The sequence below is a fragment of the Macaca mulatta genome, chromosome X (genome assembly GCF_049350105.2).
Source record: "Macaca mulatta isolate MMU2019108-1 chromosome X, T2T-MMU8v2.0, whole genome shotgun sequence".
In the NCBI taxonomy this organism is placed as follows: Eukaryota; Metazoa; Chordata; class Mammalia; order Primates; family Cercopithecidae; genus Macaca; species Macaca mulatta.
This window is the reverse complement of record NC_133426.1, coordinates 156,087,055-156,375,412: the sequence shown is the minus strand read 5'-3', so window position 1 is coordinate 156,375,412 and position 288,358 is coordinate 156,087,055. Positions and strand designations below refer to the sequence as shown.

General features: G+C 41.8%; 5 protein-coding genes and 3 pseudogenes across 25 annotated transcripts; 2 read left to right on the top strand and 6 right to left on the bottom strand.

Moving 5' to 3' along the window:
• Nucleotides 1-73,516: 73,516 nt before the first annotated feature.
• Nucleotides 73,517-160,626, bottom strand: LOC701020 (uncharacterized). Of its 10 annotated transcripts, XM_077988058.1 has the most exons (14): nt 157,489-159,611; nt 155,190-155,272; nt 153,198-153,368; nt 151,884-152,721; nt 151,436-151,498; nt 150,831-150,919; nt 138,063-138,246; nt 121,672-121,737; nt 119,197-119,237; nt 118,247-118,462; nt 93,218-93,327; nt 92,355-92,543; nt 85,738-85,872; nt 85,368-85,627 (listed from the first exon to the last, which is right to left on the bottom strand). In XM_077988058.1, the coding sequence occupies exons 1-4, from the start codon at nt 157,540-157,542 to the stop codon at nt 152,643-152,645; spliced, it is 387 nt and encodes a 128-aa protein (XP_077844184.1). In that variant the 5' UTR covers nt 157,543-159,611; the 3' UTR covers nt 85,368-85,627; nt 85,738-85,872; nt 92,355-92,543; nt 93,218-93,327; nt 118,247-118,462; nt 119,197-119,237; nt 121,672-121,737; nt 138,063-138,246; nt 150,831-150,919; nt 151,436-151,498; nt 151,884-152,642. The 10 variants fall into 10 exon arrangements, 2 of the variants coding, with proteins under 2 accessions (XP_077844184.1, XP_077844183.1); XM_077988057.1 differs by lacking the exon at nt 121,672-121,737 and adding an exon at nt 160,445-160,626 and having other exon boundaries at nt 150,831-152,721; nt 157,489-157,546; XR_013412634.1 differs by lacking the exons at nt 121,672-121,737; nt 153,198-153,368; nt 155,190-155,272; nt 157,489-159,611 and adding an exon at nt 73,517-75,928 and having other exon boundaries at nt 80,003-85,627; nt 150,831-153,197.
• A 119-nt stretch (nt 160,627-160,745) lies between these two features.
• EOLA2 (endothelium and lymphocyte associated ASCH domain 2) lies at nt 160,746-174,787 on the top strand. Of its 8 annotated transcripts, none has more exons than XM_077987706.1 (6): nt 160,746-161,048; nt 161,755-161,801; nt 165,117-165,249; nt 165,351-165,632; nt 166,492-166,670; nt 174,272-174,787. In XM_077987706.1, exons 4-6 carry the CDS (start codon nt 165,380-165,382, stop codon nt 174,278-174,280), a joined length of 441 nt encoding a protein of 146 aa, XP_077843832.1. In that variant the 5' UTR covers nt 160,746-161,048; nt 161,755-161,801; nt 165,117-165,249; nt 165,351-165,379; the 3' UTR covers nt 174,281-174,787.
• Nucleotides 170,913-174,686, bottom strand: LOC114674759 (heat shock transcription factor, X-linked member 3-like). The gene is given in 3 exon segments (XM_028842012.2): nt 170,913-173,757; nt 174,226-174,458; nt 174,461-174,686. Coding segments are annotated over 3 exon segments (1,032 nt in total). The 3' UTR covers nt 170,913-173,184.
• Nucleotides 174,788-178,004: 3,217 nt separating the features above from the next.
• LOC144338459 (B-cell CLL/lymphoma 7 protein family member C pseudogene) lies at nt 178,005-184,808 on the bottom strand (annotated as a pseudogene). Its single transcript, XR_013412632.1, has 2 exons — nt 179,583-184,808; nt 178,005-179,294 (listed from the first exon to the last, which is right to left on the bottom strand). The product of XR_013412632.1 is annotated as a B-cell CLL/lymphoma 7 protein family member C pseudogene (transcript).
• A 139-nt stretch (nt 184,809-184,947) lies between these two features.
• LOC144338460 (ferritin heavy chain pseudogene) lies at nt 184,948-193,986 on the top strand (annotated as a pseudogene). Its single transcript, XR_013412633.1, has one exon. The product of XR_013412633.1 is annotated as a ferritin heavy chain pseudogene (transcript).
• A 36,228-nt stretch (nt 193,987-230,214) lies between these two features.
• On the bottom strand, nt 230,215-231,235 carry LOC114675133 (deoxyuridine 5'-triphosphate nucleotidohydrolase, mitochondrial-like; annotated as a pseudogene).
• A 7,918-nt stretch (nt 231,236-239,153) lies between these two features.
• On the bottom strand, nt 239,154-243,835 carry LOC706478 (melanoma-associated antigen 8). Of its 3 annotated transcripts, XM_077988764.1 has the most exons (4): nt 243,739-243,835; nt 241,685-241,963; nt 240,841-240,902; nt 239,154-240,765 (listed from the first exon to the last, which is right to left on the bottom strand). In XM_077988764.1, the coding sequence occupies exon 4, from the start codon at nt 240,700-240,702 to the stop codon at nt 239,743-239,745; it is 960 nt and encodes a 319-aa protein (XP_077844890.1). In that variant the 5' UTR covers nt 240,703-240,765; nt 240,841-240,902; nt 241,685-241,963; nt 243,739-243,835; the 3' UTR covers nt 239,154-239,742. The 3 variants fall into 3 exon arrangements, with proteins under 3 accessions (XP_077844890.1, XP_028697768.2, XP_077844891.1); XM_028841935.2 differs by lacking the exon at nt 241,685-241,963 and having other exon boundaries at nt 240,841-241,153; XM_077988765.1 differs by lacking the exon at nt 241,685-241,963.
• Nucleotides 243,836-280,597: 36,762 nt separating this feature from the next.
• On the bottom strand, nt 280,598-281,606 carry LOC706356 (melanoma-associated antigen 8). Its single transcript, XM_028842112.2, has one exon. It carries the CDS (start codon nt 281,531-281,533, stop codon nt 280,598-280,600), a length of 936 nt encoding a protein of 311 aa, XP_028697945.2. The 5' UTR covers nt 281,534-281,606.
• Nucleotides 281,607-288,358: the final 6,752 nt, after the last annotated feature.

The following is a 288,358-nucleotide window of genomic DNA, read 5'->3' as shown; positions in this document are numbered from 1 at the left end:
TAGGCCTGCCTTACAAGAGACCCTGAAGGAAGCACTAAACATGGAAAGGAACAACCGGTACCAGCCATTGCAAAAACATGCCAAAATGTAAAGACCATCAAGGCTAGGAAGAAACTGCATCAACTAACGAGCAAAATAACTAGTTAATATCATAATGGCAGGATCAAGTTCACACATAACAATATTAACCTTAAATGTAAATGGACGAAATGCTCCAATTAAAAGACACAGACTGGCAAACTGGATAAAGAGTCAAGATCCATCAGTCTGCTGTATTCAGGAGACCCATCTCACATGCAGAGACATACATAGGCTCAAAATAAAGGGATGGAGGAAGATCTACCAAGCAAATGGAGAACAAAAAAAAAGCAGGGGTTGCAATCCTAGTCTCTGATAAAACAGACTTTAAACCATCAAAGATCAAAAGAGACAAAGAAGGCCATTACATAATGGTAAAAGGATCAATTCAACAGGAAGAGCTAACTATCCTAAATATATATGCACCCAATACAGGAGCACCCAGATTCATAAAGCAAGTCCTTAGAGACTTACAAAGGGACTTAGACTCCTATACAATAATAATGGGAGACTTCAACACTCCACTGTCAACATTAGACAGATCAATGAGACAGAAAGTTAACAAGGATATCCAGGAATTGAACTCATCTCTGCAGCAAGCAGACCTAATAGACATCTATAGAACTCTCCACCCCAAATCAACAGAATATACATTCTTCTCAGCACCACATCACACTTATTCCAAAATTGACCACATAATTGGAAGTAAAGCACTCCTCAGCAAATGTACAAGAACAGAAATTATAACAAACTGTCTCTCAGACCACAGTGCAATCAAACTAGAACTCAGGACTAAGAAACTCAATCAAAACCGCTCAACTACATGGAAACTGAACAACCTGCTCCTGAATGACTACTGGGTACATAACAAAATGAAGGCAGAAATAAAGATGTTCTTTGAAACCAAAGAGAACAAAGATACAACATACCAGATTCTCTGGGACACATTTAAAGCAGTGTGTAGAGGGAAATTGATAGCACTAAATGCCCACAAGAGAAAGCAGGAAAGACCTAAAATTGACACTCTAACATCACAATTAAAAGAACTAGAGAAGCAAGAGCAAACGCATTCAAAAGCTAGCAGAAGGCAAGAAATAACTAAGATCAGAGCAGAACTGAAGGAGACAGAGACACAAAAAACCCTCCAAAAAATCAATGAATCCAGGAGTTGGTTTTTTGAAAAGATCAACAAAATTGACAGACCGCTAGCAAGACTAATAAAGAAGAAAAGAGAGAAGAATAAAATAGACACAATTAAAAATGATAAAAGGGATATCACCACCGACCCCACAGAAATACAAACTACCATCAGAGAATACTATAAACACCTCTACGCAAATAAACTAGAAAATCTAGAAGAAATGGATAATTTCCTGGACACTTACACTGTTCCAAGACTAAACCAGGAAGAAGTTGAATCCCTGAATAGACCAATAGCAGGCTCTGAAATTGAGGCAATAATTAATAGCCTACCAACCAAAAAAAGTCCAGGACCAGATGGATTCACAGCTGAATTCTACCAGAGGTACAAGGAGGAGCTGGTACCATTCCTTCTGAAACTATTCCAATCAATAGAAAAAGAGGGAATCCTCCCTAACTCATTTTATGAGGCCAACATCATCCTGATACCAAAGCCTGGCAGAGACACAACAAAAAAAAGAGAATTTTAGACCAATATCCCTGATGAACATCGATGTAAAAATCCTCAATAAAATACTGGCAAACCGGATTTGGCAGCACATCAAAAAGCTTATCCACCATGATCAAGTGGGCTTCATCCCTGGGATGCAAGGCTGGTTCAACATTCGCAAATCAATAAACATAATCCAGCATATAAACAGAACCAAAGACAAAAACCACATGATTATCTCAATAGATGCAGAAAAAGCTTTTGACAAAATTCAACAGCCCTTCATGCTAAAAACGCTCAATAAATTCGGTATTGATGGAACGTACCTCAAAATAATAAGAGCTATTTATGACAAACCCACAGCCAATATCATACTGAATGGGCAAAAACTGGAAAAATTCCCTTTGAAAACTGGCACAAGACAGGGATGCCCTCTCTCACCACTCCTATTCAACATAGTGTTGGAAGTTCTGGCTAGGGCAATCAGGCAAGAGAAAGAAATCAAGGGTATTCAGTTAGGAAAAGAAGAAGTCAAATTGTCCCTGTTTGCAGATGACATGATTGTATATTTAGAAAATCTCATTGTCTCAGCCCAAAATCTCCTTAAGCTGATAAGCAACTTCAGCAAAGTCTCAGGATACAAAATTAATGTGCAAAAATCACAAGCATTCTTATACACCAGTAACAGACAAACAGAGAGCCAAATCATGAATGAACTTCCATTCACAATTGCTTCAAAGAGAATAAAATACCTAGGAATCCAACTTACAAGGGATGTAAAGGACCTCTTCAAGGAGAACTACAAACCACTGCTCAGTGAAATAAAAGAGGACACAAACAAATGGAAGAACACACCATGCTCATGGATAGGAAGAATCAATATCGTGAAAATGGCCATACTGCCCAAGGTTATTTATAGATTCAATGCCATCCCCATCAAGCTACCAATGAGTTTCTTCACAGAATTGGAAAAAACTGCTTTAAAGTTCATATGGAACCAAAAAAGAGCCCGCATCTCCAAGACAATCCTAAGTCAAAAGAACAAAGCTGGAGGCATCACACTACCTGACTTCAAACTATACTACAAGGCTACAGTAACCAAAACAGCATGATACTGGTACCAAAACAGGGATATAGACCAATGGAACAGAACAGAGTCCTCAGAAATAATACCACACATCTACAGCCATCTGATCTTTGACAAACCTGAGAGAAACAAGAAATGGGGAAAGGATTCCCTATTTAATAAATGGTGCTGGGAAAATTGGCTAGCCATAAGTAGAAAGCTGAAACTGGATCCTTTCCTTACTCCTTATACGAAAATTAATTCAAGATGGATTAGAGACTTAAATGTTAGACCTAATACCATAAAAACCCTAGAGGAAAACCTAGGTAGTACCATTCAGGACATAGGCATGGGCAAAGACTTCATGTCTAAAACACCAAAAGCAACGGCAGCAAAAGCCAAAATTGACAAATGGGATCTCATTAAACTAAAGAGCTTCTGCACAGCAAAAGAAACTACCATCAGAGTGAACAGGCAACCTACAGAATGGGAGAAAATTTTTGCAATCTACTCATCTGACAAAGGGCTAATATCCAGAACCTACAAAGAACTCAAACAAATTTACAAGAAAAAAACAAACAGCCCCATCAAAAAGTGGGCAAAGGATATGAACAGACATTTCTCAAAAGAAGACATTCATACAGCCAACAGACACATGAAAAAAATGCTCATCATCACTGGCCATCAGAGAAATGGAAATCAAAACCACAATGAGATACCATCTCACACCAGTTAGAATGGCGATCATTAAAAAGTCAGGAAACAACAGGTGCTGGAGAGGATGTGGAGAAATAGGAACACTTTTACACTGTTGGTGGGATTGTAAACTAGTTCAACCATTATGGAAAACAGTATGGCGATTCCTCAAGGATGTAGAACTAGATGTACCATATGACCCAGCCATCCCATTACTGGGTATATACCCAAAGGATTATAAATCATGCTGCTAGAAAGACACATGCACACATATGTTTATTGCGGCACTATTCACAATAGCAAAGACTTGGAATCAACCCAAATGTCCATCAGTGACAGACTGGATTAAGAAAATGTGGCACATATACACCATGGAATACTATGCAGCCATAAAAAAGGATAAGTTTGTGTCCTTTGTAGGGACATGGATGCAGCTGGAAACCATCATTCTTAGCAAACTATCACAAGAACAGAAAACCAAACACCGCATGTTCTCACTCATAGGTGGGAACTGAACAATGAGATCACTTGGACTCGGGAAGGGGAACATCACACACCGGGGCCTATCATGGGGAGGGGGGAGGGGGGAGGGGGGAGGGATTGCATTGGGAGTTATACCTGATGTAAATGACGAGTTGATGGGTGCTGACGAGTTGATGGGTGCAGCACACCAACATGGCACAAGTATACATATGTAACAAACCTGCACATTATGCACATGTACCCTAGAACTTAAAGTATAATAATAATAAAAAATAAAAAATAAATGTTTATATTAGAAAAGAAGAATGGCCTAAAATTAATGACCTTGGATTCCACTCTAAGAAACTAGAAAATCATGGGAAAGTAAATCCAAAGTAAGTAGAAGTTAAGAAATAATAAAAAGGGCAAAGGTCAATGAAACAGAAAAAAAAAACTGAGAAAATTAACAAAGCCAGCAAAAATTGATGCTCCTCTTCCTCGACTAATCAAGAAAAAAGAGAATGCAAATTAGCACTAACAGGAATAAAAGATGATCATCAAAAACAAGAAAAGCCTGAGATCATTAAAGATCCTACAACATTAAAAACATAATAAAATATTATAAACAGCTTTATTGCAACAAATTTGACAACTTGGATAAAATAAACACATTTCTTAACAATAACTTACTGAATTGGACACAAGATGAAACAGAAAAATCTGCATTTCGTATCTAATTAAATAAATTGAATATATTATCAAAAACATTCCTTCCTAGGAAAAAAACTCCAGAGCTAAAGAATTCACTGGTGTTTGCCATCAGACATTTAAGGAAGAAATAACACCAATTTTACCCAAACAGTTTCAGAAAATAGACAAGGTGACTCTTCCAATTTGTTTGATGAGTCCAGCATAATCCTACTTCTTATGTTTTCTTCTAAAAGCTTCATGGTTCTAACTTTTATGTTTAGTTTTGTGAAACATCTTTAATTTTGTGTTTGACATAGGTATAGGCTGAGAATATTTTCATGACTTGGGTAAGAAAGCTTTCTTAGGAACGGAAGGGACACAATAACCATAAAAGAAAATAAAAACTTATAAATAAGACTTTGTCACGCCAGGTGTGGTAGCTCACGCTTATAATTCCAGCACTTTGGGAGGCTGAGGTGGAAGAATTGCTTGAGGCCGGGAGTCTGAGACCAGTCTGGGCAACGCAGTGAGATCCTGTCTCTACCAAAAATTTAAAAAATTAGCTGGGTGTGGTGGTGCACACCCATAGTCCTAGCTTCTTGGGAGGCTAAAATGGGAAGATCGCTTGAGCCCATGAGTTCGAGGTTATGGTGAGCTATGATCGTGCCACTGCATGCCAGCCTAGAAGGCAGAGTGAGACCCTGTCTCAAAAACAAAACAAAACAAAACCTCAGGGAGAGCATAATTTCCTAATTTCCTATTCCTTAAGTGTGGGCTGCTCGTAGTAACTTCCTTTCTATGAGTATAGTATGGAAGAGGGGAAAAAGAGTAAGGTTATTGTGGGGAAACCTGACAAACTACTTCAGCCAGGTGATCAAGGTCAATATCAACAGTGATAAGTCATGTTGATACGATGTAATGAAGATGGCACTCTATCTCCATGCTATTCCTTCCATAAACTCATAAATTCAGACTAATCACAAGAAAAACATTTGATAAATCCCAAGAGGAGCATCCTACAAAATAGCTGACCTGTACTCCTTAAAACTATCAATGTCATCAAAAAAAGAGAAAAGCTGGAGAAAATGTCACAGCAAAGAGAATCCTAAGGAGATATGGCAAATAAATGATATTAATATAGTATCCTGGATGGGATCTTGAAATAGAAAAAAAGATACTGGGTAAAGACTAAGGAAATATGAATAAAGTATGGATTTTAGTTAATAATAATGTGTTGATCTGGGTTTATTAATTGTCACAAATGTACCATACCAATGTAAATGTTAATTATAGGGGACACTGGGTGGGAGGTATATGGGAACTCTCTGTACTATCTTTTCATTTTTCTATAAATCTAAAACTGTTCTAAGCAATAAAGTCTATTTTTGAAAAGACATCATTAAGAAAATGTAGAGATGAGTCACTGACTGGGAGAAAGTATTTGCAAAATATATATCTGACAAAGGACTGGTATCTAGGATATTACAAAAAAATTTCTAAAACTCAACAATAAAAACAACTCAATAAAAAGAGACAAAATATTTAATGGACACTTTATGGAATAAGATATACAAATGGCCAATAAGCATGTGAAAAGATGCTCACCACTATCATTAGTCATTAGAAGAATACAAATCAAAACCTGAAGTAACTCAGGAATGGAAAACCAAACACTCTATGTTCTCACTGATATGTGGGAGCTAAGCTATGAGGATGAAAAGCATAAGAATGATACAATGGACTTTGTGGACTTGTGGGGAAGAGTGGGAGGGGGGTGAGGGATAAAAGACAACAAATATGGTGCAGTGTATACTGCTCGGGTGATGGGTACACCAGGTTCTCACAAATCTCCACTAAAGAACTTACTCATGGCTGGGCGCGGTGGTTCACGCCTGTAATCCCAAAACTTTGGAGGCTGAGGTCGGCGGATCACCTGAGGTCAGGAGTTCAAGACCAGCCTGGCCAACATGGTGAAACCCTATCTCCACTAAAAATACAAAAAGAAAAAAAAAATTAGCCAGGTGTGGTGGTGGGCACCTGTAATCCCAGCTACTTGGGAAGCTGAGGCAGGAGAATCACTTGAATCCAGGAGGCGGAAGTTGCAGTGAGCTGAGATTGTGCCATTGTACTCCAGCCTGGGCAACAAGAGTGAAACTCCATCTCAAAAAAAAAAAAAAAAAATACCACCTGTACCTCCAATAACTTATGGAAAAATAATTTTTTTAAAAAACCACAATGAGCGATATCATTACACCCACCTGAATGGCTAAAATTTAAAAAGAATAAGTACACCAAATATTGGCAAGGATATGAAGCAACTGGAACCTTACACATTACTGGTGGGTACATAATATGGTGCAACCACTTCCAAAACTGGTGTAGCTTGCATTTTCTTATAAACTTAAACATATACCTAACTCTATGACCAGGCAATTCCATTTTTAGGTATTTTCCAAGGAGAAATGAAAACAAATGTCCACAAAAAGTTTTATGAAAGCAAACTCATAGCATCTTTATTCACAAAAGCCAAAATCTGTTAACAGCCCAGGTGTCCATCAATAAGAGAATGGACAAACTAACTGTGGTAAATTCATACAATGGAAGACATCTCTGAAATAAAAAACAAACTACTGATATATGCAGCAACATGGGTGAATTTCAAAAACATTTTGCATGGAAAAAACCCTTACAAAATAGCATATACTGTATGACTTCATTTATATAAAATTATAGAACAGGTCAGACTAGTCTATAACAGAAAACAAATGGAACTTTGGTTGTCTATGGAAGTGGGAGCCGAGATAGACTGGGAAGGAACACGAGAGGATTTTCCAGGACAATGGTAAGATTCTAATTCTCAGTAAAGGCTTGGTTATGCAGGAGTTGTATTTTTCCAAACTTGTCACATTGAATACTTTCTGTATTTCTGCATTTGATTTCTACATTTCATTATATGCAAATTTCATCTCAGAATTTAAAAAGAACTGTAAACAAATATTAATGGTATTCATACTGGTATGAATCATTCATTAATGGTGTTCATCCCACAGTTTGGCAGAAGATTTTGTAACATGTAAAAGAAACTAGGAGACTAATATCCCAGGATATACAAAGGGTCTTACAGGTCAACACAAAAAAGGCAAACAACCCAATAGAAAAAGTAGCAAAATGGCTTAGCAAACACATTAGTGTAAGGTGACCAGTGAAAAGATGCTCTGGTGGAGCACCCTCCAGGCCAGAAAGAGCCTTCAAGGTGGTCTTCATGACAGTTTGGGGAGGCAGGCGGGTCAAAAAATGATTCTATTCCTCATTGTTTTCCAGATGAGGAGGGAAGAGGAGCTGCAGGGAGTTTGAGTGACTTATCCAAGGTCCCTGCAGCTGATTGGTAGTGAGGACAGGGGGTGGTGTTTGAATCTTCAGTAACAAGAGCAGCAAATGATATAACTGGGACTCAACCCCAGGACTCTGACACCCTCCTTAGCATTGTTGCCCTCAGAGCAGCTCCTCAGATTTATCTCCCAATGGCTGCTTAGCTGGAATGTCACCTATGTAGAGCCCTTGTAATGATCAAAGCTACAGTCACTCACTCTGCTTTTTTAGCAATGAAAATTATACTATCAACAAAATTGTTACCTGCTCCTTCTACCTCCAGGTAATGATACACTGTTACATCCACAGAATGAAAGGTTGTAGCTAGTGAACGATCAATAAGCCGAAAGTCCTCAGATGGTACTATTGACAGGTGATCCTAGAATGGCTTAATGCACACATATACATGTGAATTTATACACACAAAGCTCATGACCATTTTAAGGAAGCTGTATCACCCTACCAGTTCAGGGATGAGCTCCCCAAATTGGGGAATTCTGTTCTCTGACCAGAGTTGACAGAATACACTACAGGAAGAGCCCACTGTGCTTGTGACACTCGTTAAGCTCTGATAGTAACAATGGATGGCACAGCTGTCTTGGTTCCATCTCTGAGTGTGGGACATATTGCCATAATCAGACTAATCCAACACTTCATGTCTGGCCTCGCTCAGAACTATGCTGGGATAAGTACATCTAAAACATAGGAATCAATCCTCAAAAGCAGCCCTGAGAGACAGGTCTTATTTTCCCCACTCATTAAATGAGGAAATGGAGGCTTGGGGAGATGAAGGAAATTGCCCAAGGTCACAGAGCTGGCCAGTGTTGGGGCCAGGACTTGAAATTGCAAGCCCATCGTGGTCTCTCTCCTGAGTGTGAACCAATGCCTCTTCTCCTACACTGTGCAGCCTATATGAATACATTCTGGGAAAGGCCAAACATGATGAACTTGGCCTCACAGTCTGTGACCCAAAGGGCCCAAATGTTACTCAGTGACCCCATCTTTCAGGAAACTCTGGAAGCACAGTGTTCTCCTGTCCTTTCTAGGGCCAACAGAAGGATGCATGGAAAGGATGACGGTCTTGACTTCTTTCCCTATAGCCTAGCATGTCTAGCAGTCTAGACATGTCTAGCAGTTTGATAGTTATTTGTGGGGGACACTGTAGTTTGAGTGAAGAAAAGTTTCAAGTTACAAGCCCACATTGCATTTGTTAACAGGATTTCAGCTCAGGAGTGCTTGCCTCAGGCTGACTAGTCAGTCAGTCCAGTGAAAACTGTCCCGAAACCAGGAAGGCCACCCGCCTAGGACAATGTCCTGGGAGTTGGTGCCCAAATGTGCTGAGTATGAGGCCAAGGAACCAACACAGCAGCATATTAGAGGGCTCTTTTCTTTCTTACAAACCTCATCCCCACTCCACACAAGCTGTAGCCACAAGAAACCTCAAATCGAGAGGAGCTTTTGAGAATGGCTAATGTGGAGCACAGAAGAAAAGTCCAGTGGAGGACTCCCAGCTAAGTAAAGGCAAGAGAGTAAGGGTGCAAAACTTTAACCCCTTTACCTCCCTCCTCTAATTTCCTGATTGCTATCCCTGCCTGCTGCTCTCTCCAGCCAATGGAGCCTTCTGCTGAAGGACCAGGCAGCAATCAGGACTAGGGACTGGTTCAAGATTCAGACAAAGGCCAAGTCTAGGTTTGCCAGGTTCAGAGTAGGACCCTGACCACCTAGTACACCCATACCTCCCAAACACAGAGAGGCATACCTGACCCATAAAGCTACTGAACCCACAAATATTTACTCATCAACATCTCCGATGAACCGGCCACTCTGCTGGTTGCTAAGGACAAAGTGATGGGCAAGGCCAACACAGCCCCTGCTCTCTGAGGAAAGGCATTCTAGTTGGGGAAGAGAGAAAATAAAGAAATCAACAAGTACATTACAACTTTACAATAAATGTTATAAATAATAATTTGATAATAAGTGTCCTGAAGACAAAATATAGGGTAATGTGATGGTGGCTGTGGGGGGCAGGAGATTGGCACTCCTAGTCAGGAGGTTCAGGGAAGGCGACACAGCATGAATACACTCACACATCCTAAGCACACATGCAATGTACAAACACTCCAAAATAAATCAATCTTTTGCTCTTAAACACACACACATACACGCACACATATATAATCATGGGATGTCAGAGATGGAGAGGCCATTGGAGGTCACCAAGCCCAGTGGCTTTCATCGTCTAAAGGTCAATCTGTTTCTTTAGTAAAGTCACATCCTTGGCCTTACCCTTGCTCCCCCAAGGTACTACCCTAGAATGCCAGAAAAGTTTTGCTGTCACTGCTCCAGTCTTAGTACCTTAATGTACACATACACATTTCAAGGCCCAGGATAGAGAATGGCCCTGCCCAAGGTCAGGCCATGAGTTGGTGACAGTTGGGGACTGGGCCCCTAACCCCTCCCCACTATGCCTCGTAGAGGCTTCTCCCAATTGTCATCTGTGGCGCCTGACAAGTGATGTGTCTAGGCTTAGGATGGTTAATGATCTCCCTAAGGAATGAGGGGAGCCTGGTGGACCTCAGGTACCACTGAGGACAGAAAGGAAGAAGCCGGATGGGAATTGGCACACCTGTCGGAAACCAGCTACCTTTACTGTGGGTAGAGCACTGCAACTAATGAGCATTTCACTGTCTGCCAAGGAAAAAACGTAGGAAGCAAGTTGGTGTGTGTATGCATGTGTACATGTATGTGTGTGCTCACGCATGCTCATGTGTACAAAGAGGAAATCCATGTTACCCGGAGGCCTGGCACCAGCTTTAAGGTAGGCATAGACCAAGGGCTTTCAGAGGCAAGGGCTGGCAAAGACAAGCTTCTCTTGGCAAATTGCCCTCAGGACCCACACTTATTTTTGAAAATTAATGATGCTGGAGAATCTTTCACTTGAATGAGATATATACAATTTTAGAACTAGCCAAGTGGTATGAGGAAAAATGTGTGTGGGCTTGGAAGCTGGTCCAGTCTAGGTGAAAATCTGAGTTCTGCTGTTAAGCTCCTCTGTGATCTTAGACAGGCAACCACAAACCTTACTGGGCCTCTGTTGTCTGTGAAATGGAGATAATAATAGCTATCTTTTGTGGAGTGTCTGCTGTGGCCAGGCTCTGGTCAGGAAAAGAAATCCTCTCATTCCAGTGCAACAATAGCCTTGCAAGGTATGTCATTTCAGTGCTGCTTCTTACTCTAGCCTCTGCCTGAGAGTCTCCAGCAGAGATGGCATTCACGTAGCTCCCTGCTCACTTTCTCCTCATGGTGTTTGTCTGTACCCACTCCTGATGGATGGGTGGGCCAGCTCTGTACTCAGATCAGGGATGTTTAGGGATGTGCTCCTGGGCACACAATGAAGATGACTATTAGAGCCCAAGGTATATATGCAGTGTCTTGATGCTTGTTTTATATGCCAGTTGTTCCCACCTAGCTGGGAGCTTTCCATAGACAGGAGCAGGGCTGGCCTCCTTGCTGGAGCCATAGCACCCAGCCCAGTGCCTGGAAAACAGATGCCCTTGGTAAATGTCTGTTGAATTGATAATGATGTAAACTCTTGCTCTGTCACAGATAAATTCCTTGGTAGACTCAAGTAAGTTAAGACTGTCCCAGATCAGTGACTGAGGCTGAGACAAAGATCCTAGAATTGAAGATGTCACAACTAGGGAGAAGCCCTTGGAGATGGCCTAATTATAGGACAGATAGAGACCTGCAGCTGAATGAGAGGAAGCGACCACCTAAAGTGACCCAACACCCTAGGAGCAGGGACAGACCCAGACCTCACACCACTTGATCTTGGGTGATAGTGCATCCCTTCCAGTTTTCTGACCTTTCTCAATCCAGCAAAGGTAATCCAGGAACCCCAGAACCAACAAGGGCCCTGGCAAACAGAGTCAATGCCCTCCTCCAACAAGGCCCCTCATTCTGCCCTGGATTCTGGCCCTCCTCCCTGACCTTGCAAGCACCTCAGGAAATCCCATTCTGGTCACTATCTGCTTCCTCCCAGCATCCGGGCCCCTCTGCTCCAACAGCCTTGCTGCCAGCCCATCCCCCAGCCACTCTACACTTGGGCCACAACTGGTTCAGGCTCAGAGTCCCCAGTGTCCTGGCCAACATCCACGGTTACTTCCCAGATTCCTTCCCAGGGTTCTGTGGAGATAACCAGAGGGTCACTGCTGCCCTGTTATAGCCACTCCCTCATCTACAGGGCAGATATCTACAGTCTTCTAGCTTCTGAGGTAAAGACTGGGGCAAGCAAGGATTTACAGACTGGAGGTCCAGGCTGCAAGTGCCTGCCACCTCTCTTACTGCCTGTGTGTGAGACTTAGGGCAGACTGTCAAAGGTCTGCTTCTTGTGGGGCTGAGAGGGTTCAATGAGAAAATGCATCTGAAAGGCTCTCTGCAATCACTGGTGCCCAGAAGGGGTTCTGTAAATGCCAGCTTTCCTTCCCTGGGGAGGACTTCAGGGTACCATAAACTCCCAGAGATTATCTACAGTAGGTATGTGTGCATGAGCATTTTATCCAGGAAGAGGACCTCATGGCTTTCATGGGAGTCGGGCAATGACAGACCGCATATACAACCGTGGTCCCATAAGATTATAATATCGTATTTTTACTGTACCTTTTATATTTTTAGAGACACAAATACTTATTGCTGTGTTACAGTTGCCTACGGTATTCAGGACAATAGCCTGCTCTATAGGTTTGTAGCCTAGGAGCAATGGACTCTACCACATAGCCTAGGTGAGTGGTAGGCTATATCATCTAGGATTGTGTAAATCACTATAGGATGTTCACACAAGGACAAAATTGCCCAGTGACACATTTCTCGGAATGTATCCCTGGATTTAAGTGAAGCATGACTATATAACTATCTCTATTTTACAAATAAGAAAACAGGATTGGAGCAGTACAGTAACGTAGTTGGGTCCATGACTAATAAGCAGTGAGCAGAGCCAGGATTCCAACTTTGGCAGTTTGGCTTCGGAGTCTATGATTTTAACAATTGTAATAGACCACCTCTCAAAATGTTCTGTTACTCTGTCCTATGTCCTCTGTGCTTTTGTCTTACTGCCCTGACCTTATCAACTATGCCTTGACTATCTCCTGCCCTCACCACACACCCTTCCCCTACCCCTGCTGTCCTTTCCCCTAGTCTCCATAGTCAGGGTAGCAATGGGTCATCCTGCACTGCAGTGTGGGCTCATCCCAGATCAGTGTCTCTGGGATCCCGCTCAGGGGCCCCATAACTGTTGGGTCTTTAGGTCTCAGAGCCCCATGCCCTGGGCTGGCTCAGTGCAGGCCCCACAGGAGATAGGGGAGCTGACACTCAACCAGACTCCACTCACTTTCCACCTAGAGGAAATTCTCTAGATCAGAGGTTCTTAAACTTTAGTGGGTCATGGAACCTCTTCTAGTCTCCCATGAAAGCCATGAGTACCTAACTATAGGGTTGTGGCAAGTGAGTTAATGCACGTAAAGCCCTCAGAACGGGGTCTGGAACTGGGCAAGCAGTCTGCACATGCTTGCTGCTACTATTCTGGCTCAGGCCAGTGAGGCTAGAGGACAGAGCATGTGGATGAGTGCAGTAAGAGGTGAAGCTGGACCAGCAAGCTAGGGTCAGATGGGGGATTGCTTGACTAGGCTGGGCTGAAGAGTCTGGGATTACATCTGCACATGTAGGGGCACCATCAACCATTTCTGAAGAGAGAACCAAGACACACTAACAGGTACTGTGGAAAGATTATATAAATATGATGGCGGGGCTGGACACAGAAGAAGGTCACTCATTTATCTAGTCAGTCAGTCATTCATTCACTGAACTCTTACCCATGCCAGGCTCATGATAGACCTGAATGAAGAGTTTCCAGGAATGAGACTCTTCAAATTCCACATAAAGGGCTGAATCTGTGCCCCAAAGTGGCTTTCACTTCACCACTTTCTCCAAAAAAATGCAGTACCCCTCTGTCAGGGAAGCCAGGGCCTAGGTGGGCACATGGAGTGGAACCCCCAGCTGAATCTATCAGTGGTTAGGTAAGCTTGTTTGGCTAATGGCCTTGCAGGCAGAAGGAATCTGAGGTAGGAAGAATAATAGTCCCTCCCAAAGATGTCCACGTCCTAATCCTTGGAACCTGTGAATATGTGACCTTACAAGGAAAAACGGACTTGGCAGATGTGACTGAATTATATTTTAGAATAAGAAGATCATTCTGGATTATCCAGGTGGGTCCAATGTAACCCTGGATTCAGGGTTCTTGTAAGTAAAAGCGGGAGGCATAGGGAAGGGTCAGAGTAAGAGTAGGTGATGTCATGATGGAAGCAGAGTCAGAGAGAGTCAGCAGGGGAGGGGGTAATTGAAATCTGAAGATGCTATGATACTTGCCTTGAAGATGCAGGAAGGGGTCACAAACCAAGGAATGGGAGCAGCTTCTAGAAGCTGGAAAAAGTGAAGAAATGAACTCTCTTAGAGACTCCAGAAGGACCGCATCCCTGCCAACACTTTGACTTTAGCCTTGTGAGACCCATTTCAGACTTCTGACCTCCAGAACTGAAAGAAGATAAATGTGTGTTGCTTTAAGCCACTAAATTTGTGGTATTTTGTTACAGTATCCACAAAAAAAAAAAAAAAAAAAGGATAAAGAATCTGGGGTTAAAAAGGAAAGGTAAAGCTACATGTGAAATCTATTTTAGAAATAGAACCAAACCTGGTAAAAAAGAAAACCACAGGGAAATGAAAGCTTATTTAGCAAGTACTCTGGGGGAGTGTGGATGTTAACCTGAAGGGAGATTCACTTAAATCTTTGCCTTTCCCTGAACAATCTAATTTATTCCAGATGGGTTACAGAATGAGATATATGGGAAGAAACTGGTAAAAAACAGAGGGAGAACAGGATGGCAAAGGGTCTTGGAATCATGACATAAGACGAATGAATGATAAGCCCTGAGACAAGAAGATGAGGGGTCCATGGTAGCCGTATTTGGAAAGTGCATACAGAGGACAGATCCAGGACTATGTGGGTTAGACATTTTGGGGAGATAAATTTCAGCTCAGAAGAAGGAAAACTTTCCAAATGATTGGCATTGTCTGAAACTGGCACAGGTGCCTTAGGAAGAAGTCAGCAACATGTTCCTAGAGGTATTTAAACACAAAATTAATTCTTGAAAGGGGATTCCTGAACTGGACATAGGATTTTGGAACTGTCAGGCCCCTCCCAGATTTGAGGTTGTGCCAAATACCTTCTGCAGCTTTGTGAGGACAGGGCCAATCAGTGCTCTTCTCTGTCTGGACTTGAAATAAATAAATTAATTAATATCAGTTCAGAGACCAATTCCTCTCAGCTCCCTGATACAAGAAATATCAGAGAGAACATAAAATCCATGAAGTCTGAAGTGCATCCAAGAATATCATCCCCAAACAATTCCTCAGTGCTCCTGGGAATTACAAGGAAAGCTTAACAGATTTGCCTAAAGGGGCTATGGTCCCATGACAAGTGGACTGGTCTCTGCATGGTGCATTCTGGGTGTGCAGGCAATCACCAAGGGCAGAGGGGCCTTAACGTGGCAAGGAAGGAGGACAAGGTTGATGCCTTGGCGGGACAAGCCAGTTGCCTGCCCTGACCCAACCTCCCCTTCAATTCAACATGTTTGGATTATCAACCAGTATCACCTCCTGCCTCCTAAGTTAACTTCATAGCTCAGCAGGGTTCCTCCTTGTTTTCTTCCACCTCTAGGAAGCTTCCAAAAAGAAGCTGATTTTAACAAACAGGCACTTAACTTAGACTATTTTGAAGATGAGGAAACAGAGACAGGGAGGCTAGAGAACATACCAGCAGAGAGGCAATAGGGGCTGTCAGAGTCAGGAGGAGGATAGTGGGTACTGCACAGACTAATCTTCCCTGGCTTGCTAACTAGTCCACAAAATCATGACGTATCAGAGAGGAAGGGGCCTGGAAGTAGCCCTCCTGTCCCCTTTGCTTGTATAGGAAGAGGCACAGTCTCTCTCACTGAACTGACAATGTGGCTTCCCTCCTGCTAGGCTTTCCTCCCCCAAATTTCAACCTGCCCTGATTTATCTCTTCAAAGGAACCCCACCTTAAATACCAGACAAATTCCCAGCTTGGTTCTGGAAGGTACACTCATAACCTAACAATACTTGGAAGGCACAAAACTCCCATCCCCTCACCAAAGGCCTTCATGACTCTCTTCTCTCTTCTCCAGACTCTGTTCAGGTTTTCTGTGGCCTAGTAAATGCTTCCAAACCCCCTTCCCCAGGAAGGCCAGTGAGAGGGGAAGAACATGGTAAGCCAGAGACTTGGCTGGTTTCAGTCAATATGACATTAAAGATTTGCTAAGTATAATTTTTCCCTTCTGCAAACAAATACAATTTATAGTCCCAGGCATGACATCCTGCTGACTGATGATCCACATAGTTCACCGACAGCCTGCAGAGTGTCCCTTCTTAGGAAAATCTTTCCTCAAGCCCTGGTAAGATTTAAGATCAGCCAAGTAGCAGGCTGGAGGTGCAGCCTGTCTGCAGTTCTGCTCTTCTGAATGGCTTGAAGAGGTAGGAACAAGGAAGGAAGTGTTGGGGGCCTGGTTTTCATGGCCATTGTTACTTTACTGGATCCTCCCAACAGCCCTAGGATGTGGCCATGTGACCCCCAGCAAGTCATCTCATTTCCCCGAGCCTCAGTTTCCTCAAGGATTAGAGGAGGGCAATCATACTGCCTGCCACAGACAAAGCACTTCATAAGAAGCTGTTGATATTCCCACCATGATGAGCACCCCACCATTCACCACCACCTGCGCCACAAGATATACATACAGGGTGCCTCTCATGGGCCAGGGTCTGTGCCAGGTGTGCACAGAGATTAAATGCCTATATGGCAGGACACGATTTAGTCTCCAGCTTACAGAACAGGGACTGAGCTCAGAGACACTGAGTAAATTGCCCAAGATCTCTTGGACAGGAAATGTGGCAATGGAGACTGGAAGTCCTGCCACCTGGCTTCCGGGCCTTCCCTCTTAACTGCCTCCGCTGTACTGCTTCCTAACTACTGATTCTCCAGTGCCAGGCATGGTTGTTAAACTGCTTTACCAAAAACTGTGGGGATGCAGGAAGGCTGGACATGAATTCCAGGGCATTGCCTCCATTGATCCTGCCCTAGCGGGGCTTTCTGGACGGGGGCCTCTCCTCTGCTCACCCTACCTGACATAAACCCTTTCATGACGTATTCACCCCCCACTGTCACTGCCTTCTCCTGCCCCAAGGCCACACTGAAGTCCCACACCTAGCCTGCCACACTCAGGGTGGCATCACTTCTGGGATCTGTTCCAGGTGCACTCAGCAGAACTGGCCAAGCACATGTATCCATGAAGCTAGCTAGGTAGCCACATGGGGGACTCATGTCATTTAATGAACTTTGCTACTCCAATACAGTCAAAGGGTGCATTAACCATGTAATGTGGGCGCAGAAAGGAAAGAAAAAAAGCTGGGAAGTAACTTTGTGGACTCATATAAAATTTGACATGTATTTCAAATGAAATGTATTTCAAAATGTATTTCAAAACATTGGTAGTCTCACCGGTATGTCCAGCAGCAAGAGAACAGGGGAAAAACAGAATGACATTAGGTTACTGTCTTGCCTTTAATTCTTGGGGGTTAGCCATCACAGAGGAATGAAAATGCATAAATTTGTAATTTCTTCTCTGTTAAAATCTGAAATTCTAATGTAATCCTAGCATAATTTAGTATAAAAATGAGTCCATTCTAATTCACTCTTAGTATGTAATTGAGCACAGAAGATTTCTTACTGTTACATATCTATTCTCTTTCATTCATTCATTTATTCAATAAACATGTGCTGAGCTTTTACTCCATGCCAGTCTCTGGCTGGGCCCTGGAAGAAGAAGGGAGAATATAGAGGCACATCAGGCTTAGGCCCTGACCTTGAGTCTTGTGGTCTAGCAGAGGAGACAAGACAGGAGCCTATATAACGAAGTGGAATATGGTCACAGTTGCCCAGGAACAGCAAAGTGCTAGGCAGGAGGTTCCAAGAAAGGACAGAAGACTTGAAGCTGGAAAAAGAACTTAGCAGGTTTGCCATCCTCTGGCTTCTTATGATGACCAGGAAAGGGATGTAAGGCTGACTAGCAACATGGGTCAGAAAGAGTCCTGTGATCCAGTCCCAAGTTGGCAGGAAGCAAAGTGTGCAGCCTGGCGGCAGGTCCCTGCATCTCTCAGGGCCTGTTTTCTCAAGTGTGAACTAAGAGTTTTAGACCCCAAAATTTCTATGGGCATTTCCAGGATGAGGAGTCTGAGCCAAGTCCCAGATGTTTGGGCTTCAAATTCCTGGCCTTCTGGCCATCCTTTTGCCATCTCCAACCACACAGCAGCTCACATTAGCTCAGCCTTTGAGTCAGAATCATAGCGCCTAGGAAAGAGGGCTAAAATTAGTAGAGGACCAATGTACTTTCTGTTGCCCTGAAGTCTTGAGAGCATCAATCGAAGACCCTTGTTCTAAATATGTTTCAAGGCAAGAGCGATGCTAATGCCAACAATGTTAAAATGCTCAGCAAACAAACACATATACTTCTCTCCCATCTTCACTCTCTCCATCCCATTTTATCTTCATTTTATCAGGTACAAAACAAAATACATCAGAATGGATGAAATACAGCTCAAGTGAGCTGAGGTAAATTAATCGAAATGCAGGAGCCCTCTTGAGGGCCATTACGACTGGCCACTCTTGGGGTTTCCTGGATACCGCTGGGAACCAAGGCCCCTCTTGAGCAACTCAGCACGCAGATGTTTCTGCCACTTATGATGGCCTCCGAGCACTGAGCTGGAAGCCTCTGATTGAATAGGGCTGTGGGCCTGGAAGGAGCCAATTTCCCCCTCTATCCCTCTCTCTGCCAGTTCCAAAGAGTTGGTTGCATTGATATTCACTCCCATACTGACCCTGACCCCTCAGTTGCTTCTCAGGAGCAATAGTACATCAAGACTCCTTATGGGGGTTCATTCTCTGCATGAGTTTTCCAGGGATGCCATACAAATTGTCACAAACAGGCTGGCTTATGACAGTAGAAATTTATTCTCTGAAGGCTCTGGAATAGAATCTGTTCCATGACTTTCTCTTAGCTTCTGGTGACTGTCAGCAATCTTTGGTGTTCCTAGCCACAGTGCTTCAATTTCTACCTTCATTTTTACACTGCCTTCTCCTCTATGTGTCTTTTCCTCTTCTGTCTTCCATAACGACACATGCCATTGGATTTAGGGTCCACCCTACATCCAGGATGATATCATCTGGAAATACTTAATTACATTTGCAAAGACCCCTTTTCCAAATAAGGTCACATTCACAGTTTCTGGGTGAACATATCATTTGGGGAGGGATCCCACTCAATGCACTACATCTCCCTCAGAGCTGTTGCGTTTTCCAGATTCAACTGGCAGCACTCAGACAGAGAGAGATTCTGGTCTGGGCAATCAGTGCTCTCATCCATTTTATTGGACAAGAGCTCCATTCTGGAACACTTGGCTCCTAAGACCCCTTCCAACAGAGCACAGAATGAACTCTGGAGCTAGGTTCCTTGAATTTACATTCAGGCTCTGACACTTCTTAGCTGCTGTGTGACACTGGAAAAATCACTTCACCTTTCTGTGCTTCAGTCCCCTCATCTGCAAAACAGAACTAGAAGCAACCCTAGAGGCAGTTACTAGGCATTTACATAGATGCTCTTTTACAGGGGAACTGTCACATTACTGAGACTTTTTAAGCAAAAGAAACAGAATTTATACCACCAAGGAAATATCTCCCTTTAAAGTAGTCCCCTTGAGAGGCTTTATACACTTTCCTAAAGCTGCTGTTTCTCAAACCCAATGGGGCTGTGGAAGTGGCCCTTAGAGACAATTTATGTATACCACCACCCATTGGAGCCAAATCCACACTTCTCTGGTTTAACCATCCACCTTCTCTATATTCTCTCAGAAAGCTGTTGGGCTATTGAGAATAAAAGCCACCCTCAAATGATAAAAAGCTGTTCCAGGAATGGCTGGCCAACTCTGAAGGCACACTCTCAAACATACACTTAAAACTCAGGTTGGAATATTTAACAATGGTGAGCTCGCCACCATTTCCCAGCAATGCCATATCCCTTACCTTATTTCATTCTCAAGAAACCTGTGGCTAAATGCTTTACTGCCCCTTTACTAATGGGGTAACTGAGGACCAATGAGGGTAACCAGCTTCCTCAAGGTCACATACCTAGGCCAAAACAAAGGGGAAGGCTGAACTCACACTTTTTTGCTTCCTAATTTATCACTCTTTCCACCACTCCAGGATGAATACAGATGCATCCCATTACTTTAGAAGCAAATCTTACATGTTCAAAGTAATTTTCTGATTGTCTACTTTGTCCTTATTTTCTAAGAAATATCTTTGGAAAAGTTAGTATGAGCTTGGGGAAAATAAGGGGTCTTAGTCTGCTCTACAGTGTACGCTGAGGCCAGCATGTTGCTCTGCAATCAACAACCATGTGTGAAAATATTAAGAGATGTCAGTGCAGACTGGTCCCACTGGCCTTTAGGGGGTACCCTCATCTTCATGGTCCTGGGCTTCCTTATATTCATCTGTAAAACTCGTATAGTGATAACAGGAGAGACAGGGTTGGGCTCAGAGGGATTTTGTGAATCCCAGTCTTTCCTGTGGTTAGCAATTGGAAGTGCTCTTCAGTGGGGACACCTTTGAGCTGTCCTACAAACAACAGCACTGGCCTAGGAAGGGGTTAACACTCAGAGTTCTGCCAGCCAAATCAACTGGCAGAAGAGCCTAGAGAGTAGACAGCTGCAGAGGTGTGCACATGATTCCTAGGGCCGACCCAAGGTCGCAGCTCCTCATGATGGCTTTATGAAACTGGAACAAAGCGAAACAGGGAGGGAAGCAAAAGGGAGAGAGACAAGTACAGTTCCTTACTCTATGTAGAAAAATAGGACATTTTAGGATGGAAAGAGGCCAGAAAGCCACTGAGATCTGCTTCCTCCTTTCCCTGCCATGAATTCTGGTGCAGTATAATTTTCCTCCTAATGCTTGTCAAACCATTTTTAAAAGCAAAAACAACCATTCCCACTAGTGGTTTCCATTATTGCCACTGGTGGTTTTTTTCCTGTGCTGTAACTGTCCTCTATGGGAGGAGATGGCAGTGCATTTCCTTTGGTGCTGAGGTTCCCTAGTGATGCTGTTTCTCCACAGGTTCTGAACTCCAGGGCATTGCTGTCCTTTTCTGGACTGAATTTTCCTGGGCCCTGTGGTCCTTACTCCCAAGCGAGCCATGCTTGCCTTTCTCCATCCCATAGTGGAATAAAATCCTCAATCCCTTGATGTTTAGAAAAGAAATCTTATCTCCCAGGAGGACTTAGGGCCTTGGCATATCCTTCACTGAAGGAAAAATCCCCCTCACCTCAGAGAGGAAAGCTGCCTAGGCCTCCCTGTGAGTTTAATTTTCCCAAGGGGCTTTGCTGCCAACTTGAAGAAAATTCCTAGGCCCCAAGTGAAGCTGGATATTTCTGCTATTCCCCCCAAAGCTCTTACCCATCCTGTTAGTTTCTGGCCTGTGTCAGAGCTAGTCCTTAATGACAGACAGTTTTTAAAGTGTCAGTTACTTGTCTGAGTGTTTGGGCTTACTTCCTGGTCCCCGCTGTGGGCTTACACCCGGTCCCCAGCCCTGGTGAGGAGCCTCGAATTTCCTTCACTTTGCTCTGACATGCAGTGCCACCTGCCACCCCCAACCGAATAGGTTATGTATTTCAGAAGACAGTCCTTGTTGAAGGAGGCAGAGACAGATAGCACTACTGCAATGTGGCCAGAGGTGCGCCCAGTGGTGAGCTTTATCTTGCCTCCAGGAAGATGCCTCTGTAGGTTGGGCATCCTCCACTAGGCTCCAGTGTTGCCCTGTGCAGATTCTACCATTGCCCTTGCCACACTGCATTCTAATTGTCTGTTTGCTTATTGGCCAACCCCAGTAGGAGTAAGGCCTGTAAGGAGAGAACCATGGTATCAGTGTCACTAGTCTTCTCAGAATAGAGCAGACGGCCTGACTGGAGCAGCAGGTGCCCAGTAAATAAATATTGGTTGAGTGAATGAGGAATAAAGTAGCCAAGTAACCTTCAATATGGTGTCCAAGTGAAAATAAACAAAGGACTAAGAGAGGAATGGGTCAGTCAATCTGCCTCAGTCCCTGCCAGCGCCCACCTCTCACTGCCAGTAAAGCTTAGGGCCTCTACCCACAGTCTCAGTCTTGACCTTACCATATACCTGATAGGGCCCACCCAGTAGCCTCTATCTTGCTGCCCTAGAGCCAGCAGTTGGTGCAGCTGGGGGAGCCCTGTGACCCTGTGCCTATAGAGAAACAGTCTTTCACTGCTGCCACCATGTTGGCCAAGTCCATATAGATGGGCTGTGCCTTGGTTTCTGTGCTGAGCATTCCAGCTCCTTGCTGGACCTGGGTCCCTGCCCTAAGCCCCAGTGTGTTTGGATCAGGTCCTGATTCCCTGCCCTGCTTTAGTCTGGCCTCCATCAGACAGACAAACCCCTCTCTCCCCAGCTGCTGACAGCCTTTTGATGTCAATGACTTGGCATCTGACAATGTATCACCAAGCACCACAGTTCCAGTGTCCCGAGCACCTATTGCCATGCTGACCCACCAGATGAGTCCCTGAACAAGCCACACCCACATTGTCCTCACCATTTTTGGTAATGTCCAGGCATTCTCCGCAGCTTTTGAAGGGACCTGTCTCTGTAGCTCCACAGAGGGGCCAAAGACGCAGTGCGGCCCACAATTGAGCTCATCCATGTTACTGCCAAGGGAGTGAAAACTGATCCCCCAAAGCTACAGAGAACAAAGCATTAAGTATTAAATGGAAGCTCTGTGGAGACTGTTCCTAAGTCAGATTTAATGGAGCACCTGTCACCAAATCCTCCTCAACACCTCCAATCACTACTCAATCACATTGGTCAAAAGCAGCTCTTCCTGGAAGAAACACATTTTCCTCACACATTGATGAGATCCCACTGCACAGCCTTCACCAGAGTACTAAATGGGATAGTTGCAAACTCACCTCATGTCAACACATCCTCAGTAATAGCCACCATTTCCATTTCCAAGAGCATCTCTGAATTACTCTTCTCAGGATTCAGATTTCGGGATAGGCTCACGGGCAAGGTTGCATTGTGACGAAATGTTTTTGTATTTCAGGATATAAATTCCCCTAAATGGGGCCCAAGAAATGCCCATCTTCACTGCAGTGCCCTGTATGGTGATAGGACAGATAGCACTAGCCCAATAATGAACCTTTATCAAGTGTTCCCAATGTAACCCACCCTGTGCCTGACCCTTCCCATTTACTCCTCAGAAACACTTGACAGAAGGGTGAAGTGACTTACCCAAGATCACACAGCTAGTAAGGATTGGGAGACAGGATTCCCCACAGAACTCCCTGACCCCAAAGTCCTAGATTGCCACATAGCTTATCTCCCTATTCTTGGGCTGTCTCAGTTTGAGTCTAAAGCTTCAAAGAAACCAAGAAAATGGAGCCCTTGCTGATTCAAGATGTTGAAATATCAGGAGAAGGCTCTCCTCATAGCTACTGGCTTCCCCAAATGGCACCATCTGTGGGTCTGTTTCTAGGTAGATGAACATGAGGTAGCTTCTTACGATTCAAACTTAGATACTCTCCTAGCAAGGGCCCAGGTCCTACCTGGCCTTTATGGCGGGGGGTGTGCCCTGGCACTCAGGGAAGCAGGGCCAGTATGATCTAGTCAAATGCTGGAAAGCCTATCTTCTTCAGAGCTTCAAATGTGACCCCGCACCCATGGATCCTACCATAGCCACTGCTCTACATCAAGCCCTGTACTCTGAGGTGAAGCAGACCCTGAGCCTATCCTCAAGGAGCTCAGTCTCTTGAGAAACCAGAGTAGCTGTGGCCATGCTGAGACAAATGAGAGGGTGATGCACACCACAAGGGAGGGTGAAGTGATCACAGCAGGCTGGGGGCTAGAAGGGCTTCCTCTGAGCTGGGCCTTGAATTCTAGATCTGATTTTAGATAGGCAAACATGATAAAGGAAAAGATGTCTCAGGTATAGGGATGAGCATAAACAAAGGCATGAAGTCAAAGCAAAGGCTCAGAGAGTCACAGTGTAATAGTAAAGACCAAATCTGCCTGAGCACAGGGTGTGTGGGGAGGATGGGGCCAGATTGTGCATGACAGACTTGCACTGCAGTGTTCACAGCCACTAACAACTAGACAGCCACGATGGTTAAGCACTGGGCCAGATGCTCTGCATTTATTGTTATCTCTTCAGTCCTTGCAATAGCTCTGTGAGGCATTATTATCTTCCTTTGATGGATGAGTAAACAGAAGCTTAGAAAGAAAGGTGAAGTAATTGTCCAAGGTCATATATGAGTACGAGATAGAGCTGGCATTCAAAACCAGATTTGCTTGGATCTACAGCCAACCATCTTTTCCACTGCTCTGCACTGAAGAGATGAATTAGGGAAGGCCTTTAATGTCAAATGTAGGAGGTCCAGCTCCCCAGGAAGTGATGGAAAACAGGGCAGTTGGGTGACAGAATGAAATTTGAGAATGGAAAGGTGCCCAGCTTTAGGCAGTGGTAACTGTGCTACCTGCACTACCAAAACGGTTTCAATTTGGGCAGCATCTTGGATGCCAGGTTTTATCAGGACCAGGGGGATGTGAGGGATAGATGCCTTCTAGGGAGCCAAATGCCAGAGAAAGGGTAAGGGGAGTCTCAAAGTGAAGTTTCTGTAGAGTTAATGGTTTCTACCACGGTCTGGTAGCAGGCTGCATTCCCAGCAGCCTAACGAAGGAAAAACATAAGCCCTTAAGATATGATTCATAGTTACCACTGGGGGAAAATGGGTAAAGTATACACTGGATCTCTTTGTATTGTTTCTTACAACTGCATGTGAATCTACAGTGATCTCAAAATTAATACAAGTTTGATTAAAAAATTTAAAAATCAGTTTCCTGTATACTTAAATCTTGCCCATTGAAAATATGCCAGTTTTCATGTTAACACCTTGATCCTTTGGATTAGGTGACTCTTTTTTTTTGTTGGGAAACTAGCTGGGGTGGGGACAAGGGGAGGGATAGCATTAGAAGAAATACCTAATGTAGATGACAGGTTGATGGGTGCAACAAACCACCATGGCACATGTATACCTACGTAACAAACCTGCACTTTCTGCACATGTATTCTAGAACTTAAAGTATAATTTAAAAAATTACCTCTACTCCCACCAAAAAAAGAATGATTCTATATGCTCCAAACCACATCTATAAGATGGGTTGTTCTGAGTTCAAGTCACCTAAAAACAGAACTGTTGCCTGGTTTTGCTCAATAGGCATTCTCTAGCCTCCTCACTTAATAACAATAACAACAACAATAAAATATGTTCCTAACACAGTTGACAAAAGCTTTCACATTCATTTTCCCATGGGCACTTCATAACATCCCAGTGAGGTCAGGAGAGCAGGGCTTTTAACCACATTTTACCAAGGAGGAATCTGAGGCTCCAAGAAGATAAGAAATTCGCCCAAGGTCAAGTGCTAGAACTCAGATTTGACTGAAGTAATTCTGTTCCAAGCCTGGTCCTCTTTCCATTCTGTTAAAGGTACCAGCAAAATGATTTTCTGAAAAACTGAATTGTGGTATTTTCCAAGCTGCTCTTGGTCGAGATAAAGTATTTACACGTGGCCTTGTCCTAGAAACCACATCTCCAGCCACCTGGAACCCAGTACAACTACTCTAAGTCCAAGCAAATGCCTCACTCTGCTCCAAGATCACTGCGGGACTCGAGGCAGTTCTCCCATCTCTCCCTCTGTGGAAGAAAAGGCTTGCATGCAAATAAAGTGGGACATTTCTATTTGCATTTGGGGAGATGCAGCCAAATAAAATATGATGACCACATTAACTAAATATTGCAGGCATTTCCTTTCCAGTTTTCCTGCCTGTCACCCACTCAATCTGGTGTATAATGGCCATGCAAGAATGTGATAAATATTTTTTCCTTTCTAAACTGGGATTTCACATGTATAGAGAAGGATTAGGGTGAGACAGTTAACTGTTGAGATTTTGACTTTCCTTGGGCCAAGTATCTATGGACAGTTGAGGTTGTTCAGGATTGAGCTATAGTTGGGAGGGAATCTAGGTATGATGCAGATTTTTAAGGCATGCTTAGCCCAAAATCCAGGGCTGGGACACATATCATCTTTGTTGTGCTTCAGGTTACTCAGAGGCAGATGGGCCAAGAGGTGGAAAATCTTTGTAAATAAATGGATTTGAGCCTAGTTGCTGCCTGGCTGCTTTAAAGCATGATATTTTTCCCACCTGGAATTTGTCTCAAAGGACAATGAATGGGTGTCTCTGATCTGGGGTTATGAAATGGTTAGAGTTCAGCAGCAGGTACCAGGGCTGACATGAAACTCTTAGTCAGGCTGGCAGGAGAACAATTCCTACCTTGACCAGAAAGCCTTTCCACTCCCTGATTATAGAGCTTGAAGTACAGGCCTCGATACAAGGTGGATTCAAGCAAGAAGGGAGGTCAGAGGTGGGATAAGGCCAACTTCCTTAATCTGAAGCTAGAGGAACCAAGGCCCAGAGAGGGACGAGGACTTATGGAAAACCAAGAGCAAGGCAGGGCAAATCTGCGGCCAGGGCTCCGGCTGCCAGACTCTGCAGGCCATGTTACTTCTCCCTACTCCAGGCCATCTCCCACTACTTGGGCCACAGAGCTAGGGGTGGACAAGCTACTTTCCTTATCACTTGTGGCTTGACCTGAGGAAAGTCCCCTGCCATGACTTAGGAGGAAGATACAGATGGCACTGAAGACAATGTCCCCAGCAAAGAGGAGCCATGAGCAGATCTTAGACCTATTTACAATAGAAACAAGAGAAGGGCCATCTATTGCCAAGCCCTTGTCCATTGGACTGGCCCTTCCTTCCTAGATGCTCTGTTCAACCTTCATCAACTCAGCACTTCACTCCTGGGGCCTGGCTTAACCAGGTCTTTCTGTGGGTCTGATGGGCCCACGTGTAACTCCATGCAGCAATCTCCCAGAGAATAAGGAAAATGGATGGTGCTTGGAATGTGATTTTTGAGCAAGTGGCTGACCAACTGGGCCTATCATCTTGTTGTGTATGTGTGTGTGTGTGTGTGTGTGTGTGAGAGAGAGAGAGAGAGAGAGCACGCATGAGAGAGCATGGGGGGAGGAAGGGGAGAGAAGTGGGGGAGTAGCTGCTGATAACCCAAAAGGGAATTTTGAAAGGAGAACCTAGCTGTGACTCTGAGAGGCCAGGGGTTCTCAGAATTTGCATTGTAGAGTGACTTCAAACTAGGATGGGACTTTCACAAAGGAAGTGAAGTGGCACCTGAAGGTCAGCCTGTGTGCCACATAAGACACCAGGCCATAGGCTAACTTGGGGCATACTTTACAGAGCATTTCCCTCATGCTCCCTTGATTAACTTTCCCAGTGACCTTTGTATGTACATGTATGTGTGTGTGAGGGGGAGTATTATCCCCATTTATGGGGATGAAGTGGAGGCTCAGAGCACATAAATAACTTCCTATGGTCACACAGCCAGCATGTGACAGAGCTAGGCCTCAAACCCAGGTCTTCTCACTTCTTATCCCATTCTTTCTTCATTATAGACAGTATACCCTAGTGGACAGCAGGCAGGCTCTAGGATCAGAGATACATGGGTTCAAATCCAAGCTCTACTGCTTCCTGGAGTACTTATTTATCAGATATAGTGTTTGTGACCATGAAATGAGAGTATCTGATGACAGCATAACACAGGCCTAAAAGACCTTTCTTGCCTTTCAGAAAGCAAGTCAGAGGGAAGTGTGGCTGTTGGCACAACCTTCAGCCTCTTGGCATCGGCCATCTAGGTACTCCATGCTAGGCTATAAGGTGGAGACAGTTGGGGGAAAACAGTCCTTTCTCCCCACAAACCCATGCTTGCTGCTTGCCCTCACTTCCTGGCCCTCAGCAGTCTGAACTTTAGGCTCCCAGTCCCATCCCTCTGCTTCCACATCCCCCAGCCCTGGCCCAACACTCAGCTCTGCAGCCTGACCCTGCTTGTGACATTCCACATGGGTACATGAGAAGCAGATCGATGATATTTCCTGGGCCTTTTACCCATCTTTCCCAATCCCCTATTTTCTTCTCCCATCCCCTCCATAAAGGTAGGAAATCATTTTTCCCTTTAGCCGTGGTGTAAAAAGGACACACAGACCCTCAACCTGAATTCGTGGGCACAACTGGCAGAAGGACTTGCAGTGGGAGAGCACTGCTCTCTCTCATCCATCTATTCATCCATCAACTCATGCTTCATGCAGTTGACCCTCATTGGCTTGGGTGTGGTCCCACGTCAGCCTCCATACCAGGCTATGCCAGGACAGAGATCAAGACACTCCAGGCTAGGCTGGACCCATTGCCTTTCACCAAATATCCTAATTTTATTTTCATAATCATACCTGAAAAGAATTATCCCATTTTATGGAAGAGTGAATTGAGGCTCATGCAGGGATATGATTTGTCTGTTCATAATATTAAAAAAATAGTAAGTAGGCTAACTAAAATTTGAATTCATATCTCTCTGTACCCTCAGCTTATGTTCCTTCAATTTTTCAGGCTAGGCAGGGAAAGGGAGAAGTCAGAAGAGGCTCATGGAGATCTCTTCTCCTCCCAATGGGGACCTGGGCCAGCAGGGCTTAAGCCTATCTGTGCCTCTTACAAGTACTCTGTTCAATTAAAGGCAGGACTTGGTAATCCTAACTGGCAATGTGTGGTGTAGTCGAGAGAGCCTATGCCAGAATAGGGCAGCCTGTTCTGTGTCCCAACAATATTCTGTGCAGACCCTCCCCCATTATGGCCCTTATTATCCTAAATTTTCATTACCCATTGTTATGGGATGAATTGTGGTCTCCCTAATGTTTATATGTTGAAGTCCTGTATTTGGACAGAGGATCTGCAAAGAGGTAATTAAGTTAAAATAGGGCCACTAGGGTGGGCCTTAATCCATTATGACTGGTGTTCTTATAAAAGGGGGAAATGAAGACACAGAGACACACACAGAGGGAAGATGATGTGAAGAGACACAAGGAGAAGACGACCATCTACAAGCCAAGAAGAGAGGCCTGAAACACATCCTTCCCTCACAGCACTCTGAAGGAACCAACCTTGGTGAAACCTTGATCTCAGACTTCTAGCCTCTGGAACTGGGAGAAAATCCGTATGTGGTGTTCAGGCCGCCCAGACTGTGGTACTTTGTTATGGCAGCCTGAGCAAATGAATACACCAATATACAGAGATCTATGTTCCCCGTTGGGCCATAAATGCCTTGCGGAGTGTAGCCCAGCACCAGCTCAGTGGATGATCAGTCAAGAGCTGCTGTATGTGGCGGCCTTTCCCAGGGTGGATGCGGAGAGAATATTAGGCTGGGAGGCCATCTCCGCCCCATTCGTCTCTGGATAGGTCTGAGGAGGCTTGCTTGCTGGCCCCTCCCTCCCTAGGCTTTCTGCCAGTCAAAGAGGACATCCTTCCTTACAAAAGATGGTTGTGCTCCTGCCAGAGCATGTGAGCAGCTGCAGCTGCCTGCAGGGATAGTTGCGAACAAGGAGTCAGCAGAGATCCTAGGTAGCACATGTTCCTAGAGACTTTAGGTCACTCTGGAAAATGCTTAGTTCCAGTTCTCTTCACCAAACAGCATGGGGCAAAGGCCCTCAGAACAAGGGTCTGACATCACTCTGCCATTATGTGAAAGGAAACTAACTCTCCAGAGATTAGAGAAGGCTTCACAAAGCGGTGATGTTGGAACTGCAGCTTGAAGAATGAAAAGAAAAAGACAGTAGGGGAAGAGAGGAGAACTCCAGGTATAAACAAAGTAAAGCAATGTACAGGTAAATGGGAACAGAAGGAGGTCTGGTATAGCTGAAGCATCAGGAGCTGTGGAAGGTGGTGGCCCAGTCATCTGGAGAGGTAACCAGGAGATAGAATGCCAGAGCGTAATGAGTGCTGAACACTAGGCCTAGGGGTTGGGATTTCATTCCAAAGTCAGTACAGATCCAGGCTTTGTGGGTAGGAGGCATGACTTTGCAGTGGGAAGAACAGCCTTTAAATCACAGGCAGTGGAGGAGACAGCCTGGAGCAAGGGAAACAAGGGATGGAGCTTCTGCTGGCACCCATGTGAGATGAGTGGTCTTAACCTCGGAGGTCCAATGATGAATGACAGCTGAGGGAGAGTGGGAAGTTTTTAGCTGGGCAGCTGGGGATATGATGGGCCTCCTAGCCAAAATCCCAAACTGTCTGGCTCTGCCTGCTGTATACATTTGTCAGTCTCCTTCCCAGATTGTGTGCTCTCCAAAGTCAGAGGAACTTCTACTTCTCTCCACAAAGCCCACTGCCAAGCCTAGCCCAGAGTCAGGGCCCTGCATGTAGTGGAAGAGTCTCTCAGGAAAAAATATATTAATTTGCAAAAGAAGGAACGAATGTTAAGCTTCTGTTTTAACACTGCAGAAAGACTCTCTGCCTCACAAAAGACAAAAGGAATGAAAGGTGGGGAGACTTCGTTGTGAAAAGCAGCCAATATTTAAATCTAAAACTTTAGAAGCATTCATGGAAGTTGGTTCCCGATAGCAAAGAGGAATTTAAACTTAGGAAGTGCAGTAGTTCATTGGGACTTACATTGTCAAGAAGGGGAGGAGAGTTCATCTAAAGAGAACAGCTCCATCTAGCAGCATTAATCCCCAATGGCTTTGGATCAATTTTGGCTTACTAACACTACAAGAGAAAAAGGGCCTTTTCAGCGTCAAGGAAAATCCTGCTTTCAGAGAGTCACTCTTTGCCTACCTCCAACAGGCCTTAGGACGAGTGTGTATCATGAGCTTCTCTCCGAAGTTGTTCTGCAAAGCCCTCAGGGACATGCAACATGAGTTCCATCCCCTGGTAAGAAGCTAAGTCCCATGTCTGTGAATGCATGGTCCTGCCATCCTAGTATATATGCTCTGGCATATAAATGGCATCCCAATGTTACAGATAGGAGAGCTGACCAATAAAGGAAGACTTATAGTTCTTATGGAATGTGTGCTTAGCAGAGCAGGCGAAGCCTTCAAAGACCAGGGTCCACAGAGGAGGGTAGCTAGGCAGGTTAGTGGAAGAGCTGTGAGTATAATGTAGAGCTCTTGACTCCTGGGCCAGGGCTCTTTCCACTAGACCATGCTGTCTGTCTCACAGACTAGGCCCATACATTCAACCAGTTTGACCATTTTGATGGAATTCGATATTAGAATTAGTGACCATTAATTTGGCTAATTTCTTTTCTTAACCAAATGATCAATTGTTTACATTAGCCAATAAATGAGTCTAAATGAAGTGGTTGTTCAAATAGACACTTGACTACGGTTGAACATGAAAGGCTTTGTGATTTAGAATTGGGAGTTGTCTGTCATCACAGTTAAATGATCTATCAAAGCGCAGCAGGTTAAGAACAGGCCTAAGTGGTACATCCATATAATAGAATACTATTCAATGATAAAAAATAAGTGAGCCATCAAGCCATGAAAAAACATGGAGGAACCTTAAGTGCATATTACTAACTGAAAAAAGCCAGCCTAAAAAGACTACATATTGTATTGTTCTATAATGTATAAGACATTATGGAAATGACAAATTATGGAGATGAAAAAATATCAGTCGTTCAATGAGATACCATCTCATGCCAGTTAGAATGGTGATCATTATAAAGTCAGGAAACAACAGATGCTAGAGAGGCTGTGGAGAAATCGGAACGCTTTTACACTGTTGGTGGGAGTGTAAATTAGTTCAACCATTGTGGAAGACAATGTGGTGATTCCTCAAGGATCTAGAACCAGAAATACCACTTGACCCAGCAATCCCATTACTGGGAATAGACCCAAAGGATTATAAATCATTCTGCTATAAAGATACATGCACACGTATGTTTATTGCAGCACTATTTACAATAGCAAAGACTTGGAACCAACCCAAATGTCCATCAATGATAGCCTGGATAAAGAAAATGTGGCACATATACACCATGGAATAGTATGTAGCCATAAAAAAGGATGAGTTCATGTCCTTTGCAGGGACATGGATGAAGCTGGAAACCGTCATCCTCAGCAAACACACACAGGAACAGAAAACCAAACACTGCATGTTCTCATTCATAAGTGGGAATTGAACAATGAGAACACATGGACACAGGTAGGGGAACATCACACACCAGGGCCTGTTGCGGGGGTGGGGTCCTAGGGGAGGGAGAGCATTAGGACAAATACCTAATGCATGCAGGGCTTAAAACCTAGATGAGGGGTTGATGGGTGCAGCAAACCACCATGGCACATGTATACCTATGTAATAAACCTGCATGTTCTGCACATGTATCCAAAACTTAAAGTAAGATTCTTTAAAAAGGCATTCAAACAGAAAGAGAGGAAGTCAAACTATGTCTGTAAGAAAAAAAATCAGTGGTTGGCAGGAGTTTGAGGGGAGGAGGAAGTTTTGGAGGAGTGCAGCAGAGGGGATACTTAGGGCGGTAAAGCAATTCTGTATGATTTTGTAATGGTGGATACGTGACATGATGTATTTGTCAAAATTCAAAAGGTGAATCTTAAACTATAGACTTGAGTTAATGATAATGTACCAATATTGGCTCACCAATTGTAATAAATATACTACACCAGTCCAAGATGTTAATAACAGGGGAAACAGAGGGAGTGTATGAGAACCCTCTGTTCTTTCTGCTCTATTTTTATGTAAACCTAAAACTACTCTAAAAAATAAAACTTATTAATTTTTAAAAATCATCCTAGGTGTCCAGGTATGGAGGGAAGCAGTACAGAGCTGAAAAGTTTCTGTTCCATAACAGAGACAAATGGAATAGTAGACTATGAAATCTTGGCTAAAAGTCCGCACTGATACATCTAAATGAGCACAGAAAAATTTGGTCATGTATCTAAATACTTAGGAATATTCATATACAGGCATCATGTAGTCATGGTCTTCCATGATATACTGTATATATCTAAACAACAGCTCCAGAACAATATGAAAATGGGAAAAGCAAAATAAAAGAGAAACTTACAACATAGTTGTCATCCTATGGTTATCAAGACCCTTATAAATGTTCCCTTTCAATCTAGACAAACTGCATTAATTCCCGTGATTTTCCCACTAAAGTCAGAGGATGTGGTATATATACAAAGAAATGAAACTCTTTAGGCTTTTATTATTCTTCTGTAGCATGGGTTTTTGTGACAAGTCCCGGCATGCTTAGGAACTGGAGCAAACAAGTTGATATGGCAATAAAAACACAAAAGAACATAGTAGACAAACACCACTGGGTCGATCTTATACAAACAATTGAAAATTATGGAACATAACAGTCTAAGTTCTACATACAGGCATGAAGTTCAAGGTACTTCATCATCAGTATTATTATATATGACCTTTGTTAAGTTAGATCCATGGAGGTGAGACGACTTTCAGGAGGCTTAAGAGATCCCTCAAAAAAAACCATTCTTTTCATGAGAGAAAAGATGAAACAACTCCCTAGTAATCAGGGAAATAAAAACTAAAGCAAAAGGATATATTTCACACCCATCTACTTGGCAAAATATTAAAGTCTAACAGTATCAGGTGTGTTGCTCATAATGTGAACAAGCAGTGCTGCTGGAAGCATAAACTACCATAACTGTTTTGGAGACCAATCTGACAATGCCTATTAGAGTTGCTTAAAGTGGAAATTTAGATAGTTCCTTTCAGATGTTTCTTCTTTTCTAAATTAGCAATGAATTCAAAATTTTTCTTTATAAGCCGTTTTAGCTGCACTCCACAAATTTTGTCATATTGTGTTTTTATTTTCATTTAGTTTAAAACATTTTCTAACTTCTCTTGAAATTTGTTTTTTACCCATGGGTTTTCTAGGAATGTGTGGTCTAATATTTATATATTGACACCATCAAGAAAGTGGAAAGACAGCCCACATAATGGGACAAGATATTTGCAAATTATATATCTGATAAGGGACTTGTATTTAGAACATATAAAGAACTCTTACAACCCAACAATACAAATATAAATAACCCTATTATAAAGAGGCACAGGATCTAAACAAGTATTTCTCCAGATAAGATATCCAAATGGCCAATAAGCATATGAATATATGTTCAACATCACTAGTCATCAGAGAAATAGAAATCAAACCCACAATGAGGTATCACTTCACATCCACTAAAATGGCTAGAATAAAAAAGTCAGATAACAGCATGTGTTGGGGAATATGCAGAGAAATCAGAACCCCTATACAGTGTTAGTGGGAATGGAAGATGCTGCAACCACTTTGGAACACCACCTTTTGAGAGTTCCTAAAAAAAATAAACACAGTTATAAAATGGTCCAGTTAATTCCCAAGAAAAATGAGAATATATGCCCACTCAGAAACCTGCATACAAAGTTTTATACCAGCATTATCTATCATAGTCAAAAAGTGGAAACAACCCAAATTACCATCAATAGATGAGTGGATAAGCAAAATGTGGTGTATCTATATTATGGAATGTTATTCACACACAAAAAATGAAGTATTGATATATGTTGCAACATGAAATAGCCTTGAAAACATTACACTAAGTAAAAGAATCCAGTCACAGAAGACTACATACCATATGGTTTCATTCATATGGAAGTCCACAATAGGGAAATCTACAAGCAGAAAATGGTTGCTCTGAGTGGGCTGGAGAGATGAAAGTGTGATAACTAAAGGATACGGGGGTGATGGTTGCACATATCTGTGAATACACTGGGCTAAAAACCATCAAATTGTACATTTTAAATGAGTGAATTGTATGGCATGTGAATTATATTTTTTAAAAGCGGTTAAAAACATGTATTGAGAATTTTTCACATATCTATGTGTTACTGATGGCTTGTTTGGTTGCTTGGTGATTAGAGAACATCCTTTGTATTATTTAAAATCTGTTAAATTTATGGAGGCTTTTTTATAGTCCAGAATATGATCTTTTTTACAGAATGTTCTGTGTGCACCTGAAAATAATGTATATTCTGCTCTCATTGGGTATAATGTCCTATAAAAGTCAATTAGATCAATTTGGTTGATATTGTAATTTAATTTTTCTTTATCCTAACTGATTTACTTTCTATTTGTTCCATCAATAAATGAGACAGGAATGTCGAAGTCCCTAACTATAATTACAGACTTGACTATTTTTCCTTACAGTTCTATCAGTTTTTGCTTTACATCTTTGAAGCTCTGCTATTAGGTCCAGACACATTTAGGGCTGTTATGCCCTTTTGATGAACTAATTGTTTTATCATTATGAACTATTTCTCTTTATCCCTAGTAATATTCATTGTACCAAAATCTACTTTGCCTAATATTAATATAGCCAGTCCAGCTTTGTTTTCGTTAGTATTTGCTTGCTATATCTTTTCCCATCCATTTTAAGCTATGTGTATATTTATATCTAAAGTGGGTTTATTATAGACAACATATAGTTGGGTCATGCCTTTTTCACCAAACTGACAGTCTTTATCTTTTAATTGGATTCAGATCTTTAATTTAATTGTTCAGGTTTTTACATTTAATTAAATTATTCATTTTGTTGGACCTAAGTCTACAACCTTGCTATCTAATTTCTATTTACCCAATCTGGTGGTGTTCCTTGCTCTCTCTTTCCAGGACTTCTGTTTTAATTGTTTTTATTATTCCCTTTTATATCCAGTATTGGCTTCATAGGCTCTCTGTTTTATTTTTATTTCTTGCTCTACAATTTACATTAAAATGTTTACCTTAGCACAATCTACCTTCAAGCAATATTATACCACTTCATGTATAAGAATTTACAACATTGTACTTCCATTTCCCCTTCTGTCCTTTATGTTATTGTTGTCATACATTTTATTTCTACATTTATAAAATGTAGAAACATATTATATCACAATACAGTGTTATTATTTTTCATTTAAACAATTAATTTTCATTTAATGGGAATATGCAAATAATTTTTAAATATCTTTAAATATACTCACATGTTTACCAGTCCCAGGACTCAAACTTTTATTTGATCCAAATTTTCATTTATTATCCTTTTCATTTTGTCTGAAGAACTTCCTTTAGTATTGTAGTGCATTATCTGTTCATGATGATTCTCTCAGTTTTTGTCTGAAAGTGTTTATTTCCTCTTCATTTTTGAAAATGTTTTCATTGGGTTTAGATTTTTGATGACAGTTTTTTCCTTCAGTACATTTATGATGTTGCTGCATTGTCTTCTAGCTTGCATGGTTTCTGGCAAGAAGTCTGATGTAATTCTTATCTTTATTACTCATTGTGCCATGTCTCTTTTCCTCTGGTTGCTTTTAATGTTTTTCTTTATCAACAATTATTTTTCAATAATTTGATTATGATATGTCATGATGTAGTTTTCTTTGCATTCATTTTGTTGGAGTTTGGTGAGATTATTGGATAAACGAATATTCAGTTTTCATAAAATTTAAACATTTCCCAGACTTACTTTTCAAATATTTTTCTGCCCTCTCGCCCTCCTGCTACTCCGATTATGCACGCTAGATCCCTTTATGTTGTCCCACATCACTCATGTTATGTTCTTTTTTTTCAGTCTTTTCTGTCTGTTCATCATTTTGAGTAGTTTTTGTTGCTATGACTTCAAGTTGACTAATCTGCTGCAGTTTCTACACTGTTAATCCCATCCAGTACATTTTTCATTTCATATATTGTATTTGTCATCTCTACTAGTTTGATTTTGGCCTTTTTTATATCTTCCATTTTTCTCTTAGTCATATCCACGTTTTCTCCACCTTCATAATCATATAGAGCATATTTATAAAAGCTGTTTTGACTTTCTTGTCTGCTAATGCCATCATCTCTGTCATTTCAAAGTCTATTTTTATTGATTATCATCTATACTGGTTAAGAATCATATTCCACAGTTTGTTTTTTTTTTTTTTTTTTTTTGCACGGCCAATAATGTTTTATTGGATGCTGTACCAAGTGGATTTTACATGGTTGGGTGGCGGATTTTGTTGCATTCCTTTAAATTTGTTCTGGGATGCAGTCAAGTTATATGGAATCTGATTATTTCAAGGTTTACTTTTAAGCTTTGTTCAGGCAGGTCCATAGCAGCCTTTAGTCTAGAAATAGCTAAGCCCTACTACTGAGACAATATCCTTTGGAACATTGTAGTTCATACTCTAGGTATTACAGGTCTATTCCCAGACCTGTGTGAGCTCTGTTAATTTTTCAGTCTATTGTTTTCTCATGGTCTTTCACTGCCCAAGGGTAGATTTCTTTTTTTCTCATACATGTGCTGCAGGTCAGAATTCAGCCAAAGACTAGAGAGGACCCTCTGCACATCTCTGGAGCTTTCTCTGTACAAATCTTGCTTCTTGCCATTTCCAGCCTTCGTGGTCTCCCTGCACTCTAATCTTTGTCTGCCTTACTGATCAAGACCTCTAGGATTAGTTTCAGTCCTCCCTTTCTCTGCTGCAGCCTAGAAAATTACTCCAGGGAATAAGCTATGAAAATCATAGGACTCACCTTACTTGTATTCTCTCTGTCAGGAATCACTATCTTGTACTTTTGTACTGCCTGTTGTCCAATGTCTAAAAGCCATTATTTCACATATTCTCTCTGGTTTTCTAGTTGTTTAAGATGGAAGGTAATTAGTCCCTGATATTCTATCATGGACGGAAGAGAAAGTCTCCTATTATATTACTCTTTAAATATTCTTCCAAGCACAAAATGTTTAATACTTTAAAAATATACCTTTAAAAAGCATTTTTTTTTTGTTCCTCACAATATTTGGTTTTGGTGCCATACATCTGAGCGTCAAGAAAATAATGCTCTAGACCAGAGTTTCTCAACCTCGGCACTACTGACATTTTGGACAGGAAAATTCTTCGCTGTGGGAGGCTGTACTATCCACTGTAGGATGTTTGGCAGTTATGACAACCAAAAATATCTCCACTTATTGCTAAATTTACCCTGAGAGATGAGGCAAAATTGCCCTTGGCTGAAAACCAAACTTTCAATATTGTAGCAACCCAGAAACACACCCCCTTTTAAATAAAAGTTAGGCAGCCTTAAAAAAAAATAATAACAGGGGCATATTGAAAGGACACAGGAGCCAACCTGGAAAAGTTCCCAATGGTCAAAGTTGCAGCAATTTGAGCAATGAGCAATAAATATTGAGAGTATTAGACTATACTTTAAAGCATAAAATAAAATTTATGAATTCATTCTGATATAAAGAAATAAATGAATAAGTGAATGAGAGAGAAAAATTCCAATTAAATAGATGTAGGAGGGATGAAGGAAGCAATATCACCATTAGAACACCACAGTGATAAATGCCACAGGAGGAATCTATCAATGGATGTGATAATGAGTGAGCAAAAGTTTAAGCAGAATAGGATGTCTGCATATTCTCAAAGTATTTTTCCTAAAATATTTAGTAACTAACAAGGTGGGGAAGAGGAAATTATAACTTGGTGGTAGGGAATCCCAGTAGAAATCACTTTAGCCAGGTGATTAAGGTTAACATATCCAGTAATACATATGAATATCATGTATCCCCTGATACAACAGACTAAGAAAGGCACATCACCTCTGTGGTAGTCTTCCCAATAATGTATATCCCAATAACTTCAATCTAATCACGAGAAAAAAATCAGACCAAATCAAATTTGAGGCACATTCTACAAAATAACTGATTGGTGCTGTTTTGATCAAGTATCATAGATTGGAGGATACTTAAGGAGATATGATGACTAAATGCAAAGGGATATGCTGGATTGGATCTGAAATGGAAAAAAGACATCAGTGGAAAAACTAGTAAAATCCAAATAAAGTATATAGTTTAGTTAATAGTATTGCACCAAGGTTAATTTCTTAATTTTGAGGACTGTACCATGGTTATGCAGATGTTGACTTTGGGTAAGCTGGCTTATGGGTGTACCACAGTTAGTTCTCTGGGGTGTTTTTGCAACTTTTTCATAAATCTAAAATTATCTCAAAATAAAAAGGTTTTAAAATTTTGAGCATCTTGTAGTTTCAACTGTAGGTATACATCTGTGACTGTAACAAATCTCATTAGACTAAACACTGGAATCACAGAATCTCCAAGTTGGAAGCGCCCCCATAGATTATCTCATTCAATTCTTTCATTTGACCATTTGAGCAAACTTGGGCTAGGGAAGAAACAGGATCTGCCCAAATTGATGCAAATAATGGTAGAAAAGGGACTGGAATCCCTTTTCTGCTTCCCAGGTGGAAGCTCTTGCTACATCTTCCTGATGGTCTTTCACCTTCACCTCTAAAACACCTGCAAACACATTCTGAGATGTGTTGGGTACATGTTATGCCGGACATCTGTTCTCTACAGCAGGGGTGGGCAAACATTTTCTGTAAAGAGCCAGATAGTAAATATTTCAGTGTTTGCGAGACAAACGTTCTCTCTCTCCAATGTAGTGACTACTCAGCTCTGCTGTCGTAGCACGGAAGCAAGCACAAAAGCAAAGTAGTGACATCTACTCAATTCTGCTGTCACAGCACAAAAACATTCATAGATATATGTAAACAAATGGATGTTTATTGTTTGCCAATAAAACCCTACAAAAACAGGTAGTGGATTTGACCTGTGGGCCAAAGTTTGCTGATGCCTGCTCTAGATCTTTACTAGTGAAAAAAGGAGATCTGAGCTGGACTCGGTGGTAGCTGCCTGTAATCCCAGCTACTCAGAAGGCTGAGGCAGGAGGACCACTTTAGCCCAGGAGTTTGAGACCAGCCTGAGTAACACAGTGAGACACCATATCAAAAAAGAGAAAACGGCAATCTTTGGTAGCTCAGGGACAGTCACCTAAAATGCGTCTCATGTAGTACAGTTAATAGATGATATGCGCATGTTTCCAGCTGGACAATACTAGTGGAGAGGAGGTAATAATGGTGAGATCTTCTAAAATAAAGAAACAGTAGTGATAGCAATATGGTCTATTTGTCCTTTGTGTTAGGTTGGCCTAAGCAGAGGTTGATGAAATAGTGTAAAGAATGTCAAAGACAATAAGCCCATAAATGGAAAGATGAATAGTCATCTCTCTGACATTTCATTTTGCCCTTCTCGTAAGGAGGGGAGGAGGTTTTCTACAGAAACATCCAGAGCTGCAGAGCTTTCAGGTTTCAAAGACAATGAATTAAATCTAATTTCAAAATAGTTGGTCATTATGCTAATGCACATGCACGCACACACACAGGAGCAAAGTGTTGTGATGTAAAATACTTAGAAAAAATGACAGAATAATAATAATTCTGTTAGGAGAGTATGATTTATTATAACTTGAGTATCGACAGAAAGCAGGCATGAACAAGCAGTGTGAAAGGAGGAGAATGAATATTTTAAAAATATAATGTTTAATGATATTTCCAAATAAAATGTTTTTGAATTGGACTCTTTTCTTCTTTCAAAAAATTTATTCTATTTAATAATGGTTATTACCCATTTTTAAGGTGCCCTGTGATGAAAACAATCTTTTGAGACAAAGTAAAACTTCAGTAGGAAATGAAAACTTCCTCTCATTTTTCTCATATATCTGCAATGCTTACCCACAAAGTAAAGCAAACAATACAAATGCTAAATATAATGAGCATATGCTTAAATAATATCTACTCCTGACAGTTTCTTGATGTTGACATGATGTTTCCATGGGTCTGATTAGCTTGTTACTTCTCAGGTTAAATAGTTCATACACAAGTTTTCTTTCCTTCTCCATTTGACCACAACCTTACAGGGAGACATATCATTTGGAGACATATTTTTTGTTCCATCATGAATCCTGAGGTGTGTGGCTAAGCTAGTAAGAGCAATGCAGGTGCAGTCTGTCCAGGGTTCAGCTAGCAGCCCCAACCATACTATACCCATGAGTCCCAGAGGTCACTTCACTGTTCCTTGGAGGGCCACCAGAGTAAATGACAAGAGGGCAGGAAAGGAGTTAGCAAGGACTCAAAGTTATATTCACCAGGAATAACAGATTTCCTGGGATAGGTCTACTTCTAACAGTTGACCTAACTGACCAGGCCTTAAATACATTTGTCCTTGGCAGACCACAGATCTAGAATTTTAACTTCAGAGCTAGGAGACTTTCAGATCCAGCCTTAAGAAGAGAATGAACAGGGAGCAAATGGGAAGAAAATGGTGCAAGGCCTCCACAATCTTGGTCACCTTCCCCTATTTAGTATGTGTGCTCTTCCCTCCCTTCCCATTAGGGGCTCATTGGCAATGAAGTCCCCGAAAATGAAAGTATGGTCAATCAGGAAGTGGAACCTAGGATGAGAGTAGCAAGAGCAAAGGAGGGAGACAAGTGTCTGTGAGACCTGTGAGGAGAGAGGAGCTAAGCTGAAGGATGGCAGCACAGCATCCTTCAGAGAACACCCATTTTGGGGTCAGATACTCATGTTTAAATTGTAATTCTTCTATCTGTTGGCTGTGTGATACTGTCTGGGGTGGGCAGGGGGACATGCAATTGAGTTTCTCTGAACCTGCAATTTCTTGTCTAACAAATGGATATCTAACACATACCTTGCCATTCTGGATATGAGGATTCAATGAGAGAATGCATGGAAACAGCCCCTCAAAGTTCTGGCACAGAGTAAGCCCTTGTGTTTGTTAGGAGTCTACTCTGGGAGCTTAGGGGAAAAGGGATCCTGGGTAGCCAGCACAAGAGAGGAAACAGCCCCAAAATTTAGCTTTCAGGAAACTCAGTGGGCTTTCTAGTCACCTCAGCCAGCTGCCTCCATTCCACGACAAAACCAACAGCTTGAAAAACAGGCCCTGTAGGAGATGATCAAACAGCTTTCCCTAGTCAGTTCCTTCTGATTGAATACTGTCATGTGGTTCACTGGATACTTTGAGGAAAGTAGCCATAAGGCAAAAGAATTCTCCAGTGAGCTCCCCCAAAATTTACGGCATCAGCTTAGCATCACAGCATACTGCTTAATTAAGATGACTCTTTTCCTCACCACCCTTTCCACCTTAATTCAGTATCGTTTAGTTAGCTGTCAAAAGGCTGTGCTCTTTGCAACAGCTGCTGCTCCCCTGGCTGCCAGGGCTGGAACGTTGAGGTCGCCTGGCAATTTTGTAATTCTGATCCTAAGTTGAGGACAGCATCATAGCAACACTTGAGTGTCAGGGCAGAATATCCAGTGTAAACACTTCATCCTGAGTTGGCTTCTGTGGCTTGTTCAGCACATTTTGGATTTATTACCCTCTCTAACTTCTGTGACCTCGAGGAATGAAAAGCCATTTTAATAGTAGTGTAAGTAAAGCTAATTTAAGAAGGGAAATCTGCTATATATATCAAATAATGTCTTTCAAACTGAAACGAGTGACTTTGGGGTGACTCATTGCCTTGGATTATCCTTTTGAATTATTCATGCTTCTTTTATTTCCTCCTTTAACACAACTGAAAGCTGGCATCACCATCCTACCTCAATTCTTGGGAGGGGGTAGAGATGATAAGGATTCTATTTACTAATATTTGTAATGGATACTTTGAAAATAAAGAAGAAATTTTTTTTTTAAAAGCTGCATTGAGACAGTGCCTACTTTCACAGAGCTCAACACGTGTTGGCATCATCTATTTGATGGCATCTATCCTCAAGGTCAATTTGTAAGTATGAATTGAGTGTCTACCATATGTGAAAGAGAACATTCCATGCTGTAAGCACAGAAGCCTAAGTAATAATAGATGTGATGCTGTCATTTGAGTAAGAAGAGATCAGGAAATGGAGAGGGAACCTGAATTTCTGAGTACCTCCCGCTTTGTATAAAAATGAAGAAACTTAAAGTGGGTAGATATTAAGTAGTTTTTCCATGGCCATACAGGCAGCATGAGGTAGGGCCAGGACTCAATCCTAGTTTCTCTGACTCCAAAGACTGTGATCTTTTCACTATACCATGTTGGTATCTAAAAATATAGGTCTACAGATCTGGGGCAGGAAATTTACATAATGATCCCAGAATATCTTATCATGCCTAGCAAGGAAGCTTTCAAAACCCACAAGATTCATGTAAAAAGGACTCAGGGGCCAATTTAAAGAGGTTCCCTATGGCCAAAGAGGGGCCAATGTGAGCCTCAATATAAGAACAATGAATCAAAACACATAAAATATGTTTAAACCCATGAATTCATTATTATATTTTGAAAATAATCACTCATTGATTATATTAGTGGATGCCAGTGAGCTAGCTCATTATTTGGAATTAGGCATTTATCCTGCCTTCTTATATAAACTGTACCACTGGATAACCAAGTAGTAGATGTACAGAAATATTCCAGCTAACAAATAAAGAAGGAATAACAAAACACGAACATCACCATTTTTGTAACCCTTAATGAATGAATGAATCTAGGTTTGATTGTCAGTGGCTGCTAACATCACAAAAACAGAGACAACCAGATAGTATGTGCCTCTAAATGTAGAGCACAAACTATATATGATACAGTTGACCAAAAACAAAACTAAAAGCAGAGAAACTTAAGCCTCTGAAACCAACTATTAATTCAGAGAAAACACAGAAGACTGCAGAGAATGTTAAACTTAACAACGAAAATGCAATGAATAAAATCCAGTATAGGAAATGCTACATGGAAAATTACCCATTTTCTTCAAAAAATAAATGGCAAATGGCCAGGTGCGGTGGCTCACGCCTGTAATCCCAGCACTTTGGGAGGCCGAGGCAGGCAGATCATGAGGTCAGGAGATCGAGACCATCCTGGCTAACATGGTGAAACCCCGTCTCTAGTAAAATTACAAAAAAAAAACCAGCCGGGAGTGGTGGCGGGCGTCTGTAGTCCAAGCTACTCGGGAGGCTGAGGCAGGAGAATGGTGTGAACCCAGGAGGCGCAGCTTGCAGCGAGCCGAGATCGTACCACTGCACTCCAGCCTAGGCGATAGAGCTAGACTCCGTCTCAAAAAATAAAACATAAAAAATAAACGGCAAAAAGAAAAAAGGAGGGGAACCTGTAGATTAAAAGAAAGTTAAAGGCCATATCAATCAATTATAGTATCTAGCCCATATTTGGAGTCTTATTCAAACAAATGAATATCCATTTATGACAACTGTAAGATAATTGGAAACTTTAACATTGACTGGATATTTGTAGATTTTAACACAGTTTTGTTCATTTTTAGATGTAATTTTTGAATTGTGGATATATTTTTAAAAGAATCTTAATCCTTTAGAAATACACACTGAATTATTTACAGATTAAGTGTCATGATGTCTGTGAATGGCTTCATGATATTACAAAAAGAGGTAAAGCAGATGTGGGTATAGATGAAACAATAGTGGCTGGGTGTTGATCATTGTTGAGGCTGGGTGATGGGTATAGGGGGCTCATTATATAGTTCTATCTGCTTTTATATATATTTGAAATGTTTCATAATTAAAAAGATGTATCTATACAACACACACGTACATGATTTGACGATACATGCATGCATATATGTGCCAAAATTCCTCTTCTTGGAATTGATCCTGTGGATACATAGTGGAACCATACCACATGCATATGTGAGTATGTAAATTCAAATATATACACTCGGTATACAGAGAGAGCAGAAAGAGGAGAGTGGGGAGACAGAGACAGAAAGTTAGAGAGAGGAGAGAGTTGAGGGAGAGAGGAGAAAACCAGTGAAATGGTATAGCAGGATGTGCCCACCATTTTGCTCAATGATCCTGCTGTGCCTAAGAGAGAACATAAGGTAAAAGCTGTGGCTCTTCTACTCCATCGGTAAGTTTCAGTACCTGTGTGTCTCTCATGTATGTGAGTATCTCACAGTGATTGTGGTGTTTAAAGACACACATATTTCATTCAACATAGCTCATAACCACAAGCTAACCTCTTCATCTGGTGCTGAGCCAATGACTCAGTGATCTACTCCAACATTGGGGGCAAATAGGCTCTGCTGGAATAATGAAGATATGGCATGTCAGCCTTCCTGAGGAAGTTTTTGTTGTTGTTGTTGTTTGTTTGTTTTGTTTTTTTGAGTCAGAGTCTCGCTCTGTCACCCAGGCTGGAGTGCAGTGGCGTGATCTTGGCTCACTGCAAGCTCCGCCTCCTGGGTTCACGCCATTCTCCTGCCTCAGCCTCCTGAGTAGCTGGGACCACAGGCGCCCACCACCATGCCCGGCTAATTTTTTTTTTTTTTTTTTTTTTTTGTATTTTTAGTAGAGACGGGGTTTCACCATGTTGGCCAGGATGGTCTCAATCTCCTGACCTCATGATCCGCCCGCCTCGGCCTCCCAAAGTGCTGGGATTACAGGCGTGAGCCACTGCACCTGGCCTCCTGAGGAAGTTTTAAGGGTGGTTTTGACTCTATGGGATATTCATGTTATGTGCTAAATAATCTAGCAAAAAGGTGTTAAAGTCCACCGTACCCATACATGTGTGCAAGGACATGTGTCAAAAGATATGTTTAATGTTTAATATGTCACTGTAATATTTAAAAACTGGAAAAATACTAAATGTTCACTAACAGAGAACTGGTTAAACATAGTGTGTTTTCACAGTAGAATAATTTATGGAGTCATTACAAACAATAAGGTTGATAGCTTCCATGCAATAATAGGAAAAGATGTCTAAGATATACTGTTACATGAAAAGAAAGCATGTGGTAGAATAACATATGTAGTAAGTTTATATTTTTGTAAATTACAAAAAGAATAAATATATACCTGTAGAGACATATACATCATTATTCTTTTACAACACATTTCTAAAAGAATACACTAGAAACTAGTAGTAATGATAGACTCTGAAGAGAGGAAATAGGACTTTAGAGTGAGAAGATAACTTCCTTTTAATTGCACACTCTTTAATACAGCTTGAAATTTTAACATGTGCATGCATCACTATTGAAACTTTTGTTGAAACATTATACACATATAGAAAGGTGCACAGTCCATATCTGTACGGTTCAATGAGTTAGCATAAAGTGAATACACACAAGTAACCACTACCCAGACCCAAAACAGAACATTGCCAGTCTCCAAAAGCCCCATTATGCACCTATAATTTTCATTTCTCTCCCCTTGGAAATTAACTACCATCCTGATTTCTAATACCACAGTTTAGTTTAATATGTTTTTTTAATCTTTATAGAAATTGAATCAGACAGTATGTATTATTTAGGGTCTGACTTATTTCAATCAGTATGTTTGCAAGAGCCTTTCACGTTCTTGCATGTAGTTATACTTTGTTCATTTTCATTACTGCAGCGTAGTCTATTGTACAAATGTATTGCAATTTATTTATATATTTACTGTTGATGAACATTTTGGTTATTTTCATTACTTGACCAGTACTAAATTAATGCTCTAATGGACATTCTTGCGTATGTCTTCTGCTGAACACAGGCAGTGGAATTTCTGGGTCACAGGGTAGGTATTTACTTAGCTTTAGTAGATACTGCTAAACAGCTTTCCAAAGTGGTTGTGTCAGCTTACCCTTCAATTAGCTGTGCATACATATAATAATAAGAATGAAAACAAAATCCTACTTCAGTTCACATAAGCAGTGTTGATTTGACTGGTATTTCTGTGTTGTTTGTAAAAATTAAAGACATGAATCACTATGTTACCTAATATGTTTATTCAACATTCCTGTGACAAATCCATATTTGAGTTTTGTGTCAGGGAGAAGTTGACATTTAAAGAGGAATATATCCCTCTTCTGGTTCTCAAGTTATTTATGCCTCTGTAACTCTCACCCCTATCTGCAAAAAAATTCAGTCAAAGTCAGTGCTCAACATGCATAGTGTTCTGATCATGAGGTATCTGGTAATATCTACTCCTTCTTGAAACATGCAATTCTTCCCTATGTCTTACTTTACATGATGCTTAAACTGGTAAGTTTCTGCAAATCCTTTTGGAAATAAAGGGAGGAGGAGGTTAAATTGTAAATAAATAATCCAAAAATAGTTCTAGCCCCAGATGGTGAAGTTTAAAAAGGAACTGTAAGAAACTAAGGCTAATGCAGTCCAAACAACAAAAGTGCACAAAGAAAGCAGTATAAAATACAGTGTTCAGTAATGTGTGATTTGCCAACCACCATGCACATGGCTGGTGGCCAGGACAATGTCAGGTTTGCATGAGTTTCAAGCCCTCACAGAACATACTGCCACATTTTGTCTTGATGGGTGAAAGGTAGAAACTCCCAGGATTTGGAACCTTGTGACTCCTGCCCAGAGGATGAGCCCCTTTCCCCAGACAAGGGTCCAATTTATTCTTCTTGAACTGGAAAGAAATTATCCTTTGTAAGAGACACACAGTCTACTACTATGTCTCTCAGTCAAGTATTGCCACCCTGGAATATCTTCCTATCTGTGCCTCCAGGCAGACAGACGCCCACATCCTTCTTGCTCACTACCAGAAGGAGCCCTAAGCAATCAAAAGGCCCACTTGCCTCACCTTTGGATGCTGTTGTGGTGTTCATTTAATACTTGATGAATGTATCAATAGATTTCTTAGATCTCACAGTAGTGACCAGAGAGATTCAATAAGATTTTCCATTTGGCTAGAGGCTAAATCTTTGCTGAGTTTGAAACTGGTATCACACAGAGTAAGAGTTCAGGGGAGAACGCCTGGGATTCTGGAAGAGTATATGAGGCTCTAGAATTTAATTGGAGGTTTAGAGAACAGATAAGGTATAAAGGCAATAATTAACATGAAGTTTGGGAAATCACATATGCTGAGTAATGTATCTACAGACCAAAGCAGAGGGAATAGGTATTGGGAAAGGAGATTTGGATTAGTTCATGGAGGCCCTTCTATTCCAAATTAAGGAATTTGGATTTTATGCTATTATTGAAGATTTTCGAGTAGGGCGAGACGAGATCATAGTGCAAATAATATTTCAGGAGATGAATCTGGCCATGATATTCAGCACATACTGGGACTGGGGAGAAAGATAAGCAGGGATTTCACTGCTACTGCTATGATTCAGGCAAAGACAACACATATGAAATTGGTTGAGAGCAGCATGGATGGAAAAGCAGAAACAGAGAAGAGGACAAAGGAAGAACTGCTGGGTTCTGAAGTGATTAGGTGTACAAAAGGAGGCAGAAGGCAAAGCAGGCCTGGAGCCAGGAGAACCAGGAGACAGGCACCTCCATTACTGATGGTAGCATTCTTTGTAATAGCAAAAGATTAGAACCAACCCAAATATCTGTCCACAGGGACTCCCTGGTTGAACAAGCTATGATTTCTCTTCAGGCTGGCATAGGATGCAGTTATAAAAAAGGCACGAGGAAGAGCTCCATACAATGACATACGAAAATCTGTAGGATATGTTGTTAAGTGGAAAAAACAAAGAAGCGGGGCAGTGTTTATAGCACATGATACATTTTGTGTAAGAAATATGGGTGGAATACAACTACTAACTCTCATTTGTTTAATATTCAAACACATAATAGATCTATAAAACAAAACCTAATAAAAATGATTACTAAAGAGGAAAGAAGGAAAAAGAATGGTGAGCAGAATGGAAACAAGACTTCAAGAATATCGGCTCTCATAGGATTCCAACTTTGGAACATATAATCAATGTAAAGATAAATTTAAAAGAGAAAGGAAAACAATCCCTAAAACTGAGGGAAAAAAATGAAGCAAAGGAATTAAACTGCGTATCAAGTTGGAAACATAACTCCACAGGGAAGGAAATTAGTTCAAGCAACATTAAAATATAATACTTTGACTACCTCCATAACAGGACTTTAAGAACAACAAAATAGCAAAGCAATCTTAAACTGCATTTCATAGTCTTAGCAGTAACACTTGAATTGTTATTTTTAAATTGTTACAAATATCATGTAGGGTAACTCAAGTAATTATGTTGATGTCATTAGGAACCAAGACTTTTAGAGTAAGAGAGAAGAGATACAGTTAAAAACACAAAAGACAAGTAAAACCCCTATCCTCTTAAATTTAACTTTGAAATATCAGTATAAACTCATCACTTCTACTGTTTAAAAAATACGTTATCTCCTAGCTCTTTCACTAAAAAGTAAATACATGACAATCTAGTAGCTATGAGGAAACCCAGCCCTCAGACTGTGCTCTCTAAATACCATTTCCCATTAACGGGAGCTAGAGCTCTTTGGATAAATGGTTGACCCCTAGTTTGGGTTTGGAATTGTGTAAGATGAGCCTGAAGCATCCTATATAACCAAAAATCAAGGAAGCTATCATGACAAAAGAAAACAGAAGCCAACTTAAAAGATTTAACTTAACAGTTATTATATATAACTATAGTTATAATATATAACTAGATATTATATATTATATAATATATAACTAGTTATAATATACAACCATATATTATAACTATAGTTATAATATACAACTACTATATATAACTACTTTGCCATTATTACATTAATATATATCATAATTAGTACTACTAGTTATGATATATACATAAAATGATGCTGCCATTATCACAATTAATAATTCATTTTATATAATTCATATATATATATTCCTTATGAATTGTATAAGGAATATATAGGCATTACCATTATATGAGAAGATAGAAGAATTGAAAAATTGAAAGGTATTACTGCTAATAAAAAGAGAGAAGATGGGAAGAGAAGTCAGTTTGGGGAAAAAAGATGAGGATTTTGAGACATGAAGTTTGGGAAGTCAGCCAAAGAACCAGGTTTAGATATGCAGCAGGAGGCTGAAGACTCAGACTTGGAGCTCAGAAGAAATGTCAGAGCTGGAGAGAGATTTGGGAGTCATCTATACAGATGCCTCTAAAGAGCAAAGCCTTGGGATTAGATTAATTTTCACCAGAAAAAGAGAGGGCAGGGCCAGGACCAAGCCCTAGAGAATATTTATATCACACTGGGGTGCTAGTGGTGGTATGGGGGAAATGGAAGAGGTAGTGGTGAGGAAGCAGGAGGAAAAAAAAGACTTGGGTGGGTATGGTGGTTCGTGCCTGTATTCCCAGCACTTTCAGAGGCTGAAGTGGGTGGATTGCTTAAGCCCAGGAGTTCGAGATCAGCCTGGGCACTGTGGCTGAAACCCTATCTCTACAAAAAATACAAAAATTAGCCAGGCATGGTGGCACACGCTTGTAGTCCCAGCTAATTAGGAGGCTGAGGTGGGAGAATCACCTGAGCCCAGGAAGTTAAGGCTGTAGTGAGCTGTGATCGTGCCACTGCACTCCAACCTGGAGGAGAGGAGTGAGACCCCATCTTTAAAAAAAAAAAAAAAAAAAAGAGTCAGAAAACACAAAGAAACCCAAAATAGTTTTGTCTTACAGAGGCCAAAGAGGGAAATAATGCCAAGGAAAGAGTGGTCAACAGTGTTAAATTCTACAAGGTTAAAGAGGATAAGGCCTCAGGAAATGCAACTATCTCTTACCCCAAATTCCTACCATATATCCAAATTAATTTCAAGCTGATGGTGACCTCACTAATAGTGGGCCTGTAAGACACTGTCTTAATCATCAGCCTCCATCTGTTCCTTCATTCATTCCTTCCCCCAATCCCCTGCTCCCCAGTCATTCATTTAACCAACATTCACTGAGTGCCTACTCCAAGCCAAACCCCTGCTACATTCTGCAGATACTGAGACAAATGAAATATCGGCCCTCCAGAAGCTCACGGCTTAATGAGGAAGACAGACCTAGAAATATAATTACAGCATAGTGTTAACACTACAGCAACGACTTATTGAATGTATATTCTGGGGCAGACACTATGGGAGGCACTAGAGATACAAACAAACAAGTAGTTGTGCCTGCTGGGAGCTCAGAATATAGCTTGGAAGGCAGATAGAATTATAACATGTTATGATATGAAGTACAAATAAAAGGAACATACAAATTATATGAGAGCACAGAGTAGGAAATGAGGCTTATGAGGAAGTCCTGTGAGGTAAGGGATATTCGTATGCCCATTTTACATATGAGGAGATTGAGGCATGGGGAAATGAGGTGATTTGCCCAAGGCTATATAGCTGTGAGTGGTAGAGCCAGGGTTCAAGTATGGGTTTGGGAGACTCAGGAGTTCAGGCTTTACCCACTCTTCCATAATGCCTGAAGGCCTCTTCCAAGAATTCCCATGCTCTTTCCACTGTACCACCCTGGTTGCACTTTCAAGGGCACACAGTAGGTGCTCAATGAGTGTCTGTTGAATGAATAAATGGATAAATAAATGAACTATGCAACTACATAGGGTTGCTGAGAAGGTTCTGAGATAAGTACTTTGTTAATTAGAGGTCATTGTATAGAGTTACTGTGTAGGATGGCAGGTGAGGACAAAAAGACTCCACACCCAAGTGAGAATCTCTGCTGTGTGGGCCACTATTACCAAAGAAGTCACATTCAACGAGTAGGTTGGGATAGCTAGAGACTGGCATCAGGGAGCTCTGACAGTAGAAGGAAGGGCGTAAGTCACAGGGGCTGGAAGGGGAAGTGCCAAAAGCCAGGCAATATCTCAACCCTAGAGTGCTCATGCTGTGAATGCAAGGGTCCAGGGCCCAAGATCTAGTTACCCAAACTGGGCCACTAGGTCAGAGCCAGGTCAGCTTGGTCCTGAGTCCATCAAGCCACTAGCCTGAGGTTCGAGAAAGTCCTCTGAAAATGGGGGATGGTGGGGTGGGGTGGGAAAGGAGAATGAGAAGGATAATGGAGAGGAGGAGGGGAAAAGCGAAGGTCGACATTTACCAAATGCTGATGTGGGCCAGGTGCTGCACTAAGTGCTTTCCAGGCTGTCAGGTTACCCTCGCAACATCCTATGACAGATACTTAACTTCCCAATTTTCTTGGCTAAACTTGCCAGCCAAGGGCAAGCGGCTCTGCTCTCTTCTTCATGCACCTGTGCAAGCCCTGCCTGCAGATAGCAGTGGCCCCTGCTGATGGCTCTAGAGGAGCCTAGTGAGCACGGCAAAGAAGTGTGAATCAGCTCTAAATGATACTTTCCCATCACAGAGAAAAGGGGATGGGGTGGGAAGAAGCAAAGTTCCAGCCTCCTCCTGTGAATTCCTGAGGTTGCCAATCCCCAGTCTGTAACAATGAAGATGCTAACAAGGTCATGCACAGGGCTTCTGCCATACAGCTTAGAAAGTCTTTTACATACATGACTCGATTATTATGCCCCCTTAGTGAAAATAATTAAAAGACAAAAACAACAATAAGATGGTTTTCAGTCATGGAGATTTTCCCCAAAAGATTATTTTTCTCCGCTTCAATCCATATATATTTCCCAGATGTTCTCTGGTCTTCTGCAATTTCTACTAAGAATTTCAGCTATCCTAACAAGGACGTTCAAACATCATAGTTTCTACTAACATATGGAGACAATATCTCTTGGCTCCAAATTCATTTCCCTTTCCACCACATCTGGCGCCTATGCTGCCAAAGGGATAGGAGAAGGAAAATCAGGTTCCACAGGAGCTGGGGTGTTATTCCTAGATTTTGTCTCATCAGCCCCCAGTTCAATTCCCTTCTCCTACTCAGATCCCTACAGTTGGAGCTTCCACCTAGAGGCTAAGGCCCACTCCAGTTCCCTGACCAGCCCATTCACAGGCACGAAGTCAATGCGTGGCCTCAGCCCTGGGCTGGAGCATTAGAATTAGGGTGCTCTCCCCTGTCTGGGACCTCCTAGAACAGCTGTCTGAAAGATCTGTAATGCTCCCAGATTAGAACTCTTCCCAAGCCTACCTCTTACATTGACCCATGCTTAACAGCTGGTCTTCTGCTTTGACTCCCACTCTTAAGACCTAGAGTTGTCCTGCCTACCTTCTTACCCTCCTTGAAAACTAAACGCTAGCCTAAATGAGACAGCATCTTACTTAAATCTTCCTTCAACACCTGGCGCAGAGGATGGTCCTCAATACTAGACTAATGCTGGATAGATGGGTCACTCTACCTGCCTTGTTTTTGCCCATCCTTCTCTCTGGAACTGGCACCTTGACTCAGTGGCTAGGGTGTGGCCACTGGTTAGAGGTCTTGCAGATGATGATTGCCCAACTGGCAGAAGAGCCAAGTAATACCCACATACTCCCTAAGTTGTGTGATTTTGAGTAGGTTATTTAACTCCTCTGTGCCTTAGTTACCTCCTATGTAAAGTAAGGAGATAATATTGCTGCCTCACAGGATTGTTGTGAAGACCAAAAGAATTAGTATATGCTAAATACTTACCAGTGTCCATACAAGTGTCTTCTTGTGCTATTGTTATTATTATTATTATGTTGGTAATGCTGTATTCCTCAGTATTCATCATTTTCTAGAATATCACCGAGGCACCCAGCTCTGTGTGGAGACTATTCTTCTCACCTTCTTGTCTGCCTCTACCTGTAACAATGCCATTTTCCCAAGCCTGTGTCCTGCTCAGTGGCCATATCCTGTACCACGGGTCAGCTATCTCTCCTCCCTGACTGGCCTGCTTCTGTCATTGAGACCATGATTTGAGGTGCACAAGTCCAACGTTAGGACAAACAGCCACTTCTAAACCCAAAGATTGAGTAAGCAAACCATTCTCTTTTAGGCTAGGAAATAGGAGAAAGCACCAGTATAGTCTGAGAAGCAGCAGTTTTGGAGGAGTGAAGCAGAGATACAAAAAGCTGGGCTGTGTCTCTGGCAACTAGGTGCAGTTGTACAACCTCCCAAAGGCTAGAAAGCCCACTTCCCTTGATAGGAGAGCTACCCCGGGAAGTGTTGGCCAACAGAACAGGGAGACAGCTAAGCTGCTGCTTTGTGGGGGATGGGGACCTGCCAGTGCAGCTCCTGACACATCAAAAGCGAATCCTAGCATCTCAGAAACTCAGGGTTACATTCTGGAGAAAAATGGCCTACCAAGAGCACTTGTTTGTTGCTCAGAACCCTGATGTAGCCCAGCTCTGCATATCTGCTGGCTCAGAGAATGTTTGACTGAGGGATGTGTTCAGAGCTCATTTAGCCAATGAGCCTTTCTTCTACTGGTGAGAAAACTGAGGGCTTCTTCTGTCCTCTGCATGGCTTTTTAGAGGGGTTGCTCTATCCACATACTATACATGAGCCTCACTTCAAAACTCATCTCAAACAATGCCAAGCCTTGGAAACTGTACCAAAGCACTCTCACCTTCCTGTGACTCACAGGGCTTGCTTTGTTCCACACTCCCCCTACCAGTCATCTCAGTGCCTCCTGATTTTGGTTCCTCAGTTTGGGCAATCCACTTGGACTTCCTCTGGCTTGTAGACTTGAAAATAAGTCTATAAGCCAGAGAAAAGCTCGAAAAATACCTGAGGGCTGTCCCTCGGGTATTTTCACTACCCTGGCTGTGCTGCCTCAGGCAGTGTCTGTAAAGAGAATCTCTCCTTCAGCCCAAGCCAGATCAGTTCCCTCATCTGTCTGCCCCCCAACAGATTTTAGGTCATGGGATTCAGACACTATGGCCCAGAAAAATAATGATAGTAACACAAGCTCCTTGTCAGAGGTGAGATATTTTTTAACTGTTAAAATAAAGAACAGAATGCTGGTACAAATCTCAGCTCCAGCTCTGCAGAGCTACATGATTCTGAATAAATTATTAAACTTCTCTGAACCTCAAATTTCCTCCTCCATAAAATGAAGACTAAATGTAATATTGTATGTACATTCCTGGAAACAGAAAGTGATCACTAAACTGTAGTTAGTATTAGTAGTAGTAACAGATAATCTAATAACCTGTGCTTCTTCACTATCTATCAAGTTGGTGTCACAGAGCAATTGTTTAGTAAGTGTTGAGTGAAAAAGATGATTCCCTATTCAACAGGCGCAACCACCAGGTGGGGCAGGTAGAGAAAACTTTGGTCTCCCCAGCGATGGAGACCTGAGGCTGAATGGTTAAATGACTTGTCTCAAGTCACAATTATTGAGCAGCAGAGCTTGGATTGGGAACTTCTGTTTCTTGACTCACTGTTTGTTGTTTACTGTTTTAATTTGCCTGATCAAATTTAGGCCAGAAAGGAATTTAGAGATTATCTAGTATAATCTCATCATTTCAAGGTTCGAAAACAAGCCAAAGAAATCAAGGATGTTTCTCCTAGAGCTAAAGAGCTGGTCAGCTGGGGAGTACAGCACAGATCTCCTGACTCTAGCTTAGTGCTGTCAATAATGTAACAGCTTACTTTGCAAAAATCACCTTTCTGTTTGTAACTCAGCAAACACAGTCATTCTAGGTGCAGAGCTGCTATAGCTTTCTAGGAAAACACCCAAATGGTAACTGCAAAGGCCTTCTGCAATAACAGGCCCACCCTCAGTGTACCAGATCCATTCTTCATGGAAAGTGCACCTTTGGTGTGACTTGAAGGAATGTGTCAACATGAAGCCCGGTGACAACCAAGTGTGCCAACAACCACAAGCTTCGTGGTGTGGAGTGCCATCTTTGAAGCCGACCCTACAGTACCACTGGTACGTAAAGCATGAACTATGAGAAACAGCACCACTTGGCAGTTCCTTCTAAAGCAATAAAGACAGTTAAATGAGGCCCAAACAGCACAGGATATTATTGTTTACATGCAACCCTTATCCCATGGCTGTAGGAAATGGAGCCAAATTCCACAAGTGCTTTCGTTATAAGAGGACAGAGGAGGCCAGCAAGACAGAGGAGGCCAGCATTGTTGCTTGGTCTGCTGTTCTCTCTTGAATTCAGCTTCATTTGAGAATGAAAAATGTTGTCAGACTTCAAACTCCAATGCTGGGGAATGTATTAGGTTGTTCCACTTGCAGTTAATCTGAGGATGCAAAAGTTAAATAAGCATCGTGTTTACCTCAAATGAAATACATAAGGAAGGGGCAGAGGTGAATAACTCATTTGTCAATGTAACTAGAAAGGGATCTCCAATAACTTCTAATTTAAAAGGTTTCGAATTTTGAAGTTTCTGATGGAACAGGAGGGGATGTTTCCTATAGAAGAAAATCAACACCTTAGATTCTAATACCACTCTTTATTCTACCTTCGAAAAATCATCAAAACACAGTGATTATCCACACCTATGCTATTGCACAATGGTGGCTACAGAAGCATATGACTGATGGAAGAGGCCTGACTCTATGTCCATGGCATGCCCTGGTCAAGCACACAAATCAGGAGTACCTTGCCCTACTCCCCCAAGCACAAGTAAGTTAACAGCAGTGTTTGTGGGCTCAGTAAATGCCATATCTCTTGGTTTTCTCTGCTCCTATTAGAAGCAGCTAGCAAGTCTTGGGTAAGTAGTCCATCTTAACATGCTTGCTTGGGTCTTGGCAGTAGAGGATAAAAGCCTTTTTGAAAGCACCATCTTCATGGCCAGTCTCCCAAAATGGTAACATTTTACAGTTGGTTTTACTCTTACTGCACTCATTCAACATATTTACTACAGGCCACGTTCTGCACTTGGCATTAGAGACAGGGAGAAGAATAAGAAAGGAAGCAATCAATTTTGTCTTGTGGAGGAACGACTGGGCTTGATACGATTTGAGTTGTTCCTGGAGGACATGAATAGTGCTTCAACAGGCATGGGGGTGGGGATGGAGTACTAATGAGAGAGAAGATGTAAGAAGGAAAGAAGCTGGCTAATGGCTCATACACTTATTTGCTTAAACAGTTTGAATCACTGGATTGTAAATGGTTGAGGCTGTTTTGTTGATGTGAATGAGTATATTCATGGAAAACGTGCTTGTTATTAAAATGACGCAATGCCTTTTTGCAAAAGACCGCATGTAGTTAAAAGTGCTCCCATAACTATGCTGGCTTCTAATAAACAGGAATTTGGTGTGTATCTAATTGGGTTTTAATGGCTCTGGCAAAATTAAGAACTAGAGTAATTTGATATGGCTTTTTTCATTCAAACTTTCTATCATCCTAATCTCCTTAGAAACTAGAAATTATAACTTACTTTCATCAGACTATAAGCAAAGCCCAAAAGCAAAGGAAAAAATAATTAATCAGATATTTTTAGTTTTATTAGATAACAAATATTACAACCCTGGCCCAATGTCTGGTCAGTAATGCCACAGAAAAAAATCGTTCATTATTTGCAGCCTATTGATGAGACATTTTACAAAAATCAAAATTATCTTCTATGCCATTAGATCTTATGTCTACAAAGATGTATTTTACATCTGTACCCCTGGTGGTAATATGTCTATGTCATTAACTGGGGAAGAATCTAAAGCTGATAATCAATTAATTCTTCTTCATTGTTATCACTATTTGAAATTCTCAAGGGACTTCTAGGGTTCAGGAATCTCTCCTTTTTAAGTTCCAATGTCCTGAAATACATACCTACAGAATTTTAGGTATTTTCACTTTTTTAATAGATAGAATCAGTTATGCCAGTTCTTATCAAAATTGCAAAATTACAACTAGTCCTCTCTCCAGAACCAAACCCTGGCCATGTCACATAATCCAGAGATGGATATTTCTACCAAATAGCTAAAAAACGATGAGGAAACCACTGGTAAAAGAGAAGGGCCTGTGGATGGATCAGGAATCTGAGTAGGGTAAATTAGGGAAAAGGCAGCCTAGAAAAGAAGAGGGCCAAGCACAATGGACAGGAGTTAAGGTAGGAAAAAATTTTTTAATGTGCCCATTTTCTCTACTTACTACTCTGAGAACACCATTCTTTTCCCTGCTTTGCCACTGGGAGACATTTAAACAGTAGACTAGTACCCACTAGGTGTGAAATCAGGGCTGGCTGGGATGATGGGTACTAGATATCAACTGCATGTGGAATGGCCAGGCTTTAAGAGTTTTTTCCCCACTTCCATCTGCATCTCGACACCCTGAACACTAGAGAACTACAACTACAGAGGATTATTTTGAAAGAAAGCAATGCCAAGGCTGAGTTACCATTTGTTACGCTAGAGGCTCTCTCCCCAGCAACACAGCTCCCCACTATCAAACTTATTGGGTTGGGAGGGGCACTAGGCAAGGCTTAAGTTTTAGTTGCTCCCCATAGTTACACATTACAATCCAAGACAGTCAAAACCCTAGTGGAATAGGGAAAAACAGCTAATGAGTATTCACTGAAAAGCATAGTGGAACAATTGAGAATAGCAGCTGAAACTGGTGGAGGTCGTCCACTCTCCAGTACTGAGTGAGTAAAAAAGGTCTATGGCAAGAAGGACTAAAGAGGCTGTAGGAATCTAGCCACTATGAGTTCTCAAAAATGACTTGTCAAGATTCCTTTCTAGGACAGAATACCACATTAAAGATAAACTGCTAGGAATGAAATCAAAATTGAGCAGGATCATTGCTTCTGCTGCTGATATGACTGAATAAACTCCTACTGATTGCAATCCTCCTGAAAACAGCAATTTTAAACACTGAACAAAATATACATAGAAACAACGATATAAAGAGACTGGAAAGTGAACAGAAGCAGACATATTCTTAAAAGGAGTTGACATTTGAATAAAGGTATGGCATAACGTGAGCAACCTATTTTTACAGCTTTTAGACTAAGGGCAAGCCAAAGCTGCCAAGTGGCTAGCACACTAAGAGTAAACTGACAATCATTCTGACATGAAGAACCAAAGAATAGAGCTTGGGACAAACTAAGCCACTGGATAGTTGGGGGGAGAATCCTGTAAAGGAGAGAGAGGCCAAGATAGAAGGAGCACTAATTTCTGTATATACAAACTATCCAAGTCTCAGTTGACCCCTGAACCACACATACATGGCACGGACTCTAGCTAAGGATAAAAGCACTGAACTAACATTTTAGCTACCAACCAAGAGACAGAATTTAGTTTCAGTCTAACCAAGTTAACTATCTGCTAAAACAATAAAATCAGTATTTTTCAGACACAGAACCCAGAGTCTCCATAATATAATATTCAAAAGACACAGAATACAATCCAAGGTTACTCAATATATGAAGAACTAGGAAATTATGATCCATTCCAAGAGATAATACAATCAACAAAGAGAAAACCTAAGATGATTCAGATGTTAGAATTAGCAGACAATAATTTTAAGGCAACTAGTAGAATTATGTTCAAGGAAGTAAAAGAAAGTATTTTCACAATAAATGAAAAGATAGCAAATCACAGCAGAGAAATATAAACCATAAAAAGTGAAAATTACACAATTGGAAAATATAATTTCTAACTTAAAATCACTGAATAGGCTTAACAGCAGAATGGAAATAAAAGAGGGAAGTTTCAGTAAACGTAAGATGAAACTTAAATTATGCATTTCTATAGATATATAGAGAACAGAGAGAAAAACATATGAGAAAAAAATGAACAAAACCTCAAGAATGTGTGGGGCAATATCCAAAGGTGTAATGTACATGAAGTTAGAGTTCTAGAAGGAGAGGAGGAGGAGGAGAATGGGATAGGAAAAAATTGCATGTGTAATGGTTTAAATTTCCCTAAATTTAAATTAAAGATTCTAGAGGCTCAGCAAATCCCAAGAGGACAGAAAACAAAGTCTGTGAATATCATAGTCAAACTGCTGAAAACCAAATATAATGAGAAAATAAAAAAAACAGCCACATTTTACACAAAGAGGAGAAAAAATGACTCAATTACTGACACCAGAAATGATGGAGGCCAAAAGAGAGAGGACCAACATCTTCAAAGTGATAACAAAAAAAACCCAACCTGGACTTGGCAAAGAACAAGATGGTGGAAGAGAAATCTCTACTGATTTTTCCTCTGTGAGGACAGTAATTTAACAACTATCTACACATCAAAAAAACACCTTCTTAAGAACCAAAATCAGGTGAGCACTCACAGCATCTGGTTTTAACTTCCTATTCCTGAAGGAGGCACTGAAGAGATACAAAAAAGTCTTGATGCCACCCCTCCCTCATCTCCCAGCAGTGGCAGTGTGGTTCAGAGAGTGTTCCTGTGTATCACGGACAGCGAGATTGCAGCAATTGTTAGGCACTGAACTCAGTGCTGCCCTATAACAGAAAACAAAACCAGACCAAACTCAGCTGAATAGAGGGAACATTTAAGCCAGCCCTACCCAGAAGGGAATCAGCAGTCCCAGTGGTTAGAACTTGAGTTCCTGCTAGTCTTGCAACCACAGGTTAAAGTGCTCTGTGTCTCTAAATAAACTGGAAAGGCAGTCTAAGCCACAAGAGCAGGAACTCCTAGGAGAATCCTAGTGCTGAACTGGGCCCAGAGATAGCAGACTTTGAAAGGATTTGGGTGTTATGATCTAAACTGTATCTAAGCCCTTTTAAAGCAGATTCAGCTGAGATAAACCAGAAAACTATTAGAACTGTTAAACAAATTCAGTAAAGTTGCAGGATACTAAGTCAAAAGCAACATACAAAAATCAATAGCATTTCTATATGCCAACAATGAACAATTTGAAAAAGAAATCAAGAGAGTAATTCCATTTTTAATAGCCACAAATAAAATTAAATACCTAGAAATTAACTTAACCAAAGAAGTGAAAGAGCTCTATAATGAAAAGTATAAAACACTGATGAAAGAAATTGAGGATACCAAAAATGTAAAGGTATTCCATGTTCATTGATTTAAAGAATCAATATTGTTAAAATGTCTATACTACACAAAGCAACCTACACATTCAAGGCAATTCCTATAAAAACACCAATAAAATTCTTCACAGAAGTAGAAAAAAATCTTAAAATTTATATGGAACAACACAAGACCCAGAATAGCCGAAGCTATCCTAAGCAAAAAGAACAAAACTGAAGGAATCACATTACCTGACTTCAAATTATACCACAGAGCAATATTAACCAAAACAGCATGGTACTGTTATAAAAGCAGACACATAGACCAATGGAACAGAATAGAGAAACCAGAAACAAGTCCACACATCTACAGTAAACTCATTTTTTTATGAAGGTGCCAAGAACATATATTGGTGAAAACACAGTCTTTTCAATAAATGGTGCTGGGAAAACTGGTTATCAATATATGGGAGAATGACACTAGACCCCTACAAAAATCAAATAAAAATCAAATCACCATATACAAAAATCAAATCAAAATGGATTAGAGACTTAAATCTAGGACATCAAACTACAAAATACTATAAGAAAACATCTGGGAAACTCTCTAGGACATTGGTTTGGGCAAACATTTCTTGAGTAATACTCCGCAAGCACAGGCAACCAAAGCAAAAATAGACAAATGGGATTACATCAAGTTTTAAAAACTTCTGCACAGCAAAGAAAACCATCAAGAAAGTGAAGAGACAACCCCCAAAACGGGAGAAAATATCTGCAAAGTACCCATTTGACAAGGGATTAATAACCAAAATATATAAGAAGCCCAAATAACTCTATAGGCAAATATCTATTAACCTGATTAATAAATGGGCAAAAGACCTGAATAGACACTTTTCAAATGAAGACATACAAATGGCAAACAGGCATATGAAGAGGTGCTCATCACCACTGGTCAGCGGAGAAATGCAAATAAAAACTTCAATGAGATATCATCTCACCCCAGTTAAAATGGCTTATATCCAGAAGACAGGCAATAGCAAATGCTGGTGAGGGTGTAGAGAAAAGAGAACCCTCGTACACTGTTGATGGGAATATAAAATTAGCACAACCACTATGGCAAGCAGTTCAGAGGTTTCTCAGAAAACTAAAAATACAGCTACCATATGATTCAGCAGTCCTACTGCTGGGTATGTAACTAAAAGAAAGAAAACCAGTAGATCAAAGAGAAATGTGCACTCCCATGTTTGTGGCAGCACTGTTCACAACAGCGAAAATCTGGAAGCAACCTAAGTGTTCATCAACAGATGAATGAATAAAGAAAATGTGGTACTTACACAAAATGGAGTACTATGCAGCCATAAGAAAGAACAAGGTCTTGTCATTCACAACAACATGGATGAAACTTGAGATCATTATGCTAAATGAAATAAGCCAGGCACAGAAAGACAAACATTACGTGTTCTCACTTACTAGTGTGATCTAAAAATCAAAACAATGGAACTCATAGAGACAGAGAGAAAAAGGATGGTTAGCAGAGGCTGGGAAGGGTGGTAAAAGGGTGGGTAGGAAGTGGGGATGGTTAGTGGGAACAAGAAAATTGTTTGAAAGAATGAATAAGACCTAGTATTTGATAGCATGGGAGGGTGACTATAATCAATAATAAATTAACTGTACATTTAAAAATAAGAGTATAGTTGGATTGTTTGTAACACAAATGATAAATGCTTGAGGGGGTGGATACCCTATGTTACATGATGTGATTATTACATATTGCATGCTCATCTCAAAACATCTTATGTACCCTGTAAGTATATACACCTACTCTGTACCTACAAAAATTAAAATATCTTTTTACAGTCAACCCAGAATTCTATACTCAGTAAAAATGTTTTTTTAACAATGAAGGCACAACAAAGATACTTTGAGATACAACAAAATTCTAAAAAATTATTGTTATTAATCCGTCAGATGGATAGTTTGCAAATATTTTCTCCCATTGTATGGGTTGTCTCTTCACTTTGTTGACTGTTTGTTTCCTTTGCCCTGGTGTGGTTATTACGCATTGTATGCCTGTATCAAACTAGCCTATGTACCCCATAAATATACACAACTACTATATACCCACAAAAATTTAAAATTAAAAAGATAAAATAGTGAAATTGTTAAAGAATAAGGGAAGAAAAAATTCTTTGCCAGCAAACCTGAACCACAAGAAATGCTAAAGTTGTAGGAGAACAGCTCTACCGCATGAGCTCCAGTGATCATTTTAGTCTCCATATGGGCCACTTAGGCAAGCGTTTACCGTAATCTGACCTGGCTCTTAGGAGAACACCATGCAATTCCTCTCGGAGCAAGGGAATATAAACAGCCTGGTGAGGAACCATCCCAAGGCTGTTTTTCATCCATCTCCCTAATGTCAGTGAGCACAGAACTTTCCACCTTGTTCCACTCCCTTATGATACAGCTGTATAAACATGTTTGGCTATAGTTTAAAGTTGGTTTCTCAGTGTCAGAGCAACCTGTTATTCATGTCACCTGGTTCCTCTGGTTCAGTGTAATCCTGTTGGACTATGGATATGGGCAGCTAATGCCATGTTGATCTTGCTGTTACTGTCTAAGTAATAAACTGAATCTATCTGGGTTTGTTTTTCCTTACTGGCTGAATCTATGAAAATGTGACAAGCTGACCTAGCAGCTAGACAAGTGATCCTATTAGCTTCACTAAGCACGCCAATGCTGCCTAGATACTGCTTGACTTCTTGACAAAAGGAAGTTCTTCACCAGGCTGAGGGAAGATGAATCCAGATGGAAATGCATATATTAATTTTAAAAATAAAGCAGAAATTAGAAATATCTGGGTAAATATTTAAAAAGCCATTTCATTCCTCTTAATTTCTTCAAATACATATTCCTTAGACCAAAAATTATGACATTTACTTGTAGGCTTCATATGTAGATGTAATACATTTGACAACTACAGAAAAAAGGATAGGGAGTGGTTAAATTGACCTCTAATGTTGTAAGTTTTCTACATTTTATATAAAATCTTATTTTCTTTACTTAGACTGAAAAGTTAGAGATATGCATACTACTAATTCAGAGAGCACACACTAAAAACTACTGTAAAAATGAATATCTAAAAAGCCAAGAACTTTTATGTCATGCAAAGAATTTGGAGTAAAATGCTTTCAAATAATTATTTGCTTTAAACTTGAAATAGGTTAACATTAAATTATTTTACTTTATCTTGGTTGATGAAAGTGTTATTTGGATAAATGAAAAACATTTTTAAAGGCAACAAATAGAATGAACCTGGGAAGACTTAACGTTGTAAAGGTGTCAATGACCCCCAAATTAATGGGTAATTCAATGCTATTCCAATTAAAATTCTAGCATTGCTTTTGAAGCTTTTTCTTTTGAAATAATTATAGACTTACAGGAGGTTGCAAAAATAGTTTACAGAATCCACTGAATGCTTCCCTTGGCTTTCCCTAATGGTGCATCGCAGGTGATTATAGGAAAATACAATTAACTAAATTACAGAGTTTTTCAGTTTTCACCAGTATTTAAATGCACTCATGTGTGTGAGTGAGGTATAGTCCTGTGCAATATTATCACATGTATAGATTCACACAATAAACATCACAATCAAAACACTGCTTGTACCACCACAAAGGCATTCCCTCATGCTACAACTTTATCTCCTTTCTAATCACACCCACTCCTCACCCTTGTTCCTGTCCCCTGGCAACAACTATTCTCCATCACTGTATTTTACCATTTCAAGAGAGTTATATAATGGGAATCATATGGTATTGACCTTTTGAAATTGGCTTTTTTCACTAAACATCAAATCCTTAATATCCATGCAAGATTTGTCAAGTAGTAGTACATGGTATGGATGTACCACAGTTTGTTTATCCATTCCCCCATTTGAGGATATTTGGGTTGTTTCCAATTTAGGGTTATTATGAATAAAACTGCTATGAATGGGCCGGACATGGCGGCTCATGCCTGTAATCCCAGCACTTTGGGAGGCCGAGGTGGGCAGATCACCTGAGGTCAGGAGTTCGAGACCAGCCTGGCCGATATGGCAAAACCCCATCTCTACTAAAAATACAAAAAATTAGCTGGGCATGATGGCAGGTGCCTGTAATCCCAGCTACTCGGGAGGCTGAGGCAGGAGAATCACTTGAACCGGGAGGTGGAGGTTGCAGTGAGCTGAGATCGTGCCACTGCACTCCAGCCTGGGCAACAAGAGTGAAAATCCGCCTTAAAAAAAAAAAAAAAAAAAAAAAAAACTGCTATGAACATTTGTGTACATATTTTTATGTGCACATGAGTTTTCACTTATCTAGAATGAATGTCCAGGAGTGAAATTCCTAGGTTTTATGGTAATTGCATGCTCAGGTTTTAAAGAAATTTCCATACTTTCTTTCAGAGTGGTTGTACCATGTAAATTCCCACAAACAATACACAAGAGATTGAGTTTCTCCACATCTTCAACAGCATTTGGTGTTATCACTATTTTTCATTTTAGATATTCTAATAGGTATGTAGCAACATCTCATTATGGTAATTTGCATTCTCTGATGCCTAATGATATTGAACATCTTTTCATGTAATTATTTGCCATCTGTGAATCCTATTTGGTGAAATGTCTCTTCATGTCTTTTGCTCATCTCTTAATTGGATTTTTTTCCTGTTGAATTGTGAGATTCTTTGTATATCCTAGATATGAGTCATTTGTTGGATACGTGGTTCGCAAATACTTTCTCCCTGGCTGTAACTTGTCATTTATTCCCTTAACAGCGTCTTTCATAGAGCAAAAGTTCTAAATTTTTTAACTTTTAATTTTGTAAAACTTTTTTTAAGAGCTCTAATTTACAAACATTTCCTTTTATAGATCTTGCTTTGGGTATCAAGGCTAAGAATTCTTCACCAAACCTTAGATCTGAAATTTTTTCCTATGTTTTCCTCTAAAAAGTTTTATAGTTTATATTTTACATTTAAGTCCATGAAACATTTTGATCCAGTTTGCTTTAAAATACATTCTGAGTAAATGGATAATGGGCAGGAATACTCAATTCACTTCCTCACAAGAAGAAATATAACTGCTAAACAAATATACAAAATTCAGTCTCACTATTAATCAAAGAAAGCAAATTTGCAATAACAATAAAAGTTATATTTTAAGCAGTTATGTTAGTAAAAAATCAGGCCGTTTTTCCTGCAGAATTCTCCACCCTCTAGATTTGGTTGATTGCATTGACAGAGTTTTTGGTCTTTTAAAACAGGGGTTCCCAACCTCCAGGCTATGGACCAGTACCAGTCTGTGGCCTGTTAGGAACTGGCCACACAGCAGAAGTCGAGCAGCAGGCAAGCCAGCACTACCGCCTGAGCTCTGCCTCCTGTCATCAGTGGCAGCATTAGATTCTCATAGGAGTGCAAGCCCTACTGTGAACTGCACATGCAAGAGATCTAGGTTGCGGGCTCCTTATGAGAATCCAATGCCTGATGATCTGAGGTGGAACAGTTTCATCCTGAAACTACCTCCCCAGTCCCCCGTTTTGGTCCGTGGAAAAATTGTTTTCCACAAAACTGGTCCCTGGTGCCAAAAAGGTTAGGGACTGCTGTTTTAAAATGTAGGTTTACTATTCAGGTGTTGTGAGGCCAAAGATCAAGAGACATCTGTCATTGAAAAGACAGTTTGTGGCCAGGCGTGGTGGCTCACGCCTGTAATCCCAGCACTTTGGGAGGCCGAGGCAGGCAGATCACTTGAGGTCAGTAGTTCGAGACCAGCCTGGCCAACATGGTGAAACCCCATCTCTACTAAAAATACAAAACTAGCCAGGTGTGGTGGCACATGCCCGTAATCCCAGCTACTTGGGAGGCTGAGGCAGGAGAATCACTTGAACCCGGGAGGCGGAGGTTGCAGCAAGCTGAGATTGCTCCATTGCACTGTCAGCCTGGGCAACCGAGTGAGACGCTGTCTCAAAAAAAAAAAAAAAAAAAAAAAAGAAAAAAAAAGGAAAAAAAAAAGAGAGAAAAGACAGTTTGTTACCCACAATTCCAAAGGGAGGGGGAACACCATGCCACAACATGCAGGGCCACATGGAGAAGCACCAGGGTCAGTAAGAAGGCAAGACTCCAAGAACTTGCTCCTTCAGGATGCCACACCAAGGTTGGTAAAAGAGGTGCCAACTACAAGTGAGGGCAGCAGGGCCTTCCAGTTTCTAGACAAGATTGAAGAGGATGATTATATCCATGGACAATTAATGAATTATCTTTTTGTGACTGAGAAGCTACATAAAATACCAAAACTAATCAAAAATTAAAAAGATAACAGGGCCTTTAGTTATCCAATATAATGCAATAGGAACTGAAATTTAAGCAATCCAATTTTCTAGTTGGCCACAGAAGTTCAGATTCTGACCTTCCCTCCTCAGAGGTAAGACCATGCACAATAGTGAGGAATTGAACAAAACAAAAAGGACCCCCAAGAAGTGGAAATTCTATACAAAAGCTCTAAGAGGAACAGGGAGGTTTCTTTCCTATTCAACCCATTCTCCTCCCAGGAAGGTACAAAACAAATGAGGAAAAAAGAGAAGTTTTGGACCTGGTCATTGGTCTCTAACCTGTTGACCTCTTATTGACTGTTCATTTCCTGTTACAGGAAAACTCCTTTCCCTTTTATTTCACAATCTGGCACTTTTAAGTTCAGGATCCTTCACTTAGCATCTAAAGCCTAAAGCTCTTCACAGCATGGTCCTACCCTTTCTTCCCAGTCACATTTATTTCTGAGTCATAAAGCTTAGTGGCTAAAAAGTTAGGCTTTGGAGTCTGACAGACTTGGTTTGAATTCCTGTTCTGCCATCTCTTAGCAGGTGACCAAGTTACATAATTGTTCTGACCTTTATTCTCCTAATTTGTAAGGTAGGAATAATACCACCTATAACAAATGAGACTGATGTGGCAATTAAATAAGAGAATGCATGTAGAACACTTAACACTATACATGGCAGAGTAATGACTCAATACATAGGGACTATTACTAGCCCTAAATGGATCCTATGATCTCCCACCTTGTTACTTTTGCCCAAGTTGTTCCTGCCTCCTAACACGACTCTGCCTGTAGAAATTATATCTGTTGTTTATGTCTAGTCCCCAAGGCTCCCTTTTCAAGAAGTCTTTCCTTTTGTTCCACCAGGATATCCTATCCCTGCTTTGAACCTCCAGTTCATTTGTACTCTTCCCTTGGCACTCCTTCACACTGATAAGTGTACCTAGGCACTACCCAGGGCTGACCTTGCACTGGGCAGATGCTTCATGACTATATACTGAATTAAATCCATGTGGTGCCCAAATGTTACATGATTTTCTGGAATTTTAAGTAAGAATTCCAAATACCTGAGAAATAATTCAATTAATTCCATATGCCAAAATTGCTGCTAACACCCTCAATCAATGTTATTATAAAAACACATGACCAAAAACTGAATTGGGGTTGAGAAAACATGGAGGCGATAATGGTGAGGAAGAACTCTCTGCTGGCATTTGCTAACGTGATAATGTTGGCCTCCAGGATGTGCCTGTGTCATGTATTTGTTTTGGGGACCTGCCACTGCCATTTTCTGCTTTGCCCAGCCTGTTTTCTTTGGGATTAGCAACAAAATAACTATCAAAAGTCTGAAAATAGTTCACAGGCAAGCATCTTAAACATCTACAAATGCTTTTTAGATGGATGGAGAAGATGGCATTTGTTTACAACAGGGAAGAGACATAACTCTGATGCCCCTTACCAACCTTGATGTCTCTTGTTCTGCCTGCCTCCAAATATCAACAGTGTCAAGGGAAAGTAAATGTGGAACACTAACTACCCATCCACCTCTTCCCTGGAAAGCAAAGGGGTCCAATACAAGACAGGTGCATCACCCAAACAGCCTCAGTGGGCACTTGTTATAAAACCACAGATAAGCAAAAAGTACAGATATAGAAAGTACTGCCTCACTGAAGAGGGAGGAAGGGAGATTTTTCACCAACTCTGTGGAGATGCCCTGAAAAATTCCCCCCAAAAAACAATCCTAGAACCCCTTGTGGATTACTTTCCCTTCTTTTTCCTGGCCTGGGAATGTTTACTGGCATGCGAGCATATAATTTTCCATCATGAATGACTCAGAGGGAGCTTAAGTGTCATGGAGAACCAAATAAATGATTAATTCAAGTGGATTCAAACTAAGCTGCTTTTAATATTTTCATGGTGAAACGAATAATGCTCAATTATCTTCAAGTCACTCATAGTCAAACTTAACACAGGAGATGATCTGCTGAAGTGCAAAATATTGACACACACTGGGATGTCACTTAATCCTCTGTGCACAAAAACCAGAGAGAACCACCATTCTCTTGAATGGAAGCAACCCTAGCTTCATCTTCTGGCCTATAACTTCCTCCTTTCCTTCCTTTCTGGCACAGACATTTAATAAATACCTCCCATGTGCAGAACCCTGAGAAAGGTACTACTGGTAATACAGAAAAGAATAATACTGCATCCTCAGGTAGTTTATAAGCTTAGCAGGAAAGATACGATTGTAATAAAAGCAAAAATGAGCCACTTGAGATTCTTAAAGAATAGCCTAAAAACTCCAGACTGGCTCCCTCAAAAGAACTCTATCCTGGAGATGTCGTCACAGTAAGAGGAAGACTGACAGATCTGAGAAATTAAAGGAACATTTGCGAGAGGATTCCGGGGAAGTCATCTCACTCATATTAATTATAAATTCTCTTTCATTGAACTTATTTCAAAGACAGTCTTTCTGGTAAACTTTTTGAGGCCTTAGATGCCTTAGAATATTTCATTCTTACATTTAAATTATACGTAGCTGGGTATAAAATTCTAGATTCTAAGTTTTTTCCCTCATTACTGAAAATTAACGTTCCACTGTTTTCTTCTATCTGGGTTGCTTTTGAGTATTGAGGTGTCAATATGATTTTGTTTCTTTGTAGGTAATCTGCTTTTTCTTCCTGGGAAGGCTTCTTTTTTTAAATTTTACTACTGTGTGTCAAGATATATGCTTTGTCTCATAAATCCTGGTTGGCAAACTCTGGATCTTTTTAAACTGAGATCATCCATACTTTCCTAAGATTGGAGAATTCTTGGTCTTTGTTTCCTCAGATACTTACATCCCCTCCACATACTCTTCTCCCTCTCTCTTTCTAGTACTCTTATTAAACTGATTTGACATTTCTCCTTCTAAAGTATTTTTCCCCTACAGTATTTTTCCTGTACTTCCCAACTATTTATCCCTTTCTGATGACTTCTGGGAAAGTTGTTCAATCTAGTATTCCAGGTCAATAATTTATTCTTCATCTGTATCTGTTGTTATTAATCCCTCCATCAAGTTATTTCAACTCATATTTTCATAGCTGCTATTTCTGAATGATGTTGTTTGTATGTAACTGCCTATTCCTGCATCAAGTTACCAACATTGTCTCTTAGCTTTTCAATGATATTCTCGTTGTTTTCAATCATTGTTCTGATTAGTTCATTCATTCTGCTTTGTCTAGTACATTAAGATTGTTGTCTTTCTTTTGAGGTAGTTGCACTCCTCAAAAGATATGTTATTTAAGAAGACCAATGCTCAGTAACTTCTAAAGTTATTTATTAATACTTACTGCAGTTTTTTGACTGAGGAGACTATTTTGGTTGTAACTTCAAAACAGATTTCTCAGACTAATGTCAGTGATCCTATTCTAATTCTATTAGGTTTAGGTCGTACATTCATCCTTCCAAAGGTTCATTCACCCATCAAAGAGACAATCTTACAAATAAGATAAGGCATCACTGTGGTTGTTACTGCTGTGGTTGCATAGCCTGAAGTATCAGTTGTGTGTGTAGTTTCTTGAATTAGACAACAGCACTAAATATTGTGAGATATTGCTATTTAAAAATATAATGTTTAGCGTCAAAGTATGCCAGCTGTAACATCCCTTCACACGCAATAAGTTTATCATTTAGTTTTATAAGGATATACTACTCCAAATAAACATCAATATTTTATGTACAGAAATTTATTTCTTTAGAATAAACAAACCAAAAAATAAATTTACTTTTACATGTAAACCATGCACTCCCACACAGAACAGAGAAAAGATGACAGTCTGTATGCAGAGGGTCCAATTTGTAACTTACTGCGCAGTAAAACTCAGTCTTTAATCATTTTCTTGTTAATCTTATTCCTAACTATAAGCTGCCTCAGGGCATTTTCACAGCTTTCACCAGTCTGTCCCAGTTTAGTTTTAGGTGTTAAGTCTATTGACTCCAGGTGCTAAACACTAGATTAATAAGTCCTAACTAAGAGTTCCAATATCTCAGTAAGCACTTTTGCCCTGAGCCTAATCTTATCCAGTAATTAGCCTTTGCACAGTTCCCATGTCTCAGCCCGTTTCTCCAGCTCTCATTATTTTTCTCTCCTTCTTGGAGTATCTGAGCTGCCTTTTTTGCTAGAGGCATATGAAGGCATTGTGCCTACCCCTAGCTGTTCTTTTCTCTCAGATCAGCTCTCTTGAAGGACTCTCTGCAGGTCCAAAGACACAGCCCTTGCTTCTAGGGTGCAGACGAAAAGCTGGAGTGGAGGGAGAAAAAGGGCAGTTCACTAACCCATAATGACTAATCCTAGTAAAATAAAGGGTAGGGCCCTTTTAATAAACAGAGCACTCCAGGAAGAGGGTGGAGCCAACTGAATAAGCCCCAGGCTCTGATGAGACAAGTGTGCTCTTGGAAGCTGTCATAGCAACAGGAGTTTGCTATTCAAGATGTGGACTATCTCTACTTAAGGCAGTTCTCTACAACCAGGACATAACTCTCTAAGGCCATCCTTGCTTCTCGTTGTCTTTAAGTACCTGGCTCTAACTACCTGCAAAACCAATCTCCTGCCTCAAAGCAAGGGCTTTCCTTCCCTGTCTAGAGAGTTAAAATGGATTGTAGGAGACGCTAGACAAATTTAGCTCTCTCCTCCATAGAAGCCCGGTGTTTTGTGGTGTTACAGAAAAAGCCCTGATACACCAGTTCACATGACCCATAATTCTGACTGAATTCATGTGCCGACATCCAGAAGAGCTGCTTGAAAAATGATGATGTAATGATGCTTTATGAAAAGGAATGAACCTCTGAGGTGAAAAGTCTTACTGTAAAATGACACCTGGCTAGAGTAGATAGGATAGTGCCCATGTGCTATTAGCTTTGGAATTAGTTTCCCACTGGGATAGTGGTAGAAACACTTTAATTTTTTGTCTCATCCTATTTAGGTCAGCAGCCAGTTGAAAACAAATCCCTTCAGAGCACAGCGATTTTGATGGAGGAAGGGCGGACTAGGGAGTAGGAGAGTATAGTGGAAACCTATGAGGCAGGACCAAATGGATGAGGTAGCAGTGGTTCTCAGCTCTGGCTACACATTAGAATCTCCCAGGAGGCTTTCTTTAAAATTTTATTTTGAAATAATTTTAAAATTACAGAAAAGCTGCTAAAACAGCAAACAGTTGCTGCACACACTGCATTCTTCATGTCAACATCTTATATAACCATCATAGAGTTATCAAAACTAAGAAATGAACTTTGGTACAATATGATTAAACTAGATTTTATTTGCATTTTACCAGTTTCTCCACTACATTGCATCTTCTGTTCAGGGTCAAATTCAGGATTTCATATTGCATTGTCTCCTCTAATCTATGGCAGTTCATCCATTCTTTTATGTCTTTCATAATCTTGACACCTTGAAGAGCACTGATCAGTTATTTTATATAATGTACCTCAACAGTTTTCCCATTAATGTCCTTTTCCTGTTCCAGGATGCAATCCAGAATATTATGTTGCATTTAGTCATCATATCTTCTTATTTGCTTCCAATCTATGGAAATTTATTAATGTTTCCTTGTGTTTCATGATCTCAATAATTTTAAAGATAAATAGTCAAGTACTTTGTAGAATATCCCCCAATTTGGGTTTGTGTAATGTTTTCTCATAATTAGACTGGGATTATATATTTTGGGGAAGGAAAGCAGAAGTGAAGTGCATTTCTTATCACACAGCATAAGGGGTTCAAGATATGAACATAAACTTACCAGTGATGTTAGTCTTGATTCCTTGGTTAAGGAGATTTCTGCCAGGTTTCTCCACTGTAAGCTACTTTAAGAAGTATTTTATCGATGTAATTGTAGAATCAGATGAAGTTGTAAATGTAATAGAGAGGTCCTGTGAAATCCTCACTCAATTTTTCCCAATGGATACATCTTATGTAACTATAGTACTATACCAACACCAGGAAATTGACATTGGTGCAAAGTATTTGTGTAATTCTATGCCATTTAATCACATCTGTATTCTTGTAACCACCACTGCAATCCAGAAACGGAACTATTCCCACTACAAATATCTTCCTTATGCTACCTCTTTATAGTTACAACTCCCCTCACCAACACCCCTAACCTTTGTACAGCACCAATCAGTTCTCCATCTTTTTAATTTTATCATTTTTGAGAATATTATATAAATGGAATCAATCAGTATATGACTGGAAGGATAATGGCTGTGCTGCAGTCAAGTATAGGCTGAGGTACACATCCTGCACTGAATGACAGTGAGATTGGAGCACAGGCACACAATCCCATGCATTATATAATCACAGCTATGTAGCCATAACATGGGAGGGTTCATCACCTGGCTCTGAGCCATTATTGTCTGTGAGGTGCATAAATGCAGCACTGACAGTGTGGGGAAACTGCTGAATAAAGCCATGTCCCACCTACCTGGAACCTAACAGTGACCTTTTGAGATTGCCTTTTTTCACTCAGCATAATGCCAATGAGATCCATCCAAGTTGTATGTATCAGTAGTTCATTCTTTTTTTTTTTTTTTTTTTTAATCACTGAGTAGTATTCCATGGTATGGATGTACCATAATTTTTTTTAACTATTCACCTATTAACCAAACACCTGGGTTGTTTCTGTTTTTTGATCATTGAAAACAACTCTGCTATGAACATTCATGTACAGGTTTTTGTATGGATGTATGTTTTCATTTCTCTGAGATACACACCCAGTAATATGATTGCTGAATAGTATAGTAGGTGTATCATTAGTTTTGTAAGAAACCAATAAGCCATTTTCCAGAGTGGTCATACCATCACCCATAAGCAATGTAGAATGATCCATGCATGGAGCTATAGTGATATCACATTATGGTATTAACTTATATTTCTTTAATGGTTAGTGATGTTGATTGAACAACTTTTCATGTGCCTATTTGCCATCTGTATATCCTCTTCAGTGAAATGTCTGTTGCTGTTTGTTGCTTATTTTCTAATAGGATTTTTTTATTCTATTGAGTTTTGAGAGTTATTTATATATTCTTTGTTGGATATGATTTACAAATACTTTCTTCCAGTTTATAGCTTGTATTTTCATATTTAAAAGGATCTTCCATAAAAACTTCCACAGAAAGTTTTTAACTTTGATGAGTTCCAATTTATCAACTACTTTTTCCTTTTATGGATCATGCTTTTGGTGTCAAGTCTAAGAATCTGTTGCCTAGCCTTAGATCTGGAAGATTTTCTCCAGTTTTCTAAAATATGTTTAGTTTTATGTTTTACAAACTTACATGATCCATTTTGGGTAAATGTCTACATAAGGTGTAAGGCTTAAGTTGAACTTTCTTTGTTTTGCCTATGAATGTCCAGTTGTTCCAACACAGCACCATTTGTTGAAAAGTCTATCCTTCCTTCATTGAATCACCTTTGCATCTTTGTTAAAATTCAGTTGGGAATATTTATATGGGTCTATTTCTGGGTTCTCTATTCTGTTCCATTGATCTATATATCTAACCCATCTGGCAATACTGCATGGTCTTGGTTACCATAGCTATATAGTTAGCCTTAATGTTAGATACACTGATTCCTCCACCTTTATTACTTTTTCAAAATTGTTCTAGCTATTCTAGGACCTGTGTCTTTTCATATAAATTTTGGAATATTACTCTAAGTTCTGACAAGATCGTGGAAATCATCACTCCCATCCTGACAAGAAGCAGCAGGACAAACTTAAAATCAATGACTTTTCATGAATCCTTCAGACAAATGAGGTTGTAGGGAAATCTGAAGAGTCAGGAACATCCAGAGAGACATAGCTGCAATTTGCTTGCTTGGACCGGAGTCACTGGAGTCATAAACTAGTAGGACTACCAAAACTGGCAATTTGAACAAATTGCTGGAGGCTGAGTGTAGACTACTATGAGAATGACAAATTGAGGATTGCAGGCATAGGGAAAACCCCAACATTTTGTTGTCTTTACCTTCAAAAAAATCCAATAAGTTCTTACAGTAAAGATGAGTAAAATTATCTTGTGAATCTGTCGGTGAGAGTAAAAAATAATCGTTGTGAAATATGCCCAGAACCTTCCCCTTAACATTGGACAACTTTACACGGGAAAATATTTTTCTAGGGTCTTATCTGAGCTGGGGAAGGGCATTGCTCCTACCTACTCCAGTCCCCTCTAGCAAAACTGCAGAAAACCAAAGGAAAAAAACCTTGAAAGACAAGAGACAGACAGAAAACAACTTATAAAGTAATAAGGAAAAGAATCACATCAGGCTTCTCAAGGAAACATGCAAAAAAGAAGAGAGTAGAGTGAAATATTTAGTCTTGAAAGAAAAAAAAAAAAACCACCAACCCACAATTCTATATCCAGTGAAAGTATCCTTCAGAAGTGAAAGTGAAGTGAAACAGTTTTCTCAGAAAAACAAAACAAAAACCGACAGAAATGAAAACCAACTGGCCCTGCAAGAAATGTTAAAAGGAGTTCTTCAGGGGGAAAAAGTTACAGTGATCAGAAACTCAGTCCTACAGAAAAAAAGGATGAGTGTAGACTGTTGGAGAAGGAATATATGAAGGTAAAATAAAATCTTTTATTTATTTTTCTAATTCTTAGCTGATCTAAAAGAACACTTTTTTTTTTTTTTTTTTTGAGACGGAGTTTTGCTCTTGTTGCCCAGCCTGGAATGCGATGGCACGATCTTGGCTCACCGCAACCTCCATCTACCAGGTTCAAGCGATTCTCCTGCCTCAGCCTCCCGAGTAGCTGGGATTACAGGAAAGCGCCACCACACCCAGCTAATTTTGTATTTTCAGTAGAGACGGGGTTTCTCCATGTTGGTCAGGCTGGTCTCAAACTCCCAACCTCAGGTGGTCCGCCCGCCTCGGCATCCCAAAGTGCTGAGATTACAGGCGTGAGCCACCATGCCCGGTCCAAAGATAACTGTTTAAAGTAACAATAACAACAATGTATTGGTTGATTATAGCATATGGATAAGTGAAATAAATAGCAATGTCACAGAGGATTGGAGGGAAGATTTGATAATACTCTGTTATGAGGCACCTGCACTATATGTAAAGTATTATAGTGTTATTTGAAGGTAGACTCGTAGTTAGCAATGTATATTTTAAACTGTAGGGCAACCACTAAAAAATTTAAAAGAAGTATAATTGATATTGTAAGAAAAGAGATAAAATAGAATTATATAAAATATCAATTTAAAAAGAGAAGGCAGACAAGAGTTGGGATATGAAAATGAAAAATACAATAAATAGAAAATAGTTACAAATGTAATCCATATTAATCTAACTATATTAATAATAACTTTAAATTTGGGTGACCTTAAGGCATCAATTAAAACAGAGGGGATAAAAAAATCAAACAAGACACAGCTATATCTTTTCTCCAAGAAATCTACTTTCAATATAAAGACATATGTAAAAATACAGAGATGGAGAAAGATATACCAGTCTAACATAAAAGAAAACTGGAGTATCTATATTAATTTCAGACAAAGCAGAATTAAGAACAAGGAAGATTATCAGGAATAAAGAGGGGCATCATACAAATTTTAGAACAAGTTTACCTACAAACAAACTTTGTTGAAATTTTGATTAAAATTGCATTAAACCTGTAGATCAATTTGGGGCAGATTTGACAACTTCACTGGGTTGAGACTTCCAATCCACACACACAGTATTTCTCTCCATTAATTTAAGTCTTCCTGATTTATTTCATCAGCATTTTGTAATTTTTGGCATACATATCCTGTACATATTTTGTTACATTTTGTTGTTTATATCCAAATATTTCATTTTTTTGTAGCAATTGTAAATGGTAATGTGTTTTGAATTTTGGGTTTGATGTGTTCACAGTTAGTATTTGAAAATGTAGTTGATTTTTGTGGGCTGACATTGTGTTTTGCAACCTTATTGAACTCAATTATTAACTCTAGAAGTTTTATTGTAGATTCTTTGGGATTTTCTACATAGACAATCATGCCATCTGCAAATTGGGAGAGTTTTACTTTGTCTTTTCCAATTCAAGTGCTTATTATTTCTTTTTCTTGCTTTATTATACTGGCTAGAATTTCTAGTACTATACTACATTGAATAAGAATGATGAGAGCACCTGTTCTTGCCTTGTTTCTGATCTTAGTGTATTTTTCACTTTTTCTGATGCAAGCGTTTACTGCTATATGTTTCCCTCTCAATATTCCTTTAGCTGTGTCCCACAAGTTTTGATATGTTGTATTTTTATTTTCACTCTGATTAATTTATTTTTTGCTCCATGGATTATTGAGAAGCATGCTGCTTTGTTTCCAGGTGTTTGGATATTTTCCTGGTATCTTTCTGTTGATTTCAATTCTTCTAAACTTCTTGAAGTTGCTCTATGGTCTAGTATATAGTTTATCTTGGTATATGTTTCATGGATGCTTGAAAAAAATGTATATTCTGCTGCTGTGAGGTGGAGGTTTTTATAAACACTATATTCTGTTGGTTAATAGTCTTGTTGAGTTCTTTTACATCTTTGCTGACTTTCTAATTGTTCTATAAGTTGTTGAGAGAGGAGTTTGAAGACTCCCACTATAATTGTGAATTTATCTGTTTTCAATTCTATTGAATTTTGCTTCACATATTTTGCAGCTCTGTTTTTGGCACACACCCATTTAGGATTGCTGTCTTCTTGATTCACTGACCATTTAATCATTATTTAATGACCCTGTCTATCTTAGTAATTTTCTTTGTTCTTACGTCTATTTACCTAATGTTAACATAGCCATTCCCACTTTCCTTTGAATAATATTGGGGTGATATATCTTTTTACTTTCAACTTACTTATATATTAAATAGAAAATATAAATAGTAAATAGTAAAACTACTAAATTTCCCTTTCATGCTTTATTAGAACTGAGTTAGAAAGTCCAGCTCACACTCGATGAAGGGGAATTTATCTCTACTACCTGTAGGGTGGAGTATCAAATAATTTGTGAACACATATTAAAACCACCATAGTAATTAACACAAATTTGGGAGCTAATAGTTTGTAGCTATGTAAATATCTTGTCCTCTGAAATTATTACTGTGGTGTATTCTCTCTCTCATTACCTATTTCTCTAAGAAAGTCTAATTCTTTTTAACTGAGAATGGTATTTAGGAAACAAGATGTAGTTCTAGGTAAGCTTCATTCTACTTCAGTGTTCTGCTTCTAGGCCCTCTCAGTGGACAGAGCTCTGAAATACAGTCAACCTTCAGTATCCACAGAGGACTGGTTCCAGAACTCCCTGTGGATACCAAAATCCATGTTGGATACCATGAATGCCCAAGTGCCTTATATTAAATGGTGTAGTATTTGCATATAAATTACACACATCCCCTTGTATACTTTAAATCCTCTCTAGATCACTTATAATAGCGAATATAATGTAAATGCCATGTCAGTAGTTGTTAGACCATATTGTTTTTCCTTTGTATGTTTTTTTATTGTTATGTTGTTATTTTTTTTATTGCTTTTTCCCCCAAATACTTTAATCCACAGTTGCTTGAACCCACGAATGCAGAATCTACGGATATGGAGGGACAACTATATACATATACATATACACAGATACATATCCAAGAATACATCTGCTGAATATTTGTGTCCCTCCAAAATTTATATGTTGAAATCTTATTCCTAATGTGTTGGTATTAAGAGGTGGGTCCTTTTGGGAAGTGATTAAGTGATAAGGGCAGAAACCTAATGAATGCGATTAGTGGCCTTATAAAAGAGGTCTAAAGGAGCTTCTTAGCTCCTTACCCCTTCCACCATGTAAGGACACAGCAAGAAGGCACCATCTATGAAGCAAAGAACCCTCACCAGACACAGAATCTGCTGGCCCTTTGATCATGGACCTCCCAGACTCTAGAACTGTGAGCAATATATTTCTATTGTTTATAAATTACCCAGTCTAAGGTACTCTGTTATAGTCCCCTGAACAGACTGTGACAACACCGTATCAACATTCATTTCTGTATCTACTTATCTTTACAGATAGACAGACAGACATATTTACTGGTTTTTCATATGGATCTCTCTGACGCTAATCTAGTACCACAGGGTTTAATTCTAGCTTTTGCTCTTTGCTTATTTCTACTTTCTTTCTACAACAGATTCTCTGGACTGCCTTTAAAAATGCAGATGCCTAGAGCCCTATCCAATGCCAATTAATTTGGATACATCCATGTATTTTAAATATAACCCCAGACAAGACTGGATATGTAATTTGTGGGGCCCAGTGCAAAATGAAAATGTGGTGTGCCTTGTTCAAAAAAAACTTTAAAGTGCCTTTAAAGGTACTAAAATATAACGATGTTGTCCTTTCTTCTGTGGTTTCTCATTCAACCTGCCATAGTGTTTCCTCTTTGCTATTCAATGTCATTCTAAGTAAAGAAAAAGTAAAATTTTAAATCATTAATAGATATTTTACTGTTCATCTTTATATTGTATGACACAGTGATATCTTAAATTAAAATATCAGAGCATTTAACTCCTATGCAGAATCACCAAAACTGTACAATTTGTACTTCATACTTCATCTCTGGAAGGTGCCTTGAGCTGGCTGGAAGAGACTAATGCAAGTCAGATTCAGGAAGGTTGGAAGGAGAAAGAGAGGGTCTCTCCAGACATGAAGCAGGCCCAAAGGACACTCTCTTGGGCATGGGGATATTCATGGGCTGAGGGTAGACCCTTAAAGGCACCCAGGAGTCCCACCCAGTGACTTGTATCTTGTGTGTGTGATTGGGCCTGACAACTATTGGGTCCTCCCTTCCACCACTCACCAGACTGACATGCCGTGCCTTATCAGAAGGCAAGGAAATTGAGCTTTAGCATCTCTCTTCCCATGGGCCCACCATCCCATCCCACAGAAGACAGGCAACTCCCAAGGATATTACAACCTCTTTACTAGGGTACACTTAGGTACTTAAATCAGGGATGGACAAGAGGCTTGCTGCCACTGTGTTTCCCACTGAGTACCTGGTGCTGTGAGACAGGAGCAGAGATGATCGATGTCATGCCCTACTTAGAGGGGCTGCAGGGTGCATGCATCTGATCCTGACTCTCCCAACATCCAGGCTCCTGCTGGGGATGGATGAACAAGTATGAGAAAGGGGGGCCCAGGTAAGGCCAAGGGTACCAGAAATCAAGGGAGTGGTGGCCAAAAACTCATCCTGGAGATATGGGCAGTTGGTAGGAGGCAGACCCATATGTGAATCAAGATTTCAAGCCCCCAGTACATGCTTCATTGTCTCATTATACTTCACTTACAAAACACAGGTTCGAAGATAAAAATTACTAAGTTTCAAATGGAAACTACAGAGCATTAATTTCCCAGCATGGCCCTCCCTTCTGAGCAAGGGGTCCTGTGTAAATGCACTGGTCACATGTCTATTAAGCTGGTTCTGATCTCTGGAGATCCTAATGTGCAATCATGGTTGAGAATACTGAGCTACATACTATAAAAATAGGTGGTCAGGTTGGTTTTGCTCAAACTCTCAGGCTGCCAGAGCTTCCATAGAAAATAATGGATGGAGACACTGACCTAACAGTTGCTGAGAGGAGATCAAACTGGGTATCATTGCCTAAGGCAGTGGCATTATAGTGATCACAGTAAGTAAGCAGAAAGGTCAAGCCCTCAGTTTTGAAGAAAATCTCTAATTATCTCTTCCTCTCAGAGCCCATGGTCCTCTCTCAGTGCCTGCCGGTTGCAGGTTGGCCTGCCCTGCCCAATGTGAGGGATTTTAAGACACAAGTTATACACATCTAATCAAATTGCAGGTGCCAGATAAGCCACCGAGGCTACCTTTCCCAGACTCTTCTCCTCTCATTTATTTTACCTACCAGCAGGCCAAGAAAGTACCTCAGGCTGCTCCAGGCAGTCACCTGGGTCCTGGGTTCAGTGTTCATCAGTCAAATTCCAGAACTAGAATACAGAAACCCTCTCACCTTTGGCCCCCAGCATGATCAAGCTCCTCAAGGGCCTTCTTTCTTTGTTATTCAATCTCGACTCTTTTTAGAACCTTTTAGCCTGTGTCAACTGCTTGGCACATAGCAGGCACTCACTCAATGGTTGCAGCCTGATGGATTGGCTCACTTTTGGCTTGCTCATGGAACAGTTCTTACATTCTCTCCCCTAGCTTCCATTGCCTTCTTTGGCTCCTCATTCAGGCAAAATGCCTTCCACCTCTCAGCATTCTCTCTCTGACCTTTCCCTAGTATTCAAATGTACCTTTATGATACCAGTATAACTGCATTTACATTACAGGGCAAAGAGAAGTAAAATGAGTATATATTTGGAGATTTATCACAGGCCCTTTCTGACACCACAATCAAGTAGGGTTTATCACAAGATTGTAAGGTTGCTTCAATAATAGAATAATTCAATTGATATAACTGATCATACTAACAGTCTAAAAAAGCCACGTAATTGTAGCAATTGATATAGAAAAAGCACTTGACAAAAGCCAACATCCATTAATTATTAAAAATAAATCTCAGCAAACTAGAAATAGAAGTAAACTTTCTCAACTTTAAAGAACGTCTCCAAAAAACCTACAGATAACATCATACTTAATGGTGAAAATCTAAATGTTTTCTCCTGAAGGCTGGTAACAATGTAAGACATCCACTCTTACCACGTATTCCATATCATTATGGAAGTCTTAGCCAATGCAGTAAGGCAAAAATCAATCAATAAAAGGCACACATATCAGAAAAAAAGAAAGAAAACTGTTTGTAAACAGCATGACTATCTACACAGAAAATCTCAAGAAATCTAAATAAAAACTCCTAAAAATAAGTGAGTACTATCAAGGTGATGGAAAACAAGTCAACACACAAAAATCAAGCATATTTCTATATACTTGCAAAGCACCACTGAAAACCAAAATTTAAATGTGTGTGTGTGTGTGTGTGTATATATATAATTTATAATAGCTCAAAACAAATTTAAATACTTAGGTATAAGTGTAACAAAATATGTACAGATTCTTCATCCTGAGAACCATAAAACCCTGATGGAAGAAATCAAAGAAGATTTAAATAGAGTTATACCATGCTTATGGACTGAAAGAAACAGCATAATTTAATGCAATTTCAATCAATATCCCATAGAACTTTTTGTATTTACAGATAAGTGGAATGTCAAATTTATATAAAAAGCAAAGGAACTAAAAGAGCTAAAACAATTTTTTAAAAAAAGAATAAAACTGTAGAAATAACATTATCTGATTTTAAGACTTACTGTATATACACAGTAATCGAGACGGTGTGGTATTGTCAAAGGAAAGGACACATAGATTAATAAAACAGAAAACAGAGTATAAAAATGGCTCACATAAATATGGCCAACTCATTGTTGACAAAAATGCAAAAGCATTTCAATGGAGAAATATGTTTTTTCAACAAATGGTACTGAAATCATTGTAAAACAGTATGAAAAAAAATAACATCAACCTAATCTTACACCTTATACAAAAATTTACTCAACGTGGATTATAGATCTAAACATATAACATAAAACAATAAAATGTTTAGAAAAAAATAGGAGAAAATTTTCCTGACCTTGAGTTACTTGAAGAGTACTTAGATATGACATCAAAAGCATGATCCATAAAAACAGAAGTTGATAAATTGGACTTTATCCAAATTAAAAAATTTTGTTCAGTGAAATACACTGTTAAGAGAATGAAAAGACTAGCTATAGACTAGAAGAAAATATTTTCAAATCACATATCTTACAAAGGTCTTTTATCTAGAATATAATAAAAAACTCTCAAAACTCAATAGTAACAAAAAAGTTCAGTTAGAAAATGGGGAAAATACATCAAGAGACATTTCAACAAAGATGTGTAGATAGCAAATAAGTACATGATATTTTCAACACTGTCAACTATTAGAAAAATGCAAATTAAATCTGTGATGAGATAGCACTGCATAGTTGCATAGTTGCAAAAGAGACCTCATGGCCTTCAAAGCCTAAAATATTTACTTTCTAGGGCTTTACAGAAGCACTAAAATATGCACTTATCCACAGTGTTCTCAACACATGTGGTGGGCTACAAACAAACGCTGAGTCTACATTTCATGTATGGCTGTCAGGTCTGATCAGAACTCTTATCAGCATTGGACAGTATAGGAATTGCACAGCATTAGAGCCCAGGGTTTGCCCTCAGCTTAAACACAATCTTCCACCTGCCCCTGCCACTTGTTACTATGTAAACACCTCTTTACCCTTTAGGACTTAGCCCAAGCACCACCTCTTCCTGAAGTCTTCTCTGACCATTCATTCCCACTCCAAGCTGGGAAAGGAACCTTCTCTTTATTCCCATGATACCCTCTGCATGCCTTTGTCACTTTGAAATAGTTATTTGCTATGGTCTGAATGTTTGTGTCACTCCCAAATTCATGTTGATACCTAATCCCCAAAGCAATAATATTAAGAGATGGGACTTTTAGGAGGTGATTAGGTCATGAGGGTGGATCCTCATGAATGGGATTAGTGCTCTTATAAAAGAGTGCTCAGAGAGTTTATTAGCCTCTTGCCCTTTTCACCATGTGAATATGCAGCAAGAAGGGACCATCTATGAAGGAGAGAGCCTTCACTAGACAACTGAACCTGCTGGCACCTTAGTTTTGGACTTTCAAGCCTCAAGAACTGTTAGTGATAAATTTATGTTATTTATAAATTTTCCAGTCTAAGAAATGTTGTTATAGCAGCCCAAATGGATTAAGTGTGTCTTATAACTGTTTGCTTGTCCCTCTCTCCAAGAGTATAAGCTCTTTAAGGAAAGGAAAAGTATCAATCTTTCTATCATCACTACTCAGCAATGGTGATAGAAATATAGTGATGGGTATATTTCATAAGTGCTTATTGAATGAATGGACAGATGGTTGGATGAATGGATAGACGCATGCGCGCGCGAGAGAGAGAGAAACTGAGAGCGAGCGGGTAAGTCCATTTCCTAAAGTCACACAAGTTTTAGCCAAATTAGGACATCCCTTAACAGCAATCTCATCATCTCTCTACTGTGGGATTATTTGATATACTCTCTCACCCAAGTCACGTGTATGTATGTGTGTGTGTGTGTGTGTGTGTGTGTGTGTACATGTGTGAATCTACTTTTGTATGATGGTGTGACAAAAGAGGACTTATTTTATCAGCTGCAACCCACAAAAGGAGACACCAAAGCCAGAGCCCAATTATCCTCATTTGATTCAGACCCTCACTGTGATTGTGCATGGTAGCCCCATTGTTAAGGTTGCATACTAACCCTGGATTATTACCTCTTAGCACTCACAAGATCATTCAAATTCCACTTGCCCTCACTGAACATATACTCTATGCCAAACTGAGCGTTGGATACTTTCACATCAAATGCCTCACTGAATCCTATACCAACCCTTGGAGGTAGGTAGTGATCATTACTTCCATTTTAGAATGAGAAAATTGAGGCATGAGTGGTAAACAGAGAACAGATACTCAGCTCAATGGGAAACTAGATAGTAAGGCACTTAAATCTTAATCCCAGATTATGCCATTTTGATTTCCCATTATGAAGCCATGTTATGAGTCAGGGAGTTATTAAAGGTTTAATTAAAGATTTTTGGAAAGAAAAGTTTTCACTGCAATAAGTAGTACTCTAGGTAGGGGAAACCTGGTCATCTGAGTTGATCCTGAATTAGGGGCATTTGCCCAAATCATTGGCTTCCATGCCTGCAAGGTATAAAAGGAGAGATATCACCTGATTAAAGGAAAGACTCTCTGGTTGACCAAGGACCTATGTGTTCTAGTGTATGGATGGGGGAACTCATGGTGTCTGCGTCTGCAGGAGAAGAGATATTCTCAAGAGTTACTTTCAAATTAAGAGATTAAAAAGTGGAAGAAGTAAAACAGAGAAGTGAAGGAAAGAAAAAACACTATAAAATGCCATTTCTTCTGCCTTAGCAAGGTCAGTTCAACACAGTATGTCTCTCCTCTTGCTTCCTTTCTAATTTCACCCCTTAGATCACATATAAAGTATTTAGCTTTATGACTTTTATTAAGACATAATCATTAGTGTAAATCACAAGGTCAAAAAGCCATACACCTTTAGGGAAATCCAACTTGATGTGGTGATCAATAATTTGTGTATTCAGGATCATCAACCCCACTGCACCTTTTAAACATCTATCAAAACTAGTGTTGAAGAATGGAAATACTGCCTTCAATTTTAATAAATCTTATGGCATAAATAATCCAAGCTCAGATAGCATTCTAGTGACAAGATAGACCAAACCAAAATGGACTACACAAGTGTAAAGGCCTTGTGTTAAGAAGAGTTGAACCATATCTCACTCAATGTAAAGGTTTTCATTTGAAGTAGATTTAATGTGGTCCATTCCAAACAGGCCCTTTGCAATTCACTGGGAGCTTTAAGAAAGGTGGGAAACTTTAAAGGCACACTTTATTCAAAAATCCTTTGTTGGACAACTGCATACAAGAATGACAATCATTGGCAAGAATAAAGGTTTTATCTCATTTCCACAGTACATTTTATTTAATATGCCTCCAATCAGCAGTGCTCTACCTCTGGAATTCCAAGCTCAACTTGTATCTAAGCACTGTCAAATGAAAAGGAGATAATAAAATTACTAGTGTGTTGCAAGGTGATTAAATTTACATAATGACTCTGGATTTGATTAAATGCCAGATCCCCCTCTAAAAAAATTACCTGTAGAGGCATTAAATCTTCCAGCCACACACACTTCACTGCGTTTACGCTTTATCCACAGAAGCTCCCGTTTATCTTAGCAGAGATTACTGCCATCCCACCACAGGAACACAGCATGCAGGTAATGCCTGGAAGCTTATTTAGAAGAGTGGCAGGGGCTCATGCACTGATTTGCAGAATAAATATCAGAAAAAATGTGAGAGAGACAATCATTGTGTTCATCCAGAGAACAGACTGTACTAAAGACTCAGATGCAGACTTTTTCTACTCTACCAAAAATGGAATGGCTCCTTAAAATGCCATCCAAACACGTTGTCCTGAAACTCAAGGCTTCCCCACTACTAACAAATTATAAGGAGCTTACCATGAGCTGGCCTTTCCAGGAGCACACTGGTGAGAATTGAGGCTATGGTGTGTCAGATTTGGAAATCCACTCCTGTCAAGCTGGTAGGTAACTAATGCATGTTCTCTCATCCTAAATATCATCTCAAAATAGGACTGCATAGTGGAATATTTCCCTATTGCTTGTTTGCTGCATGGCCCTGGATGGCAGTCTTTGGAATAAAAACATTCACACAAACAAGTAAAAAACCTATGCATTATAACGATGACACACAGCCAAGCAAACGGCACCATGATACGGCTTCCAGAATACCCATCATGCCTACTGAAAAAAATTACACAACGAAAGAGCTCTGAAATATGATTTGCTTCTAGAACATACCACTGCAAATGGGTGGTACCAGCTAAGTGAGAAAAAGAAGTTTTACCACTTTCCAATAAAACATCAAGAATGGGGACTGTAGCATCAGCATGTTGTTGACTAGGTCCAGACTGCTTTAGTCAGATAAAAGCAATTACTTCTCTACTATGACTGATGTAAACTGGTCACTCCACATATCCCTAGCTTCAGTAACAGGCAGAGTCTTGGCCGGACAACTACCGAAACCTAAACCCCACTAAAGCTCTTGCTGTTGTTCAGTGTTCTGTTATCCAACCCTTTCAAAGCATCCCACTGTTTGCTATCAAATATGCACCAATCTCTTGCCAGTCTTCTGTAGAGATTCATTTTATTTTATTTATTTTCTATGCAACAAAAGCCACATTCGAAATCTTCTGTAAAGATTTAGAGGTAGCTATGGTCCACCCATGGCCTACCTACAGTACACCTGTACTGCATGCAGTGAAGGTAAGACTCAAGTCTCAGGTCAGCATTATCAGTAAATTGTAGAGTTAACCACAACTGTAGCAGGCGGGTTGCCTCAGCAACCTGTAACAATACTTTAGCATATGTCTAAGAGTACTTATGAAATAAGCTATAAAAAGTGCCATTATTGGGCTATTTTTCATGTGTGTAACAATTTGTATATAAAAAGACCAAATTTTCAGTGGCCAGCACCAAGTAAGGACTACATACTAGTGGATTAATGATTTCTAGGCATCTTTTATGGCACTTAAGAATACACGTGAGTACAATAAACAAACAGTTTAAGAGAGGATACAGGATGTCTTTTAGTATTTCAATTTTTTTATTATTTGTTAATTTTTGTAATAATCATTTGGAAGGCTAAAACTGAAATTTGTTTCCTGAAAAAATGTTTTTATCACATTGGTTATTATGGAAGAGTTGTTGTGAGTCATGAAACTGCCGTGTTCCATTTTTCTTTTAAAAAAAAAAAGTCCCCAGGGAACTCAGGGAATTAAACTCATAAATTTAATTTCAATATCTGGTAAGCTGTGAGGACAATTATTAAGGCAGTCATTTATGAGTATCTAGAGGAAACCCAAGTGATAAACAGTAGTCAATACAGATTCTTCAAACACAAATCATGCCAAACGAAGCTAATTCCTGTTCATGATAGAATGACAAGCTGAATGGTGAAAGAGGATGGAGCAAAGTTAACATATCTTGGAGAGAGAAGCGTCTGATATAATTTAACCTGACATTCTTATAGGAATGTCAGAGAAAGACCATAAATAGAGCTGGTAAAGAGAAACCTGATGGCATAGCTAGACTGGTTTGGTGTAAGCTCAATGGAACATATTACAGAGTAGGATAAATTTCAGATGCAATACCACCCAGATCATGCATAACCACTCTTAGGTTATATCAACACAGACTGTAATCATAGTCAATGATTATACAAAGTATATGTAGTTACATACACTATTGGGGAGAGAAATGAATAAAATACATTATTGATATATCAGAGATGTTTAAATCAACTTATGTGTCACGTTTTTTAAAGTCAAGTATTTCTCACAGAGAATCTTTACCAAATGAGTACAAATGTAACTAGAAGGAATTTGCCTGTAAAAGGGGCTACTGAGAAAGAACCAAGTGCTATGATGACAGGAAACAGACTCCTTTGTGATTTTGAGGGGTGGGTATTCAAGAGTCCCCTTAATCTACAGAGCAAGTCCACACTCTTAGTCTAGTATTCAAAGCTCTTCATAAACTGGGTCGGACTTACCTCTCCAGTTGTATGCCATACTGCTCTCCACCTTACCAGACTAATTGCCATGCATTTCCTGGGATTGCACACCTGCAGAATGTTTGGTTCTTCAACCTAAACTACCTTTCATCTCAATGTCTTCCTATAATAATCTCATCACCCCTTTAAGACAAAGCTCAAAATCACCTTCTTTCAAACAGCATACTTCCAGATACTCTAATTTGAAATAATTTTTTACTCCTCCAATATTCCCGTAATACCTTGTTTAAACTTCTGTATAGACCTTTATTATTGCCTTCTTTGTATGAGAATTAACAGTGCACATGTCAATTTCCCATTACAGTGTGAACTCCTGGAGAGTGAGAGCCATGCCTTATTCATTCTTTATCTTATTCACAGCAGGCATTCGACAAATACTCATTGAATTGGATTGGATTGGAACTGGAATAAACACACCATCTAGACATTCGTTATTGGGAATGCCCCCACAATTCCAGGGCAACTGCGATTGGTTTGGCCTTTCCCTTTCCAGATTTTCAGGCTTATTTTCTAGTGCTAGAAATAAACTAAAAATAATAAAACTAAAAACATAAAAACAAACCCCTTTGTAACCATTAAATTTCTATCAGACAGTGAATAAAGGACAGTTATCTAACATCTGAAATGCCCTTCCTTTTGGATACTGAGGAACTCAGAAATGTTCAGTTCTGTGATTGGGCCATGATCGCATCCTGATTCTGAATCCCTAAAACACAAAGGCAAGGCAGCTGGAGAGCCAGGATTGGAGTCCACCAGAAGAAGGTAGAGATAGAAACTGTCTCTTAGTTACCAAGGTTTCTTTTAGAAAATCTCATTCACACAAATCTGAATTCAAAGAGGTAACACCCAGGGTGAGCAACATTGATAAGGAAACTACAGAACTCTGACCAGGAAAATAAAACAAAAGACCATTCCCTCTTGTGTCTAGGTGTTTTGGGTCAAAGTAGGGGTTTCAAGTCTGTATCTCTAACTAATTTACAGTATAAAGGTATTACACAAAAATGCACAATAGGTGGAGATTCTGCCTGAGGTCTTCATAATGTCATTACACAGGAAAGACTGTGGGCTTCATACTGTGGGAATCTCTTTTTGGCTTATATTATAAGCAGGAAGTGCTTCTTCCCACCCAAGATCCCTCCCATGGTTTAGCTTGTAAGAAAAAGCAGTTCCAGCATGAGAAAACTCAGCTCCACCTTCTGGTATGGAGTCTGGCATGCAGTGTATGTTCAGGGCGTGGCTATTATTGTGGCTTGCCACTAGAGAATTGCAGGCTCACAGAAAAGCTAGAAATACTAATTTAAGGGAGGCAGTATATATACTGGTTAAATGCATATATTTTAGGGTCAGATAAACCTGGGTTCAAATTCCAGTTCCTCCATGTACCAGCTGTGTGACCTTAGACAATGTCCTAAGGCTTCCTGTGCCTCATCTGTCACTTTGGAGATAATTACTGCACCTCCCTCATGGGTTTGTCATGAGGATTAAAAGAAATTATGTATATAGTAAATGCCTAAATAAGAGTGAGCTAGAATGAAAGCTAGTGAGGTCAAAAGTCACTGACCTCAAGTTCCAAACAAACAAGAACTTTATAGTTGATAAGGCCAGACCAGAAAATATGGACTGAAGTTGTAGGAGAAAACTTATGAAAAGGAGAAAATAAACTATTAGAAAGTATTGGGACAAACTCTAAAGCTTGGTTTGAAACCCACTTTGAGTGTCGCCCAAGGCCAGAGTGGACACATGGTGTTCAGGAAGGAAAACCAATCAAGTTAATTTTCATCTCCATGGAACATTTGCAAGCCGCCAGAATTCTTCAAGTGTCAGAATGCATAACTGGGTAGTGCCCTCGATATAGAGAAAAAGTAAAGGAAACCTGAAGACAGCAAATGAACATGAATTTATACATTCAAAATCAAATTCAGTGCCCTCTACATAAAACTTATCAAAACCTCAGGGTTTTCCCAAAGTTACATTTGAACCATGTAGCCTTTAAGGGAGTCAGCAAGACTGAATGTGCTGAGATGGAAAGGATGGAAAGATACACATGTGACATGGTTTCAATGTGTGTCCTCTCCAAATCTCATGTTCAAATGTGATTCCTAATGTTGGAGGTAGGACCTGGTGAGAGGTGACTGGTCAGCCCCTTTAGCTGCTTAGCATCATCACCTTGGTGATAAGTGAGTTCTCACTTTGAGTGCACATGAGATCTGTTTTTTTTAAGAGTCTGGGACCTCCTCCATCTCTCTCTTGTTCTCTCTCTCACCATATGATGTGCCTGCTCCACCTTAGCTTTCCACCATGATTGTAAGCTTTCTGAGGGCTTCACCAGAAGCAGATGCCAGCACCAAACTTCCTGTACAACCTGTAGAGCCATGAGCCAATTAAACCTCTTTTCTTTACAAATTACCCAGCCTCAGGTATTTCTTTATAGCAAAGCAAATGGCCTTCCATGTTGTAATATGGAAATGGATGTACAAAACTGTGTTTGCCATGCTCCAGTCTATGTTTTCTAAGAAAGCATGTGTGTGTGTGTTATCTATGTACATATATATATGTATGAATGTATACATTACATACACACTTATATACATATAGAAAATTTTTACAAGGATATGTAAGAAATTGTTATTGATGTTATACAAAGGAGTGAAACGAGGGGCTTGATGTGGAAGAGGATCTTCTTTTCATTTTATATCCTTTTGTACTGTGCATTTTTACTGTAAGTATGTACTATTTTTATAATTTAAAAAGGGACAACAACTCAGAAATAACTCTAAAAACTCAGTACATTGTACAGTACTTTGCATGAAGTAGGTCGCAGTAAATACCTGACTGAATGGATGAAAGTCACTCAATCACCGCATCAGTTGGTATATGGGATGGGGGAAAAGCGTATACAAAGAAGAGAAAAGAAATAAAAGGGGAGAATAGCAAGAAGCAACCTGGAGCAGTTTTCATTCCCTCCATAGATTAAAAAAAAAAAAAAAAAAAAAAAAAAAAAAAAAAAAAAAGGAAGGAAAGTCACCAAAGGAAAAAGCTGACAAGTAGCTTCCCCACCCCAGTGGCGCCTGCTGTCAAAAATTGCAATGTGCTTTGCAAATACTGTCAGCAGATCTGTGAGAGCGTGTAAACAGAAGGCTCTTTAAAGAGTTAATCAAAGCTGTGCTGTGCTCCAAACAGGGAAGAAGCAGAGAGGAGGTTAATGTCCTCCTCCTGGCCATGAAAGATGCTTTGCCATGAGGATGCGTCTCAGTGAGGAGCCCAGGGACTACATGGAAAGTGCAGTAAAACACTCCACATCGGCAATAATAGATGCCATTTGTGGAACACTGCTTTCCCAAATATGAGTTTGTAACGAAATGCTTTTCCACAAAGAGCGGTAGAAATTATGGGTACAAAACCCTACTAGGTTATCCAGTGTCTCTTAGATTGGATTTAATTCCATATAAATCCTCATATGGATTTAACACTACACAAATCCTAATGCTTTCAATGATGTATAAGGGGGATTTACACTAATAAATCCTAAACAGAAAACACAGGCACAAAGCAACAATAGTAAATGCAAAGGAAAGCGAGTCACCTTCACTGATTCATCTTGATACACACCAAGGTAATTATGAACTGCCAGCATGTTTTAAAATTTAGGGTTCGTTTTTTTTTTAAGAAATTACAACTTCATTGAAAGTTTAATGGATGAAGCTATCAAAGTCAAGTTAAAACAAAAAAGCACAGATGCCATTTTCATTGATCAATTCAACTTAGTATGCTCATGGGACAGAACCAAATTCCTGAACAAATACAGGAGAGAAAAAAGGAAGCCTGGTCCCACAGCAAGCGCAGTGTACCTTTATTTTAACAAGGGCAAACCTGGCCTTTGGTCAAGGTGGTTAGACTGAGTGCAGTGGCCTTGTTCCCACTAGAGAAGTCCACCAGAGAGCAGATTTACTCATCAATGAAAACTATACAGATCATTTTCAATTTTGTAATTTAGCAGTTAGGGGCCCTTACAAATACGTTGTCTAAGTTATTTCGCTTTATTTTTTAAACCTTTCTATTTTCTCTCCATTCTATCCAGCTATGAAAAATAGGACACTTCCAAACTTTGGAACAATTACTCACCAAATGGCCCATAGAAAAAGCATGACGGGAATCCAGACTTCTCTTCTAGCAAACAACCTTCATCTCTTTCCTTCTCCTTTCTTCTCTACCTTACTTATTGTCAGGAGATGTGAGTGTGAGGCCTGGCTGTGCCACCAACTTGCTGTGTGGCCTATAAAGGTGGCTTCTCTTCTCTCAGGTTCACTCTCCCTATGTGCACAATGAAGAGGTGGACTAAATGAATGCTAACTTTCAATGGCATTGACTCCATTAATATAAAAAGTCCTTCTTGATCCCAGTATTAACCTGACAGAACTGGAGGCCTTTTCTAGTCAGATTCCCGTTCCGTGATGGAGGATACCCAGCTTTTGGTGCTCCCTTCAGGAGAGTAAAGTTTCTCTGACAGGAAGATGAGAGACTTCCACTCAGGCTCTGGATTAGCAACTCAGAAATCTGAGTCAATAGAAATTGTGCCAACCAACCTCTATGGCACAATATATGCTCACTTAGTAGACACAGTAATAATTAATTATTACTCAAATATTACTTAATATTTTATGACTATTTGGGTGAAAGAACTCATAATGACAGCTCACTCAAGGCTCTCCATAATCCTGCAACTGTCTCTGCTCAAAGTCGCATTGCTATCTTCATGATATCTGTTTCAGTCATGGTTATCCAGACAGAACAAATAGGAGATACACACACAAACTCACACACATGCACATGCTCATACATGTGCATACACACACATAAACACACATACACACTGTCCTTAGTTCATTTTGTGCTGTTCTAACAGAATACCATAGACTGGATACTTCATAAACAACAGAAATATGTTTTCCACAGTTCTGGAAGCTAGAAGTCCATGATCACGGTACCAGCTGATTTGGCATTGAGTCAAAGCTGTCTCCACTTCCAAGATGGCTTCTTGAATGCTACATCCTCCAGAGGGAGAAACACGATTCCTCACATGGCAGAAGAGCAAGAGCTGTGAGGGAGAGAGCAAAAGGGGGCTAAACTTGCCCTTTTATAACATACTCACTTCTATTCAACACAAGGACATGTAGCTAGCCAATACACGCAACCCTGCTATGGAGCTGAGGCTCTGGGTCATTTCATTAAACCAGAAGCGCCTTGGCAAGGAGTTGAATACTACTAGACTAAGTACTACTACCACTACCAATGCCACCTTAGATTCACATGCAACTTAGCTTCCAAAATGATCACAAAGGCATTTCTCACCTTTCACCTAATTTTCTCAGGATGGCTCAACAGCATCCCAACAGCATCCCTCTACCTACGGTACCTACGGTACCTACGTAGGTACCTACGTACCTACGGTACCTACGTAGGTACCTACGTACCTACGGTAGGCTACAAAGACACTACGGTACCTACGGTAGGCTACAAAGACACAAAAATTCTGCTTCATCATCCACCTCAGAATATTAACTTGAATTTAGCCTACAAGGTCATCAAAAGCAAAGTTTTACAAGGTTGTTCATTAACTGGTACATAGTGACTGAGAAACAAGACACAGTAGCTTTCATCTCGAGAGACGGGCCCACAAACCTGGCCCAGGCAGGGCAACCTGGTCCAAGGACTGCCCATATAGTCTTTGTAAGTTATAACTAAAACTTGGCTGGGATTAGAATAGACCAGCCTGGGGAAATCTAAAACACAGAGACTAGGCAGGCCCTTGATGGCTTTGAGGTTAGGGTCTCCAAAAAGAGATGAGAAGTAGAGACTAATAAACTGTGTTTTGTAGGCCCAGACATGAGTTACAGGGCAATGTCCCCACAGAGCAGATGAGGGTCTGGTAATAAGCAGCAGGCAGAGGTCTAGGCAAGGCAGGCCAGCAGTCTCACTGAGGATCAACAGTAAGCAACAAAAGGCTATGCTGGCTAGTAGGCTATGAGGCATTGTGGAGTCTTGGACACAAGCCTTAGACAAGTATCTCCATGGACAGGCAGATGAGTGATCCCAGATAATTCTGGCAGTGGACAAGCCCAGACCCCAGGAAGACTGAAAAGGGCAACAGAATTTCAGTCCTTAGTGGAAAAAAACACCAAGTACAAAGCCAAGGTAGGGACCAGGCTCCCTAAAAACAGAAAGTAGGTAGTAGACAGGTAATGAGCTCCTGGATATGGAAGAGAAGGCAAGGTGTGCCAGTCACAGGAAGGTGGCAAGAATCTATTTATTAGGACTAAGGTGAAGAGTCCAAGAACAACTTGCAGCTGTACCGCATCCATGACCTGCTTTTATGACTCTGGATCCTTCAGATCTCTCTTGACTACAAGGTAGGGCCTCAGAGCCTTGCTAGGTAGAGTGGAGTAAGGTGCAGGGCCTCATTCTGGGAGTCACATAGGCCCAGTTGCGGGGAAAGGAGGAGTGAAGGAGCATGAAGTCAACAGGCCCATTATAGGGTTTGTTGAGTGGAGAAAACACTTTCCTATCCAGGGAAAAGCCTATAGGGGGAAACCACAGTTCTCTTTATATGTCACCCACCACTCTGATCCAGGGATCCTGGGATGTGGGTCTCTTTCTTATTTCACAGGATGTCGGTAAGTACCCACCAGAGCCACAGCCGGGAGAATTAGAAACCTAACTATTCCAGAATCCTAGAATTGGAAGGCAGAAGAGCTCAACGCCTGGCATTTAAAAAATGGGGAACCTGAGATCTGCCCAAGATCACCTAATAATTTAATCATAGAGGCTGAGACTTAGGTTTCCTGACTCCTAGCCTGAGGTTCTTTCCACTAAACCCCAAAGATGAATATTCCGACACCCACACAAATCTGAAGATGGCTTTATGACAGCCCCAATTTCCATCTATGCCTTGGACAATCAAGCTGATTTATCTCATTTGCTTTCAAAAAACATATTTATAGATATAGATCAAGTAAGGGAGACTTCAGCAACCACCATATATAATAAATTAACTTTCTGTCTAAAGCCTGACTTACTTTGTCATTTGAGAAATAATGGAAATACCTACAATATGAACCCCTCCACAAAGCGTGATATATTTAGCAACTTTCAGTAGCATGTTAATTTCAAAATTCCAATATTTCCCCGTTGCTATAGCTATGGCATCTGGTTAAATCAGAGTTCAACAGCTGTGGGCAATGCTAATACTGATTCCAGCCAACTTTTTGCTTTGTTTCTAATGCAGGATGAGGAAAATGAGAGCAAAACAGTCACACTGTCTCCCACTCCCTCTGAGGAGCAAAACCCCTTAACTAGTCTGAGTTAGACAACATATTAATTCTCCATCTGGCACCAATACAACTGGAGCCCTAAGTCCCAAAGTATTGAATTGATGATGCAAGTAACTCCAGATCTATAACTGGGAGTTACATGTTCAGGACGTGCTAATATGTGAAAGCTGTGATCTGCTCATCCAGAGAATCTTGCTGCTTAGTATAGCTGCATGCTTTTGTCAATTCCTTTTACAAACATACCATTTGAGGATTCCTGGACAGGAAAAAAATAAGGGCTTTCAAATAGAGTCATCACTTTGGGCTACACAGCTCACAGCCTTCCATTTTTAAACTTCCATTTTGAGCTACTATTATTTGAGGGCTTCTGTTACTCAATTTTCAAGAGAAGTTATCTTAGGCAGGTTTCTTAGGTCTACACACTGGATCCATTAATGGGCTCTAATCTGTCTACACAGCCTTCTATTTCCTTGACTCCAAATAGTGACTTGGTCTCTAAATGTTATTCCAAACATTTATGGGCCATCATAAATACACATGACAGAGATTTCCAAAGTTGTGACAATAAAATCAATACAGTATAAATTATTGCAGATATGTGATGGCATGCTATCTTATAGGATTGGAAAGTAGGGCTGGGACCATTTTTAAAAAGGCATTTAGCAGGTTTTCTATAATCCTTTCTCTCAAATGTTAATTTTGTCTTCAAATTTTCAAAGTTTTGTTGGCACAGATTTTCTAGAAAATGGGGTCTAGAAAATAGCGTCTATACCTGAATTTAAATAGAAAGACCCAAGTCTGACAGAACCAGACTTGGGTCATTCTCAAATAAGGCCAATAGCTCATCTCAATCAGTATAGTTTCTACTTGGGAACCCTCAGCTTAAGAAGGACCTAGACTCATAGGAGATCTGCTACCGAAATGTTTTGGGAGACTACATAAATGGGAAATCTAGACATTGGGATTGTCCTTGTTTTTCAAATTAAAAACATCCACAAAGTGCCTGTAGGGTGAATACCTTTCGTCTGTCTCCAATATCCTGGAATTCTAGCAACAGCTCCCCATTTCCACTTTAATGTGCATTTCCAATGTACACGTGAAGAACCAGGTATATTGCACACATGTCTGGAGGAATTCAACGATTTTGAGTTTCTGTTCAGACTGATGTTGCCATAACATGATTATATGACATCAGGGTTTTATCACACAATAATATGCATTATTGGCTAATATTTTCTTCTTATTCTCAAATGTCTTATCAATATTCCCTTGTGGTATCCATGTTATTAGACACTCATTGTACAAATTCCTCATAGTAATGGGGACTTATCCTCACTGATGCGCACATTAATTCAAAACTCAAAAAGACACAAACTGCTAAGTTTTTGGTGAATAAGGCAGGGATGCTTTGGAGATCAATCCAAGAATCTTAAGAGCATTCTTATGTAACTCTGTAACTTTTGAAATATATTTTGGAGTGAAATATAATTGGTTAACAGTGACTGGAGAGAGATAAAAGGATATCCTTTACTATCTGGCTGTTGCTTGTGTCCCAAGTTAAGAAAACATATACAGAAAAGCACTGAAATGGCAATCAAAAGACATGGATTAATTAGTCTTTGCTCTGCCAATGTAGCTGTGAGACATTGTGTATGTCCCTTGGCCTCTTCAAATCTCAGTCTCCCTATCTATAAAATGATGGAGTTTCATTAGCTGATTGCTAAAGGACTTTCCTATTGCAGAGTCTATGGTTTCCTAACATTTTCATTCTGCAGATCATGGTGAGGGTGATCCCTAGTTTTTTGATGTCTGTGCTCATGGCCTATTATTAGCCTAACTGATTAAAGACATAAGCTTCTGAAACTGTATGACCAGACTTGCCTTTATTATCTCATTCTCAAATACTTCCATATTTGATTCCTTTCCAAGATTATTTTAATTTGTGGTCATCTCATTGAAATTATTTAGGCCAAAAACAAGACACAAGAGAAGGAACTGACACATTTTACTACATAGGTGAGGGTTTTGTGCCCAAAATGATGGATGGGTGGGAAACAATGTCATTTGATGACCACTGAAGGAATTTTAAATGCTTACTCTAGACAGGAGTACTTGAAAACTATTTTTACATATATAAAGAGCTTTCATACTGGCAAAGAATTTAGTGTGGCTGTGTGACCCCAAGAAGTTTAATTTAGGAACAAGCAGTAGAAAATACTAGTTGATAGATTTTGGTATGGCCTAAAGAAAAGCTTTCTAATAGGGCAGCCTGATGAAATAAGCTGCCTTGAGATATAAAGAGCATGCTGTCAGTGGAGGTACTCAAAGCGTAAGCTAGACAACCACTTGGTAGCGATGCAGCCAAAGGTACTTAGCCTACACTACTAGCTCATCTTTGAGGCCCCTTCAAACTCTAGAATTCTATGGGCCAATTTACTCCCTCACTCCCTTTTCTTACTTTCCCAGATAAAAACTGCTCCCTTATCTGTGTGATGCTCTCACATTCTAAATACTTTGACACATTGTATTCTGTGGTGATGTGTTAGGTGACTTGTGCATGCAGCCACGTCTAAAAACACAGAATGCGAATGTGCCCTAAATGAATTCCCAACCTACAGGGTTTAATCTTCAACATGGCATTGCTGAGTTTGTAAACTGTTTAGCTTCTTTAATAATATTTCTTTATGCTTTGGTCACAATTCAATTTTTAGATGCCTAGGATGGAAAGGTTTTGTTATTATGATTTTTTCTTAGAATCTTAAAACATTAGTTGCCACAGCATCCTGAGGAGAAAGATGCTGCTGTGAAGAAAAATGCAAATTGCTTGCTTGTGGAATATAGTGAGTCAGTAGCAGATGAACAGGCATAATTTAATTTTACAGGGCTAGAAAATATGGAATGGAAATAGAAACTAGAAATGCTTTACTCTTCCTAAATGATGATTTCTACTTCTTCCTGTCCCAGATTAAGGTCTTACCAAGTCAGAGTGGCAGTATGAGAGCAGGTGAGCAGTAGAAAATAGTGAAGCCAAGACAGGTTAGCAGACAGGGTTGGCTCCAAATAAATGAGCTATTGCAGGAGCTGAAGATGAGCAAAAGATCACACAAACTCGTGGGCAGAGCCAGATGGGAGGCTTTAAGACCATACAAATATCTACATAGTGCTTATGTTTGCACAGACTCACTACGGAAGGACCTGAAAGAAGGTAGTCGTAGCAGTTGCCTCTGGAGGAGGGAATTAAGGAACATAGGATTAGTTAGGACAGGTGAGGCTTACATTTCACTGAATATACTTCTGTTTTATTTGCATTTTTATCATGTAGGTCTTAACAAAAAAAAAGAACCTATCAAAAGAAGACAAGTTAGCAACTGTGAAGAGTGAAAATGTTGAAGGAACAGCACAAGATGCTCAACAGCCAGAAAATAAGCAAGACTGTCCTGACCTAAGCAAACAAGACAGGACAGAGAACAAAGTAAGGCCCTTGATCTTGACCCTGACCCTGAGAGCAGTGCTGTCCAAATCACAGGTACCTATATTAGTTTGCTTCTCACCTTGCTGTGAATTAGTCCTGAGCAAACCTGATGTAGACACCCACAGATATAAATGAAAATACCTGGCTGGGTAGAAGGTGAGCTAGGAAGGGCAGGGGGCTTTCTTGGTAGAGGAACTGCTTTGATAATCAGGTTTCTTAGCGCACATTAAGCATATGTTCTTGCAAGAGGTTTGATGAAATTTTCTAAAACCTATACACTGATAGGTATTTAAAGAGTGATGGTCACTTATGTCCCAGATGATAACTCTACCTTACCTTGGTGACAGACATAATATTCATATACATTGAATCAGATTCACTTATCACCTTGAAAATGCAAAACGCAAACTTGAACAGGCTTGTGTGCAGGCTTGAACGAGATTTTAAGTCATGAAGTTCAATCTCATCAGATGTTTAAGCCCCCTCTACGGCTTCCCTGCCAGGTAAGTGGTCAGTTCACTACTTGAACTCTTCCAGTGACAAGGAACTCACTACCAAATGAATTAGCCCACTGAAGTCTTGGATAGCATAGTCATTAGAAAGTTATCCCTTGTGTTGACCCAATAATCTGACTTGCAGGCATTTCAATCCATTAGTGCTGATTCTGTTCTCAGGAGATTACCGAATCAGACTGTTCTTTGCCCTACATGTCAACCCTTCAAATCTTTGCAAGTTGCTATAATAGTCCCCAGACTCCTCTCATAATATTAAAGTAAATTATCTCCAGTTATTTCCACTGTTCTTTATACAACCAGGTTACAAAGTCATCCACATCCTGGTAACTTTCTGAAGGGACTCTCGTTTGTCTAGGTGCCTTGTATGACAGGAACACAAGTAAGAAGTAAACAGAACAGGTGTGTGCAGGTATGGACCACTGCTTCTTGTAATCTAGGCAACAGCCTTCAATAAGGTGGTTTGAGGTCACATCAGTCCTTTGGAGCAACAACATCAACCTGTTAGGTACTGTTGGTCTTTCTATCAGTTGAAATCCTGAACGCTTTTTCCTACCTGGTGCTGTTAAAGCAGATCACTCGTGCGTGGTTCATTGGGGTTTGAAATCCATATTTCCCTTTCTTCCTCTTGGGTTTGATTTACTGTTACTTTCTGACAGCCAATGACTGTGTGAGCCAATGCCTTCACTTAACTGCCCAGCTCCCCCATCTGTGAATCTCCTCACAGGCCATCAGTGGTCTCTTCATGTCACTCTTGACAGTGCTGAACAGGTCAGAGGAAGGGATGGTGCACTGAGCAACAGCACCAGCAGCCTCTCTCTGCGGACATTAGTCTAGCCATCAGCATCTGTCACTGTAGGTTCAAAAAGGGCACATTTCTCTACCTTTTCCTTAATAGATGAGAAAGGCCTTTGAATTTTAGAAATCTTCTTTGCAAATACAATGTACTGATATTCTTCTAACTCATATTTACTTTTTACTTTTCTCCAAGGATATAATAATCCTTGCAAAGACTTGCTTATTTCATACTTGTCTGAAGAAAGTAAACAATCTTTTATTGTAAGGTGGAGCCATTTCTTCATACATAAATATTTACTGAGTATCTCCCTATGTACCAGGCACCAGTCTAGGAGTTGAAGATAAACAATGAAGAAAGGCAACATTCCCTGCCCTCCTGGCATGTACACTCTAGCATGGCTCGGGGTCCAGATGAATGTTCTTGATGTACTAAGAATATGCTAATGAGCTAAAGTGTTTCTCTTCAAAGTGCAGTCTAAACAAACACTTCGGTCCCTCCTGAAAGAAGACTTACTGCCTAGGAGGGTTCTGAATCTTGTTCATCTTCAAGGAACTCCACAGGGTTTTGTGGTTCAATTCAGTTCAGTGAGTATCTGGGAGGTGCCTGTGTGTAGCCAGCACAATACTTGATATTGTCAGTGACAACAGGGACCTAGTAAGATGATGGTCTCCATCTTTTCTAATAAGGTGAACCACCCAACTGGGGAGGCAAGCCTGCATTTAGGTTCCCAAACTTAGTTACAGAAATACAAGACGAAGAATAACAGACTTGAGAGTATCTTACTTCAAAAAGAGCTCACTGAGAGACTTTGAAGAATTCCCTCCCCTGCTCTGAGACCCATTTCCCTCCCAAACAAAATGAAGGGATTACACTGGCAGTGGTTCTCAGTGGGGATGGTACTACTCCCTTAGGAGGAATGAGGAAATATATGGGGTGGGGATTTTGTTGGTCATCAGAATGGCTGAGGGGTGCTACTGGAGTCTAGTTGGTGGGAACAAAGTGTATTACACGTCTTGCATTGCACAGGAGAAACAGTCCCCTGCAAGGAAGCATGGTCCCACCTAAAATTCCAATAGTGCCTGATATGGTTTGGCTCTGTGCTCCCACCCAAATCTCATGTTGAATTGTAATCCCCAGTGTTACAGGAAGGGCCTGGTGGGAGGTGACTGGATCATGGGGGGTAGTTTGTAACGGGTTAGCAACATCCTCCTAGCACTGTTTGTTTAAATGTGTGTTGCACCTCGTCCAACTCCTGCTGGCCATGTGAAGATGTGCTTGCTTCTCCTTCACCTTCTGCCATGATTGTAAGTTTTATGAGGCCTCCCTAGAAGCAGAAGCCTGTACAGCCCACAGAACTGTGAACCGATTAAACATTTCTTTATAAATCACACAATCTCAGGTATGTCTTTATAGCAGTGTGAGAACGAACTAATACAGTGCCCCTACTGAGTTGCATTAGTAGATCATCCCTCTAAGGACCCTTCTATCATTTTAACTTTGTGACTTTGTGACTTTAGCTGATCACAAGACCTGACAGAGCTGTCAAACTACCAATACAATCTTGGACTACTTTGTTAACCAGAGACCCATGTTTCTTTTGGGACTACCAGCATCATGATTACCTGTGATGTCTGTTAAAATACAGAGTTCCAGGCCCTACGTATTGAAACAGGATCTCTGTAGGTAAGGCCCAGGATTGTGGATTCCAGTGCCCATTAAAGTTTGAGGGTTTACATAAAGAGAAAGCTGGTCCTGCCCTTCTTGACACTGATGAGAACAGTGCTGGATTCCAACTTCACTACCCCTATGACCCTGTAAATAAAATGTGCCCAAAACCCTCCAAAATATCCTGAAGCTTACATCCTGTTGTCCGTCTCTCCTAAACTCTCCTCATCAGGGTTCTTTAACACTCCATTTTGCTGTTTTTCCTCCTGTTTCTCTCACTTCTCCTCAGTTTTCTTCATTGACTTCTCTTTTCATCCTATGCCCTAAAATAGCAGTTCTCAGGTTGTGTTCAGGCCCTGAGCTATTCAATCATAACCCTTGCTATTGAAGAGCTTAGTGTTATCCTGAATGATTTATGACTAGTATACTTTAATCATACATGAAATTCAGAGAGAAAAATATAATTATACAAAATTTACAGACAATAAATGCTTAAAATGCTATGGGAGGTCAAAATAAGAGATATTGTCATGTCACATGCCACCCAAATATACTACTGTATCCTCTTAGAAGAAAGAACCAGGAGTAAAGGTGGCAGATGAAGGTAGGATCCAGCGGAGTATGTGGGAAAGTGCCTTTATAACACTGTCCAGGACAGCAAAGTTATGACTTCTGCTAAAAGTCTTCTCTCTGAAATATTGCCAAACTCTTTTGCATTTTCCTTCTATCCTGGCACTGAGCCACAGTTGGAAGGAAAGGGTAGAACTGCAGCTATAGTGAAGTCATTGCGCCAGAAGTCATGGGACCCGTATTCTCCAAGTGAGTGAGCCAGGTAACCATGTCATTGGAGTCCAGAAGCTCTGATAATGGTGTGGTTAAGGCCAGCCCTGGAAGCAAGCCACTATCCCCATCTAGGAAAAGTACCCTAAAGTAAATAATATACTGGAGAGAAAGTAATCAACAATGTCTTCTTTGAATACAAAAGTCAATACATTGAGATGGGATATGGGAGGGAACTACCACTTTCTCAGCAATTACATGGTAGGTACTACACTTAAAATAACTCTATGATGTCATGATTTTTATCCCCATTTTTGCAGATGAGAAAATTAGGCTCAGAATGATAAAGCTGTCAAATAGAGAAGTCCTTTCAAAATCAATTATGTCTAGTTCCAAGGGCTATACTTTTTTGTCGCTGTTCTAAAAACTTGGGATTACTGGGCATGGTGGCTCATATCTGTAATCCCAGCACTTTGAGCGGCCGAGGAAGGAGGACTGCTTGAGCCCAGCAGTTTGAGAACAGCCTGAGCAACATACTGAGATCCTGTGTTAACAAAAAATAAGAAAGTTAGCCAGGCATGGTAGTACATGACTCCAGTCCCAATTACTTGGGTGGCTGAGGTGGGGGGATTGTTTGAACCCAGGAGATGAGGCTGCAGTGAGCTGTGATGGCACCACTGTACTCCAGCCTGGATAACAGAGACCTTGTCTAAAAAAACAAAACAAAACAAGACAAAACACTAACCAACAACCTTGGGATCTGGAAATCATATTAGGGAAAAGCCGATATTGGAAGGCAAGTGAACCAGGAAGGATCAAGGTAGCTGCCAGCTAGGTTCCCCAGAACATGGTAGAGGGCAATGTGTGTCTGCTCAGGACAGGCACAGGTCAGAAGAGCCCTAGTCAAGTACTGCCATAAATTATTCCAAAGGATAGGATATGACAGGCAGCAGGAAACAAAGGTTCATCTATCGACAGGGTCATGATAGCTAAAGTCAAAGGTTAACAAAGAAGAAGGTCAAACCTTGATATGTGAGGTACCACCACGGCCCCCCAGATATCAGACTGACCAAGGGATGAGAGGAGGCTGGCATAACCTGGCTGGCAGCAAAAAGGATCGACTGGATCCAGATGAAGGCCCCGTCCTCACTGTTTCTTTTATTTTTTATTTTAATTTTTAAGTTCCAGGGTACATGTGCAGGATGTACAGGTTTGTTACACAAGTAAAAGTGTGCTATGGTGGTTTGCTGCACTTATCAACCCATCACCTAGGTATTAAGCCCTGCATGCATCAGCTATTTTTCCTAATGCTCTTCGTCCCTCCACCCCAATCCACTGTTTCTTAATGGAAAGCATCATGGCCCAGCCTGGTAAAATCTTAGGAGGGCTCTAATAAAAAGATAAATGACATTCTACTGACATAACTTTATCCACATGTTCAATAAATATACCACCAAAATTCATTCATGCACATAAAAAACATTTACTGATATGGTATTATATGCCAGGCACCATGACAACAACAGAAAAGATGGCACAGTCCCTATCACTACCCATGTGACTCTGAGTCAGGCATTTTTAGGAACATTCAATACATTTGTATCCACTCATTTGATATCTGCCTTCACCACCAGACTGGGAGATTTACTTGTGCAGGGAGCAACTGTATCACTCTGAATCACCCCAGTATCTGTAGCTCTCTCAGCAAGTCAACCTGGTCAATAGCTGACACTCCCATTGCAAATATGTCTGCTGGATTAACAGTACATTTTTTGGGTGGTGCTGGGGAGTCCACAGGAAGGCATCTAAATTAAATTGGGATGAGGGTGGTCAAACATTTTTTTTCCAGAAAGAAGGGGCTCCTCATACTGAATTCAAAAGAATGAGTAGTGTTAGCAAGAGGAAGAAGAGGGGGAAAAGTTTCAGCAGATGGAACAACAATGCCAATTGCCAGTTCTGACTGAACTAGCCTAAATAAGTACTAATCACTTAGCAACCCTGAATTCATTCAAACAATTAGATTTTAACCAATCAGAATGAAAGCAGCAGCTGTGTGTAGAGACAAGACTATGCACCATGCCCTGTGCATGTGTGTTTGCCAGCAGAGTTGGTTGTTGTTCTAGTATGGTATGTAATGATGAGCAGGAGGTGGGGGGCATCACAGGAATCATCCAAGAGAGCACAAGGTAGCAACCTCAAACTCTCAGCAGCTTAGTCCTCAAACAGTATTCACTATACTACCCAATAGGCTTTCTAGTCACTTCTTCAAGGTAGCTTCTGCCCCTGGACTATTTGCTGACCAGTCTGCTTCTTGTTCCACTGTCATATAATCTCATCAAGCAGCTCTGGCTGTCTGTGACATGTTAAAGTTGTCCATCAAGTCTTTGCTATTTCTTTCATTGAGAGGCAGAATCTAATTACCTTCCCTTTGAATCTGGGTTGGTCCTCAGTGACTTGCTTGACCAAGAGAATGCAGTGGAAGTGATATTTTGGGACTCCAGAGGCTGAGTCATAAAAGGTTGTGCATTTTCCACTTGGATCGCTGGAACACTATCCCTGGGGCCCTAAGATGACACGTAAGAAGTCCAACCACCCTGAGGTTACCATGCTGGTGAGGTCATGTGTAGGTTCTCTGGTTGATGGGGTTAGCTGAGCCTAGCCTTCCTGCCATCCTTGCCAAAGCACCAGACAAACATGTGAGTGAAACTGGAGAGTGGGATGCAGAGAGGCGGTTACCATACCAGTGCATTTATCATCTGAATGCCACTGAGTAATCCATGTTGATCAAAAGAATCACCAAGATGAGCCCTGCCTGAATTTCTGAATTGTGAGCTATAGTAAAATGGTTTTTACAGTAAAATCATTTTTACATTAAGCAACTAAGTTTTGAGGGTGGTTTATCACACAGCAATAAGCAAGAAGAACACTGTCTTAGTCACCATTATATCAATGGTGCTGGTATTGTGCTTGGCATGTAGTCTGCTTGCAGCATAAATTCACTGACTGAAGGAATGAGTACTAGAGAGAAGGATATGAAAAAGGGATATCAGGGAAAGATAAAGATGACTTCCAAGTGGCAGTTGCTATGTGTTGATACAACTTCATATACAATGAGTAGAGTTTTTTAAATAACATGGTACCTACTCTGGGAAACTAACCAGAGTAGACATTTACATTGTCCTGGAAGGGGTAAAAAAGAAACAACTGAATCTTTGTGCTATGTTGCCTACCATAAAGTACAGCTGCCCAATGGCTGTCCCTTTGTCCCAGATCTCAGGATATTCCAGCTGTCATGATCTAGACCCAGTTCAGCTACAATTAATATGCTTTTCCTTCTCTTCACTGTAAGATCTCTGCACTTTCCTGGAAGTGATTAATTCCCAAAAAAAGGCCGGCAAGAAACTATGAACAAGAAAATAATTACAATGAATCTTTTCATCTTATTGATAACAATTTTATAAATTAGTTTCCACGGAATAAAGATTATTCTTGCTTTAAAAAAGAAAATAATTACCAAAATGAATGGGCTTTCAAGTTTGGATTCAGAACCAGACCCACTTTCTAAAGTATACATACAGACTGTGCCTCCTGATGGAAACACAGAGACTTTGATTCTAAATGTAACTATGTTTTACTTGCCTCACCTTTAATTGTATGAAGTTCAGACCTAAATTCAATCAGTAGCCTATTGTTTGTTGCTTCCTGGGAAGCAAGTAGCAGCTGAAAGGAGAGCTGGGGAAGAATTGGGTGGGGTTGGAAATCTGAATCTTGGCACGACTCTTACGAATTTTCTTTTCCACTTTACTCACCTCCTTCTGGCTCTGATGTTATCAGTAATTTCCCAAGACAGAGAAAACCCAGACTTCCTCAAAGAGTTCAACTACCTGCCTCAGCAAAATCCAAAATGGGGAGACCAGCTCCTCCATAGAAATTCTGCTCCTGTGTTTGTGTCCAAGGAAACTTACAGAAAGGAAACACACTGGCAGGGCTCTTTCATTTCTACCTTCCTTTAGCTGGCTAAGAAGCAAAGTCTGTGGTGATTCTGGGCAGCCCATCCAAAATCTGGAACGGACAGGACACTCTTGCAGCCAGTGAATAGGCAGCAAAGAGAAAATGAAGCCACTTTTGATGTATTCAAAGACATGAGCAAAACAGAACCAAGAAAATGGATGATGGGCTCTGCAAAGGACAGCGCATAAAAGCAAACTTACTTTTAATTTTCACATTGAGTCTAGGGTTGCAGTTGTTTGACAACAGCTTTCAAATGGCACAAATGTTACAAGACCAAACCTGGCTTTTTCTACCTTACACTGTTCACTTGAATTCCTCTGGTTCCTCCGAAACCACATCTCTGAGTTTCTGCTAAGCTTTTGAGAGTTTTGAGATGAAAAAGCCAATGACTTTCTTATTCAAGTACTAGAAGGCAATATTGTATAGCTTTACAGATGCAAAATGTAGATGCAGATCAAGAAGCAGTGTACTTGGGCTCTAGTTCTGCTTATGCTGTTAACTGACTATGTTATCCTAGACTATTCCTTTCCCTTCTCTAGGCTTAAGTCTTCTCATCTGCAAAATGAACAGCATGGACAGACAGTGTGTAAGGGCTCTAAATGGCAAATATAATGAAATACTCATTATCCAAGGCTCAGTTTTACAAATGTAGCTTCTCTGTGGGTCGCCTTGGTTTCAAACTTATGGATAACAACACTTTTGATGAATGCCTTCCCTGTTAAATTAAGGCTTTGCTGCCATTTCAACATCTTCTTAACTTTGTATTCAAAACTACTCTTGGAAATCCACACGGTTAACTACCTCCCATGTTGTAAAGGAAATCTTAGAGGGCAATGATTAAGAGAACTAAAAAATGAGGGGCATATATCCAGAATTAAGTACAAAAATCAGTCATCAAATAATAGTGACATTGTGTTAAGTGGCCACCATATGTGAAGACTTTACATGGATCATTTTAACCCTTATGACAGCAACAAAAGTAATAAAGGATTAAGTTGTTGGTGAGAGCCAGACACTGTATTTGACACTCTGAAATACATGATCTCTGACATAAAATGCTGCATAGCACTTGCTACCTGCCAGGCCTTGTTTTAAGTGCTTCCTGTATATTGATTTCCTTAGTACTCACACTGACCTCATGAGGAAAAAGGCATTATTAACCTCATTCTACAGATGAGGAAACAAAGGCACAGAAAGGTTAAGTAACTTGACCAAGGACGTACAAGTTAATAGATAACAGAGCTAGGAATCAAATCTAGAAAGTCTGATCCATACAACCCTACAAGAAAGATAATGTCCTGTACCTGTAGGGATGCTTTTCAGCTGTGGATTAGCTGACAAATCAATCACAAAACCCCAATGGCCTAACACAACAATGGTTTACTTCTCACTCATGCTACATGTTGATTACAAGTTTATGAGTGTCTATGTTCCATATAGTCACTTAAGGACCCTTTATTGATGGAGGTTCCACCATGGAGATTGTTCTCTGTTACCCTAGCAGGGGTAAGACAGCACATGGAGATTGCACACTTGCTTTTTTCTACTTCAGCTCCAAAGTGTCACAGGTAATTTTCCCTCACAGCTTATTGGCCAGACCTAACCATATGGTCCCTATGGTCCTAACTACAGGAAGCTTGGAAATTAGTCTTTCATGCTTCCAGAAGGAGAGAATCAGATGGTAGTAAATACTAGTTATGTCTATGCAAACTGCATGTATCAAAACATCCAACTAAATGTTCAGCTACATATATAATGGGAAATAGCATTCTTTCAGCAAGGGAGAAGAAAATGGCTAGGATAGGTAAGTAGCAGTGTCCATCATATACCTTAATCTTAAGATGAAGAATGTGAGACTTAGAGAGGTTTAGTAATGGATTAAAAGTCATACAGTAAAAAAGTAGTAACACTCGAATTTGAACCCTGGTCTGACTCCAAAGCCTATAATCCTTTTGCTCCAGCAAACCGCCTCCCAAAGACAGGAAAAAATTGTTTTGTGATTATCCACTACACAGAATTATCCACAATGGTCCACAAAGTCTATACAAGAGAACTAGAGCTAGAGCTGGCTATTGACCACTGCTGCATCATATAAAACCAGAGATGTCAGAACACGAAGCGGTTCTTACATGACAAATCAGACCACCTATTGCCACCTTAGTACTTTTCAGATATGGAAACTGAGGCCCATGATGTGGAGTATGTTGTTCAAGAATACATGGATGATAATGAGATAGTGCTACTGTAACATTTGTATCAAGCAGGGTCTTGGCAGGAAACAGAGCACATTCAAAAGGTGTAACTGAAGGTAGAGGCATGGTTAAGGGAACCTATAAGGTATGGTGCATTGGTCCTGGATCAGTAGCAGGAAGAAACCACTACCATCTCTAGACTTGAAGTGGGAAGGAGAGTAATGGTTACCAGAACCTGGTCAAAGCTGAGGCTGTCAGAGAGGGACAACTCAACAGAAGGTGTGGCATGAAATAGTGGAACACAGCCACTGCCAAATGCGACCTGACAGAGAAGAAGCTGGAGAAGTAAACACCAACATCTGGCTTTCCTCTCAACCCTCTGATCCTTTCTCCCTCCCCCACTGATACCTCTCATTGTCAAACCTAACTAGAAGCCAGAGGACAAGGGAGCCTGGTTGATGCAGCCCATAGCAGTCAGTCTCCAGGGGCCCAGAGCAGGGTAAGGAAAGGTAGAGAGTACAGCTGGAGTGGGAAATTCAAGAGTATCCATTATAGTGACTTTCCTTTCTTTTCACTGATTCATTCATTTATTTATTTACCATACATAGTGTCAGAAAGTGCTAAACACATTTTAATTTCCATCAACATTCAAGTTTTGTCTTTAAAATTTAGTGGTGAAAGCATGTCATCTATCCAAGTATAATGCTATTTTTATTTCAAAGACCAGGGGTAGATTTTAAGGCCATGCTCAGTTTAGCATGACATAAAGAAAACTACATTTTAAAAATGCTACCATAGCTTGACTTCTGGTTAAACATGGCAGACTGATGATACATGATTATCTCTCTCCCTTCCGAAGTCTCATTAACGGAATTAAAACAATACAAATAAAAACAGTGTGTGTGTGTGTGTGTGTGTGTGTGTGTGTGTGTGTGTGTGTGAGAGAGAGAGAGAGAGAGAGAGAGAGAAGAGAAAGACAGAGAGAAAGAGGTGTAAGTCCACACAGACTAATAAAACAGGGAAGGAGACATTAGTGGACAAGAATTGTTCATAAATGTTTCGAAGACAGGAAATGATTGGAAGAATGCATATTTATTTCAGAGAGTAGAGGAAAATCAAGTTAGAACATAAGTGCCTGCAGAAAGATACGCCAATGAAAAGTGAAACAATTAGTCCCCAGTGAATCCTGGGAAGGCTTAAGGGTTTAGAAATACCAAGTACCACAGAAATTGGGATAAAACACGGGAAAACAGGAATTAAAACTCTGTATATGGAGCAGCAGGCTCCCATATATACTTTTCAGCATGCAGCTACCCAGGTTAACTATTTTATCCTCCCCCTTTGCCCCCAGGAAACAAGAGAGTTCCACTCTTCAATATGAATAGACAGCCAAGGATCACAAAACATTTGAAGAACTCATCCAACACGAGAAAAGTCAAAACAAACAAACAGAGAAAACAGAGATGATATAATAACAGAAGAAAACTTAAAACTATAATTAAAATCCTCAGAGATAAGAGAAAAATTTATATCCATAAGCATAAACAGGATACTACAAAAAGGAAGCGACAGAAAACAAAGGAATTTAAGGACACTGAAAATATGATAATCAAACTGCAAAAAAGTAAAAGGATTAAAATAAGAAAATCTCCCAAAAAGAAGAACATAAAGACCAAGAGAGGAAAAGATAAGAAAAGTAGAGGAACAATATGGGAGGTCTAATACCCAAATAATTGAAATTTCAGAGAGAAAAAACGAAGGGGAGAAAATTATCGAAGTCATAACATAAGAAAAATAAGGACATAAATTTCCACATTTAAAGCTCCTAAGGAAGGATCAGTAAAATGAATGCATAAAGATCTATACCAAGTCACACTCAAAATATGTCTGAATTGTAAGGGCTATAAAAAAGAACCTAAAAGGCTTCAGAGCAAGGGAAAAAACAACGCTTATACAGAAGACTCTTATACCAGGACTAGATTGGCATCAGCCTTTTAAATAACACCACGAAAACGAGGAGACAATAGAACAATGCCTTCAAAATTCTGTGAAAAACCAATTCATAATTTTATATGCAACACAGCTATTTATTTCCATTGGCAAAAAAGTATAATTTTACCTGTGGAAGGATTATTTTTATTTTCCATGCTTATTGACATCAAGCTTGGCCATAAGACTTGATTTTCCAATGACATGTGAACACAAGTGATGTGTACCACTTCTGAGCAGCAGCTTTGAGAGTCAACACTGATTCAGTCAGTGCTATTTTTCCTCTGCCTTGAGAACTGCTTCTCCTAGAGAGGGGCTGCTCCCTCAACCTAGGTGCCAGAGTAAAAAAGACCTAGCTAGAACTACTGCTAACCCATGAAAGACATAGGATACCAGTAAGAAAGAAATCTTGTATAAGCCATTGGGATTTTGGAATCATTTGCAACTATGGTATAACCTACTAAAACGCTGACTAATACAATTCCTCATACACCTTTACTTAGGAAGCTATTAAAGCACGTGCTCCAGCAAAACAAGTAAGCAAATAATTTTTAAAAAGGAGACAGAAGACCCAAAAACTAGGGTCCTAATATAGGAAACTAGCAAAGGGAGGGTGATTCCTGTACAGCAGGCCTAGAGAGCCAAGACTGAAGTGGGAGGCTGGAAGACTCCAGGAAAAAATAAAATCGGTAGGTTATCTGATATATTTCAGTATTCAAAAAATAACACTGAGGACTACTTGATAAATCTGATGAATGTTGTACAGAAAATAAGCAATAAATAAAAAGAAAACTAAGCAAATAAGAAATTAGGCAATTATTGACTCTGGGGAAAATAAAATATTATTCAAAAAAGGAAATGAAAGCATAATGCATTGCTTGGCTTGGCACTGGACATAAATGCAAAGCTATAATAACAAACACTGAATACCAATTTTGAAAAAATTCATGATTTGCTTATGTCGGAGTAATGGGGGAAGAAAATGGAGGGGCTGTATGGTCGTCATTAGGGCTGTTCACAAATATTCCAGAGCATCTCTTCCCAGGCACATGATAGGGTTGTACTTCCAGGCCTCTTTTCAGATTAAGTATAGTCATGTGGCTTGCTTTGACCAATAAAATGTGAATAAAACTAATTTATATCATACCTGGGAAGAAGTTTTGAGAGGCAGCAGGAAATTACCTCTTTATTTGCCCATTTCGTAGATCACAGGATCAGGTGTTGAGATGGAGCCTCCATCAGCCCATGTCCGTCCTTCAGTGACCAACATGAGCCGGAGGCCCCCTGCCCACTTACGTTGAATGTGTAGCATGAACAAGAAATAAACTTCTGTTCTGTAAAGCCCCTGGTAACTAGGAATGTCTTGTTATGCAGCACAGACCAGCCATGCCTAACTGATAGGGACTATGAGACAGCCAGCCTCTCATCTATCATCACAGGAAGTAAACACATAATATCTAAAATAAAGAATCAAGTAATGGCAGCATAAGCATATTATATAAAATATGAAGGTAAGTACCAAAAACAAGAGGAGCAGGATTGGGAGGAAGCCGTACTGGACTGATTGGTTTTGTTGATGTTATTATAAGCCTGAGTACAAAAATTATTCATATTATTGCATTGATAAAAATAACTTTAAACCCATATATATATATGCACATTTTACTGGAGATCCAGTATAAGGAATAAGATATTGGTAGCAGCAAGGTTGTAGTATGAATTTCCTCACCAATGCTCAGGATTCCTAATGGAGAAAACAGGGTCTAGCCTTCACCGTTTTTAACAGAGGAACTCAATGATCTCTTGGCCCTTAAGACAGGTTCCTTTAGATTAAACATTAACTCTAGATACTTTGTAGAACTTTATCCTCAAGGATCATCATTCCCTAAACAACAATGCTAAAAACAGCAGAAATGGATAAATCAAGACAGTTTTTATACTAAGTAATTAGGGATACTTTAGAAACAGTTTGTGAGAAGGACTCGGAGATTGTATTATTTTTAAAAATCACACTGAATCCAAGAAAACACACATTTCTCCAAGGGCCAAGCAGAAAAAAAAGAGTTATGTCATAATAGAACACCTGCCCAAGTAGACCCTGGTACCTCCATCAAGAGATTTTTCTTCCTTAGAGAGTTTCTCTATTCATGTTTGGAAGGATTTATGCTATACTATTTTTTTTTTTTAAGACAGAGTTTCACTCTTGTTGCCCAGGCTGGAGTGCAATGGCATGATCTCAGCTCACTGCAGCCTCCGCCTCCCGGGTTCAAGCGATTCTCCTGTCTCAGCCTCCCAAGTAGCTGGGATTACAGGCGCCTGCCACCACACCCAGCTGATTTTTTGTATTTTTAGTAGAGACGTGGTTTCACCATGTTGGCCAGGCTGGTCTTGAACTCCTGACCTCAGGTAATCCGCCCCCCCCCCCGGCCTCCCAAAGTGCTGGGATTACAGGTTTGAGCCACAGCGCCTGGCCCTGCTGTACTTTTTTAAAGGAGCAATACCTTTCACACCCCAATAGCAAAAGAGGAAGAGCAGTCTATGAAAGACCCATGCATCTCACAGCAAAGCAACATAGATATGAAGCAACATAGATACGAAGCAATATGAATGACAGCCCATGGTGAAGGTGAAACAACATCAGGAAAGAGGACCTCTGGCAAAATCTATGTTTCCATGTGGACTGCCACATCAATCCAACCATGTTCCCTGTTAAAATCATGGTGTGCATTTGGAAGATGGTGGGTCGGGGACAAGGATAGTGCTTGTGGCTATGGGCCAGAGGGTAATGATACATGTGCCTGGATAAGGGTGCACTGTAACCAATAGCTCCTATCATCCCCAATGTGTTCCAAAATGGTCTGACCTCTGGCTGCTCTTATAAGCCTAGTAAGCACTTGACTATGGCTGCTTGTGAATTGAAATCATATAAATAAGCCAAATGAGTCCTTTATATCCGAATCAGATGTGAGGTAGCCATGCTTACTTTTAAATATGAATGGCTGTGTGTTCTGGGACATCACAATATTTCAAGGCAATAATGAAATCAAACTATAAATTTCTGGCTGGGGAGCAGCAAAACTATCCAGCTCTTCTATCCCTCCTTCCCAAGCCTTCCTCAAAAAATCAAATCTTCTCTCTCTTCCCTAAGCTAAATATACATCACATACATTTCAGACTGATGCAAAGCTCTGGCCACCAGCCATGCTGGATGCTCTAACCTCTGACACACACTGTCCCTAAGGCTAAGGATCACTATTTCAGCTTCAATAACTTTTTCTTCTACCTCCTGCTACTCTACAAAAAAAGTTCTAAGAATGTAGACAAAATCATTACCTTGGACCCAACACCTTGAGTTCAAGGGATACCAACATAATCTTCTAAAAGCTAAAAGTCTCAACTCTTCAAAATCTGACCTGAATCTACCTTTCCATCTTGTCTCTAGTCATTTTCTGCCAATATCCATATTACTACATAAGTGATTCCCTGAACAAACCATGTATTTATCTGTTCTCAATTTCTGTTCATGCCAGTGCCCTGACCTGAAATTTTCTATCCAGATTGTTAGGTATTAGAGATAGCTGTTGATGTCTCTCTCTCTCTCTTACTAGACTGTGAGACAATCTGCGAACAGGGGCTGTGCCTTTCTCATCTGTACATCCCCAGCATCCAGCTCAGCACCAAGCCCATAGGAAAAATATGTGCTAAATAAATCTTAAAAGGCACCACAAACCGTTTGCTGATTTCTTATATTAACATATCTACCAACTAAAACATACCACTCCCTGCAATGCTTCAAATGGCCGAAAGGCCTACATACCCCATATATGAGCTCAAGAACAACAACAACAAAAAGGCAAAGAACTAAACTGAGATGATCATAGATTCCATTTTCAAAAACAAAAACAAAACAAGACCCAAAGAAACTTCATTTCTGCAAATAAAAGCCCATGGAAGACTTCTAACTCTGAAACAAAAGTGCAACGTATGGTTCTGGGCCCTCCATGTGTTCTGAGCCTGGAACAAATGACTTTGCTCTAGATAGGATTCTGTTTGTCAACTGGGCATTGAGAAATTAGAAATGTGGCAGGAGAAAATAGCCAACTGTTCTTTATTAATGGGTCTGTGAAGATTATGTTGAAATGAACACAGAATAAGAAGAAATGAAATATACCTTAATCCATCAACACAAAAGGGGAAAGGGGAAAGCGGGAAAGCCCCACTGAAGGATGGTCCAGGTACCAACTAAAAGATCAAATACCAGCATTCACTTCACCTACAGGGCATTAATGCTATAATACCCCTGTACCCTCGTGAACTGGTTTAAGGGCTTAAGCCTAATAGATGTCATCAAGAATTTTAAAATTAGGTATAATGTGGATAATCTATAAATGATAAAGAATGGGTTATTGTACAGACCAAATACCACTCTACCATAAAGGTCATCCAGAAGTCTGCTGACATGTACCTTTAGGCACCATTTTTATCCAAAGCCTGAAAGTCTGAAGGAAAAAAATGGCATCTCCAATCCTATATAGAAAGCAGAGGGAGGTAGGGGTAGAAAAACAAGTGTAAGAGGGAGGGACAGGGGGTTGACAGCAGTCAATAATGATTTATGTAATTGGACTTGACTGGCCTACCCAAAGACCTTGAAGTAAACATAGCCACCAGCTGACAGAAGCAGTAGCAATTCAAGTCCATTTGCCAGAAGGGCAAGGGCAAATCTTATGGAGAAAGGAGTATCACTTTGGAGCTCTGTAAAGCAACCTGGGCACAGTGGATATTAAGAAAACAAAAAAGGAGAAAACCATTTTTAAGAGATACATGAAAGCACCTTTTTAGTTATCACAATACCCTGTGATGAAGATGGAAGGTATGTGGAAAACAATCAATAACCTTCCCTAATAGCTTTTTGGGAAAATGGCGGTAATACTTTTGTTGGTTCTCCTCAGCCATGTACTGAGGACATATGGCATCTCCGAATTCCTCCCAATGACAATTTGCCCTGAAGGTTCTCTCATACTGAACTACTGAGGAGAGAGAAAAAAAATTTCAAAAAACTAAAGCAGCCAATTTTTGCTGAAAAATCTGGACAGTTAGCTGTTTGGTATCTGATAGCATTTTATTTCATAGGAGACTAGTGAATTCCCTTGTGGCTTCTTTGGTTAATACTTCCTGAAGAGGAGAGGCAGGAATTTCAGGTTCAACTCAAAGTGAACAGTGAGATGTCCATAGCTCCCTATGTATGTGTAACTAGGCTACGGGATAAAATAGGCTATTTTCCATTCTTTGCAACAGAACTTTTATAGCAATGGTTGGGATTTCCAAGACTTCAATGTAAGAAGAGCAGAAAAAGAAGAATGAGCACAGATCAAGAAGAGTCAGAACTTGGAGAGCCCCAGAGGTGTCCCTAAGAGGGCTGACTGGCTATCCAAGTTACAAAGATGAAAAAATCATGATAAATGCAAGCTGAACAATCTGGCTAGAAAAGACCTTGCACAGTGGCAATACTAATCTTGGAAATACGGTGCTGCCACCTTGCACCTTGCATACGGTGGCAGCATCGTATTTCTAAGATGTTTTATTTGAATTGAATGTTAGTTGGCAGTTTGGTGGAGAAAGAGTCCAACAACCTAGGGAAAAACTTAACAATGGCTAGGCTGGATGCCAGAGCCCCACCTAAGCAGGACAGCCACCAGTTCAGTCCTGGAACACATCCTGGTTTCACCCACACCATCGTGTAAAAAGAAAAAGCTGCAGATTAGTGAGTCTCCATGGGCCCCAGGGGTTCTTCTGGGGGCACTTAACACTTAAGGTATCAGACTAATCTAGAATTAGAATTAATTACCTACTATGTGTAGGTACTTCTACTATCCTGTCAAGCTTAGTTACCTACCAATGCTTCAGGTACTGGGAGACACTGAGTTTGCCAGCTGCTGGCCTTTAGTGTCTACTCCTGATTGGGGCTGGGACGGCCAGAGTCTGACAATCGGGTGACAGGACTGGAATGCAGGGTCTATCTTACCATCGTACTCTGCCAAGAATCATCAATCCACTGGTGCAGGAATCCAGTGCCATATAAGGAAATGGAATTCAGCCTTTGGTTCAGTGACCCAGGGTACTAGCTCATATTGTATCAATACCTAAATGATAGCAGTTGATAGAAATCTAGCATTAACATTTCAGTGTCAGTGGCCTCATAGAGAGCTTCAACATATGTACCAGATGGATTCACTCTCTTAGATTTAGTTCCCTTCTCTCAGAAAACTCCTGCAACACCAAAGGAATAATTACTGCTCAGTGAAATGCTGCAGAGCTCTAGCCAAAAAATAGTCACATCAGTTTAAACCAGCAGATATGAATTTTTGGAAGAGAAAAGAAGCCTCTTTCCAGAGGCAATTATTTGCCTCTTCAGAAATATTTGCCAATATAAAATCTCCATCCCAAATCTGTGGAACTCAAAAATGAGAATCACAGCAGTGTATCTGCATGGAAGAGGCTGGAAGGTGTCAGGAAGAGGGGCAGATATGGCTTTGCACAGAACCTTGTATGTTGCTGTGACCCGAAAGCTGCAGTGCTAAGGAGAGGACAACCTAAATCTAAAACTCAAGTGCAGGTGAAGACACACTCACAAAGGAAAGACAACAAATGGCAGAATGATCATCATTTCTTCATGCACGGACTTGACAGGTTGCAAAGCACTTTTCCATCCATTATCTCACTGGAGCCACCCAACATCTCTGCAAGGTAGGCAGGACAAGGACTGTTAGACCCATTTTACAGAGGAAGAGGTGGGGTGTGGGAGCTGGGATAGCAATCTGTTGATCTTCATTTCAGACTTGCCTCCGTCCCACAACCATGGCATCATACAGGTGGTGCTGGACACAAAATGGCATATTTTGCCCCTCCAACAGCCACGCCATCCCAACCACACCAGATGCTGCTCTCAATTCTTTAAGAAAAGTGGCCTGTTTCTTAGGTTTGAAGGAAGTTGTTCAAAGCCCTCCACAGTCACATCCACCTGTCTCCTATGGAGGCTAGTAGCTAATCTAATCAAATTGTTATTAGGCACTACAGGAGGCACCTTCGCTGTACACCTTCTACAGATAAGTCAATGAATATGTCTCTAGCAACCAAAGACTTTGCTTATAACAGTTTACACTGATTCCCTCTTAAAGCAGTCATGGTCCCACCACCGTAACTTCCCCATACTCCAAAGAGCCATCAAGACCCTGGCGGCTGGCCAGGAGCTATGAAGGAGCTGCCTACCTTGCAGAGATGTTGGGTGGTTCTAGTGAGATAATGGATGGAAAAGTGCTTTGCAACCTGTCAAGTCCGTGCATGAAGAAATGATGATCATTCTGCCATTTGTTGTCTTTCCTTTGTGAGTGTGTCTTCACCTGCACTTGAGTTTTAGATTTAGGTTGTCCTCTCCTTAGCACTGCAGCTTTCAGGTCACAGCAACATACAAGGTTCTGTGCAAAGCTATGAATTCAAGGAGCTATGAATTACTTTTTCAATCTCCATCCCCTTGAACATTTAGGACATCTTTCAATAGTATCACTCTTAGATTGGGACAACCAGATCCTGCCCTAGGCCCCATGGTTGGCAGGGCCTTACTCTGGCCCTGCTGCAGCCACGCTCCTCACAGGGCAAGGGGTATAGAGGGCAAGGGGCCTTGCCAACCCCAAGTCTATGCTTCCCTCTTAGAGGCTATCCTCGGGATACTCATGACCTTGAAATCCTCTGCCTATGTCTATTTGTCTCAGGCCTGCCTTTGCAGCCTGTGTGATCCTCTTTCCTAGTTCTGTCTTCCTAAGGATAGACTAAACCCTAGGCCTGAAGGGTGACTGAGGGGTGGCACAGGGCAGCTGTTGCCCCTCCACTCAGTGGTGATGGAACTTGAACACGTGGGCTATGGCAGTGTTTCTCAAACTTTAATGTGCATGTGAATTACCTAGTATCTTATTAAAATCCAGATTCTGGTTCAGCAGGCCTAGAGTAGGGCCTGAGAGTCCATAGTTCTAATAAGCTCTCAGGTAATGCTGATGCTGCAGACTGGGGTCCACACTTTGAGAAGCAAGGCTCCTCAAATATAATGTGTTGAAGTCCTCTTAGGGGAAGGAACAGAGCGAGAATGTTGAAGAGAAGTGGGACTTTGCAGCGAGTCTGTATTTTACACCCTTGCCCCAGGCCCCCAAAGTTAGGAGTGGCCTTACCTTTCATCATGCCAAGGAGAAGTATCAAAAGTATGCTGTCCCTGGGCAACAAAGAAAGTCAAGTGGGAGACACCATTTGTCCAATTTGTCCCTGCTTCATAGCCTATATATCCCTCCCACGATCACCCCCCATGCCAGAAACTGGAACACTACCTTCTGAGACCCTTCACAATGACACGTCATCAATGTTCAACACAAGTGCCCCCTTCCACAGACATTTACATGGTGTTTTACTACTCCACTACAATGTCTGGCTCTTAGAAAGAATACATTCCACCTTGCCTGTTGGTAGTCAGCATCAGACACTGAACAATAACACTTCCTACCAAGCAATCATTCATATGCCCTGGCCTGAGAAGGAGGGTTGGGACCCTTTATGTAGACCTGACCCACCCATACTACCACATAGCCAAGAATCCATAAAACCCCAGTCTTAGGCACTGGTCCACTAACTAGTCACAGACAATCTATATTCAAATTACCAAACCCACATGAGCAAGCCTGGATTTTTCCCTGTCTTTTATTATTGTAAAGAGAAAGGTGAAAATAAAAATAAACACAAAACCACAAAAATATTGTTTAATTGGAATATTCAACTTGGGGAGCAAACCAGCTAATGTATTCCTGAGGTGCAGTCATTTTTAAAACTTTTACAACATAGAATCACCTATTTAAATGCAATGGTAGTGTAAGTCCATATAAAACAGATACAAACACAGCTGTCTGGCTGAAACAGGGGTTGCCAGCCCAGGGCCCTATTCACTTGACACCTCAATGAGTGATATATATGAGACCCCAAGGCAACTTCAAGAAAGCCCTGGTGCTCCAAGGTGCCCCATTTGAAAATCACCACTGAAGCATATGTCACTTTATTATGTCCTGGATTTTTTCCTGTCTTTTATTATTGTAAAGAGAAGGATAAAAATTAAAATAAACACAAAACCACAAAAGTATGGTTTACTTAGAATATTCAACTTGGGGAGCAAACCAGCTAATGTGTTCCTTTCTTTCTAATCACACTGATTAGCACTCAGGCTTAAGAGGAGCAAAAAATGATCAGATGAAGGAAGTCATGCCACAGTCATCTGGGGGGGTGGGTCACAGAGCTGCCAAATGTTTTAACAATGCATCTAAATGAAGCCTCATGATCACTCGAGTAATACAGAGAACTGGGTCTGAGTCCTACTTCCGCAGCTAACTCGCCCTGTGATGTTAAAGCCCTTCCCTTCTCTCAGCCTCAGACATAGGATTCAGACTGATTTGCCCAGCCAGCCCTGACGCTCTGGGATTTTATGGTATTTCAGAATTCCATATTTAAGTGAAGATTCATGATCACATCCATCAGATAGATGCTAGAGGAAAATAAAGGAAACCTTTATGTTGTTCCTGCTGGCATGGTTCCGTGCTTTCGTTCAGAAGCTTACAGCATTTTAATAACTTATTCCATTGGATTCATAGCAGAAAAACAAAAAGGAAATTAATCTTGAAGAAATCATATGTCTCTGCAATCTTTGAATATCTCTTAGTAAGGTTCCAGCTACTTCTGCACATTGGCAGCCCTTACTGACTTCTGGATCCAGAAAGAGAGAGAGAACAGCATTTGCCTGTTTGGAAGGAGGGAGGTGGTCTTTAGGGAATAAGATTAGGGAGGCAGGGAGGAGGAAGAAGCATTTGCAGCAGTCTAGATAGCGATAAGATAATGAGGACCTGAACCAAGGCCACGTCAATGGAGGTAGAAAGAAAAGGACAGATGCAAGAGACATTCCGGAGAACTGACAGGACTGTGTGCTGATTGATGTTCCAGAGGAGGGAGGGGGAGATGGCATACATGATGGTGACACTATCCAAGTTATGACTGGGGAGAAAAAAGAAATTTGAGAGGCAAGAAGACAGATTATAGGTTGGAATGTTGACTGTGAGATGTCTGCGGTCATTGGGAAGAAATGTCCAGCAAGCCTTTCGTTATACTGGTATAAAGTCACACAGGCCTAGGCAGCTCAAATGTAACCACAAGATTAACTTGGAAGTCCTCAGCATATAGAGCCCCTGTCTCCTTATAATTACACCACATTGCCTCATTTATTCATTAAAGTACTTAAAGTCCCTTCCAAAAAATGTTTACAGTCCCTACTTACTTTGCTAGGCAAGAGGATACATGGGTTAATATTTGAGGTGGTGGATATGTTAATTAGCTTGATTTGATCATTCCACATTGTCTTCATAAATCATAACATCATTCTGTATCCCATAAATATATGTAATTATAACAATTTGTTAATTTACAATTAAAAATTAAAAATTTCAAAAATAATAAAATATAGGCAAGGTCTCTGTCCTTGTATAGCTTACATTCTAGCTGGGGAGACAAGTTTTTTTAAAAAAAATACAAGTATAATTTTAAATTGTGATAAATACTATGGAGAAGACAAATGGGTATAGTGATCAAGAATACTAGGGGGAAAAAGACAGACTTACCTGAAAAGGCCTTTAAACCAAGGTTTGAAGGGCATTCCTAGACAACGGAACAGACTACATGAAGACCTAGAGGCAGGAAGAATTTAGTCACAAGGCTGGGAGACCCATTACTTTGGTCTCTGTGCTATGCTTAGAATATTTGCTGCTGCTGTTACTGATACTTAAATGATAGTGGCTGGGCGCAGCGGCTCACACCTGTAATCCCAGCACTTTGGAAGGCTGAGGTGGGCGGATCACAAGGTCAGGGGTTCAAGACCAGTCTGGCCAACATGGTGAAACCCTGTCTCTACTAAAAATACAAAAATTAGCTGGGCATGGTGGCACGTGCCTGTAATCCCAGCTACTCGGGAGGCTGAAGCAGGAGAATTGCTTGAACCAGGACCTGGGAGGCAGAGGTTGCAGTGAGCTGAGATCGTGCCACTGCACTCCAGCCTGGGCTACAGAAAGAGACTCCGTCTCAAAAAAAAAAAAAAAAAAAAGATAATAATGAAGTACTACAATAAGAATAAGGCATGATCATAAAATTATACCAAAGCCAAAGCACTTAATGCCTATGAAATGGTGTTTAACAGTTTTATGTCGTCACTGATGGGGCCAGATACAGATGGTTACATTAGTTGGATGTAATATTAACTTAGGCAAAACTTTAAATAAAATTGCTACAGAGATCTGCATTCCATTACCAATAGCTCTGATTGCCTAAATCGCACTAGCATATTGAAGCCACACTCTGGGCAAAGTCACCATTCTGTAGAGTTTCTGTCAAACACTGTTATTGAGGAAGCAATACTTAAAATAACATTCCTTTTAATGATTAGAGTTGGCACAAACTGCAGGACAGAAAAAAATTCTATATAGCCATTGGGGAAAGGATAAGTAGGTTGTGTTTTGCAATTCCTTCCCGGTGAGTTTACAATTATTCCACAGCATGACAGCTAAAATGCCTAAGAAATCACTTACCTGAATCTCAATAATAATTAGTCCCCTATTCTTTGTATGTTCACCATGAGTTCTGTTGACCTCACCACATGGAAAGATTAAGTTTACCCATTTACAGTTCTAAGTATTTATTCCTTACAGGCAAACAAAAATATGCTGGAGGTTTAACAATCTCTGGCCAACTGTGTGTATTTTAACTAGGATGTTTAAGATGCATCGGTTGAATAATTAATATATAAATCTTAGCCAGCTGGGTGAGGAAAATGAAACAAGCTTTATTTGTTATAGATTTAGCTATATTAAAGTCTTTCTGCTTTTAAGATGAAATCTGTGTCAAAAAAAAAAAAAAAGTCAAAATACAGAAATACTCCTGTTCGTAGTGTAATTAAAAAGGAAATTAACAAATTGTGTTACTTTGTTGTACTCGTAATTTGACTGAAGACTGTGGTGTTGCAGTATTACCATTTGGGTGTGGGAAAGCATGCAAATGAATCCACCAGCACTTATCAACTCTTCACTTATTTCCGCATTTGTTAAACTATTCAGAAATGTGTGGCCTGCCTATAGTAAGCTATAATTAGGGCTATTTCTAATAATTAAGGGTTATTTTTAAAATTAAAATTTTAAAGTCCACTGGTAGCCCTTACATCTTTTGTCTCACACTGGCAGGACCAACAGGGTGGCCAGTTCAGAAGAAGCAAGAAGAAGCACTTAATTTTACTGCAGCCCTCAGCAAATGAGACGTGTGATTTTGGCAAAGGAGTAAGGTCATCCAGCTTGCTGGTGGTATGTGCGTCACTAGGGGGTCTATCAGCCCCATCAGAGTCCCTGGAACACAGTGAACCTCTGGTTTAGTACTGGTATGTAAGATATTGCATCTCAGAGGTCAAGGAGCACAACTGTTCAATCCTATTCAATTTGCTTCCTGCCATTTCCACAAACGCTAAAAAGCTGACTGTCTTCAACACTCCTGACTCTAACAAACAAGCTGGGGAAAGGATTTTACTATTTATAGTTTAGTTTTGACTCTCAGGGTTTTCATAGGTTTAACTCAAATGTAGTGCTTAGGGTGTATTTACTTTTCTCAAGTCAAAAAAGCCAAATGCCAAAGCCACAGAATTCTTTTCTATGCTTTAGAACTCACAACTGATAGATGAACTATACATCTGTGCCTCCTTGACCCTCATTGTATATATGGGGAAACTGAGACACCAAACATTTAGATAACTCCCCTAATGCTTCATGGCCAATTAGTGGCAAAGCACTAGCTAAAACCCAAGCCTCTTGCCCTCTCTCCCACAAACCTCCATGGAGAGCTCTTCCCAGCACACCATATCATCCCCACCAAAAGTGAGACATAAAATGTCTGGGCAGTGGGTTGTATAGGGTAATTTACTGGTACAAAGAAAGATCCACAGGGTTGTCAGTGAACAGACACTCAGGCTTTTAAGGAATGGCCTACTTACTGAGCTGCTCAGCCTCCCCATGGGGTCAGACCAAAGTTTAACAATGTGTTGCATTAAGAAAGATAATGAGGGGCCCCCCACAAGGTCGGACACCATGGCTCAACCAGGGTTTGGCTGGCTTAGACTTGTTCCTTACAACTGTTACCTCTAACCCTGACCCAACTGCCTATGATCTGGCTCAAGACCAAGACTCTTTGGCTCCTCCCTTGGTTCATTTTTAGATTCTCACTCTTTCTTCCTCCCTCCCAGCTTCCATCCCTCCATAATTCCTCTGTTCTTGAATCTTCTACCCCACCCTGCCCCCTCATCCCAGGATTCAAAGTCTAGGACACCACAGCTGGAGTACTCTCTCCCTTGGTGCACTTGCAGATGAGAACCAGAAGTGTAGAATGAGGTAGGGAAGGCAAGAGTATTTAAACGTCTTTCCTTTTTAAAAACATCAACTAGAAGGTTCTATCAATTTTTTTCCACAGGAAGGAATTGCAAAACACAACCTCCTTATCCTTTCCCCAACGGCAACCTTTGTCATAGCCATAGTACAATGAAAAAATAATCAAAAGCTGACCAGGGCTTTGCAAAGATCTTGAAGGGCCTATGGAAGCATCAGGAAGATGAAATTTGATTCTACCATAATTAAGACTGAATGTACTTTCCTAAATTCTTGACTTTTCAAAATTGTTCACCTCTATATGGTTCGCAGCAACTTATCCCTAGTAGAATATTTTCTAGGAATAAAATTACTATTATTTGGGGCTATTGTTTTTGTGATGTTTTTCAAAGAGCCAGGAAGTCACCTCAACAATCATAAAGATAATTCCTCATTAAATGGCATGGGTAGAGATCTTTCATTTAGCAAAATAAGCTTTCTGTAGGGAAAGTTACCAAGAAAATTAGAACTTGTTTAGCAAATGTGTGTCACATTAGTGATTGGCAATAAAATAAACACAGAAAAGTATAATTCAATTCATGCCATTTCTAAATTTGTGATAACTCAATCATGGCTGGCATATTTTACCTTTCCTCTATCTATCAAAGAAAGAGCAACAACAGGTTTCTGAGTAAATTAAGAGTATAAACATGAGCTCTTAGGGAACGTTTAACCCAGTTCAGAGAACAACTCTTTCCAAGATCTCTAACATTCATTTGCATATAAATAATTAGTGTGCTGATGTCAAATGATCTGCACCTACTCAGTGGAGCATACTCATTCAAGACCTCTACTTGGCAATATTTTATTAGCTTTTTGTAATATCATTTCTGCTTGAAAATAAGAAAAAAATATTCTTTTAAAGAGATCTCATTAAAGAACATTAAGAAAATGTCTGTCCATAAATGCCTCATGCAGTAATACATGAGGTAGTTTGCCCCATTATTCAGGGTATATAAACCAAGTCTCCACTTAGGATCCAAAATGCCCAGTACCTTAAGAGACTCAAAGGGAAAGACCATGCACTCGTATTGCTTTTACAATTTAAAAAAAATCTACTGAGTGTAGAAAACTTCAGAAAACAGGTAAATAAGTGTTTTGGTAACTCAAACTCTATCTCAGCCTGAAAGGTAACTCAGAGGTCATGCAGGACGACCCAATCCCTGGCAACAAAACCCTCAGCATATGCCCAGAAACCTGGCTTCTGCTTAAGGACATCCAGAGCCTCAGAGCTTCCCATCTCCCAAAGCTCTTCCCATCATTCAACAGTCAAAGTATTAGTCTTTCCTCATATTGGGCCAAATCTGTCTCCCTGTAATTCCTACATATTGGTCCAAGTTTCTAGGGGAAAACACAAAACAAACAACAACAACAACAAAACGATGTTTCTATGGTTCTTTACACAGCACTTTCCACATACACGTTCTCATTGGACTATCTTAATAATCGTGTGAAGCAGTTATTCCTACTACCCTTGTTTCCTAGATGAAGACCTGGAGGCTAAGAGAGGCTCAGGAACTACTGAGTGTTGCAGCGTGGTGAAGTGCCAGAAGCAGGGCTTGAACTCAGGTTTTCTAACTCCACTTTTGACGGCATTTTCAGTATCCCTTGTTGCCTCAAACATTAAAAAGAGAGAGAGAGAAACAAGCTGCTTCTGCTTCCCCAGGGGTACAGCCCTTGAAGTTGAAAGGGGGTAGAATTATTGAAGATGCACTCTCTACACATTCTCTCTGAGAGATGGGGTCTTACTATTCACTTGGGTTTAAACTGCCCAGACAGAGCAGCCTAGACACATCCTGAGTTCCAGAACAAAATAGCTACTCTCCCCTCTGGAAGTCCCACAGCACCTCAAATTCAGCAGGTTCCAAGCTGAATGTATCCAATTTTTTGTACATTCTATCTCCACTGTTCATTCCTGAACTTGGTCAAAAAACCACCATCTACTCAGACAGCCAGGCCAGAAACCTGGAGAATTACCTTAGACACTTTTCTCTCCCTCGCCAACCTGCCCCACAACATCCTAAGAGTTTCACCATTTTGCATCTGCCTCTTCCTCTCTGTCCTCACTGCTACTGCCTTATTCAGTTCACCGTATCTTAGATGAATTCAGTGACTTTCAAAATGGTCTCTAGGTGTCTAGCAGCATCCCTTTCAAATCTACCTGCCTCCATATAGACTGTTACCAGAGTGATCCAACATGGCAGGCTATGTTACTCACTGCCTCCACACGTGACTCTCAAATCTAGCTAATTAAGAAAATGCCTAAGTTCCCCAGATGATGTTAATAATTCAGCAATGTGTAGGAACTAATGGTGTACAAAGCAAAGTCTACGTCCTCAATGATCTGAATCTTGCCTATCTCTAAGTCATCATTTCTGCCATTTTCCCCTTGCCAAGAATACTCCAGCAATCCTAAAAACGTACCATACCGGTTTGCACCTCTGTGCCCCGACTGGGGCTGATCTCTCAGCCTAGACTGTTATCTCTACCCTTGACCAATCTCCATTGAACCTTCAAAACTTAACTGAGGTGTCACTTCTTCAGGCAGTCTTTCGCAACATCATCAGACTGGATTAGGTGCCCCTCCTGCATGACTCCATACCATCACACAAAGTTCTCTATCATGACACTTAGCATATTGTATTGAAATTATTTGCTCATATGTCTGACAAGCCTATAAGCTCTCAAAACCAAGGAACATGCTTATTCATCACTGATAAGTACCTGTCACTCAGTAGGCGCTAAGTAAATGTTCACCTGAAATGGATCTAATTTCAAGTGTAGGCTCCATACGTGGCTAACTGTAGAGTTGAATTTTAGGAAACTCAATTCAGCCGCTTAGACCTCAGTTCACCAAACTGTAAAACAGACACAACAAATCCCCATGTTTGGCCAGGTGTGGTGGCTCATGCCTGTAATCCCAGCACTTTGAGAGGCTGAGACAGGATGACTTCTTGAGGCCAGGAGTTCAAGACATGAGGCCAGGAGTTCAAGACATGCCTGGGCAACCCTGTCTCAAAAAAACAAAAAAAAGAAAAGGCTAGGCATTAGTGATGGTGCATGCCTTTAGTCCTAGCTATTTGGGAGGCTGAAGCATTAGGATCACTTGAGCCCAGAAGTTCAAGGCTGCAGTGAGCTATGACTGCACCACTGCACTCCTGCCTGAACAAGAGTGAGACCCTGTCTTTCTACAAAGCAAAATAAAACAAAACAAAAACCTCCATGTTCATTCATACACCAAACATGTGATTACTAAGGGACAGGCACTGGCTTCTGTGAGGATTTAATAAATTGAATAATGTATGTGAGAGTTTTTGTAAACTGTCACATAGTATTACAAAGGTATTTCTGCAATTTTAGCTTCTGCTTAGGGTCTCAGCCATAAATAATTTCATTCCCTAAAGTCAAAGTCAACTAAGCTTTAGTCTCCATTAGGCTCACCAAGGTATCAGAGGGGGAAAGCCATGTGAACAAATATGAACCTAAAACAGTAAATCCTTCAAGATGGATCCCAAGTGGCTAACTGGGCCTAAATTTAAAATACAGCCAGGCAGCCATTTGCTGACTAGAGGTCACACACATACTCTGAGTTTCCCCAAAACTCCCACCTCTCTTTAACTTTGGGACTTTCAGAGCTCACCTATACCAACCAATTAGGGCTTAGCTGTATTTACCAATCAGAACTCAGCTGCATCACCCAACTAGAACTAAGACCATTTCAATCCTTCATTTGCATAAATAAACCTGATTAGGAACTCAGGCAGAAACTTTTGCTATAAAACCCAAACACTCTCTTTGTTCTCTGAAATGTACCTTTCTTTTATACAAAAGGCTGTGTCTCCTGAGTTTGCAAACTGCTCACTGGAATAAGGTATCTTTCCTCCGAATTCCTTTTCAGAAAACATCTTTTTCACAGCCACTCAACTCAACAGGAACTACACTGGCCTAAACGAGAGTGGAAGTACACTCTGGGAAAGCATAAGACAGTAAAAAGCCACTTTGGCAGAGGCAGTGCTAATTTCCTAAGGACATAGGCTTCACAAGTAAGCACTACTGAGGAAAGGTCACTGAGCTCCAATCCTTCTCCTCACTGACATCTGCCCTAACTTGTACTCAGATTTCCAAAGTAAAGGGTGTGGATCCTGGTGGAGCAGGCAAAACTGAGCTAAAAAGCTGATTTCCAGAGACTCATCCAGGTCTTCCTGGAGCCTGTCTGCTCAGGTGATTACTGAGACCCCTGAGATTATCCTGGGGAGGTCAATCCCAGGGGCACTTTTAAAGTTTAGTCCCACAGAGCTGAGGGGAGCCAAATTGATTAGTTTGCCCTAAGGAATTTGAGCCCCGAGCCCTGCACTGTTCTTTACTCAAAAACACTGCCATCCCTCAGTGCTTGTATCCTGTAGGCCTAGATGGGACCATAAAACTTCCCAAAGTCCTTGGACTAAAGGTTATTGGGCCTGTTTGAGGCTCTCACCCTCTACCATAGAGTTGCTCATCCTCTTGGGCTAAGTTCTAGTCTGAAGATTGCTTCTCAGAATCCCAAGCTCTGCAGGCTTCTATCAATAACACCATGAGACATCATTCCCAGGCCACTAAAGGAATCTGATCTCTCATTGCTCCAAAAGTGACTACTAAAGCAGGAGAACTCATTGCTCCAAAAGTGACTACTAAAGCAGGAGAACTATCAGAAGTTATATGCCAGGAGCCAAGCAAGGAAGGGCTGGAAGCATTTCCTTTACATACAGAGCTCCCAGAAAGTATGTAAATTCACATTCACTGAAGCCGGTTCTTATCGACCATCCCTTCTGGATTCCAGCCATGTGATCATGTCTACCTCCAAGAAATCTCAAATGGTGGTTCACTAAGTAAACAAGGCAGGAAGAAGTGTCTGAGCAGAGGGAACACATTAAAAGACAGAAGAATATTTCTGGAGTGACAAGAGACAAAGCTGAAGAAGTAGGCAGGGAGCAGTACAATATGACAGGCTAAGGAGCTTAAACTATATTCTTTAGAAAAGTAAGTAGCCACCAGGGAGACTGTAAATATTGTTGTACTTGTTCTTATTTTGATTTGTTCTTTGCAGTGAAATGGCATGACTAAATTTTCAATTTAGAAATTCACTTTGTCAGTAGACTGCATGAAGGGGGTTGGGGGGCATGGTAAGAGACTAGACAGAAAGGCAAGATTGAAAATCACTGAAATAGTCTAAATGAGAGATGATAAAAGCCTGGACAAAGCAGCAGCATGGGGATAAAGACAGAAGATCAAAGAGAGTTTTAGAATAGTACTGACTTGGTGAATATTTGGCTTTAGGGGAGAGGGAGAAAGGAGGAATGATGGTCAGATGTATGTCCTGAGAACCCCAGATGGATGGTCTTGCCATTGACTGGAAATATGAGCGGAGGAACAAGTTTGGGGGCAGCTAATGTGGGGAGAGTTAAGTTTGGACATGTATACAATTGCACATCTGTTCTACAAATGTCCATCTATCCAGTTGGACATCTGTCCCACAGACAGTTTGATATATATGTCTGAAGTTCTCAGAATATTCCAAGCCTAGAAATATTTATTTGGGAGTTATGTGTGTAAGTGATAGTTCATATCTTAAGATTACATACAAATAGCCAAGAAGGAAAGTATACATCGATTTGTAAAAGGCTGTGGACGGTTGGACACAGTGGCTTGTGTCTGTAATCCTAGCACTCTGGAAGGCCAAGGCAGGTGGATCGTTTGAGCTCAGGAGTTCAGAAGCTCAAGACAAGAATAGGCAACATGGTGAAACCCTTTAGCTGGGCATCGTGGTGTGCACCTATGGTACTGGCTACTCAGGAGGCTGAGGTGGGCATCGTGGTGTGCACCTATGGTACTGGCTACTCAGGAAGCTGAGGTGGGCATCGTGGTGTGCACCTATGGTACTGGCTACTCAGGAGGCTGAGGTGGGAGGATCACTTGAGCCCAGGAGGCGGAGGTTGCAGTGAACTGAGATCATGCAGATAGGTAATTTAAGGGGCAGATAAGAATAACCTGAAATAAAATGATCAAAGACAGGAGAACCAGAAGAGTAAGGGATCAAAAAAGTCAGAAGAGGACAGAGATGAGGAAGGAGAGGATACAAAGTAAAGAGAAAACATATGCAAAATATTATGAAAGTAATGTGGAACTTGGCAACAAATTGACTCTTTCCTATTTCATTTCTCTTACATTTAAATATGATGCCAAATTGAAAGTCTGGATGATTAGAAGAATAGTCATATGATTAACAGAAATAGGGAACACAGAGGAAGAATAAATTGATTGGGAGGAAAGACAATGAATTTCAGTTGTGATACACTGATTCTGCAATTAGGGCAATAATGGCTAAGAAACAGATGGGAAACTGCGACAATCTTAGGAGAAAGGTCAGAGTTGGAAGTAAACATTGGAAATCATCTGCACAAAGGTTTTAGTGAAATCCATGAAATTCCCATGGAAAAGAATATCAAAAGTGAAGAGACAAAGAAGATATACAAGTGGCCAATAAGCACATGAAAATATGTTCAATATCATGGGTCATTAGGGAAATACAAGTCAGTCATAATGAGACACCAGTTCACACCCACTACGATGTCTATAACAAAAAATACTGATGATAACAAGCATTGGTGAGGATACGGAGAAAACAGAACCCGTCTACACTGCTAGTGACAATGCAAAATGCTACTAGCAATGTAGGAGGCATGGCAATGTAAAATGGTGCAGCCGCTTTGGAAAAGTTGTTCAGTTTCTCAGAGTTAAACACTGAGTTATCATATGACTCAGCAATTCTACTGCTGGGTATCTACTCAAGATAAATGACAACATATATTCACATAAAAACTTCTACCAGGCTGGGCGTGGTGGCTCACACCTGTAATCCCAGTACTTTGGGAGGCCAAGGTGGGTGGATCGCCTTGGTCGTGAGTTCGAGACCAGCCTGACCAACATGGAGAAACCCTGTCTCTACTAAAAATACAAAATTAGCCGGGGATGGTGGCATATGCCTGTAATCCCAGCTACTTGGGAGGCTGAGGCAGGAGAATTGTGGAGGCTGTGGTGAGCCGAGATGGCACCACTGCACTCCAGCCTGGGCAACAAGGGCAAAACTCCGTTTCAAAAAAAAAAAAAAAATTCTACCAAATGTTCATAACAACATTATTTACAATAGCCAAAAGGAAGCAACTCAAGTGTCCACCAAGAGATACATGGATAAACAAAATGTGGTATATCCATATGATGGAATATTAGCCATAAAAAGAAATTGGACTTCAGTAAAATTAAACCAAAAACCTTATACTCCGTGAAAGGTACTGTTAAGAGAATGAAAACAGAATTCATGTGAGAAATATTTTCAAAACACATTATCTGATAAAGGATTTGTATCCACCATACACAAAAAGAAAACAATCAATTTAAAAATGGGAAAAATATCTAAACAGACATCACATCAAAGAAAAAGTACAGATGGCAAATAAGCATGTAAAAAGATGCTCAGCATCATATGCCATCAGAGAATTGCAAATTAAAACCATGAACTACCACTGCAAACCTATTAGAATGACGAAAATCCAAACAACTTACATCACCAAATGATGGCAAGGATGTAAAGCAACAGGAATTCTTATTCATTGCTGGTCAGAATGCAAAACGAGTTCCTTACAAAGATAAACATAGTCTATGCTCACTGGTATTTACCTAAATTGGGTGAAAACTTATGAGCCCACAAAAACCTGCATGCACACAAATGACTGAAGCAGCTTTATCCATAATTGCCCCAAATTGGAAGTAACCAAGATGTTCTTTAAAAGCTGAATGGATAAACTGTGGTAAATCCACACAATAGAATATTATTTAGCCATGAAAAGAAATGAGCCATTAAGTCAAAGAAAGGCAGGGAAGAAGCTTACATGCACATTACTTAGTGATAGAAGCCTCTCTGAAAAGATTACATGCTGTATGATTCCAATTATATAACATTCTGGGAAAGCAAATCAAAAGATCAGTGGTTGGTAGGTGTTGACAGGGCGGAGGGAAAGACTGCCCTAAAAGTTCCCTGTGTTTTACCTTTTCATCAAAACTACTCTCTATGATACTGTAATGGTAGATATATGACATTAGACATTTGTCAAAACCCATAAAACTGTACAACACAAAGAATGAACCCAAATGTACAGACTTTAGTTAATAATAATGTGTCAATATCCATTCATCAATTATGACAAATGTACCACACCAACGCAAGATGTTTGTGGGCAAAACTATGGTCAGGAATGGAGAGAAGGGGAGTATAAAGGAATTCTCTGTACTATCTGCTCAACTTTCTGTAAACTTAAAACTGCTCTAAAAAGTTTAATTAAAAACAAAAACTTAAAAAGAGAGAGAGAATAAAGTGCTGCTACATGCTACAATATGGATGAACCCTGAAAACATTAAGTGAAAGAAGGTAGCCATAAAAGACCATATAGTGTGTGATTCCATTTATACGAAAGGTCCAGAATAGGGGAATTCTATGGAGACAGAAAGTAGATTAGCGGTTATCTAGGATTAAGGGGAAATGGAGGGTGACTGCTAATGGGTATGGGGTTTCTTTCTGGGGTTTTGAAAATGTTATAAAATTTATTGTGGTGGTTGTGGTGATGGTCTAGAGCTCTATGAGTACACTAAAAATCACTTTAAGTGGGTGACTTGTATGCATATCTCAATAAAACTGTAAAAATGGTAAAGAGTTTGAAAATCTCAATAAAAAGGACAATTTTCTAGGAAAATTAGCTAACTGGAATCACAAAGAAGTAGAAAACATGGGGAAAAATAGGGTGCTACAAATTTTCTTCCGATGATTGTTACAGTGCCCAGACAGCTTTATGAGCAAGTTCTTTTTAATTTACAAAGAACAGGCAACTTCCATGCTCTACAAGTGGTTCTCATTATAAAGTAAAAGAAGAAATAAGCCCATTCATTTTATAAAACTAAAGTTATCCTGATCACAAAACCTGACAAACACCCACACAAATACACACAGAAAGAAAACTGAAGACTGATGTCACTTAGGAATATAGATGCAAAAATCCTAAATGAAATGTCAGCAAGCCAAATCTGGCAAGACATTATGAGCAAGGAGGGATTATTTCAGGAGTGCAATTTATTATTAGGAAGTCTAGACATATAATTCATCACAACAATCAGTTGAAGGAGAAAACCTGAACAAATAACAAGAAATTAATATTTTAAATGTATTTTTTAAATCTATTAATAAACAAGGAAAAACCTATACCAAAACATAAAATTGAGCAAAAAAGAAAAAAATAGTTCAGTTTTACTTGTGATTAAATAAATGTTAATTTTAAAATACGATAATTCTTTGTAGTCAAATTGGCAAAATAGTAATATCAAGAATTTGGAAAAAAAAGGATATACCAATATTCTGCCTCTAAGATAAAAATTGTTATAGGAACATTTAGCAATACCCATGAAAAGCCTTAAAAATTAACATACAGGTGAAACACAGTTGCACATTTAGGAATTTATTCACAGGGAACAATCAAGGACTTGCAAAGACGTAGTCACACACTACTTACCTCTATATTGTTTATAGTACAGAAAAACAGAAAGTGACTGAAATGTCCAGCATTAGAAGATTCATCAGATAAATTCTGGTATGTTCATTCAATGAAATGCCATGTAACCAGTGAAGGTAAAAAAGAACAATGAACTTAGGTATTCTGAATACATTCAGTAAAAAAGCTTATGAAAGAGCATGTAGAATATAGAGAAAAGAAAGCTGGGTGGTTACAATAAAATGCTAATAGTGGCTATCTCTGAGTGGGAAGAATACAAGTAACTTATATGCTGTCTTTTTTGTATATCTGTGATTTTGTACATGTTCTATAATAAACATATATTACTTTGGTAAAGAAAAATACAATAAGAGTGTATTTTAATGTATATACTCTTAACTAAGAAGTTTCACTGCTAGAAATTTATCTTTAAAATCAGATACTCACAAGATTTATGTATAGGAACACATATTATAATAACAGCAAAAAAAGGAAACCAACTAAATGTCTAGCAATTATAAAGTATGAAATAACTATGGCTATACAATGGAATACTAGGTAGCTATTAAAAATCATGAGGTAGAAGAACATATAATGACAAAGAAAATTAAGCAAAAAGGCAGATTATAAAATAGTAAATACAAAATGAGGCTAATTTTTTCTTTTATACATTTTTAATTTTTTAATTTTTAATTTTGTGAATACTAAGTGTGTATATATATGTGTATACACATATACATATATGAGGTATAATTTTTAAAAATAAAACTATATGGAAAAAATACTGGAGGGAAACATACCAAAATGAACATCAATTACAATTCTCCCGAAGCCAAAGAACCACTGGTAATTTGTTTATTTTCACCTTTCTGCATTTCACAAATTTGCCACAATAGATTTTAAACTCTAGGCATTTGAGGAGCAAGCAAGGAGCGAGAAAAGGTATAAAACCATAATAATTTTCTCTGCTGCCATTATACTAGGCATTTATAGTATCCCATAACTGAATGCAAGAATTGGTCCTGTATAAATGGGAAGAACATGGATTAAAACAAATGAGAAAAGGGGCAATGTACTAATATGTTATCTGCATAATTTTTTAAAGCGTAAATATAAATCTGGAAACCAACATATTACGAGGTTAAGAATGGTTACTTCTTGTTGGTAGGAATGTGGGTAATGCTTAATTTTGTAAGTGTGATTTTCTTTGTTTAATTTTTGAAAAATAAAAAAATTAAAATTAAAACCAAATGAGAGACCTATAAATATTTCCACTCACTGGTGTTGGGGCAGTGTGAGTACACTTCCTCCTCTGTGTCTGAGACTGTGGGAGGAGCCCAGTCAGTCCCTGGGATGGGAGGGAACATTCATGGCCACTGCTTTCCTCCCCAAGTCTCAGGGGCTGAACATTGGTACCCTCTCAGTGAAATAAGACAGCGATGCTCGTCTCTCCATTCACTGAATGCCAGGGAGCCCCTGATCCTATGGCAACTGCCCCATAAATCAGGCTCATGGACCCCTAACCCTTCAGAGCTCCCAGTCAGCAGAGTTCTCTCCCACATCATGGCCCTCTATTCTGGCTTCTGCACCCTGCCATGAGACCGGGAGCTCCTGGAGGGCAGGGCCTGTAGTTTAGCTCAAAGCTTGCCTCTGTGACTACCCTAGTGCCTTGCATAGAGTGGATATTCAATTAACATTTATGAGACTTTGAAAGGCAGGCAGGTATGAAATATCATCTTGGTGCCTGACTTGGGAATAGAGGAACATGGATACTAGCATATATCCATGAAGCCTTTCATCCTCTCAGGAAAAGCACAACCCAGCCCATGGCTTGGCTACTTCTTGACGAGCGCACAGGTGCAGTGGTCTCATGGATGAGAATGCCACCTAGTGGCATGGATGTGACAGTCTCGTGGATGAGAATGCCACCAGGGTAGGCATGGGCAATGATGAAAGCAGGTCAAGGAAGAAATTAAACCTGGTTCAAACAGATCATCTTTGAAATAAAGATATACAAACCATCACAGTAAATGGAACAGTGGGGGCTAGATGAGGTGTCTGTATAAAGGCACGGTAGCTACAAAGTCAATATAGCATCAATATACAAATTTACCTGTGATGCAATAGGTTTCCTTTGTTTCAAACTGAAAGAAGACATTCCATCTCACTGCCAAAGGCTTACAAATTAACCCTGAGGGTCAGGGTTCATGGTACTTACACAAGGTTCCTGTGGATGCTGTTGTAGCCCATAACTTTAAAATTATTCTATCATCCTTGAGCACTTTCTCTTAGTGGGGAGATGATGGAATTTGGTGATCATAAGAAGTATATAATGGGAGAAATCTCCTTTGCTAAAGGTTCATGTAATGAAAGTTATGAAAAACTCTTTTCTTCATTAAAGCAAACTAATTTTTTCACTGAAGAAAAAGTAATTATTTAAATGTTTAAAGAAACAACTTTTTTCATTAAAGCAAGTTAATTCTTTAAATATGTCAGAGTGTCTCCAGGTACTGACTAGTGTTCTTAGAAAAAAAACCTTTTAGGAACAGAAAAATTCAGATGAAAAGAACACAGCCCTTATGTTTCCCCCTTCAAATATAAGTCAAATAGTGGCTGTGAAACTGAATGCAGGGAAATCCCTCCATTTTTTATAACATCAAAATGGAATAAGGCTTCATTGCTCAAGCTCACACATACCAGCTCTGAAAGCACATGTGGGTTAAATATCTCAGACTTGGTTTGTTTGAAATGATGTTCTTGCTTTCAATATGATCAACTAAAGACAGTTACTTTGGACTTAGAGCTTCATGGAACAACATAGACTTGATTATGCCAAAAGTATTTTACGCAGCTTGAGAAGTCCACTCTTAACAAGTGCCTTTGGAAGTCAAGGCAAAGGATTTTTTTTTTTAAAAAAATGAGCTGGAAGAGATCCTGACCGGTATAACTAGACAGCCTGTGGGATTCAAGAGGTAACAGCTTATCTGCTTTTAAACGCTAGTACAATAAGAGAGTTCACAATAAAGTTGGACAACCACCATAACATCTTTTATCGAAACTGTCTCAAGTTTGTAACTGATCTTTCTGTTTTCACTTGACCCAATTTGGCCAAACCCACACAGCCTAGCACAGGCTCATAATGGTAGAATTATGAGCCTGTGCTCCAGTCAAACTAAATTTCTCACTGTTCAACTGTGTCAATATTTTTTTAACTCTCTAGCACTGAAAAAAATTGAGTCACCCCAAAAGGTTGTTAGGATCATTCTCAAGTACCGTAAAAACCCTGTCCAGAAGAGACATATCCTCAGACATGCTGTCACACAAGACTCTGCCTTTGGAAATATAGATCCATGGAGGATGAGACAAGAGTTTATACCTCTCTGCACCTGACCTGGGTTGTTTTATTGCTTGTTATGCTACTGACTAATCCAGTGCTTCCCAAACATTTTTGGAGTTTTGACATTTCACTGGTTCTAAGCAAAACAATTGTTTGTATTGTTTTTATAAAATGTACCTATCTTACCCCCAAGAATGATGTAACTTTTCAAAAAAAAATTAAAGTTAATTAAAATGAATTTGGCTTTGAGAAATTTAGAACAATTTTGTGAGGTACTTTGAAATCCTATGAAACACTCTAGAATTCCCAAAACAAGGGGTTGAGAATAACTATTTTGGCAAATATGTTTGTCTCTCCATGCTTTGTTATTCCCACCTATAAAATGAAAACTAATGATGCTCCTACTCTTTCCCAAGTTTCCCAGTCTGTATATTATGAGAACACAGGCTTATAGAAAGAACTCTGCTTTCCCCAGAATAAAGGATTCCCATCTAACCCAGATAAAGAAATTTAACTATAACTCTGAATTCTCCTTATGAGATAAACATTCCACATGTTACCAGCAAAATATGAGATACTGTAACATTACCTGATAACACAGAGACATAAAATTCTTTCAGGCTGCAAAAAGATATTTATGTTACTAAACTTACATTTGAAGATCACAGTGCTTGAGAAAGTGTAGATCCAACATCCAAACATAGTTGCCACTGGGAAGGAACTGCCTTTAGCTTCTGTGAACAGAGGAGTCTCTTCTGAGGTAGGGATGGGAGTTCAGGACTCTGAGAAGATAACATGTCATAATTTCCACTGGGTTCTCTGTTGAAATGTTTCTTTCTGCAGAGAGATTAGAAGTGCGGCACTGGGAGGAGAGGCTGAAAAACAAACATAAGCCTCCCTTGTTGGAGTACATTTTGTCCCCACAAAGTTATTTTGTTTGTGATCACAATTCAGTGAATTCTTTTTGAGAGAATTCTTTTATTGCAACTGTCTCTAAGAAGCTAAATTTTTCCAAGCAGCACTCTGTGGAGAATCCCAGAATTAGACAATAATTATAAATAAGAGTTCTACAAGTAACCAGAGACACAGACCAAAGGGAATGTGATAGGCCATACAGGGTACTGCTCTGCCTCCAGGCTGGATAAGAATCCTAACCCAAATGGACTGGGAAAGAGTTCACGTCATTCTAAAATAATAACAGGAAAGAATCTGTTATGGACTGAATGTGTCCCCGCAAAATTTATATGTTAAAATCCTGACCCCTAAGGTGATGGTATTAGGAGATGGGTCCTTTGGAAGGTGATTAGGTCATGAGGGTGGAACCATCATAAATGAGATAAGTACCCTTATAAGAAGAGGCCAGAGAGCTAGCTCACTCTTTCTTCTGAGGACACAGCAAAAAGATGGCCATCCGCAACCCCAAAGAAGGTCCTCACCAGAACTCATATTAGCACCCTGATCTAAGACTTCCAGCCTCCAGAACTATGAGAAATAAATTTCTACTGTTTTCAAGTCATCCAGTTTGTGGTACTTTGCTTTGGTAACCCAAACCTTTCTGGATGAGGCAGAATCCAAGAGTTAGAGATCTGAGAGTCAGAAAACACCTCTAGAGATCACTTGTTGCAGCCTTTTGAAGAGAACAAAGGTATTATGCTAATTTTCTGTAGGCCTAATGTTAAGGTATCCTCAGGTGAAAATAACGAATGTGATATAAGCTACATATCGTGTAATACTGTACAATCTCAAATAACATGATTATACAACTTATTAAGATCCTATGACTATTTTTTGCATATAAAAAAGAAGTTAGCATGAACTAGTTGTTAGCTAATGTAAAAGTATTGAACAGTCCTTTGTGCTTTTTTTTTTTTTTTTTTTTTTTGAGATAGGATCTCACTCTCTCACCCAGGCTGGAGTGCAGTGGCTTGATCTTGGCTCACTGTAACCTCCACCTCCTGAGTTCAAGCGATTTTCCTGCCTCAGCCTCCTGAGTAGCTGGGATTACAGGCGCCCACCACCATGCCCAACTAATTTTTATATTTTTAGTAGAGATGGGGGTTTCATCATGTTGGCCAGGCTGGTCTCAAACTCCTGACCTCAAGTGATCTGCCTGCCTTGGTTTCCCAAAAGTGCTGGGATTACAGGCGTGAGCCTACTGAGCAACTGCTTAGGTTAACCTACTCCTGCTCTTACCCAGAATCACAGGTGACTTAGAGCTTTCAGAAGAGGAACCTATCCTTTAAAAGACCCCAAAGAAACCTTGGAGTGATAGAACAACACTTCATTTTCCCTAGGAATTTCTACGTGTTTAGAAAAGGAGGTCTAGATTAAACCAAGCCACTTCTCAGAGCTAACCAGACATACTAAAAGGAGGCTGCAAGTTTCTCAGATCATAAGCCAGGCAAAACCACACACAATTCCTGCAAAAATGGCCACAATTTAAAAATTAAAAAATAATAGATGTTGGTGTGGATGTGGTGAAAAGGGAACACTTTTACACTGCTGGTGGGAATTTAAACTACTATAACCACTACAGAAAACAGTATGGAGACTCCTTAAAGCACTAAAAGTAGATCTACCATTTGATCCAGCAATCCCACTATTGGGTATCTAACCACAGGTAAAGAAGTCATTATTTTTGCAATTTGCAATTGCAAAAATATGGAATCAGCCTAAATGCACATCAACTAACGAGTGAATAAAGAAAATATGAGATAGATAGATAGATAGATAGATAGATAGATAGATAGATAGATAGTATCTCCCACGTATACCATGGAATACGATTTGGCCACAAAAAGTAATGAAATAATGGCATTTGCAGCAACCTGCATGGAGTTGGAGACCATTATTCTAAGTGAGTAACTCAGGAATGAAAAATCAAACATTGTATGTTCTCACTTGTAAGTGGGAGCTAAGCTATGAGGACACAAAGGCATAAGAATGATATAATGGACTTGGGACTCAGGGGTAAGGGTGGGAGGGGGATGAGGGATAAAAGACTACACATTGGGTACAGTGTACACTGCTTGTATAATGGGTGCACCAAAATCTCAGAAATCACCACGAAAGAACTTACCCATGTAACCAAATACCACCTCTTCCCCAAAAAACAATTGAAATAATAATAAAAATGAAATAAAAAATAAAGATGATGACATTGCTGGTGTGAATATAAACTGATGGAGCCACTCTGGAAAACAGTTTGGCCATTAATTCTTTCAAATGTTAAATATAAATTTGCCATGTGAACCAGCAATTCAACACCTAGGCAATAAATAAAATGAAAACCTATGTCCGCACAAAGACTTGTAAGTATGCTCATGACTGCATTATTCACAATAGCCAAAAAGTGAAAACAATCCAAATGTTCATCAACTATTAAACAGATAAACAAAATATGATACATCCATACAACGAAATACTAGCCAGCAAAACAAAGGAACAAAATACTGTTACATGCTACAACATTGATGAGCCTCAAAAACATTATGCTAAGTGAAAGAAGCCAGATACAAAAGACTAGATATTGTATGATTCTATTTATAGGAAATTCCAAAGACAGGAAATCTACAATAACAATTTTGGTTGCCAGGGTTGGGGATAGGAAGGTGACTGACTGCAAATAGGCATGAAGGATCCTCAGAGGTGACGGCAATGTTTTAAGAGTAGATTATGTTACTGGTTACATAACTGTAAATCCACTAAAAGTTACTAAATTGTACACTTAAAAGGGTGAATTTACGATATGTAAATTTTATCACCATAAGCCTGATTTTTAAAATGAGGGAGAAATGAGGACTTTCTCAGGAAAACAAAAATAATGATGGAAATCCTAGCCAATATTTCTACACTACAAGAAATCTTGAAGAGGTTTTTTTATACCGAAGGAATATATTAGATGGAAACATAAATGTTCACAAATAAATCAAAAGGGCTAAAAAGAAATAAATTAACTGATCTAAAATATTACTAGGAGTAAAATATTGTGCAGAAGAAGCTATAGTAATATCAGACAAAGTAAACTTCAGAACAAAGAATATTGTCAGAAATTGAGATATTACACAATGAAGAGGTCAATTCTCCGATTAGATATAAAAATTGTAAATGTGCAGGCACTTAACAGAGCTTAAAATATATTAGACAAACTGTGACACTACTGAAAAAATAAAATGACAAATACACAATTATAATGGGAAACTTTAACACTTCTCTCTCAGTAACTGAAAGAAAATGTAGGCAGAAAATTAGTGATGGCATAAATTACTTAAACAGCACTACTATTCACCTTGACTTAACTGATATGTATTTTTAAAACTACATCCAATGCATGTTTTTCAGCAGCACATGGACTGTTCATAGAGATCAACCATACTGTGGGCCATAAAAAACTCAACAAATTTAAAAGAATTGAAATCATTAAAAGTATATTCTCAGGAGCTGGGCGTGGTGGCTCACGTCTGTAATCCCAGCAGTTTGGGAGGCCAAGGCGGGCAGATTGCTTGAGGCCAGGAGTTCGAGATCAGCCTGGCCAACATGGAGAAACCCTGTCTCCACTAAAAATACAAAAATTAGCGGGGCATGCTGGTGCGCGCCTGTGATTCTAGCTACTTGGGAGGCTGAGGTATGAGAATCGCTTGAATCTGGGACACAGAGGTTGCAGTGAGCCAAGATAGCATCACTGCACTCCAGCCTGGGTGACAGAGTGAGACTGTGTTTCCAAAAAAAAAGTATGTTATCAGGCGATATTGGAAATTAATAAAAGAAAGATATTTGTAAAGAACACTTTCGAGAGAATAAAAGGACTAACCACAGACTGGAAAAGAATATTTGCGAATCATAAATCTGAAGAAGGACTTGTATCCAGAATAAAAAAAAACAACCCTCAAAATTCAACAGTAATAATGATCCACACAGTGTGGTACTGAAGGAAGTATAGACACATAGAACAATAGAATAGAATAGCATATACTTTGGGAGGCCAAGGTGGATCACTTGAGGCCAGGAGTTTGAGACTAGCCTGGGCAACAGAAGGAGATTCTGTCTCTACAAAACATAATAATAATTAAAAAGCTGCATATGGTGGCGCACACCTGTAGTCCTAGCTACTCAGAAGGCTGAGGCAGGAGAATTGTTTAAGCCCAGGAGTGAGCCATGATTGCATCACTGCACTCCAGCCTGGGCATGCAGACCCTGACTCTTAAAAAGAAAAGAAAAAGAATATCAGAGACAGAAATAGATCCACACAAAGATGCCCAACTGATTTCTGACAAAGGTGCAAAACCAATTCAAAGGAAGAGGCAGAGCTTTTTCAGTAAGTGGTGTTGAAGCAACTGGACATATATGGAAGGGGGAAAGAAAGAAAAAGAAAAATGAACCTTGACTTAAACCTCAAACTTTAACTCAAAATGGAACATAGTGTGAAATGTAAAAATGTAAAACTTTTCAAAAAAACACAAGAGAAAATCTTCAGACATAAGATTAGGTGAAGAGTTCTTACACTTGGCATCAAAAGCATGACCCATAAAAGTAAAAATTGAAAATTATACCTCATCAAATTTAAAAACTTTGCTCTGTGAAAAACTCTTTCAAGGAGATGAAAAAAGACAAATTACAGACGGAGAGAAAAATCTGCAAGTTATATATCCCACAAAGGACTTATATCTGGAATATATAAAGAACTCTCAAAACTCAACATTAAAAAAAATCCAATTAGAAAAGAGGCAAAAGACATTTAACTGAAAAGGATACACAGATGCCAAATAAGCACATGAAAAGATGTTCAATATCATTAGCCCTCAAGAAAATGCAAATTAAAACCACAATGAGATACTGCTACAAACCTATCAAAGTGGATAAAACAAAACACTGTGACAACACCAAATGCTAACAAAGATGTGGAGCAAATGGATCACTGACATCGGTGGTCAAAATGTAAAATTGCACAATCACTCTGGAAAATAGTTTGGCAGTTTCTTCTTTAAAATTATTACTAGTATTATTATTATTATTATTATCGTACTTTAAGTTCTGGGGTACATGTGCGGAATGTGCAGGTTTGTTACATAGCTATACATGTGCTACGGTGGTTTGCAGTTTCTTTGAACACTAAAAATGGATTCGCCAGGCACAGTGGCTCACGCCTGTAATCCCAGCACTTTGGGAGGCCAAGGCAGGCGGATTATGAGGTCAGGAGATCAAGACCATCCTGGCCAACATGGTGAAACCCCGTCTCTACTAAAAATATAAAAATTAGTGAGCGTGGTGGCGCATGCCTGTAATCCCAGCTACTCAGGAGGCTGAGGCAGGAGAATCTCTTGAACCAGGGAGTTGAAGGTTGCAGTGAGCCAAGATCGTGCCACAGCACTCCAGCCTGGTGAGAGAACAAGACTCCATCTCAAAAAAAAAAAAAAAAAAAAAAAATAGATTTACGAAATGACCCATCAATAGCACTCTTGGGCATTCACCCCAGAGAAATGAAAACTTATGTTAATGTAGAAACTTGTATATGAATGCTCACAGAAACTTTATTTGGAATAGCTCAAAGTGGAAACTACCAAAATTGACAATGCTTAAATTATAGTACATCCATACTATGAAATACTATCCAGCAATAAAAAGGAATGAACTATTGATACATGTAACAACTCGAAGGAACCTCCAGGAATTATGCTGAGTGGAAAAAAAGCAAATACAAAAAGGAAACACACTATATAGTATGCTTCCATGTATATAACATCCTTGGAACAACATTATACAGATGGTAAACCAAATAGTGGTTGACAAGGGTAAAGGATATACAGTAGGAAGTGGGTGAGGCTGTGGAGAGGTAGTATGAGAGGAACATTGTGGTGATGACACAGTTCTGTACGTTGATGGTTGTGGAACCTACACAAAACCATACATGTGATAAAACTGCATAGAAACACACACACACAAGTATATGTATAACTGGTAAAATCTGAATAACCTCTGTGGATTGTACCAATGTCAATTTTCTGATATTAATATTGTACCATAGTTAGGCAAGATGTTAACACTGGGGGAGAGTGAGTGAAGGGAATACATTTCTTTGCAACTTCCTTTAAATCTATAATTATTTCCAAATAAAGTTTTAAAATTAACCATAAGAAAACAAGCAACCCAATATTTTGAATGGACGAGAATATAAACAGAAGATTTACCAAAGAAGTTATATGGATGGCAAATGAGCATGTTAAAAGATGTTCAACATTAATAATCATTACAGAAATGCAAATTATAACCAGAAAGAGATACCACTATACACCTTAGAGTGGCAAAACAAAACAAAAACATACACAGAAAAACTAGCAGTACCAGGTGCTGGCAAGAATGTGGAACAACTGGAACTCTCAAGCCCTGCTAGTGGGAATGCAAAATGGTACAGCAACTCTGCAAAAAGTTTGACAAGTTCTTAAAAAGAACTATAACCCAGCAATTTACCAAGTAACCCAGCAATTTCACTCCTGAATATTTACTCAAAAGAAATAAAAACTATGTTCACACAAACCCTGTACACAAATGTTTATAACAATTTATCTATAATAGAGAAAAAATGGAAACAAACCAAATATCCCTCAACTATAGGACTCATAAACAAAATGTGGTACATCTATACAATGTAATATGACCCAGCAGTAAAAAGCAATGAACTCCTGGGCTGGGTGCAGTGGCTCACACCTGTAATCCCAGCAATTCGAGAGCCAGAGGCAGGTGGATCACTTGAGGCCAGGAGTTCGAGACCAGCCTGGTCAACATGGCGAAATCTCGTCTCTACTAAAAATATAAAAATTAGCCAGGCGCGGTGGTGCATGCCTGTAGTTCCAGCTACTTGGGAGGTTGAAGCATGAGAATCCCTTAAACGTGGGAGGCAGAGGTTGCAATGGGCCGAGATTGCACCACTGCACGCCAGCCTGGGCAAGAGAGCGAGACTATCACACACACACAAAGGAATGAACTACTGATAACACAACAACATAGTTAAATCTCAGAAGCATTTTGTTACCTGAAAGAAGCCACATCCAAAAGGTTACAACCATATCATTCTGTTTCTTTGATAATCTGGAAAACTATGGGAATGGAAATTAGATCAGCGGCTGCCAAGGCTGAGAATGGAGAAGGGGTTGAATACCAAGAGAAGGTACAAAGCAATTGCTGAGGTGACGGAATCGTTTGGTAACTTAACTGTAGTGATGGCATTAGGCAAAAGCCATAAAACGGTACACCACACCAGTTTGCACTATGTAAAAAAATAAGTAAACATGCCAAAAAAGGATCCCCCTGCATACCCACCTAAGTGACAACATGTGCTGTCAAGGACGGAGAGCAAATGGAACTCACACATTGCTGGTGGTAATGTAAATTGCTACAGCCGCTTTAGAAATCTGTTTTTCAATATCTGCTAAAATTAAACATATGCATATCCCATAAATCATCAATTTTACCTCTAGACATATACATAACAGTAACACATATTCACCAAAGAAAGTAAATCCAAGCATGTTCATAGCAGCTTTGTTTGTATTACAAAAACCTGGGAACAATTCCAGTATGTACAAATAGTGGAATGGGTAAATAAATCACGGTATACTGGCCGGGCGCGGTGGCTCAAGCCTGTAATCCAGCACTTTGGGAGGCCGAGACGGGCGGATCACGAGGTCAGGAGATTGAGACCATCCTGGTTAACACGGTGAAACCCCGTCTCTACTAAAAAATACAAAAAATTAGCCGGGCGCGGTGGTGGGCGCCTGTAGTCCCAGCTACTCGGGAGGCTGAGGCAGGAGAATGGCCTGAACCCGGGAGGCGGAGCTTGCAGTGAGCTGAGATCCGGCCACTGCACTCCAGCCCGGGCGACAGAGCGAGACTCTGTCTCAAAAAAAAAAAAAAAAAAAAAATCACGGTATACTGATAAAATGGAACAGTACATGGCAATGAGAACAAAGTATTGCTCACATGACAACATGGATGAATCTCACAAGCAATATTTAATATAAAAATCCAGACAGTAATAAGAGTACATAGAGTATGATCCCATTTATGTAAAGTAATAAAAAATGTTGCAAAATAGCAATTACCTTTGGGTAGAAGTGACTTGGAGGGTATTACAAAGAGGTCCTAGCAGTGTTCTATTTTGTGATTTAAGTGCTGGCTATCTTGTTAAGTTGTGAATGTTCATCAGTGCATTCACTTAATATTTGGGCATGTTTTCTATTTGCAAATTATACTTCCATTAAAAATGTTTTAGGCCAGGCATGGTAGCTCATGCCTGTAATCTCAGTGCTTTGGGAGGCTGAGGCAGGAGGATTGCTTGAGGCCAGGAATTTCAGACTAGCCTGGGCAACACAGTGAGACCTCATCTTTAAAAAAATTTTTTTTTAATTTGCTGGGTGTGCTGGTGTATGCCTGTGGTCCTAGCTACTAAGGAGGCTGAGGTGGGAGGATCACTTGAGTCCAGGAGGTCAAGGCTGCAGAAAGCTATGATCACATCACTACACTTCAGCCTGAGTGACAAAGCGAAACCCTATTTCAAAAAAAAAAGTTTAAAAAGTTTTAAATGTATGCTTCATTTTCTTTTCTTTTTAAAATTTAGGTTTGCTTATATAGCCAATTGCTGTAAGTCTGTAACTAAAACCAAGATTACAGTAGCTCAATTAATAGAAGGTAAAGATAGATAAGCCAATTTTGTAATCTTGCCTTTTACTTTTTGTTTGTTGGATTTTACATTACTTAAAAATTGTTAAGGAGTAATAAATGTCTGTCCACGTCCATTCCTGTCTGGTCTAGAAAATTTAAATTGTCTATAAGTCTTTTGGCTGTAAGTCTCTTGGCCACAGTGGTCCTACCAAGGAACAGGATGGACCTGGGGCAGGCAGCCAAACCATCTCCACAATGCTATGGGACAAAATAAAAGTTTGGCCATTGATGTTGCCTCTGACAAATCCTGGCCAGAAGGAAAGAATGTAAACCAAAAATAAAATTCTAAGCTCCCCAACCATCTGAATGGACCCCTCCTCTTGGCCAAGGGCATTCCAAAGTTAACCTGAAAAACTAGTTCAGGACATGATGGGGAAGGGGGAGTCGGACATGCCTCATTACCATTAACATGAACACAGACCTTAAGACTGATAGAATAGACTCTTTAAGTCTACTAAGAAACATTTACGTTCTCTCTGAAGCCTGCTACCTGTAGGTTTCATCTGCATGATAAAACTGTGGTCTCCACAACTCCTTATCATAAACCAGACATTCCCTTCTAATGATTCCAGGTCTTTAGATAAGAACTCAACCAATTATTAATGCCAGTCAGAAAATTTCTGAACCTGCCTATGACCCGGAAGTCCTCCAACTTCCATTTGTCCTGCTTTTCCAGACCAAACCAATGTACATCTCAACACGTATCAATTGATGTCTTATATCTCCCTAAAAACCAACCTGTGGCCTGACCACCTTGGGCATGTCACCAGGACCCCCTTAGACAGTGTCACAGGCATGTCCTTAGCCTTGGCAAAATAAACTTCTAAATTGATTGAGAGGAGTGAGAATTATACATGAAAGCTTTTGTTCCCAATTGGACAGAAGGATGCAAGCAACTTTTGATGACCTGCTCTACCATGAACAGTGCCAGGAGCTTCATAATAACTACGAGAGGTATGTATTTTATTTCCATTTTAGAGATGAAGAAGACTCAAGAAGAACTTTACTAGTTTAAATTACAATTATATGATTCCAGCATTTCTAGAATGAAAAACTCAGGGAATATCTGAGAGAGAAAGGTCTGTAAAGAGCATTTAATCCAGCCCCTTTATTTAACAAACTGGGAAAATCTGTCCCAGGAGGGAAAGGGACTAGTTCAAGATTACCCATCTACTCAAAGAGAAGGAACTCGAATTTCAGTCTCTTGAGTGCCACCCAGTGGACAATGTACCATGACCGATATTTACAGACAAGTTATCAAAAAACTTTTACGGAATAGTGGGAAAGAGCATTCATTAAATTGAGAATTGGAAGAACTGGATCCTGTCCCGGTTTTGCCAAGTAAGGTTAGCTTCCCCTCTCTTGGTTTTAATTTCCCCACCTGTGTAATATGAAGTGACAATAGGAAAACCGACATGAGGCAGCAAGTCTTGGATCCAAGACAGACACAGATCCAGGTTTTGTGGGGCTTGAAGCTTGTAACATTTGGGGCCGCCTTTAAGTATAAGAATGCAAAATTACCAATATAAAATTGGGAACAAAAGCCAATATTTAAAATGAGAAAAAAAAAGAACACACACATTTGAAAAAGTTGACAAGTGCTAGAAACATCTGAAAATTTAGAAAAAAATACATAAATAGCTACTTATCTTTAGTACTTAATTGCCTCATGCACTTCTGTAGTATGTTATTCCTGCTTTTCTTGTTTGTTATAGTTGGAAACACGGGATTCAGAATATAGTTATAACCACAACTAAGATTTATTACAGCAATGTACTTAGGGCACACAGCCAGATCACAAGCAGAAAAGACACAGGCAAAGTTTGGAGGAGCCCATGAACAGACTTCCTTATGCTTTCTCCCTCCCATGAGGGGCCACACAGAGCACATGCTTTTCTCGGCAACAAATATGCAGTGGCACGTGTGATGTTTCTGGCCAGAGAAGCCCAGACGCATTGCCCACAGTTTACACTGGGGTTTGGTAACAGAGACATCCTCTGCCTAGCATGCACCAAAATTCCAGACTCCCAGAAAGAAAGCAGGTGTTCAGCATAAACTACATTGTTTGTATTAACAGTCAAGGCACAGTGAGCCACCTTATCAGTTAACTGTTGACTAGGGAAATTCTGAGAGTCAAGTTTCCAGATGCCAGCAGGGAGCGTAACTTCCAAGCAGGTCTTTCTAAGGGTAGCAGTCACAGGAACTGTGACTGTGCCCTTTCTAGCTCAGGACACATTTGATGTTGTCACTGTTTGGGAATTCAGTCCTGACCAATTTAAGAGGTTGTGTTTCTTAGCTGTCTCTGGCCCCTGGTTTGCCCAGTTTAATTCTGTGCCTGTCCAGCAAAACTCTTCTGCATACTATTCAATGTTTCTAGTCCTCCTACAGGTCCGTGTCCTACAATCACAGGAATTCTGAAAAATGCCATTTTACAAAACCCCCTTCCAAATGTGCAAATAAACGTATCTTGTATTTACAGTTGCGTACACTGTACGCTGGGTATATTCCTGACAAGAGGGCACTTTTGCTTTTCAATGAAAATGGAATCCTTCACTTACAATTTTACACACCTGATTGATGACTGGAAGATTTTTCCACAGACTAGCTTCTGGTGCTGTACACTGTGAATCTTGGTTCTCCTCCACTGCCAACATACCCCTGATGTCAAGTGCTGCAAGTCACAGTGACATTGCAATGTACCCTCCAGCCTCACCCCTCTTGTCCTAACACCGGATGCATTAGCATAGTAAGCAGAAGTATTCCTGCAAGCTATTTCAATAATAAAGGGCAGCTGGCAATAACTGGGAAATACATGAAATTGTTTGTGGACCCCTATATATCCTAAACTAAATGAATCCCAACTTAAAGTCCCATTAGTTGAATTCCCAACATGACCATGGTTATTGCATTGCTACCCAACACACAGGCAAGAGGGATAGAGACAGCATAGTGGAAAGAAAGATTCCCTGAACCAACTGTGGTTAAAGTATCTTTTGTAGATTTTCCAAACCATACAACTGTAGGACCATGATGCTAGGGGCTGTGTAAGCAAGAGACACTGAAGCTTTATCTTAAACTTCATTCACTTCACTGTGTACTTGCATGGGGTCTAGAGACTTACAGAAGAGAAACCATGAGAAAAGACATAGGGCCCAGATAATGAGACAGAACGGAAGAAAGTACACAATCAGAAACAAGGACAAGGAAATTAAGACAAATTCCAGATAAACAAAGTGCAAAATTTACCTGGGAATGTGTGACCTGCATGTGACCTAGCATGGGAGAGGCAGCCTGAAGAGTTATTCTTCCTAAGCTGGGGCACAACACAAGGATCAAAACAACAGAGCTGGCTTTATTCCATGGCTGAGCCAGGAGGATGTATCATGAGATTCTGTCGATATTGAGTGGATAGGAGGAGGACTAGTTCAGAGATGTCAGGATTCTTGGACCACAGACAGAGAGAAGTTTTGCTGAGCAGGCCAGAATTAAACTGGGCAAACCAGGAGCCAGAGACAGCTAAGAATCACAACCTCTTAAACTGGTCAGGACTGAATTCCTAAACAGTCACACCATCAAATGTGTCCTGAGCTAGAAAGGGCCTTCTATGTACCATACTCCACCATTCCACCACTATCTTGTGGGTACAGAGATCAAATCACCATAGTCAGGGTCAAAAAGACTGGTTGAGTCCTGCCTTGATCACTTACAGCACAAGCTGAGGCAAATCACTTCCCCTCTCTGAATTTCAGCATCCTCATCTCTTGAGTGAAGAGAATGATAATGTGGTCCCAGGAGCCTGTGAAGAATTCAGTGTCACATTAGGATGAGAAAAAGGACCTGGAGAGGCATTCCTGCTGACCCAGAACACAACACAAGAACCTAAAGACAAGTACGTTATAAGCTTCAAAGCCTTGCAGGAATGTTACCCTTGCTTTACTACAGAGGAGGCACCAGCAGGAGAACTCTCTCTCAGAAGACAGATGGAGTCCTCAGAAAATGCTGATTCTCATGAACTCTTCTCTGTCCCTAATGTACAAGTAGTTCCAAGCAGGGGTCTTGTTGGTATTTTAGGGGGAAATTGATGGTACTACTTTAGGATTAATTTGATAAGACTAACGGTCATTTTATAAAGAGAAAGTCTCCCCATAAGTAGTATGGCTGGGAAGGGAGAATGAAGGAGGGTACAGGAAACCTGAGCAAGTATTGAAATATCTAAATGAGAGGTAAGAAAGCAAGGGCAATTATGCTGTGATTGAAGGTGACACTTGCACCCCGATCATCTCCCCACCCACCTCTGGCCCAGGTGACTTACTGGCCACATGAGTGAATCAATGAATTCTCCTCAGGAAGAGAACCAGTTTGCCTTTAAAAAATGCTGACAGTGAAACCCAAGTGAGGACACTCACCTGCTGCACCCAGCGTGCAACCCACACTCCTTCAGTGGGCCTTTAGGAGTTGGACCCAATCTAGTTTCCCAGCCTCTTCTCCCACGACTTCACTCTACGAATGGGTCTGCTCCAGCCACCAACCTTCTCTGGGCTCCTTGAAGGTACCTAACCCCTTCAGGCTGTCCTTCCCCCATTTCCCACCTAACAAAACCCTTTCGACCTTCAAGGCCCAGCTCAAACACCCGCTCCTCTACGAAGCCTCCCCCAGCCCCTTGCCCAGAGTGAGCAGTTCCTTCCTCTTCACATTCACCTAATTCCTCTTGCCTGTAAGATGCCCCCTTACAAGTAACAAAGACATGAGTGTGCACCTACCTTCAAGGAGCCTCTTCCAGGAGGGGGCCTGGCTTCGATCTGCTTTTTGACATGATACTTTGCACTGAGATCTGCCCTCTCCTGCCAGGCTGTGCTCACACCAATACCAAGAGATCACGAGACACCCTGCCAGCAAATGCCCTGGAAGCACATCCCCTTCATGCCCCTGGCAGTTGTCTAACGCACACACAAGATGAAAGCAGCTCTCGGGTGGCCTGTTGCAGGGCACAGCACAGTTCTGCCTATGCCAAGGCAGATGCTGGGCCCTTCCCTATTGTGCTCAGCACATACCCGTTCTCCAGGGCACCTTTCCTGGGCATTAATTCATCTAGGCAGTTAATATGGATTGCACAGCCTGCTGTGTGCCAGGTACCATGTGGACCCCACCACCCATGCCCAATGCAGGCCCCTCTACTGGGCAACCCTTGCTCCACACCTCCCTGCTGGGCTGCTCAAGACTGTCAGGTCGGGCTCAACCTGCTCTCCAGCCCTGCTTCCTTCCTGTCCCTTTCCTGAGGGTTAGTTAGCCCCAGTAAACCTTTGGTCCTGCCAACTCGCTCTCACAGTCTGCTTCCTGGAGGACCCAATCTGAGACAGTGGGTTCCAGAGTGGTCCGAGAAAACAGGTGGTAAGATGGGGTCTTGGTACAGGATTGCCCTGCATCTCCCCAGCTGGCAACGAGGTTCCCATCTTCGGGGGTAGGTGGCACGCAGGTGGCTCTAGGCACAAGATGGCAGGCTAGCTGCTAGACCTTCGATGTTAGAACTTTTGCTGGGATGGCCGCGGCTTGTGAAGAGGAAGTTCCTGGAAGGCGAGGAGATCCAGGCAGGGCAGATGCCTGGAAATGAAAACTCAGGGAACGGTATGTTTCCTGAAGGACCCACCGGGATTAATGAGAGGCCAAGGGCAATTAACAAACATCTAAAAATTAAGCAGAAACACTGGAGTCTTCCTGGTGGTTTACAAAGTAGCCCCCGATCCAAGCAATGGGCAAGCAGCAAAGTCTGAAGAACAAACCCAGGACTTGCTAAGGTGGCTGAACTCCAAAGACAGTTGAACGCTCAGCCAAGGCAGGTCTGTCATGCCAATGACACAAGTCCTGCTGGGAAAACCTGCATCCCTGATACATGGAACACGCACATCTAAGAGAAGGTCTCTGAATATCTGGTCTCCCTAGATGCCCTTGAAACTTCTGAACTTGCAGCATCAGCCCACCCCTCCCATGAAGCACTGCAGGCACCCTATCCCGAAGGAGAAATAAATAACACAAGCATTTTCCCCACAGGTGTCCTCCCTCCCAGGAGCGGCCCTCACCTTATCACTGGCTGCCGGGTAGGGTGATCAACAGTCCCAGTTTGCCGAGGGACTTGCGGTGCTAAAAGCCAGCGAGTCCCAGGGAAGCAGGAGGAATTGGTGAGCTGACTGCCACACCCGTGACTAGAGTGAAGGTGCAGCACAGAGCTGCGCAGGCAGGGTGTGCTGGGTCTGGGAAGGGGGAAAGCCATGACACCCCTGAGGAGCTGCAGGATCAGCATGCACCTGCAGCGGCCGGGGGGTCCCTGTGGGATGGGACCCGGATGCAGCTCAACCAGTGGGGGCCGGAAACGAAAACTACACAAGGGACTTGGAGACACTCTGCTGCTCAACACAACTGAATGCCCTGGTAGGGAGCCGAAGGGATGGGGCAAACCTGTGGATGGCATGGGATGGGCATCAGTGATGGTCCAGGCCTGAGTGACGGTGAAAGGCCCGAATTGTCATGGCAGATGGTGAAGGAAGGGATTCAAAGGCTAAGCAAAGTGAGTTTGCTGGAACTGGACAGAAGAGGTGAGGCCAGAAGACACCCTGGAGGATCATGTTTCAGGAGAGGGCCCAGAGGACACATGCGTCAGCAAGGGCATCAGGAATGTGCTGGAGAGAGGGCGCCAGCATCCCTCAGAGATCCAGCGCGGGAATCCTCTGCAGGCCAGGGTTGACCACAGCGGAGTGTCTTACAGAACGGGGCACACCGAGAACTGGAGCCTGATAAGGGCGCTGCAGCCTCCTCCTCCTCCTCATTTCCTTTTCCCCCCCTCCTCCCCTCTTCCTCCCCTCCTAATACTCTCTTCCTCCTCTCCATCTCCTGTCCTTCTTTCTTCCTCATTTCCTCTTCTTACTCTCCTCCTCCTCCCCCTCCTGCTCTCCTTCTCCTCCGCTCCTCCTCATCCTCTCCTCTCTCCTCTTCTCTCTTCTTCCTCCTACTTTTCTCCTTCTCATTTCCTTCTCTCTTCCTCTCCTCCTTCTCCTCTTCTCTCTTCCACCTCCTCCAACTCTGTTCCTCCTCCTCTCCTCTCCACTCCTCCCCCACCTCCTCCTCCTTTTCCTCTGCTCCTCTTATTCTATTCCTCCTCTTCGTCCTTTCCTCCTCCTCCTCTCCTCCTGGTCCTCCTTTCTTCTGCCTCCTCCTCTCTGCTTTCTCCTCTTCTCTGCCTCCTCCTTTCTTCCTCCATCTCTCCTCTTCCTCCAAATCTCCTCCTCTTCCTCTCCTTCTCCTCCTCCTCTGCTCCTTCTCTCATCCTCTCCTCTTCCTCCTACACCTCTCCTCCTTTCCTCCCTCCTCCTATTTCTCTCCTTCTCCCTCTCCCCGTCCTCCCCTCTCCTCCTCTCCTCCTCCTCTTTTCTCTCACTCCTCCTCTTCTCCTCCTTTTCTCCTTCTCCTGTTCTTCTCTCTTCCTCCTCCCCGCTCATCACTCTCCTCTCCTTCTTCCCTTCTCTTTCTCATCTCCTCCTCTCCTCTGCCTCCTCTCCTCCACATCTGTCTCTCCTTTTTCTTCTGTCCTTCTCCTCTCCTCTTACTCCCCCGTCCTCCTCACTTGCGCTTCTTATCCTCTTCCTCTTCTTCCTCCTTTGCTGCTCCTCCTCCTCTTCTCCATCTCCTCCTCTCTTCTTTTCTGTGTCCTTCTCTCCTCCTTCACCTCTTCTCCTTGGTCTCATCTCCTCCTCCTCCCCTTCTCCTCCTCCAACCCGCTCCCTCTCTTCCCCCTCCCCCTCCTCTTTTCTTCCCTCCTGCTCCCCTCCAGCTCCTATTCCTCCACTTTACCTGTCTCCTCCTGCTACACCACACGTTCACGCGACCCTGTGTGAGTCCAGGGCAGAAAAGGAAAGCTAAAAGGCGGACAAATGAGTGCAAGAGAGCAAAGAAGGGAGCCCTCTCTAATCTAATGGGCAGGGCACTGGACGCATGCAAGCACCTCCTCTTTGGGGGAGGGGCCACAGCCTCCAGAAGGAGGGGCAGTGGGACACTCCATGACCTCTGGGGTTACTTACAGTTTGGAGTGCTTAGGTGAATACTGAGTCCAAAACAGCCCTGCAAAGAGACGGAAGAATAAACCCCTGAGCAGATGTGGTCTCTGAAATACAAAAAACCAACATGGGGTTTGAGGCAGAATTCAGAAAGAGCTCCTACAACTCCATACCAACAAAGCAAGTGACTCAATAGAAAAATGGGCAAGCCGGGCACAGTGGCTCACGCCTATAATCCCAGCACTTTGGGAGGCCGAGGCAGGTGGATCACCTGAGGTCGAAGTTCCAGACCAGCCTGACCAACATGGAGAAACTCCATCTCTACTAAAAATACAAACTTAGCCAGGCATGGTGGTGCATATCTGTCATCCCATCACTGGGGAGGCTGAGGAAGGAGAATCACTTGAACCTGGAAGGCGAAAGTTGTGGTGAGCTGAGATTGCGCCAGCCTAGGCAACAAGAACGAAATTCCATCTAAAAAAAAAAAAAAAAAAGGAAAAGAAAAAGAGAAACGGGCAAAAGCCATTTCCTAGACGAGGAAGGCAGGCTGAACAAGAAGCATCTGAAGGAAAACCGTGAATTAGAGTCAAAGCAATCCCAGACTGGCCGTGCCCCAGAACACTAGGCTGGATCAAACGCGAAGCCTCTCCAGAGGAGGGCAACTTCCTCCTGGGCCTCAGAGTCAAAAAAGCACAGTGAGGGGAGGTGGCTGCACTCTGGAAAGTCTCAGTGGGGAGGCAAGGGAAGAGGAAGGGGGTGACAGGCTCAGAAAACAGGAGGAGTCGCACAGAAATCACGCTGAGCAAAAACAATGCTTCCCTAGGGGAGCATGTGGGCGGAAGAGAGGGACTACACAGTCAGGGATACTGAGCACAGAGAGGGAAGGTGATGGCAAATTCCCAGGGGACAGCTGTGGCCAGGGAGGCTAGCCTGCCATAGAGGGAGAGGACAGAGCAGGAGAGGGCAGGGCAGGGCAGGGAGGTGCAGGGCAGGGGAGGGGAGGGGAGCGGAGGGCAGCAGGGGAGAGGGGAAGGGAGGGGAGGGGAGGGGAGGGGAAGGGAAGGGAAGGGAAGGGAAGGGAAGGGAAGGGAAGGGAAGGGAAGGGAGGGGAAGGGAGGGGAGGCAAGGCTCAGAAGGCCACTGGGATGGACAGGGAGCTCTGCAGGGGACTCCCTGCGGATGAGGAAGGAAGGAAGACCTGGGGGCGGGGGGTTGGTTTCAGGAAGGAGGCAGTATCTTGGGGGAGGCAGGCAGAGGGTACAGTCAGCTGCAAAGCAGGATCTTTGGAAAAGACAAGGGCTTCCTAAAAGAGACACAACGTGTAGCACAATGGGCATGCAAGCAAGGCCTGAAGAAGAAAGCAGACTTTGAGGAGACACACCCCCAGCCCCAGGAGTTGGGGTCAGTTGAGTGTGTGCTAGTGGGGTGCAGCCAAGCAGAGCGGTTTCATGGGAGCACAGCAAAGAACCCGAGAAGGCCCCGCATGCCCGCAGTTGGCTATTGCCTGGGGCTCCAGAGCATCCACGGAGGGCCCCACAGGGGAAGGCAGGAGCAGGACGGGCCTGGGGAGGTGAAGGCCGACCTGACCTGCTAAGAGACAAGCAGAGAGGGAGGGGAAAGTCTTGTTCCTGCCAGGACATTGTTAATGGGAGGAATGAGGAGGCAGCAGGTGAAGAGAGTACGGCGTGGAGGGCAGAAATCAGAGCGTTTTCGGGTCTGGTGCTGACCTGCTATTGGGAATGAAAATGAAGACTCAGGTGCATTCTGGTCCCTTTCTCAGGGATAGCTGAACACCACCCGCATCCCTACCTGGCCTGGTGATGCCATTCTTCCTAGGCCCACTCACCGCTGCAGCTGCTTTACTGGGACTTCCTCTCCTCATCCGACCACAGATGAGACCTCTGTGGGAGGTCTCAGGGACAGTGTGCACCCACGTGCGCATTGCACCCCACTGCCCAGCACACCCAGGAGTGAGAGTGAGGGGCAGCTGGGAGAGTTGGAAAAGGGAGCTCTTATGTAGCCACCATGGGCTTCCCCGCTAGCAGCCACACGGTGACTATCCAGCTCATTATGCAAGTTCTAGTTCTTCATACAAGACGCTACAGGCGGAGCAACAGCCACCCACCATCCCGGGGATCCTCACTCATGATTTGAAACCATTCCCAGCAGGTTCTGGGGTGTTTGGCAGAAGCTGGCAACCATTCTTGGGGGGAAGGAACCCAGGAGGGGATGCTAGCATGCATAGGAATTGCAACTGGTGATCTGAAGGTCCCCTGCAGCCCTACGGCCTACATCCCATAAAGAGGGACCCTCTCCTCCTCACCTCATCTTCAGTATTCCTGCTTCCTCGAGCTTCTCCAGGGAGAAGTAGGTGCATCTCACTAGAAAAAACAAGAAGGCAGCCCTTTGCTGATTAAACACTTACTAAGTAGATACTGTGCCCTGGGCACCCAGTTTCAGAAATGAGTAAAACACTGGCCTTGCCTTCAAGGAGCTCAAGAGACCCTGCGGCAGCCACAGACTCTTACAGAGCAATTGCCACCAGGGGTTGCAAGAGCCTAATGTGGAGTGGGAATGGGGGATGTAGAAAATGCTATCAGAGCTGGAGACAAAAGTCCCTAATACTCGGGGTGGGACTGTGAAAGTGACATTACAGTTGTGTCTTGAAGGAGGTCAGAAGTGCACCAGGACAAGGCCATGGGAAACTGCCGGTGCAAAGCAAGGAGACCTGGAACAGCAGGCTGGTGGGGACCAGTGACTAAACAGCACAGTGTGAACCCAAAGAGTGTTCGGCTTAAGGGTGGGGAGAGCTGAGCTCCCTGAACTGTTAGGACTTAAACCTGAGAAGGCCCGGCCGCGTTTTCACTAGAGGATTGTTGGGGACAGATCTGTGACTTAGAAACTGAGCCAAAGGAATGTGGAGGACAGACCTGAGGGAGGAAAGACAGAGGCTTCCAGGTTGGTCAGGAGGCTCATGGAACAGTGCAGGCTCCAGACCACGAGCCCTGAGTTCTGGAAGTAGCAGCGGGGATGCAGGACGAGGAGCAGTTTTGTCTCATCAGGCACTCCAGAGGCAGGGACTCAAAACTTGCTTATGAAGTCAATGCGGGAGACTAGATAAGGGGAGGGACAGAGGAGTAAAGCATGGCAGCACTACAGAATCTGAGCCCCTGACTGAGATGGAGAAGAGAGTTTGAAAAGCAAGTTTGCCAGGGAAGTTGGGCTGTGTGTGGGGCGACTTAGGTCGGAGGAGGCAAGACATTAAGAGTGTGGATGTTTCTCATCACTTGCAAAAGAGGCGTCAAAAAGAAGGTCCCTCTGGACCCCACTGGCAGGCACTGACAGCGACTAGGACACAGGAGAGCAGGCCTGGGGGCGCTCAGCCCTGCAAGACTTAGCCTAGAGCTGCATGGAACCCAGGCAAGTGTTCCCGCCCTTCTTGCTACTTCCACGCCCTCTGGGGGTAGACACTGGAGGGGCCGTTAGGTCGCCGCACGCAAGTTTGGACTCTTGCCTGAGGGTGCATCACAGAAGGGCCTCAGCTCCATCCCCATTTCGGCTCTGCTCCACCAGCATCTCCACCCCCTGTTTTTCCTCTTGAAACTCCGTCCCCAACTTCTCTTCTTGCAGCTTCGTCCAAGCTGCTCCCACAGTTCCACCCCAGCTGTTCTGCCCCCCTGCTCCTCCTCCCTCAGCTCCGCCCCAGCTGTTCCTCCCACACTTCCGCCCCAGTTGTCCCGCCCCCGCCCCCCTCCACCCAGCACTTAACTAGTTCCACCCGCAGCTCTTTCCCACAACTACGCCCTCCTCTTGCATGCGGCTCCCCAAGCAGCTCTGGCCCAGTTCCCGCTGCAGCCGCAGCCACAGCCCCAGCTTCTTACCCCCACCTCCTCCTCCCACAGCTCTTTCCCACAGCCCCGCCCTGCTCCCCCTTCATCACCGATCCCAGCTCCGCCTCTTCTAGTCCCGTCACGCTTCTCCTACCCCTCTGCCCACTCCAGCACCTTTCAGCTTTCCTTCAGCTCTGCACTAGCACCTCCCACGCCATTCTTACATGCCAGCGTTACTTCAGCGTGGCTCCTCCTCCTCCAGCTCTTTCCCGCAGCCCCGCCCCATCTGCTCCCACAGCGCTTTGCCACAACCCCGCCCTTCTCCTCCTCTGGGACCGCCTGGCTTTCCCTCAGCTCCACCCTGCAGCTTAGCTGTGCACCAGGCCCTCCCACAGAGCTTTCTCGTGATTCCACCCTACACCTCCCCAAGCCCCCGCTCCCCCAAGGTGGTTCTCAGGAGTCCGCGGGGTCCTCCCGCAGCTGCTCCTCGCTCAGTTCTCCCACTGCCCCTTCTCACGCCACTGATTCCAAATCCCGGGCCCCAGACCCTCCCCAGTGGTTTCTCTCAGCCCCGCCCCTCCCGCATCTGCTTCCAAGGCCCCGCTCCCCAGCCCCTCCACAGCGGTCTCTCAACCCCGCCCCTTCTCAGCCCCGCCCTACTCCTCCAGCACCTCCCTGCGGAGCCCCGCCCCCAGCCCCTCCCCAGTGGTTCCTCAGCCCCGTCCTGCCCCGAACCCCGCCCTGCTTCTCCCGCGGCTGCTTCTGAAGCCCCGCCCCGCCCAGAGCCCCGCCTCTCCCCAGCTCCTCCCTGCTTCTCCTGTTGCTGTTTCCAAAGCACCGCCCCCAGCCCCACCCCAGGGGTTTATCTTGGCCCCGTCCCCAGCCCCACTTCGCCGCGTCTGCTTCCAAAGCCCCGCCCCCAGCCCCACCCCATGGGTTCCTCTCGGCCCCGCTCCGCCCCCAGCCCCGCTTCTCCAGGGGCAGTTTCCAAAGCCCCGCCCCCAGCCCGTCCCCAGAGGTTTCCCTCCGCCCCGCCCCACCCCTCCCCGAGCCCCGCCCCACCCCTCCCCGAGTCCCGCCCTGCTTCTCCTGCTCCAGCTTCAAAGCCCTGCCCCCAGCCCCTCCCAGTAGTTTCTTTCAGCCCCACCTTCGTCCTCTCATCAGCCCCCTCCCTCCCCGCGCTCGTTATCAGGAGTCCACGAGCTCCTCCTACAGCCTCTCATCGCTCAGATCGCCCACAACCCGCCTCCAGTGGTTTCCCTCAGCCCCGCCCGCCCCCCTCTAATCCCCGCCCCGCTCTCAACCACGCCCCAGCGGTTTTTCCCACTCCCACCCTTCCCCTCCCCCAGCTCCGCCTTCCTCCTCTCAGCCCCGCGCCCCAGCCCCTCCCCAATGGTTTCTCCCAGCTCCTCCCTGCTGGTCTCGCAGCTCTGGGCTTAAAACTCCTGCCTGGTGGCCTCGTCCTGCCCCTCCTCTTCCTCTTCCTCCCTCGGGTTCCTTTTCCTCCTTCCGGTTCTTGGTCCAGGCTGCCGGTTTCGAGCTCCCCTGGCCTTGGCCTGGTTGGCTGGCGCGCGTCACGATCCGGTAAACTGAACAGCGTCTCCTGGCGGCCAGTGCGTGCGTACGTGCGTGATGACGTCAGTGCGTGGCTTCGTGATACGTGGATTCCTAACGACTTGGCGGTCTATAGGCGTGGCTGAGTACATGCCTCCTGCGTACGTGCGTGGTGTACGTACTTGCGTGATTACGTGCACACGTACGTTCTTTGCGGAAAGGATTAGGGGAGCTGATTGAAAGCGGAAGAGTTATGGACCGTTAGCACCTGTCACTGGCGCCCGGATTCCCGGAGTTACCGGCAGCTACCTTGCAGCCCTGACACGAGCCGGCTGCTCTCTCTTCTCACTGCGGCCACGTCTCCTCGCTGGCTCCGGTGGCCTCGCTGGGTCGTGAGGAGGCGGAGGACTGTTCTTCCCTGTGGCCAAAAGCCAGAGTCGACCCTGTACTCCCACGACTCGCAGGGTCCGGAGGCCGTGAGACCAGCCGCCGCTGAAAGGTACCAGGGCCCGTGGTGCCGGAGCCTGTGTGCTCAGCCCTCTTGCGGGCGGTGCCTGAGGCTGGGGTTTCCCCTGGGTTTGGGGCAGGGAACCCGTGCGGGGCGCGCCCGAGGCACCCTTTCGTGTCCCCTGCTCTCGCCAGCGTCTCGGCCCCCCTCCTTCTAAGCGCGTGTACCTGCGACAAGCGTCTGCAAGTGCTGCTCCACACACAGCGACCCCACCTCGGCCCGGACTTCCCTGCCTCCCGCTTGGCCCCATAAGTTCGCCTGGAACCGAGGCCGGGCAATGCACACCTCTGTGGCCTGTGGCCCCGTGCTCAGCATGACCTACCCAGAATTAAACAGTGGACAATGGGATTTAGGCCCCCCAAAGCCTCGCCCGGTGACAATGGGAGGGGAAGTGGCATTTTTCTCCCCTCGGATGGAGCGTGCTCAGCTGTAGGAATGTGACTCAACTTGCTGAAATGATTTTCTGCCCTGCGGGCTGGTGCACCCTGTGACCCAGACAGATGCGGAGGGTCCCACTACTGTGATTAGCAGAACCAAATCGTGAGTGAGGTGCACATGTGTGTTACTCTTAGGACCGGCCCTCTCAGCTCTTCTTGGTTTCCAATGCCTGCTGAGTAGAAGACCTTCCTAGGGCCATTAACCAGCTTTGCTGTCTTGCACTTAATGACCTTTCCTCTTTATCTTCCTTGTTGTGCAGGTAAAGAAGTTAAGTGAAGAGTGTTTTCTCCTTTGGCTGCAAAGCAGGTACTCTCTGCAGCACCAGATAGGAGGGGACTCAACTCCTTGCCTTTTCAGTTACATCAGTTCCTACTAGGGATTCCACACACACAGAGTTCGCGTTTGTTGTGATTTTGTGGTGATGATGAGAAAAGGGTTGGCTAAAAAACTGAGCGGCGGAAAAGAGGCAAACATTCACTGTAGCCATGTATCCCGATGGAAGTGGCCTGGCCCTGTGGGAGACATTCAGTCTCCGTCAGAAGTAATCCAGAACCAAGGAACCTGGTGATGTTTGGTCACCCATCAGGAGAATAATGAGGCTCAGGGCCGCAAGTGTGTGAGGAAATGGCACCATGGATGGGTTGGTGGAGGGTACACAGGTGAGTCTTTGTGGAAAGTCATTTGCTGGCAGATATCAGCATCTTAGATGGGCATGCCAGGCGGCCGAGGCATTCCCTTCGGCATGTCTTCACACAGCAAGTGTTAGAGGTAATGTCATTTCTAGTGGCAAAAGTGGGGAGCAGCTTGTAACTCTCCGTCAGTGGAGGAGTGGTCAGGCAAATGATGAGACGGCCAACAATGGGATATCACACAGGCAGTGAAAAACAAGGTAGATGAAGATTGTCAGGTGGCAAGAATGGACTTGATGTGCTGTCAAATGGAAAACTCATGCCCTATCCTGTGGAGATGTGTTGGGAACAGCAGTTTGCCAAGATGGTTGAAGCAAAGGACCATAAAGGGGCTGGCTTAAACAACAGACAATCATTGTTCTAGAGGATGGAAGTCTGAAATCAAAGTGTTGGCCAGGTTTGTTTGTTCTGTGGGCTGTGAAAGACAATCTGGTCTGTCCGTGTCTCTTAGCTGCAGGCGGCTAGCCGGCAATCTTTGGCACTCATTGGCTTGTAGAAGCATCTCCCTTATCTCTGCCTTCATCTTCTCATGGTGTTCTCCCTGTGTGCATGACTGTCTCTGAAATCCCCCTTTTCATAAGGACGCCATCCACATTGGATATGGGTCCACCCTAATGGCTTCAGTCTCACTTGATTGCCTCTGTAATGACTCTGTCTTTATATATAAGGCCACATTTTGAGGTGCTGGGGTTTAGGACTTCAACATACGCGTTTTAAGAGGACACAATGCAACCCATCAGAACTGACAAAGGACCTGAGGTAGAAACAAGCTTGGCATGTTCCCTCAGGGGATGGAAGGCCCCTGTGGCTGCAGGGTGGTGAATAAAGGGGAGAGGAGAGGACATGGCTGGGGTGGGAAGACAGATCAGGAGGGACCTTGAGTGCCCTGAGAGGAAGTGTGGATTCTGTTCTAGTTGGGGCAGGGAGCCCTTGAAAGCTTTCAGTAGAGGAGTGACATAATCTCATTGTCCCTGTACCAAGATCATTCTGAGGGCAGTGTGGTCACAAGAGTTCAGAGGACAAAGGCTGAGGTGGGGGTGGGGGTGCTATCAGGAGAGTTCTTCAGAAGGCAGGGGGTTTTAGGGGATTGGATTGGGATTGTGGCCATAGAGATTATGGAAAGAGATCAGATTCAGTGTCGGTTTTGGACACAGTGCCACGGGATGTGGGCCGCAGAGAGGGAGGGCAGAGAGCAGCTAGGTCTGGGGCAGGAACACTGCGTAGCTGGTGATGCCACTCACAGTGGAAGGGAGGTGGACTTGGTGGTGGTGGTTGGGGTCCTAATATGTACAGGCCTGTCCACCTAAGGCTGAGTCTGAAGGGGCGTGGCCCTGCACCACGGGATTCAGAGCAGGCTGGTGAGCAATGTGGGGGTCCCGGAAGGAGGGAAGGAGTGTGCTCAGCCCTGCTGGGGCTGCCGAGCATGGAATAAGATGAAGACAGGACTGGCATGAGGCCGGCCATGGGTGCTTGTGGGGATAGGTCAGTCAGTGGAGTGGGGGGGGGGGGTGGAGAATAAAGAGAGAAAGGTGTGGGTGGGGACAGAAGGTTCAGAGAGGAAGTAGAGACTGTGCATGTAGACAGCTTTTCTGAGGTCTCGGCTGTTCAGGGTTTAAGAGAAGGGAGGCAGAGCAGGAGGCGTGCGTGTGCTCAGAGTAGGGATGCTGAGCGAGCATAGATGGTGGCCGGTGGCACCCAGGGCCCGGAGTGAGCCAGAGGAGCAGGGTCCAGAGCACAGCAGGCAACCGGCTTGGCTGGGGCAGCTCACCCCAGAGGCGGGAGAAGAGCAGGAGATCTGGCGCTCAGAAGGCTGTACTGCGGATTGGGAAAGGAGTGAATACCAGGCAGCTTTGGTCCTGTCAGGGCTTTGTCTCATGAGGGTGGGTGTATTTTCTTAAAATCATAGAATGTATTAGATGTCGAGTTTATGTGCCGAAAGGAAGGACAGAGAGATAGTAACCAGAATGGAGGAGGGCAGCTCAAGGGTGGAGTTCAGGGCCATGGGACGGAGCCACAGGCCTGATGATGATGACGACGGTGAGGGGTGAGGGGAGCCACCGTTTGTGAGTGTTCTCTTAGGTGCCAAGTACTGGGCTGGGTGCTCTTGGTGCCTTATCTCCCATCCTCACAGCCATGTGGAAACTGAGGCATCTCAAGAGTCTATGACTGGGCTGAAGTTCTGGCTTCAAGCCCAGGGCTCCTGCCGAGGCACAGGGCTGTCCTCCATGCAGGAGGAGGGGACCCTCTCCCAAGCCACACACGCAGGAGGCCAGGCAAGAGTTGTGGGAAGTCAGAGCCCGTGTGACCGTGGGCTGGGCTGGTGCCTCATTCTCCTCAGCCATAGAGTAGGCCTCCCAGTACCACTGACCCTGCTGGGTCACTTGAAGATTCAATCTGATGATCCAAGGATCGTGCCATCCCAGAGGCTGACACGTGGAAGGCGTGTGTGTGGGGGTGCCAGTTGTTCTGATTATCATTCTTCTTTTCTCCGCTCAGATTGGGACAGGGGCATCTGCTGACAGTGGAGAGCAGTGGTGGGGGAAGGGGCTTGAGGAAGGTGGTACCCAGAGGGGTGGAGAGGAGATATATGACTGAGGGCCATCTGAGGTCACAGTGCATCCTGAGAGCAGAGCAGAGCTGAGATTGGATATCAACGATGTGGGCTCAGCAGCCCTGGAGTAGGAGCTGGGAAGGTCAGTGCCTTGGTGGCGGCAGGGCCAGGGCACTGAGAGTATTGGCAGAGCACAGCAGGGGGAAAGGAAGAGAAGCAGAGCCTGGGACTGTCCCTCTGTGCTGGAAGACGGCTAACACCAGCCCCGACTCTCCACTCTGGCTAGGCCGAGGGGGCCCTCTGTCCTCTGTGTTGCCCTAGGGCTCGGTGACCTCTGTCATAGCACTAACCACATGCTATCCTGCCTGTGCCTTCCTCTAGCTGTCTCTGCCCTACTCCAGACCGCCCCAAAGACTCTGTGGGATGAACCTGAGTCAGCCGAATCCCAGCCCCTTCCCTTGGGCCTGCCGTGGCGCGGGACATCAGTGACAGGCGGAAGCAGCGGACCATCAGGGTCAGTGGGATTTAGGCCACCTGAGAGACACAGGGGTATGGTCAGGCCACTGCCCGTGAGCTTGGAGGGCTGGCATGTGACGTGCTTCTGTGCTTCCACAGGCCACAGGAGGCCCGGGGCGCTTGCGAAGATGAAGTTTGGCTGCCTCTCCTTCCGGCAGCCTTATGCTGGCCTTGTCTTAAATGGAGTCAAGACTGTGGAGACGCGCTGGCGCCCCCTGCTGAGCAGCCAGCAGAACCGTACCATCGCCGTCCACATTGCTCACAGGGACTGGGATGACGATGCCTGGCAGGAGCTGCTGGTGGAGAGGCTGGGGATGACTCCTGCCCAGATTCAGGCTTTGCTCAGGAAAGGGGAGAAGTTTGGTCGAGGAGTGATAGCGGGTAAGTGACGATGTGCCAAATGTGCAGACAACGCCTAGAGTTGCCACCCAAGATCTTGCTTGGGAGTTTGGGGACTTTTGTTGTCGTCTGAACTGATTGGCATGTATACCACAGTTTCCTTTGGCAGCACACCTTCAAAGGGACAGCAAGGGCCCTGGGCTGGGGGTTGGCAGGCCTAGCTTCCGTGAGCTCTGGTAAATCATTTCTCCACTCTGGGCCTCAGTTCCTGTTTCTGATCTCAGTGAGAAACCAGATCAGGTCCATGTACACGTGGTGCTTGTGGTGTTTGGCTGTGTGTGTATGTGTGTGTGTGCATACATGTGTGAGTGCACATGTGTGGCAGAGACCATGAAAAGCAGCCCAGCCCGCCGAATGGGTCAGGTGGCCTCTAGAGTTGGGCTGCCTGCCTGACTTCACAAGCCTGCCCCAGCCCCACCACTCACGGCACCCTGGGCAAGTCCCCTAACCTCTAGGTGACTGAGGCCTGACAATAGCATCTGTCCCCTGGTGACCTGCTCAGGCATCACCTGTAGCTTCCCAGGCAGTGGCTGGTGCCCTTCCAATCTGCAACCGCTGCCCTCGGAAGTCTGGCTTGGACCTGCCTCTTACTTGTGTGGCTTCATCGAGGACAAGGCCCTCTCCTTGCCTTTCTGGAGCCCTCCCCCGCCTCTCCCAGCATTTCCTGAATCGGGTTTGGCTCGTTATCAAAGCAGTGGAAGAAGGACTTGACTCCCTTCTTGTCATTTTGCTGATGCCACCTTACTCTCTGATTGTGACTTTGAGTAACCGTGTTGTCACATGGGCAGGCCTTGGGCTATGGAAGTGAAAGGCATTCATATGTATCTCTCTTTGTGTACAGGACTCATTGACATTGGGGAAACTTTGCAATGCCCCGAAGACTTAACTCCCAATGAGGTTGTGGAACTAGAGAATCAAGCTGTACTGACCAACCTGAAGCAGAAGTACCTGACTGTGATTTCAAACCCCAGGTGGTTACTGGAGCCCATACCTAGGAAAGGAGGCAAAGATGTATTCCAGGTAGACATCCCAGAGCACCTGATCCCTTCGGGGCATGAAGTGTGACAAGTGTGGGCTCCTGAGAGGAATGTTCCAGAGAAACCAGCTAAATCATGACACCTTCAATTCACCATCATGACGCAGACCTATATACATTAGGTTAAATCTGAATTTCCACTGCTTTGGAGAGTCCCACCCACTAAGCACTGTGCATGTAAACAGGTTTCTTTTCTCAGATGAAGGAAGTAGGGGGAGGGGCTTTCCTGGTGTGATGCCTTCTTAGACACACAGGCAATGTCTCAAGTACTTTGACCTTTGGGTAGAAGGAAAAGCTGCCAGTAAATGTCTCGGCACTGTTGCTAATTTTGGTCCTGCTAGTTTCTGGATTGTGTAAATAAATGTGTTGTAGATGACTGGTTAGTGTTTGAGGCTCCGTTCTATTGAGACATCCAGGTGGGAGAGGTTCCCCAGAGAAACTCCAACCAGCCTACACACTGGGAGGAATGTGCACTGGGGTGGAGCCACAGAAGTTTACTCCGCTTGCATTGTGGAGGAGCCTGGCCCCTCCTCTTCCTGAATGGAATCTTGGATTCAATCTGTGAGGCAGGAAGTGCACCAGCAGGGACCCTGGCTCTGTGGAGGGTCCCTGTTTCCCCTTTTTTCCTTTTCACTCAATAAAACCCTGCCTCACCCTTCAAATCATCTGGGAGCCTAAATTTTTGTGGCCGTGTGATAAGGACCCCATCTTTAGGTGAACTAAGGAAAAGTCCTGCAACATGTTTGGTGTGCAACGTTGATGCTCAAAACCTCTCACTGTTGTGCATCTAAGCATTTTCATCCTCGGATTTCTGAGCTTGCAGGAAACCATGCCCCCACTCCTGTTGCTCCCAGGCATTGGGAAGGTTGGCCTTGGTCTTCATGGCCTTTTCCTTTTTGGAGGGGGATGGACCAGCTAGCAATGGCTCCCCACCACCCTCTCCTGCCTGCCAGGGCCAGGACGCATGGCTCAAGGCTCCCTGGGTGGCTGACTGGCAGTCCATGTCACGCGCTGCTGGAGCCTTCTTCCCAAGCCAAGGGGTTTAACTCTGTTGGACAGTAATTAAGCTTTTCTCCTGGTGGAGGAACCGGTTGCATAAGAATAAGAGGTTCTTCCCGGCATTTTTAAGCTTTTTTTTTTTTCCTCTTCTCCACCCTATGAGCAGTTAGCTTTTAGAGGTCCGCCCTGCTACCTTTAGAAGATGTTTTACTAGGCTAGAAATAAGGATCCCTGTTTATATTATCTGTAAAGCTTTAATTGTGAAAAAGGATGTGTTAAATTGTAGACAGTCTGCTGTGCTTTGCTTGCCTTTATGGTTTGTAGCAAACTTCCTTGCAACCCTCAGTCGTCTTCTCTTGTTTTACATCCTGGGGGGGCATGGCTTTGTTTAGCAACCCTGCCTTAGGGAATGAGTTCCTTTCTTTTTTGATATCTGCATGTTTTCCTAGCCCTGTCTCTTAACCCCACCCAGGGGCTGGGTTTTCTCCTTCCTGTCTGTGTAGGTGTGTGTGTATGTGTGTGTGTGTGTGAGATATCTGTAAAAAGAGCTCTAATTTGGCCTAAAGAAAGACAAGTGCTTGGATCAAATATTTTTTAAAGGGAAGATAAAAGCTGTGGTACCTTTAAGTTCACATGTTTTTAATGTTTGAGAAATAAAAATAGCCTTAAAGATTATTGGTAAAATGCAGGTGTTATTAAAATGTAAATAGGTGAACTAAATTATGCAGGTCAGATGCAAGGTTTGCTAAATGTTTTAAGGTTATAAACTACTTTTTTTGTTTTGAGAACTGTCTGTCTTGCCTGCTTCACAATTGGTAGGGCCTGGAGATGTTTGGAACTAACCACACCCTGAATTAAGAAGGAAACCTTGGCGGCACTTAGCACACAATTAAAACAAAAGGTTTTACATTAGAGTTAAAAATGGCTAGGAGTTACCATTATAACATGTAACTGAAACTACTGAAAAATAGATGTACATGGAAGATGTGTGAGAATAGTAAAATGTGTTTTTTAGTAAAAGGTTATAAGAAAGTTTGGAAATGTAAATGTTTGCCTAGGGTTAAAGGATTGTTTTAAATTAGGTAAGATAAAGCTGAAGGTTCAAACAAGTGGAGGAAATACTATGGAAATTAATCTTGCAGAAAAGGTTCTCTATGTGAACAAATTGACTAAATTGCAGAAAGGTATTACATTATATTCCTACCTCGTAGGTTTTTCTGTAAATTGATCATTGAAATAAAAACACAACAAGGTTTTCTTAAGGTGCTAATTTGCTCTTTGGCAAAATTTGTAAAGGATTTTAAAAGATTTTTGCTTTAAAATTTCTGAGTCATCATTTTGGCAACATAAATAACATGGTAATCTGGAATTCTATTTCATAACAAACGTATTTAACAGCCTTTCCAAAATCAAACTTCAATTTCAAAATTGTCTTTCCTGACACTTGGCTTTTCGGATACTTCAGAGGGCCCCTGAAACATCCAGAAAAGAGGTCAACAGGATTATTCGACATGTTTAGTTAGGTACGTGGGATTGCCAAAATGATGTTCATTCTTCTTTAGGTTATATTTTTATGAATAATGCTAATGTATGTTCCAAGAGTATATGGGATTTCTAAAATTATAATGTCTAAGTATATACTCTCAATCATAATTAAGGTTGTTATGTTATTGTAAACCACAGAGATAACCAAACTTCTTTGTCAGTTACGTTTCTGACTGTAATTATCCTGGACATTTTGCTATTCACAGACAATTGTTGTCTTGTTTTAATCCTTTTCAAAAGATGGCTTATAATAAGCTATAGGACTTTGACAGGTGCTCTCAAATACAGGCTTCTGTCTGATAACTTTGGAGATTGTGACATTGGAATAAAGAAAAATGTACAGGACTCAAAAACAGCTGAAGTGTTCATGAACTGAAGCAAAACAAGAACTAAATGGACTGAACTCAGAAAGCTGAAGCAACCTTTTTGACTTTTGCTTGGAATATTGTTGATCCTTGTTTTGCTTTTCAGAGTCAAAGAAACTTACTTTGAACTATTTACAGCATTTAATAATTAAGCAAGGTATACTCTGGTGAGCAAAATTTGGAGCATGTTTGTTTCTCTCTGTCTGGTTCCTGTAGAATTTGGAAACTGTAAATATTGTTAACGTATGGCAATATAGTTGTTTGCATCAGTGCAATAAGAATCCATTTTTCTTTTGCAACAGGACGCAATTGGAAAAACTGATAATTTTACCAAGGCTTTGACTGGAAGGGTATGCTTCACTTTAAGGAGTCAATTTCGACTTGCAGAGCCAATAAAAGCCGATTGGGGAAACTGGCCTCATACCCTTGCCTGCGCAGTCCCTGTACAGGATTCCTGACCTGTGGTCAGTAAAGAATGTCACTTTCTAACAGGTCCAGGAGCTCCAAGTTTATCTTGGGACTGTAAGAGGAGAGGATCACCCAACTCGCTGGTATCTGAGGATACAAACCCATGGCTGGGCTCAGCTTTAAAAGGTCTTATCTAAGATTCCTTGTAGAACAGAGTTCTGTCAAAACCAATCCAAAAGGCCTATGTAGAAATACTTATTCTTGCTATACTTTATGCAGATAATCAGGTCAAATATAAGACTGAAGTCTATTTTGCAAACCACTGAGTCCTATGATTTGTTTTTTTTAACAAAAAGTGAGGACTGAAGAGAGAGAAATTATGTTTTAAAACGTGTATGTCATTAAATCCTAAACTCAGTTGTTTTTAGGTGTTCACCTACATTTTAGACTAAATCTGTTTTTTCCTGTAAACCAACCAGCAATCTCTGGCTGCAGCTCAGAAAGAACAAAAGGGACAGGTAATGCAAAACTCTGGATCAATATCCTAGTTCTGAGGAGGTATCCTGCAAATCCTGCTAGAGGATGGAATAAATAGGATGCCCATCTCTCAGAGGTCGCCTTTTGGGAAAGTAAGACCAGGGGAGTTAACGAAAGCAAGCACCATGCACCCAAACCCTACAGGCATAACTGTAACTACCAGTTGTCTGGGTGTATCACAGGACATCCGTTTCTCTCCCTCGGAGGAGGACTCAGTTCCACAGCTTCACCTTAGCATTCGGCTTATAATAAGGAGTTCGTGCAGTCCCCGCTGAGACACATTTTTGTCCCAAACTCAATTCCAAGCTTCGGGTCAAAGCCCTAGGAAGGAAAACTGGATCTGAGGAATCCAGAGGCAGATGATAATGGAATTTAAAAGGCACAGCACAGGTGAGCGTGGCTGATTCCTGCCAATTAAGCCAAGCTTCAAAGGCCATGTTAGCATCCATGGCATAAATGAGGTCTAAGGAATCCAAGGTTTCTGACATCAGGGTGTACGTGGGTAAGAGTAGATGATTCCTATCCGGTAGGCCCCCTTGCTTCATGGGTGCAAGCCACCTTGGCACCCATGTAGCACCTGCCAAGGTTCCCAGGACTCTGGGAGGCAAGGATGGAAGAGGGAAAGAGAACACTCTTCCCTCTCTCCCTCATGCACCCTGGGTATCTGCTAGGAAAAAAAGGGAACCAAGGACGCCTGCTCCCCTCTTTCTAGATGAGTAACCATTCATCCGCAGTCTGTACCCCTTTCGAATGTATCCTGAACTCCTGGGACTCCTTTGAAAAACACCTTTTTCCCTTTCTCCTCCTCTGTTCTCTGTTCACAGATAGGTAATTGTGTCTCCATACTGTGGGACACTCCCCTTGGATACATCCTTCAAACTGGAAAGAGTTAATTTCCTGAACCTTTAACTGGTTGGCTCAGGATTGGACTCAGGGGAAGGGAACCCAGAAGCCCAACATGTTGGCAAAAGGGTAAAGTATTTCTTCCCAGTCAAGCTTTTGGCCTCCCTCTCCCTGTGCAAACTGGTAAAAGGCCTCAGGATTTTTTAGCTGTCCTTAACACTCCCCTTGTTTCATTTTGATACATGTTTTCTAAAAACATGGTTTGTCTCTGCTTGCCTTCAGGCCATCAGACTCCAAATGGTCATGCAACTGGAGTCCCTGACGATGGCCCCTTCTGCTGGGAATGCTTAGATTGGTTTCTGAAGGAGCTCTGACTGCCATTTTTCCAAAACAGGGGTCCCTTTCAGCAGGAAGCAGTTAAGATCAGACCTTGTCCTTATTCTAATGGAAGCTAGATGGACTTTTTTAGAGGGAAGAATGAGACAGCCAGGTGGGAGGGGGTCCCCAGAGAAACTCCAACCAGCCTGTGCACTGGTAGGAGTACACACTGGGTTGGAGCCACAGAAGTTCACTCCATTTGCCGTGGGGAGGAGCCAGGCTCCTCCTGGGTAGAACCTGGGATTCAATCTATGAGGTGGGAAGCATACCAGCAAGAACTCTGGCTTTGGTGAGGGTCCTTGTCCCCCCTTTTTTTTCCTTTTCACAGATAAAACCCTGCCTTACCCACCCTTCAAATCATCTGTGAGCCTAAATTTTTGTGGCCATGTGATAAGGACCCCATCTTTAGCTGAACTAAGGAAAAGTCCTACAACACTGTTTTCCCCTGTATTTGTTCTGGTCAGAAGTCATCAAATGTGTGACTAACATCCAGGAAACATGGAAAGTGTGGGACCTGATAGTGAGCAGCCATTAATGGACTAACTCATCCAGGATGAAGAGGGCCTCAGACTTAGAGCAGCTGTCTGTCCTTTCAGGTTACTCTCACTGTGTTGTGAAAGTGTCTGTTGGTTTCTGAAGCATGTGTGTCACCTGCATCACATAGCTACTTCCTATCCTAGCAATACATCCAAAATAAACCTCTGGTAGAGTCAGGTTAACTTTGGAAACTGATTAGTGTTGTTTTATTTTTTAGTAATTTTTTTCAGTAATTTCTTAGCAGTTTCTAGTGGTTGTTATCTATGAGGATGATGGACTTTTTCCCCTAGATGTTAACTGCAGTGGCCTTTCTCTTCTGAGCCAGGATGTTATAGTGGTCGTACATCCCTTGGCAGATGGGGTGGCCTGACTTTGAGATGGGCCTCTGGAGGCCCCTGGATGCTAGGCTAGGGATGCTGAGCTGCTATTGATCAGGAAGTGATCAGATACTTCCTGGCAACACTGGAAGGGACCCATGAGGATAGAATCTCCTGTTTGAAGATACAGGAACCATGTAAGGTGATACTGCCAGAATCAGGAGCAAGGCTGTTCTGTCTCCTGACCAGCAGGCCAGACTCGGGACCAGATCTTCCTGGGCTTGGCCTCAACATTCCCTAGCAACATCCTCTGCTGAGTGTGTGAAAATGCTGCTTCTCCAAATGAATGAGGACAGTGGGGACCAAAGCCTTTCTTGGACAGGATTTTCAGCCTCCCCTGGCTTGTCCCAATGAGATGTGTATAGGATAGTAGGTTAGAAAAAGCACAGACCCGCAATTCTCATTTAAATTGTTTATTCTCATAGAATTTTGTTTTTCTTTGTTAGGACCAAAACTGTGTTTCTCACTAGAAAATGCCAACTTTTATCAGTCATCAGTGGCCTGTGAGTTCATGGACTTGGAAGATTGTCCCTAACATGTTCACAGAGTACATACTTGTAGTCTGAGGGGCCTTCCTCCTCCTCATCAGGGGGCTCATTTGTAGACATGACTGAGATGGCAACCGACAGAATAGAGTAACGGGTATTGTACAAAGACATTACACAATCATAGTCTGGGTAAACCAAGGTACTAGGCACTTCCCCTGTGCTTTCCATCCCTGTGCACTTCCCCTGTGCAGTAGTCAAAGATGCAAATGTGACATCCTCAGAGGTGCTCTCCCCACTTGGGTCATTTGGCTCCTGTGGGGGCCCACTTCCCAGGGAATGCCCAGTGATACTGTTCATGGAACACATACCAGGGGACATGAAGGACTGGGTGTCACTGGGTCCCTGAATATTGTTGGCTTCTTTCATGGCATTATTGTGATGAAATCGGGGGGAGTGTCTTATAGGTACCAGCTTCTTTCTCTTTGGAGCTGGGACACGGGTTGCTTGCTGAGCGGTGTTTCTGAGGTCATCTTTAATCTGGATATTCTCAAGTAGCCTGGGCGTGTCTCTCTGAAAATTGGAGTTGTGGTAGATCTGAAACAAAATGAAACATTTTAGTAATTCTGGGATAAATTGTTTATTCCTTTCATCCCCCCCTCCCAAAATGATGGTCTTGTTTTACAATGGAGAAAAGAATGTTTTAAGTGGCAGCAAGTGTGGTTATGCTCTACAGCATGACCTGACTAAAGATAAACAATTCATAGGTCAAGGCAGTAATATATAAATAGCATGGATTTTGATATTAAACTGCAACCCCCTTAGAGGTAATATGCAGGTCCGCATAATATGATGCTTACATTATCTCTAAGGGGGTTGTAGTTTAATATCAAAATCCATACTTTTTAAGTTCTATACTTTTCATCTTTCAATAAACAACATTTCACATTTTAAAATGCTATCTTTGACACTTAAGCTCTTACAGTATATTCTTTATATTAGTGTCTTATGAAGATATGTTTGAGAAAGAGAGAAAAGGGATTACAGAAATGCTTTCTACTTTACCATCATTTTCTTGTTTCCTGGAGAGTTGCTTGGGCGTGTTTTGCAGAATCCATAGAGGTTCAGTTGGCGAATGAAACTCTTCAAGCTGTCTGTTTCGAAGATCCTCTCTGCACCTCTCCGTTGAAGAACTTCCCTCTGGAAGAGATCCTTCTTGATGATCATGGTGTCTCCATCATCGTTCCAGCTCACAGACTTGAATGTGTCTTCCTCCACCATCATCCAAAGCTTTCTTTGTGGTTGTCTTCCGTGTTGACTACGGATTGGTTTCGGTCTTCTGGTGGTGAGTTAACTTGGGAGCCTGGATCTTGGCTCACGGCGTGGTCCTTGTGTCTGTCCAAAACCTCGCTGGAATCTGGATTTGGATCAGGTGAAGAACTAAATGGGTCCCCGCTTGTTGGCTCTCCACCAACAGACGGGGCCAGCTTGTCTTCATATTCCTGTTCGGTGTTCTGACTCGCCATGGAGCTACACCAGAATCAGGAGCATTTTGTACCCAAGACCCTTATCACTGTCCTAGCAAGTCCAAAATGCCTTCAGTCAGAGTAGGCGTGCCCAGTAAATACCGTCCACAAAATTCTAGAGTCTCGGTATCGGGGCAACCAGCGGCTTAACTCACCATCTGCCGTATTTGTCACACGATGTCACAAAGGGGCTCAGCCAATCTGGAGAGGGGACGCTGGCCAGGTGTTGGGGGAGTAGACAGGTGGCATGGCCTTCAGCTTCTCCTTTTTCTAAAAGTATAAACAGGCATGGTTCAAGTTCCCAGAAAAGTCTCCCATCTTCTGAAAGTCACATTGTGTCACAGGGCCAGGCCCCAGATGAGCTGAGAAACCATGGCTCTGTGGCCACTCCCAACCCTGAAGACAGGGGATGTCTGTTGCTGGTCTCTCTGATTTGCTCAAGGGCCAGCCTCCATTTAGCTCTAGCTTGGGTTTCCCCAAGACTGCCTGAGTCAGCCGGGCACGGTGGCTCATGCCTGTAATCCCAGCACTTTGGGAGGCCAAGGTGGGCGGATCATGAAGTCAGGAGATCGAGACCATCCTGGCTAACACAGTGAAACCCTGTCTCTACTAAAAATACAAAAAAATTAGCTGGGCATGGTGGCGGGAGCCTATAGTCCCAGCTAGTCAGGAGGCTGAGGCAGGAGAATGGTGTGAACCTGGGAGGCGGAGTTTGCAGTGAGCTGAGATTGCGCCACTGCACTCCAGCCTGGGCGACAGGGCAAGACTCTGTCGCACAAGAAAAAAAAAAAAAGACTGCCTGAGTCAGACGGGTCCCTCACAGGTGACTGTGCCTTCCAGGAGATGGTGGTCCGTACTAGACTGGCCTATTCTGGATTGGTAGCACCCCATTTTCCAGCCCCCCCATCTCCTTCCTGCTTTGGTCTCTTCCAGCTACTCCTAATGGTTGGTGGGATGTGCTCCAATGGGCCCAGATGAAGTGTTCCTTATTCCACTTGGTCGAGTTGTTCCCAGAGTGGTGCTGTGCCTGAGCATGGTGGGAGCACTCCCCTCACTCCTCTACCACTGTGTTACCCAGAGCACCATTTGTGGTTGGATGGCCACATCCTCAGCTGTGCTTTGGAGTCCCCTGTGGAGCTCTGCTTGCCGCTGCATCTCACCCTCTTGCAGATCACAACAGGAGATTATCTTTAGTTTCTATTCTTGCCTATAAGTACTGTTCTCATTGCCCAAGACATGCTCACTTCATGTAATCCAACACAAAACTGCCCATTATTGTATATTTGAAAATAGATGAGAGTCTGGGTGTGTGATGAGGGGATGATCAGGAGGACAGAGAAAACCCAAATGAAAGTCATCTTCAACCACAGATGAGAGGATACAACAGTCTTTTTGGTGATATATTTTCTCTAGCCATTGTAGCCAACTTTGTTCTTAATATTCACTCTGTATAAAGAGATGGAGTGATACAGTGGAAAGGCCCTAGGCTGAAAGGACCCTGGGTCCTCATTCCACTGAGTAGCACCCTTTGCCGCCTCTGAGGGTCACCACTGACCACGAGCAGGGTTGGAAGAGGCTCTCCCAAGGTGCCTTTCAGTCTCAGGGTTCCCTAATCATTCATAGTGCCCCCACAGCTAACTCAGGCATGAGGACCAGTGGCCCCATGGAAAGTGGTCTCAGTCCTGACTCACTGCTGCTTCTGTGTAGCTGTTTAGTGATGGAGAACAGTGCTGAGCTCTCGACTATGGGGTCCTAAGGCCTGGAGCCAGCCATGGGGCAAGACTCACTGTGTAGGCCTTGCCTGCCACATATTCCTCCAGGGCCTCCCTCGTCCTCTCACTGGCTTCCCAGGAGCTTCTTCCTTACTGGTCTCTCTTCTGGGCTCTAGGATGTGTCCATACAGTTGTTTCATCCCATCTTGGAGGGGTCTTTCTAAACTGTGACTTGGAACTTGTCAGTTGCTTAGGCACCAACACCTCATACCTCCCAGGCCTTCCTTTCCCAGCCTTGTTAGCCACTGGGCTCCTCTTTCTTACACACTTAGACATCTGCCATGCCATCTGCCCTTAACCCTCCTTCACTCAGCATTTGCTTGGTGCTGGGTCCTGGGTAAAACAATTCTCAACCTCTGGTTCCCCCAGTGCTGTTTTCTGAGCACACTGTGAACTTCCTTGCTGGTGTTGGTGCTTGTACTGCCCCTCCTACAGAAATGCCCTTCCACCCAGAAGCCACTCAGTGTGTTAGGGTCCAGGTCACTCCATGAGGTCACCTGGCAAGACTTGTTCCCAGGGGCTGGCCCAGCACAGCTCTCCACCATTGGTTGGGTGGATCCCAAGTACCTGCGATGTTGGGCATGTTGATGGGCTGTCTCCCCTCTGAACTAGAAGGTCCTTGAGTATGGCCAAGACCATGGTGTGAATGTGACCTTCAATACATACAAGTTGGAATGAAGAAAGTTCTGTGTTATAAGTAGCTGAGTGGGGTTTAGCATCCTCGGGCATGACTCTGCATTAGAATAGTGATGATAGGACAGTTATTGTGAGCTCCTATGTCACGCTACTTTGCTAAGCACTCCACTGGTCTGTGTCATTTACTGTACACAACCATCTCTCGGGTGAGTGTTAGGAATGAGCCCATCTCTCCAATGAGCCAACCTAGGCCATTGAGGGATTGAGCCATGGTGCAGGTTCCACAGTGAGGAAGCAACAGGGCCAGAATAGGCCCACATGGTCAGACTGTCAGACTCACAATCTCACTCAAGTAGAATAAATGTTCCAGTGATCTGAGCAGAAAAGGTGGGCATCGTATGTAGAAAATTGTTGGAGAAAGCAGAAACAGAAAACAAAGAGCAGACTAGTCATTGATATGGTTTGGCTGTTTTGTCCCTCCAAATCTCATCTGAAATGTGACCTTCATTGTTGGAGGTGATCTTAGTGGGAAGTATTTGGGTCATGGGAGTATGTTTCTCATGAATGGCTTGGTGCTGTCCTCATGGTAATGAGTGACTTCTCACTCTGTAAGTTCACGTGAGATTTGGTTGTTTAAAAAAGCCTGACAGTTCCTTGTTCTCTCTCTTGCCATTGTTGGAACCGAACTGTCGATTCCCTCCTGGGCAGGGGTCGCCGCGAAGGATCACCGACACGAGATTCACAGCAGAGAGTTATTTATTACTAGCGCGCTAGGGTCCCAAGCTCTAAGTTGGCCCTGGGACCCCGACTGCTTGTTACAGGCTGTTTATATAGGCAAATACAAGTTCAAACACAGCTTAGGGCGCGAAATTCAAACAAAGCTTTAGGTGCGTGGTAATTGGGTCTAGCTATGGCCTGAGCAAGGTGTCTTGTTCTAATTGGTTAGAGCAGGACCTTATGAGGTTTTTTTCTTGGAGTTGCTGATTCCGGGAACTTCGAGGCAGGGTGGGACCCCCGGAATTGGCAGGGTGGGACCCCATGAGGTTGTTTCCCGGAATTGGCAGGGTGGGACCCTATCAGGGTGGGACCCTATCAGGGTGGGACCCTATCGAGGCAGGGTGAGACCCTATCCAGAGCCACCTGGTGTTAATTTTTTCTATATGAGGCCTAGTTTCTAAGTTTTATGAGGCCTAGTTTCATTCCCTCCTATTTTTATGTCAGAGGCTCAATCTTGAGCCTCTTTTTCAGTCCTGAGGGTCTGGTATTGTTGGGTCAGAACTATAGCATGTAATCTATTTTTAATAAGGGTGAGTAAGTGGTTGAGTATGCATGGCCTGAAAGTCAGGATGAGCGTGAGCAGGATGAGGGGTTTTAAGATGGTGGAGATTAGGGTGCTAAGCCAAGGGGATTGGTTGTACTAATTTGTAAACTAACTTTGTTGAGATTTTTTCTTTTTTTTTTTTCTTGTCTAATCTTTGTTTAGTTTTGCCATAGAATTTTTAACTATTCTTGAATGATCTGCATAAAAACAACATTGCTCTTTTAGGGCTGCACAGAGCCTGCCCTTTTTTTTTTTGTCTATCCTGAGGAGTCCTTAATAGGACTCCTGTGGGACCAGTAAACCGGGGGCCTGTGTCTTTTATCTTTCCTGCTATTTTTTTTTTTTTTTTAGGTTGAAATAGAGGTCTGGAAACTAAGTCTTTATAGGAGTATTCTCGGAGGTCTTATTTAAGACCTCTTGATTACTAAAATTAATTATCTGTCAGGTCAGGCTAAATGGCCGGTGGGGGGTTAGCGTCAAAAACTACACTAGAGACGGCGCAGGGAAGAAGGGCAAACAATAAGCAAGGAGTTAGATACGAGAGAGTCTTATCTTGAGCGGGTCCGCGGAGCGTCGGAGTTTCCATGTCTTAAGTGGTGTTGGTCCGGACGTCTCTGGAGCAGCCTTGGCGTGGGATGCGTGGATCTAAGTGGAGATTCCGTCAACCTTTATGGCTGTGGGTGTGGTCAGGAGAACAATGTAGGGTCCTTTCCACCGAGGCTCTAGTCCTTGAGTGCGATGCTGTCTAACGTAGACAGAGTCTCCCACCTGGAAGGGGTGACTGGTCTGTGGATGTCCTGGTTGGTACAGTTCTGCCAAGGGGGCCCAGATTTGGGCCTGTACTGCTTGGAGTCCTTTTAGCCGGGCCTGTAGGTCAGTCTTAGGATCGGAGGGGGAGAAGGAATTAAGCAAGGTTGACAAAGGGGGAGGTCCTCCGTAGAGGATTTCATATGGAGTGAGCCCAAAACGGTTAGGCGTATTCCGGGCCCTTAACATAGCTAAGGATAGGAGGCGTCTCCAATCTTTTAAACTAGTCTCTAAGGTCAATTTAGTAAGGGTCTCTTTTATTGTTCTATTTATTCTTTTTATCTGTCCTGAGCTCTGGGGTCTATAGGCACAATGTAATTTCCAATTAATCCCCAATATCCTGGCGAGCCCCTGACTTACCTGAGAAACGAAGGCCGGCCCGTTATCTGACCTAATTACCTTGGGAAGTCCGAATCTAGGAAAGATTTCTTCCAAAATTTTCTTGGCTACTATGTGTGCCGTTTCTTGCCGGGTGGGGTAGGCTTTTACCCATCCTGAAAAGGTATCTACAAACACCAGTAAGTACTTATATCCAGCATAGTGAGGTTTTACTTCAGTGAAGTCTATTTCTCAATAGACTCCTGGGCGGTTACCACGAGTTCGTTTCCTTTCTGGCACTCGGGTAGCCCTAGCGTTTACCTGCTGACAGACCTTACAGGCAGATGTTACTTGTTCTACGAGGGTACTTGCCTTTGGGATTAGAAAGTCAGTTTTTTCAATCAGTAATTTTAGCTTTCGATTACTCAAGTGTGTCCAGGCATGCATCTGCTGGATCATTGCCAGGGCCTCCTTGGTCAGCATTGGGGGTTCGTCAGTGCTGCCAGCAGTTATGCCCCCGGGATTTTTCTCTTGGCCCAGCCGTGGGGGCTGAGCCTCTTCAGGGACCCCTTCTGGGGGTCCGGCAGGTGACACAGGGCGGCTGGGCTGGGGGCTGCCCTCAGGACTGGGCTCTGTGCCTTTTTGCAGGGAACTTTCCGAATGGAAACTCTGGTTGCTGTTCTCATCATTGAGATCCAGCAGGATGAGAGGGCCACCCCCTCGGGGACTGGCGCCCCTGCCCCGACGTTCCCGGCCACGGGATCTCTTTGCCCCGCCACCTGCCCGCCTTCGCTCTTCCTCCTGGGGGTCCACCACTGGCACTCACTTGAAGATACGAAGGGAAGTGTCGCCTACAGTCACTCATTGCTTCTTCCATTTCCGGACCTTCTCGATGGTCGCCATTACCTTCTTGATGTTATCTTCGGCCCGGCTCCGGGTCTCGGCCCGTACGGTCTGGCTGGCCATGCTGGCGGGGCTGGGGCCGGAGCCGAGCCGGCGGCGGGGCCGCCTCCCGTCTGGCGGGCTCAGGCTTGGCGCCAGGCCCGGGCACCGCGCTCTCGGCCTGCCGTCCCCCCGGGAGTTGGCCGCGCCCTCTTTCGTCCTTAACGCCTCCGCGAGTCTCCTGTTCTTTGCAGTAGGCACACTGGTCTTTTTCCACTTTTGGCCGCCTCCGCTTTTTTTCCTCTCTCCCTGGTCCTTTCTTTCTCACAACTGCCGCCAGGATTTTTGTTAAATGCTTATCCTTTACTCGGTTCTTACGATCCTCTCGCTCTATCTGTTCCTTCGCTAACCTGGCTTCCCTTTCCTCAGGGGTTTCTTTCTTATCTTGGTCAAATTTGTGGAGCGTTTTCCTGCCCCTTTGAGACCCGCCAACAGAGCCTGGCGATAGATTCGGAGACTCTCCCTACCTGGTGCCGTTTCATAGTCCTAGTCCGGGCGGGTGAGGGGAAATCCCTCGTCTATTTTATTGGGAAGTTGGGTTGGGAGGCCTCCTGGTCCTGGCACGTTTTTCCGGGCCTCCAAGAGGACTCGCTGCCTTTTTCAGTGGTTAAGAGGACCTGCAGGAGTTGCTGGCAATTATCCCAGGTGGGCTGGTGGGTGAGGAGAATGGATTCTACTAACGAGGTTAGGGCCTGAGGGTCTTGGGAAAAGGAAGGGTTATGGGTCTTCCAGTTATAGAGGTCAGAGGCAGAGAAGGGCCAGTACTGGACCGTGACGGTACGGAAGGGAAAAAGGGAGGATTGCTAAGTGGAAAGGCCTTCTGGGTCCTCAGTCCGCCGAAAGCGGAGACGAGGAGGTGTCGGCGGCGGCGTCCGAGGGGTGAGTTTGGGCGGGGCTGGAGAAGGAGACGGGGTGGAGGGAGGGGCCGAGGGAGAAGTTAGAGAAAGGGTAGGGGCCGAGGCGGTAGAGGAAAGAGCTGGGGACAAAACAGGGGGCAAGGGTGAAGCGTAAGGTGGAGGTTCCAGAAGGGGGTTTTGAGGTGGAGGAGGCAGGGGGTCGAGAAGGAGGAGGTCCCTCTGGGGTTCATCTGGGAGGACTGGCTTAGGCGGGTCCGGATTCCGATTCTTTGGGGCTTCTAAGGCAAGGAGGGTAGATTGGGATGGGGAAGGGGAATGGAGGAAGGGTTTCACCCAAGAGGGAGGATTTCGGACCAGATCCTCCTAAATAATTATGTAGGCCACCTGGTCCGGGTGTCTGAGTGGCCTAGGATCCATCACCGTTGCTTTAACCTGTAAGATAATTGGGAGGTTAAATGTTCCGTCCCGGGGCCACCCAACATGGAGGGTAGGCCACTTGGACGAGCAGAATTTTCGCCATCGTCCTTTACGGACTTTTATGGAGAGGTTGTGGGCTCGAGCCCGAACGTCAGGGAAGTGAGTCAGGGTCAGAGACAAAGGAGTCGTCAACGTCTGTCTTATTTCGTCCACATATAACAAACAAGGACAAAACAAAAGTAACAAAAACAAAGACCAGACAAGTAAGGAGAAGCCGCGCGGCCACAAGATTACAAAATATTCAGACGGCAGGGGCGACCTGCCTACAGATTTGAGGAGGCTGACCGAGTCATTAGCCTTCTCCCAGACTACCGCCAGGGCGTCCCCCAGGGCGAAAGTGGGAAGGTGCCGGACACGTCTGTCCCCCTTCCCCACTTAATTCAGAAGGAGTACTCCCCAGAGTTCAGAGTTAGCCGGCAAGACAGACAGAACAAAACGAAAGTACCTGGTGGGTCCGTTTAGTCAGCAGTCCGTGGCCCGGGCCAGATGGGTCTCCGCCGGATGGGTCGGGGGTCCTCGGACGACCCCACTTCCCGGCCAATGCACCAAATGTTGGAACCGAACTGTCGATTCCCTCCTGGGCAGGGGTCGCCGCGAAGGATCACCGACACGAGATTCACAGCAGAGAGTTATTTATTACTAGCGCGCTAGGGTCCCACCATGTGATACACAGATTCCCCTTTTGCCTTCTCTCGTGATTGGAAGCTTCCTGAGCCCTCAACAGAAGCAGATGCTGGCACCACGATTCTTGTACAGCCTGCAAAAATGGGAGCCAAAATAAATCTTTTCTTTATAAATTACCCAGACTCAAGTATTCCTTTATAGCAATGCAAAACTGACTAACATGTAAAACTGGTTCAGGAATTGTGTGTGGCTATAACAATATCTGAAGATGTGGAAGCAGCTTTGGAACTGGGTAGTGGCAGGGGTTGGAAGAGTTTGGAGATCTCTGTAGAAGACAGGAAGATGAAGGGATGTTTCAAACTTCTTAGAGACTTGTTAAGTAGTTTTGACCAAAATGATGATAGAAATATGGACAGTGAATGCCAGGGTGATAAGGTCTCAGATGGAAATGAGGAATTTATTGGGACTGGAGCAAAGTTCACCCTTGTTATACTTTAGCAAATAACTTGGCTGTGTTGTGTCCATGCCCTAGGGATCTGTGGAATTTTGAACTTAAGAGTGATGGCTTAAGGTATCTGGTTGAAGAGATTTCTAAGCAGCAAAGCATTCAACATGTGGCATGGTTGCTTCTGACAGCATATTCTCAGATGTGGGAGCAAAGGGATGACTTACAGTTGGAATTTACAATTAAAAGGGAAGCAGAACATAAAAGTTTGGAAAATTTGCAGCCTGGCCATGATGTAAGGAAGGAAAGAGCATTTTTGAGGATGAATACAAGTGGGCTGCTGAGGAACCACTTGCTAGAGAGATTTACATGACTGAAAGGGAGCCAAGTGCTAATATCTAACACAATGGGAAAAAACCCTTGAAGGCATTTCAGAAATCTTCTAGACAGCCTCTCCCATCATAGGCCCAGTGGGCTAGGGGGATTGAATGACTTGGGGAGGCCAAGCCTGGGACCCTGCTGCCCTACATAGTCTTAGGACATTGCTCCCCACATCCCTCCTGCTTCAGCTTCAGCCATGGCTTAAAGGGCCCAAGGCACAGCTCAGCCTTGGAGGGCACAAGCTGTAAGCCTTGGTGGCTTCCCCATGGTGTAAAGTCTGCAGGAGCACAGAATGTAAGAGCAAAAGAGGCTTGGCAGCCTCCACTAGATTTCAGAGGATATGTTCGAAGGCCTGGGTGCCTAGGTAGAAGCCTGGTGCAGGGGCAGATCCCCTGCAGACAGACTTTTCTAGGATAGTGACCCAGGGAAATATGGGGTTGGAGCCCCTACATGGAGTCCCAACTGGGGCACTGCTGAGTAGAACTTTGAGAAGGGGGCTGATACTGGAAGAGCCACCAGCATCTTGCACCCTGAGACTGAAAAGGCCATGGGCACTCAACTCCAACTCATGAGAGCAGCCATGGGGGCTGGCCCCAGCAAAGCCACAGGGGCAGAGATGACCAAGGCCTTGGCAGCCCACCCCTTGCACCAGTGTGCCCTGGATGCAGGACATGGAGTCAAAGGACATTATTTTGGAACTTTAAAATTTAATGATGACTGTGCTGGGATTCAGACTTACCTGGGGCCTGTTGCCCCTTTATTTTGGCTGATTTCTCCCTTTTGGAGTGGGAATGTTTACCCAATGCCTGTATCACCATTGTATCCTGGAATTAAATAACTTGTTTTCGATCTTACAAGCTCATAGGCAGAAGGAAAATGCCTCAAGTCTCAGAAGAGATTTTGGAAGTTTCAGTAGATGCTGAAATGAGATGAGACTTTTGAGGAACTATTGGGATGGGATGATTGTGTTTTGCAGTGTGAAAAGGACAGGGGATTTGGAGGGCCAGGAGCAAAATAATACAGTTTGGATGTTGTGGCCCCTCCAAATCTCATGTTAAAATGTGACCTCCAATGTTGGAAGTGGGCCTGTTGGGAGGTGTTTGAGTCATGGGGGTGGGTCCCTCATGAATAGCTTGTTGTTGTCCTTACAGTAATGAGTGAGTTCTCACTCTGAGTTCACATGAGATTATGGTTTGGCCCTGTGTCCCCACCCAAATCTCACTTTGAATTGTAATCCTCATAATTCTCATGTGTCAAGGGTGGGACCAGGTGGAGGTAATGGCATCATGGTGGCAGTTTCCCCCATGCTGTTCTCATGATAGTGAGTGAGTTTCACAAGATCTGATGGTTTTATAAGCATCTCTGGCATTTTGCCTGCTTACACTCATTCTCTCTCTTGCTGCCCTGTGAAGAGAAGAGGTGACTTCTACCATGATTGTAGGTTTCCTGAGGCCTCCCCAGCCATGCAGAACTGTGAGTCAATTAAACCTCTTTTCTTTATAAGTTACACAGTCTCAGGTATTTCTTCAAAGCAGCATGAGAATAGACTAATACAGTAAATTGATACCATGGAGAGTGAGGTGCTGCTATAAAGATATCCAAAAATGTGGAAGCGACTTTGGAACTGGATAACAGGCAGAGATTGGAACAGTTTGGAGGGCTCAGAAGAAAATAGGAGGCCAAACGTTCTTCGCCGAGAGTCGTCGGGGTTTCCTGCTTCAACAGTGCTTGGACGGAACCCAGTGCTTGTCCCCCATCCTGGCCAGCCGCCCATAGCCAGCCCTCCGTCACCTCTTCGCCGCGTCCTCAGACCGCCCCAAGGCCCCCGCCGCTGCTCCAGCGCCGCGCGGCCACCGCCGCTGCCGCCACCGCCGCCTGTCCTTAGCCTCCGCCATGACGACCGCGTCCACCTCACAGGTGCACCAGAGCTACCACCAGGACTCAGAGGCCGCCATCAACCGCCAGATCAACCTGGAGCTCTACGCTTCCTACATTTACCTGTCGATGTCTTACTACTTTGACCGCGATGATGTGGCTTTGAAGAACTTTGCCAAATACTTTCTTCACCAATCTCATGAGGAAAGGGAACATGCCGAGAAACTGATGAAGCTGCAGAACCAACGAGGTGGCCGAATCTTCCTTCAGGATATTAAGAAACCAGACTATGACAACTGGGAGAGCGGGCTGAATGCGATGGAGTGTGCTTTACATTTGGAAAAAAAATGTGAATCAGTCACTACTGGAACTGCACAAACTGGCCACTGACAAAAATGACCCCCATTTGTGTGACTTCATTGAGATACATTACCTGAATGAACAGGTGAAAGCTATCAAAGAATTGGGTGACCACGTGACCAACTTGCGCAAGATGGGAGCACCCGAATCTGGCTTGGCAGAGTATCTCTTTGACAAGCACACCCTGGGAGACAGTGATAATGAAAGCCAAGCCTCAGGCTAATTTCCTCATAGCCATGGGGTGACTTCCCTGGTCACCAAGGCAGTGCATGCATGTTGGGGTTTCCTTTACCTTTTCTATAAGTTGTACCAAAACATCCACTTAAGTTCTTTGATTTGTACCATTCCTTCAAATAAAGAAATTTGGTACCAAAAAAAAAAAAAAAAGAAAGAAAATAGGAAGATTTGGGAAAGTTTGGAACTTCCTAGAGACTGTTGAATGGCTTTGACCAGAATGCTGATAGTGATATGGACAATGAAGTTCAGGCTGAGGTGGTCTCAGATAGAGATAGGAACTTGTTGAGAACTGGAATGAAGTTGACTCTTGCTATGCTTTAACAAAGAGACTAATGGCATTTTGCCCCTGATTTAGAGATCTGTGTAACTTTGAACTTGGGAGAGATGATTTAGGATATCTGGTGGAAGAAATTTCTAAGCATCAAAGTGCACAAGATGTGACTTGGTGCTCTTAAAAGTATTCAGTTTTCTGCATTCACAAAGATATGGTTTGGAATTGGAACTTATGTTTAAAAGGGAAGCAGAGCATAAAAGTTTGGAAAATTTGCAGCCTGATGATGCAATAGAAAAGGAAAACCCATTTTATTAGAAGAAATTCAAGTCAGCTGCAGAAATTTGCATAAGTAAAGAGGAGCCAAGTGTTAATCACCAGGACAATGGGGAAAATGTCTCCAGGGTATGTCAGAGGTCTTTATGGCAGCCCCTCTCATTAAAGGCCTGGAGGTCTAAAAGGCAAAAATGGTTCCATGGGCCAGGCCCAAGACCTTGCAGTCTCAAGACTTGGTACCCTGCATCCCAGCTGTGGCTAAAAGGGACCAAGGTACAGCTCAGGCCATTGCTTCAGAAGGTGCAAGCCCCCAGGCTTGGCAGATTCCATGTGATGTTGGTCCTGCGGGTGCACAGATGACAAGAATTAAGGTTTGGAAACCTCCACCTAGATTTCAGGGGATCTATGGAAACGTCTGGATGTCAAGGCAGAGGTGTGGTGCAGGGGTAGAGCCCTCATGGAGTACCTCTGCTAGGGCAGTGAGAAAGGGGAATGTGGGGTTGGAGCCCCCACGGAGTCCCTACTGAGGCACTGTCTAGTGGAGCTATGAGGAGAGGGCCACCATCCTCCAGACCCCAGAATGGTAGATCATTGACAGCTTGCACCGTGCACCTGGAAAAGCTTCAGACACTCAATGTCAGCCTGGGAAAGCAGCTGGGAAGGGTACTGTACTCTTCAAAGCTACAAAGGGAGGAGCTGCCCAAGATCATGGGAGCCCACCTCTTGCATCAGCATGACCTGGATGTGAGACATGGAGTCAAAGGAGATGATTTCAGAGCTTTAAGATTTAATGACTAGGCCGGGCGCGGTGGCTCACGCCTGTAATCCCAGCACTTTGGGAGGCCGAGGCGGGCAGATCACAAGGTCAGGAGATCGAGACCACGGTGAAACCCCGTCTCTACTAAAAATACAAAAAAAAAATTAGCCGGGCGCGGTTGTGGGCGCCTGTAGTCCCAGCTACTCGGGAGGCTGAGGCAGGAGAATGGCGTGAACCCGGGAGGCGGAGCTTGCAGTGAGCCGAGATCACGCCACTGCACTCCAGCCTGGGCGACAGAGCGAGACTCCGTCTCAAAAAAAAAAAAAAAAAAAAAAGATTTAATGACTGCCCTGTTGGATTTTGGAATTGCAGGGGCCTGTGGCCCCTTATTTTGGCCAATTTCTCCCTTTTGGAATGGGAGCATTTACCCAATGCTTGTACCTTCATTGTATTTTGGAAGTAACTAACTTCTTTTTGATTTTACAGGCTCCTAGGTGGAAGGGACTTGGCATATCTCAGATGAGACTTTGGACTTGGACTTTTGAGTTAATGCTGAAATGAGTTAAGACTTTGGGGGATAGTTGAGAAGGCATGATTGGTCTTGAAATGTGAGGACATGAGATTTGGGAGGGACCAGGGGCAGAATGATGTGGTTAGACTTTGTGTCCTCACCCAAATGTCATCTTGAATTGTAATCCTTATAATCCCCACATGTCAAGGGAGAGAACAGGTGGAGGTCATTAAATCATGGGGGCAGTTTCCCCCATGCTGTTCTCATGATAGTGAGTTCTCACAAGATATGAGGTTTTTATAAGGGGCTCTTCCCCCTTTGCTCAGCACTTCTCCTTCTTGCCACCTTGTGAATAAGATGCCTTGCTTCCCCTTCACCTTCCACCATGATTGTAAACTTCCATAGGCCTCCCCAGTCATGCTGAACTGTGAATCAATTAAACCTCTTTTCCTTATAAATTACCCAGTCTCAGGCAGTTCTTTATAGCAGTATGAAAATGGACTAATACATGGTTGTTTAAAAGAGCCTGGAAACTCCTCCCTTTCTTTCTTGCTTGCTCTCTCACCGTGCGATACACTCTCTCCCCCTTTGCCTTCTGCCATAATTGGAAGCTTCCTGAGCCCTCACAAGAAGCAGATTGTGTCACTATGCTTCCCGTACAGCCTACAGAACCATAAGCCAAAATAAACTTCTTTTAATGACAAATTACCCAGCCTCAGGTATTCTTTTATAGTAACAGGAAACTGATGAACATCATTTCAAAGTTACTTTCAATCTAGGATTAAAACAGAGAGGACTTCCTTATTATGCTGGCTTAGGTTAAATTGAATCTTCTGGGATTTTTGTATTTGTTTTTTGAAAATTGGCCTACTTGAAAGTTCAGTATGATTATGTACACTCAGCACAAGTGACCCCATTCTAGTTTGGTGTGGTTGGCTGGGGCTTAGTGAAGGATGCTAATTCATAGCAATGGCCTCCCCTGAACACTGTTTCACAGAGGCTCTTGGGTTAATGAGCCTTTCTAAAGAGGGCTGTGCTAGCTTTGGTTATCAACCATCTTTTGTCCCTTGCTGTAGACAGGGACAATTGGATGCTCATGATTTCTACTGGTTTTCTTTTCTTCTTCTTCTTTTTTTTTTTTATTATACTTTAAGTTCTGGGATACATGTGCAGAACATGCAGGTTTGTTATATAGGTATACACGTGCCATGGTGGTTAGCTGCATCCATCAAGCTGTCATCTACATTAGGTATTTCTCCTAATGCTATCCCTCCCCTAACCCCCCACCCCCTGAAAGGCCCCAGTGTGTGATGTTCCCCTCCCTGTGTCCATTCCACTGGTTTTCTATAGTATCTTAAAATCCTTTTGTAGGAAAGTTTGTCTGTAAGGAATTGTTTTAAAATTTTTCTGAATCAATATCTATTTAGTGCTTGTGTGCTTGCTCACTCTGTGTGTGTCTGTGTCTGTGTTAAACTTTTCTGGGTTTTTTTTTTTTTTTTTTTGAGACAGAGTCTTGCTCTGTCACACAGGCTGGAGTGCAGTGGCATGATCTCGGCTCACTGTAACCTCTGCCTCCTAGGTTCAAGCAATTCTCCTTCCTCAGCCTCCTGAGTAGCTGGGATTGTAGGCATGCGCCACTACTCCCAGCTAATTTTTGTATTTTTAGTAGAGACGGGGTTTCACCATGTTGCCCAGGCTGGTCTTGAACTCCTGACCTTGTGATCCACCTTCCTCGCCCTCCCAAAGTGTTGGAATTACAGGTGTGAGCCACCATGTCCAGCCTGTGTTAAACTTTTCAAGCATGGAAACTAGAAAATGTTTCAGGTGATAATTCTCACCTACTGGAATCCCTGGAAAAGAAATCCACATGGAAAAGAGAGGCAGTCTCCAGGTGGAGATAACATCTTCAGAGATTTTAAAAGCACTTTTCAGGTTATGTTCTAAATGGATCAGAGATTACCTGTATGTATAACCCCTAGGCTGGAGGAAAGCCTTGCCTGTTGTTTGTACTTGGTATGTTGCTGTCAAAGGGCTTTGCAGCATGTCAGCTTTCCTGCAGCACGGTTGACGTTTCTCTATTGCTTTTCTCCACTACGCTGAGACCTGTTGGTCTCAGCATGAAACTCAGATTTTCACACATCCAACTTGTTTTCAACATAGCTCAGCCAAGCAGATTGTTAGGCATTGAAAGCCTTCCTAGCTTCCATACCCTGATAAAACTCTCCCCAAACCTACTAACCACAGATAAGATAGAGCCTTGTGGTTAGGAGATTCCCAAGCCACTCTGCCTGGCTGCTAAGCAACATCCCTTAGACCCATAAGCCCCTTTTCCAACTCCCATGTCACCCAGTAGTTCGCTGCTTTCCTCCCCTTCTGATGGTGACCCCAGATCCATAAACTCTGGACAGATTTCTGCTCTGAAGATATGTGCTCTCCTGCACCTTGTCCAAGCACAACTCAATAAAACTCCTTGTGTGATACTGCCACTGGTAGTCATACTGTTGTCCTTGATTAGCCCCCTAATCCCAAACAGCTTGCAGTGAGCTCTTATGAACTCAGATGTTTGATCCTTAGAGGCTGAGGATTGAGCCGAGGTGCATGATTTGAGTGGGTCTGTTTGAGCTGTAAGACCGAGAAGGCCACAATACCTTAGGAAAGCACACCAGGTGGACTTCTAAAGGGGTCCTGGAATGCTGCTGCTGTCTGGTCTAGCAGGCATTTCAGCTTTCCTGTGGCTATAGAAAACCCTCTGACTCTTTTGGAATCTTGAATTCACAAGTCTCAATAGGCTGATCTAGAATCTTTGCTGAAACTTGAAACTATCCCCTCTGGGCTGTTTCAGACTCACCACAAGCTGCGCTGAATAGAAAGCAGTCATAGGGGCTGGGCACAGTGGCTCACCCCTGTAATCCCAGCACTTTGGGCACCCTCAGAGGCGGGTGGATCGCCTGAGCTCAGGAGTTAGAGACCAGCCTGGGCAACATGGTGAAACCCCATCTCTACTAAAATACAAAAGATTAGCCGAGCGTGGTGACATGCACCTGTAATCCCAGCTAGCTACTCAGGAGCCTGAGGCAGGAGAATTGCTGGAACCTGAGAGGCAGAGGTTGCAGTGACCTGAGATTGCGCCACTGCACTTCAGCCTGGATGACAAGAACAAGACTCTGTCTCAAAAAAAAAAAAAAAAAAAAAAAAAAAAGAAAAGAAAAGAAAAAGCAGTCATAGGTTAATGCACTGAAGGGGTCTTTGACTCTGGGACTCTGGTAGGTTTTGGACAACCCTCTTCAGGGGCTCAAAACTGTCACATTCCGGATGATGCCCTGGACCATCTGCATCTGTTTCAGATGCACATGATGAAGGGCTTGTTCTCAGATGGGGCAAGCTGGAGTTGAGCTGCTCATGGGCACTGCATTTCTGATGCAGACAGGTTGCACTTCTAACTGGTGATGTCTGTCGAAAGCTGCGCATTGGGAGAGGGCACCCCACAGGGACTGTGATACCTCCACCCGCTCATGACAGATCAGTCTCAGACCCCTTCTCTGGGATGTCCACTGGTGGTGACTTGTGTCCAACAATCCACACCAGTTGCTGTTAGGGACAGTGACAGACTGACTCTTCTTCCTGTCCTTCCTCTCCCTCCTGGTCCATACTCCAGGCAGTGGGATTATCAAATGCAGCTGGGCCCAGGAAGGGATGGATTTTTTAAAATTGTTGTTGTTCTCCACTATTCACTGCATAAATGAGCAGGATGCAACGGGGTATGTAAAACCCATTTTGGAATCTTTTGGAATTGCAGGATTTTTTCCTGACTGCTTCCTAAACATGATGGGTCTTTCCATCCACATCTTGTTTTTTGACAGCATTTTTCTATGAAAATGTTTTTGTCCCTGTGACATACAGCCCTGCCAGGTGAGAAGGCCTGAGGGAGGGTAGGGGATGATTGAAGCAATGTAAAGCTTTTATTACTGAGTGGGCCATGCTGATTTTATAAGGATGGAGGAAAAATATAACAAGACATTTTGGGAGGTGTCGGGGAGGGCATTGTGATCTTGATATTGCAGAACTGTTCCTGGAAGCTTTTTTCTCTTGCTGAAGGAAAACTCTTCATGCCTCCTTTGCAAGCTGCTGCAAGTTCTGTGACTCCAAACTGATGGCTTCTCCCACGACAACATCTGACCCTGCTGAGTAGGGGATAGAGGGAGAGGCCCTGGCTCCTCCATGTTCCCCCAGAGCACCTGTAGGTATCCACTGCACCAGTCATGGACAAACCAAACTGTCTGCAACTGAAACCATAGTTGGAACTGGATTTTTTGTCTTATACTGGAAACCCTGTGACTGGCAGAAGGTGCCACAGTGGGAGTCCATGGTGAGGCCCTGTTAACATGTGTTGACTGACTTCAGTACACCCTCTTGGGGTGCTAAAACTATGGTACACTCGGTGTTTGAAAGGGACCATGTGTGCCCTCTGGCATTGTACATCCTGTGTGTCCCCTGCCTGTCATGACACTGCCTTGGCTCTGGATGGCTTTCAGGGCAGCTCAAACTTGCTAGCCAGAGCTGTGTTTTACCTGAATTGATGCCCTCAGCCAGGTAAAAAGAACAGATTAGTACTGAAATTTAAGACAATCCATGTGGCTGTCTAAGACCTGTGTGGTTAATGGGGTTGATAATGTTTTTCAGTCCAGGACCCCTAACAGGCATAAGTGACATCTGTATGCAGCTCAGTGTCACCCTGCTGTGTCAGATCCTATTATCCTATAATATCCCTTGGCTAATGGGGTGCACTGTGCAGAAAAGAGCTCACACAGCAGGCCTCATTGCTCTCCTTAGAAACCCTGCGTCTTTCAATGTTGTCCACTGGCTGGATTCTGAGGACTTGGATTTGGGAGGGATTCCACTTTCCTCAGATCAGAGTGCCTCACTATATCTAAACTGTATGTGCAAACAAAAAGCTGTACACTGCTTTCCTCCTGGGAGTCTGGAATTTTGGCCCATGCCTGGGAGAACTACTTGTGTGACCAGCCCCAAGTCCAACTCATGGGTGATGAGGTTTTACTGAGTTCCACTGGTTGGCAGCATTTTACATGTGTGGTCACACCTTGTCGTGGGGAAATTAAGCGCATTCTGTGTGACCCTACTGGGAGATGAGATGACTCTGGAAACCTGTGTCTGGTCTCCTGCACTTCTCCCTGTGCACCCTTTCCCTTAGCTGATTGTGCTTGGTATCCTTTCACTGTAATAAGTTGTAGTCATGGGTAGGACTATATAATGAGTCCTGTGAGTTCTCCTAGTGAGCTACTAGACCTGATTCAGTGGTTTGGGGTCCCCCATTTGGTCCATTTTTGGGACCCTGACACACCCATCCAGCCCCTCCATCTCCCACTCCAGGAGGTTGCAGATCAGGACACTGCTGGGAAGAATCATAGTGGACAAGCTTGCTTGAGTGTTTCTTAGGTCTCAAGGCCTGTTCTCAGTGCCTTTTAAACATCTAATTTAATCCTTAACACTCCCCTTTGAGATAGATTCTATTGTTCCACCCATTTTGTGAAGGAAACCCTCAGTCCTATATATGCAGCTTTTCTCTAAATCCAACTCTGTTCTAAAACAAAAAGTTTAGGTTTCTAAAAGGTAAATGGTAACAAGAACATTGGGGAAAGAAACCAGAATTTGCAGTAAGATCAGTGTAGTGGTGAAATTCCTGTACCACGTTTTCCCCTTCTATCTCCAAGCCAACAGTCAAAGGCAGCCCAAATATGAGAATTGCACATGAGGTGTGGACAAGAAGAGATCTATGAGAAAGATTTTTCTTTACTGACCGAGAGCTAGAAAGACAGGCCTTTACAGCATACAGATAATGAGGGACAAAACCTTTTTATCTTGCTTGCTCTACCTCCAGGCCAGCCTCTGTCCTGAATCTGTAACCTGTGGCGGCAGCATCAACCACAGCCGGGCAGGCACATAAACACTCCAGGCAGTGATTCCTACTCTCTGATAAGAAATTTCGTCCAAAAACCCTGGAGGGATTGCAAGGAGGAAATGAAAAGTACTTGTGCAGGTCACAGCAAGGGGAACAGGCTAACAAAAAGACTGAGGCCTACTCATAGGTGTGTAGGCCTCCACGCCTTACCACTACATCAGGAGGGCTCCTGTGTAATAGCAGGAGAATGGCACTGAAACAACTGTGCATCTCAAACTTCACTTAAGAAGTCTCTGGGGAAACCCAAGATGACAGGGGCAGACCAAAAAAAAAAAAAGGAAACCAGAAGAAAGTTCAACCTGCGAAGCCTCTAGCTCCACAAAACAGTAAACACAGTTTAACTCCTAGTTAAATAAAAATAAACTATCACTGTAAAGGCCTGTTTTCCTCAATTCCATTTACCTAGCACATGATATGTTTTTTAACAATAATAGAAATGTTTCTTTATGGAAGTAATGTTTTGTGTCTTGATTTTGTTTTTATTGAACAAGTAATTTTAAAAAATGGTAATGGAACACACATAGTCCCACAACCTTTACGCATATACCATTGCATTGTGTAACAGCAGTAGTAGTAGTAGCTAGCATTTATTGTACATTTACTGTGTGCAAGGCAAAAGCTAAAAACTTCCTTTAATTCGCATGATGATTATGTAAGGTAGTTATTTTACTATCTCATTTTACAAATGAAGAATTTGCAAAACAAAGATAATAATGGGTATCGTACATACTTATAACCAGAGCATGAAGTCAACTTTGCATTAAGCTTCTTTCACTTAGTACAATGATGTATTTTCCATATTGAATAGACCATTCCAGTATATTCACATATCAGTTTTCTTCTCATTAGACATTTAGATCATCCCATTTTTCACAATTATATTTAACATTGTAGTGATCAATTTCATTTGGTGCTTGTCTTGAATTATTTTTCTTAGGATGGGGTCTCAAAAGTAATCTGCCTCAATCCAGAGGTAAAATCACCTAACTTTGATAATAACATACTAAAACAAAAAACTTTTTTAAGAAAGCCCACATTTTGTCAACGTTTGTAAAACCAAATCATTCTCTTGATAGGTTTAGATAGTCATACATTTAAAATAATTGTACTGTAATTTTAAAATTATGAAGGTATTTTTATATAATTCAGTCTCATTGCAAAATCACTCCAGTGGAGGCTACCTTCCAGGTAGCTAGGCACTTCAAGAAAACTTCCAGATTTATGAAGGCAAGATGTTTCTGCCTTCTACTGAATTCACCCCCAAAACACAAGAGAATGAGAACCAGAATCACAACTCAATTTTGGACAACACCAGAAGACATTTGTGACTCAGAGCTCTGTTGTACGAGCAGAGGACGGTGGCAGGAAAGGTCAAACCAAGTATCTGAAGAAAGGCTCAGGAACCCAAGGCACCGGCTACTGCAGAAGGTGAGCAAGAAGTGCAGGCTGAAAACAAGGGAGTTATGTGAGTCTATGTAAGGGACAGAGTCCCCCAATTTTCAGTCCTATTAGCAAGAAGCAGGATGGCATCCCTCAGGGAAACTGAAAAGAGAGCCTCTGGATATGCAGACACCAGGCCCAGAGTGGAGCATGGTATACCAGACCAGACCCAGGGGACTGGATGAAGTCTGCATCTTGAATGGAGAGACCTCCAGATGTCTGGTTTTCAACAACAACAACAACGAAATTACAAGGCATAGTAAAAGAAAAATAACATAGTTTGGAAAGAATGAGTATCAGAAACAGACTCAGCATATGGCAGAGCTGTTTTGTGGAGCTAGAGGTGTCGGAGTTTGAACTTTCTTCTGGTTTTTTTTTTTTTTTTTTTGGTCTGCCCCTGTCATCTTGGGTTTCCCTAGAGACTTCTTAAATGAAGTTTGAGATGCACAGTTGTTTCAAATTGACAATTTCGATTTTTCATTTATTTTTATTTGTATGGGTACATAGTACCCATAGTAGGTGTATGTATTTATGGATTACATGAGATATTTTGATACAGGCATGCAACATGTAATAATCACATCAGGGTAAATGGAATATTCACCACCTCAAGCATTTACTCTTTGTGTTATAAATAATACAATTATACTCTTAGTTATTTTAAAATGTACAATTAAATGATTTTTTGCTATAGTCACTCTGTTGTGCTATCAAATACTAGATCTTATTCTTTCTAACTATTTCTTGTATCCACTAATCATGCTCACTTCCCCCTTCCACCTCCAACTACCCTTCCCAGCTTCTGGTAACCATCCTGCTACTCTCTGTCCCCCTGAGTTCAATTGTTTTTATTTTTACCTCCCACAAATAAGTGAGAACATGCAAAGTTTGTCTTTCTGTACCTAGCTTATTTCACTTAACATAATGTCCTCCAGTTCCATCCATGTTGTAGCGAATGACAGGGTCTCATTAGTTTTTAGGGGTGCTAGTACTCCATTGTGTATATATGCCACATTTTCTGTTCCTTTCTTTTTTTTTAAATTATACTTTAAGTTCTGGGGTACACGTGCAGAACGTGCAGGTTTGTTACATAGGTATGCACGTGCCATGGTAGTTTGCTGCACCCATCAACTCGTCATCTACATTAGGAATTTCTCCTAATGCTATCCCTCCCCTAGCCCTCCACCCCCTGACACTCCCCAGTGTGTGATGTTCTCCTCCCTGTGTCTATGTGTTCTCATTTTTTCAGCTCCCACTTATGAGTGAGAACATGTGGTGTTTGGTTTTCTGTCCTTGTGGTAGTTTGCTGAGAATGATGGTTTCCAGCTTCATCCATGTCCCTGCAAAGGACATGAACGCACCCTTTTTTATGGCTGCATAGTATTCCATGATACATATGTGCCACATTTTCTTTATCCATTTATCCGTTGATGGACATTTAGGTTGCTTCCAAATCTTATCTGTTGGGAATAGTGCTACAATAAACCTGGGAGTGCTGATATCTCTTCAGTATAATGATTTCTTCCTTTTGGGTATATACCAACCAATGAGATTGCTGGATCATATGATAGCTCTATTTTTAGTTTTTTGCAGAACCTCCAAACTTTCCCATAGTGGTTGTTCTAATTTACATTCCCAACAACAGTGTTCCATTTTCTCCACATTCTCACCAGCATTTTTAAATTGCCTGTCTTTTGGATAAATGTCATTTTAACTGGCATGAGATGATATCTCATTGTAGTTTTGATTTGTATTTCTCTGCTAATCAGTGGTGTTGGGCACTTTTCATATACTATTAGCAACTTGTATGTCTTCTTTTGAGAAGTATCTATTCAAACTTTAGACCTTTTACTCATTTTGAATTGGATTACTACACTTTTTCCTATAGAGTTGTTTGAGCTCCATATGTATTCTGGTTATTAATCCCTTATGAGATGAGTAGTTTGCAAATATATTCTGTGGGTTATCTCTTTACTTTGTTGATTTGTTTTCCTTTGCTGTGAAGAACACTTTTTACTTGGTGTGATCCCATTTATCCATTTTTTCTTAGGTTGCCCATGCCTGTGCTTGCAAAGATTACTCAAGAAATCTTTGCCCAGATTGATGTGCTGGAGAGTTTCCCCCAATGTTTTTAGTATTTTCATAGTTTGAGGTCTTAGATTTAAGTTTTTAATTCATTTTGATTTGATTTTTATATATGGCAAGAAATAGAGGTCTAGTTTCATTTTTCTGCATGTGGATATCCAGTTGTCCCAGCAGACATTTATTGAAAAGACTGTTTTCCCCAATGTATCTTCTTGCCACCTTTGTCAAAAATGAGTTGACTGTAGATGTATGGATTTATTTCTTTTTTTTTTTTTTTTTTTTTTTTTTGAGACGGAGTCTCGCTCTGTCGCCCAGGCTGGAATGCAGTGGCCGGATCTCAGCTCACTGCAAGCTCCGCCTGCTGGGTTCACGCCATTCTCCTGCCTCAGCCTCCCAAGTAGCTGGGACTACAGACGCCCGCCACCTTGCCCGGCTAGTTTTTTTTGTATTTTTTAGTAGAGATGGGGTTTCACCGTGTTAGCCAGGATGGTCTCGATCTCCTGACCTCGTGATCCGCCCATCTCGGCCTCCCTAAGTGCTGGGATTACAGGCTTGAGCCACCGCGCCCGGCCAAGGATTTATTTCTAGGTTTTGTTTTCTGTTACACTCATCTATGTGTCTGTTTTTATGCGAGTACCATGCTATTTAGGTTACTGTAGCTCTATAGTATAATTTGAAATCGGGTAATGTGATTAATCCAGTTTTGTTCTTTATTAGTAGGGTAGCTTTGGCTATTCTGGGTCTTTTGTGATTCTATATAAATTTTAGGATTGTTTTTTCTTTTTTTTTTTTTTTTTTTTTTTTTTTTTTTGAGACGGAGTCTCACTCTGTCGCCCAGGCTGGAGTGCAGTGGCCGGATCTCAGCTCACTGCAAGCTCCGCCTCCCGGGTTCACGCCACTCTCCTGCCTCAGCCTCCCGAGTAGCTGGGACTACAGGCGCCCGCCACCTCGCCCGGCTAGTTTTTTGTACTTTTTAGTAGAGACGGGGTTTCACCGTGTTAGCCAGGATGGTCTCGATCTCCTGACCTCGTGATCCGCCCGTCTCGGCCTCTCTAAGTGCTGGGATTACAGGCTTGAGCCACCGCGCCCGGCCAAGGATTTATTTCTAGGTTTTGTTTTCTGTTACACTCATCTATGTGTCTGTTTTTATGCTAGTACCATGCTATTTAGGTTACTGTAGCTCTATAGTATAATTTGAAATCGGGTAATGTGATTAATCCAGTTTTGTTCTTTATTAGTAGGGTAGCTTTGGCTATTCTGGGTCTTTTGTGATTCTATATAAATTTTAGGATTGTTTTTTCTTTTTTTTTTTTTTTTTTTTTTTTTTGAGACGGAGTCTCACTCTGTTGCCCAGGCTGGAGTGCAGTGGCCGGATCTCAGCTCACTGCAAGCTCCGCCTCCCGGGTTCACGCCATTCTCCTGCCTCAGCCTCCCGAGTAGCTGGGACTACAGGCGCCCGCCACCTCGCCCGGCTAGTTTTTTGTACTTTTTAGTAGAGACGGGGTTTCACCGTGTTAGCCAGGATGGTCTCGATCTCCTGACCTCGTGATCCGCCCGTCTCGGCCTCCCAAAGTGCTGGGATTACAGGCTTGAGCCACCGCGCCCGGCCAGGATTGTTTTTTCTATTTATGTGAAGAATATTATTGGTATGTTGATTGAGATTGCATTTAATTTATAGATAGTTTTGAATAGTATGGACATTTACCAATATTGATTCCTCCAATCCATAAACATAGAATATCTTCCCATTTTTTGGTGTCCTCTTCAGTTTCTTGCATCAGTGTTTTTACAGTTTTCATTGTAGAAATCTCACTTTGGTTAAATGAATTTCTAGTTATTTTATTTTATTTGTAGCTCTTGTAATCAAGAATTACATTCTTGATTTCTTTTTCAGATTATTTACTGTTGTCATATAAAAATGTTACTAAGTTTTGTATATTGATTTAGTATCTTGCAACTTTACTGAATTTATCAATTCTAATAGTTTTGGTGGAGTCTTTAGATTTTTCCAAATGTAAGTTTGTATCATCTGCAAACAAAGATAATTTGACTTTTTCTTTTACAACTTAGATGCCCTTTATTTCTTCTTGTCTGACTGCTCTAGCTAGGAATTCCAGTGATATGCCGAATAACACTGGTGAAAGTGGGCATCCTTGTCATACTGCAGATCTTAGAGGAAAAGCTTTCAGTTTTTCTCCATTTAGTATGATAGCAGCTGTAAGTCTGTCGTACATGGCTTTTATTGTGTTGAGGCATATTTCTTCTATACCCAGATTTTTGAGTTTGTTTTTTGTTTGTTTATTTATTTATTTATTTATTTATTGAGACGGAGTCTTGCTCTGTCGCCAGGCTTGAGTGCAGTGGTGCGATCTCAGCTCACTGCAACCTCCGCCTTTTGAGGGTTTTCTTTTTTTAAATCATGATGGGATGTTGAATTTTGTGAAATGGTTTTTCATCAGCAATTGAAATGATTGTGGTTTTTGTCTTTCATTCTGTAGATATAGTGTATCACATTGATTTATTTGTATGTGCTAAACTATTTCTTGCACTCCTGGGATAAATCTCACTTTGTCATAATGAATGACCTTTTTAATGTGTTGTTGAATTTGGCTTACTAATATTTTGTTGAGGATTTTTGCATCTATATTCTTCAGTGAGATTTGCCTATATTTTTCTTATTTTGGTGTGTCTTTGGTTTTGGTATCATGGTAATACTGGCTGTAGAATGAGTTTGGAAGTATTCCTTCCTCCCCTACTTTTTGATTTGAAATAGTTTGACCAGGATTGGTACTAGGTCTTTATATAATTTATATATATAAAAATCATATATATGATTTATATATTTAGAGACGGAGTTTCACTCTGTTACCCAGGCTGGAGTGCAGTGGTGGGATCTCGGCTCACTGCAACCTCTGCCTCCCAGTTTCAAGCAATTCTTCTGCCTCAGCCTCCTGAGTAGCTGGGACTACAGGCCTGCACCACCACACCTGGCTAATTTTTGTATTTTAATAGAGACGGGGTTTTGCCATGTTGGCCAGGCTGGTCTCAAACTTCTGCTAGGTCTCCTTTAAATGTTTGGTAGAATTCAGCAATGAAGCCAGTGGGTTCTGGCCTATTTTTACTGGGAGACTTTTTAGGTAATTAGCTGAGGTCATATTTTCCTGGATGATCTTGATGCTTATTGATGTTTGAGTGTGCTTAGACATCGAAGAGTTAGGTATTGTATTCTTCACAGTCTGGGCTTATTTATCCTTCTTGGCAAGGCTTTCCAGGTATTCAGAATGACTTGGGTGTTGTAATCTAAGCTGTTTCTGCATTAGGGGCCACCCCAAGCACGGTAATGCTATGGTTCTTGCATATTCATAGAGGTACCACACCTAGGTGGTTTTAGATAAGATCTGTAAGAATTCATTGGATTACCAAGCAGAGACTCTCTTGTTCTCTTCCTTTCTCTCAAACAAACAGAGTCTCTCTCTGTATGTGCTGAGCTGCCTAGGGCTGGGGTTGGGGTGACACAAGCACTCATGTGGCTGTTTTAGGCCAGAACTGAAGCTAGCACAGCACAGAGTCTTGCTCAAGGCCCACTGTAATCACTACCTGGCTACCACCTGAGTTCACTCAAGGCCCCAGGGCTCTACAATCAGCAGGTAGTGAAGCCAGCCAGGCTTGTGTCCTTCCCGTTAGGGCAGTGAGCTCCCCCAGGCCCCAGGCAGGTCCAGCAATGCTGTCCAGGACCTAGGTGCTAGAGTGAAAAACCTCAGAAGTCTGCCTTGCATTCTCCTCTACTGTGGCTGAACTGGCCATCAAACCATGAGATACAGTCCTACCTGATCTCTCCCCTTTCCATAGGCAGAGGAGCCTCATCACATGGCCACCACTTCTACAGGCCCACGGGAGTACTGATAGGCTACCATTGATGTTCACTTAGGCCCAGTGGCTCTTTAGTCAGCTTGTGGTGAATTCTGCCATGTCTGGAACGCACCCTTCAGGGCAGTGGCTCCACCTCTGGCCCAGGACAGGCCCCAAAATGCCATCCAAGTGCCAAGGCCTGGAACTAGGGACCCAAAGAGCATGCTTGGTGCTCTACCCCACTGGCTGAGCTGGCACCTAAGGTGTAAGCGAAGGTCCCCTTTTCCCTTTGCTTTCCTCAAGCATAAGGAGTCTCCTGCCATAACTCCCACAGCTGGGAATGTGCTGGGTGTCACCGGAAGCCAGCATGTCTCAGAGTCTCACCTAAGGCCCATGGCATACTACCTGGGAAGCACTGCTGGTTATTCAGAGCCAAAGGGATGTTTGGTTAGCAGCTGATAGATTCTGCCTGGACTGGATACTTCCCTTCAAGGCAGCAAATTCCCTTCTGGCACAGGTTGTATCTAGAAATGTCATCCAAGACCTAGGACCTAGAAGGGGCTACTATTGAACAACAACAAGAAGCCAGGAAATAACAAGTATTGGCAGGGATGTGGAGATACTGGAACTTTTGTGTTGTTGGAATGTAAAATGATATAACTGTTGTGAAAAACAGTATGTGATTTCTTACAAAATATAAAATAGAATTACCATATGAGTCAGCAGTTTCACTTCTGAGTATATACCCAGGATTACTGAAAGAACACTCTCAAGGAGATATTTGTATATCCATATTTATGGCAGCCGTATTCACAATAGCTGAAATGTAGATGCAACCCATGTGTCCATTGATTAAAAAATGAATTTAGGCTGGGCGCGGTGCTCAAGCCTGTAATCCCAGCACTTTGGGAGGCCCAGACGGGCGGATCACGAGGTCAGGAGATTGAGACCATCCTGGCTAACCTGGTGAAACTCCATCTCTACTGAAAAATACAAAAAACTGGCCGGGCGAGGTGGCGGGCACCTGTAGTCCCAGCCTGCCCCGGGTGGTCCAGGGCTGGCAGCAGGGGCGGTCCTGGATTATTTGGGGTCCTCTATCTGGGCTGGAGACCTCCTCTGTCTTCCCTCAGCGTCTCATCTTGCCTTCTCACAGAGCCTGGAACCGCTACCCTCCGCCGATCTCAAACTGCCCCTCAGAAGGAGGCCCTCGCTCTCTCTGATCCCGGAGGCGCAAGTCAGTGGCTTCACATCTCGCCACGAACCCGGGGCTTCCCTGGGTTGACAGCAGGGATGGAACAGGATTCTGCCAGGATGGGGGTGAGGGTGAGGGGCTGTGGGGTTGGGGGATGCCCTTCAGTCCTCCCTCAGGTTTCTGACCTTGATTCCTTGCAGAATCTGGACCCCATCTTCTGCGGAAGGTGTCTGCTTCCTTCACACCAGGTTTCGGACTCTGAGTCCCCTGAGGTGGCAGTGGAGGGAGGGGTATGGTCAGGCGACAAGGCTGCTGGGGTCTTCCAGGGCTGACAGGAGGGGCTGAGCTGGATTCTGTGGCCCCTCTATGTGGAGGAGGGTGGGCCCTCAGTCCTCACTCAGGAGGGTCCTCTTCCTTGCTCCTGGCTCTTTGATGAAGTCATGGGGTGCAGATGCTCTGTTTCTGTCACCTCTGAGCATTTGCCCAGCTCCACCCCTTGCAGACAATGGCTGCGGGTCCCAGGCCAGGTGCTCCCTTGGGGGCTGCAGCAACTGTGATTGTAGTGGCCTCTGGGAGGAGACGCCCACCTTCCCACGGGGGTTTCTCCCCAGCCAGAGCTAGAGTTTGCAAACCCTTTGTCCTAAAAGATTTATTTTTACCCTGAAGAGGCTGAGTGGCAGCAAAAGATTTGAAATTTGGTTTTGAATTTATCTAACATTTCATGGTCCAGTTTAGTGATTTTCATATTTTAATTCTCATTCATGTAGTAAGGAATAAATTTTACTTCTCTGCAATTGTATGGTACATTAACTTGGTATATGTAGATTATACTTATGTTTATATACATAAACACATATATGTATGTATATAGGTTTATATTATATACATACAATTATATGCATTTATATGTATATGACTTTATGTATATATTTATACATGTATATATGTATACTATATATACTTATTAAACACTATTTACTCATAATATGTGTGATTCACACATACTTCCCATTCTATTTCTAGTTCATTCTTTATATTTCATTAAAATAATAAGTTTTTTGAAAGTCAGTCCTCTCTCACTGTTTCAGGTTTTTATTAGCAAAACTCTGGAGCTATAGTTTCTCAATCAACCTGAATTTCCTCATGTCCTGGTATTACCCTCACTGTTTGTTTCAGATTTTTATTAGCAAAACTCTGGAGCTATAGTTTCTCAATCAACCTGAATTTCCTCATGTCCAGGTATTACCCCAGGGCTACCCACATTGTATATTGAAGTGCTGCCTCAGATTGTGCAATGATGTGGGGTGGAATTTTAAAATCTTTCCTCCTACCCATCCTGTAGTCTTCCAGTTTGCAGACTACAGACTTCTTCAAGTTCCCTCTGGCCTGCCCCACCCCAAACACAAGTACCAGTTCAATACAGTCATCGTTCATTCCCAGGGCTTTCTCTGTTTTCTAGTTTAGATTTTATTGCTGATATATATATTTTTTCTTTTTCCCTTTTATATTTTTCCAGGGTTGATTTTGGGAGCAGAACGCAACACCTGATCTCGATTGTCACTTTGGCAGCTACAGGTAAGGCACTTTACTCTGTATTTTGTTTAAGTAGCATTTGCATCTTTACCATATTCTGTTCCCTGATGATTAATATGGTGTACTGCTTCATTTGTTTTAGATTTTTTTTCCTAACTCTGTCATAAACTTGTACAGTTGCCTCCATAAACATCTTGTATATTTTGGTTAGGCTTCTTCTTAGTTGTATTTTGGATTTTAATTATCTTGTGAATGATATATTTTTTATTTTATATTCTAGGTGTCTCTTGTGTGACAGGCCTTTGATTTTGCTGTTATGATCTTTAATATGCTCTTTTCTGAAGTCTCTTCATTTGCATATTCGATGCATCTGTTACTTTCAATTTTCTTGATGATTACATTGTGAAAAATACTATTTATTTTCAATCTTCATACCTCGTTTCAATTTTTCTTTCCATAGCTCTCTTTTTCATTTTCATATCCATTGCAGCTATGGACGATGGTGGAGTGAGTATATGTCAGTGACTTGTCCCTGCTGTGAAAGAAAATACTTCTAACATTTCAAATTCAAGTATGCTTCCTGTCAATTTTAGGAAATCAAAGTTCCTTTTAATCTTAGTTTGCTAAAAGGTGTTAATTACGAATCACATACACTTTCTTTCAGAGGATTTTTCTGTACCCATTTTTATGATTGAATGCTTTTTTCTACTATATCTTGAATGTAAGGAATTACAATGGAAATTTTTTCTAATATTAAATAATATTTTTATTCCTTGCATACAGGCTGCTTGTTCATTTAGTCAACTGCTGTGATGAATATATGATTATCTATTTAGGACATTTTCTGTGATATCAGTGAACAATTGACTCATGTGTTCTTTTCACGTAGGCTAGGGATGTCTTAACCTGTTTCTTCAATCCAGAAGAGAGAGCCTGGGAGAATGAATTGAATAATTGCCCATCCGTTTTTGAGGCTTTGGAAGAGCTAAGATGATTATTAGTTTTCCCTGACCATTTGGTAGAACTGGCCTCCAAAACTGCCTGACCTGGAACATTTGAGAGGGGCTTGAGCTTTCAATACACTTTCAGTTTGGATGTACCATTGGTTTTATCCATTCACCTCTTGAACGAAGTTATCTTTGACAATTATGAGTAAGCTGTTATATATTTTTGTACATGATTTTGCATATGCAAACCTAAATTTTCAATTCACTTACACAAAATCTAGAAGTACCATTGCTGAATCTAATGCAGTCTTTGTTTCCCCATATAAGAAATGACCAAAAGACCTTGTAGAGTAAACGTATCATTTTTCTTTTCTACCAGCAATGAATGAGAATTCCACAGCCTATCCAGAATTTGGTATTTTCAGTTTTTTGAATTTTATTCATTGTAATAGCTGTGTAAAGAAATCTTACTGCTGTTTACATTTGCATTTTGTTGAATAATTATGCTGACTATCTTTTCATTTTTTTGTGATCTTTATATCTTCATTGGTGAAGTGTCTATGAATCATTTACATTTTTATTGGTTTCTTTGTTTTTATATAGAGAAGTGTTAAACGTTGTTTATTTACTCAGTATGAAAGTACTTTGGGCCGGGCGCGGTGGCTCAAGCCTGTAATCCCAGCACTTTGGGAGGCCGAGATGGGCGGATCACGAGGTCAGGAGATCGAGACCATCCTGGCTAACACGGTGAAACCCCGTCTCTACTAAGAAATACAAAAAATAGCCGGGCGAGGTGGCAGCGCCTGTAGTCCCAGCTACTCGGGAGGCTGAGGCAGGAGAATGGCGTGAACCCGGGAGGCGGAGCTTGCAGTGAGCTGAGATCCGGCCACTGCACTCCAGCCTGGGCTACAGAGCGAGACTCCGTCTCAAAAAAAAAAAAAAAAAAAAAAAAAAAGAAAGTACTTTGTCAGCTACTGAATTCACAAATATTTTCTTCTCATCTGTGGCTTTTTTCCCCATTCTTGTAACAGTGTCTTTGTTTAGTAAACTTTCTATTTTAGAATATTTTTTATTTAAATAAATATTGCAAAGACAGTTAAGAGAGTGTTCGTATGCATTATACCCAATTTCTTCCATTACAATCGTCATACTTTAATATGATACATTTATCACAACTAACAAGCAAATATCCATCCTCAGCCTCCTTTCATTGTTCCAGGATCCCATCTAGGGTACCACATTATCTTAGTCATCATGTATCCTTAGAATCTTTTTAACTGTGATGGTTTCTTGGATTTTTCTTGTATTTGATGACTGACAGTTTTGGAGAGTAAAAGCAATTCATGGAATTACACCTCATTTGGAATTTTTCTGAAGTTTTTCTCATAATTAGACTAGGGTGATGGGTTTATAGTAGGAGGACAAGAGAGATGAATTGTCATTTTCATCACAAAATATTCTACCCCTGTGACTTATTGCTATTGATGTTGACATTCATCATCTATCTGAGGTAGTGTTTGTCAGGTTTTCCTTCTGTAAGGTTATTACATTCTCCCTTTCCGTATTGTACTTTATAGAAGAAAGTCAGTATGGGCAGCCCATTAAGGAGCAGGGAGGTTCAGCCTCCTTGGGAAGGGGTGGTATTGATATGAATGATTTGGAATTGTTCTCAATGGGAGATTTGTCTATTCTCCCTCATTTATGTATTTATTCACTCGTTGATTTATCTCCAATGAATTCATGGTTATTTATCATATGTTTTTGAGTATAATCCAATACCACTTTATTTTGTTGTTCAAATTGTTCCATCTTTGTCCGTTGGGAGCTGTTTCAGTTGACTTTAGTGTCCCATTCACATATCTGCTGTATTATATTTGTTTTTAGCTCTGTCTTACTTTCTGTCATAACAAGATGGCGCAAATATACTCATTTGTATGTTTCTTCTTCCAGTCATAGAATACTTCATATTCCATGGATTTCTGCTTACTTTTATTGGAGAAGAGTATTAGAATGCTGGATGTGAGTGCTAGGCATGCTCATTGTTCCTGGGGAGTAGTTGCGCCTAGCTGTCTCAATTGACAGAGCAATGAAGTGTATGTCTGTATATTAACCTGAGTAGATACAAATATCTTTAAATTTTTACATGTGCAACCCTCTGTATGTATATTAAGCTGAATATGAATTCTTACTGATATCTCAAACACTATTACTACAAGGAGCTTCTAGTCTGCTTCCTTTGTTTACCTATAAACATCCACTCCAACAGTCAGTAATCTAACACCCACAATTCTTCATCCATATAATTAGTCCATGGGTGTGTGTGTATATATATACACACACATATATATTTCAATATATATATTTCAATATATATTTCTATATATTTTTCAATATATATTTCAATATATATTTCTATATATCTTTAATATATATATTTCTATATATATTTCTATATATATTTCAATATATGTATTTCTATATATTTCTATATATATATTTCAATATATATTTCTATATATATTGAATATATATATTTCTATATATTATATATGTATTATATATATATTGAAATATATATATATCTCTCTCTCTCTCAATATCCTTAGTGGTACCAGAATTGTTAACTCCCTATCTGTGGGAAACAGCTTTATCAACTAGACTATACTGTTTTAATACGGTTCCTTTTGCCTTCAATCATAGACACTCCCTTCCACAGTTACATAGGCCAGCACCATATCCTCTGATACTCATCAATGAGGTTGTTTTATACATTTGTAACACAGTTAGATTGTTTTGCCATGATCTATATCTCACCTTGGGATCTCCCAACCTCCTAATTTTTTAAAACTTCACATACATTAAGGTTTACTGTTTGTGTTTTAAGGTTCTGTGCTCTTTGAGAAATGCGTAATGTAATCCACCTTCTGATAATAAATAATCCACAATGGTATAATGTAATTCATCATTGCAGTATCCAAGAGAATAGTTTCACCAGTCTAATAAATCTCCTCTGCTTATCCTAGTCATACCTTCTCCCCACCCCAGATCCCTGGCCACAACAGATAATTTTATTGTCTTTACAGTTTCGCCTTCTCTAGAATGTGAAATAAATTAGATCATATACTACCTTGCCTTTTCAGAGTGGCTTCTTTTACGTAAGACTAAGTATTTAAGATTTATTCATGTTTTTGTGTACCTTGAAAGGCTTTTTTTTTTTTTTTTGACAGAGTCTTGCTCTGTCACCTAGGCTGGAGTGCAGTGGTGTGATCTTGGCTCACTGCAACTTCTGCCTCCTGAGTTCAAGTGATTCTCATACCTCAGCCTCCGAAGAAACTGGGATTACAGATGTGTGCCACTATGCTCAGCTTTTTTTTTTTTTTTTAGTAGAGAGAGGGTTTCGCCATGTTGGCCAGGCTGGTCTCGAACTCCTGACCTCAAGTGATCTACCCGCCTCGACCTCCCGAAGTGCTGGGATTACAGGCGTGAGCCACTGCCTCAGGCTGAAAGGTCATTTTTGATCAATGAGTAGTGTTCAATTATTGTTGAGCCACAGTTTGTTTATTCATTCGCCTCTAGAAAAACATTTTGGTTGCTTCTAGTTTTTGGCAATTATAAATAAGCTGACATACACATTCATATGTAAGATTTTTTGTGTGGAGATATGTTTGCAAATTAGTTGGAAGTATGCCTAGGAGTGGCAAAACTGTGTTCAGCTTTGTAAAAATATCAACTGACAAACCATCTTTGAATGTGGCTGTACTACTTTGCATTCCCAGTAACAAGGGATGAGAGTGCCTTTTGTTCTTCATTGTTGCCAGCAATTGACATTGTCAGTTTTTTTTTTTAATTTTTAAATTTTTATTTTAGGCATTCTAGTAGGTGTGCGTCTCATTGCTATTCAATTCACAATTCCTTAATGAAATGTGATGTTGACTCTCTTCTCTTTTCCTTATTTTCCTTCTGTATATCTTGGTAATGTGTCTGTTCAGAGTTTTCACCAATTTATTAATTGTGTTTTCATAAGTTTTCTTATTGTTTAGTTTTAAACATTCCCTGAAGATTTTGGATTCAAGTCATCTATCAGATATATGTTTTGCAAATATTTTCTCAAAGTCTGTAACTTCTTTTTTTCTTGTTTTTGCTAGGCAGTGTGTTTTACAGAGCACTATTATTTTTTAAATTCTAGAATATGTACCTTATCAATTTTTTCCTCGATGGGACATGTTTTTAATGTTTTATCTAAAAACCCATCACCAATGTGAAGTGACGTAGATATTCCCCCTATGTTTTCTTCCAGATGTTCTATAATTTTTCATTTTATATTTGAGTCTATGAACTATTTTGAGATAATTCTTTGTGAAAGATGTAAGGCTTATCTAGGTTCATTTCTTTGCATATTGACATGCATTCATTCAGTTGTCATTTGTTGGAGAGATTGTCATTTCTCCAGAGAATTGAATTTGCACTTTGTCAAAACTCGGTATATTTTTTTGGGTCCCTTTCTATGCTCTATTTTGTTCAATGACGTGTGTTTTCCCTTTTGCCAATATTACACTTGTTGATTATGGTGGCTTTACAGAATACCTGTATATAAAAACTAACATCAACCATGAGAAGTCACATTTGTAGTAATTTCCTTTATGTGATATAATGAGAATGGCATTTTACCTCTGAGATCTTCCACTGAAAACCTATACCCCCATTCTAATAATGAGAAAAAAATGTAAGACAAATCCCCCTAGATGGGCTGTTTACTAAAGAGCTGACCAATATTCCACAAAATGTTAAGATCATCAGAAACAAGAAAAGTCTCAGATATTGTCATGACAAAGAGGAGACTAGGGAGACATGACTAACAAATGTAATGAAGTGCCTTGGGTGTGATCTTGAAAGAGCAAGAGAAAATTCAGTATGACTGAGGACATCTGATAAAGTATAGACTTCTGCTAAAAAAATTATGTATCAATACTAATTGATTAATATAGAAAAATGTACAATCTAACGTAAGACTTTAATAACAGGGAAACTGTGTGTGAAGCATTTGGAAATTCTCTTTATCATGTTTGCAATAATTCTGTAAATCCAAAACAGTTTAAAAATCTAAAATGTATTTAAAAAATAAGTCTTGGGCCGGGTGCAGTGGCTCATGCCTGTAATCCCAGCAATTTGGGTGGCCGAGGCGGGCGGATCACCTGAGGTTGGGAGTTCAAGACCAGCCTGAGCAACATGGAGAGACCCCATCTCCACTAAAAATACAAAATTAGCCAGGTGTGGTGGCACATGCCTGTCATCCCAGCTACTTGGGAGGCTGAGGCCGAAGAATCGCTTGAACCCGGGAGGCGGAGGATGCCGTGAGCCAAGATTGCACCACTACACTCCAGCCTGGGCAACAAGAGTGAAACTCCGTCTCAAAAAAAAAAAAAAAAAAAAAAAAAAAGTATTGGACCCCATTAGAAATAACAAGTGCAGCCAGTCCTTACTCTGAGTATTGACGCTCCAATGGAAAAAGAATAAGTGCTTTTATTCGCCCTTCTGGTGTATTTCAAGGTATCACAATAGCTACAGTTCGCAAGGGAGAGTTCTTCACTGAAGATTTGCAGCTGAGGATAGTGAAGACTATGTTTCACAAAAAACAAACAAACAAACAAAAAACACAATATCTGAAACCCCCAGTGACAGAACTGATGTCAGATGGATGAAACACTTTGGTTGAATGTCAGTGAGGCATCCTACAAGAGAGGAATGAAACTGTCATCACCCCAAACCACAGGTCAGTATTAAGAAGATCAAGAGTGAAACAACCAGACATCATGTGCCTTGTGCTGAGATGCAGTTGGAGACATGACATTTCCTATGAAATCCTTTTATCAGAACAAAGTCAGACCTGTCTCTAACCTAGCCACTGAGGCTAACTTCCTATGATCAGAACACTGAGAAAGAGCAACAAATTAAATGACACAAAGAGGCAGCAGACAGACAAATGAGTAGTGGCGAGACATGCTGCAGGTCCACCAATTTGTCTGCTAAAACAAGTCTACAGAATGAAAAAGCATGGTAGGATGGAGGCAGGCATTGTGGGCAATAGGTCTGTCAGAGACTAAAAGTGATCCAAGTGTATGAACTAAAGTTGAAAATCCATACACCCCAAGCCTCAGAATGTCTTCTGGGTAGTGGGGTTTGGGGGGAGATGAGGATGGTTAATGGGTACAAAAAATAGTTAGAAAGAAGGAATAAGACCTAGTATGTGATAAGACAACAGACAGACTATAGTCAATAATAATTTAATTGCACCTTTTAAAATAACTAAAAGAGTATAATTGAATTATTTGTAACACAAAAGATAAATGCTTGAGGCAATTGATACCCCATTTTCCATGATGTGATTATTACACATTGCATGATTTTATCAAAATATCTCATGTACCCTATAAATATATATACCATGTACCCACAAAAATAAAAAAATAAAAATAAAACCTTCAACATGTAGTTAATGATCATGAAATCTGGCCAGCTCTTAAGAACTATCTCCTGATGGGGCTGGAGAGAGGCCAAGTGGGCCAGGTCCAGTGACAGTCTCTCACTGGCTTCGCCGCAGGCTTCAGCCATGTGGCGTGGGTCATCAGGCACTGGGTAACTGTTGATGATGGCTCTCCTTCCCTGGTCATAGGGGAGATAGCTGAGGCCAGGGTGAGGGCCAGGCCCTGATAATGAGACTGCCGCTGGTTATAAGGTAAGCCAATTATGTACCTTTTCTGTGCCTCAATTCCTCATCTATAAAGTGGGCATATAATAGTAAAAGTTCAGAGCATTGGTGTGAGTTTATACCTGATGTCACCTGCATGTAAAATGTCTGGCCCAAATGAAATGGTAAATAAGAAGTAGACTTTGTTATTGTGTGTCTAAGTTGCACCTTACCCCTCATACTTTAACATTTCTAAACCTGGATATAACTTATGACCCACATGCACGTTGATTAATGCACTTATTTTCTTTTCCTCCTGAAAATCTGTTATCATGAATGGTTCTTCTCACATCTTGGAACTGTGCAAACATGGTACAAGTGGTTCTGGATGGGGCAACAGTCACAGCTACTGAACCAGGGCCTGGATCAATATATAGGTCTGTGGGAATTGGCCCTGGGTGAAGCTTCCAAGACACCCTCCAGGCTCATGATCCCTGTACCAAAACCCAGACCCCAAATCTCTGTGAAGGAGGGTCCTCCTACTGGGCACCTTGAATGCACACAGCATACTTGTCTCTGGCCTTTCAGGTTCATGTTTCCAAAGAGCACTAGAGTGACATTCCAAACTCTTGCTGCCATAGCTTGAACTTGCAGGGCAGCCCTCCACATAGTTATTTAAGAAGTATTCTTGCTCACACAGTTGTTTTCAAAGTTTTTTTTTTTTTTTAAATCAGCCTAGAGTTATCTACTTATCAGCTTGCAAATATCTCTTATGACTATGATATTTCCAATTTCCTTTTCTCTCTCTCTCTCTCCCCCCTCCCCCCTTTCTCTCTCTCCTCTCTCTCTCTCTCTCTCTGTGTGTGTGTGTGTGTGTGTGTGTGTGTGTGTGTGTGTGTGTTTGTGTTTATGTGTCTGTGTTTCTGTGTTAAGCTTTTAAACCATGGAAACTAGCAAATGTCTGTAGGTGATAATTCTTGCCTCTTGGGATCCCTGAAAAAAGGAAGTCCACATGGAAAACAGAGGCAGTTTCCAGGTGGAGATACATCCTCAGAGATTTTGAAAGCAGTTTTCAGCTTGTGTTCTATAAATGTACCAATGATGACCTGTGTGTGTAGCCACTAGACTGGGGGAAGGCCTTGCTTGTCATTCAGACTAGGGATGTTGCTGGCAATGGGCCTTGCTGCATCTTGGCTTTTGGGCAGCACTGCTGATGTTTCTTTACTGTTTTTCTTCACAAGACTGACGCCTGTTGCCTGAGAAGCCCATGAGCATCAAACTCAGATTTTTCACACGTCCAAATTGTTTTAAACTTACCTCAACTGGCAGATTGTTGAGCATTCAAAATCTGCCTGGCTTCCGTACCCTGCTAGTCCTCACCCCACATCTGCTAACCACAGATAAGATAGAGACCTGTGGTTAGGAGACCCCCGAGCTACTCTGCTCAGCTGCTGAGCAACATTCCCTAGACTCACAAACCCTTTCTCCAATTTCCATCTACCACAGAAGGTCTCTTGTCTTCCTCCCTTTCTGCGGGTGACTGCAAACCCATAAACTCTGGACAATGTTCTTCTCTGAGGGCGTGTTCCCTCCTGCAGACTTGTCCAAGCACCACCCAGTAAAGCTATTTGTGTGTTACTGCCTCTGGTAGTCATAGCATTTTCCATAATCAGCCCCCTGATCCTACACACTTCACAACTGGCTCTTATGAACTTGGATTTCTGACACTTAGAGGCTGACGACTGTCCACGCTGAGGTGCATGATTTGAGGAGGTCAGTTCCACCGGTAAAACTGACAAGGCCAAAAGGCCTTAGGAAAGCACACCAGGCAGGCGTCTCACAGGGACATGGAATGCTGCTGTTGTCTGGCCTTGCAGCATCACGGCTTTCCTGCTGCTGCAGAACACACCCTGACTGTTTTGGAATTCTGAATTCAGATCTCAGTAGGTTGGGCTTGACTCTAAGCTAAAACCCAAAGTGTCCACTCTGAGCTGTTTCAGACTCACCACAAGCTGTGCATGCAACCCTGGGCCATCCACATCTCTTGCAGATGCCTATGATTTAGGGCTTGTTCTCAGGTGGGACCCACTAGAGTGGGACTGCTCATGGGCACTGTAGTTCTGATTCAGGCAGGTTGCACTTCTAACCAATCATGGCTGCCAAAAGCTGCACATCGGGAGAGGGCACCCCACAGGGACTGTGATCCCTCTGCCCACTCATGACAGGCCAGTCTCGAACCCCCTCTCTGGGATGTCCACTGTTGGTGACTCGTGTTTGACAACCTACATCAGTTACAGGTTGGTATAGTGGATGGACAGCCTGACTTGACTTCCTCTCCCTCCTCCTGGTCCACATGCCAGGCAGTGGGGTTATCAAATGCAGCCTGTGCCCAGGAAGGGATGAGTTTTTTCTAATCTGCTCGCTGCATAAATAGGCGGGATGGAAAGGGGTATGTACACCCATTTTGAAATCTTTTCGAAATGCAGGATTTTAAACATGATTGGTTTTTCTGTTCACATCTTGTTTTATGACAGTGGTTTTGTCCCTGTTATATACAGCCTTGCTAGGCGAGAAGGCCTGCGAGAAGGTATGAGTGATTGAGGGAATGTAAAGCTTTTATTACTGAGTGAGCCACATTGATTTTATAAGGATGGAGAAAAACACAACAAGATATCTGTGGAGGTGAGAAGAGAGCACTATGGTCTTGGTGTTGCAGAACTGTTCCTGGAAGGTTTCCTCCCTTGCTGAAGGAAAACTCCCCATGCTGCCTTTGCAAGCTGCTGCAAGTTCTGTGACTCCAAACTGATGGCTTCGCCTAACGCCATACCTGACCCCACTGACTAGGGGAGAGAGGCGGTGGCTCCAGCCCCTCCATGGGGTTTGTGTTGACTGGTTCAATCCAGGACTCCTAACAGGCATAAGTGATATCTGTATGCAGGTTGATTTCACCCTGCCATGTCCGGTCCTATTGATAATTTCCCATAATATCCCTTGGCCAGTAGGATGCGCTGTGCAGTTTAAAAGACCTCACACAGCAGGCCTCATTGCTCTCCTTAGAAACCCTGCGTCTTTCAATGTTGTCCACTGGCTGGATTCTGAGGACTTGGATTTGGGAGGGATTCCACTTTCCTCAGATCAGAGTGCCTCACTATATCTAAACTGTATGTGCAAACAAAAAGCTGCACACTGCTTTCCTCCTGGGAGTCTGGAATTTTGGCCCATGCCTGGGAGAACTGCTTGTGTGACCAGCCCCAAGTCCAACTCATGGGTGATGAGGTTTTACTGAGCGCCACTGGTTGGCAGCATTTTACATGTGTGGTCACACCTTGCTGTGGGGGAATTAAGCGCATTCTGTGTGACCCTACTGGGAGATGAGATGACTCTGGAAACCTGTGTCTGGTCTCCTGCACTTCTCCCTGTGCACCCTTTCCCTTAGCTGATTGTGCTTGGTATCCTTTCACTGTAGTAAGTTGTAGTCATGGGTAGGACTATATGGTGGGTCCTGTGAGTTCTCCTAGTGAGCTACTAGACCTGATTCAGCGGTTTGGAGTTCCCCATTTGGTCCATTTTGGGGACCCTGACACACCCATCCAGCCCCTCCATGTCCCACTCCAGGAAGTTGCAGGTCAGGACACTGCTGGGAAGAATCATAGTGGACAAGCTTGCTTGAGTGTTTCTTAGATCTCAGGGGCTGTTTTATTATTTTATTTTATTTTATTTTTTTCAGAGTCTTTTTCTGTCGCCCAGGCTGGAGTGCAGTGGCAAGATCTAGGCTCACTGCAACCTCTGTCTCCTGGGTTCAAGTGATTCTCCTGCCTCAGCCTCCCAAGTAGCTGGGACTACAGGCACGTGCCACCACGCCTGGCTAATTTTTTGTATTTTTGGTAGAGACGGGTTTCACTGTGTTAGCCAGGATGGTCTCGATCAACTGACCTTCTGATCTGTCCACCTCAGCCTCCCAAAGTGCTGGGATTACAGGCATGAGCCACCAGCCTGGCCTGTTCGCAATGCTTCTTAAATATCTAATTTAATCCTCACCACTATCCTTTGAGAGAGATTCTATTGTTCCACCAATTTTGTGAAGGAAACCCTTGGTTTTTTCTATGCAACTTTTCTGTAAATTCAAATCTGTTCTTATACCAAAAGTTCATGGTTCTATAAAATAAATGGTAGCAGGAGGTTTGGGCAAAGAAACTAGAAGTTGAAGTAAAATCAGTATGGTGGTGAAATTTTCATGCTATTTTTTTTCCTCCCGTATCTCCAAGACTGAACTCAAAGGTTGCCCAAATTTCTAAATTGCAAATGAGGTGTGGACAAAAAGAGCTTTATGAAAAAGTCTCTCTCTGTGGTCCAAGAGCTAAGAAGGCAGGCCCCTGCAGTATACAGGGAATGAGGGAAAGAACATTTTGATCCTGCTGGCCCAGCTCACAGATTAGCTCCAGTCCTGAATCTGTATCCTGTGGCTGCAGCATCAACCACAGCTGGAAAAGCATCTAAAAATCTCAAGGAGGGGAATCCTACTCTCAAACAAGATATTTTGTCCAAAAAAGTGTGAGAAGATTGGAAGGTGGTAATGAGTAGCACTTTTGCAGGTCTCAGCCCAGGGCACAGGCCAATAAAAAGACTGAGACTTACTCATAGGTCTGTGGAACGCTTCCTCTTTGCCACACCTTACCAGTATGTCAGTAGGACTCCTGTGTAATAGCAGGGGAATAGCACTGAAACAACTTCATATCTCAGATTTCATTTAAGAAGAAATATCTAGGGAAACTCAACACAAGAGCAGAAAGTTTAACCTCTGAAACCTATGGCTCCAGGAAACCATAAACACAGTCGCACTCCTAAACGGACAAAAATAAACTGTAACTATAAAGTCTTATTCTCCTCAATTCCATTTACCTAGTACATTATGTCTGACTTTCAACTAAGAAAGAAATTACAAAGCATACTAAAAAGAGAAAATACATTTTGAAGAGACTGAATATCGAAACAAACTCAGGTATGGTGGAGTTGTTAGAATTATCAGTCTGACAATTGAATACCACTATGGTGAATATGCTAAAGGCTCTAATGGAAAAAGTGAATAACATGCAAGTACAGGTTGGTAACATAGGCAGGGAGATGTAAAGTCTTTGAAGCCAAATCCAAAAGGGTATGCTAGAAGTCAAAAACACTATAAAACCATCAATAAAACAAAATGTAGACTTATTGGACTTTATGAAAATTTAAAACTTTTGTGCATGAAAAGATACTAACAAGAGAATTACAATGCAATCCACAGGCCAGAAAAAAATATTTCCAAATCATATATCTGTTAAGAGATGCACATGCAGAATATATAGAGAACTCCTAAAATTCAACAACAACAAAAAACAAACCAATTCAAAACTGGGGAAAGTATTTGATTAGAAATTTCTGCTTAAATGTTATGCAAGTGGACAGAGGGCATATGAAAAGATACTTAATGAAACTGATTGTTAGGGAAATACAACTCAAGTCATAGTGAGATAGGATCCCACACTCACTAAGATGGCTACAATGTTTTTAAAAAATGAAACATCAGCAAGCCAGGAAATAACAAGTGTTGGCAAATATATGGTGATATTGGAACATTTGTGTCTTCTGGAATGTAAAATGATGCAACTGTTGTGCATAACCCTATGTAATTTCTCAAAAAAAAATCAAAGTAGAATTACCATATAATTCAACAATTTAATTTCTGAATATGTATCCAAAATAAATGAATGCGCAGACTTAGATTTTTGTGTAACAAAAAATATAGTATCATTACTTGCAATAGCTAAAATGTAGAAGCCACCCAAGTGTCCATTGCTAAATGAATGGAGAAGCAAAATGTGGTATATGCATACAATGGAAACTTATTCAGCCTTACAAAGGAAAGACATTCTAGCATACATTACAACATACATGAATCTTGAAGATATTATGCTGAATGAAATAAATCAGTAACAAAAAGACAAATACTGCATGATTCCATTTACACGAGATACTTAGAGTGGTCAAATTCATAAAGACAGAAATTAGAAAGGTAGTTGCGAAGGGATATGGGAAAAGGGAATGGAAGCTACTGTTTAATGGGTATAGCGTTTGTTGTGCCAGAGGATAACAGTTCTTGAGATGAGTGGTTTTTATGGTTGCACAATAATACGAATGTACTTAAATATCACTGCTCTGTAAACAAAAACTGGTTGGGAAGGTCAACTTCATGTTATGCATGTTTTACCACAACAAAAAACATTTTATTAAAAAAAAGAAAGCAAGAAACATCTACTGGAACAAAAATGAATAATGCCTTTGATTGGCTCATCAATAGACAGGACATGGCTGAGAAAATAAGTAAAAGCCTGATGAAACGCCAACATAAGCTTTCAAGCCTGAAATGCAAAGAGAAAAAGGAAAGGAAAAAGACAGAACAGAATATTCAAGAACTGTGTGACAGCTATACAAGGCATAGCTATGTATAATTGGAATACCAGAAGGAAAAGAAAGAGAGGAACAGGAGAAATATTTGAACTGGTAATGGCTGAGAATGCCCCCAAATTAATGACGGACATGTATTCACAGGTTTAGGAATCTCATAAAACACCAAGTAGGATACATACTAAAAAGTATGCAGCTATACAAATCATATACAAACTGTAGAAAATCAAAGAGAAAAATAATATTGCAAGAAGTTGGAGGAAAAAACAAGTGTCAGAGGAATTCCTATTGTTATTTTTCTCTATCTTCCTACTTCCTGGCCTCCTAGCCAGGCCCTTTAAAGGGAAATGCACAGCAGTATGAGTAGACAAAAGACCCACCTCCTAGTGAGAAAGTAAGAGGGAGTTCCCTGGGACTGAGTGGACATGGTGAAGATCACTGAGAATAGTTGATATGGCTTGAATTTGTGTCCCCACCCAAATCTCATGTCAAATTGTGATTCCCCAATGTTGGACGGGACCTGGTGGGAGATGACTGGTTCATGGAGGCAAATTTGCCCTTGCTGTTCTCATGATAGTGAGAGAGTTATCACAAGATCTGGTTGTTTGAAAGTGTATGGCACCTCCCCCTGCTCTGTCTTCCTACTTCTCTGACCATGTAAGACATGGCTGCTTACCCTTCACCTTCCACCATGCAGGGCCTCCCCAGACAGGCTTCTTGTTCAGCCTGTGGAACTGAGCCAATTAAAACTATTTTAAAAGAATAAATTACCGAGTCACAGGTAGTTCTTTATAACAATGCAAGAACGGACTAATACAATAGTAAATGTAAGAAAGAGAACACATTAAATTTGGTAGAATTTCCTGCATCAACCCAAGATGCCCATGTAGGAATCTTTCTATTAATCTAGGACTAGAGAATTAAATTAGAGAAAGATCATCACCCAGTTCTCAGCCTAGGCCTAGGATGACTCACACACACTGTGGATTCAAATATCAGGGCGGCAGCAAAAGCAGAATATATAATACATTTTTTTTTTCCAGCATGTGTGCAACACTCATCAAGCTACATCATCTTCTGAGTCATGGAACACGCAACAGATTTGTAAAAATTAAAATCACCAAGAGTATGGTCTCTGATCTTTCATGGCATCAAATTAGAAACCAAACAATAACATTAATACAACAGGAAAATCTCAAACAACTTGGAAACTAAACAATGCAATCGTTAACAATTCAAGGATCGCACTGAGTCTCGCAAATAAAAAATCCATAAAACTAAGTTAAAATGAAAAGGCAACATATCACAACTTGTGAGATGCAGCTAAAACAGTGGTTAGAGACAGAATTATAGCAGTTAAAGCTTAGATTAAGGTAATAGAAAGGTCTCAAATAAATACGCTTCTACTTTCCCTAACTAGAAAAAAAAAGAAAACAAATTAATTCAAAGCAAGCAGAAAAAAGTAGAAAGTCAATAGAAGTAATTGACTTTGAAAAGAGACAAAAGTAGGAAAAAAATTGAAAAACCAAAATCTAGTCCTTTGAAAAGATCAAGAGAATGGATGGGACTCTAGTCAGCCAGACAAAGTAAAAAGAGAGAGGACACAAATTATTAAAATCAGGAAGGAAACAGGAGTTATCATTACAGAACCTGCAGACGTTAGAAAGATAAAACATGAAATACTGAAAGCAAATATATGCAGAAAAATTCAAGATGGAATTGATGATGAAATTAAATGAATTTCTCCCAAACTCAGAAACTGCCAGAACTCACCTTAGCTGAAATGGATTACCTGAGTAGGAATCTAGCCAATAAAATAATTGATTTCATAGTAAAAAATCTTTCTGGGAATTAACTACGTAGACCCAGATATGTTCATGGGAGATATCTTACAAACATTTAAAGAAAAAGTCACCCTCATCTGGACACTCTCATACAGAAAATAAAAGAGAATGGAATGCTTCCTGAATCTTTTTTATCAGGTTAACATTACTGTGATATTATCAGGCCAGCAATACAAACAAACAAACAAACAAAAAAGGAAATACAAAAGAAAACATTAGAGACCAATATGCTTTATAAACATGGATGCAAAAATCTCCATCAAAACCTTTTTTAATAGAGTACAGCAACATCTAAAAAGTGAGAATTACTGGGAAATGTAAGGCTGGTTCAATATTTGATAATTAATCAATATAATTTACCATGTCAGCAGACTAATGAAATTTATGATGATCTGAACTGAAGCAGAGAAGAGCACTTGAGAAAATACAACATATTCATAATCAAAAGTCTCAGAAAACTGGAAGTAGAAAGAAACTTACCTGACAGAGCACATATACCAAAAAACCTAGAGCAAATATCAACGTCTGCAGTGAAAGACTGAATGCCTTTTCCTAAGAACAGAAACAAGAAAAGGGTTTCCCCTTTCACTACTCCTACTTAGCATTGTAGTGGGATTCTTACCAGTGAAATCAAACAAGAAACATAAATAAGAGGGACCCAGAATGGAACATATTATACAACATTGTTTCTAACCTTAGAAGACATGCCCTGTCTATGCAGAAACTCCCAAGGAAACTGCACAAAAAATTCTCCAATAAGTAAGTGCAGCAAGCTCACAAGATAGAAGCTCAACATACAATAATAATATTTCCATGTGATGGCAATAAAAGTGGGAAGTTGCTCTTGCCATTTCTTCAGATTCACTGAGTGTGTTCTTTGCTCTGTGCAGTCTACTGTTCAGTTCATCAAAGTCATCCTTCATTCTAGCTACGTGATATTTTTCATTTTTAGCATTTCCTTTTGACTCTTACAGTTTCCATCCTTCTGCTGATATTGCTTATCTGTTCTTGTACATTATCTTCTGTTTCCTTATAGCCCTCAGCACATTCCTCACAGTTGTTTTAAATTCCCAGTCAGATCATTCCAATATCTCTACCATATATGAGTCTGTTTCTAATGATTGCTCTTTCTCTTCACACTGTGTTTCTTGTGTATTATGGTTTGAAATTTTTGTTGCAAACTTGATGTAATGAAATAGATAAAAAGAATGGAGTTAAGTAGGCATTTAGTGCGAGGCTTTGTGTTCATCTGGCTGTGTTTACTGTTTGCTGTAGCTGTAGGTGTCAGAGGCTAAACCTCCCTGTTGTGTCCTTCATTTCTCCTCCTTGGTGGTGTTTGGTTTTCCTCGGAGACTTGCTCACTATGATCTGGCATGTACAGTTCTTTCACTTTCATTTCCCCGTTGATGTGGCAGTGAGCTGTGGAGGGAGGGAAAATGTTCTATCCTCCTATGACTAGGTGTCAGGCTTCAACCAGGGTGCCCTGGGCTGCAGCTTTCACTAGTGCTTCTCAGTTTTGTTTTCCCCTTGAAGACACAAAAGGCTGGATGGTGTTGTAATTGGATATTTCCCTTCCCACAGGTTGGTTAAAGTCTAGAAAAAAACCCAGCAAGTTAGACTCTGGAAAAATAGTTTCTCTTGAGTTCAGGCCCTGGTAAGAAAAACAGAACACTCTGGGCATATTTTCTAATTAATTATTTCCAAACTCCTTACAGGAAGTAGGAAGAGATTTTCCCCTGATCTTCACTGAGAAAACCTGACAGTGCTCCTAGAGAGAAGACTTTGGAAAGGATGGTAGTCCCCTCCACACAGTTTCCCCAAGAACTCTCCAACTTGCCAATACTGAGCCTCCAGCCATTCATCTTGTAGAGATGAGGTTTTCCCATCTTGGCACTTGTTCTTGGGTATTCAGCTCCTGGACTTCTTGTCTCCAAGGTGTGACTGTATTTTGCCTGTTTCTTTGGCTTTGGTCTGGTAGTTTTCCCTGTGGTCCCAGTTCCCTAAGCAAATCTGAGAAAAGTTTTTTTTTTTTTTTTTTTTTCAATTTATTCAGCTTTTTACTTGTTTGTGTCAATGAAAGAGAGACTTCAAGTTTCTTATAGGCTAAACTGGAAAAAAAAGGACAATAAAAATTGGAAAACATATTTTAAAAGATCAGTTTTTGTTTGTTTGTTTGTTTGTTTGTTTTTGAGACGGAGTCTCGCTGTGTCACCCAGGCTGGAGTGCAGTGGCGCGATCTCGGCTCACTGCAAGCTCCGCCTCCCGGGTTTAGGCCATTCGCCTGCCTCAGCCTCCGAGTAGCTGGGACTACAGGCGCCCACCACCTCGCCCGGCTAGTTTTTTGTATTTTTAGTAGAGAGGGGGTTTCACCATGTTAGCCAGGATGGTCTCGATCTCCTGACCTCGTGATCCACCCGCCTCGGCCTCCCAAAGTGCTGGGATTACAGGCTTGAGCCACCGCGCCCGGCCAAAGATCAGTTTTAATAGATTAAAAAAATAAAATGCTTTGCTATATAACTAATAAAATAAGTCCCTATCTGTGTGGAGAAATGACAAAATGCTAATGAAGACAATTCAGAGGTCCAAGTAAATATATGAACATATTCTCTTCATGGACTGGAAGACTCAGTGGAGATGTGTGACCTATACCAAAGCTATCCATAGATTCAAAGTCAATGCTGTCAAACTACTAGCAGGAATTTTTGTACATGTAGACAAGCTGACTCGAAAAGTGTATGGAAAGGCAAAAGATCTGGAATAGTTAAAACAATTTTGAAAAAAAACCCCAGAATATCATGGTGGAATCATATTGCTCAATTTTAAGATGTAATATAAGCCTACAGTAAGAAATGTATGGAATTGGCTAATGGATACACATATAGATTAATGGAATAGAACGCAGAGTCTTTTAATAGACCCACACAAACATGGCCAATGGAGATTTTTAGAAAGGAGTAAAGACAATTCATTAGAAAAATGTTAGGCTTTTCAATCAGTGGTATTGGAACAATTGAATATCCATATGTTATTAACAAAAAAACTTCACCAAAATTTCACACGTTAGACAAAAATTATCTCACAGTGCATCATAGATTCAAATGTTCTACAAAAAACTATAATGCTTTTAAAGCAAATATAGGAGGAAATACTGATGACCTGAAATCAGGCAAAGAGGTCTTAAACATGACACCAAAAGCATGATTCATAAAGGAAAAAGTGATCAATTGGATTCCTCAAAATTAAAACTTTTACTTTGGGAAATACACAGATCAGAGAATAAAAAGTCAAATGTGGAGTTACATGAATATATGCAAATTATATGCCAAACAAAAGTCTTTTATGCAGAATATATAAAGAGTCCTAAAGTTTCAGACATGAGAAAACGTGTCAAAAGACAAAATTACACCAAATTTGGTTCAAAAACCTAATTAGCTTTCATTTGCAATTCTATAGTGAACAACTTCTCATTCTATTTAAATAGAATAGGTGCTCCAATGAGCTGAACATAACACGTTGGCTTTACATACAGTGCAAGGCTGAGAAATGTACAAACAAGTCTTCAGCCTGGGCCCCATTCCTAGGTAAGTAGCTGAATTGGGGTTTTCTACTGGAAATTTTCCGTAATGGCTAAAAGTTAAGATTAATAAGTAGCTGGTCTTAATTTCTCCTTACCAATAGAGTACTCAGTAATCCTATAGACTGTGCTGTCTTTTGTTTTGCTTAACTGTCTTTGTTTTTTTTTTGGTTTTTTTTTTTTTGTTTTTTATTGTTGTTTTTGTTGTTTCAGTCTTTTTCCCAATGGATTTGACCAACTCTACTGGACTTGGTCAAATCCAAAGGAAAGTTCCAAATTATGGGGAGCAAGGTCTCTGAATTTGCTAAAATCATGCAGCTGAAAAAAAGAAAGAATTTGATTACCTTACGTGCATTATTCACATAACAAGGCCACCTTTTACTAGCCAAGCCAAATTGAAAGAGCAATGGTTGTAGTTCAGTAGCTAAGATTCTGCTGTTTTTTCACATGACAGCCTGAGTTTGGTTCCTAAATCAAGTCCTTTCTGGTTTGATATTTTTGTTTCATTTGAACTATCAGCAGTTTATCCTGGCCAAAATATGGTAATGAGATTTAAAAGGATTTTTTTAAGAGCACAATTATTATGTCAGCTTAATTAAAATCTAAGATCCAAGATGTATATGTGTGTGTACATGGGTATGTTCAGAACAGGGATCTCTGAGAAAAACAGAAACAAAAATTTAAAAAGGTAAATATATATGTATACACACCTACATATATATAATATATATGTGTATGTGTATATATATGTATATATTGAAAAGGCCTTTATGCTTTCTTTCTCTTCTAGAATATTATTTTTTGAGAAAAAGCATTTTTTACCATTCTCAGTCAACAAAATTCTGTTTTCTCCATTTACTTCTGCCTGTCTCTTTCTTCTTGCCACCATCTGCTGCATGAGGGGCCTTAAATAATTTCAGGGTCTGTGAAATTAGATTTGTTTCTAATTGCAGAAGAGCTCATTAGATTTAATTTTTATATATTTAATTATATATTTTATATATTTATATATAATCTATATAATTTAATTTTATACATTTAATTGGCTTAGAGACAAAAAAGCACTTAAATCACATACTTTATCAGAAAAACAGAAGCCCAAATGCTTTTATAAGTTTACTTAAGTAAATCCTTAATAAATAAGTTGATTTTAAAATTATTGGTAAAATAAAATTAGAAATTTATTCAGAATGGTCAACGTACATTATTGTTGGATTCATTGTTCTAGTAGTTTAATATTTATCTCCGTTAGGTGTTAAAAGTTGTCAAAATTTTGCATGAGGATTGTAAAGCTTGCAGCCCACAAGAGAATTATTTTTGTATAATTTTTTATAAATAAGGCACTGAATATTGTTGGGTTTAATGGGAACAGCTAAATCTTGAATATTGGAAAAATACACCATTTTTTTAACCTTAAGGTTCTTACTGAGGTAAATACCTGAAATGCACATGCTATAAAATGATTAATAGGGATATAACTTTAAATGATGACTATCACAATTTTCATAAGCAATCTAGTTAAACTATTGAGGAATACAATTAATTAACTGATTAGGAAAATGCAATGAAATAAATGCTTGCAAATAAACTTCTCACATAATTTAGAATCTAAAGTTATATTGAGTTAAATAATAGATATTCATTAAATTGATCATTTCCAATTTCTTTAAAAAATTATAGGGAAACATTTTTCATTAAAAAGTGTGTTCTTATTTAAAGGGAAATAAGTTTAGTATAAAGTTAAAGGTTATTTAACGGTTATTTTTGAAACAAGGTAAAAGGAACCAGTACATAAGAGAGATGTAAAGAAAGTTATAGATATAATAAGATATTTTGGTAAGAAAGGCTAAAAGGAAAATAATTTTATATAAAATGAATCTTGCAAGGTAAATTTTTTTGCCCTAAAATAAAATGACTGGTTATTTAAGAAAAAGAGTTGTTTAGGATACAACAGGAGGTCCAAGAATGTTGTAAATAGTTTCTGTAAGCCATAATAAAGTTTGTAAAAAGAGCATTCATAAGAGAGAAACTTTATGTGATCAAGTTGGCTATAATTAAAAAGAAATTATTTATAATTGTCTTTCTAGAGATTGGGTACTGATAAGGAAAAAACACTAGTACACTAAAGAATTGGTTAGAACAACAACATTTTTAAGGTATTGATTTATTTTTAGTAAACTTACAAGGGATATTATTTTTTTTAACTCAAAAGTTCAATGTTATTGCATCTCACTGTTTTCAGCTTTCTCTCCCCTTTGAAAAGGGCTGAGATAATAACTGTCTCTTTTAATTTTTTCATCAGCTCCTGTAACCTTTTTCCTCAGGTTTTAACTGCTGTTGTGGCCTGATGCTGAAAGTGTTTCATTTTAAAGGTCTAAAGGAAATGTTTTCTTCCAGTATAATATTCTGTGCTCTTGGCTTTAAATTCTATGAAACTAAAAATTTTCACTTGTGGCTCAGGACACACTCTACCTATTTCTAAGTACTATTTTCATTAGTTCTGACTTGCAGGTTATCTAAAAGGACTCCCTATAAGAAAAGCATTCACACTGCAGAAGGCTTTTTTTTTTTTTTTTTAATCTTTTGGTAAGTGACCTAACAAACACATTTTACATTTTATCAAAATAATTCCTATGTCATTGTTACTACGTTTTGATTTCCTCAGGAAAACTGAGATAAAAAATTAAGGTTATTATATCCATGTAAGTTTCTGTATTTCTTTTAAAGTCCTAGTGCTATTAAGTTACAGGGCTTTGATTCCTGGGACTAAAAAGGATGCCAAGTCCTGCCAAGTCTTAAACACTGACAGCAGTTAAAGCCTCATCTTCAGGCCTGGTAGAAGATGACAATCAAAATAAACTGTTCATGAGACACAGGGCCAGAAATTAAAACTATTCAATCTCTCTAGGCCTTGGGAGTATTGTGGCAGAGGTGGGCACATCAGATTGTAAGGGCTGATTTTGGGAGATAAAATTAGTTCAGAGTTTCTCTATAAATTAAACATTAATATCAAAGGCACACTAATGCAAGACCAGCATCTGGGCCCCTATCTCAGATTAACAAGGTTTTCTTGGAGCATTAACCCGCTTTAAAAAGAATTTAAAAGATTATAAAAAGGTTTATAAAAATTATATCTTATGGTCAAGATGATGAAAATTTAATAGATTTGTTTGTAAAATTTGATAGACGGATATAATTGGCCCCACGCAGTCTTTATAAAGGCTTACTGTTTGGAAAATTGTCTCCTCTCCCAAAGAATAAAGGGTCTTGCTTCTTTTTGAAATCTTTGAGTTATCACTTTGGCTGAATTAATAATGTCTTTGTAAAATAGTGACCTGTAATCCTATCTTGTGATATCAAGTGTTTTAACCTTTTTATATATGACAAACTTTCCAAAATTAAATGCTAAATTGAGTCCTTTTGACCTCATTAGTTTTTTGATATTAGGTCTTCTGAAGTGCAAGAGAGACATATTCAGCTTACTTTCTATAATAAAATAATACAGGAAGCATTGTCAAATATGAAATGGTATCTATCCTTCTTTGGATTATATTTATATAAACATGTTATTAACATGGGTTCCAAAATTATATGAGACTCCTGTGATTATGATATGTCTTGTTTTATGTTATCAGTATTACTTATGATTATTATGTAAAATTATTGTATGCCACAGAAGTAATCAAATTTCCCTGTCAGTTTTGTCTTTAACCATGGCTGTTCTATGTCTTTTGTCATCTGTAAATGTTGTTTTACCTTGATTATTTTATAGAGTGGCTTATAATTAGCTATAGAACACTGAGGAGTACTTTAAATATAGGTTTCTGATAATTTTAGAGATTGTGCCATTGGAATAGAGAGAAAAACTTCCAGGACTCCCATAGAGATCTGACGTATTCATGAGGATTGGTGATCCAATATCAAGCAGATCAGAAATTAATTGCATGGATTGAACTAACAGAAGATTGAAATAATCTTTTATGACTTTTTATTGGAAACATTTGATGATTCTGTTTGGTTTGTTTTTCAGAGTCAAGAAAATTTTCTCTTTTAAGCTATTTACAGCATTTAACAATTGAATAAAGTATACTGTTATAAGCAAAATTTAAAATCTAATTCCTTTCTCTCAACTTAATTTCTCCAAGTTTTGGAAACTATTTTGTGAGTATTCTTAATTTATGACAATATAGTTATTTGCATAAGTTGAACAGAATATTTTCTTTTATAACATGGCATAATTGAAGACACTAGTTATTCTACCAAGGCTTTGACTGGCATGACAATTTTTAGATTGCCTTAAGAAAATAAGGCTGAATTATAGAGCAAATAAAAGCCCCTTGGAAAAACTGGCCCTATGCCTTTTGCTTTACAGGATCTTAACCTGTGGTAGTAAAGAGAGAAATTCACTCAATTCACACAAGTACCTGGAGGCATAGATAAATCCTTGGCTGAACTTGAGGCTTTTAAAAAGTTCTAATCTTAGATTCCTTATGAAAAAGTTTCCAGCAAAGCCAATTTGAAAAAAGAGAGAGAGGGGCCGGGCGCGGTGGCTCAAGCCTGTAATCCCAGCACTTTGGGAGGCCGAGACGGGCGGATCACGAGGTCAGGAGATCGAGACCATCCTGGCTAACACGGTGAAACCCCGTCTCTACTAAAAAATACAAAAAACTAGCCGGGCGAGGTGGCGGGCGCCTGTAGTCCCAGCTACTCGGGAGGCTGAGGCAGGAGAATGGCGTAAATCCGGGAGGCGGAGCTTGCAGTGAGCTGAGATCCGGCCACTGCACTCTAGCCCGGACGACAGAGCCAGACTCCGTCTCAAAAAAAAAAAAAAAAAAAAAAAAAAGAAAAAAAAAAAAAAAAAAAAAGAAAAAAGAGAGAGAGCCTATATGGCAAATGATTATTCTTGCTGCACTCTATGCAAATAATCAAACCAAGTGTAATAGGACTAAAATAAATTGATTCCACTATGATTTTGTCTTTAACAAAATTGAGAAATTGAAGAGAAAAATTATGTTACAAAATAAACTATACTATACCTGTTGTTAGATTATAGTCTTGCTTAATGTTTTTCAATTTTTATTATTTTCTGCAATTTGGATTGAATTCTAAATTTTTTCCTGCATATAAATCTCCAAAATAAAGTTTTCAATTTTTTTACTTCTTTTTCCCCCTTTTCCTATTTTTATTGATTTGAAATTACTAAAAGTTAAGCTGTGTTTTCCTTAATCTCCTATAAACTGGAGCTAGACAACTTAAACTTCAGAAGAAAATAGCAGCAACCTATTTATACACATAAACCAATTTCATTCCTACCTACTAATATATGGGCTTCAGAGTAATATAGCCTATATCAGTTTTCCAGGGTTGTTCTTCTTTTGTTGTTGTTGTTGTTTTCTTTCTCTCTTCCTCTTCCTATTTTTCCTTCATAAGGTGTGTGACTTCACAACCTGCTAAAAATGAGCTTTCCTAACAATGCGGGACTTATTTTTCTAGGAATAAGCCATCCTAGTCATGAGTGATCAGATAAAAACCCAAAACCAGAAACACATTTTCTTCTGAAATGCTGATATGGTTTGACTCTGTGTTCCCACCCAAATGTCATCTCAAATTGTAATCCCCACATGACCAGGAAGGGACCGGGTGGGCGGTGATTCGATCACAGGGGTGGTTCCCCTATGCTGTTCTCATGCTACTGAGTGAGTTCTCATGAGATCTCATGGTTTAAAAGTGTTTGGCAGTTCCCTCCTTGTGCTCTTTCTCTCCTGCCACCATGTAAGATGTGCTTTGCTTTCCCTTCACCTTCCACCATGAATGTAAGTTTCCTGAGGGCCTCTCCAGCTATGCGGAACTGTGAGTCAATTAAACGTTTTTTGTTTATAAATTACCCAGTCTCAGGAAGTTACTTATAGCAGTGTGAAAATGGACTAATACAAATGCTTTGTCTGAAAGATTTTCAAAAGAAAAGAGGGAGAAATGTGAAAGAAACATAAAAATGTGGGACCGCCATTCACCATGCCAAAAGAAGAAAATGAGGCTGAAAGCTGAGTCATGTAAGAAGCTGCCTTTCCTTTTGTTCCTAAGCAGATAGCTACAGATAAAAGGTTAAGTCTATCCACAGGTAGCTATTCTACATTCACTTGATCTTACATAAAGTGCCGATTTACTGAGAGAGAGAGGAATGCATAACTGATTATTCCCCTACCCACTCCTATTTCTCTCACAACATGTATATTCAGTAATGTGACCATGCCTACTCTCTATCTCCTCCATCTTGCTTTTACCCTTTAAAAATTGAACCCCTCAAAATCATCTTTGAAGAAAGGCACAGACCTATCTCCTGGGCATGTCTTTAACATTGGCAAAATAAACTTCCAAATTGATTGAGACCTGTCTCAGATACTTTTTAGTTTTCAGATGAAATTCAGGGGAACAAACTAAATGTAACAAATCCCAAGATACATGTATTTTCATGAACATAACTCTACCGGTCAACAGGTATCTACCAAGAGAAATACAAAAATGAAAAAATAAACTGAAGACTCTTTTCTCACCATCACAAAGAATCTTAAGTTGTTGTTGTTGTTGTTGTTGTTTTATTAGACTAGTGAAGAGAAGGGAAGAACCAGGAATAACTTTTAACTCCCCTTTTCATTTTTTAAAAATTTCTTTTGGTTCAGCTTATGCAATATTTTGTATCCATGTAAGAATCCAAATTTATTGAATAAAAAACATTGCTAATGATTTAAAGCAATTAAAGCAAAATAAATTGCTAAAGGGGTATAATTTATTGAGTTAAATAATACAAATTTTTTCCATATTAGTAATGGATATTCATTTGATTTTTAAAAAGACACTGTTTGAATTAGGTCATCACAAAGCAGATTTACATAAAACTGTTAATTGGAGCAAAACAACACATTTTTTTTATGTGATCTGAACAGAGGAACTCTCCTTGATCAAAAGAAAATGCAGTAGCTTTAGAAGGTAAAGCTGTTAAGTTTACCGAAGTACAAAACAACAAAACACTTTAAGCAAAAACTCTTTATTTTTCAGAAAAAGGTATGATTTCTCCTTTTCTATTCTTGACATAAATTTTAGTTATTTCCAGTGGAACCTAAACCTCCTGAATGCCTTTCAGTTTCATCCAGAGCTTGAACTTCTACTTATGGATAAAAAATCTGTTCACACGGCCGGGCGCGGTGGCTCAAGCCTGTAATCCCAGCACTTTGGGAGGCCGAGACGGGTGGATCACAAGGTCAGGAGATCGAGACCATCCTGGCTAACACGGTGAAACCCCATCTCTACTAAAAAAATACAAAAAACTAGCCGGGCGAGGTGGCGGGCGCCTGTAGTCCCAGCTACTCAGGAGGCTGAGGCAGGAGAATGGCGTAAACCCGGGAGGTGGAGCTTGCAGTGAGCTGAGATCCGGCCACTGCACCCCAGCCTGGGCGACAGAGCAAGACTCCGTCTCAAAAAAAAAAAAAAAAAAAAAAATCTGTTCACACAATGAGAATACTTGGACACAGGGCGGGGAACATCACACACTGGGGCCTGTTAGGGGGTGGGGGACTGGGGGAGGAATAGCATTACGAGAAATGCCTAACATAAGTGACGAGTTAATGGGTGCAGCAAACCAACATGGCACATGTATATCTATTTAACAAACCTGCATGTTGTGCACATGTACCCTAGAACTTAAAGTATAAAAAAAATCTGTTCACAAAAAAGTTGTGAAATTTGATCACCTTTTTTGACTTCAAACCTTTCTTTACCAAAATTAAGCAGGACAGCGCCAACATTTCCTGTATACTCTTCATCTATGACACCAGCTCCTATATCTATAAAGTGTTTTGCAGCCAGGCCAGACCAGAGCCACTCCTCCATAACATCCAGAAGGAAGAGCTATCTGAATGTTCGTTTTCATAAAAGCTTACTCCATAGATGGTATTGTATAATCATAGGCATTATACATAATCCACGGTCAGTCAACACTCATGGGTCAGAGCCATGGCATGCTTGGAGAGTGGGCAAAGCACAGCTGCCTGCTGCCCTCCTCAGCAGGCCAGGCCTACTTGCTGGGAAAGAAATGGAAGCTATCTCTTTGGAGCAGGGCATGGCAGAGCAAAAGATGAGCAGAAGAAAGAGCCCAGAGAGCGAGAGCACAGGATGAACCCAAGTTCACTTTGATTATGTGGCAGTTAGCACCAGTGTCTCCATTCTGTTTTGGTCTGTTTTTCCTGGGACCTGGGGACAGACCTTAGTCCAAAACAATGACTCGTAGGAATTCATTTAACACAAACAAATTTTGTAAATGGGCAAAAAATATCAATATACACTTCCCCTAAGTGGACGTACACATGACAAATAAGCACATGAAAAAGTACTGTCCATCTCATCTATTAGAGAATGAGAATTAAACCATGATGAGATAGCAAAACACATATTTGAAAATGACTGAATTTTTTTTTTTTTTTTTTGTGGCGGAGTCTTGCTCTTGTTGCCCAGGCTGGAGGGCAGTGGCGCAATCTCGGCTCACTGCAACCTCGACCTCCTGGATTCAGGCTTCCCCTGCCTCAGCCTCCTAAAGCTGGGATTACAGGCACCTGCCACCATGCCCGGCTAGTTTATGTACTTTTAGTAGAGACGGAGTTTTGCCATGTTGCCCAGGCTGGTCTCAAACTCCTGACCTCAGGTGATCTGCCCGCCTCAGCCTCCCAAAGTGCTGGGATTACAGGTGTGAACCACTGCACCTGGCCGAAAATGACTGAATTAAAAAATAAAGATATTACTAAGTGTTAGCAAGGATGAAGAAAATCTTGTATGTTGCTAGTGGGAATTATGAAATGGTACAACCACTGTGGAAAATGATTTGGTAATTTCATTTTTTTTTCTAGTTTTGCAGTTTGTACTGCATTTATTTTTAAAAAACATTTTATTTAATTATTTTTTGTTTCTCTCCAACTTTTATTTTTGCTTTAGGGGCACATGTTCATTACATAGGTAAATTGCATGTCATGGGGGTTCGGTGCATCAATTTTATATCATTCAGGTAATAAGCATAGTACCAGATAGGTAGTTTTGTTTGTTTTTGAGAAAGAGTCTCACTCTCTCACCCAGGCTGGAGTGCAGTGACGTGATCTTGGCTTGTTGCAACCCCTGGGTTCAAGCGATTCTCACGCCCCAGCCTCTTGAGTAGCTGGGATTACAGGCATACATCACCACGCCTGGCTAATTTTTGTATTTTTAGTAGAGATGGGATTTCACCATGTTGGCCAGGCTGGTCTCGAACTCCTGACCACCCACCTCAGCCTCCCAAAGTGCTGGGATTACAGGCATAAGCCACCGTGCCCAGCCAAAAAAGGTAAGTACTCCCATCTCTACCCTCAAGTAGGCCCCAGTGTTTCTTTTTCCCTCCTTTGTGTCCGTGTATACTCTATGTTTAGCTTCTACTTACAAGTGAAGACATGCGGGTATTTGGTTTTCTGTTCTGCACTAATTTGCTTAGGATAATGGCTTCCAGCTGCATCATTGTTGCCGCAGAGGGCATTATTTCTTTCTTTTAATGATGCATAATAGTCCATGGTGTATGTATACCATATTTTCTTTATCCAGTCTACCACTGACAGGGATCAAGGTTAATTCCATGCCTTTGTTATTGTGGGTAGTGCTGTGATGAACATTTGTGTGCATGTGTCTTTATGGTGGAAAAATTTGTATTCCTTTGGGTACATACCCAGTAATAGGATTGCTAGGTGAATTGGTAGATCTGTTTTCAGTTCTTGGAGAAATTTCCAAACTACTTTCCACAGTGGCTGAAGTAATTTACATTCCCACCAGCAGTGTATAAATGTTCCCTTTCCTCACAACCTTAGCAGCATCTGTTATTTTTGACTTTTTAATAGTAGCCATCTTATATAATGATATCTCATTGTGGTTTTGATTTGCATTTCTCTAATATTAGCAATGTTGGACACTTTTTCATATGCTTGTTGGCCACTTGTACGGCTTCTTTTGAGAAATGCCTACTCTTGTCCTTTGCCCAGTTTCAGTGGGGTTGTTTTTGCTTGTTAATTTGTTGATCTTTCTTATAGATTGTGGATATTAGACTTTTGTTGGATGCATAGTTTGCAAATATTTTCTCCCATTCTGTAGCTTGTCTGTTTACTCTGTTGATAGTTCCTTTTGATGTGCAAAAGCTTTTTAGTTTAATTAGGTCTCATTTGTCAATTTTTGTTTTTGTTGCAATTGCTTTTGGAATCTGCATCATGAAATCTTTGCCAAGGCCTAGTTCCAGAATGGTATTTCCTAGGTTTCCTTCTAGGATTTTTATAGTTTTAGATTTTTGAATTAAGTCTTCAATCTAGTTTTAGTTGATGAATTAAAGATTAATCCATCTTGAGTTGAAACTGGAAGGGGCCCAAATTAAATCTTCTGCCTATGGCTAGCCATTTATTCCAGCACCATTTATTAAATAGGGAGTCATTTCCTCATTGCTTGTTTTTATCAATTTTGTTGAATGTCAGATGGTTGTATGTGTGTGGCTTTATTTCTGGGTTCCCTAACCTGTTTCATTGGTTTATGTGTCTGTTTTTCTACCAATATTATTGCTGTTTTGGTTACTGTAGCTTTATAGTACAGTTTAGAGTTGACTAGTGTGATGCCTGTGGCTGTGCTCTTTTTGCTTAGGATTGCTGTGGCTATTTACATTCTTTTTTTGGTTCTGTATGAACTGTAGAATATTTTTTTCTAATTACATAAAGATGTCATTGGTAGTTTGATAGAAATAGCATTAAATCAGTGGCACATATACACCATGGAATACTATGCAGCCATAAAAAAAGGATGAGCTCATGTCCTTTGTAGGGACATGGGTGAAGCTGGAAACCATCATTCTGAGCAAACTATTGCAAGGACAGAAAACCAAACACTGCATGTTCTCACTCATAGGTGGGAATTGAACAATGAGAACACTTGGACACAGGGTGGGGAACATCATACACCAGGGCCTGTTGTGGGGTAGGGGGAGGGGGGAAGGATAGCATTAGAGATATACCTAATGTAAATGATGAGTTACGGGTGCAGCACACCAACATGACACATGTATACATATGTAACAAACCTGCATGTTGTGCACATGTACCCTAGAACTTAAAGTATAATAAAAAATAATAATAAAAACAAATCAATAATAAAAAGAAAGAAATTATAAAAATAAAAAAAATTTAAAAAATCAGTAAATTGCTTTAGGCAGTATGGCCATTTTAACAATATTGATTCTTCCTATTCATGAGCATGGAGTATTTTTCCATTAGTCTGTGTCAACTTCAATTTCTTTCAGCAGTGTTTTGTAATTCTTATTGTAGAGATCTTTCACTTCCTTGATTAGTTGTATTCCTAGGTATTTTATAATTTCATCGTTATTGTGAATGGGATTTTGTTTTTGATTTGGCTCTCTTTGTGAATGCTGTTGACGTATAGAAATACTACTGATTTTTGTACACTGATTTTGTATCTTGAAACTTTGCTGAGGTTATTTATCTGATCTAGGAGCTTCTGGGCACAGACTATAAGGTTTTGTTGTCATAAAACCATATCATCTACTAAGACTTCCTCTCTTCCTATTTGGATGCCTTTTTGTATCTTTTTGTTGCCTGATTGCTCTGACTAGGAATTCCAGTACCATGTGGAGTACGAGTGGTGGGAGTGTGGATCTTTGTCTTGTTCCACTTCTCATGGGGAATGCTTCCAGCTTTTGGTCATTCAATATGATGTTGGCATGCGTTTTTCATAGATGGCTCATATTATTTTGAGGTATGTTCTTTCCATGCCTAGTTGTTTGAAGGCATTTTCCAGTGTGGACATATTCATGACAAATAAGCACATGAAAAATTATTCTACATCACAGCTATTAGAGAAATGCATATTAAACCATAATGAGATATGGTAACATATATTTGAAAAAGATATTTAAAAGACATGGCTGGGCACTGTGACTCAAAGCCTGTAATTCCAGGACTTTGGGAGACTGAGGCAGGTGGATCACTTGAGGCCAGTAGATCGAGACCAGCCTGGCCAACATGGTGAAACTCCATCTCTACTAAAAATACAAAAAAAAAAAAAAAAAAATTAGCCAGGCGTGATGGTGCACGCCTGTAATTTCAACTACTCGGGTGGCTGAGGCAGGAGACTGGCTTGAACCCAGGAGGCAGAGGCTGTAGTGAGCTGAGATCACACCACTGCACTCCAGCCTGGGCAAGAGAGTGAGACTCTGTCTCAAAAAAAAAAAAAAAAAAACCACAACGACAACAACAAAGAACCATTACTAAGTGCTACCAAAGATGAAGAACAATTTTAAATCTGATATGTTGCTAGTGGGAATTATGAAAATGGTACAACCATTGTGGAAAATGATTTGATGGTGGTGGTTCCCTAAATCTACACATGGGCTAAGGCCACAGAACAGGACACATAAAGAAAACAAAATTACTGTTAATTTAAATAATGAAATTAAAAATTAAAAAAAGCAAGTTGGAGTGATTACATTGAGTAAACTTTTTAAAACTTTATAGGAAGGAAAATTACCATGGATAAATAGGGACATTATGCAATGATAAAAGAGTTAATTAAGAAACAAGACATAATCCCGTTAATTCACCTAAAAGCATTATTTCAAAATATGCAAAACAACATCTGATAGAACTGAAAGGATAAATAGTCAAATCTACACTTGCATTTGGAGACTGCAAAACTCCTCTCTGAGTAAATGGCTGAAGTAGACAGAAACTCTGCAAGGTTATAGAAGAAACTGACAACACAAGGAACTAACTTGATCTGATTGGCCTTTACTGGACACTCCACAGAATAAGAACAGAATGTATAATATTTTCAAGTGTATATGGAATTTTTACCAAGATAGACCATTAAACAACCCATAAAAAATTTAAAACAACCAAAATTGTACAAAGTGTAGTTTAAAAATCTATAAAGGAATAAAGTACAAATATAACAAAGGACATACCTATAAAGTCCCCAAGTATTTTTAAATAAACAACACATTGTTACTACTTTATGTTTAAAAAAATTCTTGAGGAAAACTAAAAAATATTTTCTGATAAATAAAAATGGAAATACGATGTTTTAAAATTTGTGGAATTCAGCTAAGGTAGTGCCTATGGAAACATTTATGTCCTTAAATGCTTACATTAGAAAGTAACGAAGGGCTCAAATAAAACATCTAAAATTTGCTCTTAAATAACCAGTAGAGGAAAAGTACATTAAAACTAAGGCAAAGAAAGAGATGGGGTGGTATAGATAGGAAGAGAAAAATTAATGAAATTAAAATTTCAGAAATTTCAGAGAAACAATAAATGAACTTTACAAAACCAATAGTTAGCTTTTTTGATAGATCAGACAAGTCCTAATGTCTGATGTCAATCTGAGAAATTAAAAAAAATATTGTTGTTGAGAAGCATTGGCTTTGAACACAGCTAGAAATAAAGGCAACTATACACAAACTATAATTTGTCATGATAACTACACCCTTAATTTCTTGGAGAAGGTTCTGAGATCAGATTTTCTTTGAATTTCTCTTAATTTGTAAGGGACTGCTATGTGTCAGATGCTTCCAAATACATTAACCCATCTAATTTGAAGATAATCCTGTAAGGTCAGCTGGGTGAGTTCACCTTCTTCACTCCATAGCATTTTCTGCACTTCCTTTTGCAACACCATCTGTCTTCTCAGTAGGCTGAGGATTTCCTCTTTCCATCTGATGCAGGGGCAGAATCCTACCCACCTTCTCTGCTACCCTCCACATGATTGCTGTTGTCTGAACACCTGTATAGGTGCCACTAGTCACACTGAAAGCCAGTATGTTCCTGGGGGCAGATGCCAAACAGGAGGCAGTGGAAGGCTGGTTCTTTTCAAATTCCAGCTGGCATGTCCACCAAGGAACAGTTTCTCATATCCTAGGAGAAGCCCAGGATTTGTAAGAATTCAGTTTCAGGAGATGGCTGCTCTTCTTCTACCTTTTATGAAGGAATGGGATTCCTGAGCACCATCCATTTGCCTGTTCAGTCCCCAGCTTTGAATAAGAAGCTCATTACAATCCTTCTGCAAATATGCTAGTGACTTAGACAAACTACTCTCTACCTTCCGTGCTGTATCCCAAGAATCAAGAGATTATGTGCAATGCAGACTCCACTCACACCCCACTGAGAGAACAAAGAGTATTTAGAGGACTCCCAGGGAGAGAGGACCAGGTGTCTAAAGTCACAGTCCAGAGTGGCTGTGGCTGTGGGACAGGACTGAGGTTGAGTGGTGGAAAAGTCAGGGAACTTTTGCAGGGGATAGGAATGTTCCATGTCCTGGGGAAGGCAGGTGATTCTGTGCAGCCTCAAGATGTAGCAGGGAAGAGCAAGCAGCAGGCTAGGTTCCCAGAGATGGAACAGAGGGTACATGAGGGGGACCAGATGAAGGGTGTTGTAATTCAGGAAAGTGCTGGAGCCAGACAGAAATGCTGGCTTGGAGTGTACTTGTCCTATATGCTGAAGGAGAGAATCCAATATGTGGATGAGCACTTGTAGGCTCTCCCATAACATGTTTGATAATAGGTACTCAACAGAAAGCACCCAACAGTCAGCTCCCAGGGGAACCACCATGCCCCTAATGCTGTTTGATTCTCATTGTCACCTTCTTTTGGCCTGCTTTTAGTACCTTGGCCTCAGGCTCCTTCTTTTTGTCACCTGAGAGACATGATGCAGTGCTGAGAAATAAACTACTTGCTACTCAGGAGGTGGGCATCAGGCTGTCAGGAATGGGAAGAGCATGGGCTCCACAGGAATCACACTAGAGATCTGGTTCCAGCCCTATTACTAGCCATGTGATCCTGGGAAATGCCCAAGCCCTGTGAGCCTTGGGTTCTTCATCTGTGAAGCAGGTGTGATGATCCCTGTTCAATAGCACTGTTGGAGTGTATGCAATGTAAATGATGCACCTGGCTCAGGGCCTTGTGTAATTTAGAAGTTTAAAGAACGGCAGATGACTATATTTCTACTATTTGACCCCCGATCCTAGCACTCTCGGATTTTGTTCTTGTTGATTTCTCCAGGACTTATCAGAAAATATGCAGCTTATTAGGATCTGGAAGAATTACTTAGCCAAAAAAGGAAGTTTTGTCAATGAATTTCAGTAAGCTTACCCACTCAGAGGGTATACTTCAAAAATTCAATGTGCAGGAGTCTTCCTCAACTGGAATGCAACTCAGAGCTCCTAGAATATGAGTCAAGAATAAAGTCCTTCCCTCTTTCTCAGCTTCTTTTCCATCTAAACCACCATTTTCACTCATTATATCACCACCCCAAATCTTTCCCTTGTTAAAACTGGCCAAATTGCGCTTCAGATAAGCTAATCAGAATGTCTTTTTAATACAGTCAGCTCTGGCTCTCACAACCAGGAAAACAAGCACATGTCCAGTGACATCTGGGCCTCACATCTCAGCAGATTCATGCTTATCTCTCAGGAAACCCATGTGTATGATGGGTATCCATCACCAACTTTGTGTGCTGTGTTCAACCGCACTGAGACAAGAGTGCAGGACACCTCCCATTCCTGCCCCAGGAGGAGATGCCTCTCTGTTTCATCCACCATCCAAAAGGAACTGCTGAGCAGGTTTCCCTTCCAAGCTTTTCTCTTGTCCTCTGAGAATCTGGCTCTGGCCCCACCCCGCTTCATTAGAATCAGCTCACCCAAAAGGTACTGCAGTTTCCCAAAGCCCAAAAGGCCTTGGCTCAGGGCATGTACACTCCACCACTCTCACCTGTTGCTCCACATGCTCATCCCTCTTATTTTCCCTTTAGATCTTAAAGGATACCTGGCCACCTTAGTTATGTGACTGCAGATACTAGACTCTACTACCCTAAGGTCAGGGGTGGGCCTGGCTTACCTTAGCATCTCCAGTACTAACCCAGCGCCTTCCAAATAGCAGAAGCTCAATGAATGTTTTGGGAAAAAATGAGCCAGTGAGCAGGGGGACTTATTTATTCATATTTAATTCAGTTTCATTCTCAAAGAAGCCAAGCAAATCCAGATACATAGGGTACACCAAGAGGTACAAAGAAGGCAAGAATTAACTATTGTTTAATTTCTTTATGTCTTTATCTCATGTATTTTACTGCTATGTTGTTTCACATTTCTAAAAAACCTTAATCCTCTGCTCTTATAGTGTCTGAATTCAAGAAACAACATGGGTTTCCCAATATAAATGAAAAGCAAGACGCTTACTCCTAAACTATATAAAAAGCAGTAAGTCTGTCTACTGTCATACATAAAATGAATGTTGAAGTTCATTATACCATCCATTAAAAGGAACATTGGAACAATTCCAAAAGGAAACAAAGATAAACCTCCAAATCACCCAATAGAACAGGAACTGAGAGACGGTCCACACTGTGTTCCCTCACACCCAACATGCTCCCCACTACTGAGAACGGTGACTGCTCTCTTCAGAGTGAAGAATGGGTCTCATGTAACAGGACAGGAAAGGGGTTGTTTGTGGCCCTGGAAAGTGCACTGGCCCAGGCCCTCCAGCAACCTGCGCCACTGACCCTAGCTGCAACTCCTGCTCAGACTCCTTCTTTCTCCTCTCCTAAAGCCTCTTCATGCAGGGATGGGTAGGAAATGCGAACTCTTGCATTGACCCTGACCACATGCTCCAGGACTTTCACATAGCTGGTTTCAGCGAGGGCCCTTGGACCCCACAGGAACTCGTAGCGCACAGGATCACTGCCGGGCACCTGGCGGTACTCCAGGTAGTTCTCTTGCACCCAATCTTGGGTGAGCAGCTTCCTGAGCTTCCAATAGACACTATGCTCCCTCCCATCATACAGCCCCATCACACTCAACGCTTCCCAGATTGCCTCCTCAGGAGCACAGCTGCCCTTCATTAAGATCATGCCCAGAACGATTATCAGGAGGCCGGTCTTGGGCGTGCTCTGATCATCACCCAGCAGGCCGTCATAGGAGAGGCCCAGGCAGGTGACAAGGACGTAGCAGTGGCCGGCGGGGTCCACTTCCTTCACGTCAATGCCAAAGATCACCTGCATGCACTCAGAGGCTTTGCTGAAGATCTCAGGAAAGTGGTTCTTGTAATTTTTGATGACACTCTCCAGCATTTCTGCCTTTGTGACCGGCTCCTTAATTTGATATTTGCGGAGCAGGAAATGAACTAACTCAGCCACTTTCTCATCAAGTGCTTCCCGGAAAAGGGACTCCAGGTGAGCTGGGTCTGGGGAGGTGCTTGGCCCCTCCTCTTCATTGCTGCTGGAAACCTCATTGGATTGGCTCCATAGAGTGTCGTCGGTGACGGTCAGGGAAGAGGAGGCACCCCGAGGACTCTGGGCAGGACTCAGTGACCCAGAATCAGGCACCTCCTCCAGGGTTCCCGCGATCAGAGTAGAGGAGGAGGATGCAGCCTTCTGCTCCTCAGCTGTGAGAATCTGCACGTCCATAAGCCCCGGTGCATCTCCTTGGGCCTGACGGCCTTCCTCAGCCTTGCAGGACTGACGCTTCTGCCGAAGAAGCATGATGACTCAGGTCAGGGCAGCAGGCGAGTGTGGGCCGGAGCTGGGCAATTGAGACCCACAGGCCTGGGGAGAGAGGAAGCGTGTGAGAGGCCTCAGCTGGGTACCACACCCTGGATGCCCTAACAAAGGCCTACTTACAGGTCTCCTTCAGTGCTCCTCTGGGGCCTCCCGACCTCCCGGCTGGCCTGTTCCCTGCGAACCTGAAAGAGGAATTGAGAGGGCATCTCAGGGTGCAGCCTCTGGGCAAAGGCTATGGCTCCAGGACTGACAGAAGGGCTGGGAGAGCCAGGAACTGTGGGGTTCCTGTTGTTTTGATGCTAGAGGGGCCTCTAGTATACACACAGGGGAAACACCACCTCAGCTTGACTGCTGGTACTGCCTGGACCTCTTATGCTCTGTGACTAAAGATACTGCCTCAGACCAAGGCCTCACAGCCTGGTTCCTGGAGCTCCTAGAAGATAAATCGAGGGGGAACTCAGGCTGCAGACTACAAGCACAGCCCCAGCACCCCAGTGCTGTCAGGAGGTTGAGCCTGACTCTATGAGCTCGCCACTATTTTGTGTGGATGGTCCTTTCTGTGCTCACTCAGGGCCCTCACCTTTCTCCCGGCAGGGCCCGGATCTGGCCCTTTTGCTGGCCTGAGCAACTTTCAGATCAAGGGTTCACATCCCTGATATGGAAGAGAAGGACGTAAAGGGACCCACATCTGGCCCCATGTGCCCAAGGCCTCCTGGGGAAAAAGCAATAGCTACAGAAAGTATATTGGGGTCCATGTGTCCTGTCCTAGGGTGAGAAAACAGCAATAGCTACACAAAATACATTGGGGCCCATGTGTCCAAACGTGAGGATCCTGGTTGGTCCTCATCTTGATGCCTCCAGGTTCTGAAACTCTCCCTGGGCTGACTTGAGGCCACTTCCTCAATCCAAGGACCTATCTTCAGGAGACACTAGAAGAGCAAGTGAGGGGATTCCATCCACCCACCTTTTCCTGCACTTCCCATGACTGACAGAAGGTGCAGGGAGGGGTTCGGTCCTGTGTATTTGGTGAGTGGTGTCCTTTGAGTCCCTGACTCCTGGCAGGTCCTTGGCCCTCCCTCTGCTGACCTGAATGCAGCCCCCTCAAACCAAAGCCTTCTTCTCCCTGAGACCAATGAGTCTGGTATCACACAGGGGGCCTCAGCTGCTAGTCCTGCTCATGCTTTCTGGGGTGACAACAGAGGCAGGGCAGATTTCTGTTGGGCTCCCATCTGTTTTTTGCCTGCTAGGAGAACCATCGAGGCTATCCTCAATCTTCCTTCAGTGTTGTCACCTAGACTCTTATAGATTCTTGGACCAGTGAGTCTGTTGCCCAGATGGGGGTCCTTGCTTTGTCCTGAGTCACTCTGAGAACAAGGTCCTCGCTTCCCTGAGATCCCAAGAGAGAAATGAGGAGCCACCACATCTGATGACCACTGGGTGGGGTGTCCAGGCATGACACTAGGGTCTGTCCCTACTTGTTCTTGAGTGGTGGATTCTAAGGCCTTCAGGGGGTTCTTCATCTTTCCCCTGATGGAGCCTGTCCTTCCTCAACCCACAACACGCTGATATGAGCAGACATCTCCCCTTACCACGAATACCTCATCTTCCTGAGTTTCCCCAACTTCCTGCCCATAGTACAGGTGAGATTGCCACTTAGGGCCACCCTTGATTGGGTTTCCCCAGAGATAATAACCAAAGTTAGCCAGACTTTGTGGGGTCCCTTCTTTCCAGGCCAGGAGTACCCCCAGTCATCACAAAGAGTACACACCTTGGGTCCTGCAGATGTTGTACACACCTTGGGTCCTGCAGATGTTGTGATCCTGTCCCTCTGTTGAACAGGTGTGGCTCCCTCTGCTGAGCTGAGGACGCCCTTCAGACCGAGGTTGCCACCTCCCTGAGACCCGGGAGGCAGAAGTAATGGGGGCACTACACGGACACCCCTGCATGGGATTCCCAAGGCTGACAGAAGTAGTAGGTTTCATGGGGTCTTTCTCTGTCTGGGTGTCATCCAGTTATTCATATTTACTCCACGACAAGGCATGGCCCTTTCCTTCCTGCTGAACCATGGATGTGTCTTGCATGCCAAGGCCACCATCTCCTTGAGGCCACCGATCAGAAAGTTGGGGGGCCACTTCCCTTCCCCACAGTCCTGCCTGGAGTGCCCAGACCTGAGAGCAGGAGCAGGTTTCTTAGGTCAGTGACGGGAGGTCTGCTGAGTCCTCCTTAAGGGCTCTGGGGCACCTCTCTCCAGTGACCTGAGACTTCACTCCTCAAACCACAGCCCTCTCCTTTCTGACACCCTGAAAACGCAACAAGGATGCGCCACATGCAGCCACAGATCATGGGACCTCCCAAGGCTGAGTTCTCCACTGATTTGGAGTCCAAGATCCCCTGAGTCCTCCCTCTTCTTCTTCTCCTTGACTCCTGGCAGGGCTGGGCACCACCCCCCTGCTGACTTGAGTCTCAGTCCCTCAGATTCCTGAGGCCAAATGTGGAGGCGCCTCAGTCTCAGACAGGTAGGGTGGGCCTCCTGTCCTGGGGTCCTGGGTCCCCTCAGGCCTCCCTCATCTCCCAGCATGGCCTGGGACCTCCCTCTGCTCCTCTGAGGCCGTGCTTATGAAGCCCCTTCGCTGCATCATCCCCGGATGGGGACGTCAGAATCAGCTAGCCCGGCCGCCATGCCCGGCCACCATGCCTGGCCGCCATGCCAGGCCGCCATGCCCAGGGCTGACAGTAGGGGCAGCGATGTGCTCTGTGGGGCCTCAGCCCTCCCTCAGGGTCCTGCCCTTGATGCCTGGCAGAACCTGGGCCCTGCCCTCTGCTAACCAGCCCTGCTCTGGTCACACCAAGCTCTCACTCCAGATTCCCCTGTGGCTTAAGCGCAGGGCTGGCTAGGGGTGGCCCAGCCAGACAAGTCTGCCCCCTAGTGGTCCAGGGCTGGCAGCAGGGGAGGCGCTAGATTATTTCGGGTTCTACATGAGGGGTGGGGGCCTCCTCAGTCCTCCCTCAGGGTCTCACCTTGCCTCCTCACAGAGTCTGGGCCCGCTTCCCTCAGTCGATCTCAAGCTGACCCCTTAGAACCAGGCTTCTCTCTGATCTCTGCGGCCACGTCAGTGGCGTCACATCCGTCCACCCAGGGCTCACCTGGGTGGACAGTAGGGGCGGAACCGGATTCCAGTGGGGCGGGGGATGAGGGAGGAGCGGCTCAGTTATCCCTCAAGGTTCTCATCTTGATATCTGGCGGATCCTGGAGCCCCGTACTCTGCTGATAGTGTCTGCCTCCCTCAGACCAAGGTTCTGATTCCAAGTCCCCTGAGGTGGCAGTGGGGGGAAGGGTGTGGAGGGGGGACAAGGCTGCTGGGGTCTTTCAGGGCTGACATGAGGGTCTGAGCTGAATTCTGTGGCCCCTCTATGTGGTGTGGGTGAGCACTCAGTCCTCACTCAGGAGGGTCCTCTTCCTAACTCTTGGCTCTTTTAGGAGATGCTCTGTTTCTGTCACCTCTGAGCATTTGCACAGCTGCACCCCTTGCAGAGAATGGCTGCGGGTCCCAGGCCAGATTCTCCCTGTGGGGTTGCAGCACCTATGATTGTAGTGACCTCTGGGAGAAGAGGCACACCTTCCCACTGGGGCTCTTCCCCAGCTAGAAGAGGATTTTGCAAACCTTTTGTACTAAATGATTTATTTTCACACTGAAGAAGCTGAGTAGCTGCAAGAAATTTGAGATCCTAAGTTTTGAAGTTATCTAACAATTCCTAGTTCACTTTCGTGATTTTCATATTTTAATTCTCATTCATATAGTAAGAAACAAATGTTAAATCTATGCCAATTGTATATGTGCATTATATTTATGTTTATATGCATAAACACGTATGTGTATGTATATGTTCATATTATGTAAGTATAATTATATGTATGTATATGTATATATCTTTACAAATATTTATACATATATGTATGCCGACTATACATACTTATTTTATCAAACAATATTTACTCATATAATGTGTGATTCACTCATACTATTCTATTTCTAGTTCATTATATGTATTTGATTAAAATAATAATATTTTGGGAAGTCAGTCCTAACCTACTCTTTGTTTCTAGTTGTTATTAGCAGAACTCTGGAGCCATAGTCTCTCAATCAATCAAATTTTCCTGGTGTCCTGATAGTACCCCTGGGCTACTGGCCTCGTGTTTTGAGGTGCAGACTCAGATTGTGCATTGATGTGGTATGGTCCTTTAAAACTTTTCCTGCAACTCACCCTGTCATCTGCAGTGGTTGCAGACCTCCTCAACCTCCCTGCCTCTCCACCTGCCCAGAACACAAGTACCAGTTCAACACAGTCTTCAATCTTCCCCAGGGTTTTCTCTGTTTCGTTGTTTAGACTTTGTTGCTGATATTGTTGTTTTATTTTTCTTTTTCCCTTCTTTATTTTTCCACAGTCGATTTTGGAAGTAGAACACGGCAGCCTGGGCTTGATTGTCAGTTTGGCAGCTACAGGTAGGCATTCACTCTTTATTTAATTTAAGTAAGATTTACCCCTTTTCCATATTCTGTTCCTCATCAGTGAACATCATATACTACTCCATTTATTTGGGAATTTTTTCTCTGAATCTGTCAGCAGACTTGTACAGTTGCTTCTGTAAATGTCTTGCATGTTTTGGTTAGGCTTCTTCTTCTTTATATTTTGGATTTAAATGCTGTTAGGGATCGTATATTTTTAATTTAATGTTCTAAGTTGCTTATGTGTGGCAAGTCTCTTGTATTCGCTGTGATGGTCTTCGTATGTTGTCTTCTGAAGTCTCTTATTCATTTAAATATTCCGTGTGTCTCTTCCTTTGAATTTTCTTGATAGTCAAATTGTGAAAAATACTATCTATTTCTTTTCAATCTTCATACCTCTTTTTCATCTTGATATTCGTAGCTCTGACTCTTTTTCATTTCGATTTTCAGTGCAGCTATGAATGGTAGCAGTGAAAGCATACATCCTGACAAGAATGGGAATGCTTCTAACATTTCACGTTCAAGTATGTTTCCTGTCAGTTTTAGAAAATTAAAGTGCCTTTTAATCTTCGTTTGCTAAAAATGTTAATTTGAAAATATAATAAAATTCATTTCAGAGGCTTTTTCTGTGTTTTTATTCCTTGCATATGAGCTGCTTGTTCATTAGTCCACTGTTGTGTTGAATATACAATTATCTATTTAGGACATTTGCTGCAATATGCGTGAACACTTGGCTCACATGTTCATTTTATAAAGGGGATGTCTTTATCTGTTTTTTCTTTTTTTCTTTGTTTTTCCAATGCAGGAGAGGGAGCCTTGGAGAATTCGTTGAATAATTGCCCGTGTTTTGGGATTATTTGGAAGTGTTAAAATGGTGATTCGTTTTCCCTGACCACTTGGTGAAACTGACCCACAAAACTGCCTGCCTTAGAACGGTAGAGGGTGGATTGAGCTTTAAATACATTTTCAGTTTGTGGATGTACCATTGGTTTTATCCATTCACCAACTGGAAAAAGTCTTGATTGTCAATTATAAATAAGCTGCTATATATGTTTTTGTGTACATGATTTTGTGTGTATGAACCTGTTTCGAATTCTCCTTGATAAAACCTAGGAGTACAATTACTGTGTGTAATGGTAAGTCTAAGTTTTGCTATATTAGAAATAGCCAAAAGCCCTTCTAGAGTGAATGTGTTCTTTTTCTTCTCTACCAGCAACGAAAGATAACTCCACATCTTTTGTACAATTTGGTATTTTCAGGTTGTCGCATTGTATCAATTGTAACAGGTGGGTAGAAGAATGTTATTGCTGCTTACATTTGCATTTTTATTGAATAATTCTGGTAATCATCTTTTCATATGCTTTTTTTGTGATCTGTGTATCTTCACTGGTGAAGTCTTCAAATCATTTACTATTTTATTGGACTCTTCATTTTTATATGATTGCGTGTTATAAGGTGTTTATTTATTCAGTATACAAATCCTTTATCCGACACAGGGTTTACAAGTATTTTCTCCTCATTTTTGGCTTTTTTCCCCATCTTTTAACTGTTTTTTTTTTTTTTAGTAACCATTTTAGAGTAATTTTAAATTTACAGAAAAGTTGTGAAGACAGTTAAGAGGGTTTTCCTATACATCATGTCCAGTTTCTCCTATTATTAACATCATACAATAATATGATACATTCTTCATAATTCACAAATCAATATTCACCTGCACATTCCTGTCATTGTTTCAGGATCCCATCTAGGATACCATGCTACTTTAGTCATTATGTCTCCTTAGAATCCTCTAAGCTGTGATAGTTTCTCAGACTATTCTTGTTTTTGACGACTTTAACAGTTTTGGGGAGTATTGATCAGGCTATTTGTGGAATTACCCTCATTTGGTATTTGTCTGAGTTTTTTTCATATATAGACTTGAGTAATTGTTTTGGGGTAGGAGACCAGAGAGGTGAAATGACATTCTCATTACCTGATATTTTAGCACCATGACTCATCACTGTTGATGTTGACTGATCAACTGGCTGAGGTAGTGTTTGTCAGTATTTCCCTCTGCAAGGTTATTACATTCCCCCCTTTCTGTATTGTGCTTTATAAAAGAAAGTCACTAAGGGCAGCCCATCGGGTAGTAGGGAAGTATGGTCCACCTTCTTGGGAAGGGATAGTATTGACATGAATGATTTGGGATTCTTCTCAATGGGAGATTTGTCTATTCTCCCCCATTATTTGTATTTATTTAACCTTCGATTTATCTCAGATGAACTCATGGCAATTTATTATATGTTTGGGGTTATAATTCAGCACCACTTTTATTTTGCTGCTCAGATTGTTCCATCTTTGTCCATTGGAGGCTCTTTCGGTTGGCTCTGACGTCCCTTTCAAGCAACTGAGTCATTACACTTGTTTGTAGCTCTGTCTTACCTTATGGTATGACAAGATGATGCAGGCTCGTTTTTATATTTCCTGTTCCAGTCATAGAAGAGTCCATTTTCCATGGTTTTCTGCTTCCTTTTATGGGAGAAGAGTACTGGAATGTGAGAGGTAAGTGTTAGGCATGCTCATTGTTCCTGAGGATTTGTTATTCCTAGCCACTTCAATTCTCAGATTAAGGATATATATTTTTGTATATTAACCTGTGTATATACACATATCTATAAGCAGAATTCTGAAACCCAATCCCTGTGGGAAATAACTTTAGAAGTCAGACAGTACTGCTTCAGTACAGTTTCTTTTAACTTCAGTCTCAGAGACTGACTTCCACAGGTACTTAGGACAGCACCATATCCCCAGATACTCATTAGAGGTTGTTTCATAGATTTGTAACACAGTTATATTGTTTTGTCATGTTCTATACTCCACCTCGGCATTCCTCAACCTCCTAATTTTTTCAATTTTGCATACATTGAGATTTATTCTTTGTGCTTTAAAGTTTTATGCTTTTTGACAAACGCATAACATATTCCATTTTTTAACAGCATGTCATCAACCATGACATGATACAATCAATCATTAAAGTAGCCTAGAGAATAGTTTCACCAGTCTAATAAATTCCTTCTGCTTATCCTAGTCATACCTTTTCCCCACCCCTGATCCCTGGCCACAACAGGTATTTTTACTGTCATTATAGTCTTGTCTTTGGAGAACGTCAAATAAATTGGATCATATACTATGTAACCTTTTCAGACTGGCTTCTTTTACTTAGAGCCAAGCATTTAAGATTGATTCATGTTTTTGTGTGCCTTCATAAGTAAATCTTTTGGTTGATGAATAGTGTTCCGTTGTTGTTGGACCACAGTTTGTTTATTCATTTGTCTCTTGAAGAACATCTTCGTTGCTTCCAGTTTTGGCCAATTATTAAATAAGCTGCCACACCCATTCATATGCAAGTTTTTTTTGTGGGCATAAGTTTGCAAATTAGTTCAATGTATACCTAGGAGTATCAAGAATTTGTTCAGCTTTGTAAAAAAAAATCAACTGACAAACCATCTTTGAAAGTGGCTGTACTACTTTGCATTCCCAACAGCAACAAATGAGAGTGCCTGTTGTTCCTTGTTGCCAGAAATTGGTATTGTCAGTATTTGGATTTTGGACATTGTAGTAAGTGTGTATCTTTGTTATTTAATTCATAATTCTCTAATAAAGAATGACATTGACTATGTTGTCTTATGCTTATTTTTTATGTGTACATGTTTTTTGTTGATTTGTCTGTTCAGAGTTTTTGCACATCTATTAATAGAGGTTTCTTAAGTTTGTTTTCTTATTTACTTTTAAGCATTCTCTGTATATTCTGAATAGTTCTCATTGTTTAGTTTTATACTTTCTCTGTAGATTTTGGATACAAGTCCTCTATGAGATGTACGTTTTGCAAATATTTTCTTAATGTCTGTAGCTTATCTTTCCTTTTTCTTATCAGTGTCTTTTACAGAGCAGTAGTTTTGTTTTTAATTTTCAGAATGTCCACCTTTTCAATTTTGTCTTCTATGGGCATGCTTTTGATGTTGTATGTAAAAACCCCTCACCAATATCAAGGCCATGTAGATCTCCACTTATGTTTTCTTCCAGAAATTCTATAATTTTATATTTTATATTTGAGTCGGTGAAGTATTTTGAGATAATTCTTTGTGAAAGTTGTAAGGCTCTTTCTAGGTTCATTTCTTTGCATATTGATATGCATTTGTTCAGGTACCTTTTGTTGGAAAGACTGTCATTTCTCCATAGAATTGAATTTGCACCTTTGTCAAAAATCAGTAGACTATATTTGTGTGTCTTTTTTTGGGCTCTACTTAGTTCCATTGATGTGTGTCTGTTCTTTTGCCAATAGCATACTTTCTTGATTACTGTAGGTTGACAGAATAACTGCGTATCAAAGCTAACATCAACCATGAGAAACCATTCATATGTCTAGTAATTTCCTTTTATATGATATAATGGGAATGACATTTTACCTCTGAGATCTTCCTCTAAATGTTCTTATCTCCATTCTTTTTTTTAAAAAAAATGTTTTTTTATTTTCAGTTCAAGGGTACATGCGCAGGTTTGTTATGTAGGTAAACTTGTGTCATGGGGCTTTGTTTTGCAGATTATTTCATCACCCAGGTATTAAGCCTAGTGCCCATTCGTTATTTTTCCTGATCCTTTTCCTCCTCCCACCCTCCACCATCTGAGAGGTGCCAGTGTGCCTTGTTCCCCTCTATGTGTTCATGTGTTCTCATCATTTAGCTCCCACTTATAAGTGAGAACATGTGGTATTCGTTTTTCTGTTCCTTTATGAGTTTGCTTAGGATAATGGCCTCCAGCTCCATCCATGTTCCTGAAAAGGACAGGATCTCATTATTTTTTATGGCTGCATAGTATTCCATAGTGTATTTGTACCATATTATCTTTATTCAGTCCATCATTGATGAGCATTTAGGTTGATTTCATGTCTTTGCTATTGTCCATAATGCTACAATGAACATACATGTGCTTGTGTCTTTATAATACAATGATTTATATTCCTTTGGGTATATACCCATAATTGGATTCCTGGGTCAAAATGTATTTCTGTTTTTAGGTCTTTGAGGAACTGCCATACTATCTTCCACAATGGTTGAACTAATTTACACTCTCATCAGCAGTTTATAAGCATTCCGTTTTCTTTGTAACATCCTCAGCATCTGTTATTTTTTGATTTTTTAATTATAGCCATTCTGACTGGTGTGAGATGGTATCTCATTGTGGTTTTGATTTGCATTTCTCTAATGATCAGTGATGTTGAGTTTTTTTTATGTGCTTATTGGCTGTATGTATGTTTTCTGTCTTCTTTTGAAAAGTTTCTGTTCATGTCCTTTGCCCACTTTTTAATGGGGTTGTTTATTTTATTTTTGTAAATTTATTTAAGTTCCTTATAGATGCTGGATATTAGATCTTTGTAAGATGCATAGTTTGCAAAAATTTCCTCCCATTTTGTAGGTCGTCTGTTCACTTTGTTGATAGTTTCCTTTGCTGTGCGGAAGCGTTTTGGTTTAATTGGATCCCATTTGTCAATTTTTGCTTTTGTTGCAATTGCTTTTAGCATGTTTGTCATGAAATCTTTGTCCATTGCTATGTCCTGAGTGGTATTGTTTAGGTTATTTTCCAGGGTTTTCATAGTTTGAAGTTTTACATTTAAATCTTTGATCCATCTTGAGTTAATTTTTGTATATGGTATAAGGAAAGGGTCCAGGTTTTTTTTTTTTTTTTGAGATGGGGAGTCTCACTATGTCACCCAGGCTGGAGTGCAGTGGTGTGATCTCGGCTCACTGCAAGCTCCGCCTCCTGGGTTCATGCCATTCTCCTGCCTCAGCCTCCTGAGTAGCTGGGACTACAGGCACCCGCCACGCCCAGCTAAGTTTTTGTATTTTTAGTAGAGACAGGGTTTCACTGTGTTAGCCAGGATGGTCTCGATCTCCTGATCTTGTCATATGACCGCCTTGGCCTCCCAAAGTGCTGGAATTACAGGCGTGAACCACCACACCCGGCCAGGGTCCAGTGTTAATCTTCTGCATATGGTTAGCCAATTATCCCAGCACCATTTGTTGAATAGGGAATCTTTTCCCCATCACTTGTTTTTGTCAGGTTTGTTGAAGATCAGATAGTTGTAGGTGTGTGGCCTTATTTCTGGGTTCTCAATTCTGTTCCATTAATCTATGTGTCTTTTTGTACCAGTACCATGCTATTTTGATTATTATAGACCTGTAGTGTAGTTTGAAGTTGGGTAGTGTGAAGCCACCAACTTTGTTCTTTTTGCTTAGGATTGCCTTGGCTATTTGGGCTCTTTTTTGGTTTTATATAAATTTTTAAATAGTTTTTTTTTTCCAGTTGCATAAAGAATCTCAATGGTAGTTCAATAGGAATAGCATTGATTCTACAAATTGATTTGGGCAGTATGTCCATTTTTATGACATTGATTCTTCCTATCCATGAGCATAGGATGTTTTTCCATTTGTTTGTGTCATCTTTGATTTCTTTGAGCAATGTTTTGTAGTTCTCATTGTAGAGATCTTTCACCTCCCTGGCTAACTGTATTCCTAGGTATTTTATTCTTTTTGTGGCAATTGTGAATGAGAGTTCATTCCTGATTTGGCCCTTGGCTTGACTGTTGTTGGTGTGTAGCAATGTTACTGATTTTTGTACATAATTTTGTATCCTGAGACTTTTCTGATGTTATCAGCTTAAGAAGCTTTTGGGCTTAGACTATGGGGTTTTTTAGATATAGGTCATGTCATCTGCAAACAGGGATAGTTTAACTGACTGCCTCTATTCCTATTTTGATGCCCTTTATTTCTTTCTCTTGCTTGATTGTCATGTCCAGGACTTCCAGTACTACGTTGAATGGGAGTGCTGAGAGAGTGCATCCTTCTCTTGTGCCGGTTTTCAAGGGAAATGCATCAAGCTTTTGCCCATTTAGTAGGATGTTGGCTGTGAGTTTGTCATAGATGAATCTCATTATTTTGAGGTATGTTCCTTCAACACCTATTTTATTGAGAATTTTTAACATGAAGGGGCGTAGAATTATATTGAAAGTCTTTTCTGAATCTATCGAAATAATCGTGTGATTTTGTCTTTAGTTCTGTTTATGTGATGAATTACATTTATTGATTTGCATATATTGAAACAACTTGTTTCCAGGGATAAAACCTACTTGATCGTGGTGGATAAGCTTTTTGATGTGCTGCTGCATTTAGTTTGCCAGTATTTTGTTGAGGATTTTTGCATTACTCTTCATCAAGGATCAGGGTTCTTGCACTGATTCTTATTATCCTTGCACTGATTCTTACTATCTTTGTGGGCTTATGTACCTTCAGTCTTTGAGGTTGCTGACCTTTGGATGGATTTTTTCTTTTATCCCATTTGATGACCTTGAAGGTTCGATTGTGGTGTAAGGTGGGTTCAGCTGGCTGGTTTTGTTTCTGGAAGATTTTAGGGGGCCAACACTCAGCACTCAACACCTGGGCTCTGTGTTCTAACTCTGGGGGATTTGTATTGGGTTCCATCTTTGTTCTCTGGCTCCTTGAGGTTTGGAATCCACTGCACTGTGCAGGCAGAGGTACAACAGCTGTGGTAGAGTGTTTGTGGGTGCCAGGGTGCCTACCTCCCTGCGTGTGTTTACCAGTGGTGGAGGCAATACAGCTGGATGGGGAATGGGGGCCCTCTGCTGGAGACTGTGTGTGTGGTCACAGTGGAGGAGGTGGTGGTGGCTCAGGGGTGGGGTGCTGGTGGGTGCAGGTCTAAGTGCCTTCTCTATGCCCTACAAGCAGGAGTGATCACTCATTGTGGGGGAGGATCTGTTGTCATATCCCCATTCTAATCAGGAGAAAAAGATAAGACAAATACCACTGGATGGATTTTGTGCTAAAGAGCTGACCAATATTCCTCAAAAGTGTTAAGATCATCAAAAACAGGAGTAGTCTCAGGAATTGTTACAACTAAGACAAGACTAAGGAAGCATGACCAGCAAATGTAATGAAGTATCCTGAATGGGATCATGAAACAATAAAAGAAAATTCAGTATAACCAAGGATATGTGAATAAAGTATGAACTTTAGCTAATAACAATGTATCAATATTGATTCATTAATGGGGACAAATGTACAAGATAATGTAAGATAATAATAACAGGGAAACTGAGTTTGAAGTGTATGGAAATTCTCTTTATCATACTTGCAATAATTCTGTAAATCTGAAAGAGTTTTAAAATTTGAAAGTTTTACTTAAAAAATGAATCTTGGACCCCACTAGAAGTAATAAGGGCAACCACTCCTTACTCTGAATATTGGTAACATAATGGAAAGAATTAAACTTTTATTCTGCCCTTCCTGTATATTTTAAGATTACTCTATAGGCACACTTGAAGAGGGAGAGCTCTTCCTCACTGAAAAATTTAAGCCAAGCTTAGTGAAGGCTATGTTTAACAAAAGAAACAATATCTAGAACCCCAGTGACTGAACTGATGTAGGATGGATGAAACACTTTGGTTAAAGGTCAGTAAGGAATCAGTCAAAGGAGGAATGAGACTATCATCACCTGAACCCACGATCAGTGCTGATATGGTAAAGAGTGAAAAAACCAGAACTCATGTGCTTCATGCTGGGATGCTGTAGGAGACATGGCACCACTGATGAAGTCCTTTTACCAGAAGAGTGAGACTTGCCTGTAACCTTGACACAGAGGCTAACTTCCTATGATCAGAAACACTGGGAAAGAGCAACAAGTTAAATGACACAAGAAGGCAGCATACAGACAAATGAATGGTGATAAGACATGCTGCAGGACCACAGGTCAGTCTGCTAAAACAAGCCAATAGAATGAAAAAGGACAATGGGATGGAGGCAGACATTGTGGGCAATAGGTCTGCTAGAGACTAAAAGAGACCCAGGAGCGTGATCTAAAGCAGAACATCCATATACCTTAAGCGCCTGAATGTCCCCTCTGAGGTACGTACTAGTGAAAAGGCATACATTCATTCAGCAAAAGATGTGTCTAAGCATGCCCTCAGTAGCATGCTAGAAACAGCCCCAGTGTTCATCACCCTAGCATGGGTAAATATATTGGAACATATACAAAGGAATACTATACAGCCACAAACATGAAAAAAACATGTTACTTCTACAACATGGATGAAGGTCACTAATCTATTTTTGATCAAATATAGCCAGACCCAAAGAGTATCAGCTCAATAATTCCATTTAGATAAAGATCAAAACAGGCACTACTACTCTGTCCACTAAAGTTAGGATAGTGGTTACCTTGGGAGACAGTGACTGAGAGGGGAATGAGGGGGATTCTCAGAGAATATGTTAATTTCTTGAGAGATGATGGGCCCTCCAGGGATATTCACATGTGAAAATTAAGCAAGCCTGTGTCTGTGATCTGTGCACTTCGTCAGCAGGGAGAGGGAGAATTAGGAGACATGAATGAATACAGTGTGTGAATCTAGTGGGTTTGGATCCAAACAGACACAATCCCATAGGCCACAATTCCAAATGTTGAAACCCCAAAAGGTCAATATTTCTAAAGCCTAATTTCCAAAAGATCAAAATCCCTGAGCAGAAGATGAGAAAGGTTAATAGGGAATGCTCATGTCAGTGTAACATAGAATTTCAATAAAGCAGTGCCATGAAGAAAATGAATGTGAATATATTCACTGAGGATACCCATGTCCTAAATGAGAAAAAAAAAGCAGCTATATGATGTGATGCATAACTTCAAAATATAGTAAATGATCGTGAAATCTGGTCAGTTCTTAACCACTATCTCCATGCAATTGCCCATAATTTACACCTGTGATGCACTTTTTCTTATGTCATTCTTAAAGTTTTTGTTTCCTATTTATTTTCTTTTTTTTACCATGTTAAATTGTCAGCATTATTTTTTACAATGTGTCATATTTCTTTCATCTTGGCATTGCTTCCAGTACTAGAGGCATAAATTATGTAGAGACTTTTAAAGAGCCTAATTTGTTTTATGCATTTTTTTCAAGTTAGATTCCACAAAAGTACATTATCACAATGCTTTGTGTGTAAGCATTGTGATGTATGTATAATCTTGCTCAATAAATGAAGAGATGTCTTTTTTCGTTCATGTGCATTTTTGAAAGATACAATTTCTCAAGATCTTGACTTTAGGTGAAGGTGTGCAGTGGTGATCTGAATGGTTTTTGATAAAAGACTTAGGTTGTTGGTCACAGTATTTCGTATGACACCAAATTTATAAAATGAGCTTACAAAATTATCAATAATAGTAATATTTGTTGATACATTTCCCTGTGTGACCTATTTCTTTATGATTATGGTTTGTCCGCTCATAAGAGTTATACTTGTGTGACTGTCATTGGTATAACTGTTTGTGCTTGCAAATATATGCAAGTTATTATTGTCTATTTCATTATATAAAGTGGCTTATGAAGTATCCTGTCATGTTTTTACATTTCTCAAATAAGCCTACATTTTAAAAAAGTAAATAAACATCTTCAATGATTTTAAAAATTATTTTTCCCAGAAGTGCATTTTCAGCATTTTGATATTTTGGGATTTCAGCATTTAGGGTTATGGTGATTGGCATTGCATCTTGTGGGATTACGGAGGACTCCTCACTGTAGACATCGTATTCTGGCCTGCTGGCCCTAGTGTGGGCCTAATGGTCAGCCTGCCCAGTGGGATTGGCCCACAGGTGACCTTTGGGCCACCCAGTCAGCTAGGAACGAAGGAGATGATTCAGGGCAGGTATATGGGAGTGTAGGGCCCACCCCTGAACAGGAGTACAGCCTCGGGAGGGTGGAAGGGACCTGCACCATCCATGTACAAGTAGAAGCTTCTTCATCCTCACCCACACTGTCCTAAACCCCAACCCTCCTCCAGGGCCCTTGTCTGTATTTTAGAAAGGATGGTGTCCTAATGGAGATGGGGAGAGGACAGGTGGGCCAGGTCCAGTGACAGTCTCTCACTGGCTTCCTTGCAGGCCTCAGCCATGTGGCATGGGACATCTGGCATTGGGTAACTGTTGATTATAGCAACCCTTCCCTGGCCATGGGGTAGACAGCTGAGGCCAGGGGGAGGGCAGGGCCCTGTTAAATGCAACTGTTGATGGTTATAAGCTGAGCCAATCACATACCTTCTCTGCCTCAATTCTTCATCTGTAAAGTGGGAACAGTACAAGTTCAGAGAATTGGTGTATGTTTTTACCTGATGTCACCTGCGTGTAAAATGACTGGCCCGAATGATGTGGTCAGCAAGAAGTAGCTCTTGTTACAGTGTGTCTAAAATATGCCTTCACTCATATTTTAATATTTCTAGACCTGTATATGTCTTCAAACCCACTTGTACATTGATTAATGCATTTATTTTCATTTCCTCCTGAAAATCTGTTATGATGGATGGTTCATCTCACATCTCGGAACTGTGAAGACATGGTATAACTTGTTCCAGCACTGGCTGGGGTAACAGTCAGAGCTGCTGGACCAGGGCCTGGATTACTACATGAGTCTGTGGGACTTGGCCTTGGGAAGGTTTCCAAGACATCTTCCAGGACCACACTCCCTGCCCCCAACCCCAGACCCCAAAGTTTTGCAAGGGACAGTCCTCCAGCTGGAAGCCCTGAATGCCCACACTGTGCCTGTCCCTGGACTCCCAGGTTCCTGTTTCTAGAGAATGCTGGAGCCGCATTCCAAATTCTTCCTGCCATAGCTTGGATTTGCAAGGAGCCCTCCACATAGGTATGTAAAAACCATTTTTGCTCACACAATTGTTTTCAAGGTTTGACTCAGCCTAGAGCTACCTACTTAGAAGCTGCAAATCTCTCTTGAGCCTAAGATATTTACAATTTCCTTTTCTGAATTTCCTTCCAGAAAGCAGCCAGAGGAAGAATTATGTCCCCAGAACACAATTATGTGCTAAACCATGGCTAGGAACTTGTTGATTGTGTAGACATCAACCTTTCATATGTCCAAGGCCTTGCTCTCTCAGCTTTGTCATCCACTGCACTTTTCTTTTTTGCACACTCAGAAATCTGCCACACCACCTGCCCTTCACCCACCTTCTGTTAGCATTCAATGGGTGACAGGAAACTGCTGCACAAAGTGCTCTGGGAGTCTGTGTCATTTACTATGTGCCACCTTCCCTTCAATGTGTATTTGGAAAGAGCCCATCTCTCCAATGAGCCAGCCTAGGCCATGGAAGGGTTCAGACATGGCCCAGGTTCCACAGTGAGGAAGTAAGAGTACCAGAATATGCTCACATAGTCAGACCCTCAGACTCACAACCTCTCTCAAGTAGAATGAGTGAGTGTTCTATTGAACAGAGGAGCGAAGTTGTCTTTGTAGCCAGAAAAGTGCTGAAGAGAGTGGAAACAGAAAACAAAAAGCAGGTTGGTCGTTTCAAAGTTGTTTTCCATTTAGGACTAAAGTGGAAGAGACTTCCTAATTATGCTGACTTATGTTGATTGGAATTTTCTGAATTATTTTTAACTGACCCATTTGAAAGTTCAATTTGATGTCATGACAATTAGCATGAATGACTCCATTCTGATTTGTTCTTCTGGAGCCTAGTGCAGGAGGCTGGTCTGATACAATGGCTTCCCATTAACTTTGTTTCACAATCCCCCCATTTTGGCCAGGGTGAGAGTGTGGCCAAATCAGAGGGCATGAATGCTACCCTCAGTCACCATCAGTTTTGGATGTTTGGTGTTAACATGCCATTGATATATTATAGTGTCCTTGTTATCATGTGTTTCTTGGAGCTTTCATCATTGCAGCTGTAGAGAGGCCATTCAGCCTTCAGGAGATGGCTGCATGGAGATTTTTAAGCCTTTTTGAGAGGATGCAGTGAACTAGGGAGACTACTCTTATGACTGTCAGGAGGATAATGCCAAGAGTTTGGAGCATATCCTTGCAATGGGAATGACAGAGCAAAGGTTGCTGCCTAGCCAGTTGAACCAGAACATCACACCCAAATGTCTCAAGCCTCTGGTCAGAGACAAAAAATTTAGAGGTGTATCTCCCACCTAAAAGACTGGGCTTCCCCTGTTTTTCCTTCCAAATATTTTACTTTAAAAGGACCATTCAGGCATTTGCCTGTGAACTTAACATGACCCATATCCTATTTTTCTATATTTATACTGCTCTCTCTCTCTCTTTCTCTCTCCATGTCTCTGTCTCTCTCCCCTCCCTCTCCCTGTGCCTGACTCTTCGCTTCTTCATTCTTGCCTCATATGATCAGGGAATGGAGAACTGTCCTCCCAACCCTTTGAACCCTCTCTGACCAGGATCTGTAAGTAATAAATCTTTGAATTTATTTCCTGTCATGGTGGTAATTTGAATTTTTGCCTTTCATTGGAATACCCTGTGTCTAACCAAGGCCAGGCTTTACTTGGGATGTTGTGAGGAACACAAGATCAGGCTCCATGTGACAGGACAGTGGTCAGGCAGGCATAAACTAAACACAGATTAGACAAGAACTGCAGTGACATCTGCCAGTATAAACAAATTTCCCACATGAGGGGCTACCTGATCACTGGTTGGACAACTAGGCACAAGAATTATCCTGTGAAAGGCATACTGGAAACATCTACCTTCAGCTCCCCTTCATTTTCAGTTAGGGAAACCTTACCAGCTACTCTGGTACTGGAACCTCAGTTTGGCTGGGGATTTTAAAAACAGCCCCTTAGGCAGGCTTCCCATGGATTAAATCAACTGAAATTGAACAGATCAAAGAATGAGCTAGATGAGGAATCTACTTGTTTTAACCAAGCAGTCTGTTTGTCCTATTAATCCACGTGCAACTGAAAGTGTTAGCAACTGCAGAGATCCCTCTCTTTTGAGCTAGAAGGTTGCAGTTCTATGATCTACTATCCTATCACAGGGCTAAATTAAAGCAGAGAGTGAGGTCAAGTGGATTTGGAAGTCTGACTCTATAAAAGGATTACTAGCAAAGTTTGGATAAACAATTGCATCAAGGATGTTGATAAAACTAGGTACTGGGTGGATTAAAAATTCTCTTGGGTCACATAAAAATATGGGTTTGGCATGGCATATCCAACTTTCTATGGAATCTAATCATTGTAAAATTCTAACTACTTTTGACACTTGAACAATGCGGGTTTGAAATGTGTGGGTCCAGTTATACATGAACTTTTTTCTGCTCATGCCATTCCTGAGACTGTGAGAATAACCCCTCCTCTTCTTTTTCTTCCACAGCCTGCTGAAAGTGTGGATGATGAGGACAAAAACCCTTATCATGACCCACTTCACTTAACAAATAGTAAATATATTTTACTAGAATATACAAATACATAAAATATATAAATACAAAACACTTATGATGATCCACTTTCACTTCATGAATAGTAAATATATTTTCTCTTACACAGGATTTTCTTTTTTTTTTTTTTTTGAGACGGGGTCTCGCTCTGTGGCCCAGGCTAGAGTGCAGTGGCGCGATCTCGGCTCACTGCAAGCTCCGCCTCCCGGGTTCACGCCATTCTCCTGCCTCAGCCTCCCGAGTAGCTGGGACTACAGGCGCCCACAACCGCGCCCGGCTAATTTTTTGTATTTTTACTAGAGACGGGGTTTCACCGTGGTCTCGATCTCCTGACCTTGTGATCCGCCCGCCTCGGCCTCCCAAAGTGCTGGGATTACAGGCGTGAGCCACCGCGCCCGGCCACACAGGATTTTCTTAATAACCCTTTCTCTTCTCTAGCTTTCTTTATTGTAAGAATATAGTACATAATGCATTAAACAGAAAAAATATGTGTTAATTCTTATGGTTTCCAGTCAGCAGTAAACTATTAGTAGTTACGTTTCTAAGGAGTCATATGTTATATGTAGATTTTTGACTGCACTGGGAGTCAGTGCCTCCAACCCTCACTTTATTCAAGGATCAGTTGTACAGGTATTATCCTGACAAGTAAATGAGGTAAACATAAGCAAGAAAAAATTAAGAGGGGTAAGGGTGTCATTGTCATAGAGAGTCTTATTTCAATAAGACTTCAGTAAGTCGATAAGTTTTATTTCAAGTGTGACTTCATAAGAAGTCATACATTTTTAACTTTTATGTTAAGTTCAGGGGTACATGTGCACGTTTGTTATACAGGTACATTGTGTGTCATGGGGGTTTGGTGCATGTCTTATCCAGATAATAAGCATAGTACACAATAGATGGTTTTTCAATCCTCACCCTCCTCCCACCCTCCAACTTCAAATGGGCTCTTGTGTCTGTTGTTCCCTTCTTTGTGTCCATGTGGACTCCATGTTTACCTCCCACTTTTAACTGAGAACATGTAGTATTTGGTTTTCTGTTCCTGTGTTAATTCACTTAGAATAATGGCCTCCAACTCCATCCATGGTACTGCAAAGGACATGATCTCTTTCTTTTTATGGCTGTGTAGTATTCCATGATGTATATGTACTACATTTTCTTTTTCCAATCTATTGCTGATGGACATGTAGGTGATCCTATATCTTTGCTTTTGTGAATAGTGCTGCAATGAGTATATGCATGCATGTGTCTTTATGGTAGAACGATTCCTTTGGGTATATACCCAATAATGGAATTACTGGGTTTAATGGTAATTCTGCCTTAAGTTCTTTCAGAAATCATGACTGGGTTTTTCACAGTGGCAGAACTAATACACATTCTCACCAGCAGTGTATAAGAATTCCCTTTTCTCTGCAACCTCACCAGTGTCTGTTATTTTCTTCACTTTTTAGTAGTAGCCATTCTGACTGGTTTGAGATCATATCTCATTATGGTTTTGATTTGTATTTCTCTAATAGTGATGTGGAAATTTTTTTCATATGTTTGTTGGCCACGTGTATGTCTTCTTTTGAAAAGTGTCTTTTCATGTCCCTTGCTCACTTTTTTTTTGGGTGGGCCGGATGGGGGATGGAGTCTCACTCAGTCACCTAGGCTGGAGTGCAGTGGCGCAATCTCGGCTCACTGCAGCCTCCGCCTCCCAGGTTCAAGCAATTCTCCTGCCTCAGCCTCCCGAGTAGCTGGGATTACAAACATGTGCCACCATGCCTGGCTAATTTTTTTTTTTTTTAGTAGAGACAGGGTTTCACCACATTGGCCAGGCTGGTCTCGAACTCCTGACCTTGTAATCTGCCTGCCTCAGCCTCCCAAAGTGCTGGAATTACAGGCGTGAGCCACCGCGTCTGGCCCCTGCTCACGTTTTAATTGAGTTGTTTCTTGCTTGTAAATTTAAGTTCCTTATAGATTCTGAATATTAGACCTTTGTGAAATGCATAGTTTGCAAATATTTTATCCCATTCTGTAGATTATCTGTTTATTCTGTTAATAGTTTCTTTTGCTGTGCAGATGCTCTTTAGTTTAATTAGGTCCTATTTGTCGATTTTTGTTTGTGTTGCAATTGCTTTTGGCATCATTGTGAAATCCTTGCCAGGGCCTAGGTTTAAAATGGTATTTTTCTTGGTTCTCTTCCAGGGTTATTATAGTTTTAGGTTTTACATTTAAGTTTCTAATCCATCTTGAGTTATTTTTTGGATATGATGTAATGAAGTGGTCCAGTTTCAATCTTCCACATATGGTTAGCCAGTAATCCCAGCACCATTTATTGAATGGGTAGTCCTTTCCCCCCTGCTTATTTTTGTTGACTTTGTCAAAGATCAGGTGATTGTAGGTGTGTGTGGCTTTATTTATGGGTTCTGTAACCTGTTCCATTGGTTTATATATCTGTTTTTTTTTTGTACCAGTACCATGTGTTCTTGGTTATTGTAGCCTTGTAGTACAGTTCGAATTCAGGCAGTGTGATGCTTCAAGCTTTGCTCTTTTTGCTTCAGATTGCCCTGGCTATTTGGGCTAGTTTTTGTTCCATATGAATTTTAAAGTAGTTTTTTTTTTTTTCCTAATTGTGAGAGAAATGTCATTGGTAGTTTGATAGGAATAGCATTGAGTCTCTAAATTACTTTGGGCAGTATGGTCATTTCAACAATATTGATTCTTCCTCTCCTTGAACATGGAATATTTTCCATTTGTTTGTGTTATCTCTCATTTCTTTGAGCAATGTTTTATAATTCTTGTAGAGATGTTTCATCTCTCTGGTTAGCTGTATTCCTAGATACTTCTTTCTTTTTTTTTTTGTGGCTGTTGTGAATGAGATTGCATTCTTGATTTGGCTCTCTTCTTGGATGTTGTTGGTGTATAGAGATGTTACTGATTATGGTACATTGATTGTGTATATGAGACTTTGTAGAAGTTGTTTATCAGAACTAGAAGTTTTTGGGCAGAGACGATGGGGTTTCTAGCTATAGAATCAAATTGTCTACAAACAGAGGTAGTTTGATTTTGTCTCTTCCTATTTCGATGCCTTTTATATGTTTCTCTTGCCTTATTTCTCTGGCTAGGACTTCCATTACTATGCTGAATATGAGTGGTGAGAGTGGTCATCCTTGGCTTTATCTATTTCTCAGGGAAAATGCTTCCAGCTTTTGCCCACTCACTATGATGTTGGCTGTGAGCTTGTCACAGATTGCTGTCATTATTTTGAAGTATATTCTTTCAAAGCCTGGTTTTTTAAGGGTTTTTAACATGAAGGACACTGTCCCCAAACCAAGGCAGACTTCAGACTTTGCCTGCTGTACAGATTTGGGTGAATTCCTCTCTTCTCTGGGTCCCCAAAATATTTTGAGGTCCCTAGGCCTTCAGGAAGTGACTTTTTTTCTCACTCACTATAAGGCTAGGAACCCTCAAAGCCATGAATTATATGGACTTTCTCAAATGTGGTGTCCCAATGACTGTCTTGGTAATATAACTAACATTGCCAATTGTATCCTGTTATGAAGAGAGCAGATTGTGATTGAACTTATGCAAACAATATCATTATAAAAACTAGAAAATATATATATTGTTTCTGATTCCTAGAGGGACTAAGTAGACAGAAAAATTAAATGATTTCAATTTTGTTCACAAAATTATACTTTACCAAATTATAGTAAGCCCTAGATACCTTAAAATAAAGAAGTTTCCTTAAATCTGGAAAACAAAACATTAGAATAAAGAAGCAAGGAAATTCCAAAATAAACAATATGAAAACATTATACTCATTGGTTCATTTATTCCCATGTAATTAATTCTTGTTCTGCTTGATGTTGGAGCAACTGTTTCATGAAGTCATCAGTTTCTTCATTAGATTTATGGACATTCTTATCAAGTCCAATGGTATGATTTTAAAGTTACCAGAATCCTGTACTTTTCAGAGTCTTTTGCATGAGTCTTTTTGAAAACAAAGCACTTAAGGATTACAGTTGTTGGGCGCGGTGGCTCATGCCTGTAATACCAGCACTTTGGGAGGCCGAGGTGGGTGGATCACCTGAGGTCAGGAGTTTGAGACCAGCCTGGCCAAAATGGTGAAACCCTGTCTCTACTAAAAATACAACAATTAGCTGGGTGTGGTGGCAGGCGCCTGTAGTCCCAGCTACTCGGGAGGCTGAGGCAGGAGAATCACTTGAACCTGGGAGGTGGAGGTTGTAGTAAGCCGAGATCACGCCACTGCACTCCAGCCTGGGCGACAGAGTAAGACTCGATCTCAAAAAAAAAAAAAGGAAAAAAAAATAGGATTACAGTTGCTTGAAAAAGCATTCAAAAAATAATTAACTGTGGATGACAAGACTTGAAATGGTCATGGTTTAAAATCTGATGAGATCATTCTCAACAAACTATCACAAGGACAGAAAACCAAACACCGCATGTTCTCACTCTTAGGTGGGAATTTGACAATGAGAACACTTGGACACAGGGCGGGGAACATCACTCACCAGGGCCTGCCTGGAGGTCGGGGGCTGGGGGAGGAATGACATTAGAAGAAATACCTAATATAAATGACGAGTTGATGGGTGCAGCAAACCAACATGACACATGTATACCTATGTAACAAACCTGCATGTTGTGCACATGTACCCTAGAACTTAAAGTATAATGATAAAAAAAAAATCTGATGAGAGTGCATTATAATGATGACACTGTTGACAAGGAATTTGGCTATTTCTGTGACATACAACATTTTAACATAATGGCTGAAATGATGACTGATAACATATCAGTTTTCTAGGAATCTCTTGCAACTTTTGGAGTGCATATTAATGACATCTATAAAAATAGACTCAAAGAAGGTTAAATATCACTTTTTATTTGACAATGTGTCCCAATAATTTAACTTATCAAATAAGCCTAATTGGTTCAATAGCTCCCTTCCTTTGAAGAGGTTTAGGAGCCCTTTGGAATGCTCTAACATTAATTTAGGATGAAGAAAGACTTAATTTAGGATATGATTTTGGGAAGTTTTTGAAAGACGTCACAAGGTTTAAAGCACTTCACTAAACAGGATCACCGATCAATATGAAGCAAAGACAAATACAGATATGTTACATAGCTTTCAAAAGACTTAGGTCTCTGAAGATTTACAGGACTCAGTTTTTTTTGAAAAAATATTGAAATACGTGATAAAAGACACATAAAAAGAGAAAATACCTTATAAAATACAACAAAAAAATCTTGACGAAACACTGAATTTATTATTTTCTTGTTCCTTAGGTAGATCACTAAAAGCATATGAAAATCTTTCCTAGTCTTTTATCAACACTCCAAGGAAATACCCATTTTCAAAAGCAAAGATCCGATTCTAGTTTTGCATCAGGGTACTTTTGATATTAAAGCTCATCCAAAAAAACTCTTACAATAAATTTATTCCGTTTTAGCATGCTTGACCCCACATGAAATTATTTTCACAGTACTATTATGTTCTTGTATCTCTTTGGTCTTTCATATACTTTTTCTCTTTCACATTGTGGAACAATCAGTCATTTTATTTTAGGATAAAAATTATTCTCCTTTTCCCTTAAGGCAAACACAGCATCATACATCTGCTTTTTTTTTTTTTTTTTAAATAAAATGTGCCTTCCTTTCCTCACATATAGAGTTGTTTTCCTTTATTTTAGTTTTAGTTACCACATATTAGATTTGTCAAAATCCCTTATGATCTTGATTTTTTTTTGTTAAACTATACAGTAAGCAATTTTGAACTGTCATATACTAACATTTTATAAATATACTTTTCATATAACAATTTTTTTGTTTAACAACAGACTCAAATATATTAAGCTTCACTATACCTTATAAAAACAAGCTTCCAAAGTATCGATACTTTATATTTATGTTAAGCAATTAATGTTTCAATAATTTAACTTACTTAGGAAAGACTTAGACATTTTATGACTATCTATTATTTCATTTAACATAACATAATATTAAGATGCCAAGTGATGAAACAAGATTTTTTAAGTTTTATTTTACTTTCAGGGGTACATGTGTAGGTTTGTTATATAGGTAAACTTGTATCATGGGGGCTTGTTTTACACATTAATTCATCACCCAGGTATTAAACCTAGTACCCATTAGTTATTTTTCCTGATCCTCTCCTTCCTCCCACCCTCTACCCTCCAATAGACCCTAGTATGTGTTGTTCCCCTCTTATGTGGCCATATGGAAAAATATTTTTGAAACTATGAAAAGCTTACTTATAAAGTTTATTCCGTTTATATTTACCTAATTTACTCATTCTTAACAATTCAATTGCTCATTAAGCAAAGTTAGCTATTGGAGGAGCTCATAAAATGCCAACCTACAATGCATTGCTTTGGTATACTAATCACTTTGAGCTTAAGGCTCTTGAAGAACAGCAAAATGTAAGGCAAGGCTCTCTGAATTCCCCTTATCTACCTAAAGACAGATCCTTCAAAAGGAACTCAACTGTCATGAGTCCTCTGAAAATGACTCTTATCACAGAACAGGAGGTCAGAAGTTGACACCACACCCAGACAGACCTCCTCACAAACCACCATCTGTTCTTCTAAGAGACCATTCATCTTCCCTCCAAATCAGTTACTCTGAGGATGTCTCTTCTTCATCCCCTAACCATTTTACCCACTCCAGTGAGGGGGTTGAATCAAGGGACCCTTGCCCTATTCTTGATCCACCTACCTGATTGTTGCCCTGAGCAATTATTACCTGGGGTGTTCCTTGTCATCTCTGCCTTGTGGTTTTTAACATTTTTACAGAAAGGGAGAAGCAGAACAGATTTGTTTGGGGTACTGCAAAAGTTAGGGGACTAGCAGAGAGTTTCTCTGGTCCATTCAACTATTAGTAAATTTAACCCTTGTTCTAACTCCATTACTGTCCTTTTAATTCATCCAATTTTTAAGAAAGAAAAATTATCCTAAATTTGCATCTCAAAAGGGATAGTTCTTAGGTAAATCAAAGTAGGAAACTTACATGTCAAAGGCACAGAACTTAGATTTCAGGACTGAGTTCCTTTACTTGCCAGACTGAAAAAGGAACAGTTAGGAAGTTGAGTAAAGACAAAATGGTAAAAGGTGAGGCTTATTTAAAGCAATACTTTCTCCCACTGCAAGAATTTCTGGTGATTTTCTAAATGCCAGACAGTTGTATTTTGTAGACTGATTTAGTTCGATGTGTGGTATTTTCAACTCAGCTTCTGTTTCTCAACCAAATGACTGAGTTTAAGGCAATGTTCATTAAGGAATAGTGCAGGCAAAGCATTTTCTATAGCTGGAATCATCAACATGGATAGTTCTGAAAAAGAACCAAGCCTGCTTGTCCTCAACTTAACTTATAAATGCCTTATCTAGCTTCCTTTGTATCCTTGGAGCAGGAAAGTAACTAAGTGAAAATGTTGGCAAATTCCATTTTCCTATTAATTACCTACTTAAACTTTGCATTTGTCTTCTATGAGGGATTTCTTAAAGAGGCAAGGCTTAAAAAAATATTTTTAGAAGTTTGTGCACATGAATAGTCATCCGTGTGGGGACCTATTTCAGGAGGCCTAACTTTTTTTTGACAGGAAATTTGTATCTTTATTTCAGTAATTGTCCACACATTGTGGTGAACACTCTTGTTTTTGACAAAATCGATACCTGCAGAAACATTGTTTGACACTTTCTTAGAAGCAAAGTGTCTTTTTCTAATATGATGGATACATATTATTCCATTGAAATCAACAACTGAGAGTCAAGTTTGATAATTGAAAGACCTTGTTGATTCTAATAGAATCTAAAATAACTGCTTTTTTCTAATGAGCAGTGATCTTGAGCTTTTTTGTTCATATGATTGTTGGCCGCATGCATGCCTTCTTTTGAAAGTGTCTGTTCATGTTCTTTGCCCACTTAACGGGATTGTTTGTTTCTTTCTTGTAAATTTGTTTAAGTTCCTTATAGATGTTGGATATTAGACCTTTGTCAGACACATAGTTTGCAAAAATGTTCTCCCATTGTATAAGTTGTCTGTTTACTCTGTTGATAGTTTCTTTTGCCATGTAGAAGCTCTTTAGTCTAATTAGATTTTATTTGTCAATTTTTGTTTTTGTTGCAATTGCTTTTAGCATCTTCATCATGAAATCTTTGTCCATGCCTATGTCCTGAATGGTATTGCCTAGGTTGTCTTCCAGGGTTTTTAGTTTTGGGTTTTATGAGATATCATAAATAGCCATCAGAATGGCTACTATTAAAAAGTCACAAAACAACAGATGCTGGTGAGGTGACAGAGAAAGAGAAACACTTATACACTGCTGGTAGGACTGTAAATTAGTTCAGCCATTGTGGAAGACAGTGTGGCAATTCCTCGGAGACCTAAAGACAAAACTACCATTTTACCCAGCAATCCCATTACTGGGTGTTTACCTGAAGGAATACAAATCAGTCTATTATAAAGACACATGCATGTGTATATTCATTACAGCAGTATTCACAATGGCAAAGATATGGAATCAACCTAAATGTCCATCAATGAGACTGGATAAAGAAAATACACCATGGAATACAGTGCAGCCGTAAACAAGAATGGGATCATGTCCTTTGCAGGGACAGGGATGGAGCTGGAGGAGGAGGCCTAATTTTTAAGCACATTTTTGGGATGAACAACCTAGTTCATCTGAAATGTTCCACATGATGGCCATTGTAAGTCTAAATTATCCTTATTAAGATTGTGCCATTTTTTAAAGGGCTTGCAGATTCTGCTGCCTAATACTTATACACATTAAAAGCAAGTATAGCCAGAAGGTGGAGGACACAGGTCTCTGGAAAGTAAAGATCTCCTTAAATTTTTTTCCATAAGTTATTGGGGTGCAGGTGGTGTTTGGTTACATGAGTGAGTTCTTTAATGGTGATTTGTGAGATTTTGGTGCACCCACCTGAGCAGCATACACTGCACCATATTGGTAGTCTTTTATCCTTCACCCCCTCCCACTCTTCCCCCACAAGTCCCCAAAGTTCATTGTATCATTCTTATGCCTTTGAGTCCTCATAGCTTAGCTCCCATATATCAGTGAGAACATAAGATGTTTGGTTTTCCATTCCTGAGTTACTTCACTTAGAATGACAGTCTCCAATCTCACCCCAGTCACTGTGAATGCTATTAATACATTCCTTTTTATGGCTGAGTAGTATTGCATCATACACACACACACACACACACACACACACATACACATACACACACACACAAACACACACACACACACACACATATATATATATATCACAGTTTCTTTATCCACTCGTTGATTGATGGGCATTTGGGTTGGTTCAACAACTTTGCGATTGTGAATTGTGCTGCTATAAACATGAGTTTCCAAGTATCTTTTTTGTATAATGACTTCTTTTCCTCTGGGTAGATACCCAGTAGTGGGATTGCTAAATCAAATGGTTGTTCTACTTTTAGTTCTTTAAGGAATCTCCACACTGTTTTTCATAGTGGTTTTACCGGTTTACATTCCCACCAGCAGTGTAGAAGTGTACCCTGATCACTGCATCCATGGCAACATCTACTGTTTTTTTTTTTTTTTTTTTTTTTTTTGATTATGGGCATTCTTGCAGGAGTAAGGTGGTATCACCTTGTGGTTTTGATTTGCATAAGGACATGAATAGACGATTCTCAAAATAAGATACACAAATGGCCGAGATCTCATTTTTATGTTGACTCTTGGGTCTTTCAGAGCTGACATCAAAGTCTAAGAAGGAAATGTCATGGGATTGGGTCCTGGATTGCTTTCTAGTGAACCTTCCTGCATGGATGCTGTCTTGAAGTTGGTGGGTGACATGGTATTAAACTTACTTGTTTCATGACCAGCTGATCCTAACATGGATGTCTTATTTACAGTTGGTGAGTGCTCTAATCGCTCCTAAGTGCCTAAACCATGCCCGCCCCGTCAAGTCATGGCTGTGACTCTGAGGTCCCCTTGACTAATGTAGCCATTGAATCTATCCTACTATGCATGCACACAAAAAGGAACTGGAAGAACCAAATCTCTGCAAATCTCCAAAAGCCAGAGTCACACACTGCATGTGGTAAGCTTCTCTCATCATCAGTTACCATTAAAACTGCAGGTCTTGTCAGTGACTTGTCAGCCCCCATAAACCCCCAAGAAACTCATGTGCTGTCTCACAGGACACATGAATCCTGGAATCAAGAGCCAAAAGTATCAGGGGAATCAATGCAAAAATGTGACCCTAGAGGAACTTACAACCCTTGTGTCTCTGTGAAGGTGAAAGTGTCCTCAAAAGCTGTCAGCGGCATCTCCCCTGCATTTGTCAAGGGGTCTCCAGAGTCATCAGCAGTGCCTTTTGGGTCCTATCATGGGTTGCCAGAAACTGCCAAAAGAACAAATAACAGCAAATCAATTTAAAAATCAAACTGGCTTTTATTTGCAATACCAGAATTGGGCAACAGCACATTCTATAAAATAGAATGAGTGTGCCAATCCACCGAGAGAAGGAGGTTGGCTTTGAAAGCAGAAAAGGGCTGAAAGAAGCAGAAACGGAAAAAAAAAAAAAAAAAGTAAAAAGCAGGTTAGTCATTTTGAATTTACGTTCCATTTAGGGTTAAAGAAGATACTCCACTGACTCGGGGATTCAGGTTAACGGGAAGATTCTGTTTTTTCTTTTTTTCCCCCCACATTGGAAAGTTCAGGATGCTTGCGCTACACTCAGCACAAGTGATCCCATTCTGGTTGGGTGTGGTCAGCTGGGGCTTAGGACAGGAGGCTAGTTCACAGCAGTGGCCTCTTGTGTAGGTTGTTTCACTCAAGCCCCTGAGTTAACGGACCTTTCTAAAGGAGGCTGTGCTGGCTTTCCTAAACAGCCAACGTTCCTCCCCCTCTGTAGACAGGAAGATCTGGATGCTAGTGGTTTGCACTGGTTTTCCTTTCTATAGTACCTTAAAAGATTTTCATAGAAAAGTTTGTCTGTGAGGAATTGTTGTATTAAAATTCTCAATCGATATTTAGTGCTTGGATTTGCCTTCTCTCTCTCTCTCTCTCTCTCTCTCTCTCTCTCTCTCTGTGTGTGTGTGTTAAGCTTTTCAAGTATGGAAATTAGAACATGTCTCTGTGCGTGATAATTCTTGCCTCTTGGGGTCCCTGGAGAAAGGAAGTCCACATGGAAAAGAGAGGCAATCTTCAGGTGGAGATACATCCTCAGAGATTTAAAAGCAATTTTCAGCTGGTGTTATATACATGTAACAAAGATGACCTGTGTGTGTAGTCCCTAGGCTGGAGGAAGGTCTTGGTTGTCGTTTAGACATGGGATGTTGCTGTCGATTGGCCTTGAGGCATCTCGGCTATCCTTCAGTACTGCTCGTGTTTCTCTATGTTTTCCTTCACAAGACTGAGACCTGTTGACTTGGAAGCCCACCAGCACAAAACTGAAATTTTCACGTTTGATTGTTTGAAACATGGCGCTGCCAAGCAGATTGTTAGGCATTCAGAGCCTTCCTGGCTTCCATACCCTGCTAAACTTCACCCCACATCTGCTAACCATAGATAAGATAGACCCTTGTGGGTCTCAAAGCCACTTTGTCCAGCTACTAAGACACATCAGCTAGACCTGTAAGGCCATTATCCAATTTCCGCCTCCTCCAGCAGTTCTCCTGCCTTCTTCCATGTGTGATGGTGACCCCTGAACCATAAACTCTGGACAGCCCTCTGCTCTGAGAATATCCCCTCCCTAGCACCCTATCCAGGCACCACCCAATAAAGTTGCTTTGTGTGGTACTGCCTCTGGTGGTCCTATCATTTTCCTTGATCAACCCCTAGGCCCACACAGTGTGAAACAAGCTCTTATGAACTCAAATATATGACCCTTAGAGGCTGATGACTATATGAGCTGAGGTGCATGATTTGAAGGGCTTGTTTGAACCGTAAGACTGACAAGGCCAAAAGGCCTTAGGAAAGCACACCAGGCAGGCATCTCATGGGGACATAGAATGCTGCTATTGTCTGGCCTTGCAGCATCTTGGCTTTCTTGTGCTGGAGAAACTCCCCTGCCCCCCTGACTGTTTGGGATTCTGAATTCACAGATCTCAATAGGATGGGCTTGACTCTAAGCTAAAACCCAAAGTGTCCACCTTGAGCTGTATCAGACTTACCACAAACTGTGCTGAACAGAAAGCAGGCATAGCTCAATACAATGAAGCAGTCTTTGACTGGGGGACTCTGGTTGTTTTGGACACCCCTCTTTGGGGTTTGAAACTGTCACAGCACGGATGCAACCCTGGATCTTCTGCATCACTTGTAGATGCCCAGGATTAAGGGCTTGTTCTCAGGTGGGGCCAACTAGAGTGGAGCTGATCCTGGGCACTGCATTTCTAGTGCAGAAGAGTTGCACTTCTAACTGGCGATGCCTGGTGAAAGCTGCACATTGAGAGAAGGCACCCAACAAGGACTGTGATCCTTCCTTCCAATTGTGATGAATCAGTCTCAGACCCCCTCTCTGGGATGTCCAATGTGGGTGATGTGTCCAGCGATCCACATCAGTTGCAGTTTGAGATAGTGGATGGACAGTCTGACTACTTCCTCTCCTTGCTCTTGGTCCACAAGCCAGGCAGTGGGATTATCAAATGCAGCTGGGCCCAGGAAGGGATTTTTTTTTTAATTGTTGTTGTTCTCCACTGTTCACTGCATAAATGAGCAGGATAAAAAGTGATATGTAAACCCATTTTGAAATCTTTTGGAAACACAGGATTTTTCCTGACTGCTTCCTAAACATGATGGGTCTTTCTTTCACATCTGGTTTTATGACAGTGTTTTTCTGTGAAAATGTTTTTGTCCCTGTGACATACAGCCCTGCTAGGTGAGATGCCTGGGGGAGGGTAAGAGGTGATTGAAGCAATGTAAGGCTTTTTTACTTGGTGGGCTACACTGATTTTGTAAAGATGGAGCAAAAAAGCTTTCTCCTCTTGCTGAAGGAAAACACCCCATGCTGCCTTTGCAAGCTACTGCAAGTTCTGTGACTCCAAACTGAAGGCAGTGCCCAGGGCAACATCTGACACCGCTGACTAGGGGACGGGGGGCAGGCCCTGGCTCCTCCATGTTCCCCACAGAGCACCTGTAGGCATCCTCTGAACTGGTCATGGAAAAGCCAAACTGTCTACAAGTGAAAACAGGGACCTAACTGGATTATGTGACCTGTACCCTGTGGCTGACAGGAATTACCACAATGGGAGGTCACATTGGGGTTCCGCTATCCTGTATTACCTGACTCAGTATAGCCATCTTGTGGTGCCCACACTATGGTACAGTGTGTGTTTGTAGGGGGACTGCGTGTGCCCTTGGGGTTGTAAGTCTTATGTGCATCCTGACTTTGTGACACTGCCTCAGCCCTGGATGACTTTCAGGTCAGCTCCAACTTACTGTCTAGAGCTGTATTCTACCTGAATTGATGCCTCAATTGATTACATTGGTCAGGTATAAAGAAAAAATTAATATTGAAATTTAAGAGGAAAGCCTCATGGCTATCTAAGATACACCTCAATGTGGGGTTTGTGTTCATTCCAGGACCCCTAACAGCATAAGTGACAACTATATGCAGCACAGTTTCACCCTGCTGTGTCAGGTCCTACTGATAATTTCCTGAAAAGACGCTGTGTAGAAAAGGAACATTGAGTAAATAAACCAAAAGTTGAAATAAGATCAGCATGGTGGTGAAATCCCTGTGCTATTTTCCCCTCTTGTATCTCCAAGCATGTACTCAGAGGCAGGCTAAATTTGAGAATTGCACATGAGGTGTAGACAGAAAGACTTGTATGTATTTCTGCTCCTGCAGAAATCTTCATACTTACCAAGGACTGGAGAAGGGGAGTAGGGGTAGATCATCACCCAGTTCTCAGCCTTGGGCCTGAGTGACTCACAAACACAAAGGATACAAATATCATCACAGCAACAACAGCAGAATGTGGATTTATTTTTCAAGCACACATAGAACACTCACCAAACTAGATTATCTCCTGAGCCCTAGAAGAAACAGGATTTTAAAAAAATTCTAATCATCAAGGGTACGCTCTTTGCCCTTTATGGCATCAAATTAGAAATCAAACACTAACAGAAATAAAACAGGAAATTATCATACCATGTAGAAATTAAACAACACAACCTTGAATAACTCAAGGATCAAACAGCCTTAAGGAAATAAAAATTCCATAGAAATAAATTACAATGGAAAAGCAAATATATCACAACTTGTGGGATGCAGCTAAAACAGAATTTAGAGAGAAAAATATGCCTCCTAATACTGAGATTAAGATAAAACAAACATCTCAGATAAAGCTACCTTAACTAAACAGAAAAAGAAGAAAAATATTTAAATTAAGAACCCTCCTGTGAAAGAAATCTGTAGACCCAGATAGGTTCCAGAGATTTCTTGAAAACATTTAGGAAAGTACCACTAATTTGCACACTATCTCAGGCAAAATAGAAGAGAAGGGAATGTTTCCCAAATCGTTTTATCAGGTTCACATTACAATGGTGTTACCAGGCTGGCAGTGCAGACAAATGAGGAAACACAAAAAACGGAAATATTAGAGGCCTGTATGCTTCAAAAACATACATGTAAAAATCTCCAACAAAATACTAGCAAATAGAATCTAGCAATATCTAAAAAGTGGGATTTTCCTGGGGACTGCAAGGTCAATTCAATATTTGATAATTAATGCAATTTACCATATCAACAGATTAAAGAAACTTATGATTATCTCAACTGAAGCAGTAAACAGCATTTAAGAAAGTACAACTTAATTGCATTGCAAACTGTCAGGAAACTAGAAATACAAAGGCACTTAACCTGACACAGGACATCTACCAAAAACCTAGAGCAAATATCAAACTTTATAGTGAAAGACTGAATGCCTTCCCCTAAGAGCAGAAGCAAGAAAAGGATATCCTCATCACCACTCATATTCAGCAGTGTAGTGGTATTCTTACCAGAGAAATCAATCAGGAAATATAAATAAAAGGCATCCTAAATGGAACAGATTATGTAACACTGTTTCTAACCTCAGAATACACGACTGTATGTAGAGAATCCCGAGGAAACGGCACAAAAACTTGTAATAAGTGAGTGCAGCAAGGTCTCAAGACAGAAGCTCCACACTCAATAACCGTATTTCCATACAGTGGCAATAAAAATGAGAAGTTGCTGCTGCATTTCCTCAGGCTTACTGATTGTGTCCTTCACCCTGTCTAGTCTCCTGATGAGCCCATCAAAGGCATTCTTGATTTCTGTTAGGGCATTTTCTTATTTTTAGCATTTGTCTTTGACTCTTTCTTAAAGGGTTTCCACCTGTTTGCTTCATTGTGTATCTGATCTTGCACATTATCCACTGTTTCCTTAGAGCCCTCAGCACATTCCTCATAGTTGTTTTTAATTCCTGGTCAGATCATTCCAAAATCTGTTCCTCATGCCTATTCTGTCTCTTCACACGGTGTTTCTTGTCTATTATGGTTTAAAGTTTTTGTTGCAAACTTGATAAAATATGTCTATTATGCTTATTTTGTCTCTTCACACTGTTTCTTGTCTATTATGCTGTGATTTTTTGTTGTTGCAAACTTGATATAATGGAGTAGATAAAAAGAATGGAGTTAAATAGGCCTTCAGTGTGTGGTTTATGTTCCTCTGGCTGTGTTTGCTGTTTGCTGTAGCTGTGGGTGTCAGAGACTAAACCTCTCTATGGTGTCCTTCATTTTTCCACCTTTGTTTTGTTTGGTTTTCCTTGGGAGCCTGTTCAATAAGGTCTAGTATGTTTTGTTCTTTCAGTTTCATTTCGTGGTTGATGTGATGGTGATCTATGGATGGAGGTGTTAGAGTAGGCAGATAGTCAGAAATGAGCAGGCAAGGAAGCCCTGGGGAAAAGAAGTCCCAGAGATGATGCCCATTAATAGTCAGCACTGCCCACTGACAATTGGCAAAAAAGACAATGGCTGCACTGGCTACTTCTGGCCTTGTGGTGAGGTTCTTCCAACCTTAAAGGGGACTTCTAAGGCCCTAGCCAGAAATAATCATGGTAGGGATTTTCCCCACTGACGAGCATGCACACTCCTCCAAAAACTCACCCTAGAGGAGCCTTTTGCTCATCTAGGATTTTAATAGTAAAAAAACCACCCTTGGTTGGAGATCTTAAATGCTAATGAGGTATGCAACATTTGTAGCAGCATGTATAACCACAGAGCATGCATGCCTAAAAAGACCTCCCAAAACATGTTTGCAAGTAACACCCCTACATGCCCCTTCATGAAAAATCATGTAAGATTCTCATAAAGACAGAGTCCTCCAGTAGTAGCTGCTGTTGGCTCATTCTCTCCAATCACACACTCTCTTGTCTTCCAGAGTGTACTGTCTCTTTAAATAAGCTCTGGCTACTACTATTTTTCCAGCTGGACCAGCTCAGAGCTGTTTTCTACTCCTCTCTAGGAATGTACTTTATCTTCCTTCAATAAACTCTGCTACTTAACCCTTGCTATGTGTCTCTTGGCTGAGTTCTTTCTTCCAAAAACCTAGAGCAAATATCAAACTTTATAGTGAAAGATTGAATGCCTTCCCCCAGAACTTGGCTGAGTTCGTTCTTAGAAAAGAACCAAGGATTCCCACACTTCCTATAACAGAGGAAAAACATTCTATCCTCTTATGACTAGGTGTCAGACTTTGATTCAGTGTGCCCTGGGATGTAGCTTTCACTGGTGATTCCCAGTTTGGTTTATTCTTGCTTTGTTTTCCCCTTGGAGAGCCAGGAAGGCAGGAGGGTGTTGTAATTGGATATTTCCTTTCCCTAAGGTCAATTAGAATCTGGAAAAAAAATATAGAATCTGGAAAAAAATATAGCATGTTAGACTCTGGAAAAATAGATTATTCTGAGAGTAGCCCTTGTTTAGAAGAACAGAATACTCTGGGCATATTTTCTAATGACTCCTTTCCACTCCCCGTGCAGGAAGCAGGAATGGATTTGTCTCTGGTCTTCACTGGGAGAACCTGGTAGGGCTACTGGAGGTAAAACTCCAGAAAGTGTGGTATCCCCCTTAACATGGTGCCCCCAGGAGTTTTTAGCTCTCAAACTTGTCCATTCTGAGCCTCTAACCACTCGTCTTGTACAGGTGAGGGTTTCCTACCCTGGTACTTGTTCCTGGGTATTCTGCTCCTGGGCTTCTGCTCTCTGAGATTGTGGTTGTCTGTATCTGCCAGTGTCTTCAATTTCGGGTCAGCAGTTTGCCCTATGGCCTAAATTCGCTGAGTGATCTAAGTAAAGTTGTTGGTTTTTAATTTGTTCAGCTTTTTTCTTGTTCGTGACAATGGCAGAGAGATGTCAAGCTTCTTACAGACCCAACTGAAAATAAAAATTTAAAAATATTGAAAAACACATTGAAAAATTAGCAGTTTTAATAAAATTAAGAAATAATGTGTGTGTGTGTGTGTGTTTATATATACATGTCTAACAAAACACGTACATATTGGGATGGTTCAAGCTCCAAAATCCTGATGAAAAATTTCAAGGAGGGGCAAATAAATAAATGGACATATCATGGTCACAGACTGGAAGATTCAGTGAAGATGTATGCTTTATATCAAAGTGATCTATAGATCAAATATAAGTCCTGTCAAATACCAGCATGAGTTTTGTGTACTTATACACTAGCTGATTCAAAAATATATGGAAAAGCAAATAAACTGGAATAGTTAAAACAATTTTAAAAACAGCATGATCAGGGGAAATCCTACTACCCAATTTTAAGATTTAATATAAGGCTACAGTAATCAGGTTTCTATGGAATTGGCTAAGGGATACAGATAAGAGTAATGGTATAAAATGGAGAATCCATAAACAGACCCAGACAAATGTAGTCAATGGAGTTTTTAGAAAGGAGTAAAGAAAATTTATTTGAAAAATGTTAGTCTTTTCAATCAGTGGTATGAGAACAATTGAACATCTGTGAGTTAAAAAAAAAAAAACTCTTTACCAAAACTTCACAGGTTATACAAAAATTAACTCACAGTGGATCATAGACCTAAATATTACATGAAATGCCATAAATTTTTAAATAAAACACAGAGGGAAATATTAATGGCCTAAAGTTAGGCAAAGAGGTCATAAATATGACACTAATCACATGATTCATGAAGGAAAAAATGATAAATTGGACTTCCTCAAAATTAAAATTTTGCTCTGAGAAAGACACTGATCAACGCATAAAAATTCAAATGAAGGATATGTCAAATAATTGCACATCATATATCCAAAAAGATCTTTTATGAAGTGTATTAGTCCGTTTTCATGCTGCTGATAAAGACCTACCCGAGACTGGGCAGTTTACAAAAGAAAGAGGTTTAATTGGACTCACAGTTCTACGTGGCTGGGGAGGCCTTATAATCATGGCAGAAAACAAGAAAGAGCAAATCACATCTTACGTGGATGGCAGCAGGCAAAAAAAAAAAAAAAAAAAAAAAAAAAAAAAAAAAATAGCCTGTGTAGGGCAACTCCCATTTTTAAAACCCTTGGATCTCGTGAGACCCATTCACTATCACCAAAACAGCACAGGAAAGGTCTGTCCCCATAATTCAGTCATCTCCCAAACCTCTAGTCAAAAGCCCTAGCTGAGATTCTAGCTGATAGCCAGCACCAGCTGCTAGCAATGTGAATAAGCAATGTGAATAAGCTATCTTAGACATCTATCTCAATCAAGCCTTGGGATGACCACAGTTTCAGGTTGACATCCACCTCAACTGCAGAATCAATCCCACATGATAATTGCTTAGCCAAACCCTTGTCAAATTTCTGGCCCATAAAAATCGCAAGCAAAATAGAATGGTTTATGTAAGTCGCTTAATTTTTTCCACAATTTGTTACATAGTGATAATAATTGGAAAACAAGCTAAGAAATCAACCGATAAGAGGCATGTTTTTCTGTCTTCCAGTACCACTCCCTCTATGGCCATGTGAGCAGAACAAGTGGAATAGAAAGGAAGATGCCTTGAAAGAGAAAGAGATCTTCAGTTTACCCTCTCCTATTGTCTGGATGAAATATACCTATAGAAGGAAGATCTACACCTCAGCCAAAAGTGTGCTTTAAAGCATGTGGCTTATGAGCTATTAAACTGATGGAAAAATTGGGTATTACATTCGCTTGTGCCTTTAGTAATCCAAACATGTGTTATCATCAAGTGTTTGCTATGTGTTTAATGCTCTGATAGGCACTTTGGGAAATATAAAGAAATAATATAAAAGATGTCTTTTTATTCAAGGAGTTTACAAACTTCTCAGCATTATATATTTTTTGCCATTTGATTTAAACAGTGCATTTGAAACATGTTACAGTACTGGAATTCCATAAACAAAATTTAGTTTAACATTCAAGCCTCTCACTGTCTATTCCAGCAAAACTGAAACCGTTGTGCCCAGACAGACATGCTGGCTGGGAGAGTACTTGTCCCTTGTGCCTTTGACAGAGGAGCCAAGATGTGGATGAGCCCTTGTAGGCTCTCCCATAACATCTTTCACAGTAGGTCCTCAACAGAAAGCACCCAACAACTTCCAGGGGCCCCAACACATGCCACCCACATTCTGTTTGATTCTCATTGTCACCTTCTTTTGACCTGCTTATAGTACTTTGTCCCCAGAGTCCTTCCTTTTGTCACCTGAGAGACATGACGAAGTGGTGAGAAATGAACTACTGCTCAGGAAGTGGGCCTCAGGCCGGGAGGAGTGGGAACAGCATGGGCTCCAGGGGAATCAGACTAGATATCTGGTTCCAGTCCTGTTACTTACTACCCTTGTGATCCTGGGACACTCTCAAGCCCTGTGAGCCTCAGATTCTTCGTCCATGAAGCTTGACCAATAGGACTGTTGGAGTGTATGTAATGTAAGTGATGCACCTGGCTCCAGTCCTAACACAAATAAGAAGTTTACGGAATGGCAGATGGCTTTTATTTCTATTATTTGACCCCAGATCCTAGTATTCTGGGATTTTGTTATTGTTGTTGTGGTTCTCCGGGACTTCTCAGAAAATATGCAACCTAATAGGACATGGAACAATTACTCAGCCAAAAAAAAGGAAGTTTTGCTAATGCATTTCACTTAGTTTACCCTCTCACAAGGTATACTTCAAAATTTCAGTGTGCGAAACTCTCCCCCAACTGGGATGCAACTCAAAGCTCTTAGAATAAAGTCCTTCCTTCTCTCTCAGCTTCTTTTACATCCAAACCACATTTTTCATTGATTATATCATGACCCAAAATCTTTCCCTTGTTATAATTGGCCAAATTGCACTTCAGATAAGCTGGTTAGAATGTCCCTTTAATAGAGTCAGCTCAGGCTATCACAACCAGGAAGAAAAGCACCTGGCCAGTGGCATCTGGGCCTCACATCCCAGCAGATTCATGCTTATCTCTCAGGAAACCCTTGCATAGGATGGATATCCATCACCAACCTCGTGTGCTGTGTTGAATCACACTGAGACAAGCGTGTAGGACACCTCCCATTCCTGCCCCAGGAAGAGATGACTCTCTGTTTCCTCCACCATCCAAAAGGAACTGCTGAGCAATTTTCCTTCCCAAGCTTTTCTCTTGTCCTCTGAGAATCTGGCTCTGCCCCCACCCATTTCACTAGAATCAGCTCACCCAAAAGGCACTGTAGTTTCCCAAAGCCCAAAAGGCCTTGGCTCAGGGCATGTACACTCCACCACTCTCACCTGTTGCCTCACACCCTCACCCCTCTCTTATATTTCCTTTAGATCTTAGGGGACACCTGGCCAGCTTAGTTATATGAATACAGATCCTAGACTCAACCACCATAAGGTTAGGGCTGGGCCTGGCTTACTTTAGCATCTCCAATACTAACCCAGGGTCTTCCAAATAGCAGAAACTCAATGAATGTTTCAGGAAAACATGAGCCAGTGACCAAGGGGACTTCTTTATTCATATTTAATTATATCACATTCTCAAGCCAAGCAAATTCAGGTACACATATGCATTTTTTAACTATAGTGTACAGTAAGAGGTACAAGGAAGGCAAGAGTTAGCTACTGTTTGATTGGGATGGGTAGGAAATGCGAACTCTTGCATTAACCCTGGCCACATGCTCCAGGACTTTCACATAGCTGGTTTCAGCGAGGGCCCTTGGACCCCACAGGAACTCGTAGCGCACAGGATCACTGCCGGGCACCTGGTGGTACTCCAGGTAGTTTTCCTGCACCCAATCTTGGGTGAGCAGCTTCCTGAGCTCCCAATAGGCGCTGTGCTCCCTCCCATCATACAGCCCCATCACACTCAACGCTTCCCAGATTGCCTCCTCTGGGGCGCAGCTGCCCTCCATTACGATCATGCCCAGGACGATTATCAGGAGGCCGGTCTTGGGCGTGCTCTGATCGTCACCCAGCAGGCCGTCATAGGAGAGGCCCAGGCAGGTGACAAGGACGTAGCAGTGGCCGGCGGGGTCCACTTCCTTCACGTCAATGCCAAAGATCACCTGCATGCACTCAGAGGCTTTGCTGAAGATCTCAGGAAAGTGGTTCTTGTAATTTTTGATGACACTCTCCAGCATTTCTGCCTTTGTGACCGGCTCCTTAATTTGATATTTGCGGAGCAGGAAATGAACTAACTCAGCCACTTTCTCATCAAGTGCTTCCCGGAAAAGGGACTCCAGGTGAGCTGGGTCTGGGGAGGTGCTTGGCCCCTCCTCTTCATTGCTGCTGGAAACCTCATTGGATTGGCTCCATAGAGTGTCGTCGGTGACGGTCAGGGAAGAGGAGGCACCCCGAGGACTCTGGGCAGGACTCAGTGACCCAGAATCAGGCACCTCCTCCAGGGTTCCCGCGATCAGAGTAGAGGAGGAGGATGCAGCCTTCTGCTCCTCAGCTGTGAGAATCTGCACGTCCATAAGCCCCGGTGCATCTCCTTGGGCCTGACGGCCTTCCTCAGCCTTGCAGGACTGACGCTTCTGCCGAAGAAGCATGATGACTCAGGTCAGGGCAGCAGGCGAGTGTGGGCCGGAGCTGGGCAATTGAGACCCACAGGCCTGGGGAGAGAGGAAGCGTGTGAGAGGCCTCAGCTGGGTACCACACCCTGGATGCCCTAACAAAGGCCTACTTACAGGTCTCCTTCAGTGCTCCTCTGGGGCCTCCCGACCTCCCGGCTGGCCTGTTCCCTGCGAACCTGAAAGAGGAATTGAGAGGGCATCTCAGGGTGCAGCCTCTGGGCAAAGGCTATGGCTCCAGGACTGACAGAAGGGCTGGGAGAGCCAGGAACTGTGGGGTTCCTGTTGTTTTGATGCTAGAGGGGCCTCTAGTATACACACAGGGGAAACACCACCTCAGCTTGACTGCTGGTACTGCCTGGACCTCTTATGCTCTGTGACTAAAGATACTGCCTCAGACCAAGGCCTCACAGCCTGGTTCCTGGAGCTCCTAGAAGATAAATCGAGGGGGAACTCAGGCTGCAGACTACAAGCACAGCCCCAGCACCCCAGTGCTGTCAGGAGGTTGAGCCTGACTCTATGAGCTCGCCACTATTTTGCGTGGATGGTCCTTTCTGTGCTCACTCAGGGCCCTCACCTTTCTCCCGGCAGGGCCCGGATCTGGCCCTTTTGCTGGCCTGAGCAACTTTCAGATCAAGGGTTCACATCCCTGATATGGAAGAGAAGGACGTAAAGGGACCCACATCTGGCCCCATGTGCCCAAGGCCTCCTGGGGAAAAAGCAATAGCTACAGAAAGTACATTGGGGTCCATGTGTCCTGTCCTAGGGTGAGAAAACAGCAATAGCTACACAAAATACATTGGGGCCCATGTGTCCAAACGTGAGGATCCTGGTTGGTCCTCATCTTCCTGAGTTTCCCCAACTTCCTGCCCATAGCACAGGTGAGATTGCCACTTAGGACCACCCTTGATCGGGTTTCCCCACAGATAATAACCAAAGTTAGCTAGACTTTGTGGGGTCCCTTCTTTCTAGGCCAGGAGTACCCCCAGTCATCACAAAGGGTACACACGTTGGCTCCTGCAGATGTTGTGATCCCGTCCCTCTGTTGAACAGGTGTGGCTCCCTGTGCTAACCTGTGAGTGACACTGGGACCATGGTTCTCACCCTCCTGAGACTGCCCATCCCCAACCATGTGGCAGAAATGAGAGCGTGCCACATGTTACCCATGCCTGAGGCCCCCTAGGACTGAGAACCGAAGTCACGCTCCACAAGTTCCCTTTTTCTTTGGGCTGTGTAGGTACCTTCTTACCTTCAGTCTTCACCAACCTTTCTCCCTTTGACTCCAGGCAGACCCTGGATTCCTCCCTGTGCTGACCAGGTGTGGCTCCCTCTGCTGAGCTGAGGACACCCTTCAGACCCAGGTTGCCACCTCCCTGAGACCCCGGAGGCAGAAGTAAGGGGAGCACTACACGGGCACCCCTGCAGAGGATTTCCAAGGCTGACAGAAGTAGGTTTCATGGGGGCTTTCTCTGTCTGGATGTCATCCAGGTATTCATATTTACTCCATGCAAGGCATGGTCCTTTCCTTCCTGCTGAACCACGGATGTGTCTTGCAGCTCCCTGAGGCCCCCGACTGGGGAGTGGGGGAGCACATCCCTTCCCCACAGTCTTATCCGCGGTGCCCCAGCCTGAGAGCAGGGGCAGGTTTCCTGAGGCCAAATGTGGAGGCGCCTGAGTCTCAGACAGGGGTAAGGTGAGTCCCCTGTCCTGGGGTTCCTGGTCCTCTCAGGTCTCCCTCATCTCCCAGTACGGCCTGGGCCGTCCCTCTGCTCCTCTGAAGCCGTGCTCATGATACCAAGCCCCTTCCCTGCATCAGTCCCCTATGCGGACATCAGAATCAGTGTGCCCGGCCGCCATGTCCGGCCGCCATGCCCAGCCACTGAGCCCAGGGCTTCCCAGGGCTGACAGCAGAGGCAGAGATGTGTTCTGTGGGGCCTCAGCCCTCCCTCAGGGTCCTGATCTTGATGTCTGGTAGAACCTGGGCCCTGCCCTCTCCTAACCAGCCCTGCCCTGGTCACACCAAGCTCTGACTCCAGAGTCCCCTGGGGCTTGAGCCAGAGGTGGTGAGGGGTGGCCCAGCCTGAGAAGTCCGCCCCCGAGTGGTCCAGGGCCGGCAGCAGGGGCGGCGCTGGATTACTGAGGGTCCTCTGTCTGGGGCGGGGGCCTCCTCAGTCCCCCCTCAGCGTCTCACCTCGCCTCCTCACAGAGTCTGGGCCCGCTTCCCTCAGCCGATCGCAAGCGAACCCTTCAGAAGCAGGGCCTCGCTTCTCTCTGATCCATGCGGCCGCGTCGTCAGCGGCGTCACAAGCGGCCACCCGGGGCTCACCTGGGCTGACGGCAAGGGTGGAGCCGGATTCTAGCGCGGGGCAGGGAGGGGCGGCTCAGTCATTCCTCAAGGTTCTCACCTGGAGATCTGGGACAGCCTGGAGCCCCGCCCTCTGCTGATGGGGTCTGCACCCCTCAGACCCAGGTTCTGACCCCGAGTCTCCTGAGGTGGCAGTGGGGGGAAGGGTGTGGTGGGGGGACAAGGCTGCTGGGGTCTTTCAGGGCTGACGTGAGGGGCTGAGCTGAATTCTGTGGCCCCCCTATGGGGTGTGGGTGAACCCTCAGTCTTCACTCAGGAGGGTCCTCTTCCCGAATCCTGCTTTTAGGAAATACTCTATTTCTGTCACCTCTGAGCATTTGCACAACTGCACCCCTTACAGAGAATGGCTGCGGGTCCCAGGCTAGACGCTCCCTGCGGGGTTGCAGCACTCACGATTCTAGTGACCTCTGGGAGAAGACACACACCTTCCCACGGAGGCTCTTCTCCAGCCAGAGGTCGACCTTTCAAACCTTTGTGTACTAAATGACTTATTGTTACACTGAAGAGGCTGAGCAGCTGCAAGAAATTTGCGGAGGTCCTGAGCTTTGAAGTTATCTAACCATTCCTAGTCCACTTCAGTGATTTTCGTATTTTAACCCTCATTCCTATAGTAAGGAAGAAATTTTTCATCTATGCCAATTGTGTATGTGCATTATATATGGTATATGTAGATCATATTTGTGTTTACATGCATAAGCACATACATGTATGTATATATGTTTATATTATATAGCTATATGTATTTATATGTATGTATCTTTACATATATTCATACATATATGTGTGTGGACTATATGTACTTATTTTATTAAACAATATCTACTAATACTATGTGTGATTCACTCATACTATTCTATTTCTAGTTCATTCTATATATTTAATTAAAGTAATAATATTTTGGAAAGTCAGTCCTAACCTTCTCTTTGTCTCTAGTTGTTATTAGCAGAACTCTGGAGCCATAGTCTCTCAATCAATCCAATTTTGCTGGTGTCCTGATATTACCTCGTGGCTACTGGCCTCGTGTTTTGAGGTGCAGACTCAGATTGTACATTGATGTGAGGTGGTCATTTAAAACTTTTCCTTGCAACACACCCTGTCATCTGCAGTGGTTGCAGACCTCCTCAACTTCCCTGCCTCTCCACCTGCCCAGAACACAAGTACCAGTTCAACACAGTCTTCAATCTTCCCCAGGGTTTTTCTCTGTTTCGTTGTTTAGACTTTGTTGCTGATATTGTTGTTTTATTTTTCTTTTTCCCTTCTATATTTTTCCACAGTTGATTTTGGGAGTAGAGCACAGCAGCCTGGGCTTGATTGTCACTTTGGCAGCTACAGGTAGGCATTCACTCTTTATTTAATTTAAGTGAGATTTACACCTTTGCCATATTCTGTTCCTCATCAGTGAACATCATATACTACTCCATTTATTTGGGAATTTTTTCTCTGAATCTGTCAGCAGACTTGTACAGTTGTTCTGTAAATGTCTTGCATATTTTGGTTAGGCTTCTTCTTCTTTATATTTTGGGTTTAAATGCTGTCGGGGATGGTGTATTTTTAATTTAATGTTCTAAGTTGCTTATGTGTGGCAAGTCTCTTGTATTCGCTGTAGTGGTCTTTGCATGCTGTCTTCTGGAGTCTCTTATTCATTTGAACATTCCATGCGTCTCTTCCTTCGAATTTTCTTAACGGTCATATTGTGAAAAATACAATCTATTTCTTTTCAATCTTCATACCTCTTTTTCATCTTGATATCCATAGCTCTGACACTTTCTCCTTTTGATATCCATTGCAGCTATGAACGGTAGCAATGAAAGCATGTATCAGTGACTTGCCCCAGACCAGGACGGGAATGGTTCTAACATTTCACATTCAAGTATGTTTCCCGCCAATTTTAGAAAGTTAATGTGCCTTTGAATCTTAGGTTTGCTAAAAGTTTTTCATTTGAAATCGCATAAAATTTATTTCAGAGGCTTTTTCTGTATCCATTGACCTGACTGCTTTTTCTACTCTATCGTGTATGTAGAAAATTAAAATGGAAGTTTTCTATTGTTAAATAATATTTTTGTTCCTTGCATATGAGCTGCTTGTTCGTTTAGTCCACTGTTGTGTTGAATATACAATTATCCATTTAGGACATTTGCTGCAATATGAGTGAACACGTGGCTCACATGTTCTTTTTATAAAGGCTGGATGTCTTTATCTGCTTTTTCAGTGCAGGAGACGGAGCCCTGGAAAATGAGTAGAACAATTGCCACGGTTTGGGATTATTTGGAAGAGTTAAGATGGCAATTTGTTTTCCCTGACCACTTGGTGGAACTGACCCCCAAAACTGCCAGCCCTAGAACAACAGAGGGTGGATTGAGCTTTAAATACATTTTCAGTTTCTGGATGTACTGCAGGTTATATCCATTCACCACTTGGAAAAAGTCTTGATTGTAAATTACAAATAAGCTGAGATGGAGTCTCACTCTGTCGCTCAGGCTGTAGTACAGCGGTGCAATCCTGGCTCACTGCAAGCTCCGCCTCCTGGGTTCACCCCATTGTCCTGCTTCAGCCTCCCGAATAGCTGGGACTACAAGAGCCCACCACCACACCTGGCTAACTTTTTAAATTTTTTTGTATTTTCAGTACTTTTAGTATTTTTGTATTTTTTGTATTTTTGTATTTTAGGGGTTTCACTGTGTTAGCCAGGATGGTCTCGATCTCCTGACCTCGTGATCCACCTGCCTCACCCTGCCAAAGTGCTGGGATTACAGGCGTGAGCCACTGTGCCCGGCCAATTTAATTTATTTCTTTATCTCACCCATTTTACCACTTTGTTCTTTCACATTAAAAAAGATACTTAATCCTCTGCTATGTTATGTTGTCCCAATTCAAATAAATAACATAGATTTCCCTACATAAATAAAAAACAATGCACTTACTTTTAACTATATAAAAAACAATAAGTCTGCCTACTGTCATACATGAAATGAATGTTGAAGTTCATTACAACATCCATTAAAAGGAACATTCGAACAACTCCAAAAGGAAACAAAGATAAACCTCCAAATCGCCCAAGAGAACAGGAACCAAGAGATGGTCTGCCTTGTATTCCCTCACACCCAACTTGTTCCCCACTGCTGAGAACGGTGACTGCTCTCTTCAAACACAGAGTGAAGAATGGGCCTCATGTAACAGGATAGGGAAGGTGGTGGATGTCGCTTTGGAACGTGCACTGGCCCAGGCCCTCCCCCAACCTGCTCCACTGGCCCTGGCTGCAACTCCTGCTCAGACTCCCTCTTTGTCCTCTCCCAAAGTCTCTTCATGCAGGGATGGGTAGGAAATGCTCTCTCTAGTACTGACCCTGGCTGCATACTCCAGGACTTTCACATAGCTGGTTTCAATGAGGGCCCTTGGACCCCACAGGAACTGGTAGCACGGGGGATCACTGCTGGGCACCTGGCGGTATTGCAGGTAGTTTTCCTGCACCCAATCTTGGGTGAGCAGCTTCCTCAGCTCCCCAAAGAAACTGTGCTCCATCTCATGATACACCTCCATTACACTCAACGCCTCCCAGATTGTCTCGTCAGGGGCACAGTGGCCCTCTGTTAAGATCATGGTCAAGACCGTAACTCCAGGTGAGTGAGGTCTGGCGAGGTGGTTGGCCCCTCCTCTTCCCGGCTGCTGATGCCCTCACTGGATTGGCTCCATAGAGTATTGTCGCTGATGGTTAGGGAAGACGAGGAGCCCTGAGACTCAGGGGAGGACTGGGTGACCCAGCAGCAGGCACCTCCTCCAGGGTGCCTTCAACCAGAGTAGAGGAGGAGGCAGCCTCGTGCTCCTCAGTGGCGGAAGCCTGCGCACACACCAGGCCCAGAGCCCCCTCTCCTTGGGCCTCAAGGCCTTCCTCAGGCTTGCCGTGCTGACTCCTCTGCTCAGAAGACATGATGACTCTGGTCAGGGCAGCAGGCTAGACTGTGGGCAGGAGCTGGGCGATGGGGAGGAATCCACAGATCTGGGGAGAGAAGGAGCTTGTGAGGGGCCTCATTTGCGAACCACACCCTGGAAGCCCTAACAAAGCCTACTTACAGATCTTCTCCTTCGGTGCTCCTCTGGGGCCTCCTGGGGCTTCTGATCTCCTGGTCGGCCTGTCTGCTGAGAACCTGAAGGAGAAAGTGAGAGGGCACCTCAGGGTACAGCCGGCCAGCAGAGGCTGAGGCTGCAGGACTGACAGTAGGGAGGGTGAGGCTGGGCTCTCTGGAGTCCCTTGTGTTCTGGGGAGTGTGGGGCCCTTGTTGTCCATTCAGATCAGAACCTCGCCTTGACTGCTAACACTGCCTGTGACTCCTCTGCTCTGTGGCCTGAGGACAATGCCTCAGACCAAGGCCTAACTGCCTGGTTCCTGGAGCTCCTAAAAGAGGAATCGAGGGACCCTCAGGGTGCAGACCGCAAGCACAGCC

Bases quoted from the DNA above. Each gene is read 5' to 3' on its own strand.
- LOC706356 (XM_028842112.2), bottom strand. From the start codon at position 281,533: ATGCTTCTTCGGCAGAAGCGTCAGTCCTGCAAGGCTGAGGAAGGCCGT.
- LOC706478 (XM_077988764.1), bottom strand. From the start codon at position 240,702: ATGCTTCTTCGGCAGAAGCGTCAGTCCTGCAAGGCTGAGGAAGGCCGT.
- EOLA2 (XM_077987705.1), top strand. From the start codon at position 165,380: ATGAAGTTTGGCTGCCTCTCCTTCCGGCAGCCTTATGCTGGCCTTGTC. The intron at 165,633-166,491 runs GTAAGTGACGAT...CTTTGTGTACAG, and splicing joins TGGTCGAGGAGTGATAGCGG to GACTCATTGACATTGGGGAA. The intron at 166,671-169,897 runs GTAGACATCCCA...CTTTTGCAACAG, and splicing joins GAGGCAAAGATGTATTCCAG to GACGCAATTGGAAAAACTGA.
- LOC701020 (XM_077988057.1), bottom strand. From the start codon at position 157,542: ATGCACCTACTTCTCCCTGGAGAAGCTCGAGGAAGCAGGAATACTGAA. The intron at 155,273-157,488 runs GTGAGGAGGAGA...TTTGTATTTCAG, and splicing joins GCAGGAATACTGAAGATGAG to AGACCACATCTGCTCAGGGG. The intron at 152,722-153,197 runs GTGAGGGCCGCT...TTTCATTTCCAG, and splicing joins ACCCGGCAGCCAGTGATAAG to GCATCTGCCCTGCCTGGATC.